Here is a 264,042-nt window from a genome sequence, read left to right as displayed (position 1 = left end):
CAATCACAACTAAAAGAAGATCAGGATGCATCTCGATATCACCTTGACTAAAAGTTGACACGGACTCAGTGGCCAATGTGTTGTGAAAGGCATTTGGTGATGGGCATTTTACTATGAACAGTGAAGAATGATTTCTCCTTGTTGACCAATTGGCCTGATATATCCAACTCAAATCTTGTTTATCAAGTACATTGCGTTTTAGAAAATAAATAATAATTAAAGATGCATCATTTTCAAGGCAGAGATTGACACTGGGTGTTCTTCTATGTGAATTGTTTTTCTTGTTGTGAGTTACAAATACAAATTAAACCATCTATTTTGATGACAAATTGGTTACTAAAATAAAAACATGGAAAACATGTTATTGGTAGTTTACATGTTTGTTACCAAAACAAAGATTAAAATGTGTTCTAGAATTTCTGGTTTAAGAATCATGTTTTCATATAATGATCTTTCATGAGTTCATCATCTTTCCTAAATCATACAATATCTGTACTCTAAAATTTGTTTTCGTTTTAAAAACCATCATTTTGATGATTTCAAAATATATGAATGGGTTCTTTTTTGAAATAAGACAAACTTATTTTTGCTTCTCAAAACAAAGAAATAATTCAAGAACAATCATGGGATCATTGATGATCCTTGTAGATCTTCAAACTGAGAAGTAGAAGGGAAAAACGAACATATCTGTTTCTTTGTGGTTTTAGGTTAAATTACACCCGTTTAATGTTGATCCCGATTATCTAAATATAGCTCCGGGTAGTTGCTTTTTTAATGAACAAGTTATTAAGTAGGTTGTGAGATCCTTCTAGATGAAGCTGAAATTGGGTTGATTGCTATATATGATAATATTTGAAACCTGCAACAAAGAAAACAACATCAAATTGGGTAACGTCCCCCACAATAAGTTATTCAGTTCAGCCACCTCAGCCTTTGCGTTCTAAAGCCCAATGTTCTTCTCAACTCAATTGATTTATTTATTTCCAAGTAGTTCTGTTGAATAGAAGGATATCCAGAAGCTGGTTCATAAGAATTCAACCAGACAGTGATACTGCAGAGAGAATTAAGTCATTTGGCTATTGGTAATTTCCCAGATGATGAAATTTTGAGTAAAATCAAGAAAAGAGGCTCCCTAATTGGGTCAAATAGGGAGCTTCCTCTCTACCACACATGGAAGCATAATGTGGCTAATTCCAACAGATCTGGGTGACCTGCATCAGTCACCCATTCAACCTTACAACTTATATCGGCCTTCCACTGCACCAGCTGTATGTTAAGGCGACGCTTGGTTTTCCCTTAACTTTCTGTTTCTCTGTTATTTTTCTCTCGAACCAAAAACAAAAACAGTCTACATGTTTGTATATTTTAATTACTAACTTTCCCCCCAATGGGATTTTATTCTAACCACCAGCGGGCAAGGGTTTTGGGTCTCAAATTTCATTAACCCATCAATGGAGGAAAAAAATTATGAAAAGTCTCCAAAGTTATAACATTAGCTAAACAATGAAGTGACATAATTATATGTTTGAGTGAATGTCACACTCCTTTGAGGAAAGAGCTAAAATAAAATCCAAATGAATGGGGCCATTTTGACGTCCCAGATAAACTTTTTATATGAAAAATTCCTGATCATTCAGTCCTTTTGGCCAACTGTAAAAGATAAATGCCATGTGTTAGGCGAAGCAAGAGTAAAAGATACTTTGAACCTTGTTTGCAACCTCCAATGAAACACAAACATTTTCCTTTTGATAGTATTCAAAGGGGCTACACAAGACGGGGGTAGCACGTCCCCACAGATCACTACTGGGCACAATTACACTAAGATCATAAGGAAGAGCTCTTGGATTGAATGTTGAAGAGGCATCCCCAAAATTTTGCGCTTCACGGGCTAACCAGTCAGACAATGACCTTGTTATCTTCTTGATTCCTTCTTAGTGTAATTCAGAGTGCAGAGAAGCCTCATGTAGTCCTCTGTATTTGCATCATATACAAGTCCAGGGTCAAGCGCCTTATTAGGATTTAGGTGACCCGCTCCCATGGCTAGAGGACTGGTGGGTTGCTCATCGTCTAAGAGTTCTGTGATGGGTTTGATAGTGTTATCGAGTCATTCTGTTGTTGTCATCATGGCAGATCGAATGGCTGTTGGGCTTCATTCAGGATGGACTGCTTTCAGAAGTGCTGCCACTCCCACCGCATGAGGACAAGCCATGGAGGTTCCGCATAAGATATTGAAGTTTCTAAACAACTTTGTTGGGAGCCATGAGGTCAGACTTTAGAACAGGGTGGCAAATTGCAGACGATCCTGAAAAGCAAATCTACAATGAACCTGAAAAGTAAATCTGCAACTTAATCAGCATTCTTCATGGAAAACTTGAAGGACTTGCATTGTCTGTTTAACTAGAGTCATAATTAGCCCATCCAATGTGTTGATTAGCTAGATCATAAACAAAAAAAAAAAAAACATTAGTTTTCTTCTCTGTAGTCAGGCTTATCAACTCACAGCTTTTAACTCTTGTACTAATTGAGGCAAATATACACACAAGATTACTGGTATTGACAATAAATCTGCATCACTCAAAATGTGGTGCCAATATCATGATTTTGTTTCAGACATCAGAACTGCCATGCAACAGTTTGATCTTTCATAAAAATGAAAGTCCAATGTCCTAAAGTAGAAAGATTTTAGAGAATCTGAAACAATCCAGGAAGTTAGTGATAAAACAATTACTGATGAAACAATTATAAAAAGAAAAAAAAAAAACAATTACTGATGAAAAAAAAAAAAGATTGTTGGAGAAGCCAGAGTTGGAATAACTAGCTAAACCTAAGAATGGACTTTCTATCAAATTATTATCCTGATATAACTTGATAAATTGTTGCAGGTTATCTTTTATCTATAGATAAAATAAACAAGTTCTTATATATGTTAACAGTTGACACTTCTCTCATGGCCCATATTCCATAATGTTGTAAGGACTAATTTTTATGATTCGCATAATCGTATCTCAAACTACTTAAGATGGATAATAGTTGGGACTTTTCCTGCAAACAATGTACAGAGTGCTTATATCTAAAAAGGCCACTATCCAATCGTGGCCCCTGCTACATAGGGTCTTGGGAGGGGTAGACTGGATAGTCCTAACTTCTAACCATTGGCATTTTCTTTTGCACAAAGCGGTAGCTCTCTCTCTCACGATATGAGAGTGCACATATCTCCCATCCATAAATAATATTCAGTGTGAACTTTTCAAGCAGTTTACTTCTATCCAATCCATGCCAAACACTTCATTGTGAAAAGTTGTTTATTAGATATAGTTGTTGCAAAACTTATGCCCACTTTCTAAAGGTTTTAGCAACTAAGATTCCATGCTATGGGTAAATAGTGGAGATACCTTTAAATGTTTTCTACATTGCATATGCATTTATGAAATTCTTATTTGCTATTTCTCTCTATTGGATATGGTGTTATGCCCTGATTTATTGCAATGTATTTAGGAGTTTGTGTACACACTACACAGATTACATTTGAAAACGAGTTTAATAATGACATTTCATGTAGCCATAAAGTGGAAAATTACGAACAAACAAAAAATCATGAAATACAAAATTAGGAAAAACAAAAATTCAGTTACACTTCACATTTACACAACCTCAAAGACCTAAAATTCAAGAGATCAATGACGGGTGACACAAGAAGAGCTAGGGTAGAACAAAAAGGACATGGGTAGAAGTTGCAAGAACTGATTTAAGCACTAAAAATTTAACAGTGGATAGGGCTTTAAATTGAATGGATTGGCGAAACAGGATTCATGTAGCCAACTCCATATAGATAGGATAAGGCATGGAAGATAATGATGATGGCATATTAGGGATGATTGTTGATGACCTGGCCCGGCCTACCTGGCTTGCAAATTTCTAGACCTAGGCAGCCACGTTTCTCCCAGGACTAGCCTAACCTAGACCTGCATTAAGCCTGTAAAAAATGTTGGTCGGTAAGATTTAACTCTATCAAGATAAATCAAATATTAGTTGTAACCTCAGAACTGACTTCAACATGTAACTATTAATTGTAACCTCAAAATAAACTTTTAGTCAAATTTTTATCCAGATATAACTAATGTAATTACAGATTTGTAAATTTAGAATTGTCTTGAGATGTCCTATAGCTTGTTTATGGTGTTTGGGCACACATTAGAAATCAATATCTTAGTATTAATAAAATATTATTCAATTAACAATAAGATAATAATATATTAACAATAAATATTAATATACTGTTAATAAAATATTAATAAATTAAAAATAACAAAAATATATTAATCATTAAATATAATAATAAAATATTAACACAATTAACCAAAACAATCATAAAATAATAAGACACATTAATAATTAAATAATAAAATGTTCTAAAGTAATAATAAGATAATAATAATAATAATAATAATAAAATAAGAGTATATTAATAATTAAAACCATAATAAAATATCTCTAAGATATTCAAAAACTAATAATACAATAATAAAAAATTATAAATTAATAATAAAAAAGCAAGGATATTAATTCTTTAATTAATAATTGTAGTAATAATTAAGTACAAATAAAATATTAATATATTATAATTAAAGTAATAATAAAATACTAACATATTATTTATTAAATTAAATTTTAAAATAATAAACAAAAATAATAGCATATTAATAAACAATAAAAATAATAATAAAAAAATAATACTTATGAATAAAATATTCATAAATTAATGATAAATACTAAGATATTAATTTTGGAAAAACTAATAAAGTCATAAAAATGTACTAATAAAATAATACTTATATATTCATAAAATAATAATAAATATTAAGATATTGAAGTCTAATGTGTGCCCAAACATCATAGACAAGCTGTAGGATTTCTTAAGACAACTCTAAATCTACAGAACTACAATCACATCAGTTATATCAGGATAAAAAATTTGACTCAAAGTCCATTCAGAGGTTACAATTAATCGCTGCAAACTGAAAGTCCATTATGAGGTTACAACTAATATCAGATTCATCCTGATATAGCTAAACATTACAGATCTTCATTTTTTGAAGTCTTAATGTAGGTCGAAGTTGGGCTAGGCCTGGAAGAAATGTGGCTTTCAGGGTCTAGAAATTCGCAAGCTAGGCAAGCTAGGCTAGGTTATAAATAGTCATCACTAATATGTCATCTTCATCATCATTCATGCCTTATCCTAGCTATATGGGGTTGGCTACATGAATCCTTTTTCGCCAATCCATTCAATTCAAAGCCATATCCACTCTTAAATTATTAGTGCCTAAATCATTTCTTAATACTAATACCCTATGTCCTTTTTGGTCTACCCCTAGTTCTTCTTGTGTCACCCGTCATTGATCTCTTAAATTTTAGTTCTCAGAGGCTATATAAATGTTAAGTATAACTGAGTTTATTTTTCCTAATTTTGTATTTCATGATTTGTGGTTTGTTGGTAATTCTCCACTTTCTTGGTTACACGAAATGTCATTATTGAACTCATTTTCAAATGTAATCTGTGTACACGAACTCCTAAATACATTGCAGTAAATTAGGGCATGACACTATATCCAATAAAGAGAAATAGCAAAGAAGAATTTCATAAATGCATTTGCAATGTAAACAACATTAAAATATCTCCACTATTTATCCACTGCATAGAAGCTTAGTTCCCAAAACCTTTAGAAAGTGGGCATAAGTTATACAACAACCATATCTAATAAACAACTTCTTACAATGAAGTGTTAGGCGTGGGTTGGATAAAAATAAATTGCTTGAAAAGTTCCCTTTATACTATTTCTAGATGAGAGATATGTGCACTCTCATATAGTGAGAGTAAGAACAACCACTTTGTGCAAAATGCTAAAGGTTAGGAGTTAGCACTAATCAGTCTACCCCTCCCAAGATCCTAGATAGCAAGGGCCACCATTGGATAATGGCCTCTTTAGATATGTCATATGTGCACTCTCTACATTGTTTGCAGGAAAATCCCAACTATTGCATATCTTAAGTAGTTTGAGATGCAATTATGCAAATCACAATAATTGGTCCTTACAATATCATGGAATATAGTCCACAAGAGCAATGTCGACCGTTAACATTAGGGGTGTCAACCGATGAGGTCCAGCACAGCCTTTCCTCAACCCTAACCCAACTCTCGAGCATTGTAACCCAACCTCACCCTATAGGGTTTAACCCGACTCTGACCTAACTCGACCCGTAGCATTTCAAATGTATTTTATAACACATTTTGAAGACATAAAATACATTAATTTAAGTTAGGAAGTTGTTTTATAAATTCTAATGTGTTACTTCTTGCATTTAAAACAAGAAGAAAATCAAATCAACATGTAAATAAAACATAAAGTTTAAGTTTATATAGTTAGAAGTCAAAAAACTGCAAGAATACTTGGTATATATGTAGGTATCATGACCCAGCAGAGTGGGCCAGTCTGAACCCGAACCCAACTCAAGGCAAAGAATCAAAATCCTAACCAGACCTAAAGCCAAATACACCTGACCCTAACCCAATCCTATACGCCGGGTTTACCATTTAACCCAACCCATTGGCATCCCTAATTAACATATATAAGAACTTCCTTATTTTGTTAAATATATTTAATTTCTTAGTTTTACATGTCATCAAGAATAATAATTTAATGGGTGATTAATTTAAGTAGAAAAATGCTTTCATTTATACATCATAATTATCAATAAAACCTTTTTAGAGTGAACTTCATGAAAACGATACAAATGCATACATGTCTATGCGTTTATAAAAATATATACATAACATATTTACATATTTAAATATAAACATATGTTTATAGTGTATCTTAGAAACCACAAAGATACCACACACATGACATAAATGCAAAGGCTAGCATCTAACCAGTACTCATTCACTACATTTAGGACTAGAGCATACAATGGAGAAACACTTAAGTCAGGATTCAAGCCTCCTAAATTGATCATCCCTTGGTCCTGAACTCTTTGGAATCCAATGCACCAAAATTCTTTCCCCATCCTGGGAGAAATGTTAAAAATTTGAATTGAAACCTTTTGGTGGCAATAATAACAATACTTCATTCACTTGACATAAGATCATGGATGCACTACTATCAAAGCTTAAAGTTGAATGAGAAGATTGTGAAACAACATTATTTATCTACACAAAAGAAAAATGGAAGAAATGAAATTTAAAGATCTTGAATATAATTTGTTTCACCAATTTCCTTCCCCAACAATGAAAACTAAGTAGTCAGTTGGTTAACTTCAATCTTTAACAAATAAAAGGTGCGGGTTTATAATCCTTTCCATAGCCTGCTACAAAGTGTTTCACATCAATTAAATTGTTAAAAAATGCATTGACAAATGGATCATATGCGTCTGCTCCAACTGCAAGGTATGCCAAAGTTGTACCAGAATCAATTATGGCCCCTATTGCTTGAAGTAGCAAACACTGTTGGATCAATGAGCAGAATTTGTCCATTCACAGCAATTCTATATAGATAAATAAATCAGGCCTAAAAGTTTTGAGACAAAAGAAATTCAAACACAATGCAGAATCATAATTAAAATGAATCAAATTTGATTTTTCTCATGCACATAAACAATGGTAGCGATGAAGCTGAAAAAGAGATGATTATCTAAAATAACAAACTTGTCTAGCATTGGATGTTTAGAACACAACAATTGTCATCTATAATAGGATACCTTGTGCAAAATAAAAGATGTATGAATGCTTTAAGATAAACTTATATTTATACATGAAGAAATGATATGGCATGTTTTGGTAAAGAAATGATATGGCACAATGACCAGTGTTAAACACATAGGGGAGAGGCACCAAAGTTTTTAATCATAATGAGACTTCAACAAAGATGGACACATAGTCATGGATGTGTGATTAAATGTCCAAGAGGAAATTCCATGGATTTGACAAAACTAGAGTGAATATATAGCTATTGTGAGAAAAGTGTAATATTAGTATTGGAATCCAAGATATGGCTTCTGTTACCATGGTTCAATAATTCATAACTAGAGATAGATTGAGGATATTTCTCATAGAATTAGTTCATCCAAAACTATAATTTCTTCTGTTACTTTGGTTCAATAATTCATAACAAGGGAGAGATTGAGGAGTATATTTCCCATAGAATTAGTTCATCTAAAATGTTGAGTGATTGGGGAGTACCACTTAGGCATGGAAGTAAATATGAATGTTGAAATTGTTAAATGGAAAAACTAGAAAAGATAGGATTAGAAATAAACATACTTGTGGAAATCTAGGAGTAGCTTCAACAAGTGAAAAAATGAGGGGAAAGTAGAATAAGATGGTGATCAAAAACTTGTTTGAGTCAGCTGAACAAACTTTAAGGAAGAAAACAATCATTAACCAAACTAATATAAAGGTCCAGATGATAAACGTAGAGTAATGATATAAATGAAACAGAATCAAAGGAAGCAAACAAGTTTTAACCAGATAGTTCTATAGGTAAGTAAAGATCATTGACTACTAAGGTTATAATTTCTTTTCTCTCCTTGAAGCAAAGACTTCCAAAGGCATTGCAAGTGGACAAGCTCCATATTTTTAAGAATCAAAACAAATATCTATTTATCGGATTAACAACATCCAACCACTAAAATTTATAAATGCATTCGAGAATAAAGAAAAATGCCTTTTGTAGATAAAAAAAACGCAGGTGTTTCCAATATGTCCTTTCACAACTTTTTATGGTACTAATAATCCAAAAACAAACTTGAGGTCAGAAAGGAGACTGTAATGATTAGGCTACATGAAAAGATGAATGGCAAATAAAAAGTTATGGCCCCAAGAAGAGGACGTACTGATTTGGAACAAGATGACTATAGACAATATTTGGCTCCACAATCCCACCAAAAACCAATATACCTCCACCACTATTAGCTCCTATTAGGCAATGAGCAAACACCTTTGGTGCAACTCCTCGTGAGGACAATTGTGAAATGACAAACAGTCCATGCTTCCCAAACCCAAAAGTCCCATCAATGGCTCTGTTTGGCTTAGTCAAGTCTCCAGACTGATAGTTGCTACATCTGTCTCAAGGACAAATCTCTATCATGTAAGTTCCAAGAAACATAATATTATCCCCACTACCCAAGTCATTAAAAGAACATATTTGACACATAATGCCTACCCAAAAATTATGGTAGCTGAAGAGTTTGCAACCAAATACTTCCCGAGAACTGTGTCAAAGGATAACATATCTTGTACAATAATAACCTGATGTCCCACTTACATCACCATACTGAAAGGAGTAATCACTATGGGAATTCCGAGTAGTGCAGTACCATCTAAAGTTTGAACCGCCAAATTACATATTTCATCTTAGCAAGATACTAGAGAAGATGTGGATGAGGCAGCAGCATCAAAGAAATTCAAAGCAATCTGCAAAAATGTAACAATCTTGGTAAGGATTACATCTGCAAAAATGCCACTGGAAATGAAAGAAGAGGACGGAGGTGGAAAAAAGAAAGAAAAATTTAAATTCAGGTCATTATATTTGGGACAACCACTGTAGGCATTGCAGGTGATCAACAAGACATCACTTCCGGTGTCAATTTGAACATAGAATTCTTTTGGAGGAGTCCCGAATTTCGCTCTTATAAAATAGATTCTGGTTCAAAGGAAAAAAAGAAATGTGTGAAAACCATTACAATAAATCCCCACCCAGTAGAGTTTTAAAGAGATCAAAAGCCGAGGAAGATAAACAAATAGAGAAGAAGAATCAACATCTTCAAAAACCCATCTATGAACTACATCAAAAGCATCAAAAGAGAAAGAAGAGTATAGATCCGCATAGCTGTCAATTTACAAACTAAAGAACCTCAGAACATAAGAGTCATCAAATCCAGAACCCATTAAACAAAGAAAAGGAAAACCGTAAAGAAGCAAAGAATATTAAAAACCCATCAATATAAATTATAAAATAACGAGTAGGTAAAAGAACAAAAACAAAACCCGGAAGCCAAACACCATCCTCAATTGAACCTAGAGCTTAAAATCAACAAGGACAAAAAAAAAGAAACAAAAAAAATTACCCGACAATGTAAAGATTGTAGGTACTCTCGATAGAAAAATCGACAATCCCACCCTACAAGATTCGGCCATGCCTTACCCTGTCATGAGCTCTAAACTCACTCAGCTCAATCTCTGGTCCACCGGAAAGGCTCTTTTGAGTTTTGGAAATCGGCAAAGCACCACCGCCGGCAGGAAGACAATGCCTAAAACCAAGATCAGAAACCTAGCATTTCGTTTTGATTTGCTTTTCACCCTCTCCCGACAACAACAACAAAAAAAACGGATCTTATATTATAAATCCATACAATTCAGAGGCGAAGATCGAGGTGTGTGTCTTCTTAGAAGAAGAGAGTATGCATGAGAGGGAAAGCAAGAAACAGTCTAGACCGTAGAGACTAGCAAAGGACCCAAGCAGAGAGAAATAAAAAAAGAGGGAATAAAAAGAGTTCCACGAGACGAGGCCTCGACAACGGCCACCAACGGACAGAGGATTCAAAATCAGATTTATCTGTGTTTTCTTCCTTTACTTCCCACCTTTCTAAAGCCTCTAAACTACGATGAGTGTGTACAACGCACTCTCCACGCACTCCCCAATTCCCACTCTGGTTTCGGCTCATGATGGTAACAACCTATGGTTCAGTGGCCCATATGGCCTTGCATGCCCATTTTTATCCAATTTATAAAATACACAGAATCATTCCTTTCTTCAAAACCAACGGTTGAGATTCTAGTGCTCAAATGATGGTTGTCTCACCACGCACGTGGCTCTTTATAAAAATGATCGACAGGCTTACGACACTTTCGGGTGCCACTGGCACCGCACATCTTAACACCTCTTTGATTCTTCTGTTGATACATGGCCTATGTATGTAGGCATTAATCGAGTCAAACTTAACAAAAAACCAACAGAAACTTGAACCAAAATTTTGGTTAACCGAACCGATCGGTTCATTTTAATTTGGTATTTTTGAAAAAAAATAAAGGTAGTAGCTCAATTTTGGTTAATTAATATAAAAATTTCACGGTTAATCGACTGACCAGTATACACTATACATATATTTATATATATTATATTTTTTATATTTTCTATATATTATAAATTAATAAATAGGCATTACAAATAACATGTAAGAAGCAGGTTAGATCCGAGAATATCTAGAATCCGACTCAGAATCAATGTCTTCTTAACCTGTTTTCACTATTGTTGCCACTCGACACATTGACCATAGTAGCAAAACAGGGTGCCTTTTTGTGGGATTTTTCCTACATGAAAACAATAATTGGTTGCAGAAACTATGCCGACAACCATTAAATCAACCCATTCGGATGCCAATGGTTAGTGATATCAAGGGGTGTTCTTTTTTTGGATTTTGAGAGGGGGAAAATTGGTCAATGGGATTTTGGCTCATATTGACCAAAAATCCTATGTTCTTTTTTTAGATTTATGTGGGGACTAGGGAGCAGGGAAAAGTTTATTTTTCTAGGTATCACTTATCCTCCTAGGTGCGTAAATAATTTTCCCACCTAGGGGGAAAGTTGCCAACACTTAAATAGGACAAAAATGTCCCTTTTAATAATGGATTTTTATGACTAAAATGGTCATTGCCTTATGTACATGAGAAATAAATAAACATGGGTAAATGCACTTACCCGGTTAAGTGTTTCCCATGAAAAATTTACCCAGATAACTACATTTACCTGGATAAGTAACTTACTAAAAAGTGAACCGGGCCTTAAAGTGATGAGAGTATGATTCTCCCTTATTTTTGAGGAAAAAAAAGGTAGTTTTGATTGCAAAAAAGCAGGTCTCTTGCCGGAACAATGTTGAAGGTTACTGTTTATGGCAAAACCGACTCATTTGGATTAGTGGTTTTTAAAGAACCGAGTCTGGAAGTAAGATGCTCCCATGTTTTAGAAAACATGTTAGATTGAAAACAGACAACAGGTTTCAGTGCCTGTTATTTGAATGTGTTGGCCCTATTTTCCTGCTTTTTCACGATTGCTATCATGATTAAGAGTTATGAACTTTGAAGTAGGTTGATCATGATGATAAGATGTCGATATGAGAGAGGGATAGGAGATTGCTGAGGTGGCTTTTTGAGAGAGCAAGGAACGCTAAAGCAAAGAGGAGTTGAGAGCTCACGATTGAGGTAAGGGAGAAAAGGAGAGGCCATCTACCGTAGGACGTGGCCTCAACTACTTTAGAATATATATAGATTCTTCCTCCTTTTTCCCTTCCCAAACCTCCCATTAAGCCAAGTCACTAGAGGTTTAGCCAATCTTATTAGGCCATGCTATCATTCCTCTCAACAATTCAAGTCTTAAAAATCTAAGGGTCCGTTTGGTTTGAAGCAATAGGGGTCTGGAATTGGAATCGGAATGGACTATTCCGATTCCAATTGTTTGGTTGGGCGGAATTGAAATCCCATTCCCATTCCTAGTGGAATGGCCATTCCCTGCCCCTCCCTTGGGAATGAAATCACATTCCTACTGATTTTAATTCCCATTCCTATCTGAACCAAACAGACTATGAGAATGGACCATTTCGATTCTGATTCTGACTATGAACCAAATGGACCGTAAATCTTAGAAATCTTCCTAAAATTTCTCACTCTCTGCCTCATACTTTTTCAATCACCTAAATAATCTTCTCTCCTAAACTATCTTCCCCACCTAAGACTTCCTCCTAAAACATCTCCTAATTTATCTCACATGCCCAATAAACCATCTAATTCTAACTTCTCTTTCACCCCCTATCTGTCTCAATCTATTTCTATCTCTCTCTCTTTCCACTTTTCAAATACATGCATTTAATTCCTCATGTTTGTCAAGGTAATTCAGAGTGCAATCCATGTGGTCGTTGCAGACAAGGGCTTGGCGGAGAGGCACCTGAAGAAATTTCAAACTTGAAGTTTGGAGTGTAAAGGCCTAGAGGTGTCAATTGAAACCAGTGATTAGACGTCTTGCAGGAAGGCGTTTCATCCTCTTTTTGACTCTGCAATTGAAGCAATCAAGGTGCAATCTTTGAGTCCTTTTTGTTTTAAAGCCATTAGAGGTGATCCACAAATCCCGAGAGACTTGAGGCTTCGGGTGGTTACCTAAGAGACAGAGGCACATACAACGTTGATCATGCTTTAGAGGTTAGTAGCCAGCGACCGATGCAATTGTTAATAAGCGAATCTTGCTCTGGCGTGTTGGTACCAAAGGAGGGTGGTGGCATTTTGGTGCTTTGTTAGCTTTTTGATTTTGGTCTTGTTTTGTAGTCTTCGAACCTGTTGGGCTTTCTTTGGGCTCTTGTTCCTTTTGGTTTGTAATCTTGCCTGGATACTTTTGTTAGGCTTTGTATACATACTTTTTCTTTAATTTTGTTTTGAAGGCAATCAATTTTACCTTACCTTTAATAAAAAAAAGATAATACTATATGACATATAATAAAAGTAAAGTGATAAAATTTAATAATAAATTAAAAAAATTTATAATTACAAATAATATTTAAAATTTTCATTATAAAATCTACATTTTGGACTCCACACAGCACTATTTGTATTGATGCTAAAATTTGGCGAACAGGAAATATAAATTTTTAGTTACCAATTAGAAAAAATCTTGATTGATCTGGTTTGGTCTTCCAAATATGCTATATAATTTTTTAGAAAACATCTCTTGAAAATAAGTATTAGAAACACTATAAATTAACACATTTTTGTTAAAATAATAGTTTCACTGTTAATTAATTTTTGAATAATTATTTTTGTTATTTTCAAAAAAGGTTAAAAATTTTGGAAAATTGCACAGCTAATTTTCTATTTTTTTATGAATTATGTAAATTATATTAAAATTTTGGCCTTCCAAATTTATTTCTATAAATTATGTAAAATTTCACAGCTGATTTTCTAATTTTTTTATGAACATGAATGGTCTCCTTTGTGTTATAGCTCCATTACGATGAAATTAAGTTTTGGAAACATTGAGTGGTAGATCAAATGGGTTAGGTTGTTACCCAGCTTTGCCAATTTACAGGGGAAGAAATGAATTAGGGGCTCAAAAATCACTACACATCAAGAAGATGGAGTTCATGGATCGGGTTATTTGAATACCTAAAATTCATCTAACCTGCTAACTTCTTCATACTAAACTGAATTGATCTGGTTTGATTAGTTTGACCCAGTTATGCAATTATGAAAATAAAAAATAGCAAATAAGAGAAATTTTAAATAAAAATATTTTTGTTAATTATAAAAATATCAAAAAATCATAAAACAAGGGAAGATAACAGAAAAAAAAAAAGATTAACAATTTTGTTAATTAACGAAAAAACTTACAAAATAAGGATTTTTTAAAAAATTAAAAATATAACAAATATTAGAAACTTATCTTTTCAAATTAATTGATAAAATAAGTGAAAATCTCAGTAAGAATAAACATAAATCTTTTAATATATTAAAATTAATATTTATTAAGAAAAAATGAAAACAAAAAAGTAATAGAAATGTATAAATAAAGGAAAACTAGAAACCATCAACTTACTTTACATGATCAATGCAGAGATGCATTGATGCTTTTCTACTTTTTAGAGGCTCTGAATACTTAAGCATGTTTGTGTTGGATCAAACCTTTAACAGCTGAAATACCCCGATTTTACTATTTTACTCCTAAAATAGACTATTTGGTAAATTTGAGCTCAATTTGTGATATTTCTTATAAAATAATTTATCAAATTGAAAATAATATTGAAATCAAACAAAAAATTAATAAAATATATAATAATTATGAAAAATAATTAATAATTAATAAATAACATAATTAAAGTAATAAAAAATAATTACTCACTATTAAAAAATAATAAATTGATTAAAATAAAAAAAAAACTAAAATAATCAATAAAAATTAATGGTTACTAATTAATAATCAATAATATTGAGCTAACACGAATAAAAAAATAATTAGATACATAATAATTTATAATAATTACGAAATATTTAATAAATAATAAATAACGTAATTAAATTAATAAAAAATAATAAAATGATTAACATTTAATAAAAAGTAATGGTTACTAATTAATAATTAATAATATTGAACTAACACGAATAAAAATCATTAAATACATAATAATTTATAATAATTACAAAAAATAATTAATAAATAATAAATAACATAATTAAATTAATAAAAATAATTACTCACTATTAAAAATAATAAAATGATTGAAATTTAATAAAAATCAAAATAATCCATAAAAATTAATGGTTACTAATTAATAATTGGCATTTAACTCTATTTTTTCATCCAAAAAATTCTTTTGATCTTGTTGCTAATAGAAGGGGATAAAAACAAAACCCCAAAAAATAAAGAACAAATGCCAGAAATCCTAAAATCTCCATTCTCATAGAGATATTTCAAACATAACCCAAACATTGTATGCACACTAGAATGGAGAGAAATCGAAGCAAAACAAAGCTAAAGTCATGGAGAGAAATCGAAGCATGAAACCATACATGTGAGAGAGCTTGATGGCGGTGGAGCTAGTTTAGGTCGTAGAGACCGTTCGAAAAGAGCTTCATGCCAACGGAGCTTGTTCAGGTTGCAGAGAGTGTTTGAAGAGAGCTTCATGTTGGTAGAGCTTGTTCAAGTCATGGAGAGGGTTCAAAGATATAGAAACGGCAGTGGAGCTTGCTCAGGTCACAAAGAGGGGTTCAAAGATATAGAAACGACGATGGAGCTTCTTCAATTCGCATAGAGGGTCGAATGACCTAATTTTTGAGCGCATTAAGCACCTGCCCCACCTCTTACGAATTAAGATCTAAAAATGGATTTTAGATATAGTATTAAGAGGAAATACCAAACGTCTGTGGCGTCTGAAAAGCAACTAATTTAGACCTTAGATGCCTGAAAAGTGCAATTAAACGCCACCTTGGGATTGAGTCCCACTTACACTAAGGTTGGGGGGTTTATGGGTTTAGGGGATACTTAGTTTACATAATTAGCTTATTAATTAAAATAAATTAAACAATCTAGTTTTATTAACTTAATCTGAATATAGTCTAGAAAACAACATTTTATTAGTTAAAATTTATGCAAATTAACAAAAGAATCTGTTGACACAAATTTCATGCTAAATTTGGAGCACAAAAAATTAATGCGGACAAATTCAAAGAAATTTAATTTAATTTTTTTTGCACAAATTTAATTGGGATACAAACTCTTTTTTTTTAAGAATACCCTCTGATTCTCTTGTCATGAACATGACTGAATACTTAAGCATGCTTGTCATGGACTTTAATGGTAGGAGGTCCCTTGTGATGATTCGACGAACGTCTTCTTGACTACAACAATTTAATAGAAGACTTATTGTTTGTAGTAATTTGATGGGATCTTTCTTTGAATACAGCAACTCAAAGGACCAAATTCTTTGATTCGTGTGATACGGGACTGCAGCAGTTTTGAAGCCTCTACGGTTGAGAAGTCGAATTTCTTGTTGGTAATTGTTGGAGAAAGATGAAGAGGAGAAAATGGTTTTAGTTGAAAATCTCTCAACATGCACATGGCTAACAACATTTAATTTGAAACTTCAACAGTTCAACTTCGGCACATGAGCTAGACTTCTTCCAAATTCTTCTGTCTTCTCGCTTCCTTCTCTTATTATTTTTTTTTTATCTTCTCTTCTTTGTAGACGAACCAGTTCTCTTCATCCTCCCGGTCACGTCTCCGAGAGAGAGTCTCACTACTTTCCTCTCCTTTTTATAATGGGTGGCCTCACTTGAAGAGCCTACCCAACCTCACATTCGAGTTGCCTTCATTTATGGAAACCTATTGTAATTTAACAAGACAATCTTCAATTTCTTTTTAATGGCAAGTGACAATTATTGTCACCTCAATGGGCCCACTAGATTGATGGGATCATGATCAATTATAATTGGAAGCCATTTAGTAAGAAACTAGCCCACATGTGGTTGGTCAAGATATCCAACCAACATTCCCTTTTATTCTCTAATTCATTATGATGCACTTAAGTTAATTCAAACAGGCCCTAACATGCCACTTGGCAAAGGTGCTGGGCCCATGCATCATTTAGCCCATCCAATTAAGCCTTGAAAGCTGCTGGTTGCCTTTTAAATGGGATTCAATAAATCCTAATCAAATATTTGTCCAATATTTCCACCAAATGATAGATTTAAATCTAGGATTTTTTTTAAAGCATTGCATTGAAAATTCGAGGCTTAAGCCCATGACCCATTAATGTAGTGTAACGGGCCAACTCATTTCTTAGTGGGCCCAATAACTTCCTCTAGTTGGTTCGTCTTCTCTCTCTCATTTTCTTTATTTTTTTTTTTACATATTAACAAATGCCCCCCAAGTTGGTGGTTGTTATTATAATTGGCAATGCAACCACCAACTTGCAAAGTTTACACTCTTACAATCTAGGAGTAGAGAATCTTCTCTTTTTTTTTGTACCATCAGTAGTTCATACTCTTGTAGGTCACGAGTAGATTTTTTTTATTTGTTTTGGCTATTCATAGTTTATACTCGTGCAGGCCAGGAGTAATACATGAGTGTTTTTTTTACTTGATTCGGTCGTTCGCAGTTTATACTCATGCAGGCCAAGAATGATACAAATAATTTATTTTGTGACTACACCTTTTCAAATTGCCCACGTACCCCTTAGAGAGATCAAGTTATGACGTAGTTCATAAAGTGATTTGTACTTCCGATTTGGGGCTTTGTAGATAGTTTAGACTCTTATCCAGGAGCACTTTGTGAATAATTTAGGCTCATGTCCGGGAGCTCAATTTGAATTATTTTGGAAGTTGAATAGTTTATACTCATACTCAAGAGTCTTGTAGAAAATTTTTGCTCGTATCTATGAACACTTTGTGTTACTGTAGAAATTGAATTGTTTAAACTCATACTCAAGAGTCTTGTAGACAGTTTATACTCATATCTAGGAGCAAACTTTGAGTTACTTTAGAAGTTCAATAGTTTATACTCATACTCAGGAGTCTTGCAGACAGTTTATGCTCGTATCCGGGAGCATAGATAATTTTGGTTTATAGGGTGTAAAGCAACTTATACTCATGCCCTTGAATCTTATAGACAGATTAGGCTCATATCTAGGAGCAAATTTTGAGTTACATTAGAAATTGAATAGTTTATACCCATACTCAAAAGTCTTGCAGACAGTTAATGCTTGTATCCAGGAGCATATTTTGAGTTGTTTAGGAAACTAAGTAGTTTATACTCATACTCGGGAGTCTTGTAGATAGTTTATTCTCATACATAGGAGCGAATTGAGTGATTTTTTTTTCTAATAGACAGTTTAGGCTCATATCTAGGAGCACATTTTGAATTACTTTAGAAATTGAATAGTTTATACTCATACTCAGGAGTCTTGCAAACAATTTATGCTCATATCTGGGAGCACAAATAGTTTAGTCTCATATACAGGAGCGTATTTGAGTGGGTTTTTTTATAATAGACAGTTTAGGCTCGTATCTGTGACCACACTTTGAGTTATTTTGGAAGTTGAATAATTTATACTCATACTCATGAGTCTTGTAAATAGTTTATGCTCATATCTAGAAGCATATTTGAATGAGGTTTTTTTTTCTAATAAACAGTTTAGGCTCGTATCTGGGAGCACAGATAGTTTAAGCTCATATCCAGGAGCGAATTGAGTGAATTTATTTTCCTAATAGATAGTTTAAGCTCGTATCTAGGAGCATAGATAGTTTAGGCTCATATTCGAGAGTGAATTTTGACTCATTTTCTTTTCGTGTAACATGTGATTGTATGCATAGCTAGAATTCATTTTTATGTATTCTTGTAAAGTAATTAGAAGTCGAGGGACTTGTTTCAAAACTTCATTGGTTACCACTCTCGATGGTTGGATAGCAGCGTTCTTGCCTTGTCTTTTCTTGCTTTCGGGGAGTTTCTATGATCGAACATTCCTTTTAATTTGATTGGATTGTCCACAAGGTAGAGTGGATTGGTGTGTCACATGACACTCCTGATGTGTAATTATGGTTCAATCATCTCGTGGTGGACCAGGGTGAAGGAATTTCCTTGGGACTTAAGTCCTGTGCTTGTTCTCGATTTAGTACTGCCCCTAGTGTATGGCAATAAGTAGAAGGGTCAGTAGGGATTTGTGTTTGATTTAGTGATGCCCTCGGTGCAAGTTCATAGATGACAAGACGATGAGGGCACTAGAGAGCTTTAGGTTCAAAGGATCCAAATGTAATGGTTGTCATGTTGGTGGTTGCTATGTCCTCACTTGGATCTAGTTCGATCACTCCTGATTCGGCTAATTGCATTTTCTTGTCTTTGAGGACAAAACATTTTTCGATTGGGTGGCTAATTACCCGATAGTAACAACAATATTTTGGATGATCAATTTTCCCTTCTTCTTCTGGGCGTTTACTATTAGGAAGCTCTATAAGCTTTTCAGCTAGAAGGGCATCCAACATTTCTGGGACATCTAAGTTAGGGAATGGATACACCTTCATTTCTAATTCCTTAAGAGTGAGCTTTGGATTTTCTTTCTCTTGCTGAATATTTGATTTAATTTCTTTCTTGTTTTTTTTCTTCCCAATAACCTTGAGAGATGTTGCTAGAACTTGCACCGGCCTAGACAATTTCATCTCATTTTCACTATATTTCTTTTGCTTTTCCCTTTGGAAATCATCCAAGTGATGTTCTCCGAAGGTAGCCAAGCTAAGTTCCATGTCATGAGTGCGGGTGGCCAATTCCTCAAATGTTCGGGGTTTTATTCCCTTGAGGATGTAATGTAAACCCCAACGCATGCCTTGGATACAAGTATCAATAGTTGAAGCTTCTGAGAGCTTGTCTCGACAATTGAGGTAGAGATTTTTCCACTTGTCAATATAGTCAACGACTGGTTCATCTTTTCTCTGTTTTGTGGTAGTGAGTTCGTACATGCTCACAGTACGTCGAGTACTGTAGAAGTGATCCAAGAACTCTCTTTCTAATTGATATCAATGATCAATTGATCCCAAAGGGAGGTTGGTGTACCAATCAAAAGCATTTCCTCATAGAGATCGTACGAATTTCTTTACCATTAAACCACTGAAAGTTCCGGTGTTGTTGCATGTCTCTACGACGTGCACAATATGTTGCCTAGGGTTACCTTTCCTGTCAAATCGTTGAAATTTCGGGGGTTGGTACCCTAATGGCATAAGCATATGATCAATGCATTCAATATATAGCTTACTATACACTAAGGATGATTGTGAGACACCTCCATACTGAGCATGTATCGTGCATCTAGCATGTTTTGGAGTTGTTGTACTGAGAGGAAGGCAATCAAAGCATGTTGGGCATCCCATATGTTAATACGTTCTACCAACTCCTCTCGGGGAGGGTTTACTTGCGGGGTAAACCCTGGTGGGTGTGAAGGCCCCTGGATGGATGTCGTTGTTTGCATTTGTTCCATTCGGTTCATGAGAGAAGCAATTTGAAGGTCCTTCTCTTCCACCGTCTTTGTTAACTTAGCGATGGCCGCAGCCATCTTAGCAAGTTGTTCTTCCACTTTAGTAGCTCCCGCCATCACAACGGGTGCTACCGAAGTGTAGGAGTGTGTTTGTATGTAATCGGACCCTCTAGTCTTAGGGGAGTTGGGGTGAGAGTCGGACCTTGAGGATTCTGCGTCCGACATAGGTATTTGTCCACTTGGATGCTCAAGTGGAGTTGTTGAGATCAACTCTTTTCTCAGAGCTACCCCTTCCTTAATAGCGTTCTTCGCCATTGGTATCCTTAAAGGTTCCATTTTGGTGTTTCGGCTTTTTGAAGGGACCCCTAGAGTTGCACAATGAGCAAAAGATGCAACCAATTGTGAATTCTTGGACCTCATCATGAGACAAATGGTTGGCCTCTCATAGTTGGTGGCTAAAAATGCATTTGATCCAGACGAGCTTGAGCTATATGTGGCAATTTTCTAGTTCCAGACGACACTTGAAACGGTTCACTTTGGAGCCATGCGTTCAAACTGTTTGTGAAAAACAAACTTGATGTATTGACTTGAAAGGTGAGAGGAAAGAGATGTCCCACCGAGTGTGCCAGAAATTTATCGACACAAATTTCGTGCTAAATTTGGAGCACAAAAAATTAATGCGAACAAATTCAAAGAAATTTAATTTAATTTTTTTTGCAAAAATTTAATTGGGATACAAACTCTTTTTTTTTTTAAGAATACCCTTTGATTCTCTTGTCACGAACATGACTGAACTTGCATTTGTAGCTTGTCACGGACACGACCCGTAAAGCTTGACGACTTTAATGGTAGGAGGTCTCTTGTGATGATTCGACGAAGGTCTTCTTGACTACAACAATTTAATAGAAGATTTATTGTTTGTAGTAATTTGATGGGATCTTTCTTTGAGTACAGAAACTCAAAGGACCAAATTCTTCGATTCGCGTGACACGGGACTGCAACAGTTTTGAAGCTTCTACAGTTGAGAAATCAAATTTCTGGTTGGGAATTGCTGGAGAAAGTCGAAGATGAGAGAATGGTTTTGTTGAAAATCTCTCAACATGCACATGACTAACAACATTTAATTTGAAACTTCAACAGTTCAAATTCAGCACATGAGCTAGACTTCTTCCAAATTCTTCTATCTTCTCACTTCCTTCTCTTATTATTTTTTTATCTTTTCTTCTTTGTAGACGAACCAATTCTCTTCATCCTCCCGGTCACCTCTCTAAGAGAGAGTCTCACTACTCTCCTCTCCTTTTTATAATGGGTGGCCTCACTTGAAGAGCCCGCCCAACCTCACATTCGAATTGCCTTCATTTATCGAAACCTATTGTAATTTACCAAGACAATCTTCAATTTCTTTTTAATGGCAAGTAACAATTTTCACCCCAATGGGCCCATTGGGGTCATGATCAATTATAATTGGAAGCCATTTAGCAAATCCTAGTCCACATGTGGTCGGTCAAGATATCCAACCAACATTCCCTTTCTTCTATGATTCATTATGATGCACTGGCCCCACTAAATTTACAATTCGGTGGTCAATCTTTGATTCCCATTTAAATGTAATTAAATCCATAGATTAAATTTAACATGCCACTTGGCAAAGGGGCTGGGCCCATGCATCATTTAACCCATTGACCAGCCATAAATTTCCTTTTTTTGTGGATCAATTAAGCTTTTAAAGTTGCTGGTTGCCTTTTAAATAGGATTCACTAAATCCTAATCAAAGATTTGTTCATCAAATGGCAGATTTAAATCTAGGAATTTTTTTAAGAGTATTGCACTGAAAATTCGAGGCTTAAGCCCATGACCTATTAATGTAGAGTAACGGGCCAACGCCTTTTTTAGTGGGCCCAGTAACTTCCTCTGTTTAATTAAAATCAATAAAAAATGTTTTTTTTTTAATTTAACTTAATAAAAAGTAAGTCTCCCTCTCCCTAGTCCCTTTTAGATTATCTTTATATTTGTTAAACTAATACATAACCCAAGAATAATGTTAAAGATGGATAGGGTTCAGCGTGGCCTAATTAGATGTCCTAGGACTCCTGTATCTTAACAAAGCCTTTGTATCACATTTAAGAGTAATAAATTAATAAAATATAATAGAAATAAAGAATAAAAATGAGTACAAATTTATCAAATAACATGTAAATCAAAAATAATTTGGATTGAAATTAATACCACTTGGTCCAATTAATATTATCATAAAGCTATTAATTACCACAATTTGTTTAACAACACTCGTACATCTCACAGGGCCCGACTAATTTTACTACTCATCTACCAATTTGTTACTTTCGATAAATAGCTTTTACCAATAAAAAAAAGAAAGATCAAATCCTTCTTTGAACCTCTAGGTTGTTAGAAATTCCCCCTATAATACCACAATAGGCCAAGTCATTAGAAACACAAATAGCTCCATAAGAACTTGAGTTGGAAGGTATCATTCCAGCATCTGTGAAAATGATTAAATCGACATCAGAGTTAATTTGCAAGCTGAATTTAGACGAGTTAAATGGATCTAAGGCAACGGTATCATTCCAAATAAACTTAAAACATTTCTTCTGGGTGGAAGAAATTGAGAAAATCTGATTTTGCTAATACTGCACATAAGCCTACTTGGTAGAGAACTTTCCAAATGAATGACAAGTCCAAATTTAGGTAACAGTATTATCCTCAGGAAAGACTGGGGTATGCAGAATGTCCCTAAGATTGCAATGCAAATAAATTTGCACTGATGTAAAACCATGGCAGTGTAAATGATTTGAGTGTAAATTCTGACTTATTTTTATTTTAAATTTTAGTTTATTTTGTTTGATTACAGTACAAATGGAGCAAATTAAGATATAAAATAGAAAAAATAAAATCCAAAACAAAATTAAGCAAGAATTTGCAATTTTTTACATTTGCACCCCCATACATTTGTACTGGTGCAAATAAATTTTCCCTGCAACCAAACACAGCCTAAAGGTCTCCCCACTAAGATCCATCCGCTATAAAACTTGAGATTGGAGTATTCACTTGGATTTACAAGGATGGGCTAAGGGATCCAGTGAAATTTATTGTTTTTCAAGATCAAGGAACTTTATCTATTTCCACAGAGGAATTAGAATTCACAAAGGCTATGTTTAATTTGAAGAAAAAGACAGGAAAACCAATACAAACCAAACATAGCCTAAGAGACCCACTTCATGAGATAATTTTTTGAGTTGAGGTGCCACATATTTCTAGAAAAAAAGAGTTGGACGAGATAATGCTAAGAGGAAATTACATATGGTCCCTAAGATATTTGGATTTTTTCCAAATCTGGGTCCAAAGTTTGTGCTACTGCTTCAAAAATCGCCAGGCTAACTTCCTCAACAAAATTAGATTCATAGTTCTTGTTACCCAAGTCCTAAGTCCTAACCCTCCACCTATAAGGGTGAGGAAATGACTCCGATTTTTGAATGAATTGGAATAGTCTGCAACACCGATTGGATGAAGGTACGTTTCCCGGCCTCCCAGCCTGCCTGGCTGAGTCTTTCCATCGATTTATTAGTCTAGCTTTGATATTATTGTCCAAGACAAAGGAAAGATTGCCATTTTTATTCATAGACCAGCAGATAGGAAGCCTAGATACTAAGATTTCGGATCAAGAACTGGCGTGGGATCATCCTTTGATGCCTAGGGTGAGGACATTCTTGCCGATAAGGATTCCAGATTTGTATAAGTTAACCAAGTGACCCGACTCCTACATCCTCTCAATTCTCAAATTATCGTATTCTTTGAATTCCATTTTATTTTATTTTTTCCAGCATGGGCCTAAATTTTGTGTCTTTTAGGCTTGGCCCATGATCTATCTATCTATATATAATTGGACGGTCCATATCAGCATATCTTTCCTTTGAGAGGAGTTATTTATCTTTTTTTTGTATTTTTTCTTATTTTCTTTTGTTTTTTAAAATATAAAACAATAATCATTACATATCTTGATTAGATTAATAGATATGCACGCTATTAAAATGGGACATTTAGGTTTTCTAAGGCCTATTATTTTAATACATGTTATTATTTCATTTAAAAAAGACATTTAAGAGAGAGAGACCTTTGGGTTTTCCAAAGCCTAGAAAGAGAGAATAGTAATGATATAAATAGGTTGAGTTTAAACAATCAAAAATTTATTAATTTAAAAATCCACTAAACTTTCACTATAAATAAATATTAATAAAACTTAGTAAATATTAAAACTATTATAATTGGGTATCAAACTTTAGGCTAAGCCCAAACCCAGCCCAATTATATAAATAGGTTGAGCCTAAAGTTTGATACCCAATTATAATAGTTTTATAATTAACATGGGCCTCTTTATCAATAGAAAATGTGCAAGCCTAAGCCCAAGCCTAGCCCGACCATCGGGCCTAGATCTTGAACTAAAGCCCAACCCTTATATAGAGCCTGAATCTCAAGCCCGATATATAGACAAAATGTCTTATTTTCAATATACTCTTGTAAACTAATATTATATTAATTCAGTAATAATTTAATAAATTAATAAACTGATTTATATTTCCTAATAGCAAATTGATATTTATTAATAATTTAAGAAGCATATATATATTATATTTAATATATATAACATAAGTATTTTTTTTATATATGTAATAATATTGGGTTGGGCTACCCGACCCATGAATATGCCTAATGTATATATAAACAATTGTATACATAAAAAAACATATGAAAGAAAAATTTAAGCATCTTTTTCATTTTTTTTAAATGGATCTCTCATAACTTGGCATGGTCTGTGGCCTGGCATGGCCCGAGACACCCAGTGGGCCAACACGGCACACAACCTGCACTTTGTGCGGGTTGCATGTGGGTCATGCCATGCTGGCCCAACACAATCCAATTTACACTTTTTACTTGAACTTGCCTAATACTAGGAACGATGCGGGAAAATTTAAGGATTCCTCATCCTTGATGAGGAGTGAGGTGCCTTGCCCCTGAACTCGTCGGAGTGGTTGCCTTGCCCTGAACCTGCCTGACACTGGGGACGGGGTGGGGATGGGATTGAGTGCCTTGACTATTGGGGCAGAGACAGGGATGGGGTGCCCTACCTTGAACCCACCCTGTTGTCATTTCTATATAATTGTTAATTATTAGTGAAATTAATAAAAATATTAGGTTTTATAATTATTTTTATTTATTTAAAGTTAATCAAAATTTCATTTAAAAATAATAACAATTATTAAAATCACTACAAATTACTAATAAAACTAAATTTATTGAAAAATATTTGTTCTTATTAAATTAACAATAATTATTTTATGTAAATCAACATTACATGAAAATTACAATTATTAAAATTTTAGATATTAACAATAACTTTGAATACTTTTAGGTAATTAACAACAAATTTTAATTATTAATTAAATAATAAATAAAATTATTAAATATTTCATATTTTTTCGTGCATCGCACGGGTCCGCGTTAGTCACTTACTACTGGTGGCCTTTCTATCCTATTTGACACCAATCCGACGGTTAAAGACTAATGTCCACACACGTGATCCTCGCACACAAATATGACGGGCCCAATCCAAAAAAAAAAGGAAAAAAAATTCTCGACCTTTTTTTCTCTTAAGCAATAAGGGGCAGCCATGGTCACTCCTCTGCTCTCCTCCCTGCAACCCCTCAGTCCTCAAACCCTAGCCTTTTCTTTTTCAGAATAACATCACCTCTGCGACCCAATCAAAGGCAATATTTTTTATCTCAAGAAGTTTTAATGGAAGAGAATATACTACCTTTAGCATATATTAAGCCCTCGAAACCCTAGCATCGCTTCCTCATCAATGGACGCCCGTCGAGCTTCGAGAATGGTGATCGATCCCAAAGTGCGTCAGGTCGGCTTCGTAACCCCTGGGGCGCCACCTGAACGGACACAGCCCGGCCAGGTCGAGTCCTTGTCGCCGCCTATATCTGACATGTCGCCGGCCGGGAACTCCCTTTCTCCTGTCATGATTCCTCCTGCCCGTCACGCCTCCGATAACCTCTCATCTTCATTGGCTCTTAGTTCATCTCGCGCGCTTCCCGTTGCAGTCCCTATGTCTCCAATCCGGAGGCCTTCAATAGGTGACAACCTCAACATTCCACTTGGGAGCTACAATCCTTCGGAATCGCTGCTGGGGACCTCTCCTTCACCTTCCAGTAAGTTTAATGATGGTGAATTCTCCGAGGATCTGTCGACCTCGGGCTGGTATGTTAGGGGAAATCCTGGTAAAGTTGCCTCATCTTTTCCGAGTGGTGGATTCGATACCACGGCAATGAAATCGAGTAATATTACAGGGATGAACAATTTGACAACCGTTTCCACGGTGAAAATGCCGTTCGGGGTGTCTGGTATGCAAGAGCTTTTTGTTTTCTATTTGATTTTTTTTTCCTGGGTATATTTATATTTTCTTGGAAGAAGTTAGTACCAGTAGTTGCACTGGTTCTAATTGAGGAATTAAGCTAAGGAGAAAAGCTTGTTTTGACAAGTGCTGTGATTGTGCTTTCTGTACAATGATATGAAAATGTCTAATCAACTATTTCAAGTCAATAACCAACACATGCAGGGTCTTTTTATTCAGTAATTTACTAGCATTTAGAGCATCTCCTTATATCAACGGTTCAGCATTGTTGAATTTTTAGTGCTTGGTAAATTGAGTTCCTTTAATGAATTAAAATTGAAATGCTTGTTCTAGCATCAGTAATATCTTACAGTAACTGGTGTAGGGTTAAATCATCAACTACAACCTAAAGCTTATGTTGGTTTGGATGGAATGAAAATGTCCCGATGGAATTAGTCCCCCACTCCACTTGGACAAGGTTCGATTTTCTTGGGCTAACAAAGTAACAGAAGAATTTGGAAATTTGTGACATCCAGCACTAGACTCCATATGGATATGGAACTGTTGGAACACTAACAAAAAGTGCACCAAACATGGATTTAAAGATGCTCTTGAAAACACTACAGAAGTTTTTTTTTTGGTGTGTGTGTGTGTGTGTTTTACAGTCTCATACACATTGTGGCACTAAAGGCACACACATGTATATGTGCATCTATGCATTTGGTCTCATTTTGTATGATTAACTTTGGTATGTACTAAAATATGTGGGAAAATGGTATTGCAGAAAAAAGTGGAACAATGGATGTACAAAATGAGCCGATGGGAGGTTCAAAACCATTGAAGGAGAAAACATCAAAAGCTGAAAGGCGTGCCCTTCAAGAGTCTCAACGAGCTGCAAAAGCTGCTGCAAAAGGTGACCTGGTTGCATATATTGTGTGAATGTTTTGTTTGATATTGTAGACTATCTCTATAATTATGGGGTTCCTTAGATTTTTTATTTATATTTAGTTTTATTTGAAAATATAGTTTTTATTAGAAGATAAGAATTACACCTAGGCATGCATATTGCATGATATAATACAACACAATATATATATATATATATATATATATGTGTGTGTGTGTGTGTGTGTGTGTGTGTGTGGTACAGGCCATGCCTTCAGGCTTAGGATTTTGGAAGTGTTTTGCCCAAATTGAAAATTGTCCATAATTTAGTCTACCAGGCCATCTTACAGGGGGATGGAAAAGCTTGCTCCAAATTGCAGAACCAGACTCTGTGTGTTAGTAAATGGGATATGCCATCTTGAAATATAGGACCTTCATTCTCATATGCAATCCGAATTCTGACCACTGAAGAAGTATCATGTTACCTCGGTGTAGGCATAAAAGCAAATAGCATTTATAGGATCTTTTGCATTAAGAAGGTTATTACTACCCCTTATTTTCCCCCACATGTTTTGCAACTGAACTGAGTAAACACAACACAAGAACTGCTGTGCTTTAGACGTAAAGAAGGAAGGCTAAGACACACCCATTTTAGCTAAAACGTTAGCATCATCATCTGCAACTGATATAGAAAGTGACTATGCCATGTAGTGATTTTACTGCAGAAATGTCAAAATTTACTCAAAATGTTTTCAAGCTTCTAGAGGTCATCTGGAATGTTTAATCTCCAACTAGTGGTTTTCTTAGAGTTATCTTCAGTTATTAAAAGGTTAGTAAAATTTACAAGATAAGACAGCTTTTACCTTTGTCATATTGGGTTTTTTTAATTAGGGATACAACTTGCATGCATAATTTTAAATAAAAAAGTATTTTTTGTAATGACTTGAACTTGTTTCCTTTTGCAATTACAAAACCCTTCAACCATTTTCCAATCTTTTCCCATGTTGTTAACCTTCAAAATTTTTAATATATATGCTAACTAATATACACAAAAAGTAATCTGATTGGATGCCTGGTTCTCAACCCTAATTCATACCCAGCCTTAGATCAGTTTAATATTTCTCAAGGACCATAACAAAATCCAAATTAGATGGATCTCCCTATAACACAACATATCCTCAAAAGGTGCATATAATGTGTCATTTGGATGTATGTTATGAGACCCCTGGAAGTTATTGACCATTATGTTTTCGTGACATTATAGCTCAGTTTCTTGATGTTATATGTAGCAATCAGGAGGTCATGTGCTAGTCACATTTACTCAATATCCACTAAAGAGGGTATTGATAAAAAAAATATCCACCAAAGAGGGACAAAATGGATGTTGGTTTCACTGTCATACTTGACATCTTCCGTGGCTAGAAGGCCATTGGAGTTATCAACTTGGAGAGCAGGGGCATAACCTCACTGCACGCTGCTAAGCTGCCACAAGGGTCTAACATCCATTGCCAACACTATTAGCATGCTGCCCTCCCTTCTCCACCACTCTCCTCTCTCATAGATAAATTGTTCATGTCTTGCTTATATAAAGTTCACACCATATTTTAGATTGTCTGCTTATGTATAGTCTAACCAGTATGTGCATTTCTGTCATGATTGGTGATTATAGCTGAGGGAAGTAAGGCTGCTCCAGCTTCTGGAGGTGCAACTTCAGCAAATGCAAAACCAGCTAAAGCTGTGAAGGCTCCACAAAAGAAAGATAATGCTTCAGTAGCAACTTCTGATAAGAAGGGTGGTGATCGCCCACCTGAAAAAGATAGAAAGAAAGATGCTCCTCATCCACGCATGCAATTTGATGATATGCAACGGGTTGAAAAGGCTAAAAGGCGTTCAGTAGTCAAGCAGGCTGAAGCTAAAAATAGAGTTGAACTATTTAGACATTTGCCCCAGTATGAACATGGAACTCAGCTTCCTAATCTTGAGTCAAAGTTTTTTCAACTTGAGCCGATGCATCCTTCTGTTTACAAGGTACTGCCATACTGGTACTTTTTTATTAATTAATGAACACCTCAACATTCATAAGGCCTGCAAAGTCATTATGAGTTTATTTTATTTTCTGGATTTTCCTCTTCCTTGGGTTTTATTTTTGTTACTCTCTCCTTCGTTTCCCTCCAAAAAATAAATCATCATTATCCAAGCCTTGTTCCATCTATATGGAGTCGGCTACATGAATCCTGTTTCACAAATACATTCTGTTTTATGCCATATACATTGTTAAATTATTAATGCTTAAATCAAGTCTTACTACATCCCAAATAAGGAGGTATCCTTTGTACTTCAGCATCATGAAATGAGTGAATGACATTGTAAAGCATAGATCTGTGTATCCATATATTCTGAAAGAACCACAATAAGATGCAGTGGTTTTATTGTCTTAGTTCCTTATTATGATATGAGTGACACTCAACATTTATGATTTACTATTTATATTATCTAAAGTGCTGCTTTTCAATTATTATCAGGTTGGATTGCGATATTTGGCAGGAGATATATATGGTGGTAATGCACGTTGCATTGCAATGCTTCGGGCTTTCAAGGAGGCCATTAATGATTACAGAACTCCACCAGAAAAAGCTCTTGTTAGAGATCTAACTGCAAAAATTAGCAGTTATGTTTCCTTTCTGATTGAATGTAGGCCCCTTTCAATCAGCATGGGATATGCAATTAGATTCTTAAAGAACCGAATTGCGAAATTACCTTTAACATTTTCTGAGTCAGAAGCAAAAGCAACTCTTTGTTCAGATATAGATCGCTTTATAAATGAGAAGATAATACTTGCAGACAAAGCAATAGTCAAGCATGCTGTAACAAAGATTAGGGATGGAGATGTACTTCTCACATATGGCTCATCTTGTGTCGTGGAAATGGTACTTTTGTATGCTCATGAGCTAGGAAAACGTTTCCGTGTTGTGGTAGTAGACTCACGCCCAAAGCTTGAAGGGAAAGCCTTACTACGACGGTTGGTTGCTAAGGGCCTCAGCTGTACATATACACATATAAATGCCATCTCTTATATCATGCATGAAGTAACATTGGTTTTTCTTGGGGCTTCATCAGTTTTCTGTAACGGAACAGTTTATTCAAGGGTTGGAACTGCATGTGTAGCCATGGTTGCTCATGCATTCCATGTTCCGGTCTTAATATGCTGTGAAGCATACAAGTTTCATGAAAGGGTGCAGCTGGACTCAATTTGCTCTAATGAACTTGGTATTTCCCTAAACTGGTTGATGTTTGTAGTCACTTGTGTCATTTAGTTCCAAGTGTCATCATGTTCTTTTGTGTGCTTATCTTCTGTATCCACTTTGCAGGCGATCCTGATGCTATTTCAAAGGTTCCCGGAAGAAAAGATGTCAATCATTTGGAGAATTGGACTAATAATGAAAATTTGCAACTTCTGAATCTTATGTAAGCATTGAAAATCTAAATAATAGTAGGATGACACTCATCAGGCTTACATGCTTTTTCTTGGTGCAACTGCTATATCAAGCTCTAATTTTTGGTTAAATGCTGTAACAGGTATGATGCAACACCTTCAGATTATGTGTCCATGATTGTCACAGATTATGGCATGGTGAGTATATTTGATTTTAAAGTTGTAGTTTCTAGGCCTCTTTCTTTTCTGGGAATGTGTCAAAGATACATGCTCATGTTGTACCTTTTTTTCCTATATTTTCTGAGCGGTGTCTATTCTTCTTCTTTGCTGATGTTCATGATGCACAATCATGAGCACAAGTTCCAAGCTTTGTCTTGGAACATAGTTGTAGGATGCACACACATAATGCGGGAATTCTATTTTCAGTCTTTGAGGCAAAAGATGGATGGATATACTTGTATGAACCTTAAACAATAGAATAGGGCATATAATAGTTGGTGACATGAGTTTTCTGTAAATAAAACAAACTTATTCCCTATGAACTTTAGATGCTACACTTACATGGACCTCTTACATCACTTTCAAGTGACTCTTTAGTAGCTGTTGGCTACATTGCTTCAAGTGTGTGCTCTTTCGGAACATTGGAATTCATGGTGGACCATTCCGGGAGCATGCTAAAATATGTTTTAGTTCTTAGCTTGGTAGGATCTTATGCTAATTTCAGAGTTTTACTTTGGTTTAGTTCATTTAATGCATCTGAATTTTAACGGGTTGCAAATAATGGCATCATGGAAATTAAGGGGCCGTTTGATAATGGCTGAAGTTGCTGGACTGCATGACTTGTTACTTTGTCTTTTAGTGGATAAAATGATCAAATAATAAAATATTCAAGGCTATAATTATCTATACAACTTTCAGCTTTGGCAATTAAGGAGCCTACAACCTCCTTAAAAACTTATTCACTAAAAGACAAAGCAATAAACTTTCCAGTTCAGTTACTTTAGCTGTTATCAAACAGCCCCTAAGAATGAAGTCATCTGAAAGCACCTTCATGCATAATCTTTTTTTTTTTTTTCTTTTTTTGATAAACAACCGTCCTTCACAAATAAGGCAAGACAAAAGGGGGAAGTATGGAACTGTTGCTGAAAAATCTATGAAGCCTCAAAAAATTGATGCTTGTTTGGAGTGCCCATGCAGAAGAGTATATGTAATGTTGGGTGCTGTTACTCTTTGAAAGGCATGGTTAGTTCATTGCAACGGAGGAGGCAAATAATGTCCTTGGAGTTCTTTGATTCCTATTTCTTTATTATTTTCTTTAATATTTAATAATTAGTTATTTTGAGGAAACAATTGTTGATTTAGTTACTGATGCTTTTTCTCTTGCTTTGCTTCTTGCAGGTTCCTCCCACAAGCGTGCCAGTCATTGTACGGGAATACCGAAGAGAACACCTATGGATGTAGTAGCTCTCACTTGGTCCGTTCGATTATTGAATCATGAAATACTTTGCACTCTTCTGTTTCCATACGAAAATTTCTCTACTGGCCTGGGATCATGTGGTTGGGATAATAAGACTTCTGTGAGCCATGTCATTTAGGTCCTTTCTTCCTTCTCCCTTTTGGAATAATTTTTCATGCCTCGTCGGATTTTCTAGTGATTTCAGTTTTTTCCTGGCTTTCTTAAGCTGACTCTGTGAAGAGTGCGATTTCTTCGTCTCTCCAGGCAGTTTTTTTTGGATGTGTTTCTGTTGTAATGAGTTCATTTAACTAATTTTCCCCTCGTAATTTTTCTTATAGCATACCATTCGTATACAGATTATCTAGAATGAAGAATTACAGGCGTGACTCCTGTATGTGTATGGTTGTGACATGGTTTTAAACTTTTAATATTTGGCAGTTTCAGGATATATCAAGAAATTCTTATTTGGCATGGGTAACCTGAAGTGTAGCTTTTGATCATTTTGTATGGAGTTTTAGTTTCATTACTCGTTTTACTCTGCTTTAAATCTCATTTTTTTTCTCTTCAAATCTAGTTTTGCGGTAAATGTTCTTAGTTCTTACTGCCTAATCACTCGTAGAGGTGGCAAATGGGGGTGGGTGAGGATTGAGTATCGACCCACCCACACTGACCCTCTGACCCATTTGCCACCCTATTTATTGGGTCTTGGTGGGTCACGATCCTCCTTTGACCTGCTAATCCAAGACAAATATTATGAAAATAAGAATATTTTAGTCTAACAAAAATATAAATATTAAGAAAATTATTTAAAAATACCAATATTAATAAAAAACATAAATCACAAAAATAATAAAAAACACAAAATTGATATAAATTTGCAAGAAAAAAAGGAAAATGATAAAATTTAAAAAAACATATATATTTTTAAAAAGTATAATTAGCATAAAATACCTAAATTGACAAAAATTCAAAATAATTATATATTTCAACCCAAAACCTGTGGAAAAATAAAAAAGTTAAAAAATATTTTCCAAATAAGAAAATAAAAATGTATAAAAAATATAGAAAAACAGAAAAGCATAGAAAATTATACAAGAAAATTGTCGAAAATTACAAAAAACAAGAAATAACATAAATTATAAGAAAATACAGAAATTACAGAAAAAAAACCAGAGAGGTCTATGTTTTGCAATGATGGAAACTGTGTTCTGCAATGGTGGAAAGATCAGAGAGATCCATTGCAAGTGCGGAAAGGTTTGGGAGAATACAGATATGGGTCCGCACCAGATCTTGAACTTCCGTCTTCGGCTGCCGCTGCAATTGCGTAAAAAAACAAAATATCCCCTGGCCATGTCTGTAATGTCGCTGCAATTTCTCTGGTCCTGTTGTATGTTCTACAATGGCGGAAAGATAGAAGACCAAAATCTATTCCGTCTTCCATTAGAGGTGAAGAAGAAAATTGCAAGTACCAGTGCAGCGATTTTTAACCTTGGTTGTCAATCGTCGGTAGAGGCTGCATCTCCCTATTCTCCCTTTCGTCTGTGTTGAAGAAAGACCGACTGTCATAGAGCTATTCGATCCTCAATTCTGTCAATTGTCGGCCGCCGCTTCCGTTGGTGGTGAAGAAATACACGACCGTCATAGAGCTATTTGATCCTCAGTTTTGTCCATCGCCGGCCGCTGCTTATCTCCTACTTCCGGTCAGTGGTGTAGAAGAAAAACTCAACTCATGGAGGTATTCGAACCTCAGTCCGCCAGTCGTCCGTCGCCGCTAATCTCCTTACTCACTCCTTCCAGTCAGTGGTGAAGAAGAAAAATTCAACTCATGGTGGTGTTGGAATCTCAGTCTGCCAGTCGCTGGCCACCATTGCGTCTCCTTAGTCCTTATTCTTTCTCATCCTTCGATTATCAAACCCTAAACCCACTCTTCAATCAACTTATGACCCCAACCCCACCCTGACCCTTTCCTCCTGATCCTAATGGGTCATTTGACCCATATTGACCCATGTAAGAGATGGGTGAGTTATTAGCGATTCAGCGGGTGGATCAGATGGGTTGGGGTCAAAATTGCCAGCCCTACTAATAAGTTGAGGCAAATGTATGAAACAACCCTGCAAAGAGAGATGAAAAGCTAAATGATCACAAGAAAAGTAGAAAACTAAGAGACTGTTTGTTAAGTCAAAATAGATATTTTGGCAGCCGAGCTGTTCAAAAGACATCCTGAGCTTCTGGAGTCTTGTCTTTAAAGATCAAGACAAGCCTTGGATGATGATGATGAAAGCTGGTTCATTTTAGGAACTAGGATTTCACACTTGACAAGCATAAAAATGTGGGTAGGGGTGTCAATTGGACCGGATTTGGTCCAATCTGATCAAGTCTAATATGAGTCCATTACAGATGGATTAAGTCCAATCTGATCAAGTCTAATATGAGTCCGTTACAGATGGATCAAGTCCAATCTGATCCGATGAATATTATGGACAATTGTGGACCAGTCAGTTCAATGTCTTGACCATCCAATATGTTCAAATTGGTTTTAATTTGTCATTGTCTTATTCATCCGTCCAAATTGATTTTGATTTGAATGGAGTCCAATCCAAAACCCGTCCTCTTGTTTTTTGGTAAACTCCTACTTCATTAAAACAAAATAGAGGGTCCAATCCAAAACCGGTCTATTGACACCCTAAATGTGGGTTCTAGTCTAATAGCCACTTTGTGCGGACAAATGTTAGGTGCGTATCCGGGCCACCCTTCCCAAAGTACATGTTTGGTTGTTCCTTCTTTTCTCATAGAATGCTGCCAAGAACTAATGTCATGGCATGCAGGTTAATCTCGACAGAGGAACTTTGCTTAGATGACATTTTCGCCATACCTTCTTTTCACAGTTTATGGTGATAGAACTTCTGCAAATTCAGCTTCTTCAAACCCCAAGGTTCATTCTAGTAGAGAATAGTCTTTCTTTGGATGGAGGTATAACGATTGCGAATATGTCAACCTTGCAAACTCACAATGTGTCAGGATGACCCATTCCAGTGCTCGTGGAGGTGATGAGGAATATGTCAAACACAAGTCCTATCTTGGAAAAACCTAGCCAGTTGAATGTGTCTTGATGATCCTAATGTTTTCCCACAAGTATTCCAAATGGAGAATTATTCTTTGTTAATCATCCTTTCCTTTAGTCCTTTCCCACGAGAACCAAACAGGAAACGGATGAGGTTTATTTGGCCTTCAAGTAGATTAGATGTCATCTTCCTTTAAAGATTGCATGCTAGATATTCATGGAAATGTGTGGAAGATTTTGCTCTCCCTCTCCCTGTGGCTACTACCAGGGTATTGGGATAACAAACAGTAAAACTGCCAATCCATGGAACTTATTCCATACTAATCTCTTTTGCAATCGCTGATTGAAAAAAATAAATAAATAAATAACACTTTTCTGCAGTCGTAACTTCCGATGATAGATCGCAACGGGAATATCTAATCTTCTTACTATGGGTTAGGGCTGCAATTGAACTGAGTTCTAATCGTATAATTCAATCTCGAGTCCAATTAGGCTCGACTCGAGTTTGATTTTAATGAAGTTTGAATTTTGAGATAAGTTCGATTAATTATCCAAACTCAAGCTTCGCCAATAAAAAGTTTAGCTCGAAAGCTCGCGAGCTTAATTCAATTAACATATATTATAGAATATAAAGGTATAATTTATAATATATTTTTGTATTCCATCTATAATATATGAATATACTATATATTATAAAAAATATATTATATGTATTTATAAAATATAAAATATATTCATTTTTGAGCTTTCGAGTCAAAATCAAATTCATCGAATATTTAATCAAACCGAACTTAATAGAATTCAAATCGAACTTGAGCCTTGCAGTATTTTAGTCAAATCCGAGTGAAGACATGCAAAAATTCAACTCAGTTTAACACAGTGGCACTGCTACAGTGCTTGGGGCTGAGAAATAAAGGGATGCTTATCCTCGTAGAATATCTCGTCTCTTAAATTTCATGTAGGAGTTTTTAGTTTTTCTTTCTACTAAGATGAATATTGATTTTGGGCAGACAAAACAGAAACCAGTGAAACTTGATACCAACTTAAGATGAATTACTGCCACATTTGTAAGAACTTTGCTGGCATGACTAGAAGAAGTTATTCACAGGAATAATTAGGGTCAGTAAACTCGGTACTTCATTCAAAGACCCAAGTGGCAACACTGGAAATTTTAACTCAGGACTGAGCAAAATGAGTGTCCTTGAGCATTTTGAAGAAGAGGTCATTTCAGTTGTAATGGAGGATATTTTTAAAAAGTGCTTTGGAGTTCAAGGTAGATGGAAAAATGGAACTAGTTTTTAGGTTGCTTTTTTGTATTATTTTGCTACATTGGCAGCTGTTGTTTTTCTAGTGTTGTTAGACTTGGATTGGACCAGACAATTGAATCAGTACGTTTTCCAGGCATCCTATTTAGATGGTTTTTACTGGCTGAACAATCTCACTACTGGTTAAACTGGTAAAACCATGAACAGGTGAGCTTTCCAGTTCTAACAACACTGCTTCTTCTAGGTCTTCAACAAGGTGGTACTACAAATCTTACAAAGCTCCAAAAGTAAGGCAAAATAAAATGGTTTTGAGTGATTTAATCATAATAATTTTGGGTGCAGACAAATGGGACACATTTGATTATAGGACCCATTTTCCCGGATAGCAATGTATGGCAAGTAATCAGACAGATCACAACCACGGGTCCTGCAGCCCCTATAGCCAACACAATCTTTTAAGTATTTTTCTTCTACCTTGTTAGGCAGAAAAGTATAAACACAACTGGGGCATGTTTGATTTAACTCTCTGAGAAATAAATGAACATCTTTCATCCAATGTATGAAGACAAGCAGGGTTCACTCCTGAAAATTCTCTCTTTTCGTTTGAAAAGAATAAAAACAAAATGTGTTTACGGTCTCTGGGGAAAACCCCCAACTGATTTGCGTTTGTCTTCTATATTTTCATACACTGGATCTGGATGAACCCTGATCGTGTGGACCATTAGTAGAAATTATCCTGTACTTGAGCTTAATATCCTTCATGTACTGGAATTCCCAATCCATCAAACTACAGACCCCAGAGCCTATTTTGGTACTCCCTACCTACTCAAAAGACCTTGAGGCTATGTTTGGTTTGGTTTGAAGAAAAAGGTAGGGAAAGGAAGGGAAAGACAAAGAAATACCTTTCCCTTCAAACCAAACACAGCCTGAGGGCATGCTAAGTACTTTATTAAACCATCAACCAACACTGGCTTCAGTTCATCACGTCCAAAGGAAGTTTTGAGCCACCCTATACTTCTGGCTTGAGTATGGCATCATGGACTTTGAGGAATCAATCTCTTAAGCTTTTACAGAGTTTCCTGTACGTTTTATAAAACATGCTAAATATATCCTAGAGAAAGAAATGTAATTTTGTTTTCTTTTTGGTTCTGGGGAAGCAGGAATAAACCAATGAACTCTGGGAATTTATACAAGCAACCATCACTCCAGGCATCAGTGAATAAAATGGCACAATTTTATATGACACACAACTGACAGATTTCTCTCTTTCTTTCTCTCAACCTTGAGAATGATCAGGCTTATGAAGACAAACATTTGGTATCTGAGTACATGAGTTTAGTAGGAGTTTGATACTTTGGAGAAACAGCTGCCAATATTACAACACCACTAAGCAAAGCCAACCCCAGTCCCAAACTATTGACCACCATCGACTCCAGTGAGTGTTTCAATACATTCCTCCTTGTTTGTAAGAACGTCAGCTTCTCTAGTAGACCTGTTTCAGCTGTCGCCACAGCCAATCCATAGGTGTAGAGACCAAGAAAGATGTGCCATGGCAAGACTCTTAGCCTTACTGTTCGCACCTCCCCACGATGCCAAAAGCTCAAAAACCCCATCAGCCACTGCATACATAGAAATAATAACGTTAAGCTAATGTTAAATTGTCCAACTGTTTGAATCACTCTCAGTATCCACAGACCACAAAATTACTTCTGATGTCTGCTTTTCCCAGTGATTCATTCTATTCTATGTACCATGAATATTAATGTGGCTAAATTTACATTCAGTCTACCCTCAGTTAATGGTACTATTGGATTCCAGTGCTGCTCCACTATTGCCTGCTTCATAAGGTTATTGGACTTCAAGTACTAGTTTCAGGTTTGGCCCATTTTCAGTTCAGTGTTCAGTGTGAAAGAAAGCAAAGGGGGGGAGGCCCATGCTGGATGCTACTGTACAAGATTAATTGAATACTTGGGGAGCCTGAGTGGGGCTCAAAGAGGCAGTGAGTTGCAGTGATGCAATTGTCTTTCTCCCGGTTCAGTGAGAAGATGTGGGAGCCACAGTTTCATCAGAAATCAACTTCAACCACCGTATTAGGACATTCACTGTAACACCCTATCATACACCATTCCGAAGAAGACAAAATACCGACGATCTGGTTTCTTTTTCGTGACAAGGGGAGAAGGAGAACCAACCTGAGCTCCGAACAAGAACATACAGATGAGTCCCATCCATGAATGCAGACTGTAGAAATTTTCCACAATCCCCTTTTCCCCATGAAACTTGGTCCAGATTCCGAAAACCCCAGAAGCCACAGCCACTCCTTGCAGGCACAGATGCACCGATTTCTTCAAATTTCTTGAACCTGGCAACCATCGGTGCACTAGAATGGCTGAAACACAAACAATTGAAACAATCAAAATCCTCAACTTTTTTCCTTTTTTGGGTTGAGAAAAGAATCACTAATGGGTTCATCCCCTTTGTCTGGGTTTCACTTACTACCTTCTCCACTGATGATTATGAGACCTATCACCATTAAAAGAGGATGAAGGACCTGTAGAAATGTTCCAAAGGAAACCATCTTTTAGCTGGAGAAGAAAAACACATCTGTTTTGGGTTTTGTGCAAAACGAAAAAGGGGGGGGGGGAATGCATGGAAATAGAAAGCGTGTTAATGTGCATGTGTGCTTACAGCATAAATGGGATCTTCTTGAGAGGAAGAGTGAGGAAGGAAGCTTGTCTTGAAGCGAAGCGCCCATATCAGAACGAGAACTGCAACCACCAGACCTGAGATTCTAGCACATACAAGGAGAGGGAACAGAGAAGAAGACACAGCAGCCATGGCTGGATGGCCTCACTGACTTAGGAGTGAACAACTGAACTGTCTGAACTCTATAGTGAAGAAGAGAATGAGTAAAACAGAGCCGAAAAGAATCTTTGGATCTAATAATAGGTATAACTGAGTGGGTAGGTAACAAGTGGCACTGATGTCATAAATACAGCTCGACGGGCCTTTCTTTTCACAATTTGTTTGTCCATCTCGAGGTGTCTTTTTCTCAACCCTTCTGATTGCCAAAGCCCTTCTTTTACCGTTACCAGCTTACCGAAGTTTACCCGGCGACCGACAGGGTACGTACGGAGGGAGGCTTTTAAAAAGGTTCTAACGTGCACCGTAGGAGCACTGGACTGAAAATCATGAAAGACATTTTACTTCTGTATTATTGGATATCCTCGCATTCTGGGCTTGCGAGGTAATTAGTGCCCGTCTATTTACATATAAATTATGGACCGTTTGCATTTATCTGCGCCGCTGATCGATGCCACCCTGCGCGTCAAACGGAAGTGAAAAGATGGTAATTACTTTTCTACAGCTCTACCCCGACCCGCCACCCTTCTTTTTTTAAGGGCAACTGGGCAAATTTCTTTCTTACCGTCAGTATTCGTAGAGAAATTGAACTTGATGCAGCTTCTATGGTATGTAAGAAGTAAAAGAGAGAAATTTACTAGTAAGTGCTTAATTACGAAAACTTACTGTCACCACACTGGGTTCTCGGGCGCGCTTGATTACAGAAACTTCACCGTCACCATTACTGGGTTCTCAGGCACGCTTGAAACTTCACCGTCACCGCACTGGGTTATCCAAAGCGCTTGAAACTTCGCCGTCACCGCACTGGGTTTTCGAGCGCGCTTGATTACGGAAACTTCACCGTCACTGCATTGGGTTCCAAAATTTCAAGTTTCTATTGACACCTTCATCGTCACTCTCTGACAGTTTGTCTGCCCATCGATCATTGGGTCACTATAATGGGTAAGGGAGAACCCTCGGTTGTCGTACGGTGGTGGCTCATCGTTCCCAAACCCACCACCCCGTTTTCATGGCCAGAATGGAGTTATGGGGCAAATTATCACTGCCGCTGGTTAAGGACCGAGTGAGCTCGGCTTACCGCTGCTGAAAGGAAGATAGTGAAAGGAGGAAAAGAAGAAAGAGGGAGGAGAGGGAGAGGGAGAGGGAGAGGGAGAGGGAAAAGGGTAAAATTGGATTTTAAAAAATATTTATACGCACATAGTGTTATGTGCATACGGGTTTTAAGAGAATATTAATGGTAGGACCGTAGGAGAGAGTTAGTAGGGATAGAGTTAGTGCCCTTTTTTTATCCGATTTGTTTATTTAATTTGTTTAATAGAAAGAGAACAAAGTGGAAACAGAGTAGAGTATTGGGCCCACAAGAATGGAAACTCCCTCCCCTTGTTTGGCACGCAATATCAAACAAACTATTTTCGGGTAACCTTCAATGATTCTGATTTAAGTGTGTTTTGTATCATTGAAGGCGAAAGCGACAGAGAGAGAGAGAGAGATGATTTATTAATGGGCTTGGGCTGTTGGCCCATTTTCCATTCAAATGGGTTTCGTACCTGCTGCCCACTTGGATGAAAGGTTCTGGCAAACAAACAAATATAAGAATAAGATACACTTTCTTTGCCCAACGGCAAATCTTAACAAATATCCATATTATGCCCATATACAGGCACATAATAAAAACACTTCACTTGGAAGTTTCAGTCTATAACTAGTCTCTCAATGGATTACTTCCTGGTTAGCCTTTCCAGTGTTGTCATCTAATCTGTACATCAGAGTTCTACTCCTACATACAACAAAGCGAAGGGAAGAGATAAAACTTCTTCCCGTCTTCCTTTTCTACATGAGTGAGAAACATAAATTACATATATCAGATCAGCAGCTGAGAATATGAAGCATGATCATGATCATCACCAACCAACTCCACTGGGTCCATATCTTCCCCTTCCTGGTAGACTTGTATGTCATATCTCCCTATTCATTCCTGATTCTTCCACACATTCTCCCATCTTTATTTCCTTTTTATCTCTTACTTTGGTTTCTTGTCAAACCCTGTAGAGCCATTATCAGTGATTGCAGTAGCAGATTCCATCAGCTTCTCATAGTCAACCTCAGCTGACTGATACTTCAACTTGAATCCACTCTGGATCCATGATCGTATGCAGAGGAGGGATTGCATGTTGCCATGGGGTAAACAGAACTTTTGTTTGTCGACTTCATCACCTTTTCTGCAGAACAGCTCATCAGGTGCCACAGAGGTTGCCTGAACAGCCAGGAAATCTCGAGCCATCACAGAAAGCCGTGGGTATCTTGTGCTGTTTGCCTTCCACCACTCTAAAACATCTGTAGGAATGGGAGCAGGAGGTTCGGAGAGATACTGGGTGAGTTCATCTGTGGCTGTGCTCATGCTCACCCTGCGCCTCTTACGAGCAATCTCCTCTGCAAAAGAGACACTACCTCCATCTTCACTATCCTGAGCAGTGTAGCCATTGGCCATGGCAGGGAAATGACTGGTAGAGTAATTTCTCATAAAATGGTTCCTTGCTTCTTCAAGGTTGTTCTCTGAATTTAAACTCTCAGGGATAAGGTCACTCTTGATCCTGGGATCAAGGATTGCAGCCATATATGTGAAAACATTATAGACCTGACCATTGTAACTCCGGGACTTCTTCGCCATGTCCTCAGCCGTACTCTTGAGCCAGTCAGGATTATGACGGGAGTCCCTACAGGCGGCAATCATCTCAGAAACATGGTCCATGAAGAAGAGAACCAGCCCAATAGTGAGGACTTTGCTTGTGCAGATGTTATTTGTGGTCTTGTAGAATGGCTCTAGGTATGCATGCATGATATTGATAGCATTCTTCTCTGCAGGGCTCAGCAGCATATTCCTATTCCCAAGAGTATCCTCGTGATTCCTAATAACAGCATCCATTGATTTGCTGGCCTGCATAGTATCCCAATTCCAGGTTGGTCACTAAAATACTGGAATAAACAATAATGGCCCAAAAATTAGACAGTGGTAGCAAACATGGCATAGGAGCCCATTAAGGACAAGACTAATTACCTTACGCACAATATCGAGCATCAAGTAATTTCCACTCCACCGGGTCGAAGCATCAAGAGGAAATTTCCAGGAACCTTCTTGATAAGCTGCTGTTGTTTTGTTGAACTCCTCTGAAATCTCAACGGATGCATTCATTTCTAATACAAATTCCCGGATCTTGGATATTACTGGTTTCACAGTTCTTAATCCATCCTCTATAATCAGGTTCAGTGTCCGAGCCGCACATGGGATGTAGCAGAAGGGTACTACCTTCTGACCATCCAAATGCATGGCATTCTGACTGTTATCATGTGTGCATGAGAGGATCCTGCTTTCAATATTGTACATCTTGAGTACCTTGACCAGGGATTGATATATGTTTGTGCCTCCACAGGGGTAAGGTATGTGAGAGATATCAAGAAGAATATTATGGAGGGACCAATTCTCATCAATCCAATGGGCTTTCACACTCATGTAGGAGACCTGCTCATAGGATGTCCAGAAGTCGAGTGTGATCGAGACTCTAGAATTTACTTGTTCCATATATGCTTTTACATCATCCCGCATGCTCTTAAACACCTCAAGGATAACTGCTTGGAACTTTTGACCAGTCCAAAATTTGACTGATGAATTAAGGAATTTGAAGGAGTTTGACAGCCATTCTTCCTCCAAAGTGGAGGGAGGAAGAGAACCCAGAATTAGAAATTTGAGTAGCAACCAGTTAAGATGGTCCAAGTCCACTGAGGGCGGTTTAACTTGAGATTGAGGTTTCTTTGTTACGGGGCTAGGCTGTGGTGCTGTGTTATTGACAGCATCCCCAACCCCCATCTTATCGTATCCAGGGTGACGATGATTTAGGTGCCTTCCCAGATTACCTTCACAAAGAAGAAAAATAGATAAAACACATAATGATTACTGAAGACAAACTTTTAGGTGAAACAGAGACAAAATCATAACCCCAAACGAGGACATTAGTTGTTGAGTTGGGCTTCTTTAGGAGCAGAAAAGTTCTTGCAATGGAATATTTCAGCTATATTTTCACCCTTTTACCTCTTTAATTCAAAACAAAAAGGCAGCCTTCATTTTTTCACTATGGAAATTCACTATGATGAAACATCATCTAATGCACAGAAATTACCAGTGGCAGTTGAAATAGAATAGCTTTGCTTGCAGAACTTGCATCTTCGACTCTTCCCATCAGGAGCAGTTTCAAAAAATTTGAGATACAATGATGTCATTGACTTTTTTCTGGGTTTTGCTGGAGGAGCTACATTCCCTTTCTCTGAAGAACCCAGGCCAATATCTATTGGATCAATACTTGGAATGAGGGTCATGTCCATCATGGCCTTTGGTTCCATATCTGCTCATAGTGACAAGTAGAATTATAGGGAAAGTGAACAATGTTAGATCTCTAACAGCCAGAAATCCTCACAAGAACATACACGCAACATGAAGTTGGGATTTTCTCTCTCAGTCCCCAATCAGCAGTAACACTCTATAATCATTTGACAGACAAATATAAGCCACTGGAGGCAAACCAACGCCAAAGAATGAATCAGTTGCAATATGGAAAAATACCCTAGGAGAAAATATGGCAACAAATCACTGGCTCAAGCATTACCAGTCCTCTAGAGCAAGTTAACCACCTGAGTTAGGGTAGCATGAATATATGTTGACTTAGTTCACTAAATATTGAAAGAAATAACTCCATGATAAGATAACAATTAATTTCAATGAAAACAAGAAAAGTAAATGGAAGATATAGGAGACTTTTTATTTGAAGAGCAAGAAACTCTACGATATAGCATTTATTTATCTTCTTCTGCTGTACACATATAAGGTCTAAACTCCATTAGCTTCATAAGAAAACATCCACTTTATTAGACCATGTATTATACCTCTGCTCCTAAAGGAAATGATAGTGTAAATTGACTTAAAAACAAATAAATACAAACAGTTTGTATTTTGTCAACATCCCCTTGGTTGATAGGTGCTGAACAATATGAGTCAATTATTTCCTTTTTCTTGGTATCCACATTCAATTACTCACTAGTTTTTCATGTAACATGCCCCCTTCTACAAATGGACCTTGCAGTAGCCCCACATCGAGGTGTTTTAAGGGGTGTTCAGTTTGTGGTTTTGTTCTTTATGCTATTTGTATGCTATCCATGGTTCCAGAGCTAGCAAAATGGCATTTTTTTTCACATATCTTTTATAGCTTTTTCAACTAGGAAACATGGTTCGCTGATGTAAGCTTGCCGTGCCAGTTACATGGTGTATATCACACACCAATATGGCTCCAGTCATAATGCCTCTGACTGTACGACTAAAGGTAAATAGTGAATGTCAATGTACACATGAATCATACAATCAATGCCCACATATCATGGTTCAGAAAATGAGACATGACTAGAATAACCTCTTTTGCATTGTGTTCCATTGTCATTTCAAAAAAAAAGAAAAAAGACTGTTATGGTTCTGGAACCATACTACCCTTTTTCACAACCATGAACCGAATACTACCTTAATTGTGATAGCAGTACTGCTTTTTTCAGGTTTTTTAATCAATAGAGACTACTTTTCAGTTTTATTTGTGGGCCTAGTGGGGAATTGGATACTACATTGTAGTGGGCATAGGCCTCTCAGGTACAATTTCTTCTGCATTTTTTTTGCTTTGTGGAGTTTCTATGGCTACTCTGCCATATGCTCATCGTATACTTTTCACTTCAATTTAATATAATATGTTTATTAATAACCAGACAGCAATAACAAGAAGAACAAATTCATCAGAATAAAACCCAGTATCATCTACTCAATTTTGGGATCCCTTTAGCCAACACTGCTGAATGTTTTTTGAACAGTTGGGCAAGCTATGCTGATATAATCTAAAGTTCAACGACATGTATGCTTTAATTTACACAACAATGGTTCAACAACCAGCTAGTTGAGATTCAAGATTTAATTTACACACAATGGTTCAACGACCAAAGATTTTCTAGGAATATCTTTAGTAGACACCAATGAAGCATTTCCATAATAAGCTGAGATTCAAGATCAAGTTTTTATAGGGCTACATGTTCCGGTTCTGATGCTTCACAAGTACTAGAATGGTTCTAACTTCTATGGTTTACACCTACAAGAAGGGATAAAGGTGATGATTCTAATATTAGAAAGGAATGTCCAAAGGTGTACGGTGTGGTCTTACAAAGCTGTCAAGGCAATGCCCGGGAAACTAGGCAAGTTTAGATTTTCACCTTTCTCCATTCTTTTGAAGGTTTCATAAAAGGCACTCATACAACTTCTTAAGTACTAGCCTGGGCAATAAGTTGGGCACCTAGGTGACTAATGTTGCGAAGTGGCTTACAATATTAAATTACACAATTAGGAAAATTTTAGTTTAAATAAGGAATTGGGAAAGACTACAGACAATTTAACTCAAGTTAGAGTTGGAAGTAATTTGGTTGACAATGGAGAAGAAAGAAACTCAGCAATATACACAAAATATGCAGAAGCTTACAGAGGATTTCAAAGGAGAGAGGAAGGTTGATGTTAAAGAAGAGCAAGAGCATGATGAGGAGCAGGAAACAGGAACTGACCAAGATGGAATTGAGTCTGCAAATGTGTCAGGGTTGATAAAGGTTAGCTGATGGTAATTAGTGGGAAAGAAGGTTAGGAAGGCACAAGCACTCACACTATAAAAGAAAAAAGAACCATAGAACAAAGCCCAGAAATGGTCACCCCCTCGTCGAAGGACTTCCCAAATCTTGAAAAAGGAAGAAGCAGAGTAACAATGGTTGGGGGACAGCCATTTATCTCCATCGTCCATAACTCTGGCCCGTTTGGCATTTGGAAGACAGCCTTCATATGCACCAAAACAGAGAGATTTGGAAACTCTCTCAGTGAAGCCTCAGTGAGAGAGGCAGAACCTACAGAAATAACAAATCTTGTAAACTCTCTCAGTGAAGCCTACATCTCTCCTTCAACCCCTAACCTTCGGATTTGGAAACCCAACCCAAATGGCAAGTTCACTACCAACTCCTACTTCAAGACACCACCTTCTCCGCCAAGAAGGTATGGAATACTCATATACCTCCTAGAGTTTCCTTCTTCATTTGGGAGGCCTGCCTACAGAAACTAAATACCTATGATGTGTTACAAAAGAAGTTCAGAGGCAGATGCATCTCCCCACATGTCTGCCCCCTCTGCCTCAACAATGGCGAGACAGCGGAGCACCTTTTCCCTCACTGCCCATTAGCAAGGAAAATCTGGTGTTCCTTTCTCAGTCTAGTGGGACTCAACTGGATATTCCCAAACCAAGTCATATATCTACTGCAACAATGGCACTGCAAAGGCCTTGGAAGTAGGGGCAAAATTTATTGGAGCACGGTGACCCACACAGTGTTATGGGGAGTCTGGGAAGAAAGAAACAACAGATCCTTTGACTCTAACATCCTGTCCTAGGGAGTAGAACCAGTTAACTCTAAGCTTTGATGGCAGTGCTCAAAAGTCCACAAGTCAAGCAGGAGTTGGAGGAGTAATCTGTGGGAGTGGGGGAAACATCCTTTGGGCTTTCAGTGGTCTGATTGGGAGAGCTGATGCCACCAAGGCAGAGATATTAGCTGACCTCACAGGTCTTTGTTTCATCAAAATGTTAGGCCTTTCCTCTTTATCAATCGAGGGCGACTCAGCTAACACAATAAACTGGTTAAGGCAGAGGACTGGAGGCCATTGGAGGTTTGCTCATCTGCTGGCTGAAGCCAGAGATATTCTAAATACCCAGAATATGAAGCTGGTTTGGATTCCTAGGGTGGAGCCCATAGAGAAAATATGTTTTCTGATGCTTCTCTACCTATGCAATTCTGTTTCTGCCTTTCAAGGCCTTGTACTTTGTTAACTTATTTCAGACTCAGTTAACCTTCAATATATTCTGTTAACCTTTCTTCAAAAAAAAAAAAAAAGATTTTCAGATGAAACACATCTAAATTAATAAAACAGTTGATCTGCAAGGTGGTGGAGGTCAGTAAATTATAGGATTTGTTTTTCTTGGGAGGTGAAGAGTTTGTGAGGTAGACATTTAAAGAATCGGAGGGAAGTATCCGATGAAAACTAATTTGGATTTGAAGTAGCTGGCCTTAACTTAGGGCCAGAAGATGCTCTAGACAATAGGAGGCCAAGGTAAGAGATAAGTGTTGTTGACATAAAGGGGGGAGAGGTGGAAGCTTCACTGACCTTTGAGAAGAATACAATTTTGGAGCTAGATAAATTTACAATTGCTCTATGGATCTGAATTGAAAGAATCTATTAGGATCCCCAATGCAGTAAGACATTCTAGAAATCAGAAAAATTGTCAAACTGTCAAGGTTTCAAAAGTATTTTGCAAGGATAAAACGAAGATTATTTGGGATTGGGCCTAGCAAGAAGATAAAGAAGTCAAAGAGAGATTCCAAGAAAAGCAATGAGGTTCTGATCCAAGCTAAGGGAGAAGCTGCCTGGCAATGATTATTGGGAGCATGAATAGGGAATGGCAACAGGGCGGATTTGGGAGGGATTTGTAAATTCTAGACCAAAACCCATAGCGGGTTGGATTTTCAAAATGCAAACCCTCCTTGCACATGACAATGCATAACCCTCCCCAATCCTACCCTCTCTGCATTTTGAGGGTGGGGTGGGTCAGGTTGACAGGTTGGGTCCAAAACTCACAAACATCAGAGTTTCCAATTATTTGATTAAAAATTGTACAAAACAGATAAACTATCAATTGTCCTTCACAATATGCGGGTTGGGGAGGGTCGGTTTTAGCCTAACACCAGTCCCACCTGTATCCGTCGGGTTGTAAAATCCCAAAACCCACCCCACCCCAAAATCCATTTTTCAAGCAAAGAAAACCTTCCCTGTCAAGGAAGTGGGGGGTTTTGGTTCTTTATGGTTTTGTACTTTTGTTTTGAAGTATTGGCTGGCCCTAGGGTTAGGTTGGGTTAAGGTTTTTGTTCATCTCTTGGGTGACTGGTGGTCACTTTTCTTGTATCTTCTTTTGCGTTTTTAATAAATTTTATTTTATTACCCAAAAAAATATTAAGTTACGCAATGATACACTAAATCATAATTAATATAACACATTAAAACATGATTTTCTATTTGTTGACTTCACCTTCCTTTTTGTTGGAGACTTAGGGTTCAGATTTCAGATTTGCTCCTTGGTTGGCACTTAGGATTTGGACTGGAAGAAAGAGCAACTTCTTCTGTTTTATCACTTTCAGCTGCTGCTTTGGTACTAAACAAGGGGCTCCTCCCCCTTCCTTTTTGTTTATTTTTTAGTGCTAAAACAGGGCTAAGTTTATATTTAAATGGCCTTCTATGAATATCATGATTGTTTATGCTTTCATACAGAATTTGTGGTTATTTGATTATATAATTGCTAATTGTTAGTGCAGAAGATTTCTGGTTACTATGCAAAATAGGTATTCCCTGGTTGCCTAGCTACACCTTGGCACCCTGACAACTATGGGACTTTATACTATTTTTGTATAGAAGATATGCACAGTGAGGCTTCTATGATATTAAGAAAAGGTTAAGTGATTTTAGGTGACCAAGTCTGAATCATTTTTGGGTCTAAGAAGGGAGTGTTATTTTGTTTGGTCTCGGGTGGCCGGTTGAGTGGACAAGAATGTAATGATTTGTTTATTGATAATTACTTTGTTAGTGTGGTGACGGTGTTTCTGAGAGGGCTTTGGTGTTGGGCATTATATACCTTGATGGTGATGCCTTATCACCAAAGCTTGTACCCTCTGTAGTCTGTCCTTTTCTCTCTTAATATCAAAAGGAAAGTGAAATGCTTTTCATTCCCAAGTTTTAGGAATGGAGGGAGAAAGTTACAACAGCTGAAAGATGACCCGATTCAACACATTTTACACTAAAAAACAAGTTCAGTTCTCCTACACTTAATGCCTTCCACTAAGGCAGACATTAACCAATGAAAATTCATAAAAAAAATCACAGGGGTGGTTTTGATTGGTTAAATTCACAAACATGATAGTGGGTGGGTAGCATACCGAAATATCTCATGTTTGAGCGTTTGACCAATCAAAGCCACCCCCATGACTTTTGATGAATTTTTATTAGTTAGTGTACACCTTATTACAAGACATTAGTGTATGCCAATAGTAGCCCCTAAAAAACTGATACACAATCTTACAAATACCCTTCCTGGATCAGGTGACCTGCAATAAATAATCCTCTAGCCACTCATTCCCTAGCAAGATTGCAAGAGCATCTGCCAGACTGTTGGCAGATCTAGGCCCCCAATTGAATGAGCAATTTGGATGAGATCCAATATACCAACTTCCCTTATCATGTACCTAAGGATCCAAGAACCATGTTCTCCTGCTCATTGTTATTAAAAATTCTTTCATTTCATATACTCCAGAAGATTGCTGCTCCGGTATAGTGCTACATCAATTTTCACAATCCTTGAAGCAGAGGATACATGCATGAGGGAGCAAATGCCAAAATGGTCTTCTTCTTCTCTAAAGCGTATTTCTAATATTCATTATCTTCTTTGAGGCTTTCCAACAAAAATACAAAATGCTTTGAACTTAGGGGGAGAAGGGCCATTCCACACAACTTTGACTGGGAACAGTAGGGGATTAGTGGGGAAAGGTATCAAAAGCTTTGTAAATATAACATTATGTAAAGATGATATTTGCAAATATAACATTATGTAAATATAACAAGTGTATTTTATTGGGTCTACCCCAAATTCCAAATCCAACCCTTTCACAGGCATGTTAAAGGACACACTAGAATGCATCAAAGACAACATCCCACTACCTAGAACAAGACTTTAAACACAAGAGCTCAAGTGTAGCCCAAGGAATGTATATCACAAAAGCAGAAGTAAATATAAGGGGAAACACTAAAACAACCTTTAAAACATAAAAGTAAATGACAAAAGTCAGATCAACTGGAAAAAGGAGTGTCAAGACAAGCTTTTTCTTTCAATGGTTTAAACTGGAAAACCAAATCATGTCTGCAGGTAGTGCAATTTTGAAGCATGATAGAAACATCATTACCTTTTAAGCTTTTAAATGCATTATTAACATTCCACTCCATTAGGTTCCCTGATTTCCCACTGACAGTTCCTGCCTGACAATCCAACAGATTTTGTCAAAAGAAAAAGATACAAAAATATGTAGAACTTACAAGAAAAGATTCTACCATTTTAATTGCAGGGAAATGGACAAAAAGAAGATTATTAAGAAACTACATTGGAGAAATGCACAGATTGATACTGATTTCTATACAATGGGAAGCCTTCTTAAAGAACAAGGTGCTCAATTACTGGATAAAAGAATCCCCTTAGATTATCATAAAATAACTAAGAGGGTATTTGATGTAAATGGATTTTTCTACTGTTGCATTTAGCAAACTTGCCACATTAGTGTTTTAGTATAAACAGGAAAAAAACGTTTTTTGATGCCCATTAATGCAAATAAAAAATAAATAAATAAATAAAACCCAATCAGGGTACTATTACATTGTTGATTATGCTCAAACACAATGGTTAAAATTACTAAAATACCAAATACTGTCTAAATATGTGCAAAAACTTCTAAAGATCAAATTCTTAAATGCTAGGATGTAATGTGAAATAAAATAAATAATGTCATTGGCGTTTCTCCAATGATCAAGATGACTTGTGGAGACACCACATTGCTACCAAGTAGTATTTGGAATTTTGGTTGGGATGTAACAGAGATTAGATCTTCTTTCAGATGTAGCCTTTGGCAAGTCACAAAAAGTTTATCTAAATTTTAAGGCACAAAAGTTAGAATGGAAGATGTTTCTAATACAAGAGTATAGACTGATGTCTAGTGCAGCAGAAGACCTCACATGGAATGCTTCCCTTCTCATATCCTCATTGCTGAAGATTCAAAATGCTCTTGCTCAGATGACAATGGAGCTATGTGGTAGCCACGGTTAAGGAGGAACCTTCATGCTAGGAAGCTGATGGTTTTTCTAGTATTTTCAGATTTGGTGATCAGCAACCAGATCACCCTGATTCTTTCTTTTTGCGGTTTAATACAATACCTTACCTTTTTCAAAAAAAAAAAAAAAGGGCTGATGGCTTTTCTTGTCTTTCAGATTTGCTAATCAGCAACCAGATTAATCCTAACACACCAAACACTATAGTTTGGGCAATTGATCACCCTGATTCTTGGTTAAGCCTTTCCCTTGCTTTATCATTGCCCCAAGCATTCCTTCCTCCTGGACCATCATGCCATCTGGATCCATGCTGTGCCCTCCAAGATTTCTTTCTTACTGCTGCTTGGATAAATGCCTCATTGTAGAGAGCTTCATTAGTAGAGGACATAGTTTAAAATGTCCCTAATTTCCATGACATATTTCCATTTCCATGGGTAGTGACACGAAATTTTACCAGAATCAACATTTCCCCAATGAACACTACCAGACAACAAATAGTTTCCACAACATATTTCCATTTTCACTTCCATGGGTAGCGACATGAAATTTTACTGGAATCAACATATTTCCTAGTGAACACTACTAGTACTATGTGGAGTCCAAGAAATAGTATTATAACATAAGTTGGTACAATGTTGTATATATGTTAAGTAACAATTTTATTGTCTGCCTAACTTACATGTTTACCACTTTGAGCTAGCTCAAATATTCATTTTAAACATGAAGTTAAATTTTAGTTCTTTGTTAGTGTAATAGATTATTAGGTTGATCTATTACAATCATTTACATTTTCTATAAGTTAAAATTTTGCTTTAACTCATTTTATCATGAAGCTCTGAATCTTAAAGTATACAGGGCAACTTCAGAATGTATTCTTTTGTCTATAACCTTAGTTTCTTAGCTTTGTTTAATGATTTGCAACAAGATAATAATTTAAAAAGGTGTGCCTATTGCTTCTTTTGTCATTTCATAAAATACTTTTGTATATTTTGCTTATTTTAAAACGTTTCCACCATGTCTATAATTTTTACAATATTTCCGACATTTCTGACATGTTTCTTATATTTGGATGACCGACATTGACATTTTAAACCTTGGTAGAGGAATCTCTCTGCACTACACCCCTTGCTGGTTATGTCATTCTGAAACTGAACCTACAAATGACTTGCTAGTACACTGTAGCTTCTCCATGCAACTATGGGCCCATTTTCTTAGTAATTTCAGGGTTCTTGGTGCTTTCCCCTATTGATGGGGAAGCTCTTTTCCTGCTGGAAACTGGGGAACTTAAGTAGAAGAGGTTCTGTTATATGGAGTATTAGTCATTTAGACTATCTGGAGGAAAGGAACTATGAAATTTTTTATAGTAGGCAGCAATCTGTTGAACAGGTTCTCAGAAATGTCATTGGGATGGTTCATTCATGGCTTTTTGTTCACATGATCTCCAGTGGAGTTAGAGCTCGGCTTTCTTTTTTCTTTTTTCTTTTTTTTTTTAATTTTGAGTCACTGTTCAACTCTTACTGATCATTTATGTTTTCAAGCATGGCTTCTGCTTTCACTTGACTACATGAATAACATCTTGATTGGTCATCACAAAGAAGGCACAGTAGATGTTCAGGATCATCAAGTCTTAGCTAGGACAGCTTTTGAGAATTTGTGGCACTGGGCTGATCATCATCTTGTCTAGCTTTCTTTTTCTGCTATATCAAAGAAAAGAAGACGGAATAGAAAGGAACCCAGAAATTAAAGACCTTATTGATCCCATGTCAAAGACTCAAAAATAATCCAGAAACTTTAGTTTTCTTTGAAAGAAAAAATATTGCTCATGAGTGACATTGGGTTGAACCAGGTTCCAGAAAAATAAAAACTAATTTACCCAATTGAGCATGTTTTAGCCAATATATCATTATTACTGACCCAAATTTATAGTTAGACGTTTTTCTCATATCTGAAGAGAAAAACCAAGTTATATAATTAGGCTCTCAGAAGGCATGGGCTTCTCTGTCCTACCATGACCATCCATCCAATTGTTATCTAGTCTATCTTGATCTTGTGCTGTCAGAAACCACATTTGTAATCATTACTCTTGATGTTAAGAACTAAAAATGACTTTGCAACTCTGGCACTGTACAAAACTGTAAAATATAAATCAAAGCCTGCCATCAAAACAAGAGTTTGTACATCAAATGTGGAGAGCTCTCCAAAGAATTGTTTGTTTCATTATGGTCTGGGCAATAAGACCTACAATAAAGGTGAGATGCTCATTGGTGCATACGTTCAAAATCTCAAATTGTAGCAACTGTCTAGAGTCTAGACTATTACTATTCCATTGTTTCTTGTTTACTTGTATGCATCTAATGATTGGTAGCATCTTAATTCAATGGATACATCTGCAAAACCTAGATGGTTAAGTACATAAACTGTGATCACTAAAAAGATATCGACAGGAACGACACAATTGAGGTTCATTCTACTGATAGGATCGGCAATAAGCTTCTATAATTCGAACAATTAAGAACGATAAGTGACAAACGCTCCAATAAGCTAACCACACTAAAAATAAATAAAAGTTAAAATACTCATAGAACCATCCTATATACTATTGAAAGCACAAAAAGTCTACTAGAAGAAGCATTTGCAAATTGTGATTACAAAAGTGAGCAACTTTTACCTCAAAGTTCATTGAGCTAGCAGCAAAAGTTTCAGAAAGGGCCGGCAGGGTTACTTCACCCTTCAAGTCCACTCCGATGAAAGACAATCTAAACAGCACGGAACAAGAAAAATCAAATTTGACGCAAACACTGACAATTAGGGTTTCCGAACAGCAAGGAAACCCATTCACCATGTGACGTACTTGAAGGCTTCCTAGCCGGACAGCGACATCGCTGATGCTCGATTGAAATACTGAACGGGAACATTCAATTCAACACAAAGAAGTAGTAACAGGAAAAAGAAGACCCAAATGAGAGATTGGGAACACGGAGCAGAACGATGAGTTGCAGAGAGTTACCGCGGGAGGGAGAAAGTGATGACTGGGGGAGACGAAGCCGGATCGAAGCAGAATCTGAGCCGATCTGAGCCGAGCGAGACAAAAGAGCTAAGAGAGAAAGAAGATAGATCAGTCGTTTAGAGAGAGAAGAGAAGTCGAAGCTTCTTGTTTTAGCAGAGCCGCGACGCTTAAGGAGCGATTTCTCCAATCCATCCAACTCCAATCTGACTGACGCCTTCTCGACGGCTTAACGACGCCCCGCTTGCTTTATTTATGGACAGCAGAGTCTGAATTCCAAAAGCGTGGCTCGGCTGGCCGATCATGCGAATGGTCGGTCGGCTCGCGACTCGACCGGATTATCGATTCATTCGGGTGCCGAGTGCCGACACCCAGCCGATACTGTGCAGCAGCGCCGGGCTAAGACCGTGAATCACGGCCCTCGATGTATTGATGTGGTCCACTTTGATTTCAAGGTTTTAGCCCAGTGGAGTAGCCGATAAGCTGACCGTTCTTCTTCAAAAAACAGTGGGGCTACTACACATTTTTATACTGCTGAAGTGCTGAGAGAGAAAACAAAGCGACAAAATAAAAAGGGTAGTTTCGTCTTAGAAAAAAGAAAAGTGGAACGCAATCACGCAATAGGTGGCCCACCTTCCAAAGCCCCGGATTCCTAACTCCGAAAGTCCAATCCAAGTTGACATTTTTAACCTTTTAAGGTGAGGTCAGAGCCTCAAAGGTTTCCTTTTGGGCCAAGTGGGCCCAAAGATATTTGGGCTGTTCACTGAAAATTCAAAATGAAGCCATCTCTGTAGAAGTCTCTGGCTTGGCCCATACGAGATACATGGCTACAAGCTTTGTGTATATGTGGTTAGAACTAAAAAGTAAAAATCATGCAGCAGCGCCTTTATAAGCTAGAGTCCGGCTTTCTTCTATGTTACCAAGCCCAAGGCCAGTTAGCAAGAAAAATAAATAACAAAAAAAGCCCAAAGGCCAAAGGGGTTGGACTCGCAGGCTTGGCTCTATCTAAGGTCCAAATAAAATGGATTGGACTTCAAACCATGGTGGACTCTGTATTGTTTGAATGGTCGAAGTTCCCCTCTTTTAATCTGATATAGATTATGGACCAATCTTTTCATGTGGATCCATGTTCACAAGAACTTGGCAAACATTTTAATGTTAACTTTCAATTTGAGAATGAAGACGAGGAAAAATTAGTTTGTTTGGTGAGTTACATTATAATAATAATAATAATAATAATAAATAATAATAATAATAAATGAGAGCAAAATGAAGTGGTTTCCACTTAATATAAAATGAGCGAATACAGGAAAAGGGTTACTTGTTTGGGAGTATAAGGTACAAAGCAAGATGGTGTGGTCCCCATTTTATATAAGAAAATATTGAGGTAGGAGGAAGATGATGTTTGCATCAGTTTTTGGGATGCAAATTTTGTACCAAAAAAGATCTTCATTTTGAGTGTATATAAGAAAATATTGAGGTAGGAGGAAGATGATATTTGCATCAGTTTTTGGGATGCAAAATTTGTACCAAAAAAGATCTTCATTTTGTGTGAGCCACTGAATTTTGGAGGAAAAGGAAAGAATAAAAAAGATGAAGAGTGATAGTTTAGACTTTAGACTTTTTTTATTGGAGGGCATTTTGGTCTAAAAATTTTAATATTTTTCCCGCTGACCAAATTCAGCATTATTTTCAAAAGATTATGTAATTCGTCAATTAAGGAAATTTCATCCCAACACAACACAATCTGTTGCACACCTCATTATAAGATTGGGACCCACCTTGTATGATATGTGCAGACATTGATTATGTTGGAATGTGTTGAAACAATTTTTTATTGGGAAGAGTTCAGACTCCATCATTTTTAGCAAAATTTTGAAGGTGATTGAAAATAAATGTTATGAAATTCGAACCAATGGCTATAGTAAAAAAGCAACATTAATATAAATTTTAAGTATATATACTATCTGAGGATGTAGATTATTTAAATCGAATTGAAATTTATATGAGGCCAGATGGGGTGGATTATTCAGATTGTGTTGTTTTTCTTCTGTAGGTGTTTGTCCATCTCAATGGTTTCATTTTTTAAAACAAAAACAATTGCTGAGGAGAAACAAATTTTCTTCTTTGCTTGGATATGATCATATGAAAACAGCATAAAACATATGTAGTTATTTTGAAGTACATCACACGTTTTCTGAACAAAACATTGTACATGGGCCTAGACTTCTTTGTCCCTAACAGCATGGCATCTAGCCACACAACATGAACATATCCACCTCTCGTTGCACATAAGAGGTTGTTACTCATGGGTCTGGATCTGCTGAAAGCAAAAGGTGTGCAAACATGCTGAGAGCACGGCATCCAGTCACACATTGGAAACATTTTTTGTATTTGTGTGTTAAATTCATGGGAAGATGTTCTAATAGATGCTATTATATACTGTGTTTCAATGCATCCATACACTTTTTTTTTTTTATTTCAACAGTCCTATTTGTTATTTCAAATGATAAACTATTAGGAACATCTCTTGTACTTATATGTTAAATTCATGGAAAGATAATCCAAGATGTATGACTATACGCTGTGCTTTCAATATGTTTACACACTTTTTCACTTTCAGCAGATTCTATCTCACTACTTATTATTTCCAATGATAATTTATGATGCTGAAAGAACCTTGGCAGTTATGCATGTTGTCTTACTCGGTTTTACATGCCCATTAAAACAATAAGTAGCGGATTTACCTTAATCAGTTTTGCATGGATTTTCCTACGTGGACACCCTACATATTCCTAATAGCACTTCTAAAATTTTATGAAATATTTTTTTTTTATTTCTTTACTTTTTTGACATTAGTGAAGAGCTAATGTACTAGATAAATGTTATATATTTATATCAAATATCATAACAAGGGTGATATTTCTTTAGGTAATATAATGTTGGTGTAAGTGGGGTGGTAAGGCAGAGGATATTGGTCTCACTGAAGGACAGAGGATGATCAGAGGACTGTGTGAATAGGAAGAATCTTAGTGAGGAGGGAGATGGGGTGTTGCAAGGGAGGGTCGGGAGGCAAAGAATCTCTCCCAGTACTCTTAAGGCGGATCGCTGAAACTATAGTGGGAAATGTATAAAAATGAAATTTTGAATTTTAGTAAGGAGGGAGATAGGGTGTTGCAAAGGAGGGTTGGGAGGCAAAAAATCTCTCTCAGTACTCTTAAGATGGATCGCTGAAGCTACAACGGGAAATGTATAAAAAGGAAATTTTCTTATTCGAAAAGTGAATCACGATTATTTGAATACCTAATGAATAAGCTTTATCAGGGTTTTGTCACGTGTCAATTGAGGATCTTTTAGGATTGGGATTTCCTTTACCTTGGAACTATCACGTGGCCTGTTTCTGACTACAACTCTTGCATGCCTGCTTGCAGTCACGTGTTAAGAGCAAGACTCTTTAAGTGATGACATGTCTCGGTCACATGGCTTATTATGACGAGGCAAGCCACCATAGGCCATCACACCTACACATGAGGCGAGCTCTATTTGCTGAGGTTTCGAATAACCATGAACATGTATAAGGACATCGCGGTCGCGGGCATAAGTGATTGCATTCATTACTTTCAAGTGATTCCAAGTCATCACAAATGCAAATGTCTACGTTTGTGATTACGCGGCAACTTTATCGACAATCACAATACTCACCGCGGGCGCTGTAGTGGACTTAGTGGTTACCCCTGTGTCATCGTAATCTCCATCGCAATCTTCGTGATGCTGATCTACGTATACTTGAGAGTTGAAATCGAAAAAAAGCTCATTCTACGATTCTAAAGGGCTATTAGCCTAGATTTTGATTTTTTTTTTCTTTCAATTTGCTGTTAAGGTTAGATGCAAAAAAAACACAAAAAAAAAAAAAGTTCAGTATCCAACCACCAGAGGAACTCATAAACTGAACAACTGTTGTTTTGTCCAAACCGGAGAGACAGGATTAGCTGAGCACTACTGGCACTCAGGGATTAAAAATAATCAAATGAATTTTCTATCAACAATTGTAAATTGAATTGATGATGGTCGCACAAAACTACACGTTAGAAGCAAACTGTGAGTCAAACCAAACCAAACTGTAAATCAAACCAGACATCACCAACCACGCCCAAATCCCAATCATTCACTCAAAAAGAACCCACTTGTATTTTACAAGTCTACATGTTAAAGCAGTGGAATATTTCTGCTAGAGGCCACGTATCAAAAATCACCTAATCAGCCCAGACTCAAATCAAAGGCCACTAAAGTGAGTCTGGATGGGCTAGAAACAAATTTGTGCACAGCAGGCTAGGTGGCGTATCATATCAAGTTCTATTGGCTCGCCAAACAGTACGTCCGTTCCACAGGCGCCCTATAGCATGATACATGATTTTGAAAATTGGACCGGAAACGGTACCATTTTTACCATTGTTCTTGGGTCAAATGGTGTGCAACCCGGTACGATGGTTTTGGGGTCCAAAACTGAATCAAGAGCCATGACCGATTCCTGAGTCAACTAGTCCAACTTTTGGTCCGGTCTGATTTTCAAAACCATGGCATGATATGCTATGAAGAGCCAATGCTAATTCTCAAGAATGAATACGCCAGTATCCTATACACATATGATGTGGACTCCACATGGCCCCATGTCCACGGTATTCTTGATAGATTGCCTAACCCGGTGTGCACTACTTTGTTTCCAGCTCATTTGGCCCTCACTAAACTACATCACTCTCTTCAAATTATCAACTTGAAACTCGTCAGCCGTATTATTTTTATTTTATTCAATTAAATCATCCACTCAGCAAAATTGTTTGAAACAGTTGCTTATGTCAATTCCGTGGCCAAAAGAAGTGGTGGCAAGTGAAAAGCAAAGAAAAAAAACAGAAAAAGAGAAGAGAAGAAAAGGAAAAACGAAAAGTTACTTATAATAGAACTTTATAAAGCATCAGATTCATGTATGTACAAAGAAAGTGACAAGGCTGGACCTTAAATAAAATCACCCTTCTGATGTCAAAACCCAGGCCACTTTGTCTCATTACAATGACGTCTTTCTACCCATGTGGACACAGTTAGATAGGCCCGAGTCAGGCCCAGCCCATGATGTTATATAGGTTCAATCTGTGCACTGTGGGCATTAGACCGGATGCCCGAGAACCTCTTACTACTTTTCAACTGCATTCTTTTCTCCTCTTCCTTGATCTTCTCCAAATTATATGAAAAGGGCTTGGAAGAATTTGGTACGGAATCTTTTGCGGTGGGGCTTGAGTTGGGACGCTAGTACTACAAGCCAGTGGAAAATTAATGTAGTTAATAAACATAAATGGATAAGTATAGGGGCAATATCAAAGCATACTACCGGACCACCAAGTGGGTTAATCCGGTTCTGTCACCGAGTCAACCAATATCATAAAAACCCTTCTTGAATTTTTTCCGGTTGACCCGCTAACAGAATACAAAAGAAAGACTGTAAAATAAAGGGAAAAGGTATTCACCACAATCTAGCAATCTCGATCTGGGAGAATTCTAAACCCGTCGAAATTAGTGGTGTCGGTGGTCTAGTCGTCGTCGTTGATGAAGTTAATGGTTGTTTAATGGCAAGGATTCTGCAATTGAGGAGGTTGCTTGTTATGTTGCGGTGGGCCATGCCCATCCTGTGGACAAAATGTAAAAACGACAACTCTTTGAGTTTCAGTTGAAACAGTTTTCAGGCGTACTCAGTTTTTAATTTTCCCTCTCGTCGAGGAAGCATCGAGCATGCTTCCATATCAAGCTGTAGCTGAATTCCAAGAATTCAAATTTGTAGGTCCCATTCAGGGTCCGTTTTGGGGGCACCATGCTGGAGACCCTCTAAAATTGAATTGACTTCAGGTGACTAATGATGAATCAATCAGCCCAAAGTTGTAAACTGGAAGGCGGAAGCCTGAAGATTGATATGTTTCATCTTTTCATATGAGATTGATTGAAATTTGAAAGCGAATATGGGAAAGAGAAGAGAAATCACAGATTTACTTACTTGTAAAGAAAGCTCTGATCATGGAGTCCGACAACCAACGCCGAAGCTCCAATCTCCCTCACCGTCGACACAATCGTCCGACCCTCTAAATCACCTTCCCTGACGACAATCTCCACCTTCGCCTGCAAATTGAATCGATTCCAATTCATCTAAGGAATCTATAAACTTAGTCGAAGAAGTAAAGATGAATGAATTTTACTAGCTAGGAGAGTAAGGATCAAAAAGAAAAGACGGTATGTATATGCATACATCAAGCACCGTGTTGCAGATATCTTTGAAAGAGAGAGCCAATTGAAAGCCTCTCAATCGGAGAACTCTCTGTTTCTTCTTGCTTTTTGATCTTGAGGGGGGGAAAACGTGAAGAAGTATGATGGAGTCACCGTAGCGGAGCAAGTTCTGGAGAGCCCATTGCAGCGCCATTCGAGCTGCGTCTACATCCTCCACCACCACTAATATTTTCCCCATCTCTTTCGCCACCTCCAACCCCAACTCCTCCTCTACGACTTAAGCCTTAGGGTTTGAAAATTCATTCTCATCCTAACTTTATTTACTCTCTCTCTCTCTCTCGACACTTCCTTTTTTCCGTGTTCTTCTGTTTGTTTGCGGATGGTATTGAGGTTACAAAGAAGATTCTATCCATCAACGATGAGTCGATGACTTCTTAAATGGATCCATGTCGGCCTCCAAGGTGTACCCCAGGTCATCGAGAGAGTTGGGACACAGAAATGCTTAGCTGACGTGGTGCATATTAATACGGGAACATTCATTACACAGTGCGGCCAAGCTTTCCACGTGGCTAATTCGGGAACCCAACGGCGGCTTTGTTTCTTCTCTTTATATAAGTCTATTATATTAATAGCATAGTATAATATAATAAATAAGAATAATGTTGGCACGTCTATAGATTGACGGATCTCGGCCATCCATTTCATTGGTTGAAGTGTTCATGATAAAAAAAAAGGATGACGTGTTGAAAACTTTGAACGAGTAAAATGTAGGAAGCACAACGTGTGAGATGGGCAGTGGGCACATACCACAAAAGTTGAAGAGAAGAAGGTCAGGTCAGGACTCAGGAGAGGGCCCACCAATCGCCCGTATTTCCTTGCTAAAGATCCGGTGGGAATAGGATGGTGCTGGAAAGTGGAAACCGTAGAGAACGGATCATGCAATAATTTCCTTCAACTCTCTCTCCAATTCTCTGTGTTACAGAGTACAGAGAGACAGTTACAAATAAATCAGGGGCAGGGGAGACCCGAGGATGCCGGGGACAGAGCAGGGTGCACGCGTGGCTCACTGGCCATTCTATGATCTATCATCATCTACGGAGAGAGTGAGAGGTTCTGATCTCGAGCCTTTAGGCTTTGGGAGTGGTGCCGAGTTACCATCTCGAGTCTCGACAACCGAGTCCATCAATTTTATCGTCATCTTCTTTTCTGGGAGGACCGAACCGAGGACTCACTCACATGTAGATTGACAGGGTCAGAGTATAATAAATACACAAAGTAATGATACATTGAAGGGTGAATCCTAAAGCATGGTAAGGTTTGGCCCACTGGCCACCGGAAGGGAATACATGGTTTTAAAAACTGATTTGACCACTGCTTCTTGGGTCAACCAGTTCGGTCCTCCGGTTTGAATCCCAACCAAATGGTTTTGGAGTCCAAAACCGGACCGACCTTTCAATCCAGTCCAGTTGTCAAAACCACAGTCATGCCTTTTGGCAGTTGTGGGGGTGGCTACTGTTTGAAGACTGAAGAGTGAAGAGGGTAGAGCTAGATGAGGATCTATTCTTTATTGACAGAAATATTACTGAGAGCTCCTGAGCCTGACCCACCAAAATAATTAATTAATAAAAGGTGATTCATCATTCATGAATCATGACCAGACCAGCACAAAATGTTCAGAGGGCATGGGTTGAAATGGTGAAAAACAATAAATCAGAGGCCTCAGAATTTGCCAGAACAAATGGCACTGAATTTTGTAGGTCACATAAAGGAATTCCCTACCTCCCAAGTCCCAACTGTGTATGCTACCATAATAAATGCCTCAATTTTCAGGCACCCTAGAGAGAGAGAGAGTTAGAATCATTATTAACTTACTTTTAATAGCAGATGGATGAATATGATCTGTGCCGTTCATCCTACTTTGAGTTTGATGATAATCAGTTAATGTTAGATATCTTTTGTTTGTTATTGACATAGGATAAGAGTAGAAAAGTGTTTTCTTTTTTTTTTTTTTTTTTTGCCATAAAAGGGACCAACCAACATATAAGAACTTTTCCACCTCTTCTCCCCTCTTTGGGGCAGGGGAGGCGATTGGGACAGGCGCACAGTTGCTCACACTGGATGGTGGATTGTACAATCAGGTCACATTCTCTTTTGGGACAACAGGGCGGCAAGGCCCAAGTCAACACAACACAATACAATAACATGGGTTGCCTTCCCAACAGAAACAATGCAAGAAATAGAATTTAGACTCCGTGTAGAAATGGTTTTCTACAACTTTTTAAAATTGCGACACCAGGAACAAAACAAAAGTCAAATAAACATTCTTGAATCATGTTTTTGTTTTTGAAAAGTTGAAATGGATTGGTTTTATTTGAAAAGACATTGCATGTCTTTAAAAGTAACCATCACAAATATAAGACACGTAATAACCATTGTGTAGAAATGGATTGGTTTTATTTGGTTTCGAAAATGAAGAAGACACGTAATCATGGTTCAAAGTATCAATACGTATATAATAAATACAATACATAGAATTTGGGAAATTTATCAATTTTAGCTAATAGTAGCGGGTTTACATTATGATGGATTAAAGGGTGTGGATTGAAACTTAAATAAAGATTGATGCTTTTAAATGCTCAATAGTGAATTTTTTCAATATCAAATATATAAATACTTTAAACCATGCATATAACCAACAACAGTTTCTCTGTTTTTATTTAAGAATCAATTTGTTTTCAAAACCACCTGTTTTTTGTTTTGTTTTCGGAGCTCAGCAACAATAAAAAAAAAAAAAAACAAATGGAAAATACCCCTTAATTGGCTAAATTAACTGATTTAGACATTTCAATTGGTCCAATTGTCTACTTCAGTTTTGATGTGTCAACTGTCAAGGTCTAGACAGTGACCCGTTTAGAGCCGGCCATTTGGTAGAGTATGCAGATTCAGCTTACCTCTACAACATCAGCTAACTTGTAAGATTTGATATTATATATCGTTGAAAGAGGAATATATGTGCTTTATGAGAGACAGAAAATTGGGAAAATTATAAGAGGCCGGTTATCAAGGCTTTGTCAACTCAATTTAATTTTGCTACCAAACCAACCAATAGCACCACCAAATTAATTACTCAGAAGACAATCTGAAGAATAGAGTGACTAACAGAAGTGGTGACTGGTTTCAAATTAGAAGAGATGACTGAGTAACGAGCTTAAGGTAGTGGGCAAGCCGTCGGTCTTACCGTCTTAGAACCTGCCGAGGCCTGAGACCAACCTTTGGAACATGAATTCTCTCTTTTTTCTTTTTCCTTGCGATTTAGCTTTCATTTGTATGTTCAATGCTTGGGGCCTAGCTAGCCCTGTCATGTGTAGCTCCTCCTACTCCGAAGTCTGAATCTTCTTTCAGCCCTCAAAAAGATCAAACAGGAATATTGAGGATTTCAATGAGATTGACTAAGGTTTGGATGGGATGAAATTTGATACGTGGAACCTGCTCCTCAGACCCATGTATACAAACGGGTATGGACTATGGATAGCCAACAGTATATATATATAATGGTTTGTAGTCGATAAAACCCTGGGCAAAATCGACATTTCACGTTTTCTTTAAAAGCATGGCATCATTCTTTTCGGTTAAGATGGTTAATGTCTTGACATCAAATTGAGGGAAGGGCCGAAGAGGTCTCAAGAAATAAAAAAAAAAGGGTACCCATCAAACTCTTATGAACGTTTGTTAAAGAAAAAAAAAAACAGAATATGGTCTCCACAACAGAATAATTGTAAAAGGCGAACTAAGACAATCTAACACCACAAACTTGGTAAGCCAATCTAACATCTTCTGATGGATTCAGGTTTCACAGTTTCAGGTTCTCTTTGAAGATGTGAACTTTTCAACAGTACTTGGTAAACCACCCTATCATGTTCTGATGAGCCTCCTCAGCATGCTTCACAGCTGCTTCATCTTCAACTTTGTACCTCACAGTCCATCCATGCGCAACACCAGGAAATATCTTCACATGACTATCAATCTGTAAAGCACCAACAACAACCCTTGATGGAGACGTACATGGGAATCCAAAACCTCACTTTGTGCAATTAGTCTAATTTGTTCAATACAGACCTACTAATTCATGAATTGTGAAGCACTATGATCGGATGGAAGTGTCATTTAACATCAGTTACAAAAATAAAAATGAAGGCATTATAGCAGGTATTTCAGAAGGTTGATCACCAAACTTACACTGTACTGCACTAAAGTGGGGCCCATGTCAAGGTGCATTAGAAAACATGATGACATGGGTCTCACCATATCTATAGTGCATCAAAGTCTAGTGGTGGTAACCTCTGCAGTGACTGCTAGAATATTACACACGAATAACAAAGAAATCTAAAGATGGCAGCTCATAACTATAGAGTCAACACATATGCATCATAGTGATGGTTTAAAATGTTGTCCAAAAAGTAAGTCCCAGTTCTTAGTTTTTAATTGAAAACAGAATAACAGAATAACAATGCCCTAAAGCACCAAAACTCGTCAAAGTTTACCATGTTTATATTCATCTCTAGGGAAGTACTGTGGAAGAAATGGATGTTCAGACAGTATATGTCTATCAACCCTTTTTATTGTATCTGGACCTCAAGGTCACAACTCTTAGAACCACTTTGAGAGGAATAACTTACTACAGGATCTAGTCTCAATTCAGAGCTTTGGGATGCTGTGGTCTTTGTAGTTCCGAAAAGGACTCTGAATGATTGTTCATGCAAGAAGAATGCCAGCCAATATTTTCATCTTTACATCAATGGAAAGAAGGCAGCATCACGAAAGAATCCTAGTGGGTGCCTACTTAAGTAATCCCACAGGGCTTAGGACTAATACCTGCAAGCTTATCAGAGAAGCTTTTTCAGATACTATACAAAGAAATGCACATGTAGATGCTTTTCTTGTATGTGAAAAGTTCTGGAGAGCAATCATATACAAGGAATAGATGTGCCAGTCGAATGCGAAGGAACAACCACAATTTTGCCTTTGTAAAAAGGTGTGTTATGTAAATTGGACCTAGTGAAAGCCTACGATTTGGTGGGCTGGATTTTTTTATAAAAGTCCTAACTCATTGCGGTTTTGGAGAGAGATGGCATAAATGGATTTTAGGCTGTTTGAATACATGTGGGTATTATGTATTAGTGAATAGCACAGTAGTGGACACTTTTCCTGCTAGACATGGGATTAGACAAGGAGACCTGCTTTCACCTTTCTTCTTTACACTTCTTGCAGATGCCCTTAGTAGACTTGTATTAAGGACAGATTCGAGACAACTGGTGAGAGGTTGGAGAGTTGGGAAAGACAAGGTGCCACTCACCCATTTACAGTTTGCAGACGACAATTCTTTTTTGCAAAGAAGATGATTTGGAATGGGTTAGGAATCTGAAATTAACGGTGCAATTATTCAAGAGAATGTCAAATTTGAAGATTAATTTTGAACAAGAGCTGTGTGGCAGGCATTAACTTGGATGATATGGAACTGGAAGCTTGTGCCGCTATACTGGGTTGTGACATTTCACCTTGGCCCATGAAGTACTTAGGTCTTCCCCTAGGAGCCAAAACCCAAAGGAAGCTAGCTTTTGGAATCTGATAATAGAAAGAATTTTGAAGAGGCTTGATTGTTGGAAAAAGGGTATTTATCTTTAGGAGGTAGAATCACTTTAATCCAATCAACTTAGCTAATATGCTGGTTTATTAATTTTCAGTTTTTGGTAAGCGTGTGTAGAAAGATTGAGAAGTTGATGAGAGATTTTTTTGTGGGAACCAGGAGAAGGTAAAAGGGATCATAGAGTTAGATGGGAGGTAGTTAGCAGGAGTAAGGGGGTAGGCACTCTAGGTCTAGGTCTAGGACGCTTACAAAGAAGAGCACAAAATTGGGCAACTCGAGCTTCACTTTGGAAGGCCATCAGTGGTATTTTACCTTCTTTCCTTCCTTTGGTTAAGTATGAACTTTGTGGTGGAGACCGAATTAAATTTTGGGAATATGCATGGCTAGGTCCCTCCCCTTTAAAAGATCAATTCCTATCTCTATTCGCATTGAGCCATTTCAAAAATGAGCCAGTTTCTAAACTCCTTGTTCCTTCTAGTTCTGCTAATGACATCGGTTGGAATTTGGGTTTTCGTAGGGGTTAAAGGGATTCAGAAACTCCTCATGTCTTTAACCTGTTACAACTATTAGAAGAGGTTTTCTTTGGTCCTTCCAAACCTGATGGCCGAATTTGGACATGTTCCTCCTCCGGTTCCTTTACTTGTGCTTCCTGCTTCCAGACTTTCTCTCAAACAGATAACACTTCTTTGCAACCTTTCCCAGTAAAGGAGGTTTGGTGCAAGCCTATCCCACCAAGGTTAGTGCTTTTTGTTGGAATTTGAATAGTTGTACATGAAAAGATTAATACCTGTGATTTACTTCAAAAGAAAAGATCGCAGTGGTGTTTATCCCCCCATAGATGTTTATTGTGTAAGGGCCAATGGTGATAATTGTTATCATATGTTAATTTCTTGTTCTTTTACTACTCGTATTTAGGAATGGTTGCTCTCTTTATTTGGGTGCAGATGGACTCCTCCTAATAACATTCAAAGCCTATTTGCCTCCACATTCTTTGAATGGCCAAACAAAAGGGGTTGGATTATGTGGAAATGTACAAGGGCAGCAATTGGTTGGACTATATGGGAAGAAGTTAAAGGTTGTTTCAGGACAAGGAAAGATCTAAGGAGGCTATTATTGAAACAATCTTGATCATAACAGCAAATTGGTTAAGAAAACCAAGGATACATTCCTCTCTGTCTCAATGGATGATCTACTCAGGAGCTGGAAGTCAGTGGCTGAATCATTATCTAGTAGGTTATTGGCAAATCCAATCTGGTGCACTGGAGAGGGGATTCCTGAAACTCAATTTTGATCGAAGCTGCATGGGTAATCTAGGACCTTCAGGCACAGGATGTGTGTTCAGAGATGAGAGAGGCAATGTATTGGCTCTTCGCTCCGGACCAGTTAGTGAAGGAGATTCTCTTAAAGCAGAGGTTCTGGCTGCGATGGAAGGAATACAAAGAGAAAGACTGTAAACATTAGTAAATTAGTTGTGGAAGGAGATTCAAAACTGGTGGTGAGTTTGTGACAGTGTGATGATCAGAGGATGTGGACATTTAATTCCCTAAAAAAGAAATTTAAATGGATAACAAAAGACATGGAAGTGAAGATCCAATGGGTAAAGCAGTCTGCTAACTCTATGGAAGATGGCTTAGCCAAGCAAGGGGTGGAGAGGGAAAATCTGTTTTGGGCACAGTTGTAGAACGAGTAGGTTGTTGGGGAGACATAAGACTGTTTGTCTCTCAGTGACTGTGTATATATTGTACCTCTTGTATCTATCTTTTTTTATCAACATTAATATAAATTTTGCAGTTATTGATAAAAAAAAAAAGGATACATTCAAAAGGAGGTGGAAAAAGGAAAAGAGGTGGAGGTTACATTGGTCGAGAAGGGGAAGCTTCAAAGGTGGATGTAGGAGGGGTGGCTGAAAGCGGTGAAGTTGGTAGTCAGAAAGGATTGTCTTCTCAAGTTTATAGAAGGAAAAGAAGATTCAGAATAAAACCATTAGAGGACAATGGGGAAGAAAGTGTGAAGACAAAAAAAGGAAATGACCAAGAAAATGAGGTGTTGTTAGATGAAACTCGTCATATGAGAAAATGAGGTGTTGTTAGATACATTCGTGCTCAAGATGCTTGAAAAGCTGAAAGTTAAGTTTTGGGTAAAAGAGTAAGGAGGAGTAATTCAGTGCTTTTTTTGCCTTTTTGAAGTTGGGTCTAGGGTGGGTTTTTGATGTGTAGGCTTAGGTGGGTGTTTTGGTTTTTGGTTGAGTCAGGAATGTTGGAGTTTTTTCTGTTGTTTTTGGAATGATAGTTGGGGCCGGTTGATTGTCTTTTTTCTTTCTGTTGGGTGAGAGAGTTGTTTTTTAGTGGTAGATGAAGTGTGGGGGTGGTTTGGAGTTTGATGGAGATACAATATGACTTTTGGCCACCTTTCTTGTATCTTCTTTTTTCTTTTAATAAAACTTTTATTTTATCTTCAAAAAAAGGAAAAAAAACAAAAGACTCTTCTTAGTATTTTTCTAGTTTAGTAACTACACTTCAAAAATGAAAGTGCAAAATAAAGAACAAAACGCATCATAATTGTGTTGGTGAAATGCCATCACTAAAAGCTTGTAATTTAACTATACCTTTATTTTAATGAAGTTATTCTTTTACTTTTCTATTAATAAAAACATAATTTTTTAAACTGTAAAAACATCATAAATGTAAAGCATTGGAATTCACTTGCCACAGGTTTAGTTGATAACACCTCAAATTGTTTCAAGAGCTCTGGTGGAGAAATCTTGTCAAATTCAGCTCCAAGTACAGCAATAGGAACCTTAACCTCTGAAAGGGTAATTATAAACTCAAACCAATGAATGACACATTAGCAATGATAGGGGATAAAAGGTATTATAAGAATCTGTCCCAAATCACTTAATACAACAAAGAGCATAAACAAGATGATGCAATATGTTATCTGGAACCATTGATTAAGAAAATTCATACCTTTTATATCATCTACAGTGACAAATGATGGATGCAAAAGCACTGCAGCTTGAATGTGATTGGATTGTGCTAGTTGTACCACCACCTTGGCTGAGTAGAATACAGAAAGTCAGATCTTAGCTGGGTTTACCGGTGAACCATACACCACATATGGATGAAGCTAAATGCCAAAAAGGTCAAGAGGTATCTTACCTCCCCAGCAAAATCCCGCAGCTCCAATTGCAGATATGCCTCAACTTTTTAGATCCTCAACAACTGGTTTGGCATCTTCAAATCCTTTATCCTACAGGAAATGTACTATGATGTTGATGCTATTTTCTTTTCTCAAAAGCCAATAACAATAACTATGTTATGTGCCTTAGGATAACTCACCCCTAAAAGATAGCTGTTAGAGGGAGGGAACCCAAGCACATAAATACCCCACAACAGCATCCCATTCTACCGATGTGGGATACCTCACATTAGCATCCCATACTACCAACATGGGACAAATGGATCGTAACAAACTATGCTGAAATCAGCTAACTAAAGCAAATAAAAAAAGAATAAAAAATCAGAGATTTTGATCAGTAAATACAGAAAGAATACTACTATATACAGCTCATCAGATCATATCCAAGGCATAACCATCACAGTCTCATTACTATTAATCCATCGGATTTAGGGAAAATGATGCCAGAAAGATCTAATACTTCAAAAAGGTCAATACATCAGCAATTAGTATCATCTAACAAATCTAGAAACCGACCTTGCATTATGATAGAAATCTAGGTTAAAGGCTTACCCATGCATCAGATAACTTCAAGAATACATAATTTTCACGTGGCACAAGAGATGTACAGGAGAGCATGCACATGAATGAAAAAAAAAAAAAAGCTAGAAGTAGGCAACTCCCCTCTAAAGAACTATTTGGACATAGTGCAATTAGCATACAAATAGAGCCATCAATCCCAGATTTAAAAAGATTATCATCTATAAAATTCTTATTCATTTATGAGGTAATGAGGATTATCCAGTTGTTATGGTTTTTGGAATGCAGTGGCTTGTGTGTATAAAAAATGCAGATTGATGAGTTGGTAGCCAGCATTTGCTGGTCCATCTAGGCTGTTTCTTGAAACAATATATTATATTAATTATCAGAAAATATCATGTTTGCTTAGAACGACAGAAGGCCATTACCCAATGTTGGTCCAAGACATCTGGGATCTTGGGAGGGTTGGACTGGATATAGACCTAACCTTTGGCCTCTTTTTCTTAGCACAAAGTGGACACTCTCAAACTCACACCAGCATTCTCGTGCTTGTTAGCCCGAGATTTTACCATTACACCAAGCAATCCCTATCACATTTGTTCTGAACTAATTTCAACAATAAAATCGAAGTAGAGATCAAAGATGATGAAGAAACCAACCACTCCATGAGATTGTATCCAAACGTGTATAGGCAGGCCTCTGAGCATTATCAGGTACAAAGGGATCCCCATAAAGGAAATCGGGAACTACCACATAGAATCCAGCAGCTGCAACCTTATCTGCAAGCATCCTTTATATAAAATGATGGTAGTGTCAGTTTCCAGAAACGCATACATATTGAGGCATGGAAAGCAGCACAGATGCATTACACTCACAGGAACATGATCTATTAATTATTTAGGTAACACAATTATAATTAAGTTACTTTTTGGTGCTAACCTACAATTCAAAGACAAGTTTCCCTGTCTTTCAAAATGGTAGACATGAATATTTAACATAATGGATCTCAGAATATCACAATCTCCAAAACTTATCTCTCCAACAAACAAACCAATAAAAAAACTTGAGGCAGTACATATGAATCGTGTGATACACAAAAAGTGCATGTCGCATGTGTCAATAATTTGAGCGATGCATGTGTCTACAACTAGACAAGAATTAGAAAAACAACCCACGGCCTGATGCAGTCATCAAGGATTTTATTCCACGACCTCCGAGATGAAGGCTCAACCACCTCAGAAAAATAACTCACATTGAAATTACTAATTCTAGATCAACATATATTTTTTGAGACAAGGTAAGTATATCTTCATTAACAAAAAACATGTACAACAAGCTGCTGTAAAGGGGCATAGCAATCAATGCCCGTACAATTCCCCTGCTGTACAAAATATTATCATATACAGAAAAGGAATTATAATTTCTCCCTCTAAATAGTTTATTAATAGCAAGCCAAGAAAACAAATACCCCAAGATTTTCAGATATACTGTATCCACCAAGCTGCTTTTATTTTTGAATATCATTGCATTTCTTTCTTCTTTTTTTTTTTGATAAGTAAATATCCTTGCATTTCTCTCCTGCCATACACACCAAAAAAACTGCTGCAGTAGCAATATTCCATGCCACCTTCCCCCTCTTAGTTAGACCTTTAACTCTCCAGATTTGTATAAAATCCACCGTCGATTCTGGAATGCAAATTTTCACCTCAAATAACTTCTGTATCTTTTTTTTTTCTGGTAGGCATAACTTCCATATCTTTGACCACATCTCATGGGAAAATCTACAATGTAACACCACTGATACAACCTGCTCTTCATAAAACACAATTGGTGGACTCCAGATGCATACCCTTCCTGATCAAATTATCCCTGGTTAAAATTCTTTTTAGATACGTTGTCCAAACAAAGAAAACTACCTTTGAAGGGACATTCTTACACCAAACAATGTTTACTGGAATGGCCTGATCCCCTGATCTGGAAATGTAATTGTAGAAAGACTTGACAATGTAAAAGTTCCTGATTTATCCCACTCCCATGTCCTTCTATATGAAATCACATAGTGAGCTAATACTTCGGGCCCTTACATCAGATATCTCTTATTTCTGTTTTCCAACACACCTTGAAGACAAGTTCTCAACCGAAACATGGTAAGACCACAAAAGGTAAGAGTAAATAAATATATTGCCGACATTGTGCCTCTTTCTCCATTTGGAACCCAAGCATTAATGTCACTGACACCAAATTTCAGATAGCTATTTCTGAAATCCAGACAAATGGAATAAATCTTCACAATGAAACCAGGATTTGATGAAACATAATTTCAGATTAAGTTATCATAATATATCAAATTCATGTGGATTATTATTCCATATTGTTTTAACTTCTCTAGATTTTTCATACTAGCATCATGTACATCTTTTTGAAAGCCACATCTGGCAGCATCATTATAGATGAAATAGAAAAAACCAACTGATTGCCACTTGACGCCCCCTCCTCAAGATAATCTTTGGAAGAATTTGTTCACCTTCTTGCTGAAGTTCATTCTTTCCCAACAAGACAAACAAAATCACGTACATGCAATCTGTGTCTGTATTGATTGGATGCTAGTGTTCTCAAACTTGGGATAAGCATTTTAAAAACAATGGAATTACCAAGCATTTTAAAAAATTAAAAAAAAAAAACAACAAAAACAAACAAAATGATGGAAGTTGTGTCTTACAATGCCTTGTGAGGTACTTATCCCCAATATCTCCTCCTCCGCTCCTCTCTTCTCATGTGCTATGACCACAAGAACCATATGCTTCTCCCTTCCATAATTCATAGTTTACATAACCATTTTTTATTTCTGCAACCAGTCTCCTCTCCCCTATCTACACATCTTCAAAACAATTATGGGGAAAATATAAAAACCTCCCCTGAAGTTTCTGACAATCATAAAACCTCCATTGAGATTACACTTTCAATAAAAACCTCCCCTGCAGTTTACCAAAAGCCTGCAGTTACCTCCCTTCCATCTTTGTTCCAGTAATGAAGACTTTAAAGTTACGAAATTAGGGAATCTTTCAATATAATTTAAAATGCCAGATCGTCCCTTCTAAACTTCACTAGACCTAACATTTTTATAGAGTAAAATTACTTTATTCTTTTCAATATAACCTGGAGATCTTTTTTAGCCAGGTGGGTTTGTCCTCCATCAGTTGGCAAGCAACTTGGAAGACATACCTGCATCTAGAATCTGGAATCCTTCCTCCCCCTCAAAAGTTAATGCTCGGGTGTGGGCTGCAGCTTTAGACAGATGTTTGACCAAAGCTCACCTTCACAGCAGGCTTCCAACTCCAGGATCAGAGGTCTGTACTGTGTGGGCAAGGTGTTGAGGATAACTGTCACCTATTTCTTCACTGCCCTGTTTCAAAGTTTGGAACCATTATTTCTCTGCACTAGGCCTTGCATGGGTGATGCCTGGTTCAGTAAAGGAGTTGCTTTGGAGCTGGGACTTAAAGGGGCTGCCAAAACTTGCTGCTGCTATTTGGAGATCCATTCCAGCTGCTGTGATCAGCACCATTTGGACTGAAAGGAACAAAAGGATATTTCATAATATTGCGAGAACTCAGGAGGATCTAATTTCGATTTCAGTTGGAAAATCAATCTCTTGGGTGTCGGCAACTAAAGGGATTCAGGCCTCACAGTTGGGGGCTAGACTGAATTCTAGCAGCTTTTGGGACTTGTAACCTGGGGGTTGTAGTGGTTGGACCCTGTCAAAGTTTTCCTTGGGGGATCCCTTTGTATCTTATTTCAAGATTAATAAAATTTTACCTTACCTTTTCTCAAAAAAAAAAAAAGTGAAAACATCTTTTTGGGGGTAGTTTAATAATTTCTCATGTAAATTGATAGGTGTAAGGGTAAAATGGGTACTTTTGAAAAACAGATGCATTACACCAACATTTTCTGTCCATGTAAACTGGGGCACTTTTCACACATGTATGTGCTGAGCCAGGCTGGGCCGTGGTTGGATTGAAGCATGGGTGTGGGTGTGTACACACACCACACCATATATCCTTTTTATGTGGTTTTGATTAAAATGTTTTTAGTTTGAATTTGTAAAACAATATTTTGCCCCTGAACCATTATGTAAAACAAGTGCACATCTACCAAAAGCTTGTGGGTTGTTTCATTTTGGAAATTGATTTGCAAGGACCCAATTGCACCATAGGGAGCAAATGTGATTTCAAGGAGTGTGATCAGGTGACATGATTCAACCCATTTCGCACTACTATCACACTTTAACTTATTGTTTTGCACCTTAGACATCAACATTTGCAGTGTTTCACAACTTCTATGGGTTTGGAAAGCGCACAAAACGATAAGTTGCATTCTCCCCTCTTCAAATATAAATTTACAACAAAAATCTAATTTGTGACTATCATCAGATTATTGTTTTTGCTCATTACATCAAACTTAGTAGATACATCATAGATCATACAACAACATATAAACGCACAGCAGAATTGCTACAACAAAATACTAAGACCAATGGTTCACTTTTCCGCGCACAAAACTAATAACCCATTAACTTTGTAGTATGCAAAGAAACCACTATCTAGAATGGAGAAAATCCTAATAAATAATAATAATAATAATAATAATAATAATAATAATAATAATAATAATAATAATAATGATAATTGATGTACAAGTGGCCAATGACTCAGGGACCGAAGTGGAGCTCCCTAGTGTAGTGCAACCCGGCTGCTCCCTGCAGGAGGTGATCTGGCTACCAGCAATGACGGGAACTGAACCGGCTACATCCTGGTAGAGATGATCTGCTCATCTTTGTAGACGGCGGGAATTGAGGGACCTGCATGAACTGAATCAGAGAACCCAGGGGTGTTTACCCGGCGAGGTCACTCCGATGGCTAAGTCAACACTCAGTAGTGAGTTGAGAATGATATTAGAGAATGAGAGAGCTAGAGAGCTAGAGAGCAGGGGTTACCATTTCATCCTCACCCCCCGGGGTGAGGCCTTTATATACTGGAGTCCCCGTGAGTTTGGTGGAACAGTTCCTGGATTCCCGCTGTGATGGGACCTGCTTTCGTGTTAGGTGGGGATAAAGCCACCAACCGGTAAGGTTGCCCATCTCCGCCTGAATCGGGGAGTGGGTGAGCTAATATAACCGTTATGGTGAGCTCCTCGGGGTTGTCATGCGGTGGTCGGTCTGCCTGTGAAGTGACGAGTTGTCTGGGTGGTGAGCTGCCTAGTGGCGAGCTGCTTGTGGCAAACTACCTGTGGCGAGCTGCCTAGTGGCGAGCTGCCTAGTGGTGAGCTGCCTGTAAGTGGCAAGTTTCCTATAAGTGGCGAGCTGCCTAGTTGTCACGAGGTGTCAGGTGTCACAGTGTCACTGGAGGGCCAAATCCGCCCTCATCATTTGCCCCCCACTCCTGAGCTGAAAGTAACTCGGCGAAGGGAGTAGATTTCTCCTTTTGGCCCGTAATTCGACGAGCTCGTAAGCATTGATTCAGTTCCTTAGGCTCTGGGAGAGACTTATAGTCCACTCTTGTTGATTTTGTCCATGCCGAAGAGGTGTTTGGGTCTTAAGTGCCCATGCCGAGGAGGCGACTGGGTCTTGTGAAGTGCCGAGTTGCCTGTGAGGTGTCGGGCTGACCAGGTGCCAAGCTGCCTGTGAGGTGTCGAGCTAACTAGGTGTCGAGCTGCCTGTGAAGTGTCGAGCTGCTTGTGAGGTGCCAAGATGACCAGGTGCCGAGCTGCCTGTGAGGTGCCGGGCTGACCAAGTGCCGAGCTGCCTGTGAGGTGTCGGGCTGACCAGGTGCCGAGCTGCCTGTGAGGTGCCGGGCTGACCAGGTGCCGAGTTGCCTGCCAGTTCGGTACTTTAGCCCTTAGGCTCTAGGAGAGACTCGTAGTCCACTCCTGGACTTTGCCCATGCCGAAGAGGCGACCGGGTCTTATGCAGTATTGTGGTCCTTAGGCTTCAGGGAGCGACTCGTAGTCCACTCCTGAACTTTGCCCATGCCAAAGAGGCGAATGGGTCTTATGCAGTAGTACAGCCCTTAGGCTTTGGGAGCGACTCATAGTCCACTCCTGAACTTTGCCCATGCCGAAGAGGCAAATGGGTCTTATGCAGCAGTACAGCCCTTAGGCTTTGGGAGCGACTCACAGTCCACTCCTGAACTTTGCCCATGCCGAAGAGGCGAATGGGTCTTATGCAGCAGTACAGCCCTTAGGCTTTGGGAGTGACTCATAGTCCACTCCTGAACTTTGCCCATGCCGAAGAGGCGAATGAGTCTTATGCAGGTGCCGAGGTCAACTGTTAGCTTGGCCTTTGGTCTTCTGGGGGTGAGGAAGTCTTTTATCAGTTCGTCAGTTCACGCCTGGGCCAGACCGCCAGGTTGGCGCCCGCGCCAGGTCGGCACATGTGCCAGGCTGCCAAGCCGCGCGCAAGCCGCTCCAGGCCGCCAACCGCACGCAGGCCGCCGGGTGGGCGCCTTAGAGCTACTTAGTTTGTTAGCTCCCTGCATAGTCTTTGAGTTCATAAAAAATGGAAACTATAAAGCGAGAGCTTCAGTTTCTAAAAAGTGAGGACTTAGCTTTCTCAGAGAATAGGACTCAACTTTTTGTAGGATGAGAACCTAGCTTTTGTAGAATGAGAACTTAGCTTTTTGTAGCTTTCCCACAGACGGCGCCAATTGATGTAATCGTTTCTGGTCACGTATCATTTTTTTCTGGCTAAGTACCTCGTCATCCCGTCTGCTCCCAGGTGGTTGATGACTTAGGGGCCGAAGTGGAGCTCCCTAGTGTAGTGCAACCCAGTTGCTCCCTGCAGGAGGTGATCTGGCTACCAACAACAACGGGAACTGAACCGGCTACTTCCTGCTGGAGATGATCTGCTCATCTTTGTAGACGGCGGGAACTGAGGGACCTGCATGAACTGAATCAGAGAACCCGGGGGTGTTTACCCGGCGAGGTCACTCCAATGGCTAAGTCAGCACTCAGTAGTGAGCTGAGAATGATATTAGAGAATGAGAGAGATAGATAGAAGGGGTTACCATCTCCTCCTCGCCCCTGGGGGTGAGGCCTTTATATACTTGAGTCATCGTGGGTTTGGTGGAGTAGTTCCTGGATTCCCGCTGTGATGGGACCTGCTTTCGTGTTAGGTGGGGATAAAGCCACCAACTAGTAAGGTTGCCCATCTTCGCCTGAATCGGGGAGTGGGTGAGCTAATATAGCCGTTACAAGTCACAATCCCGTAAAATGCGGGGTATGGTGGTGAGCTCCTCGGGGTTGTCATGCGGTGGTCGGTCTGCCTGTGAAGTGTCGAGCTGTTTGGGTGGTGAGCTGCCTAGTGGCGAGCTACCTATGGCGAGCTGCCTGTAAGTGTTGCATGGTGGCGAGCTGCCTTTGAAGTGTTGCATGATGGCGAGCTGCCCATAGGCAACTCACCACCCAAACAGCTCGGCACTTCACAGGCAGACCGACCACCGCATGACAACCCCGAGGAGCTCACCACCATACCCCACATTTTACGGGATTGTGACTTGTAACGGTTATATTAGCTCACCCACTCCCCGATTCAGGCGGAGATGGGCAACCTTACCGGTTGGTAGTTTTATCCCCACCTAACACAAAAGCAGGTCCCATCACAGCGGGAATCCAGGAACTGCTCCACCAAACCCACGAGGACTCCAGTATATAAAGGCCTCACCCCCCAGGGGCGAGGAGGAGATGGTAACCCCTGCTCTCTAGCTCTCTCATTCTCTAATATCATTCTCAGCTCACTACTGAGTGTTGACTTAGCCATCGGAGTGACCTCGTCGGGTAAACACCCCCGGGTTCTCTAATTCAGTTCATGCAGGTCCCTCAGTTCCCGCCATCTACAAAGATGAGCAGATCATCTCCAGCAGGAAGTAGCCGGTTCAGTTCCCGTCATTGCTGGTAGCCAAGTCACCTCGTGCAGGGAGCAGCCGGGTTGCACTACACTAGGGAGCTCCACTTCAGCCCCTGAGTCATCGGCCACACGAGGTTCTTAACCAGAAAAAAATGATACGTGACCCAAAACGGTTACATCAATAATAATAATAATAATAATAACAACAACAACAACAATTGGGACAAGATGAGAAGTTAACCAAAATTAAGCATGTAATTCTGTTGGATGAAAGAGAAAACATCATTAAAGTTCTAAAAAAAGGAAAAGAAAATTAAAAAAGAAGGCATTTAACATACCTCAAGTTTGGTGCTTCATATCCTGTGAAGACCAAGTCACCAGGGTAAGACCAAGATATTGATGACCAGAACAAGGTTAAAGTCATAAACAGCGATATACAATATACGACATCTTTATGAAACCTAAAACGTCCTTTCTTGTTGAATAAGAAAAACGATGATGAACATTAGAACATCTAAAGGCAAAAGACCAGGACAGACGACCTATCATTAGTCCCACAATGTAGGATTACAAGTTGACATTAAAAATTAATGCAAAACAATCATGTCCATAGACTCAGGAAAAATCTAAAAAGACGGCATTTCTAGCATAGAGCAGGCATGTAAACAAGTTAAGAATCTATTAAAACGACAGTAACTAATAAGGAGATGGCTGAAATACCAAGTCTGTTTATAACCAAATCCTACTCTACTGATGATCCCATCAAAGTTCCAATAGAGAAGAATGCGCATGAATCTCATACTCAAACACCATACACCATGTGAATAACCCATAATATTTTTCAAAACAAAATTTTAGGGGAGAAATCTCGAAACTAGGGAAGAAAACGCAAAACAAGCAAGACCCACACAGCAAACACCTCGAACACAGGATTGCAACACACGAACCAGAGACTACAGGTAAAAGGTTAAATGGGCAACTACCGTAAACATCAGAAACAAGAAGAACTGCACGCTTGGAGTCGGGGGAGCCAGTAGCGTAGGTCTTGAGACCTCCTAGTTCCGGAACAGACCCTTGCCCACAGCTTGAGCTGAGGATTGGTGGGTTCTCGCAGCACTGAGGACCTGACATCTTTTCTTACAATGTACAAAACAACGAGAGAGTAAAAGAGAAAGAGGGATGGGTAGGCAGACAGACGAGGCAACCGAGTTTTTTTACAGAGAATATCAGAATAGGATAGGGAGAGAAGCTTCGAGAAATGTGGCGGAGAGAGATAGAGGCAGGTAAGAAGCTACTGCCTACTGGGTTGGAATCAGCCGACAACGGGTTCGCATCTGCCCCCTACGTACTTGACCCCCAAAAACGTCTCATAAAACCGGAGCGCGACGCGTGTCATGACACACGCGCATTAAGCGAGAGCGTGCGGAACCCATTTCACACCGTGAAATGCACGTCCGTTAATTTCTCTCTTGTCCAAAAGCGTTTCTTCTCTCATACTTCTCCATTCTACTTCGAATTGAAACTTTTGGCGTCGGTCCCTTTTCGTAACCCACTCATCGGAGATTAACCCGGTCGAGTTCCGTCGATCGATGCCGATGGCCACACCGGCAGGAGGTAAGTACTCTGTAAGTTTTTCTCATTTCTTATATTTTTTTGTTTTTTTTTCATTCATTTATAACATTCGCATATCTGAACCCAACAAAGTGGGAGCCTCCTAACGCCATTTCAAACCCTTGACACCCCTGGAATTCGAAAGCCCTCCAAAATTCAAAATTCTCTAGAATTTGAGTTTTGACTTGAAGCGCTTGGCCATGGCTGGAACAGCCTAGGAGGAGGAGTGGGAGCCGTGCAACGACGACGGCTTCGTTTACAAGAGAAAGAAAAGAAGACAAGATTATATTGTTGTTGCTGCACCACCAGTACCGGCTTTTGTTATGGGCCCGCGCGTAGGATCTCATCACGGGTCGGTCTACCAGGAGAGACTCCTGTCTTCCCTTGCCCCTGCCCTTGCGTACAGACCCTATTGTGGCAATCGCGTGGGTGATTTGTCCAAGAGATCACCCGAACTGTCCTAACACCTTTCTTGGTTGAAAACTGAATGCTTTTACTTCAATTCGTAGCTCCTTAAATAGGAGATTACAGAAGGAAACTCCTTGTTGGATACGGCTAGGCTAGGAAATCCAACTTAACTCAAACTCCTAATTACCTACTCCTAATGGTAACACAACTCTTACTTAAGATAAGATAAGGATAAGGGATGAGGAATGGAGTAGTTGACGGCGAGTTGGCGAGCAGAGCTAACGTGGCAAGATAAGTGTGGACCCACCCTAATGAGCTCTTGTGTGGGTTTCGCCCTACTGCTGCTGCCGGCGGCGCGCGCATCTCATAGTGCTGCTGCCGTGCGGTGCGTGATGCGCGCTGCCGGGCGGTGCGTGCTGCTGTGCGGTACCGCTGGGCGATGCGTGCTGCAGTGCGGCCTGCTGTGCGTGCCGCTGCCTATGACTGCGCCGCAGTGTGCTGCCGAGCGATGTGTCCATAACAGCTTTTGATCCAGTGGTGGAGCAAAGGCAACGGAGGGAGCGAAAGAAGAGGACGTTGTTGAAGTTGAGAGGTCGGTTGCAACAAATGAATTTGATCATAATTCCCTTTGTAATGATTGTCATGTATTCTCTCATGAAATATTAAAGGTTCTTTGTCAATATTCCATATCTCTTTATTAGTATCTACGCCGTAATACGATCTCTCTCTCTCTCTCTCTGAAGAGGCAGTTGGTTTCAGCAATGGTAAAAAATTTTTAAGTCTTAAACTTCATTTTTCTTTCCTTATTTCAAGGACTTGCCTCTTTTTGGTGTTGGGGCATTTTAACCGCAAAAAGGAGTCCTTAAAACAAGGAATGCCAAATGCAGCCTTAGACCTGGAAGCCATATCTGCAGAGATCATGTAACAACAATGGAAAGCAAAGATTTAAAGGAGCACCAGTGCTGATGAGAGTATATATCTACTAAGTACTTGCTACACGACACTATGACTCCTGCTACTACAGATCTACAAATAAATATACATTGCCTTTCTACAATAGTAGAAATACTGTTGGTCTTTGGTTATTACCAAAATCCCTCTTCCAGACATAGCAGCTACCTAAATGCATACATGAGCAATAAACAAGGTGTTTTGAAGATATCACTACATTTGTTTGGTACTTTTTCTGATAACCTGCTCAGACCTTTGGCTTCTCTCTTTATAATCTTGCTCCCGAACTTCATCTGATGTAGATTGCTCCATGCTGCATCAACACAGAATGTCAGCCATATCCTCTTACAATCAAAGTGTTGAAACACACCAACAGTTCCTAGCATGGCAGTTATGTTTCCTTCCAAACTATTGTTTACCATTATGAATTTTAATTGTTTACCATTATGAATTTTAATTGTTTATGACCAGAGAGTTTCAAAATTTGGAGGGCTTTCGAATTCCAGGGGTGTCAAGGGTTTGAAATGGCGTCAAGAGGCTCCCACTCCGCCAGGTTCAGATCTGTGAATGTTAGAAAACGAATGAAAAAAAAAACAAAAATATATATATATATAAAAAATGATAAAAACTTACAGAGTACTTACCTCCTGCCAGTATGGTCATCGGCGTTGACCGAGTTAATCTCCGGTGAGTGGGTTATGAAAGGGGGCCGGCGCCAAGAGTTTTAGTTCGAAGTAGAATGGGAGAAGAAACGCTTTTGGGCAAGAGAGGAATTAACGGAGGTGCATTTCATGGCGTGAAATGGGTTTTACATGCGTCTCGCTTAATGCGCGTGTGTCATGACATGCGTCGCATTCCGGTTTTGTGGGACTTTTTTGAGGGGCAAGTATGTGGGGGGCAGATGCGAACCCGCTGAGAACACTGGAGTCAGAAAGATTACGTAACCAATGACGAGGGAAGACGTCTGTGCTCCGTGTACATATAACCCCACATGTTATGAAAATATGGTGTTGGACTGTTAGGTGAGGAGGTCATGATTTGAATTCGCAATATTTTGACACAACATTTTAGTTTGTTTGGCATCCATGTCGTTGCTCTCGAAAACGGCGACACATTAGTGTTACGTCGAAAAAAATGGTGTTTTAGGAAACGCCTGTTTGTTTGGATATGTTTTTCTATAAAAAGCGATGCTTCAAGCCACGTCTTGAAAATCAGGAAGGCGTGGCTTGGAGCAACACCCAATTTGATATTTCCTAGAGTTGCAGCTCGTTGCCGCCAACAGGGAGATGAGGTGACAGTGGCAAGGACATGATGTGGCACTGAATAATAGGTATCAGTGTTGAAAATATTTTTTGGAGCATTGGTACCAAACAAAATACGTTGTTATTGCTCCAGGAAACGAGATCAAATCAGCCCTCCACTACGTCCCACAGTACATCCCCACCGTGTATTGGGAACATCTCCCAATGATGACATCATTATTTTGGTATTATCATCGAGAGGTGTTCCCAATATACAATGGGGATGTGTTGTAGGATGTTGGGGGGGGGGGGGTAATCTTGTGGGAGGTTGATTTGAACTCCTAGGAAACATCGTACTTGACAACACTGTTTCCAAATAAAAAAAGACACCATTTTTTCAGAAAACGATGCATCCAATTCACACATTAACACAATTTTCTGATCTGCAGCATCAATGCCAAACATATACTTAAATATAGTTCAAATACAGACAAAATTATTATGGTTGGAAATTGGAGTTATCGCCTGCGTTAAAATTGTATTAATCCGTTTTAATGTGATTAATAATTATATTATTTTCGGGTTAATCTATTTAACTATTAGATCATATATGTATATCGGATAAAGTATTATTATGAAAAGTAAATATGACAATGAACAGTTTTTATATAATGAATGAATGGATCTTTATTTTATTATTTCAAATATATTTATCATATATTTACCAAAAAAATCTATTTATCATTTAATTTAAACAAATCAAACGAATTGATTTCCTATTAATTCAAATCATGTGAATCGTGTCATATTATATATGTAATAAACAATTCATGTTTATGTTTGAAAAATTGAGAAATTGCTACCCCGCAGACCTACTGACCATAAAATGCTCATCGCATTCATGTGCATATAACACCACAAATGCATAATGGGACATCTCCCCGTGGAAAACAATAAATAGAAGAAATGTTCCCAATATGTGACTTTTAGATATTTATACAAGTAGCCGATCTATCTCTTAAAGAAATGGTTGGTCAGTTGATAACATCATGCGCACCAAATTACTTTTACGTTTAAACCATTCTCTATGTATATATACTAAAGTAGAACATGTTTACTTGGAACTCTTAACCCTTCTTTTTGATACAGCTTTCTTTGCTATCTCATGAAACCACCTCAGCAGTCTCCCTCTGTTTCCACCTATCTCAAGTTGACACTCGTTAGTCTTTCCCACTTCTTTCATGACCAATCACATAACATAAGACTGATAGACGTGATATCTCTACAAAACCATACCCTGGCCCCTCTTTGATGAGTTTACATCTGTGCCCCGCAGTGTCCCACATCACATCCTTGCCATGTATTGAGAACATTTTCTGATGATAGTGCGAAAAATGATGATATCATCATCGGGAGATATTTTCTATACACAGCAGGGATATAGTGTAGGACGTTGTGGGGCACAGATCTGAACTCTTCTTTGATTTACCTTGGAGGCTGCCCCGCTCAGCCATCAGGAACTCTCCATTGTCGTTCGTGTTTCCTGAACACCCAAAATCCAACGACGCCTGTACAACGACCGCGGTCCTTTCATCAAGAAAGAAATAAACAAATAGGCCTACAAAGGTAAGCATCAACCCATCATTTCTAAATCCCGCAGCCTGCAATGCAACCCCATGTCATTAATTCTGAATCAGTAGTCAGTAAGTTGGGGGAATTTAGCCTTAAACCCAAGAAAAGTTGCGATCCCATGTTTCTGTAGATGTTGCTGGTTTGGGATAAATGCCGGCAGAGTTGGCAATATAATAGATTCACGTTGGATAGGAGAGTATTATAATCACCAACAAAGTCTTCCTTCCCTATGGATTGGGATCAAAATATGCCGCAAGTTACTCACCCTAGACTCGTTGTTGGGTCATTCACTCATTCCCATGAATGACGCTGTAGCGTGTCTCGGGTTAAGAAGATGTGGTTAATGGGTCGGATTATAGATACCCGTCCCTCAAAACCATTTACTTTTATGCTATCTTTGTTTTGAAAGAAAAAGTAGGGAAAGGAAAGGAAAGTTAGAGAAACCTTTACAAATCTCGTATAGATTTTTTCAACTTTCCTTTCGTTTCCCTACCTTTTCCTTCAAACCAAACATAGCCTAAAGTGTGATTAGACCAACTGCTATACACTCGAACCGATTCACTTCATCCGGTTAGACCAGCTGGTTTAATACTTAATTATTTCAATAATTTTTATAACAATTATTAAATTGTTAATAATTACTGTTATTAATAATTATTAATTATTATAACAATTATAATTAATAAAATGTTAACAAAATACTGTTGTTATTGTTACAAAATTAAAAATTAATAATTGCAATTAAATGAATACTTAGTGTTAAATAATAACAACTGATAAGTTAGTAGACAGTTTCAAAAACAGAGTTGTAATTAAAGAACATGTTTAGATGTATGAGAAATAATGGTTGAACCAATGTTCAAATATTACAATGTATCTGAAGATTAATATGTCCCAACTCCCAACTTAATTTGCTACCTTTTGCATATATAAATAGACAGTTACACATTCCTGCGCACAGGATTGCGCAGTATGTTAAGCTTACTCAAGCGAACTTCTTTTGGTATGATCACCAGCCTACCCAGCTGCCTGATGTACCTAATTTTATTCATTGTGGTATTTAATATAGTATCTTGAACAAGTAAGAAAAATTTTTTGAAACTCAATAAGTTGTCATCAGAGTAAATGGAGTGAGATTGCTTGGTTGTCCTCTCCCAACTTGCTTTGTTTTTCTTTATTTCTGGTTTTCCATCTTTTGCTGATTAGTGAAATTTCTTATCAAAAAAAATGTTGAAACTTAATTATATTTTTAATATGCATATCAACCATTTGAACCACACCGCACAATGTGCAACTTTTTGTATATTGCACATATGAATATAGTTGTACTTGTACATTACATATTTTTGTACTTGTACATTACAAAATTTAAGAAATTTTGTTTTTCTTTAAATAAATTTTTAATGGATCCATGGATGCAACAAATCTCCATAGACCCAATTTATGATTAGATCATAGGGAACATAAAAATTTTATTTTTGTACTTTCACATTCTCAAATTCATTCTAAAAAGTAAAAACAAAAACAAAGATTCACTTATTATTAGATCGATACATTCCAATAATCAAAACATGTAAATTTACCAAAACATATGATTTAAAAAAAAAAAAAAAACTTTTCTCAAGTCATACCTAAACCCACTCTATGAAATAATCTCACACCAGTTATCAAAAATTATAGAATTAAACTCAATCAGATAAGAGCGTTGCGTTGCCCTGCTGACTTGCTAATGGATGTTAAAATTTGTTAGTAAACCCTAGACAGCAAAACATATGGGCTGTGCTAATACCAAATAAAGACGGGATTTATGGATGTGCAAAAAACGATGAACAGCAGAACTCACGTGAGCATTCCATACGAAGAAAACCCCAATGAACGGTATGAAGTATATGAACCATTTGGAAATGATAATATACGCTTATTTTCACCTTTTCTACGGAAATCCCTTCTTGGTCTTGGCTTTGCTTATTTTTGCAACAGTCGGTCAGTCAATGAAGCAGTGGACACAAACATTACAAGCATAGCCCTCCATCATTACTCATTAGTAATCTGTTTCAGTGGTTTCTTCCTATAACCTCCACAAAATATCAAATTCTCCAAGTTTAGTGGCGACAGATAACACGGAACAATCAAACCCCTACCGGGTGACAACATGACACGCCAATCCCCTACTAGGTGGCACGACTCGAGAATGTGTGACCCCGACCTCTACCAACATAGTAGCCATAACCCCTTCCATAATAGGGACCCCGCCCACGCCCACCACGGCCTGGCCCACGCCCACCACGACCACCCCGATGCCTTGGAAAGTCGCCAAAAGTCTGTAAACGAACCAAGAAAGAAGCTCCAGTTAAAAAACTAACCAACTTGTTAGTCAAGAACAAATCCAAAATGGAACATTACATTACCTCGGTATCTATTTTCATCTGCTCGGAGAACTTGGTCCTTCCATTTCGTGACCCACGATCAAGTGAATTGCAAGAAAGAGAATCAAAGAAGTCGTCCTTACAGTAAACAGGCTGCAGAGAAGTAGACGCGAAGTAACTGAGCTGATTAAAAATTTACTGACCAGAATAAGTGCATTCAACATAAAACTTCCCCATTTAGTTTTTGTTTATAAATGATAGTAATCTAACCTTAACCTCAAGTTTCGAGGATCCAGCTTCATCCTCATCTTGATAATCAAATCCATCATCCTCTTTTCCATCACCTTCTTTATCTCTCGACTGCATCTTGCTACTCTTACCAAGATGACCCCATACTTCATCCTTCTTGAATTTCTCATTCATTGCCATGAAATCAAAGTCCTCCGTGAATTTGGTAACAGGATGCGAATTCTGTAAGTAAAAGAGTCGGTCATGTTATCAAATTCTTGCCACGTACATTTATTACAGACTTTAAACCACCTTTCCTCTCCAAAATTAAGCAGTAAAATATGCTATAGTTCATGTCCCTGTCATCCAACAGCTATGCTATTTCCCTAGCAGTTTTTTTATTTTTGTTTTTGACAACTTATTTTGCATCGAACCAAGCATGTGGCTACAATGATTATATTTTAGACACAAATTCCACTATGCAAATGATTGATTAGATGTCGAGCTGAGGCTACCCTAGGAAATGGAAGTTCATTGTTTGTTTCCCTTACACATGATTAAAATAAGAGAGTACACAAGTTCAACAAACCATCTTGTACGTCCAAGATGATATGCATTCAGCAAATACAACTCATGCATTGCACATGGCATTCAGTGCCCCAGCATTTTTTTACCAACAGTTATCTGAGGCCTTAGACTTGCTTGACCCAATAAGCACAGGACACAAAAGGAGATAGCTATTGATGTTAGACACCATTTTCAATGATGAAGTAGGTCCATTAGGAGAAGATTTGACTACCATGTCAGTGAGGAAAGCCTTAGGATTGTGGTGTTCCCCCTTAGGTGAACAAACTTACAATTCTTACTGACATGGTAGTCAAATCTTATTGATTGTGGTGTTCCCCCTTAGGTATATTCTTACTTACAATTCTTACTGACAGAGGGTTAAAGCCTTAGGATTGTGGTCTTCCTTCCACATCTCTAAAAACACCCCCAATTCCGGGGGGAGGGATTACCTACAGAGATGCCATCAAAATCCAGTTTCACACTAAAATGTAGAAGGGACCAATCCTCTTGAATGGTAATAAATGAACAGGAAGAGCCCGCTATTGTGCTCCAACCTCTAAATAAATCATCTATGGAGAAGTCCTTGAAAAGGATCCAACGATTTCAGACAATGTATAGCCTTGATGGTGAACCCTTCTATGAGTTCATATACTCTTCTTTATTTGCCCTTTGAAAATCCTGTTATTCCTCTCTTTCCATGCTACCCGAATAATTACTGCCCTTGTAGGAGGATTTCACCTGTGACCAAAGAGTCAAAAAGCTCAGCCACACTTGTAGGAGGATTTCACCTGTGACCAAAGAAAGAGGAGAGCCAATCCCAAATGAGTAACAAGAGGACTAGAAATTAATAGATGATTTACCATCTCACCAATCTTCAAGTAAAGGCTACAGACATGTGGGGATAAGCACTAATTTGGTTTTTTTCTTTGAAGCACATCCATACATCCTTCCTATCACTCTATGCCATAAGCTTTCTTGCTCCTTGCGAAATCTCCACACCCACTTACCTAGCAATGCTATGTTTCTTAATCTGACATTTCCGATCCCTAAACCCCTTTTCCTTTTCCCTAGAAGCCACTTCCCATTTCACTAGATGATCCTTTTAAGAATCCCTGGGTTAAGTCTCTCATTATTTTTTCAATTTGATCCACAACTTGAATAGGCACTTTGAAGGTAGACAAGAAGTATACTGACAGATTTACTAGCGTTAACTTTTTTATATAAACATATAGGAGCTACACAAGATGAGGGTAGCTCTTCGCTCAACCCCAATCCTGGGACCATTAAGATCAGCTTCGATTCCTCATACAGAACTGATGGTTGGTACGCTATAGAGTGTATTTTCAGGAACCATCAGAACTCAGTCCTTGATATCAAGGCTTATACCATTGGTTAATCATCAATAAATCTAGCCGAAGCTTGGGAAGCCATCAAAATTGCTACAGATTCTAGTGATAACCCGCTTATCATTAAAGGAGATCCGAAGCTCGTGATTGACCGACTGCCTCAGAGGAAAGGTAAAGCCCCCGCAGGGATTTGGAAAGCATCACCAAAGAGTGTCTCAGTCTCTCATCCATGTTCAACTTGAGCATCAACTTCAAACATGCTTATCGTGAATCGAATCAAGCTGCAGATTGGCTGGCTTGAAACGCTTTATCTGGTTCTTTGGTCACTATAGTTTACTAGTGTTAACTTAATTATTGAAGTGATTCTACTCCCTAGTGTGTTAGGTAACTGCCTAACTCAGGGAATTTTCGAGGAAGCCTGCCTCCTGAACGAGAGAGAGAGAAAAAGAGAGAAAGAAAAAGAGAGGGAGAGAGAGAGTAACTGAATTCCCAAAATCAATATCTCCTCTTCTGGCTTCCTTTCCTTATTTATAACACTTCCGTTACAATTCTGTTAAATCAGCCTCTCCACTTGTCCAGTTTGTTCTAGTGGTTGGCTGTCAGTTACATTACTTAAAGGCTGACATGGCCTTTTCTTGTACACTTGTCCTTCTATTCCCTTTATTTGTGTCTTAACAGTCCCTCCTCCCTTGAAAGCGACCTTGCCCTCAAGGTCAAGATGTGGAAATCTATTTTGTAAGTCCAAGTAAGGTTCCCAAGTTGCATCTTCAAGTGGGAGACCTGACCATACCACCAATGCCTCTGGTTCGATGTGATTCCCTTTGTGTATCCACCTGAAATCTGTTATCTGGGTGGGCTCAGTTTGAACCTGGCGATCTTCCAAGAATGATGGGAGAGTGGTTGTTGTTATTGCTCCTGTTTTGGTCATTTCTTTAATAGAGATACATGAAATACAGGGTGCAATTTTGATGTTGCTGGAAGGTCAAGCCTGTATGCCACAGACCCAATGCGTTCCACAATCCGAAATGGGCCGAAGTACCTTGGGCTCAGTTTGTTCCACCTGTGACCTGCTACTGAAACTTGCTTGTATGGTTGTAGTTTAAGGAAGACTTGCTCCCCAATCTGGTGCTGGACAGGCCTATGCTTTCTGTTGTAAGAGCCTACCATCCATTGTTGGACTCGACGGAGGTGGGATTTGAGATCTTGTAACACCCTATCCCACTGGAGGAGTTGTTCTTCCACTACTGCTACTGCTGTAGACCCTTTCTCATATGGGAGTAGGGGAGGTGGGTCCCGTCCATATAGAGCCCGGAAGGGAGTCATTCCTGCTGCACTGTGATACGTGGTATTGTACCACCATTCCGCCCAATGAAGCCACTTGAGCCACTGACGTGATCTATCCCCTGCATAGCACCTTAGATAGGTTTCCAAACTCTGGTTGACCCCCTCAGTTTGCCCATCTATTTGAGGATGGTAGCTGGTAGATTTGAAGAGTTTCACTCCCTGTAGTCGAAAACGTTCTGCCCAGAAACGACTCATAAAAATTGGGTTGCGGTTTGAGACAATAGAGTTAGGGGTACCATGCAGTCGTGCCACTTCCTTGGTAAAAATCTCAGCCACCATTGAAGCTGTAAAGGGGTGGGAAAGAGGGAGAAAATGGCAGTATTTGGTGAATCTATCAACAACTACGAGAATGACGGACTTGCCATAGGAAAGAGGAAGCCCCGTTATGAAGTCCAAGGATATATCCGCCCACACTTGTGTAGGAATTGGGAGTGGTTGTAGCAAGCCTGCTGGAGACTGGGTATCAACCTTATTTTTCTGGCAAATGACGCATTCGGCTATGAATTTTTGGACCGAATTTCGCATGCCTTTCCAGTGGAATTGAGTGGCTAGTCTCTTCTAAGTGCGCAAAATCCCTAAGTGTCCTCCTGCTAGTGATGAGTGGAACACTTCAAGAAGCTGTTGAATATGGGTTGAATCCTGTGGTATCACCATTCGACGTTTATACAACAACAAGTTATTCTCCACTTTGTACCCTGGTGGCTGGTAAGGTCCTCTTGGACCTATGAACGCAGTTTGTTCAGTTGTGGGTGTCTTTCAGCTTCTTCCCTTAACTAACTCATGATGAAACACGTTGAGCCCGTGAGAAGTAATGGAAATAATTGTGGTTGGCGTGACAGTGCATCTGCCACCTTGTTAGTGTGCCCTGCCTTGTATTTAATGACATAATCATAGCCGAGTAATTTGGCTATCCATCGCTGTTGTTCCGAGGATAATACGAACTGCTCTAACAGAAATTTCAGGCTATGGTGGTCAGTTCGTATGATGAACCTCCTCCCTAGAAGGTAGGGTCGCCACCTCTGAACTGCGAGAACAATTGCTATCAGTTCTCGTTCGTATACTAACTTGGCCCATTTTTGTGTTGTCAATGCTTTGCTGAAAAACGCTAGTGGCCTTTCTTCTTGCATGAGAACCGCACCTACTCCTTGGCTTGACGCCACATTCAATGATGAAGTCCTTTGAGAAGTCTGGAAGTGCGAGCGTCGGTGGGGACAAGACAGTTGTTTTGAGCATCTCAAAGGCCTGTTGGGCCTCCCTAGTCCAGCAGAAACCATTCTTCTTAAGTAAACTTGTCAAGGGGGCAGCAATCAATCCATAACCTCTGATGAATCACCGGTAGTACCCTGTTAGACCCAAGAAGCCCCGTAACTCCTTAACATTTTGAGGTCGGGGCCAATTTATCATGCTTGAGATCTTTTTCAGGTTTGCTGCTACAGTGCCGTTTTCGACTACATGCCCTAAGTAGTGTACTTGAGTCTGTCCAAATGCGCACTTTGACTCCTTTGCAAAGAGTTTATGAGTCCTTAGTAGTTCCACGGTGATTTGTTGATGTACTAGTTGTTTGTCCCATGTAGCGCTATATACAAGTATATCATCGAAAAAAACGAGTATAAATTTGCGCAAATGGGGTTGAAATATGTCATTCATAAGTGCTTGGAATGTAGTTGGCGCATTGGTCAACCCAAACGGCATGACCAAAAACTCATAATGACCCTCGTGTTTATGAAAGGCGGTCTTGTGGATGTCACCCTCATAGACCCGAATTTGATGATATCCCGATCTCAAGTCCAGTTTAGAGAATATTGTCGCCCTCATAGACCCTCATAGCCCGGTCGAGTTCATCTAGTAGTTCATCGATTACCGGTATGGGGAATCGATCCTTCACAGTAATGTTGTTCAGAGCCCTATAGTCTATACAAAACTGCCATGACCCATCCTTCTTTTTCACAAGTAATACCGGCGAGGAAAATGGGCTTTGGCTGGGTTGTATAATTTTTCTATCAAGCGTATCTTGCACTTGTCTCTCAATCTCTAGTTTCTAAAAATAGGGGTAACGATAGGGCCTTACATTTGTGGGTGTCATTCTGGGCAGCAATGGAATGCAATGATCATGGGCACGTCTCGATGGTAGATCCTTAGGCTCTTGGAAGATCATTGGAAACTTCTGAAGTAACTATTGCAGTTGTATGTGGGCTTCTTCGGATCTGCTGGAGTTACTTCCTTGGGCTAGAATTGGGCTGTTCCCGTGGGAGTCTATCTGCATTAAAACGATGTGGGTTGGATTTGCTGCCTGTTTTCTTAGGGTGGCAAGACTAATGGATCCTGGATCCTTGGACATCTATCCTTGAATATGCACCTGTGAGTTGCCCACTTGAAAGTCCATTGTGAGACGGGCCCAATCACATATCACCAACCCTAGTTGCCTTAACCATTGGACTCCGAGAACTACATCTGCTCCACTGATTTCCAGGGGATGTAGATCTACCTCGAACTCGTGTCCTTGTATCTTCAGTTTTAATCCTGTGCATGTACTGTCAGACACCAGGTTGCTCCCATTAGCTACGTGCACCCAGAATGCTAAACATGGTTGGACTGAAATCCCTAGTTGTCTGACCAATGTTTGAGTAATGAAATTGAGAGTGTTGCCATTGTCTATAAGAACCGACACATGGCGCCCTTGTACCAGTCCGGTCTCTCATAGTTTGAGAAGAGGCAAGACCGGTCAAGGCTTGCAGGGATACTTCCGGATATTCCTTTGTCCATTGCCCCCATTCTTGGTTGTCCACTGGCTCGTCAATGTCTGTTGATTGCTCAACGTTTTCGGTTTCGGGCTGAAGGAAGAATACTTGCGGGATCTTACAGCGATGGCCCAATCCGAATTTGTCTCCACATGCATAACAAAGGCCCTTTTCTCGTTAGGGTCACATCTCAACCCAGATTAACCTCTTGGCTGATCTAGGGCCTAAACCAGAGTTGGCTTCCTTGCTTGTGATTCCTACTCCTGGTCTGGACTCTTGTTTACCCAAGATGCCCGGTTATGGATTCGGTATACCTGGTCTGACCGCAGCTCCCAAGGGTCGATTAATCCTTCTTGCCCGATTCAATTTGTCTTCATGGAGTCGAGCTAAGGCTGTTGCGTCAAGAACGGTGGTGGGTTGCATGGCTTTAACTTGCATGGCTTTAACCTCCAACCGCAATTCTTCCTTGAGTCCACCAACAAAACTGCCGACCAGTGCGTTTTCTGGCCACCCTTGCACGCGCACAACTAACCTTTCGAACGCCATCTGATAATTTTGGACGGAGTCGGTCTGTCGTAGCTTAGCGAGGCTTTCATCATAGTTGTCAAAAGTCGAGACTCCAAATCTCATGGTTAAGACATCAGTGAAGTCCACCCATGTGGTTCTTGGGTGTCGTCGCCAGTACCACTGGTACCAGACGATCACCTCTCCTTCCAGGTGTGCGGAAGCTAGTGGAACACGACCCGGGTCCCGGCGTGTCGTAGTAATCGAAGTACCTTTCGGTTCGCAAAAGCCAGGACGCGGGATCCCCCCTTGCGAAGACGAGAAACTCGATTCTTGTTGTTCTTGATCTGCTTCGATGACGAGTGTCACTACGTTCTTCTTGCCCTTCCTGGTTCGGCACTGGTGGTGTCTGTTCCAGTCGCCCAAGCAAGGACGCGAAGCTCTCTTTTATTTCTTTGACGTTAGCCGATAATCTTTGCATTTCTCCTTCCATGTTGTCGACCATGTTCTCCATCACGGACGACCTTGTGCTCGGCATCTTGGCTCTGATACCAGCTTGTTAGGTAACTGCCTAACTCAAGAACTTTTCGAGGAAGCCTGCCTCCTAAACGAGTGAGAGAGAGAGAGAGAGTGAGTGACTGAATTCCCAAAATCAATACCTCCTCTTCTGGCTTCCATTCCTTATTTATAACACTTCCGTTACAATTCTGTTATATTAGCCTCTCCACTTGTCCAGTTTGTTTATTTAGTTTGTTCTAGTGGTTGGCTATCAGTTACATTACTTAAAGGCTGACGTGGCCTATTCTTGTACACTTGTCCCTCTATTCCCTTTATTTGTGTCTTAACATAGTGAGATGTAGTTTCTCTTCCACCCTACTGATCTCTTAGTGAATCTTTCCAAAACTAGGTACCAGAAACTTTGTATCCTTGGGTTTACTCCAAATGGTATGCCTAAATACTTTAAAGGCCACTTACCTACCCCACAACCTAAAGTTCTAGTCAAGGAAGACACCTCATCTTCTAGCCTATTAATCCCAACTACATACCTTTTATTCCAATGTACTCTCAAGTTAGAGACCTTCTAAAATTCTACCATCACTTTGATATTAACGATCTCCTCTGGCTCTCCCTCACAAAAGATAATTAAATCATCTGCAAATTGTAAATGGGTGACAACTACAGAACTACTTCTTGCCTTCCTACTATACACCCTCCAATAAGATTTCTAGAGTCTAGCTCTAGAGATCATGACACTCAGAACATCCACTATCAAGGTGAAAAAGGAAGGAGGAGAGGGGGTCCCCTTGTCTCAAACACCTCTCTTTGCAGGGAAAAGACCCCTGGCTACACCATTTAGCAAAATGGAGTAGTGGCAAGTAGACACAGAACCTTGGCCTATCTACATCTTTCTCCAAAACCTCTACTTTTCAAAACTTCAAACAAAAAACCCTAGTCCACCAAATCACGAGACTTTTCCAAGTCAAGTTTGCAAATCAGTCCCTTTTCTTTTTTGATGAATGAAAATAATTTATTAAATCAGAATATAAGGCAATACAGGAAACCATGAAGAGGCACGAGCTGTTACCTCTTCTAACAAAGTATTACATCAATTAAGAATCGGATAAGCAGAAATAAACAGAAATAAAACTACATAGCAGCCCAAAACAAATGATCCCTTGAAACCCCTTGCTTAGCTAGTCCATCCGCTAAGGAATTTGCTGATCTTTCTACCCAAAGAGAGGTAACTGTCATATTTCTTGTGAGCCAATCGACTTTCCTCAATAAATCTCTATATCGCCACATAGCTGAAGCTGGCTTTGTCAGCCATCCCACAACAATTTTAGAGTCTCCTTCAACTATCAAGTGTTGAACTCCTAACTGTTCAGCAATCTGGATGCCTTATACAGCCGCTAAGATCTCTGATCTATTTGAGTCTCCTATTCCCACAGGGCCTGAAAACAATGTTGCTCTCTCTATCTCTCAGTCCCTTTTCTCCTTGTCTTTTTCTATAATCAACACACCCATTGGCAAAAAGGATTTGATCGGTAATTTACCTTCCGGACAAAAATGCTCTTTGGTCCATAGAAATTAGGGATGGAAGTACCTTTTTTATCCTCAAGGCTAAAATCTTAGAGATGACCTTATACATTCTACCAATCAGGCTAATGGGTCTAAAATCCTTGGGGTGATTTGCATCCACCTTTTGGGGAATCAAAGGTATAAAGGTAGCATTAGCACCTGAATTAATCTTGCCTCTCTCAAAGAATTCTAAGAATACCTCCATCTCCATCAAGTCACCAGCTATGCTTCCCAACAATCTTAGTAATAGGCCATTATGAAGTCATTTGGACCCAAGACGTTAGATCTTTCCATCAAAAACCCATCATCTTTTACTTCTTAGCCCTCAAAATTTCTTTCTAATTCTTCCATAAGTTCTCTACTCCTAGATTGTCACTCAAAATCATAAATATCCTCTGTCATTCTACTTGGGATGTCATAAGTGGTTCTAAAATGATCCACAAAAGCTCTTACTATCTCTTCCTCTCTTGCAAGCACTTCTCCTACTCTCCATTCCATTCCAGCCTCTCCACAACGTTCTTCCTCTTTCTTCCATTTGCCAGGATATCAAAGAATTTGGCGTTCCCATCTCCCTCCCTTAGCCATTTACATCTAGACTTTGGTCTCAAACTTACCTCCTCTCTTCTAATGATTTCCTCTAATTCTTGTTTCAATTTGCATCTTTCTTCCCTTTTTCTTACCCTGAATCTTCTCTCTGCTTCCCCTATATCAATTTCTTGAATCCACACCTTTCTTTCTTGCACTCTCCCAAACTCCTCTTTGTCCCACTCATTGAACCTGGCTTTCAAATCTTGTAGCTTTTTATAGAACATATACCCTTTCCACCTAATGTTCTTCCCACCGATATTGTACTGACTACTTTCTTTATAAAATCAGGATGAAGGCATGAAGCAACCACATGTTCTCAAATCGAAAAGGACAAGGTCCTCCTTTTTTTTCCTTGTGAAAGCCTAATTAGACAATGACATGAAGTTTATCTAGGAAGAGCCCTTACCACCAATACCCTCCAAGCATTCTCCCAATTTGAAGAGAATAAGAATCTATCTAGTTTACAACAAAGGGGTTCTTGAAAATTGGCGCAAGTGAAATTTGCTTGCAATGTGGGCAGCTCTCTCAACTCAAAGGAATCCATAAGAAGGTTGAACTTCTTCATGCTAGAGGTAACCCTATGGTCAGGATTGGTTGTTCCATTCATCTAATGACATTAAAATCACCCCCCAAACACCAAGGACCACTCCAGACCCTTTATAGCTGCTAATTCCTCCCAACACTCATCCCTTTCCCTTTCCCTTATAGCTGCTAATTCCTTCCAATGCTCCTCCCTCCCAATGCTAATTATTTGGTACATTCCATCTCCTCATTCTTCCAAATTGTTATGATGCCCCCATGAAGCTCCGCATGATTGTGCAAAAGCCCAACTTAAACCTCTAGCTGACCACACAATCCTCACCCGTCTTCTATCCAACCATGTCTCCTTTGATTCTTGAATTAACACAGTATCCAATTTCTCTTTCCTAAAAACTTCCCTAATCACCCTTCTTTTCCTTCTATTCCTAAGGATTTCAAGGAAATTTGATTCTGTTACATCCTTTTTTGTCATTGTGTGTGTATTTTTCTTTTTTTGGTGTTTGTGTGTGGAGGGGGAGGGGGAGGTTACAAGTTGAGGTGGCTAGAAGGGCTAAGGGCAGACAAAAAAGGACATGGGTCAAATGAGTAAGAAACAATTTAAGTGCTCACAATTTAACAATGGATATGGCAAAACATGAAATCGGAGGTTAACTAATTTTTGTTGCAAGGCTATATTTTCTAGCTATCTTTGTAAATATCTTTTAGAGAGAAGTTCCTCTACCTCTCTAATTTACTCCCCTTTCGAAAATATTTTAATGTAAGAGCACCTTTAATCATATTCAATATTTCAATACCAGCCTAAAATAGATGATGGTTGTGAAATTGATCTAATATTTGGAAGATGGATGGGGGATTGAAATTAGGAAGTTAGAAAATTATAGGTTGACTAGGTATGTAAGCTATTACGGAAATTCCCAATAATACTTTTGGCGAGAAGCAAGCATGATCACCAATGGAACTCAAGATCTTCTAGTTGGGTTACCCTCCAATGCCCTCGGAAAGTACTTGGGCAAACTATCCTTTTTTTCTTTTTTTCGTGTTATGTATAGTAATATCACTGGGACCAAGATCTGGTTTTGGAAAGATATCTTGTGGGAAGATAGACCGCTATGTTCTAATTTCCCTAGATACTTCATTTCCCCTTGTAAAAATAGACAGGTTCACGTTTTGGCTTCCTTTTTTCCACAGGAATATTTTCAGATCAAGGTTTTAGAGGAGGAGACCTTAGATATTTCAAATGCGGCTAGACACAAGTTAATTAGATTGATGTTTTCTTCCTAGGTGACAGATTTGGATTAAAGGGTATAGTCTATGGATATATCATGAGTCCTTTATTATTCCCTCTTCCTCAAAAATTTGGATGCATCCCCTCCTCTACTCCTAGACTTTTCCAAATAAAGGCATCACATGATGGTCATATTCCTCCAAAGATAAAGGGTTTTATTGGAAAATTGTACTCAGTATAATCAACAATTTTGCTGACATGCTCCAACAGATGAAAAAAAAATCAATACCTTTTTCCCTCATGTGCCCCTCTTATACTTGAGGAGTGAAGAATAACAACCTAATGCTTTCTTGCTCTACATAAAAGACATAAAACCTTTTTCCATCCTGTTTGGGACACTTAGCTACAACCCAAAAATCCATCACCTAATGCTTTTTTGCACTTTTGTTGGTTTTATCTGGAACTGGTTCACTTCACATTTTGGTTACAGTTGGCTTCCCCCTGTTAACTTGGGAGAGTTGTTTAGCCCTTCTGTTTGTAGCTGTCTTACTAGGAGGGGCAGATAGATATGGAAATGTACAAGGGCAGCAGTGGTTTGGACAGTTTGGGAGGAAAGAAACTCTAGAATATTGGGGAAAACGAAAGAAATATGGAGGCATTGATTGAGGTCATAACCCTTAGGCTATACAAGGTTTGTAAAGGTTTCCCTACCTTTTCCTTCAAACCAAACACAGCCTTAGAGTAGCACAATGGGTCAAGACCTTGGTTCTTTTCTCAGACTTTAAGGTAGATGATTTTTTCAGAACTTGGGCGGCTATAGCTGCCTCTTCTTCTAGAAGACAGATTGCAGCAGCGGATTGGTCACCTCTACCTAGTGGCTGGTTGAAACTAAATTTTGATGGGAGTTGTGTGGGCAATCCAGGCCCCTCTAGAATTGGTGGGGTGATTAGGGATGAGGAAGGTAACATTTGCGGGGTGATTGTCCCTTCTTTTAGAGGGGCAATCCAGGCCCCTCAACATTCACAGTTGGGGAAAAAGAACAACTGCATCATAATGCAATAACATTGATCTGTGCATTTACAGTTTTGCATGTTATTATCAGAGTAACATAAACTATGGGTAGCCCATCTGGAGACTAGAAACTCTATCCATTATCATCATTTAAGCCTTATCCCAAGTATATAGGGTCAGCTAGACATGAAATTCTACCATCAAAATAAAAGATCTCTGCCGTTCACTGAAATGAAAGAAAAAGGAAACAAGAACAGAAGCAAGAACAATTGGAACCTGCAGAACTACAGAATAATGGTGATTATGTGCCTATATGAAACTAAAAAACAGTACGGATTTGATAATTCATTGGCCCAAGCTTTTTTTTGGGGGGGATAGTTTTAAGCCAATTAAAACTCAACTTCCTAAAGGGAATGGAAAAACAAAAGGAAGCAACATATTACCCCATTTCCTCTTCCTCTCTCACGGCCCCTATTTGTAGGACGAGTCTGTGGAGTTCCATTTAGCTACAAGAAGTGAAAAGTCATAATTTAGAATCCTCATAAGCAAGAAAGATTAAAATATAACAAGCTAGGAAATTGAAGAAGTCAAAAAAACACTAAGCATGAAATGATATGTATGACTCTAACACTAAAACAACTCAAACATGATATTGGTTTTCATTACAAAACAAAGAATGCCAAAAGCAAGTTAAGCATGAAATGGAATCTATGTAAAATATAAAAATGATTGAAAAGCCTTAGCTCATATAACAGTTCCAATTCATTTTATGGACTAGAAGTCAAAAAAACATCTTCTACTATAGCTAATTAACCAAATCATCATCACAACCCTAAAAATGATTCCATCAAATAGATTCTGAAAACCATTTCTCATTATTACAAATGAAAAATGTCAAAACACCAGAAATTTGAAGTTGACAAAGGCCATATGGCTCATACAGAAGTTCCAATACATAACATTATTGAATAAGTCAGGTGATAAAAGACATCTTCTAACAGACTATATCCTAATTAAAATTTAATAACCAAGAGACATCAATAAATTAATTCTTAAAATGCACATTGCATGGTAGGTTGCTTGGTAATGCATAAGTGTACATTCCAACAAAATCCAAGATTCCAAGTACAAAAGAGGTAACGTGTGATTAGAGAAAAAGTACAAATGAAATCCAACTCCTTTTCTCTTGAACCATCATCATCACTATCATCATTGGGAGGTCAATCATCAATGATTGAGTAAATTGTACCAAAATAAAAGAAAATACACAAGGAATATAAGTCTTTGCCCAATCAGTAAGAGCCGTCCAAATAATGTAGCAACTTAATTTTGGAATATGTTTGATTATGGCTAAAATATCAACGAATCACTTGATGGATGATATTAACCCACTGCTCTAGGAGACTGCTTTAACAGTGTGCCACTTAGATGACTTGGATCTTTGGATTTATTTGGAACATCTCTTTTTTTGACAAGTAATTGAGGAAATATGGATGGACTAGATTAGTTGAACTCTTGGTACACCATTGAGATAGGCTAGATATTTGAAGAGAGAACATTTTTTAGGCTGTAAACCCACAAAGAGTGACTTGTTATGCGGGAAAGGTATCCCAAGTGTTAGAGACCTTATTGTGAGAGGGTTTAAATGGAGAGTAGGTAATGGTGAGTTAATCCATTTTTGGACTGATAATTGGACTAACTCTGGTCCTCTTATTAATCCCCTTCTTGATCAATGGACCACAATTCAAAATCCAAATCTCAAAGTGGAAGAATTGATCAACAAAGAGATTAGAACTTGGAACATTGATAAACTTAGGGACACAATACCCATTGAACTCATCCCTTTAGTTTCACTTTCAAATGTGTGTATACCATCCAACTGTGAAGATATAGTAATGCATGGAACGTTAACTATTAAGTCAGCTACTCCCCTAGGTGGGTTGACAAGAACATTCTTGAAGTGTAAGAACTAAAACAATGACAGAGGTCTTTAACATTTATTAATGGAATGTTCACCACTAATCCGCTACTTCTTCCTATCACTTTGTCTTTTGGACTTTAACTCTAATTTGTGATATGGTGTGGGAAAAAGGGAAGACATATTGGACCAACTCCTATAGATTAACTACTTGAACCCACATCTAAGATAGAAAGAAGCCCAGAACTAAAGCCTCTTTATTCCTCATTTTTCTGTGTCTTTTTCAGTTGTAGAGCTTTTAAAGATTAATTCACTGGCCGGTGCCTTCAGAGAAAGCTTAGTTTACCAAAAAAATGGTTATTGAACATGAAACATTCATTCTTAAGAAAATTTAAGAAATCTCTTTAAGTTATAAACTTATAATTAACTCTTCCTGTCTTCAAGGTAATTACCTAAAATAAATTCCATTTGAGATGATAATGGATATTTTACCAAAGAGAATTCAGATATGACCACAGTACCTTTTGATCAGATTTAGGTAAAGGCAATATTGGTGCCTTCACTTCTACTGGTGCAGGTGCTGGGGTTGGTGCTTGAGCTGATGTTGGTGCTGGAGCCACTATTTCTGATTGGGATGCTTGAACTACCTCCACATCTTTTTGAGTGATTTGACAAGACTGAGACAAAGATATTGATGTTGGTCCAGGCTGCAACAGCTGACCTGGGGTTACCAAGGAAGGTGTTGATGTTTCAGACTGACTTGAACTGGATGTCCCAACTAAAGACGAAACCGACTGGGGCATAGTTTGATATGGCAATGTTGGACCAGGAGCTGCCTTAGGTTTGTTGGAGATTGATGGTACAATGGCATTTATATCCAGATTGGTAGTAGTCAAAGGAGAAACCAGAGGCAAACTGGCATTCAGAGACACCATAGGAAGAGCAGGAGAAGGGGCCTTATTTGATATCAAACTTGGTGTTGCTTCAGAACTTAATGCAATAGACTGGGCAGGAGGCAAAGATGGTGCCAAAGTAGATGAAGGTAGTGAAGAAGTTAAGTTTACAGAGCTGGAACTAACAGGTGGAAGCAAGGGAGAGGGGAACTCTGGTAAGTTTGCAGCTCCTGCTGGTAATGATGGCAAATTTGACACTCCTGTGGGCAATGATGCATTCATTCCAGGATATTGCATTGGTTGCTGCAGGGAAGGAGGCACTGACAAGCCAGGAGGAGGTCGTGGCATAGATTGTTGTGGCACATGAGGAAGCCCACTGGAAGGTCCATAGTATCCTTGCCAATACATAGGCATAGGTAAACCACTACCATTTGCACTTGGAGGAGGACCTGAAGACCCCCATGATCCCAAACTCCCTCCAGGCTGATATAAAGGCAGGCCACCTTGGAACGTTGACCTAGGAAGTCCCATCTGTGCTGTGTGGGAATTAAGATCTGTTACAGGCCCACCAGCCGCAGCAGAAGGCAAGCTTGTAGAAACAGATGCTGGGTGAGGGTAGTGAGACTGCATAAGAAATTCTATAAGTTAATAACCAGCTGTAAGCTATTTTTTGCTTGTTCTTACTATCTCATATCTTGGATAGCAAGGCTTTTGATATGTAATATAATTTAATGCATCGACTATCAAAATAATGAAGTATAATGATTAAATGTGCCACATACAAAAAAGACATATTTAACCTGTATAATGGCAGGATCATTGTGTATGGGTTGTGTACTCTGAACAGGTGGAGAAGATTTAACCTGTAAATCCTGCAATCATACTGAAACTTTTCAGTCTCTATCTCATATGATGGAAGTTAATACAGGAGATAAAGAGAAAACACCACTCCTGATTGAAGGCATACAAGGACAACCATTTAACCATTTTTGAGAACCCTAACATTTCAGAAAAGATCCTCACCATGAGTTTAAGCCTTAGGGTTCAATGCTAAAATTTCCCAATTGAGCATTCTTTTCTTGAAGCAGCCATTAGTTTTGTAGAAAAAAGTGATATATCAAAGAACATTAAGAGTAAACCTAGACATTACATTTTACTACAAAATATGTTCTCTTCTAAAATACCCCTATTCAATTTATTTAGGAAAGAAAGTATTTGCTGAGAATAGTCATCTTTGTTAAGTTCAGTTAATTGCCAACAACTTTAGTGCTTCACGGCTACTCCATTTACACCCAAAAAAAAAAATCTTCATCATCATCATCTAACCCTTATCCCAACTATATGGGGTTGGCTACATGAATACTGTTTTGGCATAGGATCCATGACCATAAGAGTTTGACAAAAGTTTTATGCCTGCTGAACTGACATAAACCTCCTCCTTTATCCAGGATTGAGACTGGCAATGTAAGACAAGTTCATTGTATTGACAAAAATCATAGGTGAAATTATCCAACTTAACACCGATCAAAACAACATTAAAATTTATCTAGTTACTTCTAACAATGTAAGACAAGCTCATTCTGTTTACAAAAAACAGTGATTTAAAAGGTGCACCTAGGCGCACAAGCAAGGCATATTTTAGGGTAATGCCCTTGCCTAGGTCCTAGGCGCAGCCCTTTCAAAAGGTGCATGCTGATGCGCCTTGCGCCTCAGTCCAGGCATGCGGCTTTTGAAAATTTGACGCTTTTTTTACTTTCTTTGAACCTAGCAGCTGGGCCGGGGGCTCCACCCCGGGACCCCCGTGCCACACCCCTCAAGGCAAGCCCAAACAAGTCCATGTTAGGGTCTTAAATTCTTAGTTCTCACACAAAAAAAAATAATGATTTTATAATTTTAATTGCTTTTTAATAAGATATTTTATTAGAATGAATGAATGAACAGCATTACCAAATAAGGGGTTCTCAGAGCGTAGCACAAAGGTGGCTCATAGAATCAAGAATGTAATATGTTTTACATCACATTAGCTACTTGAAGTAATACAATTGAGGGGAAAAGAGAGAGAGAGAGAGAGAGAGAGAGAGAGAGATTATGGGTTTTACATGCTTGAAAATGTTTTATATGTTTGATTTTATTTTTAAATTCTCATTTGAATATGCTTTATATGCTATGTTTATGTATTTTAATTATAACAATAGGTTTTTTAAAACATTTATTTTAAAATTTAAGTTTCTATTTTTTATTAATATTATGTTTAATATTTTTTAGCATTTTTTTAATTTTTCTGGAATTTTTTTATTTTTTAGCATTTTTTATTTTTGCACCTTGCTTCAAAAAGGTGCACGACTCACCTTGCGACTTACACCTCGGGCACAAATTGACCCATGTGCCTTTTTTGAGCCTTGCACTTTTAAAACATTGACAAAAACAAAGGTGAAACTATCCAACTTAACACCGATGAAAAAAATTACAATTTATCTAGCTGCTTGTGAAAGAAACACAACTTTGGTACTGTATGCATAGGCATTGATCTATCCATTTAACTTATGTAGCACATTTCCCTATGTTTATATCTTGTACCTTAATATCACTTCCTCGGAATAATATGTACTCATAAACTTTGTCACTTGGAGGAACTTGTGGACCATCCTTTTTCCGTCCTTCAGTTCCAAATGATCTTACTGCCAAGACAAAAGAGACAAATTGGAATAAATTTTCAAATTAGTGCTGAGTTCTACTCACCCAATGTGAAGAAAGGAAATACAAGAAAACACTGATAACAGAAGTGAAACATGTTAATGTATTTCCCAGAAGGATTAATCCATTCTGCTGTTAGTAGACTGATTTCTTGGGTATCTGTTAAATCTGATTTCAAAAATCAGAATGCGTCTGAGTTGTTAAGATCCCATTCCCTTTGGAGCTTGTAATCTGTTCTGTTTTCCTGGCTGTTCTCTTTGAGGCTAAAGAGCTGTTGTACCATATGCTTGCTGGTGTCTAATAAAATTTATCTTACCTTTCAAAAAAAATGCATTTCCCTTTAAAACAGATGCACATAGAAAGCGATAAAAGATACAAGAAACTTCTTATTGTGTTAAAATTGGCATACTGAAATGCTTACTTTCCCTCTCAATGGAAAATCTCACAGTTAAAGTAGCATTATGATTGCTAGGAATAATTAGCCTAGTCACCATCAAAACATTGAAAGTCCTTAAACACAGCTTCCTTCCAATTAGGCACAAGAGTGACATCACCACACGATTCAAGAAACGCTGAACATACAATTTTCATAATACATAAGAATATTCTGCCTAGATATATCAAGTAACTATAGATGCTCAGTGGTTTTTTTTCTGAGGAAGGTAAAATGTTGTATTGTATTGAACCCAAAAGGAAAAAAGCCCCTACGCAACTGGAGACTGGACACTGGGAATATACAAAACTGAGCACTTTACACTATAAAATCAGACTTTGATTCACTGTTTACAAAAAGATTCTCAAAAAACGGCCTCCCAACTAACACTCTTAGCTTCTAGTTGTATTGCTTTCCTAGATAGTTCTTATCAGTTACCCCTTACAAGTATGTGACTCCAAAAGTAAAAACCAACCAATCAAATCTAAGTGAATCTTTGGATTGGACCTAAGCTTCATATGACATACACACAACATAACCCAGGAGGCCAGGACACTTTGTTTAAGCATGTAAATATAATGAATTCAAGTTGGATCAATGCAAATCTGAATTCAATTCAAAGATACACTCCACATCCAAAACTTTTTCCAATAGCCTGATGTTCTTGAAAAGGAAAATTTGCATTTGGAGCCACTAAAAACCTGATGTCTGAAGAAAAACATAGGTTGAAAAACAAGTAGAACTGATGGTTGTCTTTAACTAGAAGTGAAAGATGGTGGAAATGCAATAGTTGCTTGTAACTAGAGGTGAAAGATGGCTGTAATGTTCAAAAGCATACAAGAGAAAACAAGCATTCAGTAAAAGGATAACCAAGCAGGAGGGTATTCACCATTCAGGTGAATGCCTGATAACTTGGTCGAGGCACATGTGCTTTTATTTGATGAGACAGGGTTAGAGGCCTTAAAAAGAAAATCTAACCAAATCTCTGGTAGCAAAATCATTTTTGCTTCATAAGTCAGCTCTGTGGTAGTTTATTACTTGATTGTTAACTTGAAGGAGGCCAATGTAAGAAGTTATTACTAATTTCTTTTTTCCTATATTATATCATGCGAGCAGCATAAAGAAGCTATCACTGTTTTCATTGATGGAGCAGAGTTCCCTCGAGTAAATGCTAGTTCATAAAGAAGAAAGAATATGAACTCATAGAAATGCATATACATGCATTGATTAAACATAATCTAACATCTAAGACATGCCAAAAGAATCATTATAGCAGGATAACATGAGAAATTTCTGTAATATTTTTTTCTCTTTGTTTATGTTCCTTAAGACACTTCTATACTCAATTTCTCAAGAAACATTTAGCCCACCCAAAGAAAATAAACTTCTTGTAATATTTCATTCCTCTGAAATACAATATTGTTATTAACTCAACCAAATGGCATGGCAATCCTTTAGCAAGGACTGGAAACAAAAATGATTCCTAACTTAGGCTGTGTTTGGATAGACTTTTGTCCTTGTGTTAATAACCTGCTTTAGGGATTTTATTGTATACCTTGTACTGTGAAACCTGTTTGGTAAAATGTATTTTCAGAACATGCTTTTCATGGTAAAAATTACGAATAGACCTTTAGATACAATAATCTACTTCCATGCTTTGACATCAGAACATACATATATGACATGTCAATTATTCAGTAATGCATTTTGGAAGCCTCTAAAGGCTATGTTGTTGCATTAAATATGCCATGTGGACACACATGTAATATGGCATTATTTTTGTACTTTCAAAATGACATGTCATTCACAAATTTTTCATTCAGCTAGGGGTTTAGGGAGCAAAAGAACAGTCTAAGAAATGAAAAAGAAGTGTCATGTGAAACACATGTGACCAACTAAAACACAAAGCTATGAATTCTAGCTTCGTGTTTATATGCTTATCCAAACACCAGAAGTGTTTTCAGACTAGGTTTTACCTTGAAAGACACAAAAGTACTTCATACATTACACATCTAAAAAAATAATCTAAACAGGGCCTTGCTATTTTGCCTACTACTCGTAGTCACAACATGCTCTGCGAAGTACCAATGCCATTCAATGAGATGTATAGTTGTCAAACAATTTCTTATCAATCAGATTCACAAGCAATATGTCAACTAACATTTCTTTTTTTATCTTTTAGTTTATTTGACATAAACTAACAGCTACCGTAGAAAGATGAAACCCATTCTTTCATATCAAGCATGCTTGGTAATAAAGGCAACATTTTTTGCAAGCATATAATGTTAAAATTATATATATATATGAACTAGTTTAATAGCATATAGTTTTGCATAGACGCGAGAGTCCATGTTTTCCCATCTTTCTGAGTCGGACTCTTGGACGTGTGTGTTGAATTTCCACTCCCGTGTCTGTGTTCATGAAACACCGATTATACATATGCAAAGCAGCTTTGACAAATTTTATGGTCATACGACCCGACCAGTAGGAAGTGGACAGCCAAAAGGACTGAAAACTGCCACACTTCAAAATCATACCCGAAATTGAGATGATTCTAGTATAAATTGTAGCACGCGTGCGTGAGGAACATGCACAAAGACACGCTAAAGGGTACTCAAGAGTCAATAGTCTTTATTGTATCCCAACAAAGAAGATAGAAGGGGGAAACGCCTGAAAGTGACTGCAATTTCCATGAAATTCAAAGACGGAGAAGTAGTATCAGAAAAGGAAGCGAATTTTTTCCTCTTCATCTATATGCGGATGCCATGCGAACGGGGAGAAAGTTTTTCAAAGCGCCCTAAATTTCCAAAATCCAGAATCCAAAACAAATCAAGGATAACAAAATTAAAGCAAAACCCTCGAAGCAACTTCAATCCGTCTAGCAATAATCAAAACCAAAAACACAAGGTCCAACTTCAGATTAACTAAGATAGAAGACCCTAAAACCCATCAAATTAGAAGCCGAGAACTCAAAACGCTACAAAAAATACTACAAATTAAGAAGCAAGCGAAAACCCTATGAATCGAAGGGGTACCATTTCTCAATCCGATGCTAGATTCTTCGGTGTTGATATTGTAGAGGACACCTTCGTATCGGATTTCGCACTTAGATGTCAAGCTAATCAGACTGCCGATGTAAGAATCGGCGGACCCACTAGATCTCGACGCCTCTGCTGCCATGATTTCAGCAGTAGAAGCAGATAGACGACAGCATACAAAGCTCTAAACAGTGAAGATAGAGAACCCAGGCCTGGCGGTCTTTTTCTTTCTCCCTCTGTTTTGCTAAACTCCTTAGTTTTTCTATGTAGTTATACTGTTGCGTCAAGTATATATATATACATAAGTTGAGTGTCACGTGCAAGAGAGGTGAGGACTGAGGACGTGACTACGTCAGGCAAGGCAAGTATCGGTTTCGGCATCGCATCGGTGCTTAGAGTGAAACTTGAATCGGGTTGGATCCGAATTGGGATTTGTTCATCACACACACATTCGACTGTTATGAATAATAAGATAAACTAGCTGCGATGCACGGAAAATTACGAAAGATTTAATAATTTTATTTTTCATTTAATGTTGATTTATAAAAAATAATTATTGTTAATTGAATATGAATAAATATTTTTTAATAAATTTGGTTTTATTAATAATTTGTAGTAATTTTAATAATTTTATTCTTTTTATTATTTTAAATGAAATTTTGATTAATTTTAAATAAATAAAAATAATTATAAAAGCTAATATTTTTATTAATTCCACTAATAATTAACAGTTATATAGGAATGACAACGGGGTGGGTTCAAGGCAGGGCACCCTATCCCTTTCTCTGCCCCATAGTTAAGACACTTTACCCTATCCCCACTCTGTCCCCAATGTCACGCGGGTTCAGGGCAAGGTAACCACTCCTCGATATTGGGCGAGTTCAGGCATCAAGGATGGAGAATCTTCGAATTTCCTTGCCTCATCCCCAGTAATTTGAGGGGGTCGATTCAGCATGGCCCACGACTTGAACCCACACAGGCCCATGCCATGCTATGGGTCAGGCTGGTCCATGGGTCGGGCCATGGGCTAGGCCATACCGCACACCAAGCAAAGCTCAACGCAAGGAATTCCACTCCCCGTCCAAGGTGTTTAAAATTGGACTGGATAGGGAACCATTTCGGGGTCAAACGGTCTGATTGTTCAGTTCGAATGGATGACCCGCTCTAACAAAAAAATAAAAAAACAAAAAAGGCCAAAAATTGTTGTCTAGGTTGACAGTTCGACCACCCAAGTCAACGGTTTACTAACCAAATAAACGATTTTTGGACAAAGAGTGGTTTTGAGGTGAAACGGTGTCCAGTTCCCAATCTTTCCGGTCTAACAATCTAGTTTGATCCAATTTTGAAAACACTATCATCGTCAGCCCAATATTCAATTTGATGATAGAAATTATCAAAATGATATATTGAGTATCAAACACATGGTAAATTTATAAAAGTAGATCAAATTGTCTTTAATATTCAAAAATATAATTTTATGAAAATTTTATTGTACATGTGTAAATTTGAAAATTTATTTAAATTTTTATGAAATAATTTATTCTCTTTTTAAATGATTTACTTATAGAGTTGTACTAATTTATCTTAAAAATTCGAATATAAACTAACCAATAATTTTCTTTTTCCAATATTGTATTGATTTATCTTAATTATTTGTTCAAATTATAGTTTTCCATTTCCCATAGTCATTTATCTTTAATAATTTTCAATAATTTGCAATGAAAATTACATAAATTTTTAATGGTTTTTCAAAATCTATAAAATGTAATAAATTTTCCTAAAATTTCCAAAATATTTTAATAATTTTTCATAATTATTTAATGCATTTTAAATAAACTTTCAAATACTTTATATCTTTTAATTTCAAAAATGTTATTTTATGAAAATTTTTTAAAAAAATATTACATTTGTGTAACTATGGGGATTTATTGAAAATTTTTTAAATTGTTATTAAATATACTTTTTTATTGGTAGTTTACTAACAAAATTACACTAATTTATCTTTTATTTTTCAATATAAAATAATTAATAATTTCATTTTCTAACATTGTAGTATTTTGTACCCCTATTTGTATTTGGTTATTAATTATAATAATAACAATAACTAAAATTTTATACTCTTTTATAATTATTAAATATAATTATCAATTTTATATAAATTAATTAAAGAGTTTTCAATTTCTATAAAATGTTGTTAATGAGTTAATTAATAACAATATTTATTAATTTTTTGTAATTTACTAACCGTATTAATAAGAATATTTAATTTATGGTAATTTACAAAACATATTTATTAACTTTTGGTAATAACACTATTTAATACTCATTGAATATGGGTGGGATTAAATATTAACCGTATTCAACTATTTATTAATTAATAAGAATATTTTAAATGAGGGAGAATGGATATTGATTGGGGATGTATTTTAGGAATTGATTAGGGAATGAGTCAACATTATACTTTCCTATTAGTTTAAATGAGATACCTTAGGAGAGAGATTATATGAATATTTTTTGGTAGTTAGATGACATGGCTTAATGGGAGTGGTGGGAAGGGGAGAGAAAAGAAAGTCAAAGAGAATGCAGAATGGAGATAATGGAGCAATGAGAGGCATGGTGACGGGGATCCATGCTTTGTTAAGCGAAAGTTAAACAATAAACCCAAATCGATACAACCCGAGTTGGTGGATTTTCACTAATTGTTAATTGGTTTCGAGTGACAAACTACGAACTTGACCAGATCAATTTGATTGGCAAACATACACAATCATTGAACACTCATAATTTCAACTAAATTTATAGTCTAATATCTAATAAATAACAATAGTTTAATCTCCAATCATTTTTGAAAATTTATAGCAAACATACACAATCATTGAAAATGAGTTTATAATGAAAATATAATAGATATATAATAAAAATACAATAATTACAAAAATATAACAAATACTGAAAATATACTAAATTAGTCAATAAATAGTGTAATCTTAAATAAAAGCTTAATCTCTAATAAGTATTAATCTATAAATTATAAAAAATATATAATTACTAAAAATAAATTTATAACAAAAATACAATAAATACGATAAATGAAATTTCAAAAGTTAAATAATATTTTTTTTAATCTACAATAATTATTGATAATTTTCTATAAGTAACAAAAAAAAACATTTATAAATAATTATTGAATACATATTTATAAAAATAATAAATAATTACTAAAAATAAAATAAATATTAATTATAGTATATATAAATATATAATGAATATACACTACTATTGTAAAATTATTACTAATAAATATAATTTTATTGATAGTTATTTTCTATAATTATTAATTGATATAAGTTAAATTAGTTATTTACAATATTATTTAGTTATTGAATTAATATTGTTATTTAAATTCTTGAAATATGAAATATAATAATCCATAAAATTATAATTGTACTATTATTACATAATTCGTTATTAATTTTGTAAAATATTAAATTATTATTAATATGAATATTATGAATTCTATTATAATTATTTTTCCACTTTTAAGAATTTTTTTAATTTATTACATAATTTCGTTATTTTAACTATTTAATTTTTTCATGTTAAATATTTTGTTATTTAAATATATAAATAATTTGTAAAATATTTAAAAATTTTCATTATTTGAATGTTATTAAGTAATATTCAATATTTTGTTATATTATTTAACTATTTTTAATGTTTTTTAAGATTTTTAGTTGTTAAAATATTTAAATAATGTTTTATTTTTTAATGTTAAATTTTTATTATTTGAATAATTCGTGAAATTATAATTTATATTGTTACTACATAATTTCATGATGAAATTTGTAAAAATATTGATTTATAAATAACATGAATATTCTTAAACCTATTGATTTTTTGTGTTTTGAATAGATATTTTTGTTAGATAGTGTATGCATTTAGCTCCAATCAGATTGATGTACACATCCATTTATTGTAAATGAATAAAAGTATTTAATTGATTCATGTTATATTTGGTGTGTTTATGTGGAATTACCCTTAAACTAAACACTTACGAGATTCGTGGTAGTTTAGAATGTAACACTAATGTGCTGCCAATAATGTTGGGGCAGTCTGTCTCAACTGCCAATGTTAGACCCAAATCACATGCAGTGTGTGTTTGTTTGAAACACTAAACCCGAACCAATTTCTAGTTATGCCCTGGACCTTAAAAATTGGTGGGCAAAATTGAAAAGTTACACATAACCCCTAGACTCGATTATGGTATTGCACTAGTTGTCGGATTGGGCTATCTTTGATATGCCAATCAGTGAGATCCTTTGGGGGTCAAAACATGACCATGTTGGGGCAGTCTGAGAATTCACTCGAGTGGTGATCATAGTGACAAGATCAGCCCCTTTGTCAGACAAAATGAATGATCAAGATTGCACTCTCTCTGATATAAACCAAAATTGACGGCAGTTGATTTTAAACTTGTTCGAGACTTGTTTTGCAAAACATATTTATATGATAATATATACACATTATGTTTCAAGAAAAATGTTTGCAAAAATGTTTTAATTCCCGGGACCCATCCGAGCAGAGAGTGCAACATTGCACCTTGAAACCAGGGGAGAGGTCCTTCATTGTCGGGCAATGTTTGATCATTAAGGGTTGAGAGGTTGAGGTCCCGTTTGATAACACTTTTTAGAGGTTTGGTGTTTGTAAAACTTGCTTTCCAGACATCAGACTCATTTGGTATTGCGTCTAAAATTGATCTGAAATATTTGTTCAGATCTGAAATTTTAAGTTAATAGCCTAGCACTTATGCGTTCAGACGTAATTGAGAGGTGCATAAAAAACATAAATGCCCTCAAAAAAAATTAATATTACATGTTTTTATTCTTCATTTAACTTGAATCGAACCTTCGCAGTGACTTATGAAGCTCCACCTTAGGTCCGTCGCTACACTATCTCACTCTCTCTCTCTCTCCCCCCCCTCTCTCCTATATTTCTACCACCGTCGTTGCAACTTGCAATAGCAGTGGTTCCTCCTCTCTTGCTTTCGCTCTCTCTCCCCCCTGTCTTCCTGTGCCACCGTTGTAGCACATGTAGCACATCATTCAGCATTAGGATTTTTCTTGAAGTCAGTTTCAGGAGCACATTTCCTTTGTTGATGACCTTTAAAGTTTGTGAGTTTATCATGAAAACTTGCTATCCTTTAGACTGAGTTGTATACTCATAGAAGGAATTACGGTCCCCACATATGTGCTTGGTAGCACCAATGTCCAGTACCCACTCCTTCGGCTTATCAACTAAGTTTACCTCAGTTACCACGACAGCGATATCATCCTTAATCAAATTGACTTTCGATTTTCCATAGTCATACTTTTGGTACTGACAATCCTTATTGTAATGTCTGGGTTTGCCACATACATAGCATTTTCCTTTATTTTGTTGCTTCTTGAATTTATGATCATTTATCACATTCAAGTTATTTTTGAACTTTGCAGTCTTTTTCTCCACCAGATTGGTCCAAAGTAGTGTGTATAAAAGAACCTCATATTTCTTTATGTTCTTTTTATTCTATCTTAATTCGGACCACTACTTGGTCCAAAGTAGTGTTATTCCTCTTATGCTTCATAGTGGTCTTAAAATTCCGTGTATGTGGCAGTTTCTCTATGAGAGAACCGATAATGAATTCATCTAGCAGTACCATGCCTTATTTTGTTAGTTCCCCCACAAGAACCTGTAACTCATCTATTTGGGCAGACACGTCAATGTCTTCTTTCATGGTGAAGAGCATGAAATTGGCAATTACATATTTTTTTTTATTTCTGACATTTTCCAGAGCAAACTTATTGTCCAATGCATTCCAAATTTCATATGCAAAGTTATAGGAAGAATAAACATTATATAGTTCATTTGGCAGGCAATTGAGAATATGGTTGGTGCAGAGGTGGTCGGCTGTAGTCCAATGTTCTACAACAATAGAACGGGTTGGTTCCTCCATGTTTAGTTGGGTTTGGTTCGGCGAAAGCAAATGCTACCCCTAACTGCTATAAGGTAAACAACAGGCGTTGTCTCCAACGCTTGTAGTTGGTTCCATTGAAAGATTCAATTTTAGATAAATCGGGAACTATTAATAGTATCTGGTTCCTCATGAAGGGGTTAGCAGAGATAGGTTCCATAAATGCGGTTTTAAGATTGTTGTAAAAATAAAAAAAAGGCAGAATGAAACTTATCGGTAATCACTTTCCAAACCAAAATTGCAATGATGTGATGTTGCAGAATCTCAAAACCAGGAATTGCAGGAAAATGAGGGTTGAGTCGCGCCACTTGGTTACTCTCCTTAAAACCGCATTTGCCCCCTACGGTGCAACCGGGTGATCGCAAATCATACACAAAGATAAAATAGCTCACATGCCACTAGTAGGCGTGCAGTCGCTTACTAGACCTCCACGAATCACAAAAAATATGATGCTCAGATTTCATAAAGAGGACAAAGAAGAAGACTGTCAAAAATGTTGTGTGTTGACTGAGTCAGCCAACACTCTTCTTATAAAATGCTCTCAGACCCAAATGGACACAGATGTGTCATTTCAGATAGGAGCCTCTTCAGAACAGTGCACCTGCTCGAAGAGGCACAAGGAGGAAGAATAGACACGAATAGGAGAAAACATTTTTTATTAAAAAAAATTAAATTCGAAAATGAAGAGACACATTTTAAATTGAAAATGTTTAATTCGATTGAAACAAAATAATTCAGTGCATCGCGCAAGCACTTACACGCTCCCGCGCCTGCGCATGGGAAAAGCACCCCCAACCCCCCTCACATGCATGGAATATCTATAATGCTCTCCTCCTATTGGTCCTTACCCATAAAGATAACAAAACTACAAATATACTCTACTTCCACTCCTTTACCAAGTAATGTGAGACAAGAGTCTTCCCATGCACTCAAAGGTGGGAAGGGGAAAAGACAAAAAACAAGAGAGGGAGGAGAGAGATTCTTGAAAATTTGAATCTCCCTCTAACAATAAGTGACAACAACTGAAAGCTAGAAAGCCACCCCCACCGTAGCTGGTTAACCATCGGCACCTCCCATGACCACCAGTCGCCGTCAACCAACGATCGACCATGCCCCAAAAAAAAAAACATAAGCGATGAAGAAGTGGTGACAACTAGCACCTCCTATGACCATTGGTCGCCACCACCGTCGTTGTCAACCACCACCACCTTCATTGGCCACCCTCACCACTCACACCCACCACAATAACAACCACTAACCCTGCCTGATGAGGGGTATTTTGGCATGACCTAGTAAGTAAAGGTCACGTGGAAGCGACTTGCCCGTAGAATGACAACTCAGCAAGGGGAGCCTAGTCAGCAGTTTACAGAGTTCGGATGTTCGGCCACCTCGACATAAAGTCACATCGAGATAAAGGCACCTCGGTGCCTTATCCAGTTCGGGGCCCAGGAACCAAACTGACACGTAATATACTCCAGAAGATTCATAGCGGACTCCGAATGTCATGGGATCATGCCGCGTAATGGCAGGCCTTATCCTCTCCCCGCCCGGATCAGGCGGCGACGATAAACTTCATTACTAGCATGTTAACCCTCGACTAAAGCAAAAATGAATATCATCCACTCAGGCCAAAAATCCTGGAACCGTTTCGCGAGACCCATGATACCCTCCAGGGTCCAGTTACGCGCGATTACTCACATTCAAGCTCTCTAGCATCCATACTAGCTCGCAAACACACCGAGTACTAACTTAAGCATCGGAGTGACCTCACTGGGTCTTCCACCTCGGTCCCTCTTAACACTGTTTTGCAGATTGATCTAGCTTGACACGCAAGTACGTCCAGACAGACCTCCAGATATGAGCTTCCAGATCGCGCATCATCAATTGGCGTCGTCTGTGAGAAATGATCAAAAGGTCATCCCAATTCTATTTATAGTCTCAAACTTAGTTTCAACCTCAATGGCATCATCCAACCACAAACGGAAAAAGTGACATGAACATTACCGGGGGGCAAGAGCAGCAGATAGTCGCTCCCTAAGGATCCTCAGTGACTATCAGTCAGTTCACCATTCCCCCGATTGCCTCCGGGGTTCCATCACTGTTCGTGCCACACACTACCCAACAGGTGAGTGTCTCGCTCCCCTAAGTGAACGCCACATTCTCGGAGCCTTCCGTGATTCCCCCTGGGATCGGTCACTCCCAGTTCAACGACCTCGTCTAGAGCGTTTGAATATGCAAATCCAAATGCAACAGATCCATCAATTCTAGCAGTACTATTTTTATGAACAATATTAGCGGCAGTTCCCACCACTTCAACCAAGCCAGCCAACAAACCATCATCAAGGGCAAATCCATAACCATAATCAGTACCGAACTCACCAGAACGTCCGCCAGTCTCCCCCCCCGTCGGGGAGCAAACTTCGCAGGTACTAGTCTCTCCCTCAGGATGGACCCCGTCGCGGGGTATAGTAGGCGATCGATGTACTCCCCCACTTTCCGTTGAGAGAGTTCGAGGGATAGGCTCGAACCCAGCCAGCCCGATAAGCATAGTCAGCAAGTTTCTCATGTAGATTGTTAGCTTGAGGCCTGAGACCCAGGCTCGAGAAGAGACCCCTCGATTCCGCACAACAGCCAGCACCGAGCGTGCGACGAAGAAGAAGTGGTGAGGAGAATCTTTGAACCACCTCACCCTACTATTTAGAGTAAGATCAAAGTACCTAACAACATAGAGGCCGCCAGTACAAATGTCGATCCACCAAAGAAGCAGCAACGGCGACGTCATAAGACTCGTCGTTCATCAATAAGGAATGATCCACCACCGAAGCCCAACCATCCAGCAGATCAAGGTCGAGAAAGAGAGGGGGTGAGTTCAGTGGCCACAGGAACAACGCCTGTTCTTTTGATATGGCCTTCCCCCTATCACCCGAGCTCCTAGCGGTCCCAATGCTGAAAGATTTTAAGGTACAACCACTAGACAAGTACAATGGGTCCTTTGATCCCAACGATCTCATAGACACATTCTTGTCACAGATGCATCTCGTCAGGGCCGACGAGGCTTGTATGTGCATGGCTTTCTCCACCACATTAAGAGTAGTAGTTCGGACCTGGTACAAAAACCTCACGTCGAGTTCCATAAAAAACTGGGCGCAATTCGCGGATATGTTTACGACCCACTTCATTACTAGTAAGAAGTGCCCAAAGTCACATGAGAGCCTTTTGAACATGGTGCAAAGGGAAGGAGAGTCAATTCGAAGCTACATCAAGCGCTTCAACGAGACATGCCTGCAGATACCGGACCTTTACCCAGCAGTACGTCTCACCGTAGCGCACAAAGGAATCACCCACAAAGAATTCAAGTGAAACGTCATGGCCAACAAGCCAAAGAACATCATCGAGTTCCTCAAGTTGGTCGATTACCTTATCAGCACAAAAGAAGAGATAAACCTGAAAACCGACAACTAGCCAGGAGAAAAGAGGAAGAAGTAACGAACAACAAGAAAAGAAAAAAAAGTAAGTTCTCCAGTGGAGAGAACGAACTATATTCCCCTGAACGTTAAGCGAGGACAAATCCTAATGGCCATCAAAGACTCCTTTATCGTCAAATGGCCACCCAAGCTCCGTGGAGACCCAACAACCAGGAACCCGAACGTCTATTGTCACTTTCATCGGGACCATGGTCACATCATAGAAAACTGTAGAAACCTCCGCGATGAGATCGAAGAGCTAATCCATCGTGGGTACTTGAATAAGTACATCTTGTACATTTTGCATAAGGAAAAAGAACAGGGGAATTGATAGGGAGCTCAGAAAAAAGACGCCCCAGAGAGTACTGACAGAACGAGCAGCCACCTTGCCCGCTACCAAAAGAAAGACTGATCCGTAGGGTGATTAATATGATATTTGGAGGATCTATTGTAGCGGGGTGCACAGTAGCAGCTGGGAAAATGTTAGTCCGAGAACTGGAGCATGAAGTAGAGAACCCACCCAAAGAACCAATCTACTTTACCGAGGACGATGCTCGTGGGATTCAGTATCCTCATGATGACGCCCTAGTCGTGAAGAAGATCATCATTGACTTTTAAGTAAAGCAAATCTTGGTGGACTCTGGCAGTTCAGCCGATATCCTCTTCAAAGGAACCTTTGACAAGTTGCAACTGCAGTAGAGCGATCTAAAACCAGTAGATGCCCCACTAGTAGGGTTCAACGGAGAGGAAGCCATGCCTATAGGTCACATTACAGTACTAGTGGAGGCGGGAACGTGGCCGAATATTGTCCAGTTTGAGCAAACATTCTTGGTGGTCACAACTCCATTCCCCAACAACGCAATCATAGGTCATCCTATTACACATGTTTTATGCGCATAGTGTCAACTTACTATCTCGCGATGAATTTCCCAACGGATTACGGAGTGGGGGTAGTACGAGGCAACCAGCTCGAGTCTCATAAGTGTTATGTGGCTGCCCTTAATGGAAAGGCAAAATTGGCAGAAGACGTCAAACTGGAGCGACCAACAAACTACAATGAGGAGCGAGCTGCCCCGATAGAAGAGACGGTCCACATATCGATGTCCGAGACCGAACCGACCAGGACTCTCCAGATTGGTGCACTAGTAAGCGAACCGCTCCGAACATAGCTAGTAAGGTTTTTACTTAACAATTTAGATGTTTTTGCCTGTTCCACGTCAGAAATGCCCATAATTGACCTTAGCGTCATAACTCACAAACTTAATGTGGACCCTCTAATTAGGCCAGCCAGATAAAGAAAACGCTACCTCGCCCCGGAGCGGTGGAGGGTAGTCAATGAGGAGGTCGAGAAACTCCTCACGGCAAACTTCATCAGGGAGGTCCACTACCCGAGCTGAGTCGCAAACCTTGTGCTAGTGAAGAAAGCCAATGGCGAGTGGCACATGTGCGTCGATTACACCAACCTAATCAGAGCCTGCTCAAAGGATTGCTTCCCCCTGCCCATAATTGACCGCCTGGTATACGCGACCTCAGGGCACAAGTTGTTGAGTTTCATGGACACCAACTCCGGCTATAATCAAATTAGGATACACAGCTGACCAAGACAAAACTGTTTTTGTAACCGAACTTGGGCTATACTGTTATAAAGTTATGCCCTTTGGTTTGAAAAACGCTTGAGCAACTTTGCAGTGACTTGTAAACAAAATTCTCGAACCTTTGATTGGCAATAAAGTGGAGTGTTTTGTTGACGACATGGTCGTAAAGACCCAATTCTCTAGATCTTTAATTAACAATTTAGATGTTGTTTTTCAAATTTTAAGAAAATATAATATGAAAGTAAATCCGAATAAGTGTGTCTTCGAAGTCACTTTGGGTAAATTCCTAGGCTACATAGTCAACCGACGGGGTATCGAAGCTAACCCTGAAAAAATAAAGGCAATCCTAGATATGAGACCACCTCAAAAAATAAAAGAAGTCCAGAGGCTGACTGGCCGGGAAGCAGCCCTAAGTCGTTTCATGTCTAAGTCGGCAGGTCAGTGCCTCCCCTTTTTTAAGGAAATCAAAAAGACATGAGACTTTCGAATGGACTGAAGAGTGTCAACTCGCGTTTTATGAGCTGAAAATGTACCTAAGTATAGCCCCAGTTTTAACCCGACCTGAGGAAGGAGATGTATTGAAGTTGTACCTCTCCGCGAGTGACGAGGTAGTCAACTCGGTATTAATCAGAGAGGTAGACCGGGTCCAATGACCTGTCTACTATGTAAATAAAGTGCTGCAAGATGTAGAGACCAGATACCCCAACATTGAGAAGTTGGCGTACGCACCGAGATGGGGATTCAACAGAACTTCACTTCGGTAGCACATCCATAAGCAAACGGGCAGGCCGAGGTGACGAAAAGGGTTGTGGGTGGACGAGTTGCCCAGTGTGTTCATTGGGCCTACCGAACTACCATCAAGACCGCGATGGGTGAGATCCCCTTCAACCTCACATATTGTACAGAGGCGGTGATCCCGACAGAGATCGAGGTACCCACATTGCGACTTGAGGCTTATGATGAGGAAGCAAAAAATGGCGAGCTTCGTACCAACCTAGACCTAGTATAGGAGGTGCGAGACCTAACCTACACCTGGACTACGGCATACCAGCAGAGAGTAGCTCGGTACTATAACGCCCGGGTCAAGAAGCGATGGTTTCGTGTCGATGATCTAGTCCTCCATAAAGTTTTGGTACTTGAAACCGACATGGGTAAGCTCGGATCGAATTGGGAAGGTCCATACCGCATAACATAGGTGTTGGGGGAAGGCACGTATGAGCTCGAGACTTTGGAAGGGAAGCAGGTACCTTGAGCATGGAACATCAACAAACCTAAAAAGGTATTACTTATGAGTCCACAACTCCAAGGTAAAATTCTCCCAAGTCCATGGGACCACCGAACTGGTCAAAAAGATGACGAGCTGGAGAGAGGACTATGAGTCACTCCCATAAGCCTAAGGGCCACGGTGCCGATGCCAAGCAAACAGAAGATCTCGACACTACAATAAGTCCTAGCCGCCTCTTCGGCACAGGCAGACTCCGTCCCAGTTGCCTCTTCGGCTTGGGCAGAGAAGTCCTAATTGCCTCTTCGGCATAGACTGTTTATGACCCAGTCGCCTCTCCAGCACGGGCTCATTAAAACCCAGTCGCTTTGGCATAGGTAGGACAAATTAGCCCGAGCGCAAACAGGTCGGGCATGCATACCCTACAGCGTTTGCTCACCCCGACATACAATAATGATTGTTCCTATTCAAGTTCAAGAAAAATCTATACTTCGGAAAATTTTTGCACACAAGGAGTTTGTAGAGTACTTGTATTCCATTGATAAAATGCTTTGAGTACATAGTAAAAAGAAAAGGAAAAAAGCGAGAGAGAGAGAGAGAGAGAGAGAGAGAGAGAGAGAGAGAAATATCACAATTGTTTAGCTGAGCTTGGAGGCTCAGAACATCAAGTATTTACAAGGGGGGTCCAAGAAAAGAGGCATCAGTTAGTTCGGGCCTCCTCATCCCCAATGGAGGCCTTAGTAGGCGGATATCTCTTGATGCGATCCTCGGCAACATCTGCCTCCTCTCCCTCTCCCGTCGTCTTGTCATTGAGGTCGTCGTCGCTTTCCACCTCGGAGTCCGGATCCTTGGCAGCTTCAACGGCTATCTCCTTGGTGATCTTGGACGTGGTGATGGCACTGAGGTCAAGGTGGGGAAATTCACGCCGGGTCAACCACCTACTAAGCTTAAACCCCTTGCGGTAGCCCGCTGTCCCAACCGCGACCAATCTCTTTCGAAGCTCCGCCAAAGGCTTATACTCCTCGACCGCCTTGACCTTGGCCTCCTCCATCACCTGAAGCAGGATTTCTGTTCACTCTTTCACGTGAGTCGAGGTTCTCGTTCTCCCTCTCCAGTGCTGCCTCGCGCTCCTTGAGCTGCTTTTTCTCCGTCATCAGTAGAGTCAGTAGCTCATTCTTAGCTCACGTGTCATTTTTCAGCTTGTTGATCTCGTTGCGAGCTAAGTTGAGCTCATAGTGGGCACTTTGGGAGGACTCTTCGGCGTCGAGAGCTCGCTTTATGTTCACCTCGGATTGATAGGCCAAGGCGTGGATAGAGAAGTTCACCTGCCAAAAGAAGAAAACAAGCATTAGTATGCAGAAAAATCTAAGTATAAGGCAACTTAAAGGCTAAGTTTAAGTACATACCACCATACAATGTGTGGCCGCTCGGGCCCCGAGCTGAGCAACCAGCAAGTCAGCCCAATGAGCGACCTCATCGGCAAACACCGCGTCCTTGCTCTTGAGAAGGCCAAACTTTGGAGTCAAAATGCTCCGAACTGAAGTATCGTTGCCCAAAGAGGTGGCGGTCATTGGTACGCGGGGTGGAGTGGCCTTGTCCGGGTCCTCGTCAACCAAATCAATTACGGGAGGCTGTTCAGTGACGAGTGGGTGTTTGGGCGCAGAGGCGGCGACCTCAGTGGTGGTAGTCTCAGTATGGAGGTGAGCCTTCTTGGAGGCCATCTTTTTCTTCTTCTCCTTTTGCATGCTCCCGAAGAGCTCATCGGCAGGGATGTCATCCATGGCAACTGCGACAAGTAACGAACTAAGTCAAATACAACACTAAAGTAAAATAAACGAAAAAAGTACAACAAGTAGCGACCTACCAGGAGGGCTTAAAACGCTTGCACGAGTTTTTCCTCGGTCACGAAGTTTTCGAACTCCCTTGTCTTTGGGTCCAGTCTGACGTCGGGGTCCTAGATGGCTGCTCTCCAATGAGTCGGGAAAGGGCACCCATCAGTGTTACAGACCACGAAGTAGTGCCTCTTTCAGGTTGGGACCTTGTTAGGGAGCTCGTGCAACAGCTTGTACCCGGGGCAAGGGGACAAATAGTAACTTCGCTTGTGCTCGGGTAGAACACAGGATGAGTTCTTCTTGATGGAAAAGATCGAAGAGAATATGTCAAGGTCTATGGGACGGTTGTAATCGTGGAAAAGGGAAATGGTACCTACGATGTTACGAATGGAGTTCGGGTGTAGTTGGTATATGGCAATGTCAAATAATTTAACAACTTCGACTATAAAAGGGTGGAGTGGAAGACACAGACCGGCTACGAGCTGCTCCTCGAAGACCACGATCTCATTGCGACCATGATCCCAAGGAAAGTTGCTTAAGGAAAGGCTATTTACAAAGTCATTGGGGAGTTTGTACCAGAGCTACTAAGGATAGAAGCCTATCCGCTGTCATTGTAGTCAGACCGAAACTGTCTGGCAAACAACCTCGGTGTGAGGTGGAGGCCGATTTGCCAGAAGCTTCTCACTCTCGCCAAGGTGAGCTTGCCTCGGATGGATCGGAGTCCGCATCCTGTGCTGAAGTGCCCACTTCGGCAGGATGATGCTCCACGATTTGTGCCGAGGTACCCACCTCAGCCCCAACGGACTCACCGCTCCCATCTATAAGGCTATCTAAGCTAAGGCTAGACATATTAATGGAAAGGATAACGAACTCAAAAAGCAAAGGGAGACGGGCTCACCAAAAGAAGACCGAAGAAAGCGAGACGACCTCGGACCCAGGAATAATTGACACTGAACTGGGATACTTGAACGCGACCTCAAGGATTTTGGATTCATAGTTTTGTGGCGAAGAAAATGGGCCCTTTGGCCCCTATTTTTAACTAGTATATCCAGGAATCAACGATCAAGATCTACACGATCCAACGACTCCTAGGAAAACCGGCTGCACGCCTCTTGAGGTTGAAATCAGTTTAGCGCACATTTTGACATCCGCAGAGACTATAATCGGCTTGACGTCCGCGCATACTTGATACGCGATCTGGGTCACTTACTGGTTGAGCCTAATAGTCAAACAAGTTCGACCAACGACCCGCCCTCCACATCACCTAGACTTCGTGCCAAATCCACCTGGGCTCGTCATGAACTCCCCGCACCGGGTCAGGACCCTTGGCACGAGGAGTGGGGGAAAATTGATGAGGGGTAATTTGGCACGACCTAGTAAGTAAAGGTCACGTGGACGCGATTTGCTTGTAGAATGACAACTTAACAAGGGGAGCCTAGTCAATAGTTTACAGAGTTCGGATGTTCGACCACCTCGGCATAAAGCCACCTCAGCATAAAATCACCTCGGGATAAAGGCACTTTGGTGCCTAATCCAGTTTGAGGCCTAAGAATCGAAGTGACACATAATCGACTCCAGAAGCTTCCCAGCGGGCTTCGAATGTCATGGGATCACACTGCGTAATGACAGGCCTTATCCTCTCCCTGCCCAGATCGGGTGGCGACGATAAATTTCATTGACTGGCACGTTACCTCCCGACTAAAGCGGAAACGGATCTCATCCACTCATGTCAAAAATCCCGGAACCGTTTTCGCGAGACCCATGATAGCTCAGCTATATAAGGGCATTAGCCCCTCCAGGGTCCAGGTACGCACGATTACTCACATTCAAGCTCTCTAGCACCCATACTAGCTTTCAAACACACCGAGTACTGACTTAAGCATCGGAGCGACCTCACCAGGTCTTCCACCCCGGTCCCTCTGAGCACTATTTTGTAGATTGATCCAGCTTGACATGCAAGTACATACAGGCAGACCTCCAACTAGGAGCTTCCAGATCGTGCATCATCATTGCCAAACAAAAAAAACATAAGCGATGAAAAGCGACAACAATCGAGAGCCAAAAAGCCACCAACAACAGTAGCCGAGAACGAGGAGGTTGTTGTGAAGGGGGCATTGAGAATCATGGTTATGCTAGTTCCACCTGGCACTACTTGACATTAGCTATACTCGGTTCCACTAATTGGTCGGCCCTCCGATCCTATTGTTGGGTGTGGTTTGTGCCATTGACGCTTTGACTTGCCAATTGTGTGTGTGTGTGTGAGAGAGAGAAAGAGGAGAAAGATATTGCACATGTCGAGAGCTTACTTTACACATTGCACCTATTTATTTTGAGGTCATTTTATACACACGAAATGCTTGCACGTGAGACAATTGATATACTCGCACGAGTATATTCCATTTACTAGATGGAGATAACACTAATTTCATAATAATATAATATATATTGGGAAAATTCTAATTAGTATCATGAATTTTGGGGTACCATCAAGTTATTACCTAAACTCAAATGTGTCATTAGCATACCTAAATTTTCAAAAAAGTGTCAAGTTGGTCATTACCGTTAATCGATCGTCAGTTATCTATTGAAAATGTTAAAATTATTCTTTAAAAGAAGACAATATTCATTGTCTTATACATTGAGATTGAACTGGTTGAGGTGTTTGGGATTCTAGATTAATGAAGTCATTGTCTTATACCTTTAGATTTGAAACACATTATTGTTTAGTTATTTCTTTGCTTCCAATCATTGTTTCACTTTATTATATTTCATATTTTTTTCTTTCTTTTTTTTTCTTTGAAGATAACCGGTCTAGTATCAAGGCAGAAGATAATGAATAATGTCTTATTTTGAAGGGTAGTTTTGACATTTTGAATAGATAACTGACGGTCGATTAACAACAAGGATCAATTTAACACTTTTAAAAAATTTAGATATTGCAGTGACACGTTTGAAAGTTTGGATATACAAAGTATGTATTTGGTTCCGTGGGCGTTCATGAATACCCCATTTGTTTGTACATTTTCACTTTAAACATTTATTTATACTTTTTTATTTTAAATGTTTAATGTTTTTTTGTTTGGTTGAACTTCACTTTAAATATTTTTTATTCATTTCAGATTAATTATCACACTAGCATTTAGTTTCAAGAAATGCTAGGGCATCCGGAGAAACAAGAATTTTATATTTTCATAAATGCCCCGTATCAAAGCGTCTCAATTTTCTATCATTTATTTGAATTGTTTCAATAAACGCCAATGCCTATGTGGCGATAATAGCAAGCCTAACCTCACACTACCCTAGTGGAATTTTGCCTAAGTAGTATCCGCTCTCTTTCGTTTTAGCCCGGTTTGAGTGCGGCACCGTGTTCTCCTTTGCTGTGCACGGGCTCTTGCTATCAGAGAGACAACACGTCGAGTGTTCGAGGGTTTAAGGCCAACGCCAAAGCGAGAACCGGCAAAGAAGAACCATCAGCGTAGTCCTCCATGGCTTCCTTATCGAGAAGGCTGTCTCGTTCTTTTATACTCACTGCAAAACCCTCTCAGCATTCAACGAGTTTCTGCACAAATATTGCCTCCAATGATGTACCTAACCTGGAAGATTCCAGCCCCGGATTTGACAGAAACTCCTCCTCCTCCTCCTCGCCGTCGTCATCGTCGTCCTCCACGGACTCGAACCAGCGACGACCTGCACAGCAAAGGCCCCTAGAGAACGGCATAGATATTGGGGTTTACAAGGTACATTCATGCGAGAACTATTAGGATTGTTCTCGTGTTGACGTAAGCTCTTTCATTTCCCCGTTTATCCCCTTTTGATTTATTAGCTAGCAGTGTACTCTTTCCAGGCGATTTTGGTTGGGCAGGCAGGGCAGAGCCCGGTTCAGAAGCGGTTGAGTAGCGGTCGGCTTATTACTATGTTCTCTTTGGGGACTGGTGGAATCCGTAACAATCGGAGGCCATTCGAGGATGAGGACCCGAGGCAATACGCCGATCGCTGTGCTGTTCAATGGCACAGAGTTGCCGTCCACCCTGAGAGATTGGGCCAACTTGTCTTTAAGCACGTTAAACCTGGGTGAGAGACATTCAGTTCCTTAGTTTTTAATCGACTGGGTTTATTGTAAGCATCTATCCAAGTGTTGTTCGATGTTCGTTTGCTTATCTTCCATAAAACAGAATGCATTTTGCCCTATTTTTAATTGATTTGCTTAGTTGCCCTAGCATACATTAATTACCTAAGCTAAGCTGTGTTTATATTCACTGTCACCATGCATTTTTGGATGTTTTTATTTCTGTTTCAGCTGAGGAAGCAACTTTGGAATGTTTTTTTTTTTTTAAATCTAAATTTGACTTAATTCACTTCATGATGCAAGGAATAGTTCTACTATGTTTTGAGTAATGCTTATTTTCTATTATCTTCTATCTCATGCAGATGTACTTCATTTATAGTCCTGGCAGCTAATATTTCAGAGTTAGTGCAATAATTGCCAAAGAAGACAACTGACGCGAACTTGTTATTATATATATAATCAATCCAAGTTCATGTGTACTCTCTATTGAGTTGTCGACAACCCTTAACAAAAGTTTCTGACACCTGTACTCTCTATGGATTTGGCCATGATGCATAATATATGCTTCCTATCTTCTTGGTTTGAAGAGTAATTCTGTTTATATGCTCCAATTATAGACCTTTTGAATGGAATTAGGCTCTAGAGTCATATTGGACATTTGTCATACTTTTACTCCTTAGCCCTAGCATTGGTTTTTTTTTTTTTTTTTTTTAATCAATGCTTTAATTGGTTCCTTCAATGGCACAGAGTTGCCGTCCACCCTGAGAGATTGGGCCGACTTGTCTTTAAGCACGTTAAACCTGGGTGAGAGACATTTAGTTCCTTAGTTTTTAATCGACTGGGTTTATTGTAAGCATCTATCCAAGTGTTGTTCGATGTTCGTTTGCTTATCTTCCATAAAACAGAATGCATTTTGCCCTATTTTTAATTGATTTGCTTAGTTGCCCTAGCATACATTAATTATCTAAGCTAAGCTGTGTTTATATTCACTGTCACCATGCATTTTTGGATGTTTTTATTTCTGTTTCAGCTGAGGAAGCAACTTTGGAATGCTTTTTTTTTTTTAAATCTAAATTTGACTTAATTCACTTCATGATGCAAGGAATAGTTCTACTATGTTTTGAGTAATGCTTATCTTCTATTATCTTCTATCTCATGCAGATGTACTTCATTTATAGTCCTGGCAGCTAATATTTCAGAGTTAGTGCAATAATTGCCAAAGAAGACAACTGACGCGAACTTGTTATTATATATATAATCAATCCAAGTTCATGTGTACTCTCTATTGAGTTGTCGAAAACCCTTAACAAAAGTTTCTGACACCTGTACTCTCTATGGATTTGGCCGTAATGCATAATATATGCTTCCTATCTTCTTGGTTTGAAGAGTAATTCTGTTTATATGCTCCAATTATAAACCTTTTGAATGGAATTAGGCTCTAGAGTCATATTGGACATTTGTCATACTTTTACTCCTTAGCCCTAGCATTGATTTTTTTTTTTTTAATTAATGCTTTAATTGGTTCCTACATTGTTCTTATGGTCTATGGTTTTGTAGGTCTATATTATATTTGGAGGGGAACTTGGAGACCAAAATCTTTAGTGATCCACTAACTGGAATTGTTAGGCGAATAAGAGAGATAGCGATTCGTCAAGATGGTATAGATGCCACTCTCTTCTGTTTAGTGTTTTTTGTTGACCCAGGTTGCTTGAATTTTGTTCTCTAGTTTCCTTTTGACATTTGGTTTGATGTGATACATACTAGCTTTTCTCTGCTATTTTCATTTTGCACACTGTACAGCTCTTGAATATTCTGTAAGATGTTTATTCAGATTTCAAAATCCCAGGTTGGACTGGATGTAGCCTTGGCCAAGTGTAGTTCATGGGCCAATCTTAGGCAGTTAGGCCTTAGTTCAATCAATTAGGACCCGAATTGTAAAGTAGAAAAAGGTCTTGACTTTCTTAAATAATGAAGTGGATTGAACATGTGTCAAACCAACACTCTTTTTGTTATTTTCTTTTTTTTTTGTGGGATGAGGAATAGAAGCCAGTTTAGTCATAGAGAAGGGATAGCATCACAATAGAGAGTGAGCAGGACTTGGATGAAAAAGACGAGGGAGCAGACCCTGCTGACCAATATGAACTGCAAGGGGAGAAATGACCAACTACATATCTCCAATTTTCCATTCCATATTCTGCACTATTGGAAAAACCATCTGTCACCAAATTATTTAATCCAACATTCAGTGAAGCGGGTTTTATAGCCGGAGCCAATAGTAGTTGCCTAGCTGGTAGAGTGGCTTATAAATAACTACTCTTTATGCTTTAATAGTAAGCTTGCACGTGCTTTGTACGTGGTACCAGATGATGATAATGATAGTAATAATGAATCCAAAAATCTCTATAAATACGTATTTTTATTTTTTGTTTTTATATATTTTTTGCTTTTTATTATTAATCAGATACATATTGCAAAATCCAAATCTGATTACATAAACACCTATATATGATAATCGGATCGATTTGTGAAGTCTCAAGTATCTTTTATTTTCTGTTCATTTATAAAAAAATGTAAGATTTAAATAGAGGGAATTGAATGAGGTGAAAAGTAGTAGTTCAACTTGCAATTTAAACCTCACAATTAAATATATGCTAAATTCAAAAATGAGTATTTTAGTTAAGAGAAAGTTACAGAATCTTATTTATATTTTTAAAAGTAGTGTAAATATAGAATTATAGATGTGTTCAATTTTTTTTTTTCTATATTTTCTTAATATTTCTGTGTAAAAATAATTCCGATATGTCACGCTTACTTTTTGTTTAATATGATAATTGATTAATGTTATACATGTGCCTGAATGTTTTTTTGCAACATTTATGTATTTTTATATTTTATTAATTTTTATTTATTTACTTATGACATTAAATGTTAATACATTTGACCCAAATGTTGAACTATTTATCTTTTCCAAATAGTAAAATAATTTCATTTTTGGTCAGTTCTAAAGTATGCATTTCATTTTCATTATCAATAAAAATAATTTTTTTTGTTACACTTATTTTTTAATTTGATTAATAAAGGTATCATAAACGCATCCAGTTTTTTTTCTACACTTTTGTAAATTTCTATATTTATTTATATTTCAAAAATTTTATTACCTAACTATGACTTCATAGGTTTATCAATTTAATTCGAATGGTTGGATTGATTAACCATCACTTGGATAAATAATGTTTTTGTTTTTTAGCCAATTTTAAAATATATGCGTTTATATTGTTAAAAATATTGACATAGATCTAATTAGTAAATTTATTGGTGAAAAATAACTCAAATATAGGATTTAATAGAAAATGGGAGTTAATGCCTTTAAGTATAAGGCTTAATGAAAGGAGATTAAATGAGGTTGAATGTAATAACTGAAGTTACATATTCAACCCTTACATTAGAGATGTAATAAATAGACAAATATGGGCATTTTAGTAGCCATTAAAAGTTGGCATTAAATATGTAATAAAATGACTTTCATACCCTTTATCAAACAAAGAAATAGATGGCAATTTTGGTCCAAAAAACTTTCACTCTGCATCCACACTTTTATATATAGTATAGATATTTTTTTTTCTTTTGTTCATTTATCAGAAGAATGTAAGATTTAAATATAGAGAATTGAATGGCGTGAAAAGTAGTAGTTCAATTTACAATTTAAACCTTACAATTAAATGGGGATTAAATTCAAAAATGAGTATTTTATTCAATGTTTTAAAAATCAGACCAGATCGAATAGTTGAACTGTTTTGGCTGGGGAACTGGTCAGGTCACTAGTTTTGTTTTGGCTCTGAACCGCTATTTTACAAAAAAAAATTGTTGAAATGGTTAGAGAATTGCTGATCCAATTAGTTTAATCGTTAAAATGTTTGACCCAATTAACGGTTCTTGGGTTGCTTTGAAACTAATTCCAATTTTTTATTTATTTTAAAAATAGAAATTATAAAATAAAAAATGATAAAAGAAACTTTTATATATCAAAATCTTGCTCGATTATTCTCAATGGCTAAAATTAGTTAGGGTTTTTAGTTATTCCATTTTGATTTTGAGTTTTCTCATTCTTGTGATTCTTTTTAAGTTGAAACATAAAAATAATTGCAACTTCAGTGAAGAAATTGAAAAATTGATGCAAGAGATGAGAGATCAAACACTGATCTTATATTAAAATATAGGATACACCAATAAATCAAATGATCTGGGATTTAAGAGATATTTGAGAGATGAGAGAGATGTAAGAAGAGGGCAAGTAGTGTCGTGGTGATGGTTGAACCACTGACTAAGAAACTGGAAGCCAAAGCGTTCCGTTTTTGGGTCGGTTTTTAATAAAAGTGTAAATATAGAATTATAGATATGCTCAATTTTTTCTATATTTGTTTTATATTTGTGTAAAAATAATTCCGATATGTCACACATGCTTTTTGTTTAATATGATAATTAATTAATATTATAGATGTGCCTGAATTTTTTTTTGCAACATTTATGTATTTTTATTATTTATTTATGACATTAAATGTTAATACATTTGACCCAAAGGTTGAACTTTTGATATTTGCTAAATAGTAAAATGATTTCAATTTTGGTCAGTTCTAAAGTATGTATTTCATTTTCATTATCAATAAAAATAATTCTTTTTGTTACACATTTTTTTTAATTTGATTAATAAAATTATCATAAATGTGTGTTTTTTTTTACATTTTGTAATTTTCTATATTTATTTATATTTTAAAAATTTTATTATCTAACTATGACTTCATAGGTTTATCAATTTGATTCCAATGGCTGAATTGCTTAGCCATCACTTGGATAAAAAATGTTGTTGTTTTTATATTGTTAAAAATATTGAGATAGATTTAATTACTACCATTTATTGGTGAAAAATAACTTAAATATAGGATTTAATAAGAGAAAATGAGAGTTAATACTTTTAAGTATAAGACTTAATGAGGGGGGATTAAACAGGGTGGAAAGTAATAATTGAAATTATATTTTCAACCCTTACAATTAGAGATGGATTAACCGGTTCAATGCACAAATATGGCCATTATAGTAGCTATTAAAGCTATAATAAAATGACTTTTATACCCCTTCTCAAACAAAGAAATAGAGGGTAATTTTAGTCCAAAAAAGTTTCACACTACATTCACATTTTTATATATAGTACATATTAACTTTCACTGTGTTGTAATAGAACTGGACAAAGTTTTATGCGATGAAACTTACAAGTCTGACACTACTGAGTACCTTTTTTTTTTTTTTAATGAATACACTACCGAATACCTTGTACATTTTCAAGGGTTGTTATAATGATGGGTATGTTTTCTATATTTCTAATGTTTTCAAATTATTTTACTATTAAGATATTTTATTTTATGTATTCAATTTGACAGAAAATAATGTTCAAAGCTATTTTGTCATGACCATATTCAGACATAATAATGTCTTGATATTAACAGCAATAGGACTGTTACATGCAAGGAAGATCATTTATGATTGGTTTATGGGTCTGTACTGTTATAATGCTGCTTAGAAGCTATAGTAGCCATATAAAACCATTTTATAATTATCTAGTTGCGGTTATGGTTCAATTTACAAGTTATGAAATTTAGATTCCTTTTATCCTTCTTTGTTTTTCCATGAGAAAAAGTGTCTAATTTGGCTACATAACACATTAATTCATGGTTCGTGTGGGTTTTATGAAATAGGTAATTATGTTTAAAATCTTTGAACCAAGCAGCACTATATGGCTTTTAGACATCCACCAGCATTCTATTGCTTGTTATTATTTATTTAGGAGATCCTCACTAAAAATCAAATGCTTTTTTGTTTTATTTTTCCCCTTATTTTTGTACTTTAATTTTATTTAATTAATCATTTATCTATTTGGTTTTTGGACAACATATAATCACTAACCAAGATTCATTTCTAATAACAGGGAGAAAGAATATAAATAAGCATTATTTTTTTTAATTTTTGTTCATAATTAATAAAATTTTGAACACAAATGGGATTTTTGTTAGATTCTTGCTTTAGCAATAAGGAAAACTAACTGTTATTCTGTAGTTGCGTGGTGAACAAAGGAGGCATGCAAGTTAATTGAGGGTATAGTTTAATTTTGGAATTTACTTGTGAGTTCAATATGTTGCAGGTCGTTTTCTATTTCTCAGCAAGGATGGTGATGCCACGCAACCAACACAAAAAGAATTGAGAAGTGTTGGCTATTACTGAAAGGATATTTGGAGAATGAGGCAGTGGTTCAGACTTCAGAGATTGAAAATGACAATCGTTAAAGCTCAGAAATGAAGATGACAAACTAACAATTAGCAATACACTGAAAATGAAGGCATGAAACAATGCTTACATGCTTGCATTTGACTGGAAAAGTGTTAACATGAAGGATTAGATGAATTCATTGTTTAATTCCTTTAAGAGGTCTTCGTATTGTCTTTCTATAGCGTGCACTATTTTTACCTCATTGGAAATTGGGAAGAAAGAAGATACGATTTGGCTATGGCTCAAGTCTTGTCTTCCAAATTAAGTCATTGTGGGGAACCTCCTAATCCAAAACGAACATGCTTTTTAGACAAATTATTTTTGTATAATCACTTGTCTATCTCATTTTCTATATGATTTGGTTTGGCCGCAGTTCCAACTTCCAACATTCTGGGTGTCAAACTGTGCAAGTGACCAGAGCTCAACTACTAGAATTGCATTTAATAGAAAGATCATGTGTTTGTTCCTGTTACATTATATCAAGGATGATCTATCTCTTGATTAAGACCTGCCCATCGTTGCCCAAATCACAACCACAAAGCAAGATATAGAAGGTCACAAGATGCAAATTTGTATATGGGATATCAGCAATTGAACCAGAGCATCTCTAGTCTCTACCCCGGTTATTGACGTTTAAATGTGGTTAGGCGTTAATATATATATATATATATATATATATATTATCTTTTCGGTAACTCCAAGATGATAAGATTATTATATACTTGTATATAAGAAGTATCCTATTCATACTTTTTGAACCTTAGTCTCATTTCCAAATCAAATTTGGGCCTCAAGTATTCTGAATGGATCCAATCCATTAGCAGCATGATTTGTTTTGTTGTATCACTAACATACAACATGATTCTCATCATACATCTTAAACATCATGTAATTTCACACTCAGGTGGTTATATATATAAGGATCGTTCCTTTTTTTTGATTTTGAGAAGATGGGAAATTAGTTAATGGGATTTTGGTTCCCATTTGATCAAGATATTTATGTTTTTTTTAGATTTATGTGGGATATATGGAATATTTGTTTGTTTTTTCTGGTATCACGTCGGTAATTATTTGGATGAAACAAAATTATCCCTTTTAATAATAGCCTTTTATAGCTAAAAGCCTAAAACCTTCATTGTATTATTTACCTGAAAAATAAAACAACATAAATAAATGCATTTATTCCGATAAATAACTTCTCAAAGAGCAAATGGGGCCACAACTTAATGATATTTCAGTAGTTTATATGATATAAGATGATTTTGTAAGAAGAATAAGCAAACAAATTTACGTTTTTATTGTTTTTGGAGAGGATAGTAAAAGATTACGAGGGCTTGGAGGGATGTAGTCAAGAAGAAACATAAGAGGGGTTTTGGACTTTTGGTAAGGGCACATTTGTAAATCCGTGTTGCCCGGTTTGATTAGGAAGCTTCCACGTCTCGCTGACACGCAGAGAGCTAGGGTTTTACGATAAGAGCTGGTACAGCATGTAACTGCAATTTGAATGGGGTCGAATGCACTATGATTATGAATTCTTTAAGTCAGGTACCCCGTGCCGACTTGCACTCGTAAAGGTCGTAACAGAAGAGGAGGAGAAGACTAAGGACTGACCTAGGGTTGGTTTGATCGTGTGAGTTGAGAGTTGAGACTGGATAAGAACAACTTCAACACAGCTCCGACAAAAGGGTTGGGCCGGTTGGTGTTTCTTCCTCTTCCTCTTATCTGTAAGACAAAGCTGGGTTTTTCGTCCCCGCTCCCTTTCGTCTTCCTCTTTCTTTTTTGTTCTATAAAATGAGAATAGGGTAACTCTGTTCTTCCCTTCATATTCTTCCTCTGTTCTCTATGATCAAAACAGGGGCTTTGCTTGCCTTATCTTCTTTATTTTTCTAGTACGAAAAGCAGCATCCGGATTTCCTCGATAGTTGGGTAGAAGAAAGTTTGTTTTCTGATTGCAAAGTAAGCTAATTTACTTATTAATTCATGAATGTATTCGAAATGCTCCTGTGCATGTACTTTGCTTGTTAAAGTTCTGCATTGAACTAAAAAGTAAAAGTACCAACTTACTTTTACATTTCCATGGAACAAAATGACCTAGCAAAGGTCTGGACTTTCAGCAATATCAGTCTAGTAATATCGGATGTGCCTTATGCTCACAATATCCACTCAACTACTGGGTGTCGTAAAAGTTATGATAGGTGTTCTTGCTTTTGTAGAATTGTATCCACAATAGAATTTGCTTTTGTAGACTTGTATCTACAACAAGATGATCAACTTGTTTGCATGATGTTCTTGCCATGAAAACTTGAGGGGAATCGCCGGAGGTAACCGCCGATTTTTGAGGGTAATCAGTTTAAGAGGGGCCACCGCCCATTTAAGGGCGGCTGTCAAAATAACCTAGGGGAGAGGGTAGACAAGATGCGAGCAGTTCACACTTTCTGCAATGGCCAGCTCAAGGGAAGATCTCTGTTAAAGCGAACTCCAGATCCTTCTTTCTGGATCTGGATAGTGAAAGCACGACGGAGAGATCGGTCTTCCTACAATCTTGCCTGGTAGGAAGTTTCAATTGGAAAGGATTCGAGCTAGAGGGTATTCGAAAGTGGTCTTCAAGAGTCTGGAACTGCTCGCAGGGGGTCAATGTGAGATGTCTTGGCAGTGAGAGATGGGTGTTCTTCCTACCCTCAAAGGAAGAAGCTCGGAGAGTTCTAAATACGGGTTCGAGGTGTTTCAAAGGAGCCTTGCTACATCTTGAACCTTAGTTGGAATCGATGGGAGTTTTGTTTAGTGGAAGAAAGAAGAGGTTCCAGACCATTTTTGGGTTAGAGTATTTGGATTTCCTTTACATTTGTGGAGCAACGAAATTGGTAGGATCATTAGCGATCTCTGTGGTAGTTTTCTGGAAGTAGACGATTCAAAGAAGTATAGGGAGTCCTTTGAATGTATGCGGTTGAAGGTTCGTCGGGTGGGTTTACCCCCTCATTCGGCTAACATAGTGTAGGCGAAGTGATGTACACAGTCATGATTTGGTCGAAGATCAAATCAGAAAGAATGGTGGTTTTGACGAATTATAATGATGCTATTCCAATCGGCAAGGATTTCATCTCTCGAGTGTTAGCCAGTGTGTTGGCTGAAGGAGAGTTTTGGTCGGCAATGGAGACTACCGAGAAAGGAGGGTTGGTGATCTTCCCCAAAGCTCACTCCGACGACCACCTTGCGAGTCCACAATCTGTCAGAGGTCAGGAGGAAGAAGGTTGGAAGAAAGTGGAGAATAGGAAAAGAAGAAGATAACTGCCACAGAAAAAATCAATAAGATTTTTTTTCTTTAACAAAAAGAAAAAGAATCAAAAGATAAATTAGAAGAAAATACACATTTATTTATTTATTTTTTGGGGTGGGGTTTGGTGTTTCCAATATTCGTGATTTTGTTTTTGTAAACAAAAGCAGCTGCCTATCAATCAAAAAGGCAACTTCCACGGTTTTGTTTTTCCATTTCGCATCAGTCTTTATATTGGATTTACGAGATTCTCCGAGAATGTCAAACCATATAATAAATTTCCTTTTCATAGATATTAGAATAAGTTGTCATTTTGATCATTTCACTGAAATTTATGTTCTTATTTTCTTTTAGATTCTGGAACCTGATGGATTGTTCTTTATTTGTTCTGATTGTAGCATTGTTTTTATATGTTTAGAAAAACAATACTGTAGGGGCTCGAAAGCACAAATGCTTGTCCTTAGATCACTAGTCTACCAACTTAGCTACAAGACTGCGTTAGCAATTTGGCTACATTTTTTTTTTATGCCTTTTGTTGTTTACAGGTTATGATAATTGTGATTTTTTAATGCCTACAGCTTGAAACACCTTAAGGCCTATGCTTAGTCTCTGTAGACCTAACCACTTCACTTTCACCTTTAGCTCTTAAAACCTTGGGTACAACCATATTTTATTTATGCTTATGCATCAAACCTCATAGTGCCTTTAGCTACCATGTAGGAAAGAATATTTTTTGTGGTGTACCAATAAAAATGTATATTGTTGTGCCATATGTTTGTTTCTGTTGATTTTTAGCAAGTCCTTCAAGGAGCTCTGGAGACTGAACAGTTTCTTGATGAAAGCATCTGTTTTCCTTGTAATGCTATGCATTATTTTAGCTTGCTGTTCTAACATTTTATACATGTTATCATAGTATTGACTAATGCCTAGTTATCAGCATGCTTACAGTTCTTCTGGTTCATAATGTTTTAGATATGCAGTGGATCTGACCAGGATTGTTTCATTTCTTCTGCAGCAAAAATTATTTGGGTGTGTTAATCAGTTTGTGAAAGGGAGCTGAACAATGTCAAGTGGGCCTGGATTAGAGTCTCTTGTGGATCGTATGTGAACTCTCACTAATCTCTTCTATTTCTAGCTTAAACTCTTAACATTCATTTCATATCTGGTGGTAATGGGCTATCCATCAATAGAGGGATGAGTAGGATATTTGCACCCGATGTTTATATTTATGCCTGCCAAATCCAGATCAAATGTGGAAGAGGGGAGTTTTCCACTTTGCACCACTTTTTCAGATTTTGTTGTTTGGCTGCAAAATAGGGCTGAGTAGAACCCTAAAACAGTGGCTTGGTTTTCCCTGAAAAAGGTAAATTGTGTTTGTATTACTATATCAAAAGTGTAAAGCCATATACAATTCACCCATGTATAATAAGATGCTATACCATGGCAGCCAGACAATAGGCATCCACATAAGACATAATATCTTACATGATTTTATAGATATGGCATATACCATGTATAAGAAACAAATAACTAGGAATAGGGTACTTCCCTGAACTGTTTGTAGATGAAGGTCAAAGAGGACACCTTGCCAGCTAGTTTCAACCAAACAGTCTTCACAAAAAGGCATTGATGTTGAAAACCTTTGCATTTCTTTGTGGCTTAACTTCCTTGCATGCAACCCTTCAAAGGCTTCCTTGAAAGTTACTGGGAACCACCTTCTAGTGCCAATCATATTGAGGAAATGGGTCCATAGGGAGAGTTTTGTGCATCTCTTGCACCTCAAAATGTATGGACAGGTTTGATAAAAATATCTGCCCTGTCACGAGGTTGTCCATTGACAGACATTTGAAAGCTTTTTTTTTGGGGGGGGGGCATTTAGTCATTCAAAACCCACTGGTTTAAGGGGTGTGTGGTCCTTTTACATTTTGGTCCTCCAAATCCAAATAGAGAACAAAGGGTGGGAGAGAACCTAGAGTTTATGTAGATTAAGTTGAAGGAATGATGCTGTGGTTGCAAATGGTATATAAATGATTGGTTTTCATGTTTTATGAAGAAATAGACATGTGAAAATAGTGGGGGTTGAAGCTCAAAGAGTTTTTAGAGGGTCCAATTGGGATAGGATCTTAGAATATGTAATTGTTGAGGCCATTTGTAAGGAAGGTGGTGAGGGCAGCCATCTCTGAAATCTACAAGGCACCAGACCTGATAGGTTCACTTTGGTCTTATATCATGAATGTTGGGAGGTGATCCTTTGGGATCTGATGAATGCAGTTAAGGAATTTTATAGTAGAGGAGGATTATTTAAGGGATAAATCTGACACTGATTTCCTAGATCTCTAGGATTTGGGGTGCCTCATACCCAATCATTGCTGCTCAGTTATTTTGATGAGTAGGATCATTACCAATGTCTAATACCAAGGGAAGCATTGGAGATTGCAGTTTCCCAACTTTAAGGTACTTTTGTGAAGGAAAACGAATCTTAGTGTTAAGTTGACTGTTTTTATGTATTGTTGGTTCGAATGATAAGTGTACATGTTAGTTAGTATTGGGTTTTAAGCTGTTAGGTACTGGGCCTTTGTTATTGGGCCTAAGTCTGTTTAGTGTTTTAAGCAGTCTGGGTGTCCCATCACTAATCAGGGGCATTCCAGACATTTCATGTAACACTATATTGTAATCTACTATAAATAATAGTACTATCGATTGGGTTACTCAGTTCGACATTCTCAACACTTGTTTGCCTTCACCTCTCTTCTACTACTTCAGCTATAACCTTTCAGCAAACATGGTATCAGAGCATTGAGCGATCTTCTGGTTACAACCGACGCCAACTCTTCTCTCTTGCTTTCTTTCTCTCTCTCTTTTTTTTTTTTATCCTGGTTGCTGCGGAGAAACCCTAGGGTTGTCGTAGAAGAAAACAAGGTTCGAACTTAGGGTTTCCCTTGGTTGTAGGGCACAAGGGAAGTAAGACCCAGAAGTTGATGTCCTACTAGACTGCTTCTAGTAGTTAGTAGCCATTCGGCTACTAAGAGAGGTCTATAAAGGACAAACCTAGGTTGAGGACTGATTTCAGCAGTCCTAGTATTGGTCGTAGGGGTGAGCACTCTCTACAGTAGCAGAAGTCGAAGCTCAAGAGAAGTTTGCATAGTGCAGTGGTGGAGAGCTCTCAGTTTCAGGTCGGTTACTAGCTCACAGAATTCTTCTTGCTGCTGTAATTGGTCCACTTCAGAACTGTGACCACTTCGGCAAGTCTTAAACAGTGTTATCTACACAAAGTCTGCAACCAAGATGTCTTCAATATCCGGAGAGGTCTCTTCTAGGGATAACAGACCTGGTGGGAGGTCTTCAAATCTGGAGAACCCGAATCTGCACAGCTTGCAGATTACAAGTGTGTTGCTGGATGAATACAACTTCAGGGAGTGATCCGTTTCTACAATGCTTTTTATTACTTCCCGTGAACTCACAGGTTATTTAGATGGGAAGAAGAAGGAACCCGAAGTTGGCAGTGTGGCACAAGGAGAATGCCACAATTATGTCCTGGCTGCTTGCTTCTATGACTCCATGAGTTGCTAGGACTGTTCAACACTTTCCCACAACAGCTAAGATTTGGGAAAAAGTGTCAAAAACCTATGGACAAAAGAAAAACAATGCTAGAATTTACAGGTTGAACCAAGACATTGCTGCTTTAAGGCAAGGGGATATGACAGTTGCAACATATTTTGCAACTCTGGAAGGACTGTGGGAAGAACTTGATCATCACTTGATTCTGGATTGGGAGAATGCCAGGGACAAGGAGAGACATGATAAGCAGATTGAAGAGAGCAGAGCCTTTAAGTTCTTGGCTGGCCTGGACCTAGTGTATGAGGGAATAAGGTCACAAATTCTTGGAAGAGATGAAATGCCCGAGTTACATCATGTTTATTATCTGGTACGGAATGAAGAGGTCAGGAGAAAGGAGATGCAAGTTGACACTCAGATGCAACCAACTGAACAATTTGTAGAACATTCAACCCTGATTTCTACAAATCAAAAGGGGAACAAATATCCAGACAAAAGGCATCTTAAGTGCACTCATTGTGGAGGTGAAAGACATGTAAAAGAAAAGTGTTGGGTCCTGTATCCTCACCTGAAGCCACCTGCATTGAGAAAAGACAAGAAGCAACAGAAGGGTCAAGCGGCATGTGGGAACCTTGTCACTAGTAACAATGGTGATAGCTCACAGAGTATACCAACAATGGCTTGTTCTTCCATGGGGCAGGTTGCTAATTCCTCTGGAGCCGGTACCTTGGGCTTCACTGCTGGTGAGGTAGAGGTCCTTAGCCGGGCTTTAGCCCGTCTAAGGAATAACTCTTTTGCTTCCACCTCTTTTGCCAGATCAGGTATAGTCTCTGCTTTTAGTGCAACTAGTCCTCCTATTGACTCTACTTCTTGGGTTATTGATTCCGGTGCAACTGACCACATGACACATATGTCCTCCTTATTCTCTTCATATCACTTGTTGTCCGGTCAGGATAAGATGAGAGTTGTTGACGGGTCTTTCGCCACCATCTATGGAAAAGGGGTGGTTGACCTAAGCAAGGACCTCTCTCTTAAATCAGTTCTGCATGTTCCTAGTCTTATCTCAAATATTTTGTCTGTTTCAAAACTTACCAAAAATTTGAACTGTAGCATAACCTTTTTTCCTACTCATTGTGTCTTTCAGGACAGATTGACGAGGAGAACGATTGGGAGTGGTCATGAGTATGGAGGCCTCTACTATTTTGATGTAGACATCGGTTCAGCCTTACAAGCATCTGCTGCTAATGGTCCGGAGAATGTGGAGTCAATAGCTAGGTTGCATCTATGGCATGCTAGGCTAGGTCATTTACCTTTTTCTTCATTGGAAGTGTTGTTTCCCGAATCGTTGAAGGGCATTTCAAGTCAGAGTTTAGTCTGTGAAGTATGTCAACTGTCAAAACAATGTAGAACTATTTATCCAATTTCCAGTAATGAAATTCAAGCTCATTTTGATTTGGTTCATTCAGATGTTTGGGGCCCTTCACCTATTGTTTCTATTGATGGCTTTCGTTACTTTATCAGTTTTATTGACCATTGTTCTTGATGCACATGGATCTACCTGTTAAAAGGACGAGATGAAGTGCCACAGATAACCATGGCATTTTGCAAAATGATTGAAACACAATTTGACAAGAAGATTAAGCAATTCTGGTCAGATAATGCTGCTGAATATTTTGAAAAATTCTTGAACTTGTTCATGGAAGATGTTGGCATGCTACATCAATCATCTTGTGCTAATACCCCTCAATAGAATGGGGTTGCTGAGCGCAAGAATAGACATCTATTGGAGACAACTCGAGCCTTACTATTCCAGCACAAGGTTCCCAAGCACTACTGGTCTCAAGCAGTTCTTACTGCATCATATCTGATATATCGGATGCCATCTAAGGTGTTGGGTATGAAAACCCCTTTCTCTGTTCTGTGTCCTACCCTTCCAGACTTTCCTCTTCCTCCTAGGGTCTTTGGTTGTGTATGTTTTATACATGTAAAGGATCCAAAGAAGACCAAGCTGGATCCTAGGGCTACGAAAGGAATTTTTTTGGGGTACTCCCCTACACAAAAGGGTTACAAGTGTTATGATCCTGTCACCAAGAGAAAGTATGTCACCAGAGATGTGGTCTTTTTTGAGTCTCAACCCTACTTTCAGTCTTCCCAGAATCCTCTTCAGGGGGAGACTAGTGGGATGGAAGAGGATTCTTATTCTCCCTTCTTTTTTGTTCCTCTATCTGCCTCGGGCCTTCCGTTCTCTCCTTCTACTCCTCCTAGTTGTGGCATCCCGAGTGAACCTAGTGAGGCTCCCATTGTGGTTGACCTCTCCTCATACTGCAGATGTTCCTGAGGGCTCTAGTAGGCAACATAAATATATAAGAGTCACCTACAATAGAAGAAAAAAGGGCCCTCAAACTCATGACAGCAACCAGTTGGACTCAGATCAATCTGTCTTCGCAATCCAAGGTAATCCCAACACACATACTTCTGATTTGGATCTTCCTATTGCTCTTCGTAAGTCTATCCGTTCTTGTACTACTCGGCACCCCATTGCTGATTTTGTTTCTTGCTCACGTTTATCTCCATCCTATCACTCCTTTGTGTCTGCTCTTTCCTCTGTACATGTTCCTTCTAGGTACTCAGAGGTTGTGTCTGACCCAAGGTGGAAAGAAGCTATGAATGAAGAGATGAAAGCTTTAATGAAAGCAAGGACTTGGGAATTAGTGGATCTGTCAGAAGGGAAGAGCACTGTCGGGTGCAAGTGGGTGTTCACTGTAAAGCATAGGGAGGACGGGTCCATTGAAAGGTACAAGACTCGGCTTGTGGCAAAGGGGTTTACTCAAAAAGAAGGGATTGACTACAAAGAAACCTTTGCTCTAGTAGCAAAGCTCAACACAATTCGGGTTTTATTGTCATTAGCAACAAATTTTTCATGGGAACTCCATCAGCTGGATGTGAAGAATGCCTTCCTAAATGGTGATCGTCATGAAGTGGTATTTTTGAACCCTCCACCAGGCTACGACTTTGATAGAAAGGTGTGTAAACTGAGGAAAGCATTATATGGCCTAAAGTAGTCTCCTCGTGCATGGTTTGAGAGGCTTTGTGGGGCCATGAAGAAAGTGGGGTACACTCAAAGTGGTGCAGACCATACCTTGTTCATAAGGAGACAGGATAGCAAACTTACAACACTCATTGTTTATGTGGATGATATGGTGATTACTGGGAATGGCCTCGAAGAGATCAAAAGACTAAAGGAGTTTTTAGCTTCTGAATTTGAGATCAAAGACTTGGGTCATTTGAGATATTTTCTTGGGATTGAAGTTGCTAGGTCAAGAGAGGGGATCTATATATGTCAGCGGAAGTATGTACTTGACCTCCTAGAAGAGACAAACATGGTAGGGTGTAGACCAGCAGATACTCCAATAGAACTGAACCATGGTCTACAGGAATCAGTAGGGGAGGACTACTATGATAAAGAGAGATACCAAAAATTGATAGGGAAGCTGATATATCTATCTCTCACCCGACCAGATATTGCTTAAGCTGTGCATGTTGTCAGTCAGTTCATGCACTCTCCAAAGATCCCTCATATGAGAGCAGTTGAAAGGATTCCCAGGTACTTGAAGACTTGCCCAGGAAAGGGAATTCTGTTCAGAAAACACAATAAAATTGAAATTGAAGCTTATATTGATGCAGATTGGGCCGGTTCTGCTGGGGACAGAAAATCAACTTCAGGATATTGTACATTTGTTGGGGGGAACCTGGTCACATGGCGGAGTAAGAAGCAGAATGTGGTTGCTAGATCAAGTGCGGAGGCTGAATATCGAGCTATGGCTCATGGTGTTGCTGAACTTCTGTGGCTTAGGACCCTTCTTGGTGAGCTTGGCATAAAAGCTGAGGGTCCTCTCAGGCTGTACTGTGACAACAAGGCTGCCATCAACATTGCAAATAACCCAGTGCAACATGACAGGACGAAACATATTGAGATTGATTGACATTTTGTTTGAGAGAGAATAGTCTCGGGAGAACTCTGCATTCCTTATACTCCATCCGAGATGCAGATTGCAAATGTGCTGACTAAAGGGTTGGCTGCAACAAAATTCTTGGACCTTCTTGGCAAGCTAAACATGACTGACATCCATGCTTAGCTTGAGGGGGAGTGTTAAGTTGACTGTTTTTATGTATTGTTGGTTCGGCTGATAAGTGTACATGTTAGTTAGTATTGGGTTTTAAGCTTTTAGGTACTGGGCCTTTGTTATTGGGCCTAAGTTTGTTTAGTGTTTAAAGCAGTCTGGGTGTCCCATCACTAATCAGGGGCATTCCAGACATTTCATGTAACACTGTATTGTAATCTACTATAAATAATAGTACTGTCGACTGGGTTACTCAGTTCGACATTCTCAACACTTGTTTGCCTTCACCTCTCTTCTACTACTTCAGCTATAACCTTTCAGCAAACACTTAGAATAAATTTTGGTTGCAAGTAAGGCAGCAATGATATTAAAGCTGAAAAGAAGGGGATTTGACCATGTGAATTGGGGCATTCATCTAAGGTGGCTTTTGGGAGTAAATGGATCAGTTAGATGGTCTTTCTTTTGGTAATAGTTCAGGAATTTTTTTGCAATTTAAAGAAAACTGGCATGCTTTGTTGAAATCAGATAGCAGGTCAAAATTACATACAAGAAAACATAATAATAGTGGCTCTAGTAAAGCACTCTGCCACCCAAGTCAGCCCCCAATATAAGTCTACTAGCCACTTCTGGATTCTAAGGGTATAACATAAAATTTTCAATCTGGACATCAAGGGTGTAAAACCAAGGAAATGACTCATCAACATTTAGCTACCCAATTACAACTTTTGAATCCCCTTCCACTTCGAACTCTACGTAATCCAAAGACAGTTAATCCCATACCTTGTAAAACAGAATGCAATTCAAGATAGTTAGAGATAACAAATTCCACTCGTGCCAGTCCTGTAAGAATTTCAGCTGCTTACTGCTGAGTTTATAATATAATTCCAATACCAGAATTTGCCGGGTTAGCAAGGACGGAACCACAATTAAGTTTGATTTTGTAAGATGCTGATAGTTTCTAAACTTCTTGAATGATAGCTCTTGATATGGAAGACAAAGATATTACTTGACATCCTCTCATGATGTCATCAGCAGTAAAAGGGGTGAATGCTTCCCTTGTTTGTATCCAATGAAACTCTTACTATGATCAAATCAACCATTCTCTATAGAGTGTATTTCTTCAAAGTTTTGGTGTTCCTTTCTTCCCATATAATTCAAAAGGCAGTGTCTCTGAGGCACCTCCATAGTATGTTACCTCTCTCTTTCGGTGGCAGTGGCAGGGGGAACTTGGATGGACTTTCCATATCCAACAGGTGTCCACCTAACACCAAATAGTCAGTACTCCCAAATTATAGTGGTTGTGGAGCCGGAGATTAGCAAGTGGTAAATGGTTTCACCATTTGTCTTGAAGAGGATACATCTAGGGTAGACAAGGTGTCAAGGACCACAAGGGTTGTCTTCTCTGAAGCGTCTGTAGGTATATTTATTTTTAAGAGAAACACTTCCTATCAAAAAATAATCTTGATTTTGGGTGTGGTACCCAACCAAATTGCCTTGGATGGAAACACCTGAATATGTGAAAGAGGGAACATGACTTCAAGGATAGAAAGCACAAGAAAAAGGACCCACTCAACAGCTCAGGTTTTTATTAGAACCTCCGTCAAGGTGGAAAACTCCTTGCAATCCAACCACTTCCTTTGCTTCATGATCCCTTAAACCTCTTCTAAAATCTAATTACCCAATTTACAAGAGAAGGAAAACAAGGTGTTAGGGACACAAGAAGCAATCTAAGAGTTTGAATCTAACAATGTGAAGAATATGGGAAGCTGATGAGAAAAAGGAGCATCTCCCTACGAAAGAGTGTTCAGGCAGGGTGACACCCTTTTTCTCCATCCTTTTCTTATTACTAGTGGAAGTTCTTGGTCAACTAAAAGATGATATGAAAAGGGATTTTTAGGGTGGGGAGAACAATGTGCTAGTGGAAGGTGACTGTTTAAGAAATAATCAAGTTGATGCGATCAGCAAAGGATGGGCCACGGACTCTCTGTCATCCCATTGAGGCTACTTAGCATCTACAAGATGAGCTCATCTATATAGATAGCCTAGAACTTGAAGCTAAACCTAACCAAGTAACCACCTATGTTCACCTCTCTCTCTCTCTCTCTCACGCTCTCTCTTCAGTAGATTACAATAATTCAATCTTTTTTTATCATTAACTCTGAAAAGAAATAATTCAATCTATTTCTATGTTTATATCAACTTCATCTTTTCTAATTGGGGTTTTTAGCCATGAAAAACTGTCATCTATAGTTATAACTCTTCAAAACCTTAGTTATACACTTGTACCACTCCAAACAGAAAGTCCCCTCTCAAATCATCCCACTTCCATCCTTTGGTCAGTCACTTTCCTTCAATATCTATAGTTTCTCGTTTAAACCCTGCTTTACATTTGTAATTATTTGCTTTTTATTCAAGTCCTGCACTGGTGATATTGGGGCTTTGTTTGACGAAATTCTCCCTCCTTCCAACATCATGATATTTGAAAACAATCTCAATTGTCATAAACTGTAGACTTCACCAGAACTTGTATAACCATCTCCTAAACTATTGCTCCTGCCATCTCTCTGAACCCTGTTTGTGTTTTGACCATCATGACTGGCTTGAGCCATATCTAATACCTATTTTAGTATTACCAAAAAAGCTAATTTAAGGAATTTTTTTATTGCTGGTAAAATCTACTAGTCGCACCATTTATTCACCTTGGTGTTCCTTTATGCAGAACAAATATCAGTTATAACAAATGATGGGCGCAATATAGTGGTAAGTTTTAGGATACAATCACCAGAAAGTGGTGAATTATGTACTGGAAATGTTACATTCGTATTGATCTTTTGTTTTTGTTTTTGTTTTTTTTTTGTCCTTTCACTCAGGGAGTGTTAAAAGGTTTTGATCAAGCTACAAATATTATCCTTGACGAATCTCATGAACGGGTTTACTCCACAACGGTTTGTACACTTGTCCTTGATTTAACTTTTATCCTTATGAATACCTTGAATGATGTTTTTTGGTGCCTTCTTTATCTATTATTTTTGCAAGAAGGCATTTTGTTGTTTCTTGTTAAGGCCTACCAATATATTATGCAGAATGACTAAGAAAATGTCCTCATAACCTGTCACCATCATCTGAAACACAACTTGAATCTTTATTAAGTAGTTTTTCAGAATAAGAAAAGTGATTTCTCACCCGCAACATGATTTAAAACTTATTAACTTGGCTATTTCTTGCTCTAATGTGCTGAGAGTATGGGAATCCAAGTTGACAGATCTTAAGTGCTGTTGCCATCTTTTATTTTACAAAATAACTAAATGATGGGACCTTGAGGTTAGTGTTTTAAGACTTGGACCAGACAAAAATCTGGAATGCTTGCTGCCGGTGGCATGGTTTGACTGTTGGATCAAGTCTTACAACTTGCATTTTATTCAGAATTTATACGTGTTTGATCAATATGTATCCATTAAAAGAAAAATAAATAACCACAAGGGACATAATGGGTTAATGGTAGAAAGCTAACAAATGCATCTAAGAGGTTTCAAGTTCAAATATTCTTATACTCATTTTAAAGTTTCTAGCCATTTTATGATCCGGGGCCGGTTGTGGAAAACCGGTTGGATTGTTCTAACCTGACTAGGTTTCAACAGTTCTGTTGGGTTTTGACAGGTACCACCAGTTTCTCAGAAAAAAAATGAGAACTGGGACTTTTAAAAACCAGAATGCCTTCTGGTTCCCAGGTTGACCAGTCCGAGTCTTAACAACATTGCTTGAGGTGGCTGTTAGTGTACAAAATATGTTAATTCTGCCTTTTTTGTTTGCACTTATTATGGCACTTTACATGAATTACCAAATTAAGAAGACAATGCATAGTTATCTTTCTCCATTTTTCTTTCAGATTGTCTTTGAGTTCAGAATTGTTCTTTACTAGCTCAAATTCGTATTTTATCCCATTTTGCAGGAGGGCGTTCAGCAACTTGTATTGGGCTTATACATCATAAGGGGTGATAACATGTAAGACTTCTTAATGGTCATTTTTTGATGGTTTGGATATTTGTTAACCATGCATTATCTTACGTATTCGTGCATGTTCCCTCTCTTTGACTTGTAATAGAAGTATCGTGGGGGAACTAGACGAAGAGCTTGATGCAAGTCTAGATCTATCGAAACTGAGAGCACATCCCCTCAAGCCCGTAATCCACTGACAAACAACATGAATATGGAGTTCAATTACATTCTATATTTGATTTATGTAAAAGATGAGACAAGACGCCCAAAGTTTTGTTGTATTAGAGTAGGTTAGATTCTGAAACTCTAGATTGACATTTTGGTTTTCTGCAACATTACTTGATACTTTCTCTGCTTCCACTGTTGTTTTCTTTGAGACAAGATTCAAGGTGAGAAGCAGCTTAAAATGTTGTGTAGCAAGGGTCTAAAAAGCATTCGTCATAATTAAGGAGCAAGTAAACGGCTCCTACCAGTGCCTGATATTAATTGCATTTGTTGATTTTTATCTATTTTTAGTTTATTAACCAAAATTCGATTATAGTGTATTTTGAATATTTACTGCACGTCAAATCAAAATTTCGATCAATCAGGTTAAAGATGTCACATGTTATTTATCCAATGTTTTAAAAGCCGACCCAAAATTGGAATTGCCTCGGCCACCAATTTTCAATCATCCGGTCTGAACAGATCGTTCCATGACATTTTAATTTTTAAGAGAAAATAATTAAAATAAAATTTTGCTCCAAGACAGGTATTGAACTAGTCACTGGTTCGACCGCCTGGACCAGTGGGTCATTAATCAATTCAAGGGTTTTGGTGAAAATAGTGGTTCAGGGGTGAAACAGAACCGATACCTTGATCGGTTATTGGGCTGAAAGGTCCCACTATCCAGGTCGAGGATGGTTTGAAAACCTTGATTGGCTTTTGGGCTGACATTTAATTATGCTGCATTGTTTTATCATTGGTTCAAGTTTCTTGCTTTAAGGTGTAGGAGACCTGTTCACAGGCTGGGTCAGGCCGGGTTTTGTCTCTACATTAACAGAATATGTTCAGGCCCGAGCGTGAGCCTGAGTTTGGTCTGACATTTTAAAAGAAAAGGATTTGTTTTCCTTTTTATTCAATTAAAAATTATTTTATTTATATTAAAAGACCTCAAAACCTAAAAAATAATGAAAGATTTTGTTATTACTTGAAAAAAGAGAAGAAAAATAAAGAAAAATATATATTATATTTATATTTTTTATTATATAATATGTTATCAAATTGGGTTCGGGCTTGGGCCGGGTTTTTTAAGCCTGGCTCAATATTTTAAATCCAAGCCCAAGCTCGTGGGCCTGAAATCTTGTCCAAGCCCGACTTAGATTGGGCTGGGCTGGGTCGGCCATGAACAGTTGTTCAAGTTTGCTTTTTTTTTGTTTGTTTGTTATTTTATTTGGGGGTGGGGGGTTGGGGGTTGGGGGCTTTTGGTGCAGTGTTTCAAACACTTTATGAATGCCAATTTATGAGCCTTAGACTCCAAGATTATTCTCTTTGGGTTTGTAGTTAAAATTTTGGCAAAATTTATGGAGCATGAATTCCACTTTCGAGCAGGTGATAAAACATGTTACAATTGAATTTTTAACATTGTTAAAATCTTTAGTGATAACTACACCTGTAAAACATGAACCAATGAAAAACAAATAACATGTGAACTGATTAAAAATTTAGTTTAACATTCAGCAAATATTAAAAATGAACTATATAAACTTTTCAACGTGGTTTTCAAAACCAGACTGGACCGGGCGGTCGTATTGAAAAAATCGGAACCGGTTCGTTTTACCTCAGAACCATTATTTTCCCAAAAACCATTGATCTGGTCAGCAAACCACTGACTCGGGTGATCAAACCGTTTTAACAGTTTGGCTGGTTTTTATTTTTTAATTTTTTTTGTCAGAATGGGCCATTCGTTCGATTTTTGGAAAATCAGACCCTGACTAGTTCATTGTCCGATTCAATTTTAAAAACCTTGCTTTTCAATCTATCAAAAACAAAATAATAATTGAGCAGAATTGGAGTTCAACCTTACTGAAGCAGCTGGGCCATGGGTTCAAAGTCTTAATGGTGTAAGCACAAACTATCCGGGCCTCTAAAGTTGGCTTCGCACCACTGTTTTCAATCCCTTATCGGCCCAATACTAAATTGATCAGAGAACTGACCGGGTTTTCTATGATTTTGATTTGATAATTTCACCAGGTGAACGGTGAACCGTCTGAACTATTCAACACACATTTACTGCTACTAGGCAGCTCTCTGGTCGGTGATGTTCAGCTAGCAACCCCGATTTTTTGTAATTTTTTCTAAAGGTTAATAGTTATAAAATCCAATTGTTCATTAAACAGATATTTTGTCCCGTGCTGAACACGAAGAGTTGGATTCTATATTCTGAGAATTAGAAGAACGAATCAGCAAATGCGGTGGAGAACCGAGAAGCTATCTTATTCTTATCCAGAACCATGTCCTCTCTCTCTCTCAAGTCTCAACAGTTATGTTTTATGAATGCACTCGCTAGTCTCTCTCAACTGATCGTTTCACGAGTTTGCCTGACTTGTGTCACCGGGATTGCTGCACCAAACAAACTCTTCTAAATGTGGAACAACCTACAAACCTTGCATTCATCCTCGGCCCAACTCCCTCAACTCCCTGCACCACCATCAGTACCTGCATCTCCTTCACAAATACAAACCAATCCCATCCACCATCTCACACCTACATCCCATTGCCCTTGCCCTCCAATTCTCAAACACAACAGCAAGCTCTCACGCCGGGAGCTTACCATTCGAGGCAGCTCTTTCTCACTTCTCTTAGGCACCCACATAATTGAGCCATTCCAGCTCTCCAAGGCAAGAGCTGAAGGTGACCAACATGAAGAGAACCCCAAGGCAAATGTCTGCACAGACAAAACTCCGACAAAGAAGGCCTTCCTTGATATCTCCATTGATGGGGAACCAGTAGGCCGCATTATTGTCGGCCTTTACGACGAAGATGTTCCTAACGGTACTACCAGGTTCTCCAAACTTGTAAGTGGAGCAGCGGGCATCAGTTACAGAAGGAAGGAATTCATTAGAATAATGCCAAATTATGTGCAGCACGGAGGAGTGAGATCATATGGTGTGGACGCTGATCTTGCAAAGGAGACGGGTAGAAATCTGGACGCTGATAATCTCCTAGCGGAATGGAACAGAGTGAATGAGATATGCTCGGGAACCAAGAATTTGGTAGGGTCAGTAGGCATAATTGTGAGGGACCCATTGCAGCAGCCTCCAAAGTTGAAGCTTGTAGCACGAAAAGGAAAGCTGGAGATCGACGAGGAGGAGGTGGGAACGGCCCCCAATGGAACAGAGTTTGTAATTGCCACAAGAGACTCTCCGGAGCTGGATGCCTCTTCGTTGGTTGTTGGAAGAGTCTTGAGTGGGATGGACGTAGTTGAAAGGATTGCTCAAGTGAAGACTGTCAAAGAGAATACAAGCTCTCCTTATTTCAGGTAAGCTAGCCATCAAGTCTTATGAATTCGATCGTTTTTATTTTCACACTTCCATTTTGACTGAAGACTAACAAGTTTATGGAATGTCTTCTTGTGTGGTACAAAGGGTGGCAAAATTGATTGGAGACAAGAGGGCTGTTGTAGCAGAGAGAGGTTTCAATCGTCCTTATTCCAAGGTGATTGTCACTAACTGTGGATTACTGGATTAGCATGCCAGCATGCTACACTTTTTACATCTATTTTTTCTATCCCAATTTTGTTGACAGAAAGAGAGAAAAGTTAAATGTATCATCCAATGATATTGAATTGATTTTCTCGTGCAATCTGGTTCTGGTTAATCTCTCAAGTAAACCTAGTACAAATGTTCAGAGTACAGACCATTGTTTAGTATCTCAAGGGAAAGGAAGTGCATTTCTATAATAGCCAGAGAATCAGCATTGAGCATTCCATAATCCAAAGTTCTGGTTATCCAACTTTTAATTCTCAAACATAGCGCTAACAGCTATAATATTTAGGCTGGATATTGAAGGAGCATAAAAAAATCATGTTTTTCTCTACTACATACCAACAAGGTGGTTCAACTCTAGGAATGCACTGTTCCACTTTGAAGATTCCATTTATTCATTTGTCCATTTCTCTCCCAATTCCAAAAACTCAACTCCTGGTGCTCAATGATCTATTAGTTTGACCCAAGATTGGCCTTCATCCTTTTCATTGGAGGGAGACATGAAAAGCTTTTGGTCAGAAGTAATGGGATCATCCACCTGTTCAAGTGCATACATGAGAACCTACTTGAATTGACAGTTATTAAATTATTCCAGCGGATTCACAACAATTATATCCATCCACACGATATACCTCAGACATGGCCAAAGATGGAAAATCTGCAAGTAAAGGATTTGTGCGATCTAAAGCAGAAAGTGGTTGTTGCCATACTGGCATTACATTGCCTGATGAGGCAATCCAATGGCAAAAATGCTTGTGATCAAACTTCATGTGTTGGTCTAGTTGCTCCTTTTTTAGATCATTCCCTGCAATTGGCTAATATTCTTATATAAACTAGAAAAAAAATATTATCTCATGGCAACCAGCAACGAGAATACCTCCATAGAAACATCAATCACCAGAAACAAGCACAAGATTATGAAATCCAGCATCTCATGGGAGAGGATTATGTATGCTGCAACTACCCAAAAACATGTACAAGACACAGAGTATGCAGTGTGTGTCAATAACAACCAGAAGGGAGAGGATTATGCCATGGAATATTCAAATTTGAAAACAAATAAAAAATAAGATAAGAAAAGGAAAGGGCTCCATGAATGGAGCTAGGCAGGCTTTTTTCTCCAGAGTTGCTTCCACAGGTGGAATGGCACTTTCAAAGGTAGTATTTAGTTTGTTGCTAGGTTTATGTAAACTTATCACATAAGTTGCCTATTGTCAGTTATGAAGTTTCTTCCACTTAGCCCAATTTCTTAAATTTACTTATGAAAGGTCTTTTAGATAAGGGAATTAAACATACTTTTTTGTAATTTTCTACTGATGATCAATTGATATCAGTAGAAAAGTTACTTATCTATAGCGAACCAAACCTCCCCTAAGTGTCCCCTTCTACTTTTCAGAAACAAGCTTGCTGAAAACTGACAAGAGCATCATATAAAGTACAGAAGTAGAAAGCTATTTTTTTATTGATAAGAGATAGGAAATTTTGTTTCTTTTTAAAGAAAATTGACATGCTTAACTGAAATCAAATAGCAGGTTGAAAGCACATACAAGAAAATAATAGTGACTCTAGAACAACAGTCTGCCTCCCAAGTCAGACCCTCAATAAAGAGACAACCCTAGTAGCTCCTTTTGAAATAATCAATCTGGACGCCAAGTGATTTACTTCCCACATGCTATGGGTATATAGCCATGGATCTTTTTTTTGTTTTGGTAAAAAAGCAGAAGTCATTCAGCACAGTTAGAGTTACCATTTCCATTTGAGCCAGCATAGGTTGTAAGGGTTATACCTGCTGAATTTCTGAATATCTCTCCAATACCAGAATTGCCTAAGTTAACAAGGCTGCAACAATCAAAATTAACTTTGATTTTGTAAGATATAGATGATTTCCAAGCTTTGAATATTAGCTCCCAAAACATTAGTTGCCATTCTCTCTATAGAGTGTCATCTTTCTTCAATATAAATTCTGGCAGCACATGAATTTTGGGCAGAAATGGAGGAACTGGATTATAGTATGTATCACCTCTCCCAAATTTTCTGTTTCGATAAATGGGCAGTCTGCAGGCTTCTTTGATAGTTCCAGGGGTCTTAAACAGGGTGATCCCCTGTCTCCATTACTCTTTATCTATGTAATGGAGATTCTTACTCTATTTTGTAAGAAGGCTGCTGAATCTGGTGAGTGGGAAGGTTTTGCAATTGCTCCGGAGGGGGAGAAGGTTAACATTCTCCAATTTGCAGATGATACATTATGTTTTGTGGATGCTTCTCCCTCTCAAGTGGACCTTGTTCTTGGGATCTTAACATAGTTTGAGGTGGTCTCTGGTCTTAAAGTCAATTGAAATAAAAGTCAAATCATTCCAGTGGGTCAGGTTTCCAACTTAGTTGATTGTGCGGAGATTTTGTCTTGTCAGATTGATTCCCTTCTAGTTAAATATTTGGGTCTTCCTCTGGGGGCAAGTTATGGGCTGTCTTCAATTTGGGACCCGGTTATTGAAAGAATTGAGAGAAAATTGGCATCTTGGAAGGCAAAATATCTTTCTTTTGGGGGTAGGTGACTTTGATTAAGAGCACATTATCCAATTTACCTACCTATTTTCTCTCCCTTTTCTCTATCCCAAATAAAGTTGCAAGAAGGCTTGAAAAACTTCAAAGGAATTTTCTCTGGAGGGGTTGGGAGAAGGAGAAAAAAATCCATCTTGTTAGTTGGGATCAAGTTTGTCTCCCTAAGGATGAAGGTGGTTTAGGCACAAGAAAGTTGAAAACTTTTAATTCTGCCCTTCTTTGTAAGTGGATTTGGAGGTTTGCGAGTGAAAATGATGCTTGGTGGAGATCCCTCATTGCTGTTAAATATGGGGTGGAGTGGGGCAACCGGAGAACTAGGGATCCTCCTCCCAATTGGGGAAACTCACTGTGGAAAGGGATAATGAAGAACTTCTCTGTTCTTGCTGATGGGATCTCAATTAAGGTCGGCAATGGTAGTAGAACCAAGTTTTGGAAGGATCCTTGGTGCTTCGATGGTTCTCTTGCTGAGTCTTTTCCTCTCCTTTTTCAGTGTGCATCTAACCAAGAGGCTTCTATTGCTGAGTGTTGCAGCTTGTCTGGAGATTCAGTTATTTGGTCCCCTACTTTTAGAAGGAATCTTTTTGACTAGGAGCTTGAAGAGATAATGAATATGTTGACTATTCTTCAGAATCAAAAGGTCGATTTCTGCTCGGAAGATAAGTGGTACGGGAAGTGGAATCTAGATGGCCTTTTCTCTGTCAATTCATTGGCTTCCAAACTTTGTAGAAAGGGTGCCACTGATTTCCCATGTTCTCAGGTGTGGAATCCTATTAGCCCATCTAAATCTAACTTTCTGATCTGGACTATGGTTCTGAATAAATGTCTGTCTAGAGCTAATCTTGTGAGAAGAGGCATTCAAATTTTGGACCTTTCGTGCAGCCTGTGTGGGAACAATTCTGAATCTACTGACCATCTGTGCATACACTGCCCGGTTAAAGAGCTTTTTCAGCTCCATGAACTTTTTCAGTTGTGGAATCACTTTTTCAGCTCCATGAACTTGCCAAGATCGGTTAAAGAGCTTCTGAACATCAAAGGTCTTAACAAGAAAAAGAAGTTAGTGTGGAAGACTATTCCTAGCACTGTCTTATGGTCCATTTGGTCTGAAAGGAATAGTAGGCTTTTCTATAATAAGGCCTTAAGTCCAGAAGATTTAATTCAGAAAGCTATGGGCAAGTTAATCTCTTGGGTGTCAGTTTCTGAGGAGTTTAGAAATTGTAATTTGTCTGTTGTTTTTCGTTCTAGTTCTTGGTGGAGTATGTAATTGCTGTGTCGATCAGTCTGCCTTTCTGGATCTGATCACAGCTTGTATGTGTTGTCTTTGAATAAATATTACATTACCTTTTTCCAAAAAAAAAAAATTCTGGCATTCCTTTTTTTGGGTATTAAATAAATAAAAAAAATTGATTAACTGGTAAAAAGGAATACAACTGGTAATGAGAGATCACCCAAATCCAGAACACAAAATGAATATACAATACAAGGAAACCTTCTAACATAAACATCCTTTAATACATTTCCAGAACTTCCCAAAGGACACTTTATCAACGCCTGCAAACTCTGGAAAGATTAAAATTCAGTCAACAATTCTTTTAAACTGATTCTTGCTCTTTGATTGGCCTTCAAAGATCCTCCCATTTTGCTCTTTCCAAATCTCCCAACAAGTCACGAAAGGAATATGGCTCCAAGTAATTTTTGCTTTCCTGCTCCCATGCAAAACCAGCCATAAAAACTTCTTTTGGCAATCTTGGGATCCATATATCCAGTTTGAAGAGGCTGAAGAAATAGTCCCAAATGAACTTTGAGAAACAACAACAAAAGCATAAATAAAAAACATCCTTCCCACCAGCAAAGCATAAATAACGCCTGCCTGCCAAATCTCTGTTTTTCCCTCTGACATTTTGTTTTTGTTTTTTCCCCTGATGAATCCCTTCATATGCACAGTTTCTAATACCCCTCATGGTTGGGTTTTCCCTTCTAATGATTAGTTGATTGCTAAGAAAAGAGTTAGTCCCTTATCAAAACCCATTGTTCATGCATGCAGTGCTAGATTGCTGAACACAAGACAATGCTATTAAATAGAATCAAGTTGCTAAGAAATATTTGTAAGGGAAAAATACACATTCAAATATAAAATTTTACCCAGAACAATGCATTAATTCAATGCCAAAGAAGATTATGATGATAAAAGAAGGCCCCCTCGAACCAAATTCTATTTAATACTCAGACCTTGCTAGATTGCTAAACTCAAAGCAATGCTATTTGATATCATAAACTTGCCAGGATGTAATTCAGCAAAAACAAATAAGCAATACATTCGTTTGTCCAAGAAAGGCAAGTTGTGATTATGGTGATAAACTGAAAATGTTCAATATATTCAAAGATCCAAGAAATGATGACAAGTGATTTATGGTGATGAATCAAAAAACAGAAGTGCACAGCTTCTGTTATATATAGGGCAAAGACGTAAATTTGCAGCCAAAAACACATATGCGAGGTCAGCCATACTGCAGGCTTAGTGCAAGTGGTGGCCAATTCTGTAACGAGGCTGGCGCACAAGCAATACTAATCGCACTGCAGGGACATCACAAAAAGAGAACTCACAAACAGGGTGAAAACTACCTCACTGGACTAACCTTGCTCCATGCTCATGAATAAACCTCACGAGGCTGAGTGGGATTGGACCTCCCCAGTTCCAAAGAAGCACTTCGCAAGGCACTGAAGGCAGGACCTCGTCAACCTAGTGCAAGGTAGCTAGACAACTTGTTGATCTCGTGAAGACATTCGATCTCACGAGGCCAAGACAAAGCTTTTGTACTGGAGAGCCTCTCCGAAGGTGTCAGATGCGTGATTGCTATCTAAGGCAAAAGTACTCTAATAATCATGTGGTCCACAGGGACATGTAAAAAAGATGGGATCTGTTTTTCCCGACGGTTACAGTTGAGGCTAAGAATATCCCAACCCTTGCACCGCCATGCACGAAGCTTGTCTTGTAGATTCTATAAATAGGTAAGCAAGCCAAGCATTGGGGGACTTACTAGGAATTGCAACGGGGCAGTGATCATATTCCCTGTCCCCGACCCCGATTCTAAAATTAACCTTCATCCCCATCCCTGTTCGTGTGGGATAAAATTTGTCCTCCATCCCCGATTCCTGACGGGGACAAGCTCCCGTAGGGACCCAAATCCCCGAAATTTTTTAGATAATAATATTTTTTTGAAAAATAAATTTACTTAAAAAAAACATAAATTATAAATAATGTTTTAATATATATATATATATAATCGGGGTTGGGGCAGAGCGGGGACCTCAATCCCCATCCCCAACCCCATCGGGTTGGGAAAGTCGGGTCCCCGTTGGGGATGGGGAAAATTGCCATCCCTAGGACTTACACATTCTTTCTGATTCCTTTTGAGTTCAATCCCTGCAACCCATCAGTTCTCCAACCTCTTCCAGACTTAGCTATTTTCCCAAACCTTTCTGTAACCTTTCTTTTCTGAAGAATAAAATGAAAAAAAAAATTATAGGTAGAAAAGAAAACAAGATACAGCCCAAACAGGGGTGTTAAGAATACACCCAAACCAAATACCGCAACAAGAGATTAGAAGACACAAAAACTAACAAAAGAAAACAGGGGACACCCCTTTACACATTGGTTGTTTTTGGTTCCGTGGCGTTTATTGAAAAAACGCCGCCAAATCAGCGCCACATAGGCGTTGGTGTTTATTGCATATGAAGCAAAAAGAAACAACTGTTTGGTTTCACCGTCTATCAAATAAATGGTAGAAAACTGAAACGCTTTGATTTTTGTGCATGGGGTATTTGGGGAAACGTCAAATTCTTGTTTCCCCCAACACCCCAGCGTTTCTTGAAACTAAATGCTGATGTGGCACACTTTAATGGGTATTAATCTGAGGTGGAGAGTAAAAAACGTTTAAAGTGAAGCCCAACCAAACAACAAAAACGGGAAACGTTTAAAGTGGAAAAGTACAAATAAATGTTTAAAGTGAAAAAGTACGTATAAACAGCCTATCCATAAATGCCCATGGAACCAAACACATACATTGTCTAGTCTTCAGGATCAAACGCCTCGTCAAATTCATCATCGTCCTCGTCCCAAATTAAATCATGCTTCCGTCGTAGTTTCTTTTGCTCTCTCTTCCCTTTTCTTCTTTTCAAAGACTTTGAAAGCTCTTCTAGCAAACTCTGCACCTCCCCAAAAGAAAAGACCTAAATTGTTTCCAATACTAACTTCCCTATCCGCCAAACTCATAAGCTCCACTTTGTCCCCCTCCTTTTTTTATCAGCTTGTTGAGACAAAATGAGACTATTCTCATCGGCTTGGCTTCCTTCCTCCTCCTCATCCCCTGACACCGTCCTGACCTCTAGATCTTCTTTTATCAGGATCGACTTAACCTCCTCTCCTGCAGCTTGAAGCTCCTCCTCCCTCCTTTCAACACCCTTTCTGTAACCTATTTCTCTGGCTATTAAAGCATTTTCTGATCCGCTTCGAGACTCTTAGGCTATCCTTATCTCTATTGGCTTACAGATGATGCATAGAAAATGTCACAAGTTAAGATTTAAAAAAGCATGAATTCACAACATAACAAAGAGAATGGAAGCATTTTCAAATTCATGAAATGTGATGACAAGAGAATGAGAACAGCTTGACTTGCCAAAACCGTGGCTCAAAACTTCATTTTCCTCCTCAGCTGCAATCATCATCAATGAGTTATTCTTTTTAATTTCTTTGTTTCGGCCGTACCATTAGCATCTGAAGTTGTAATGGATACTCTAACTTCAGAGCTAATGCTAACCATTCTTTCTGAATTGATTATTCCCACATCTTCAGCATCCCTGGGCAAGACAACATGTCTATCTCCATCAGGTGGTAAATTTTGTATGTTCTCAATTGCATCGCCCATCCTGGAATCCTTGGATGGACTAATTTCTTGCACAGAAGGAAGTACTTCCCCAATAGCATCTTCCAGAGATATGTCATGATTATTCTCATCGGCAGGTGCAACCCCAACTTCATTGGACTCCTGATTCAAACATGATAATTGAATGCCACCGCTTGAAAGGTGATTCCTATTGTCATTTCTTTTGTCTTTTGATGTCTCCAAAAATTTTGGCTGAGTATTATGTCCAGTGAGCATGTCAATGTCAATGTCACTTATTTCTTGCTGTGACATTATTTCTCTATGAATTGAATTGAACATTTTCTTCATTTGTGCATGACAATTTAGATAAAGCATGATGTCTAACATCACAACTAGGAGAGAATTCAGCCCTTAAATGCCAGGTGAATAATGGGCAAAAAAACAGTTGCTCTGAAGTTCTGTTTTATTGGTGGGGGGACCTCCTGCAATTGCCAAATTTAAGGTTACTGACTGATCTTTCCTTTGATGGGTTGTTGGAGTCCCCATAACATAACTAATTGCATTTTCATCATAATTACTTGAATAATTTCGGCATATGACTTCTGAACATCGAACTAATTTCAATAATTCCAAAGGCTGTGGAACCATAGCAAAAGCCATAGTCCAACAGTGGCCCACAAAGCCCACAATTTAGAACAACAGAGTCTGGATCAGAAGGATGTCCACCAATAGTTGGGGAATTATTAACCACATCAGCAACCTCATCAAGACCTGATCGTGGGTAGACATTAATGCTAGAAGCCTAGAACTATGTCTATTAGCATTTTGTAAGAAGACTCCAAATCTTTTGCAGATTGAGTTGATAGATCCTTGCATTCAACCATGTAAGGTAGTGATAGTGATCGAGGTTCCCATCCACATAAACTGATGAGCTTTTGAGCCTGCAAAATAATGCAGGTCTCAGCTCAAGCAATAAAAAGAAGATTCAGTTCCAAAAAAATCAGAAACTTCCTAGTTGAGGAAGGTGATAAATGGATTTCATGATAATACTATCAGTGACATGCATTACTCATGTCCTTTTTTGTAAAAGATTTTTGTTTGGGAAGGTAAAGAACATAACACAAAACAGTCGTGTAAGAATATATATGACTATGAACACAAGTCCATTTTCAACTCAAAGAAAAAAAGGCAATAGAAAACAAAGAAAGTTTTATGCAAGAATATGAACACAAATGCCCATGGTAAATGGATAACATTGAAAATTGTCAAGGACATACACGTGACACTTTTATTGAAATAAGAACTTAGAAATTTCTCCAGATTATATGAATTTAAAGGTTATTTTAATTGATGGTAAGGGGAGAGTAGAATATTGTTGTTGAGGGTAGAGAGGGTGCAGGTTTTCCAGAGGTGTTATGCATAGGGTCCAAGATCGTATCGGGTAGGTTGGGCTGTTAGGGTGATTTTTAGATGGAGTGGAATGTTTGGCTTGTGGAATGGTTTGTTATTTTGTATGGGTAAGAGTTCTGTGGTATTTTGTTGATAATTAAGTAGAAGATTGTTGTTTTGAGTTGCAGTGCTGATGGGATGTGGTAGGAGATGCTTCTTTTACTTCAGTTTGTATCAGTGATTTCTCATCATCTGAGATTTTGTTTTCTTTTTATTTCAATAAAATTTCTATTTACTATCAAAAAAGATGGTAAGAATTTAAAACTCAGTAATTCAAAACAGGGTTGTGTACTTGTGTATGTCTATTGAGAACTACTGAAAAACAAATCAATATGAACTATGAAGTGGAAGACATTACTACTTGTATCATAGAAAATGCTAACAACAAACAAATAGTATGAAGAAAATAGTGACTCACATGAAAAAAGAAGATCATCTACTTCAGTCTAAGTGACAAATAGAAATCTATTTTACCATCCATCTCAAAAAAGCACACACAAAGGAGGGGAAGCCCTAGTCAGAAGCGCTATGATCAGTCACAAAGAAGATCTATTGTATAAGTAGGTAAAAAACAAAATTTCCTCATCAATTCCCTTAACATAGGATATTGTTCCAGAAAGTGTTCCAACTGTGGGTTCCTCATGTAACCAATAGCTGAATATGAAACCACATGAAGGGCTAAAAGTCCCAAAAGTGCATGAGAATGTTTCCTGTACCCATCAACCAAAGCTGGAGCAGGTTTAGTGGAAACTGTACTAGTGTCTCATTACGGGCATTGCCAATCCACAAGCAAAGTAGTTTGTGTCCATTATCCAACTTTAAGCTGAATACTGCAGCAGCCTTTTCAACTGGAAGAACAAATGATAAGTTCAATATTAAGTAAACAGACAAGCCATATTTGATGTACATTTTCCAGATGTCATACTGCTTGCAATAGCTAACAGTATCACCATACCTTGCTCCTGTGTCCAGGGAGTAGAAAAGAGGAGACATGCCTCACAAGCTATGATGTCCGTCTCTACATTGAACCAACCTCTCCTGGCACAGTTTACAGCACTTGTTACCTGTGTAACATGGAAAATATTATCATTAACTGTTCCATCAGATAAAAACAGTGCACCTAAAGAACTTAACTATGGAAAAGAGAAAAAAATAGAAGAAGTTGAGTAGGCAGTCAACTCTTTCTTTATCACTTTTCTCCCTCCAAACAGGATTACTAGAAAGTGACACCATAAAAAATACTGTTGGTCCAGACCCTCTAGTTGAAATGCAACACTGATAGCTTAGTCAAATAGATAACTCTTATTGACCCTTCTGAAAAATTTCATGAGAATGTTGAAGAAACACTAATGTTGTGTTTGGTTTGAAGAAAAAAGTAGGGAAAGGTAGGGAAACCTATACAAGGTTTATATAGGTTTCCCTACCTTTCCCTATTTTTTCCTTCAAACCATACATAACCTAAGAGGAATATTGTGAGACTATATTTGTTCAGCTAGAATCTTCTGTAACTAGACCGATCATTGAGACGAACTATACCCAGATACCCTCAAAACATCAACTGACCCACCCAGCTTAAAACTGAAGTCTTTCCAAGTACTCTAAGTACACAACTAATGGCATCTATTGTTCTTTATTTTAATTGCTGTTAACTATAGCTGTAAGTGGTGTGATAAGGCTAAGTGCAGCAATCTCCTTGAAGGGCGAAGAAAGGCTAAGAGTCTTGGGTAACAAAGGTAGACTACGATCTTCTATTGACAGAATTGTGTGTTAGTTATGATCCACACCCCCTTTTATAAGGGGATATCCCAAGGCCCTGAAGGGAAGGAGCCAAAAAGGGTTTGACTCCTATTTGGAAAGGGGATCTTCAATTTGGTGTCGGTTGTCGGGGGGACACTGATGGGGGGTTTGCCATGTGTCTCATGAGATCTTTCCAGGACGAAGTTTCCTTTCGTCTGAGAACTCTCAAAGTACATGTGTGCTACTTCCTTTTGCGGGTCTCCTGTATTGACGTGGCACGGGCGACGTCAGGACTGGTCTGACGTGTCTTGCTAGATGTCCTTCTACGAGCGACTTTGGTTGATAATGTTTTCGTCCATCGCAGGTCCGCGATGGCTTCGAGCTCATCATGGGTATTTGATGGGTTATGGGTTCATCGCAGGTCCGTCGCGCGTTATGGACTCCGTCGTGGACCCGCGTCAGCATGTGTGTCGCCGTGGGTGTTTCTGTAGTTCCGGCTTGATACCTCCACACCAATCACTGCTGTGGTGAACAACATATACTTAAAATAGCATAACATGGATCAATATAGGATTTCAACCCTTCTTGATCTTGCTTCAGTTGTCTATGGTTTGCTAACTAAAAATGCAATGGTATGCTAAGCAATAAGAAGTTCTGTATTAAAGTAATCTGCACAATTAAAATATTGCCTTCAATATTTTTCTATTCACCAATCACGTATCTGAATTTGTTATGCCGCAGTATGTGATCCAGTGTGGTACAGACGTCCATTGTTCCTGCCACTTGTTGAGTCAAACTCGCCAGGTTTAGCCTTAAACCTCAAAAAAGATAATAATCTCCTCAAAAACGCACCAATTCCCCCATCATAATGCAGTATCATTGGCCTTCACCTGCCCTAACTACCATGCCTAAGGTGACGCTTCCTCAGGCAAACAAATGACCCACATATTCCTGGCCAAGGTCTCCTTCATATTCATTGATGATGTTCTCCACCAGTCACCACCATCATACAAGGCCCAAGTATAACTAACATCAACTCACAAGAATTCTATATCGTCCTAAACCAAAATTAGTTCATACGCCCATCAGAGCCAAAGTTCAAGCTCCAATTCTATCATTAACCGAGAAATGAATATGCAATTGAAATCAGTTGTCTTCCACTTTAACCCAAGCCACACTGCACTTGAAACGAAAATGTCCTTCACCCCCAAGATAACCTTGCGAATGCACTGGGCAATCCAACTCAACAGTATAACTCCAATCCAATGTAGAGTGTCATAATTGAATTGGAGAGACTCCAAGAATAAAAATTCCACACCATTTCTTGTGTTCGCATGAATGTAGGATAGGAAAAGCAAGACATTGAGAAAACATCATAACGTAGTCCTAAACTCCTAATTCAACACCAGTTGATCAACAAATAAAAGACTATTAATAATCATAAACATCTTGATATTTTGCGCTTGTTAGGATAAAAGTAGATACGAGAGAGACTGATAAAAAATCAAACCTTGGGTTTGCCGAACCACGTCATCGCCTTGAATGCAGCTAACCTCTTCATAAGATCGCCTCGATGCCACAGTCTGCAAAGCGGAGCTTGCGCCGACCCAACATGGATGGCGGAACGCTCGAGTCCTCCCACTGTGTCTTCTCCCGAGTTCAGTTCGGCCATCGACGTAGTCAATGTCGGATTCCCGCGCTTTTTACCCCTTGAAGGTTCAATTCCATGTGAGCGACCAGTAGTGAAACAAAGCAAGATTAATCAAAACCGTGTTTGGTTTAGCTACTAAAAGTGATTGAAACAGCCTATACCATCCTGACGGAGACGAATTCGACGAAAGAAAGGAGAGATCCAGAGAATAAAAGATCCTGGCGGGATTTCTTTGGCTTCGGAGCATGGAATAGTTTGCCCATAATTGAATGAAACCTCTTCTGTATATCTTCTGTCATGGTTTGCTGGCCGATTCAAGGTAGCTGTTTGATTTCTCTTTAAATGTTCAAAATTTCAAATCGCCATTATAGCTCTATTTCCCCCTCTGCTTTGCGAATTAACATGGCGCCGTATGGCACATCCCAACCGTAGGACTGTCAATTGGTCGGGTCCGACCCGATTGTGCCGGTTCTGGTTCTGGTTCTAGTAACTGGAACCGACGGGTCACTTCCGGGTCCTCATATAGGGTCCCAATTACTATCGGGTCGAAACCAGTTCCACTTAGTCCCGAACCGATTCAGACCCAACCTGATATAGATAGATAGATAATGTACAATATATTAAATAATAAATAAATTAAATATATATACTGTGCATATAATATATAGAATATTTAATGTATATTAAGCATAAATATTTATTTTTTATTTATTATAATTGGATCTGTTGGGTCATACCTAATTGTCCCGTGAATCAATCGGTTTGGTTCTGGGTCCAAAAATTACAGACCCTATCAGGTTTGAGTCCTCAACATATCATGTTGGGTCAATTTTGGTTCCAACTGGTTCCAACCCAGACCCAACCCATTGACGATACTACCCAATCGTGTATTGGAAACATCTCTCCATGACAAGTACAAGAGATGCATGCTCCTCATGCACGCTGAGATATGTGTATGGGGCGCCAATCTGAACTCCTGCATTGCTCTGATGTTCACTGATGAATATACAATACACACTTTGTGTGAGAACCAGTGTTTTCGAACCATTGTTGACTCGAATAGTCGGGGTGTTCGGATTGGAAATTGGTAAAGGTATCGATTCCGTTTTAGTGCTGAACCGTTATTTTATTAATAACCATTGCATTGGTCAACAAATTGTTTGACATGGACAGTCTGACCGTTGAACCGTTCGACCCAGTTAGCGATTTGCGGTCCAATATGTCTTATTTAAAATTTTCAAAAAAATAAAACAACAAAAAGTAGAGAAAAATAGAGAGAAGCATGACCAGTCTCAAATCTGAGAGAGAGAGATCTTAGAGATGCACCATCGCTGCAAGTCAACGTTGCCATTGTAGGTCTCTCTTGTTGCTACAAGTCACCCATACCTCTACTTCCTCCCTCCTCCTCCTCCTCGTCTTCATCCTTCTTTGAGCCAATAGACATCACAAACCCTCCTTTCACTCTTGTTCTCATGCCCCTTTCTCATAACATTTATATTCCATCCTACCCTAATATACCAACCCAAAGGGTAGGATGAGCTATAAAATTTAAATGTTTGGACCATTTGACTTGGACGATTGAACTGCTTATCCGGAAACTAGTGGCCAAAAACAGTTCTATTTCTAAATCGGTTTTTAAAACCTTGGCGAGAACTAAGAAACATGGGAGTTTGAACCCATAAGCGGAATTCACATCTGCACCCCACATAATGCACCCAAAAACGCCTCACAACCAATTCCATTCGTGTATTGGGAACATCTCCCAATGACAATTATGGGAGATGTTTCCAATGCATGCTGAGATGTGTTGTGGGGCATTTTTGGGGCGCACTAGGTGGGGTCTGGAATCAGAATCAAAATGGGTCATTCCAATTCCAACTATTTGGTTGGGCAGAATTAGAATCCAATTCCCATTCCTAGTGGAATGACCATCCCCTCCCCTTTCCTTGGGAATGAAATCCCATTCCAGTTGGTTCCGATTCCCATTTCGATTCTTGTACGAATCAAACAAACCATAGGAATAGACCATTCCAATTCTGATTATGAACTAAATGGATCTTAAGTATGACAAAGAATTATTATTTTTATTGATGATAGAAATAAAATACAAATTTAAAACAAACATAAAAATGGAGTTGTTTTCTTGTTGAGTGGTGAGTCAACAATTTAGCCTTTTGGGTCAAATGTATCAACCTTTGTCATAATTAAATAATAATTATAATTTTAAAAAGATGAAAACACACAAAAGTACATCTCTAATATCATATATTTATTATATTAAACAACAATAAATATGATAAATAAAAATAATTTTTATAAACACAAAAATATAAAAAATTATACAATATCTTATTAAAAACATATTAACCTACTGACAGGAACTTTCTATTAGTAATACCTGTAAGCCTGTAATCATTCACTTGATATAGAGGTGAGAGCCAAAAACTTAAACCTATTTCGTTTGAGGAACAAATGAGAAGGTAAAGTAAAAATATTGATAGGTTGTGAAATGAGAGAACATAAGGGAACAATGAACCTAGGGTATATTTACCGTAAAAAAAAGTTAGTTAATAAGTTGGTTGATTGATCAGGGTTAATTTTTATCATTAAATAAATATCAATGGAAGTGCATAAAAGTAAAGGTAAATTTAAGAGAATATGAAAAATATGTGTGTATGTTGGGGGAAAGTATTGGGCCTAGGCCCATCTTGGAGAATTCCAAACCTGATACAGGCTTGCCTAGGCTTGGAAATTTGCAATTAAAAAAAAAAGTAGGCTAATGCTGCTAAACCATAAATGGTTTTCCGTAAGCTCTTTAACCGAGTCAAAGGTTGTTTTGCATTTGCAGTTGTACAAGGTTTAAAAATATAATATATAAGGTTTTATATTGTACATATTTGTATTAGACTCTTTCCAAACTGAGCCAATTGTAAGATAAGTGATATTTGATTGGTGCCCCTCCCAACACGATATCACATCAACGCCCCCACTGGTACCCCACATGCACATGTGAGCGTGCACTGAGAATATCTTTCCTATTTGTCATTAAAAGGTGTTTTGAAAACACGTTTGAATGAAGTTCAGATTTCCTACTCACGTCTATTCATGACACACTACCCCCGTGAATTGGGAGTATTTCCCCTGTATAATATCATGCAGAAGATGAGATATTCATCATATGTGACTGTAATAAATGTGGACAAGAGATCCAGACTCATTTGAATGTACTGTAGGGCATGGTGGGGCGTCGATGTAAACTCTTCCCAACACATAGGACATCCCAATAACTAATCACCACTGATGGAGAACATCTTGTCATAAAGGACAAAGGGAAATATTCCCAATGCACAACAACCACTCGTTCCAGCAGATCCCAATTCTATTTATACATTTATAATGAGACACTGTCACAGACTGAATGGAAGTTGATGACAAGTGCGGTAATACTTATATACATTCCGTGCCAGTGCCAGTTGAGACACTGGCAGTGTGAGTCCTGATTCAATAACCTGTGTTAATGTGTAAAAACACAGAGACGTGAGAGCAATTGAGTTTTGCATAAGTCCAAAAAGCCTATCACATGGTATTTAGTACTTGCTAGTTGGTGAATGTATGATGTACCAGAAACATAAAGTATAAGAAATCCAAATCCCCTATGATCAGGCCACTTGTATAGGGAACACCCTGTACTATCTTTTGGTGCCCTACATAAGCCCCACTCCATCTTGCGTGAAGTTAGACACTAGAGTTGGGGACTTGAGTGGAACCACTCAGTGCTTTGATTTAAAGGGAAATTATCTAAAATTCATCATGAGTTTTTAACATTTATCTCAAATTCATCCTAACTTTTCAAAATGTCTAAAACTTATCATGTTAATAAGTTTTTATTTTCCAAAACTCACCTTCTGTAAGTGCACTGTTAATGCTTCTTAATAGAGATGTCCATGTCAACATAAATAACAAATTTCATGACTAAATTACCTTTAATGGTGAGTTAGAGGAAAAATGGTCTTTTTCAGTTTTAATTTTTCATTTTTTTTTTCATTTTTATTGTTTTGTTATAATTTCCAAAGTTTTTTTTATAATTTCTGGTTTTTTTACATTTTTTCTATTTTCTACGATCTATAAATTTTCCTGTATTTTTTTTGTTATTTATTTGTAATTTCTGTGTGTTTTCTATAATTTTTTGTGTTTTTTCTACAATTCTTATTTTCTAATTTTCTTTTTCAATTTCTATAGTTTCTATAATTTGAATTTTTTTTATTTTGTTTGTAATTTCTGTGCTTTTATGTATTTTATATTTGAAAAATATTTTTTTTGAACTTTTTTCCTTTTTTCATGTCTAAATATTAAAATGGTAATATATTAACACCCGTTAATTTATTTTCTATATATTTTATATTTTTCTATGAAGGTTAATATGGTAATATATTAATACCCGTTAGTTTGTTTAACATCAAGTTAGTGACATGGTGAGTTTTATATTTTGAAAAGTTGTGGTGAGTTTAAGAGAACTGCTGAAAACTTTGGTGAGCTTTAGACAATTTCCCTTGATTTAATATGGATTTCTTTAGAGAGTATGGATCTCCTCCAAGTAAAAACTCTACTCACACATCTAACGGTAAACTGATAATATCTCCCGTATATGTATATTAAATTTATGAGGAAATATTCTCTGTGTACTTTTACAGAGTTTTTGCTTACATGAGATCCCGTCACTTATTTACAAGTTGAATTTGATATCGTGGAACTGAGTTCGGATCTACTTCTCACAAAATACGCTTCACACCGACCTCACAACATATATTTGGCCGTACATCTGAAATATCTCCGTGCCTTTAAATTTTTATTCATATGGAAATGTTCTTAATGCATGGCTAAAACTTACTTAAGGTTGGTGTGAAGTGAGCTCTGAAACAAACCATATCTAGGCCCTTTCAATTAGAAGCTTGCACTCTTTTATTTAGTGGGAACCAAACAATACTTAAGGTTGGTGTGAAGTGAGCTCTGAAACAAACCATATCTAGGCCCTTTCAATTAGAAGCTTGCACTCTTTTATTTAGTGGGAACCAAACAAGGTTTAATTTAATCGCGCGTATGTAGGCCTATTCCATCTGTCAGTAGGAAATTTCCCAAGCTTACGTGCGATTGTTTACTGAAAACCTAAAGTGTATGAAGTATGACCAAAGATAGGTATAGGAAATCCGATCTCCTATGAATATGATGAGGCCGCTTGTATATGGGACACCCTGTACTAGCTTAGTGTCTTCCATAGGAGGGGCACCAATCACATTATGGCCACATCTGGAAGTGCCTTCTGCCCTAAGCCCACGGCCCTCTAAAAGAGTTAAAAAAGCGTTTTTCTAGTGTTTGGTTGATCATTACTTTTTTGCTCAAAATAGTTTCATGTAAATGTGAAAAGCTAAAATGCAAGGGTTTTTCCTTTTTTAGAGCTTTTCACTTGAGCCTTGCCCTATCAGCGTAAGGTTTGACACAATTGAGATTTGAGAGTTCCACTTGGGTGGAAATACGTGAATGATTTGGTTTAATATGGATTTCTTTACATGTTAGAAGTTGCTATTTATGGAATTGTAGTGGCTTGAAGGAATGACCTATCTTACTATCTGCTAGCTCGTTGGTCTACTCCATCTGCTAGCTCGTTGGAAATTTCCTAAACTACTTACATACAATAAACTGTAAGGACAAATTGATGATCTCAACCCAATCCATGCATTTCTAAATTCGACCTATGCGAGGGATGATGTGGAAATTATTTTGGATAGGGCCGCATGGTTTGGAATCCGGATCAACCCAATATACCCAAATCAATTGAAGCTATTATTGCACACTGTTTTGATTTGCATTTTGAATCTTATATATATTAATACGAAAGGGTTGTATCCCCTTTCGCCACATGGCATTAATTTAATTACTAAATAAATTTATCTATTATAATTACTAAATATTCTTCAAAATTCTCAAATTACAAGAAATAAATATAAGAAATTGTATATATTTTTCCTGCTATTGGTTTTTGGGTCGATGGTTCAACTGTCTACTTCGAACAGATGTTCATTTTAACAACAAAAATCACAAGCAATAAATTATGGAATCGTTCTGCTTATCGGATTTTGGGTTGACGGTTCGACCATCCAGTTCAAATTGATGACTTGTTTTGACAACAAAAATTATAGGCAAAATTACTAACAATTATAATGACAGTCATTCAAATCCATTATAATTAATAAAGAATCTTTAGAATTCTCAAATTACAAGAAACATACATAAGAAATTTTATATATCTTATCCGCCACCGGTTTTTGAGTTTATGGTTTGACAATCCGGTTCAAATGGACGGCCCATTCTGACAATAAAAATTACAGGCGAAAAATTATGGAATTATTCTTATCACCGATTTTTCGGGTCGATGGTTCGACCGTCCAGTTCAAACAGACAACCCGTTTTGACAACAAAAATTGCAGGCACAAAATTGAGTGTGTGAGGTCCATTAAGCAGTATCATACGTGTTATGTCATTTGAGCATGTGACTCATACGACCCGAAAATGGAACTGTTATGGCCATTGGTTTTCGGGTTGGCGGTTTGACTGTTCGGTTCGAACGGACGGCCTGTTCTAACAACAAAAATTAAAAGAATAAAAAATGACCAAAACCATTGAATGGGTCAATGGGTTAACGGTTCAACCGCTTGGGTCAATGGGTTGTTGACCAATTCAATGAATTTTTACCAGGGGCCGGGATTGGGGTAAAGCAGAACCGGTTGCCTAAACGGTTCCCAATTAAAAAAATAAAAACGGCGGTTTGACCATCTAGTTCGAACGGACGACCGTTATGGCAACAAAAATTACAGACAAAAAATTGAGTGTGTGAGGTCCATTAAGCAATATCATATGTGTTATGTCATTCGAGCATGTGACTCATACAACCCGAAAATGGAACCGTTTTGGCCACTGTTTCAAACATCCGGTTCGAATGGATGACCCATTTTGACAACAAAATAAAAAAAAAAAAAAACAAAAACCATTGAATGTGTCAATGGTTTAACCGCCTGGGTCAATGGGTTATTAACCGATTCAACATTTTTTGGCCAGGGACTAGGATTGGGATAAAACAGAATCGGCTACTTGGACAATTCCCAATTAAAAAAAAATGGCAAAAAACCATTGAACAGGTCAACGGGTTGACAATTTGACCACCTGGGTCAATGGGTCATTGACTGATTCAACAGTTTTTTGGTTAGGGACCGTGATTGGGATAAAACAAAGCCGATTGCTTGAATGGTTCCTAGGTGAAATGTCCGTCCGTCGGGGTCAACGGTGGTTTGATAACCTTAGTTTTTTATGCTTTTGGATTTTTACTATTCAAAGGTTTCTTCTACTATGGGCTTTATTCGAGTGTGTGTGGTATGTTCCTTTTATTTTTCATTTTCTGCTTTGTTTTTTGTTTTTTGTATTTGGTTTTCTTCATCAAGATCCTCCAAAACAATATAGGGTTTACCATCATTTTATTTATTCCCTTTTGTTTTTTTTTGGCTTTTATTATGCAATATTTTTTTATTTTCTTACAATACGATCTACTTTGTCTCTTTCTTTGATTGCATGTATGTTTAGGTCCGCTTCAAAGCGGAACTTTGGACTCAATTTTCTAATTTTTCCTTGGTTTTTCCAGTTTTGTGGATTTACCGCCAATTTGTTTATGTGTTTAAGCTCACTTTGGATTTATCTTTCAAGGTTTTGGAATCCCTTGCAATGTCCACCTTTTCCCATGACTATGGTTACAAAGTTATTTCGTCTAATTATTGACATCTAGAAAAAACGACATAAAAACGGAACCGTTATGGCCACCGGTTTTCAGGTCGACGGTTCGACCGTCTAGTTTAAATGGATGGCCCGTTCTAACAATAAAAAGTAAAAAATAAACAACGGCAAAAAATTGTTGAATGGGTCAATGTTTGACCACTCGGGTCAATGGGTCGTTGACTAATTCAACGATTTTTGGCCTGGGACCGGGTTTGGGGTAAAATGAAACCGGTTGCCTGGATGGTTCCCGGGCCGAGCAGTCCTACCGTTCGGGTCAACTGGGAGTTCTTGATGCGAAACAACGGACAACTATGAAGTAGAACTCAAAATTATCACTATATGATTGCACTCTTTTATATGAGATACTTTGCTGAAGCAATATTTAAAAAACAAGCACATAATAATCTCTTTTAAGTCATTATATAAGTTTAAAGATTTGGGTACTTATAACTGCAAGTTTCTTATTAAGATATCATTATCTTTTTTGATGTAGTAAATAGCAATGTTAAAATTCCAATTCTTAATATAATCCATTTTTGGGTAATAGAGCTATGGTCCCTATGGTCCCCTTGCACCTGCGAGTGAAAACGAAGGTCATCATCAACATAAACGGATTCCGCCGTGAGAGAAAGAGATAGTGACGACAACCAATGTATGAAGCATAGATGGGCAAAAGATGAGAGAAATGCATCAAGAGATGCAAAGGGTCGGTGAGATAGGCCATAACAGTAGAGAGGCTGAGGAGAGAGAGAGAGGGCGTAGAGACAGGGGTGGGTTGGTTGACAGATGTTCGGTGAGTAGTGGTATCATGATACTCATTTGATTTGACCAGTAGGACGGGGGAGGGTTGAAACTTGGCGCTTCTCTACTTTGGTTTAAATGTGGCAGTGACGAACGAACAACGTCTGTCTGCACTGAACACCATGTCCATGGAGGAGGAGGAATGAGTAAGTTCTTTGTATTTTTCTGGTGAGTCTCCCAATCAAGCCCATTTTACATTGCAGACTCCCCCATGGCTCATTCTTCTTCACTAGTAATAGGGTGAATGCCAAATCGTGCTCACTCTTCTTCGCTAAGTTTGCGGGGAAGAAGGAGGAATTTCAGTGATGTAATTTCGTGTCTGGAAGATTTGAGTTCTTGCCACAGACGCCGACTGTGCAAGTGGAAAGATCGAACGGGTAGGGTTCAAATCTTCCAACCAACACAAGAAGAAGAGGAGAGAGAGGAAGATGAAGAGGGAGAGGAAGAAGTCGTACAAACTAGAGGCTGGATGATTTATCCCTCACCGCTGATGGCTTTGTCATTCATAGGGGTGCCGGTGAGCTTCTCACTGTTGGAGGTGTGGGAGTTCGAATTTGTGTGAAAGGAAAATGAAAGTTTTTGTCTTTTTGTGTCCGGTTGAACCGAATAGAATCGATTGACAGTCAAATCTACGTTACTGTTACACAGTCAAGACTCATTCGACGTGGCCGAACGTGATTGGTGGGTGCACTCGTCCGGTGCACCCACGGGTACAGAGAATGCGGTCTCGTAACCATGTTCCAAATGAAAATGAACCAAACTTGCCAAATGAAAATGATTTGTACTTTATTATACTATAAGATGACAACTTTTTTCCTTTTTAGAGAGAGAAAGATATGTGCCGTTAATAAGGAAAACAAGAGTAATATGTGTGGGGCAATTTGGGTTAAAATGTGTTCCATTTATAGAGAAGTTTACATGAAGCAAAGGCCTCAACCATGATGCGGGGAGACTCTTTTTGTCACCAGAAAGAGAGAGAAATCAAACCCATTGCCCCGGAAAAAAAATAACTAAAAATAAAATAAAACAAAGACAGACTTCGTATCGTTTTTTTTTTTTTTTTTTGTCTACTATTAGTACGATATGGTAGGAATAGAAATACAAAGCATTATATCATATAAGCATGTTGACGTATTCAAGTTGAGAGATTGTGTTGGATTTTTAATTTGACCTGGACTCAAATAAGGCATGGATTATTTACTGGTTTTACACGAGTATGTATTTTTCTTCTATATATAACGTTCATACTTGCCTTGGCTTCACATGTAGACCACCATGTAAAAAATATCCATTTATTTTTTCTCTATTGGCACTTTATTCCTCCTTTTGCAATATGAACTAATCCCAAGATAAAAATTCTTCAGGTCCACATTAGACATTATCTAATTATGGCTAATTAATACATCTCTCCTACACAATAATGTCTTTGCTGAAGTGATGTTCGATATTATCGTTATCGTTTATGTTTCTTTTCAAAAAACAAAATCAATCATATTGTCGAACATCCAATTTTATTGCATCAGGTTTGGGACAACCTTAGAGTTTAGGGCTGAGTTTGTGTCGGATGAATTTCATCAACATTGGGTTCTTGTCGTCGAGGCAAATATATGCCAAAGACTTGATCAGGTTGTATCCTCAAGTCAGTTTTGCTTTCTATTTCTGTCATGTTTTAGATGCAATGAGATATCTGCTTCGCTTAGATTATGTTTGGTGTTTGATAGAAACTAAGAGAAAAATAGATAGATAAATGGCAGTTCTTAAGCCATATTTGGTTTGATAGAAAAATAAGAGAGGCACCACAAGTAAGGGGAAAGTTTTTAAGGAATTTGTGAAATTTGATAATAATTTCCCCTAAACTTTCCGCTTATCTCTTGAGAAATTTATTAGGCCTCAACTTTCTGTTTATCTCATGGTTTTCAAAATCAGACTGGACTGGATGGTCGGACCAGAAAAACTGGGAACCGGTCAGGTGATCGGTTTCTATTTTCCCCAAAACCGGAAATTTGCCCAAAGCCGTTGATTTTGGTCAGTAAACGTTGACTCAGGCGATTAATCGCTCGAACGGTTTTGACCATTTTTTGTTTTTTTAATTTTTTTAATTTTTTTGTTAGAACGGGCCGACCGTTTGACCTAGAAGTCCAGACCCCTAATCGATTCGGCCTCTGGGTTGTTTTTAAAACTATAGTTTATCTCTCTTAATTTTTTATCAAACTAAATATAAGCCATATTGAGATACTAAGAAAATACTTCGTTGAGATATTATATAAATTGATTAATTTTTTAAGAAACATAAATAGAGAAATTTCATGTCAATCGTTCCATGTAACCTGTTATATAATTTAATCTGGGGAGAATGATGGTTCAGCACAGGGTTAGAATTTATAGGCCAAAGTACAGTTGGAGTGGGTGCGGTTCGGAATTGATGTCAATTGACAAGCGGCCATTGGTGTGTAAAATGGGGGTTTTTAAAAATTTGAAAATTTTTTGACTTCAAATCAGTTAATTTCATGCATAGAAAACAAAGCAACAGACATTTATTTTTCTATTCATGGGCTGGGCGGGTTGGTATTGCCGTTGGAAATATGGCACCGGGTCGGTTAAGATAAATACACACGATGCAGAATTCTGAATTCCAGCCCCCTGTTATTAGCCCTCTCCCCTTATAAACCACATCCTGCCCGTGAATTTAGCATCAATTCACGATCAGGATGCATTTCACCTGTACTTTGGGGGATGTGGGCTGATTGGTCATTCTCCCTTTTTTTAATTAACTCCGTCGGGTTTGGGGCATTCGATTCGAGTCTGAGAAATCACGTAACCAAAGGTGTGGGGCCCACGCAGTGGCAGTGGCAGAATGAAATCTGTTAGTTGTCACAGATCATTAACTTCACAATTCACATGGATGATGGATCGCAATCGCAATCGCATCGTTCCGAGAAGCAAACTTCCTTTTTATTTTTGGTTTGGGTTACAATTACAAGCACCGTTGCGTTTCCTCTCTACATGGTATATTCCATACCGATCTTTACTCCAACTTATTTACTAAAACATCCCTAACCACATCCCAAATTTACCATCTAAATGTATCCAGTCTAGTCATCCAGATTCCAGATTCCGGAGCCGCCTCTTGTATGGACAAAAGAAAGCATGACAAAACACGATCAATTTTGGACTAAGGGCATTTTTGTCACGAAAAAGGTCGACATTCGAAGCGCAAGCTCTAAACTAAGCGCTAGCGGTGAAAAATGACAAGAAAGGCCTCGGTGACACCGATGTCAAGAATTCAAATTTAGGGTAATATAGTAAAAGGAAACTTGAAGCCCGATAATTAAAAGAAAGAACGCGAGCGATCGGCGCAAAGCGGGAAGGGAAAAGGCTGCGGTCGCAGAAAAGCGTGAAATAGAGGTTCGTTTTCTTGAGTTTCGGATTTCAGCACTCCGACTTGCCGGAATTTGGGAATTCCGTTCACGTCCGGCTAGGGTTTGTTTTTTTCTTCTTTAATTAATCGTTTTCATCTAGAATTCGTGAAATCAGTGTTCCGGAGGTTCAATAACGGAGCGAATTCTTACCCTCTAGGGTTTCTTCAGTTGTCCTTCGATTTCTTGGTTATGAAGTTGAACCCAAGATCCGGAACTGCGGGTTTCGTGGAAGATTTATAGCGGAGAAGTGTCTGATGTTTACGCCGCAGAGGAAGGTGTGGTCGGGCTGGTCACTTACGCCGAGGAGTGACGTGCGGAAGAATGGTGGGGCGTCGGTTCCAAACCCTAGAAATGGCGGAGGCGGAGATGGAAGTGTTGCAAAGGGAAAAAGTGTTGCTTTTCTTGAAGGGCCGCCGCCTCCGCTGGGTTCATTAGCTGACAATGGGGGAAATAATGTGACAGTGTTGGACGGTGGTGGTGACATGGATGACTGGCGACGGTTTTCAGAGGCTGGATTGTTGGACGAGGCGTCACTGGAGAAGAAGGACCGGTTAGCGCTCGTCGAGAAGGTTTCGAAGCTAGAAAAAGAGGTGGGTACTTTTCTTCATTCCCATTCTCTTCCTTTGTTCTTCTTACTGTATGTGTTTGATTGGCCTTAACTTGATTTTTCTCTGGTATTTTGTTCACTTTTTTCCTTTAGTCTGATTGGTTTTTAGTCGTTCTATTTTCCTTGGTTCTTATTTACATTTAAAGGAAAGATTTTTTTTTTCTGTTTTAATATATTAGAAAGACGTTAGCAGTACTTGTATACTCCTTTAATTTGTTAATTTTCTTTTTAAGTATATCCTATGTGGTGCTGCATATCTTAAAATTGGGTTAGTGTACAAGTAAATAGTTCAGCGAGGATGAGGAATAGTTCATTTACTCATATTGGGTGCTACAAAAACCAAAACCAGTACGGTTCCGTTAGACAGTGATATATTTTTTGATGATCTTACATACATTACATAAATAAGGCTTTCTTTTGAAAATGAAATATTTTGTGATTTGATCTCCTGAAGAGGTGTAATATGTTGTTCGTTGGTTTTCTTTTGATGGAGTCGTGCACTCCTGTAACAACTGGTTGTTTGGAGATAATTTAAGATCAGATCATCTGAACAACCACAAAACATTCTAAGAAAAAGCCTTAAGCGTTATCAGAAAGCCTGTCATGACATGTTTGAATCGAATGGCTTCCACTGTCGTAAGGTTTCTTCAAGTGGAGCATATCACCTTGATGATGAACTTTTCCATATGAGTAAGATTCTGATTTCTAATTTACATCTTTTTTAATTATCATCCCATCTCTCATGTTCACTCAATTATGATGATATATCTTTAAGAGTGAAAAATGTAATCAGACAACAGGACTGTGCTATGGGTATATTGACTTAAAACTTGGAACTTCAAAGGGGCTTTTGCTATTTCTTCAGATTTATGGCACTAGGCTTATACCAAAAAGACACCTTGTGCTTTAGAATAAAGTAATAAGGGAATTTCTAAAAGAAGAGTTAGTAACTAGTGCCATTAGGTTAAGGATCAGTTATACTTTATCAAGTTATTTGTTGTTATTAGGCATATTACAATGTTTGAGTTCACTTCTGATATTCAATTAGGTTACTATGAACATCAATGTATTTAAGCACTGAATTATTTACATTTGGAGGGACTTGGCAAGGTTACTATTAGAATTATATGTTGTTAAGTTGCCATAAGTTTTTCTAGATTCAGTTTGCCGAAAAGTAGAATTTGTACCAGGGTGTTGATACTTTTTTGCTCTGGTAATGGAAAAGAGTCAGGTCGCATTTGGGAGTGCTTTTCTAACTGTCTTTTTTGCGCCTTTTCATGTTAGGGAAGCCAAAAACCAGTAAAAAAATTGTTTGGTGTTGCATGAAAAAATCCCATTTGAAAACGTGAAAAAATTTATATTTATTTCTTCATGTTTGCAAGAAGTTATTGTGAATGAAAAAGCTGGTGATCAGCCAAACACAAAGAAAGAACTTTTTTTTTAAAAGCTTGTTTCAAAAATAGCTTGTCAGAATCCTGTTTAGGCAAAAAAAAAAAACAAAAAAGGAAAAAGAAAATCTCCCAAAAGCAGTCTCAGTCAAATGATCTCTATTTCTTTTAATGGTTGCATGGTCTAGACCAATTTGCAAAAATTAATATCATCTTTAAATCTTTTATACTGTAGGCTTCCATGCAGTCAGTATATTCAAGCACAATTGCTATTAAAATTTTAATGACATCTATTTTTTTTTTCCTGGTGTAAATATTTGAGGTAGTATTGTTACAGAGTTGCCTTAGCATTAGGATCCACTTCACTTGGCCGTTTTTTTTTTGTTTTTGTGTTGTGATGGGTATTTGCAGAAGAGTAGTGTTTTGAAAAATTGTACTTGACCAAACAATTTATCTGGAAAAATAGGAAACGAGATAGTGCCAAGTTCCTGGATATTGGGTGGTTTTGATGGTTTGAACCAGGTAAATCCTGAGTTAAACTGGGAAAATTGGAACTTTCCAACACCATGCTCAATGTCTGGTCCTATTTGATGACATTGATAAAACAAAACCGCTTACTGTGTCTAAGTGAGAAAAAAGAGTTCAAAAAAAAAAAAAAAACAAAAAGGGTTAAACGAAAGAAGGTGATAAACAAGCTAACTTCAGGAATATTTTAATAGAAGGTGGTTCCAAGGAGGTTATAGATTGGTTGATAGGTGATAAGACTGGGGTGTGGAGATTTAGATCTAAATCTGCAAACAGATTGGCTGATGGTCTAGCCAAACTTAGGGCAAATGGGGGTAGTTTGGACCTGATTCTTGAAGTCTACCATCCTTGACAAATGCGGCGAGGTGGATGACAAATAAATGTCAAACTTAGGGCTGTAAACAGATTGGTCCAGCTAAATCCGCATCCAACCTGATTTTCAAAATCGTGGATCTGGATCCAATCTGAGTCTGGCATTTCAAATTTCAGGTCAGGTCTGGATTTAATCTGCATCCACCATATTGTGTTTAAAATGACAAAATAAAGTTTTAAAAAACTAATTGTTTTTAACTTACACATGTATAAAAATGTGCACAAATATAAAATATTAAATTTATCATTTATAAACTTTATATAATTATGTATAATATGTATACATACAGTTTTAAGGCCAGTTATGTTGTACTTGCATGGTGCAGAGTGTTGGGCAGTCAAGAAACAACATGTCTAGAAAATGAATGTGGCAAAAATGTGAATGCTAATATGGATGATTGAGAAAACTAGAAAGGATAGGATTAGGAAATAAGTATTGATAAAAAAAAGGATTAGGAATGAAGTATTGATAAAAAAAATGAAGTATTGATAAACATAAGGATTAGGAATGAAGTATTGATAAAAAAAAGATTAGGAATGAAGTTATCAGTAGGAACATAGGAGTAGCTCCAATAGGTGATAAAATGAGAGAGAGAGAGAGATGGTTTGGGCATGTTCATAGAAGAGCACCAACTACGCCAGTTGGGAGAAGTTATTTATTACACATAGAAGGGGCTAGACGAGCTCAGGGTAGACCAAAAAGAACATGGGTAGAAGTTGTAATAAATGATTTAAGCACTAATAATTCAACAGTGGATATGGTGTTGAATAGAAGGATTGGCGAAGCAGGATTCATGTACCCCATATAGTTGGGATAAGGCATGGATGATGATGTTGATTACATAATTATTATATATATATATAGTAATTTTTTAATGGACTCGGATTTTTAATTGGATTGGATGGGGTTAAATCCGCATCTTATCCGATTATTAATTAGATGCAACTTTTAACATCTAAATCTTGCATAATCAGATATGGAGTCAAATTGGATATTCAATTTTCGGAGTCCATTGACAGCCTTAGTTAAACCATAGAAATCCTATAAAAATATCTTAAAAACAAAGGAATTTAATGACTTGGAATGAAACCTTGTCTAAGAATGTTAAGGGCCAATATTTTGTAGTTGATTTTAGGTTGGTGTATCCATCAGAACGTTACAAGCAGTTGCCTTGCTAGTTGCCAAGTTTTGGCATGTTTAGACCCATTAGTTTTATTTCATCCTGGTAAATTGACATTTACCCTTAATCCAGAAATAGTTTTGTGAATCTAAAAATTGTTGTTGGACTCCGGAGAGGGTGCCTATTGATCGAAATACCGAAGTTAATCGTGCATATGTATAATATCTACCTCTCTTGTTCTATTGTAATCTTCTTTATTGGATAACAATAATAGTTATATTGTGGGTCAAACTTCTACTGTAAGCTGAATGTTTTGTCTCATCTGGATAGTTACTTTAACGTGTTTAATTTATTAAGTCTGCTTTTTTTGATAGGAAATGGCAACTTTCATTAGCTAAAAAACCAGAAGTACAACTGTCACCTACTAATGTGAAAGGTGACCCCTGAACAAAAACATGAGAGGCTCAATAAACTTGTGCCCAAAAGCCAGAAGTGAACTGCCCAAAACAAAATTTCCAGTTAAGGAAATTTGGAGCAGACCTATTCCTCCTCGGGTGGGGTTTTTTTTGTTGGGAAATTTTCTTGGAAAGAATCAACACTTTAGACTTACTCCAAAGAAAGAGACCCAACTATTGTTTACTTCCTAATAGATGTGTTCTTTGTAAAGCTGATGGGGAATCTGGCTACCACCTCATGGTCTCTTGTAAGGTTGCTAAATCTGTTTGGGAGTGGGTTTTCTCCCGTTTTGGGTGTTCTTGGTATCCTCCGGAGACTGTCCAAGGTTTGTTTTCCCCATCTTTTTTCAGTTGGCCTAAGAAGCGAGGGAAGACTATGTGGAGGTGTATTTGGGCAGCGGTTTGCTGGTCTTTGTGGGAAGAAAGAAACTCACGCATATTTTCGGACAAGGAAAAAACTTTGGAAGACTTGTTAGACCGAATCCTTATAAGAGCGGTCCACTGGCTAAAATCTTTGGAGTCGTTTTCAGATTGTCCTATGGATGACTTGCTAAGAAACTGGAAAGAGATTGCTTCCACTGCAAGATGCAAGAGGACTTTGTCCGTTCTGGTCCCCTCCCCCCTCGGCCTTTATAAAGCTGAATTTTGATGGCAGCAGTGTAAGGATCCAGGGCCCTCTGGGATTGGAGGAGTCTTCAGGAATGAGGAAGGGACTGTTACTGCTTTATTCTCTGGCCTATTGGAGAAGGTGACTCCCTTAGGGCTGAGATCCTTGCAGCGCTTGAAGGAATTCGAAGAGCAAAAGATCTAAATATTAGCCGTTTGATTCTGGAAGGTGACTCGAAGGTGGTGGTTAATTGGTTGAAGACAGAGGACAGTGGTTTGTGGAACTTTAACAATGAGAAAAAACAGTTCTTATGGCTGGGTAGGGACATAGAGATTCAGTACAGCTGGGTGAAGAGGAGTGCCAACTCATTTGCGGATGGGTTGGCCAAGCAAGGAGTGACTAGGGAGGCTGTTTTCTGGGCTAGTTTTTAATTTTCTTTGCTTTCCCTGAGTTTTCTGTTTTTTGGGGAGCTAAGTTATTTTATCTCCCTCTGTATTCCTTTCCCTCTTTTCTCTTAATTTAATGAAATTGATGTTATTGATAAAAAAAAACTTCCCGATTCACCCCTTGCTTTGCTATGTTGTCGGCTAAAGCATTTTCTGACCTCCTAGACCAATAAACCTGTGCACCCAGCTCCCTTGTGAGGCTCAATAATTTCCTTACAGGTTGTCTAAAGGACCACGTTCCCAAACTATTTGATTGCAGCCAATCTACTACTAATTTTGAATTTCCCTCTACTTCTAGCTGTTGATACCCCAATTGCTTGGCCAATCTGAGCCCCTGGAGGAGGGCCAACACTTCAGCGAGTCCCCCAAACTTATTGGACTAGAATACATAGAGGATTTTTCCTCCCGCATCTCTAAACACACCCCCTATTCCAGAAGGTCCAGGGTTCCCAACGGAGCTTCCATCAAAGTTCAGTTAGACATTACACTGCAAAGGAGGGGACCAAACTGCTTGTATGGTAGGTGATTAAGTAGAAGACCTTGCTAAAACACTCCAGCCTCTAATCAAATCATCTACGTAGACATCCTTGAACAAGATTTATTAAGTCTGCTTTTGATATTAATAATCCAGCTTTCCCTTTGTTACTGGTTTAGTAGATTTTGATAATTAATTCTAGAGTTATTTTAGCAAATAGGATCTAGTTATCTTATTATTATTGTTGTTGTTGTTCTTACTACTACCGTTATCTAATTGCAATAGTTGTTCTTTTGGTTTGACTTGGTTTGAACCACCCAAAAGCTGTTCTTGCCATCTTCAATGGTCATGTAACATGTGTTCTTATATAAGTTGATATTAATCTGTGCCTTTACCTCCTTGTTTGTTTTGCTTTCAGCTTGAACGTTGCACATTATTTTTTAGCTGACCTTTCTTTTTTTGAGCAGCTTTTTGAATACCAATATAATATGGGGCTGCTTCTGATTGAAAAGAAAGAATGGACTTCTAAGAATGAAGAACTCAGGCAAGCATTAATTGAAGCACAGGAGATCCTCAAGCGTGAACAAGCTGCACACTTAATTGCAATATCTGAAGTCGAGAAGCGAGAAGAAAATCTGAGGAAGGCTTTGGGAGTTGAGAAGCAGTGTGTGGATGATGTATGATATATGCTTGCTATTTCTAGTTTTTTCTTCCTTGATACTAATTGTGTAAAGAATTTTATGTTCGTGAATTATAACTTTCAAATACCATGCTTGCTGTGTTTGCTCTATGTATCATTTTAGAATGTTGCTAATATTCAGTGAGCAAGATTCCATGTGTTCATGGTTTGATCTTGCTTGGTTCATGATTAACATGACCTCAAATTGCCTTTGGTAGAGTATTACCATTGTTTTTTTATCTATTTATTTATCTGTGGTTCTTTAACATTGGTGGGGGAGCGATAACAAGGATTGTTGATTTGTCTCAAGATTGCAAGCATGGTGGGGGAGTGATAACATTAGTTCTTGCTTATCAAAAAAAAAAGATTGGTTCTTTGATTGTGAAGTTGCTCTCTCTCTCTCTCTCTATATATATATATCTGACCATTTTTAGTAGTTCTTATAAAAAAAAAAGATTGGTTCTTTGATTGTGAAGTTGCTCTCTCTCTCTCTCTATTGATTTTTTATTAGTTCCACCTCTTTAACTTTACACCCATCCACGTGTGCACTCTTATGGTAAGAAATATTTGGTCTGTCTATGATGAATAGAAATGAATATCCAACTAGGTTTTTATTCTGTCATGTACTGTTCTCATTCCCTGAACAACATGGGTCATTGTAGCTTGAAAAGGCTTTGCGTGAGATGCGTGGGGAGTATGCAGAAATCAAGTTTACATCTGATACAAAGTTAGCTGAAGCAAGTGCTTTGGTTGTTAATATTGAGGAGAAGTCTTTGGAGGTGGAAGCAAAGCTGCATGCTGCAGATGCCAATCTTGCTGAGGCAAGAAGAAAGAGTTCAGAGGTGGAAAGGAAGCTGCAAGAAGTGGAAGCTCGTGAAAGTATACTTCGAAGGGAACGTCTATCCCTAAATGCAGAGTATACTCTAGTGTCTTGGGCCACCTTATTTTTTTTTTTTGTATCCATCACTTGTTTTTACTCATTGTTTTGGGTTGTCAAACTTAAATTCAACTAAACTCAGCCCCTAATCCCAACTATTTGGGGGTTGGCTACACTAATCCTGTCCCATTGTGCTCTATCGAGAGCAACATTTTTTGTCATGTTATAAGTCCTTAATTTTTCAAGGTCATAAGTTAGATAATGCAAATGCCATGTTCCATTTCCAACTTGCAAAATGTCTTCCATTTTCTCAGGCGAGAAGCACAGGAGACAACTTTGTCTAAACAGAGAGAAGACTTGAGAGAGTGGGAAAGGAAACTACAGGAGGGCGAAGAGAGGTTGGGTGAGGGTCGGCGAATCTTGAACCAGAGAGAGGAGAGAGCAAATGAAAACGACCGACTTCTTAAGCAAAGAGAAAAGCATCTTGAAGAGGTTGAAAAGAAGATTGATATGATGAATATAACTTTAAAAGAGAAAGAAGATGACATAAATACTAGATTAGCAAATCTAATTGCAAAAGAGGAGGTATGCTTATCTTCTAACTGAGATAGTCCAATATTTTTAAGTTCTAGTTAATGCATTCTCATACATCCAACTCTATTCTTTTGTTTCTTTGGGGTGCAGGAAGCTGATTTGACCAAAAGGAGCCTAGATATGAAAGAGAAGGAACTTCTTGTGCTAGAAGAGAAGCTAAATGCTAGAGAAAGAGTGAGTTATTTTCCTATACTAATTAAAAAGTACTATCTTATCCATTGTGGTTAATTAAGATGTTTCATAAATTCCTTTCTATATTTCAGTTATGCCTAATGTGCAATGCTTGTAATGGATCTCTTAAGCTTTATAGGTGTAATACGAAAAAAAAGCTTCATAGGTGATCATGATTTTTCACATAATGAAATAGGGTTAAATACTTAAAAAACCTCCTCTCTGGTTTCTGATAAATGCTTAAACCACCCCTCTGGTTTCTAAAATGACTTGAAGTACCTTGCTAGATGATGTCACAGGTTGAATACTACCCCTCTGTTAGTGGTCTGTCACATTCTGTCTGCATATGACATCATGTGATGTATATAATCTTTTCAAAACCCATGTTTACCCTTCCCTGCCGATCCTCCATGCCTAGACAAACTTAGTATCAGATGGTCATTCCCTTGCCAATCTCCCACCAAAATCATATCCAGAGAGAGTAAGAATAGGAGAGCACAGATGGAAGAACATTAATCTTGCAAACATCCACTTGCATATTCCAAATAAGTTATTTCTGAAACTTCCACTGTTGTATAAAATAAACCCAACATTTTCTTGCTTTGTTGTTAATAATCAGATACTTTATTACCCCTCAAGTTGTACAATTCATAGGGAACTATTTCCATCCAACTGATTATTCTCTTCTAATCCATATAGTTCAAACCTCAAACTAATCATATGCTTGACCATATTTGACATTGGCAGAAGCATTTAATTAAAAGATAAAAGATAAAGAAAATAGGAGACATGATCAATCTGTCAATTGCCAAAATTAAGTGATGTGTCTAAAACAATTGGATAAAAAAGGAATAGAAAAATGAGGAAATTAGAGATTCGGTATAGAGGTTGAACAATCTGGAGAGAGAACCAAATCCATTGATTCTCTGATTGAGTGCAAATCTCAGATAGAAGGAAGCTGCGGAGCCTCTTCATACTAAACATTGATGTTAATAAGATGTGCAGAGTCAAACCCAGTTTGGCATTTGTAAACACGATATGGGACAATTGCTCGAGTATTGGGGTGGTTTGTTTGGTGCCTTGTGCAGTTGGAGGAACAAATATAAGTGAGTAGGCATAGGGAGCTCAACTGTACAACCAGTTGGTGAGGAAGGGCTATGGAGTCTCTGAAGGAGAGTGGAGTGATTTGAGGGAAACATGAAGGAGGGTGTTGGGTTTCTTGCCTGCTCTGGTATGTCCTCTGTTACAATCGGTTTACAGAGGAAGAAATAAGTAGAGGGAAGGGGAGGAGAAAGGAAGAAGAAATAGAAAAGAGGGAAGAAGGAAAATAGCTGGACTGTGATGGTCTGCTTACTCTTTGCTATGTGCAGTTAACAGAGAAGTGGAAAGAAGAGTAGAGAAAGAAGGGAAGAGGAAAGAAAAAAGAAAGAAGAAAAGAGAAGAGAGGAGGGAGGGGAGACTGGTGGAAAGCTGGTGCTCCTCTGCTTGTCAGCTGTGGAGGAGGAGGAAGAAAGAAAGAAAGAGGTAAAATGGACTTTTCAAGCTCTTCCCCCTACCTTTTTAAATGGAGTAGTGCTCAGTCACCACTGCTGCTCTGTTTCTCTGCGTTCTTTGGATGGAATTTGTATCTCTAGAGGGTAAAATGCACTTTTTAAAACTGTCCATTTTCAAACTACGGGTAATGAAATATTTGGTTAGTCAATTTATGATTTATAACATGAAAATGAAAGTTGAATCCAAATATTCAAGTTCATTTAAGTGAAAAAATCAGTAAGATGTCCTGGTCTTTTCGAGATAGCAGTGGACAAGAATGCAACATTGGCTGATTATTTGGAAATGCAGAATGGAGTCTTGGTCTGGAATTCCCAACTGCGGGAGATAAACTCACTCGTAGGTTTGCTGCAGTCTTTATATAATGTCAGATTAAATGTAGCTGCGGAGGACAAAAGGAAATGGATGTTTGAAAACTTAGGAATTTTCTTTGTCAGATCCAGTGTTTTAAAAGTGCAAGGGCCAATTTGCGCATGAGGCGCAAGGCGTGGCGTGCGCCTTTTTAAGAAAGGTGCAAAATAAAAAAAGCTAAAAGATAAAAAAAGTCAGAAGATTCAAAAAAAAGCCAACAATTTAAAAAAAAATGCAAAAAATATTAAACATAATGTTAATAAAAAATATAAACTTAAATTTTAAAATAAATGATTTAAAAAACCTATTATCTAAAATTAAAATACATAAGCATAACATGTAAAGTGTATTCAAATGAAAATTTAAAAATAAAAGCAAACATATAAAGCATTTTCAAGTATGTAAAACCCACAATCTCTTTTTTTCCTTGATTGCATTGCTTCAAATAGTTAATGTGATGTAAAACATATTGCATTCCACGCCCCTCGAGGCAAGCCCGAACAAGTCTATGTTAGGGTTTGCCTCGAGGGGCGTGGTCGGGGGTGGAGCCCCCGGTCCAGCCGTCAGACTCAAAAAAAAAAAAACAAAAAAAACAAAAAGCGCAAAATTTTAAAAAGGCGCATGCCTGGGATGAGGAGCAAGGCGCATCAGGTGCACGCCTAGGCGCACCAAGCGCGCGCCTTTTGAAAGGGGTGCGCCTAGGACCTGGGCGAGGCGCATTTTGTATGCGCCTCGCCTGTGCGCCTTTTAAATCACTGGTCAGATCTTTCTATAACAGCTTGACAAGGGAGGAGTCTTCTGCTTTCCCGCCTTCCTGGATAAGAAATGTCCCTTCAAAGGTGTCTTTCTTTGTGTTGTCAGCGGTGCTGGACAGAATACAGACCAGAGATATCCTAGTCAGAAGGGGCATTCAAGTGCAGGATGAAAGATGTCCTCTATGCAACAGAAGCACTGAAGCCTCTAATCACCTCCTGATCCACTGTGACTTCATACACTGGATTTGGGGCAATATTTTGGACTTGTTCAGGATTAAGATGTGCTTTCCACCTGATGTGAAGAGCTTTCTGTTTGCTTGGTGGTTAAAGGATTTAAGTAAGGCTGGAAGGGTGGTTTGAAACACCTTTCCTGCAGCTGTGTTCTTGGCAGTTTGGCGTGAAAGGAACCAGAGAGTATTTGAAGGGCGTCAATAATCAAAAGAGGAAGTTATTAAAAATATCATGGGCATTCTGTGTTCGTGGCTGGCTAATCACTCGCTTTTCAAATCTAGACATTTAAGTTCTTTTTTTGACAAAGAGCTCTTTTTTGGACAGTTTCTTTGTTTGTAAACACCTGCTGGCTCAGTTTTTGGGTTTGGGGTTTCAGGGGTTTTTCCTTTAGTACTGTTTCTCATTGTACAGGGATTTGGGCTGATTGTATATCCTTCATATTTTTTGCAGTTTAATATATTACCTTACTTTTTCAAAAAAAAAATCAGTTACATGTTGAGATAGTTGCGTTAAATTTTCTTTCTGACATTACCTATAAAAAATAATAAATAAATAAACAAAAACTCCTTTTCTGACATGTCATGTTATTGCCTATACTAGTTCTTTTGGGTTGATACCTGACCAGTATTGGTTTTAATAATAGATCCTAGTGTGTGACATCTACATACTTAAAATAGAATGTAGATGTTGGTCACCAAGCATAAGCTCAACAAGAAATTTTTACATTCTGTTCAAATTATACCTGTTAAGATTTTGATAATTCAAAATTGTATCACATGGATTATTCCTGAACTTAGATGGGGAATTATTTGATTTGGGTATTTTCTGTTTCACATGAAATTATTTACATTCTGTTCAAATTAAAAAGAATTTGTGAATATTGAGTTAGATATTTTCCGTTTAACTGGTTGCCAGGGTTTGAATTTTGAGTTATTAGATTTTGTGATCCCTTTTGTAGTTCTATTTTCTTCTTTAGTTGTGACTGACACTTGATTTTTTTTTCATGTTATAGATGGAGATCCAACAGATCCTTGATGAGCACAACAACATTCTGGAGAAGAAGAAACATGAATTTGAGTTGGAATTGGAGCAGAAGAGGAAATCCTTGGATGAAGAACTGAAAAGCAGAGTAGTTGAAGTGGATCAGAGGGAAGTTGAAGTTAACCACAAAGAGGAAAAAATTGCTAAACGGGAGCAGGCAGTAGAGAAGAAATTGGAGAAATCTAAGGAGAAGGAAAAGGACCTTGAGTCAAAATCGAAAGCTTTGAAGGAGAGGGAGAAAGTTCTCAAAGCTGAGGAGAAGAGCTTAGAGATACAGAAGAAACAAATGCTTTCTGAAAGAGAGAACTTGGTGATACTCAAAGCTGAAGTGGAGAAGATAAAGGCTGACATTGATGAGCAGCAAACGAGGATATGCAAAGAAAGGGAAAAGCTCAAAGTAACTGAAGATGAGAGAGCTGAATATATTCGGCTGCAATCAGAGCTGAAACGGGAGAATGATAAATGCAGGCTTGAGAAGGAATTATTTTTGAAGGAGGTTGAGGATTTGAGGCAGGAAAAGGAGCATTTTGAGAGGGAGTGGGAAGTTTTGGACGAAAAGAGAACTGAAATTATGAAAGAGTTGAAGAAGGTAAGTGAAGAGAAAGAAAGGCTGGAGAAACTGAAAACCTCAGAAGAGGAAAGGCTGAAAAATGAAAGGATTGCGATGCAGGATTCTGTGAAAAGGAAGGAGGAAGCTCTAAAACTGGAGAAAGAATCTTTCACTGCCTGCATGGAGCATGAACAATCAGTGCTTTCTGAAAAAGCTCGAAGTGAGCATGATCAGATGCTCCATGACTTTGAGCTGCTGAAAAGGGAACTCGAGGCTGATATTCATAATAGACAAGAGGAAATGGAGAAACACTTGCAGGAAAGAGAGAGGGAATTTGGAGAGGAGAGGTCTAGAGAACAGAATAAAATTGACCACCTAAGGGAGGTGGCTCGGAGAGAAATGGAAGAAATGGAGCTGGAAAGACGTAGAATCAAAAAAGAAAAAGAAGAGGTTGCTACAAACAAAAGGCATCTTGAAGTACAGCAACTTGAAATGCGGAAAGACATTGATGATCTTGTTACGCTTAGCAAGAAGCTCAAGGATCAGAGAGAACAATTTCTCAGGGAGAGAGAACACTTCCTTGCATTCGTGGAGAAAAACAAGGATTGCATGAACTGTGGAGAAATTATCAGTGAATTTGTGTTCTCTGATCTGCAGTCCCTTCAAGAGCTCGATGGTGCCGAGGTCCTTCCCCTGCCAAGACTGGCTGAAAATTATCTGGAGTCAATGCAAGGTGGTGGCACCAGTGCTGATGGGGCAAATACTGAATTTTCTCCTGGAGGAACATGTTTGGGTTCTCCTGGTGGACGCATGTCTTGGCTCCGGAAATGCACTTCCAGAATATTTAACTTCTCCCCAATCAAAAAGACTGAGCAAGTTGCTGCTCAAGGCCTAGGTACGGAATCTCTTCCTACAGAAGTTAATATAGAAGAAGAATCATCAAAAAGGTTAGTTGGTGCCGAAGATGAACCAGAACCTTCCTTTGTGGTACCAAGTGATTCTTTTGATGTCCAGAGGATCCAATTAGATAATAGCATCAGAGAGTTGCAAGATGAACCAACTTTATCTGTTGAACAGAGCAACATGGATAGCAAGACAGAAGAATTACCAGAAGATTCCCAACATTCGGAGCTGAAGAGTGGTAGACGCAAATATGCCAAGAAACGTAGGCCCATGCGTAGAACACGTTCTGTGAAGGCTGTTGTTGAGGATGCAAAGGTTATTCTTGGGGAAACCCCAGAAGAGAATAAGAATGAACAAAATGGGAATAGAGAAGGTTTTGTCGATATTGTTGAAGAAAGCCGAGGAGATTCTGGTATGGCAAGCATGGGGCGGAAGCGTAACCATGCCCATGCTTCTATAACTACTGTGAGTGAGCAGGATGCTGATGACAGTGAAGTGCGCTCAGATAGTGTTACAACAGGTGGGCGGAGAAAGAGGAGGCAAACAGTTGCACCGGCTATGCAAACTCCAGGTGAAAAGCGATACAACCTAAGGCGTCCGAAAGTGTAAGTCTCAACATGTTTTCTGTCTGTTAAGGATGACTTGCGACCATAGGTTAGTGGCCTTTTATTGACTATCTTGAAATGGAGATTGATTCTGCTTACCATGGTTCTTGGCTGTGAACTGAGAGATGTCTTGTCAATTTGAAGTTCTAGGTGGGTAATGTACACACATTAACAAGATACTGAAGAGGGCATGCATCTCTGGTTCATGGTGGGCAACCATGTATGCCATATTCTTGACTGATTTTGGATCTTTTGGTGTTATCTTAAATCACTGTCTAGTTGGTCATTGTTTTTTCACTTAAGATGTAATTTGCTATTCTCAAATATTCTCTTTACGTGTTTTACTAGTCATTATTGTTTCAAATTTATGAATAGTGTGGGCAAAGCTGTAGCAGCAGTTCAAGCAACATCTGATCCCACCAAAGGAATGAAGAAGGCAGCTGATGGTGGTGAGGTTACAGGAGAAGAAGCTTCCAAGCAGGAAGCTGCCATTGCAGATTCTCAGGGAGTTAATGGTGAGAATGGGCAAAGTACACGTTTGGTGCAGGTGACAGCATTAGAAAGTGTGGTGGAAATTCATGAGATCTCAGCCGATAGAGCTGTCAGGGTACCTCTCTCTCTCTCTCTATGTGCTCCAGAAGGTTGGACTTAGTTGACTCCTAATACTCCCTGTTTTGTTCATTTTTTCTCTGCAGCAGTTTGAGACAGTAACTGGTGGTGGCAATGCTGAGGCAATGATGTTGATTGGGAATGCAGAGTTGAGTGAAGAAGTGAATGGGACAACAGAAGGGCCGGTTGAGTATGGTGATGAAGAGTATGCGAGTGAAGGTGACGAGGGAGATGGATTTGGGGACGAAGATGAGGATGATGATGATGATGAGTCTGAGCATCCAGGCGAAGTGTCAATTGGGAAAAAGTTGTGGAATTTCTTCACAACGTGATTAGGTTCCACCTGTGTTTTTGGCACGTTGATGGGGGTGAGTCTTGACTGCATCAAGTTTTTTGAGCTTGCTGTTAAGAGCTCTCTCTCTGTTGTCTTGTGTATTAACATTTGAAATGTACTGTAACTAGGGACCTCTCTCATTTCAAGTGGGAGTGGGAGGATAGGACGGTCTTTCTATTTTTTCCCCTTTATCTCTCTTTTATATCGATATTGTTTCCGTTGTGCCTTTGGTTAGGATATCGGTCTGTTTTATTATTTTCAGCAGGCCTGTGTTGATTTGTAGTAAATAGATCCCCCTGTTTAACATTGGCACTATCAGCCTGCCTTTTCCATTGTCTAAATTATTTGTATCCACTATCAACTACTGTTGTTTCTTTTCCCCAATCACTCTTTTCCTGATTTCTGTTGTCTTGACTCTGGAGTTGGATTATTGGATATATCTCTATTGCCCAAACTCGTTTGGTTCAATACCCAACATTTAAATATTTGAGCTTTCCAATTAATTTCGTGATTTGGGTTCCATTGGACAGAGTGGTTTAATATCTCATATCATCGTCATTTACATTTTTAGGCGGTAAGGAACGCCCTGGGGTGACGGGATTCGCTGCAATTAAAACTTTCACTGGAAACATGGGAGTCCAGCCACAAATTGGGAAAATCTCACCATAAATTTAATACATGATGTACCTGAGATAATCCCAATATTAAATTTAATACAGGTACCCAAGGTTCAACAAATTGGGAACACCTCCCTATAAATTTAATACATGTACCTGAGATAGGTGCAATATGTATCGGGGCCTTCTTGATGTCCCTATTCCCTATGAGAGTGTTTTGGGTCAGCGAATGGTTTAAAGGGTAGACCGACCTTAAACTGGTCCCTATCAAACTAGATTTGAAAAAAAGAAAAGATAGGTACCCAGTGGACTCTGGAGCTGTATCTAGTAATATTGACCATGACCGTCATCGGTTTTGAAACCGATAGGTATGCTAAACCAAATAAGGACAGATCACCATGTAGGTTAATACCCTGGAGGTTGGCTGCCTATTCAAGTCGTTAGTTGCCTAGGTCGGTGAGGTCAAGCCGGCATCTGAAGTCATCAGCTTGTTCTCCTAAGGTGATGTGCTCCGCTCAGTTGAGGGGCAACCTACTGTTCTTCCTTAGGCCGGGATATAGGCTGGGTTAGTTGGTTTAGGACGATCTGGCTCAGTTTGACCTGTCCCCACATGGCACTGATATGTCAATGAATGATTCAGATTAGCCACGTAGGTTGTGTTAGTTGGTTTAGGACCATCTGGCTCAGTTTGACCTGTCCCCACATGGCATTGAGATGTCAATAAATGATTCAGATTAACCACGTCCTGTTGTAATTGGTTGGCCAAATCACCCCTCATTAGATTGTATCCGAGACTCATCTAATTCTGCTATCACTAGGGTTAGGGCTTATAGGTATGACGGTAGGAGGGACAGGCTACCCTATTGTGTAGCAACATCATCATTCAAACCTTATCCCAACCCTATTGGGCTGACAAATGGCCCAAATCTTCATTTCCTATCTACAATTTTACTACATGTATCTCATACTAGATTATTCATACACCACAATCACCCACAAGGATAAAAAAAATTGCAATGTATCCAGGCATATCGGCCGATACATACTGTATCAGAGGCTTCCCGGTACAGGCCTACACGGCCTGCATCGTTATTTTGAACCTTGCTCACACATTAGTGTGATATGATACATTTGTATTGGCGGAATTGAATTTCACCCAAATTTTGCTAATTTTAGAGTAGTGTTAAACTGAAACTTGCCGAGACTTAGTTCGGCCAAGATTTCAGAATATTGAGATTTTCTTATTTTTTATTTAAAATAATTGGATATTCTTTTTTTTTTCATTTCTTTTTCTAGGAAGAGAAGGTAGTCGAAAAGAATTGGCAACTCCCACACAACCCAATTCTGGTTTTGGTGTAGATGAGATCCTAAAGTGGGATCCATTGACAAGAATCCACTCTTGTTAACCTGGTGTCACCCAACAATTCCTGTCCAATGAAATTTTATTACAAAAAAAAGGGAAATCGTCTAAAATTCACCATAACTTTTCAAAATGTATAAAAATCACCATATCACTAACTTGATGTTAAATAGACTAACGGGTGTTAATATATTATCGTTTTAATATTTAGACATGAAAAAAGGAAAAAGTTCAAAAAAATATTTTCAAATATAAAATACATAAAAATATAGAAATTATGAAAATTATAGAAATTGCAAATAAATAAAAAAATACAGGAAAATTTATAGATTGTAGAAATAGAAAAATGTAAACAGAAATTATAAAAAAACATTGGAAATTATAACAAAACACTAAAAATGCAAAAAAAAAATTAAATTGAAAACTGAAAAGACCATTTTTCCTCTAATTCACCATTCAAGGGTAATTTGGTCATAAAAAGTTGTTATTTATGCTGACATAGACACCTCTTTTAAGAAGCATTAATGGTGCACTAACGGAAGGTGAGTTTTGGAAAGTAAAAACTTACTGACATGGTGATTATTAGACATTTTGAAAAGTTGTGGTGAGTTTAAGAGAAATGTTGAAAATTCATGGTGAGTTTTAGACAATTTCCAAAAAAAAAAAAAAAGTTTTGGGTGACGTGCCAATCTCTAATTGGTTCCATAGGTGACATGTTTAGATAACGAACTTCAATAAGAACCAACGTTTTAAAAAACAACCCGAAAACAGAACTGTTTTGGCCACCGGTTTCTGGGTCGACGGTCCGACTGTCCGGTTCGAATGGACAACCCGTTTTGACAAACAAATAAAAAATAATTAAAAATAAAAAACGGTAAAAAACCATTGAACGGGTCGATGGTTCGACCGCCCTGGTCAACGGGTTGTTGACTTTTTCAACAGTTTTTGGCTAAAACCGAGTTTGGGGTAAAATGGAACCAGTTGCCTGGACGGTCCCTAAGCTGAATGGTCCAACTGTCCGGGTCAACAATGGTTCGAAAACCTTGATAAGAACGATTCTGATCTACCATGTGGCGAGTAATTTGTCCAACTGGCTACCACATCATGACTCTCCAAAGGAAAATGAGAGCAAAATTTGGTCTAACGTGGCAAGAGAAGGCCACATGGCAGGTGGGATCATGGGAACCATGCATTAACCTGGAAGGTAAACGATTTCATAAGAATCTTGGCACATATTATCAACGATTTCTGTGCATTGAAATTTTGTAAATGTTACACTTTAACTGGATCCAAATTTGACAGGCATATTCAAAGAACAAGCTTGGATATGAGCAATTCTGATGTGACACGTGGCTATTAATTTAACCAGATAATGAGTGACTCACCCGAGGGTGACCTAATCATGATCATTCTTCTTGAAAACACTAGTATAAATGTCATAAGGCAACGCTGTGTTTGGTTTGAAAGAAAAGAAAGGAAAAGGTAAGGAAACCTGTACGAGAAATCCCTGCCTTTCCCTTCCTTTTCCTACCGTTTTTTTTAAATTCAAACTAAAGATAGCAAGTGTCTTAACATTTTCTTTCTTGTTTCTGAGGTGAAAACCAACAAATGATGATAGAAAGTGACTTATCAGCTCTTACCCAAAAATAAAAAGACTTATCAGTTGATTAGGCCTGATAAGATGAAATAGTAGGGTTCTCTCTCTCTAGCGTTGTTTCTTCTTTGGAGAGAGATTAATTTCTGGGATAATAGGGTGGTCCAAACTCCAAACCTCAAGACTACCAAACCCTCCGTAAGTACAGTACCAAACACTAATGCTTCTGCTATTGGTGATCAGCCCTCCCTTCAGTGCATGGGTCTAATTTCTGTATCAGGTTGCTGAGTAGCCAAGTGGGCGGTGCCCTTGCCCAATGGTGACCCTGTTCATGAGTTTGTTAAGGCCCATTTTCCATTGTAGACCCATGTTCTCTGCTTCTTGTATGGGCCTAAAATACAGAAGAAGAAAGCAATTCTAGACTCCTCTATCGATCCCCCCCTCCCACCAAAAGAAAAAGAACAAATAAAAGAATAAAAAAGAGATTATTTGTTTGCAAAGTATAATGGTACCCCATAAGCTGTTACAACTGGTTTATCTTGTTGCTATTGCACAGAATTAATAGCTGATGAACCACATAGGACATAGCAACTGATTCAGACTGCAAAAGTAATGGGCTTAAATGGCCCACAGTTAATGAGTTGAGTCAATACCTGTATTGATGGACATAGTTCTGGTAATGTACAAGGTCCAGCCAAACATCCAGGCCCATTTTCAGCCGTTCTCTTTCCATTGTTCCCAAGTTCTCAGACGTCATTGACTTCCTAATCTGTCTTCTTTTGGGGGCGCCAGGACATTGCCTTCCTTATCCGTACTTTCATTTCACTGTGTTAAAGCCTCCACCAGCTCAAAAAGAAAGAAAGCAGCAAAGAAAAGAATACAGAAAACCCAGATTTTTCTTTAATGGTTCTGCATGCATATTCATGCATAGAAAATAGAGATGGTCCCCTCCAAGTCTCAACAGTCTAAACTCCAATCCTACTGATCCTACCCCATTTATCGTTTCTACTGAATTCTAATGTTCAGACAACCAGACTGGGTATATAACCGGAGAGGGGAGAGGTTTACGGGTCAGAGGTTCGACCTCCAGTCGAACTGTGATGACGTGGCATATAAATATATATATTACGGGTCATATAAATATTATATAATTTTTAATCTATTTAAATATGGTGGATGGATGTTAAGCTTTTTAATTAAAAAAAAGGGAAAATTTTCAATTAATATCTTGTAATTTGGGCCTAGTGCCACTTTGGTTCCGAACTTTAAAATACAACAATTCAACACCCAAACTTTTAAAACGTGACAATTCTGTACCTGCCGTTAATTAGTTGTTAACCAGTCATTAAGTGACATTTGAAAAAGGTACAAATGCCCTTCAAGTGTTATTTAATTTTCTTTAACAACCATCTAAACATTGACAAAAAATTAACAGTTCCAAATTTTTGCCTTGACCATTCAAGAAAGTTGGGGTCACGTTTGACTGGGCATTCTGGTCATCCCAACTTTTTTGAATAGAAGAGGTAAGGATTTGATACTGTTAATTCTTTGTCATGGTTGATAAAGAAAATTAGATGATACTCGAAGAGCATTTGTGTTTTTTTTCAAATACCACTTAATGGTTGACTAACAACTAGTCAACAGCAAGTACCGGATTGTCATGTTTTGGAAGTTTGTGTACTGAATTGTTGTATTTTAAAGTTTGGAGACCAAAGTGGCACTAGGCCCAAAGCATAGGGTATTAATCATGAATTTTCCCTTAAAAAAATGAATAGGATTCAAACCTTTTGACTTGCATTTTCTTTAAAATATGTGTATAATAATGTAATATGTACAATAAATATTATTGTAAAGAGGTTGATTAGTGGTAAACTAAAATGTGAAAATAAGAGGTTTTAGCTTTAAATCTTTTTAACAATATTTTAAAATTTCACTTATGTATGGACCCGGGCGGTTTTATGAAACCAAGACCAATTCATCGGTTTTCCAGTTCAACCTGCCGATCAACTGGTTTTAGCGGGTTTCGAGCAAATCCAGTTATTGGGGTATGATCGAACCAGTTAGAACTGGGCCACGGTTCAACCGGCCGGTCCGATCCGATTTTCTACACATTGCTGAATTCTGATCTCTCTGCAACCCCACAGCGTAAGGCCGTTAACCATCTCCAGGAAAGCCTTCAATAAAATCAGCAAGGACAATGCTACTGCACAGCAGAGCCTGTAACTGTAAAGACTTAAAAGCTTTTACCTCTTGCTTCTCTGTTACTGTGTTCTGATCTTACCATTGCTTTATATCTCGTGGGGCGTGTCGTCTTCGCTTAAGTGTAAAGGGATTTCTTACAGATCGTGTCCTCTGCGGCTCTGCCTATTCCCTACCTCCTCCCTTGCTTTTCGTATAAAGTCGTAATGAAAGCAGTTTGTTTTTTTAATTTGTTTTCGGTGGATTAGAGAACCCTTCTTCTTTTCTGCTCGTGTCAATCTCTCTGGTTCTTTATCTCATTTCTTTGTGTGTGTTTGTTTTCCGAAGTAGTGAATTCTACAAAAGCCGGGCTTTCGTTCTCGTCAATTACTATATTTTGGTGGGTTCTGTCCCTTTTCATGTGATAATCTGTTTACAAAATTCGGCTAGCCATGAATTTGTCTGTTCCTTTCAGGTATATCCTTCCTTTGGTTTCCATGACTTCAAAATCTTCTGTTTTTGTCCATGATCAGAAAGACTGTAAATAACCCTTGTGAAGTAATCAGGAAGATGTTTGCTGACTTGTGTTCAAGCTATGATTGTCTGCTCTCAACGTTCATTTCTCATCTCTTATCAGTCTAAGCTCAGTTTATCTTAAATTTTTAATCATTCTCTTGTTGGGTTCTCTTTCTCGGCCTTTATCAGCCATGAAGAGGTTTGTCGTCAACATCGAAGCTATTCTCCTTCTTGTCCTACTGCTTTTGGATATGTCATATACATACGTAGCAGATGCATCCAGGGCTCCAATGGAGAAAAGAGAGAAAGAAGCTTTATACTCTGCTATTCAAGGGTTCGTTGGGAGGTGGTGGAATGGCTCAGAGCTCTACCCGGATCCCTGCGGTTGGACCCCAATACAGGTGTTCTAACCTCTCTCTCTCTCTCTCTCTCTAAAAAGACAAAGAGAAGATATTAACTGTTCAAGCCTATAGCTTGCTATTAATGGTCAGAAAATCACCTTTTCTGTTACCGGATACAAGCATATATACAGCTAATAAAAAGTAAAAATGAGACCAACCCATTTGTGAAAAAAAACCATTTTTTACTTACTGGTTGCAGTTTGAGGTTGGGGTTACTGGGTTCTAAAAGTCACATTCATGATATGTTTTCAAATCATTTTCACTATTTCAGTAGTTGTCTCAGTTATTGAGTCAAAGCAATAGTTTTTCTGTTTATATTTCACTAGTCATTGCTAATTGAATACTATTTGAAATAACATATGGAACTTTCCAACTCGAAATGTTGAATGAACCACTCTCTTTGAGCCTTTGTGAAGTTTCCAATGCAAAATCTTTAGTTTTGAAGCACCAACGTAATAGTTCATTCTTGGACTGAAACCTGTTCATCATTTGTTGTCTTGTTTATATATTCTCAGTCACAGGCTTCAAATAAATTTGGTGCTGTAGTATTCTATACTTGAGCTCATTTTTATCTTAGTATGATATCAAGTTTTCTAAGGGTTATCTCTATATATTTGTTTACAGGGAGTCTCTTGTGATTTCATCGATGGGTTCTGGTATGTTACAGACTTGATCATCGGAACAGTCCGTGACAATTCATTCCCGTGCACCCGAAATGTAGAATTCAGGCATCATCTATTCGAGTTGAAGCACCTAAAAACCCTCTCATTCTTCAATTGCTTTGTCTCTCCTGCTCAGCGCGCAATCTCCATCCCTACTCAGAACTGGGAGAAACTAGCAGGAAGCCTGGAATCCTTGGAGTTTCGTTCAAACCTGGGTCTCATCGGGCAAATTCCCACCATTTTCAGCAGTCTCACAAAGCTCCAATCGTTAGTTCTCTTAGAAAATGGCTTAACTGGAGAACTGCCGATGGGTCTTGGTAATTTAGTCGGCTTGAGGCGACTGGTTGTTGCTAGGAACCGATTTTCCGGTCGAATTCCAGCGAGTCTGGGACGGTTGGCTCAGCTGCTTATCTTTGACTTAAGCAGGAATTCTCTATCTGGGTCTTTACCGTTGACTTTTGGAGGTTTGACTTCTCTTCTAAAGCTAGACTTGAGCAACAATCTCTTGGAGGGAAAGCTACCAAATGAGCTCAAGAATCTAAAGAATCTCACTTTATTGGATCTTAGAAACAACAGATTTTCAGGTGGGTTGACTCAGTCGCTTCAAGAGATGGTATCCCTGGAGGAGATGGTCTTGTCTAACAATCCAATAGGTGGAGATCTAATGAGTTTTGAATGGGAAAAAATGCAGAGCTTGATCGTTCTAGATCTCTCTAACATGGGTTTGACAGGAGAAATTCCAGACACAATGGCAGAACTAAAGAGATTGAGATTTCTTGGTCTGAACGACAACGATCTCTCAAGCCATGTCCCTCCAAAGCTTTCGGCCATGCCTTGTCTTAATACTCTCAACCTGTATAGAAACGATCTGACAGGAGAACTTCAATTCTCTGAGTGGTTTTATGGAAAGATGGGAAGGCGGTTTGCTGCATGGAGCAACCCAAATCTCTGCTACCCTGTTAAGTTGATGTCAACAGGCCGTGTTCCTTTTGGGGTTAAACCATGTCATCAGGAGGCTGCCATTTCTGAAGCAGATTTCAAAACTAAGTTGGGTGATGAGAATTTAAACAAGGATTCCCATTTGGTAGCTTCATTGGGATTCTCAAGTGGAGCAAATTGTGGGTTTTGGTGGGGTTTTATTGTTAAGGAGATTGTGATTGTTTTTCTTCTCTTTGATACGTTCTTGTGGAATTATCTTGGTTTGATAGCTTCATTGGAATTCTCTTGATGCACATAAATGTTTCTTCATTGATCCAGCGAGAGTCAAATGTTAGTAGGTTCATTTCCAGATATATTATGAGGCAATTCTGATTTATTGGTGAAAGCAAAGAGCCAAAAGACATTCTAACATAGTGAGGCATCCCTTTATGAGGCAATTTTGATTTATTCATCAATTTTTTATTTTCTCTTGGTGGGTTCGTGGCATCATCACCATCCAAACCTGGTCGATTACATGAATCATTATCCCTTCTATTTAATACCATGTTCATTGTTAAATTATCGGCCTTTAAAATCACTTCTTATTATTTATATTCTATACTTTTGATTACTCCTTGCCCTTATAAAAGGATCAAAATTTCAACACGATACGCCCTGTATCGTGTTGTCTTGTATCGTTTTGGGAACTTTTTTTAATAAAAAAATATATAAACTTGTATAAAAACCAATTTAAAAAAACAAAAAATATATAAAAAGTGCATAATTTTTAGTATTGATACACTTATGCCAATACACAGAGGTGTATATATACTTCGAACCAATAAAATAACCACTTCAAATATCAAGAAATCACTTTCTTATGGATGCTATGAGGGTGAGCAGTTATATATACTCACTTGGCTTCTAAAATTCTTGAGGGAATTCAGAATTTATGTTAGGTTAAAATTCCAATTTTTCAAAATTGATCCCGTTCAAAGAAAAATTTTGGTGTCAATTAGAAACATATAAAGATTTGGCCCATTAAAAGTAAAACCACCACATTTCATTAAAAGCATCTATTACTTCCTTTAATTTTAAAAAATAAATAGTAATTATAATAAAAGAATCAGTTTAAATAAAATGTTAAAAAATAACTTAGCTAGAGATTACTCCAACCACTCGGTCAGAATTGGGACCCTGTGTATGGTCTCTGTGTTCCTCACCCGATGTAAACTCCAATAACTCAGTCAGAGATCTATAGCAAATATCATTTCATATGTATATATATGAAATCCCTTGAGATGCTTATTTAATAGCGATCTAAAGTTCCAAAAGTTTGGAGTTGGGACTCTTGCGCCCGAGACGCCTGTTGCATGATGCATCCCTCCAAATTCCCAAACCATATGGCACTTCAGAATTGTCCTTTTTCTTGTTTCTGTTCTAATTTTAATCTCTCTCAAGCCCAACAGTTCAGCCAATGAGAATTTTTGTTAAGATGAACAAATTAAATTTCGGCTCTTTTGGGGATCTGGGTTTGATCTGTTCTTAATTGCTATCTCTGCTCAGTTAGGGCAGAACAGTAGGATCTCAAGGAAAGATGGTGAGAGGTGGAAATTGCTGCCAGTAGTCAGTGTACTTGGAAGGCTAGCAAGCTGTATGCAGTGGGTGTAGTAAATGCACCTAGTAGGACCCCTTGTAGATTTTAAGCAGACTAGGCCCTTAACTCTTCTTCCCATGGTTAATGCTTCAAGTTCAAGGTGAGATGGGGTGGGAGTGGGACCTCTTTTAGATGATCCAATATTGGGCAGCTCAGCTCTCTGTCTGTTTATCTGGGTTTTCTGCTCTCTTTAAGGGAGTTTGATAGATAGATTCTAGATTTTGATCGAGAGAAATCTGTTCTTGCAGGTTGGTTTCTTCTTAGACCATTGAAGAGGTACAAAAAGATGTTTGGCCATTCCCAAAGTTTTTATGGTTCATTCCTTTATTATTTTCGTACTGACAATCGGTTGGAAATGGGCTGGCCGGTGGCCGCTGGGGAATGGACAGAACTGCAAGTCTGTAATAGAAATATAAACCACAACGGTATAGCCCAGCCGAGCACCATTTTGGGTGGTGTTCGGCAATGTGATTGTTCTCTCGTGTTTTTAATTACCAGAAGTCCTTTTGTTTCATTTTTATTTTTAGCAGTGGATTTCACGTAATTATGTCCAAAATAGTTGATCAATGAGCAAGTAAAATAAATAAATAAAACGCGGGCTCCATTATATATATATATATATATACTGATTTGGGCAGTTGAACTGTCGACTCAAACAACAGTTTTGGCCATTTTTTATTTTTTTAAGTCAAAACAGGCTGTCCATTAACTGAACGGTCAGACTGTTCAATTGAACCAGATGGTCAGACCATTTGACCCAAAAACCGGTCCCTAAAACAGTTCCATGTCCAGCCCGGTTTTTAAAACCTTGGTTCCCGATGATGATAGAAGAGACTCTCAATATTGTAATTCTGTCATACTTTATAGGACACTTGCAGAGTTCTACAAAACGAAATACCACCTTTGACAACCATGATTTTATCAATTTAGGTGGCTAGAATTGCAGGAGATAAGACCATTAGGTGATCTCTATCACATATCATCATTTGTATCACGTTTTGAATATCTCCCAATTATATGGATTTAGCTACATGTATCCTGTTTCGCCATTCCTCAAGATAAGATCCATGACTATAAGAGTTTGACAAAAGTTCTAACGCTGGCTGTTAACCGGATACAACCTTGTTTATCTGTGCAGCAATGTATGATAAACTTGCATTGATGGAGTTGCAACACATTGAATGACAGTACAAATTTGCTCAAACCACATATCTGTACCATTTTTCCTTAAGCCATGCAACAGTTGAAAGATTACTTTGATATACTTTTGCTGACATGACAGTTGCTTTTGTTCAAAAAAATAAACCATTAATATTGGCGAACAACCCCCAAGTTAAAGAGAAAACGAAAGATGGGAAAATAAAGCTAACGACCAACATTTGTAATATTGCATACCATTAACATGTTGAGCAGTTGCTTATTAAAAAGCATGTTAACCTAAGAATGATATATTAATAAAATGAACTAGAAACAACTGATGACGCTTTTGTAACTTCCTGTTATCAAGATATCATACTAATTGAGTGCACAAGAAGAGAGTGGGGAAGGAGGAAAATAAATGGATTAGATTTTTCAACATGGTCTGTATGTGAAGCCAAGACAACTTTTGGCATCATACATCCACAGGCATATACAGGACATTTGTGTCAAACCATATTTAATCCAATTATAAATCTATTGAATTTGGGTCAACCTTAGCATATGAATTCGAACAAACTTTTCCCTAGGCATCTAATTATTTATACAGGTCTCTACACAGGATTAAAGATGGATCTAAGCCTATATGCTGTATCATAATTGAGAATTCAAGAATGTATTTATGGTTGGCAGCATTTCAGAAAAGCAATGATACAACTTTTTTTTATTCTTTGATGATCAAACTAATAAACTCTTTTACAGAATGCCAGTATCTGTTCAGAAGATGATTAGACAGCTATGACAAACATTTACAAAATGTGATCAGGAAACGAAACTAAAGTATCAGAGGATGCTATAATCAATCAATCACCTCACATCCATTCAACAAGGTTACTGGAACTCAGATGAACTTGGTTGTGTGACAAAGGTACTGGAACTACAAAACCCCATATCCTATTTACTGAAAGCAGGGGATGGCTCCTGCCACCTGTACAGTTGTTACTGCCGAATGCTGACTATAGTTAAGCAACCAGATGGTAATTGCATTTTGAAATGAGAGAAAAAGTCCTTCCTCCCCCACCCCCGTGCAAAGAAAGAAGTATGCTGTCTGGTCAAAGAAAGAGAATGGGAAAATGAATTATATTTTACAAATTTATTTTTAGTTTTACCAAGTATTTGCAACTATGGTTTTATTGCTCCTCAAATGCCATCCGTTGACCTAATTGTACAATTGTTGTCATTGTAGATGTTGCAAGTGATCATCCCATTGTTGACTGTACACTTAAGGTTATCTACAGTATACTGCAACTTCAGATTCTTGCCGTCTCACTGGCTCTGTAACTGCAGCCCTTCGTCGAGAATCCACTTGCAACTGAAGCCTCTTCATGTGATTTCTTATATCTCTGCAAATATAGCAATTAATAGAGAATCTACTAACAACTTTGAAAAAGGCAAATAGATAATAAAAACTTAAAGACAAGCATTATACACACATGCAACGTGGTACAGGGCATTCCATCCGTCTGCAATTCCGAGAATGTAACCTCAGGAGGAACCAAGTCTTCTTGCAGTGTCCACAGCCTCCAGTGGCACGGGTCTTGCAATATTTACTATGGCAGAACAGTTTTTTTATTTTATCACAATTCGGATAATTGCAATGATTGATGGCACATCGAGAAGCATGCATGAGAACATCCAGCAACTTCCTCATCTACAGAAACAAATCCAATTGCTTTACACAGAATATACAAGGTGATCGGCCTAAAAAGGGACTACTGTTATCCTTTACAAAGAATCAGTTTCTAGAAGAGATATGTTTCTAAAGTAAAGGTGATACCTAGATTCTCCTAAAAGCTTGTTCTTAACAGTGAATCAACCATGAACAAGCAAAAGTAAGTGCACAAAAATATGCTGATTACTATCTCTCCCATGCTATGCCTGCTACTAATAGTGTATCACTCATTATAAACAATCATATTCCATTGACATTTTAATAGATTAACCTCTGCACCAGTGAATCAACAGCTCAAAGCCACAGACTGTAGAGAACCGAAGTAGAAGCGTACCCCTAGGAAACCAGGTTTGCAAAACGGTTGTGAGTTTCAAAATATGAACCTTAATCTGAACCAGATGAACCAATGGAACACTCAGACAAGAAAATACATGCATACTTTTAATCCAAGCCTGATAATATATGCCCCAGTCTACTTCTATGCAGGCTGAGGATCAATTGGCAATGAGTGAAGTATTTTCAACAGATTTCTGTTCAAGTCTCCCTTACTGAAACCTGAGAGGGCCTTATTTGTCAGCACTCAGCATCCAGGAAAAGAAGAATAAGAGCTATACCTTGTCATTGTTTCATCTCTAATTATGCACCTACGTTCTATTGGTACTAGGGCTGCAACTTAGGTTGAGTTACCCCAAACCCAACCCGAAAAAGTCAGGTTGAAAAGTATGAACATGACTTAATCTTTGCCTCTTGGGTTGGGTTAGAGTTGAGGCCTTGGCCAACCCAAACCCGACTTAGCTTCATATTTATATGTAAAATATCATGTAAACATTTATTTAAGTACTTATGTATATATGCATGCATGCATGGATCCTACCTATCTATATGCATGTATGTACATATGCTAAAACCGATTACGTCCTTTTACATATGACAATGCTAAAACTGAATCAACCTCAACCCGAGTGTAGGAAATAAGAACATTTGGCAAAAGGAAGTAGAGAAGTTGGGCAAACCTGATCCCAACCCAACCCAAAAATTTTGGGTTGGTTAGGGTTAGGGTTGGGTTGGGTTAGGGTTGACCTAACCTGGCCTTACTTGTACCCCTAATTGGTACGTACAGTTTTCCCAACAAAACTACTGTCTGGTGCCTAGGTATAGATACCTTGACTAGAATAACAAATAAGTAGTAAATAAATGAGGAACAAAGAATTCTAAATTCCAAAGCTAGAGGAGAATATACCTGCAAAGCCTTTCTCTTCCGAACCTCTCTGTTCTTTATTTTATGATTAGCCATGGAAGGATGTTTTATCAACTTATGATTATGATCAACCACTTCCTTCTGATAGCATACAGCACACACATCATAATCAGAACAGACCTCACAATGCCATCCCTGTCCAGCCTCAATATCTTTATAGCAAATGCTGCAAGTAGCAATGACAGCAGGCACAGCTGGATTGTGGAAATGGTACAATATCATCATTGTGGAATGTTTGGCCCGACGGAGTGTATCATATTGGTAATGGTTTCCCTGACAGAAGCTCAAAAAAGTCTGCCTATTCTCAAACAACTCATTATCTAGGATGTCATCCTTATCCTCGGTATGAAGGGGAACATCATTAACCTCCACCTGGAAAGGATCAACAAAATAACTAATAAAATGCCACTCCTACTTGAATGACGTAGATTAAAAGCAAAGATAGACTCGAGATAATTAGAAACTCAGAATTAATTTATTGGGGAACTTATTGAGAACTAGAATTTAGTGTAGAAAATCTTTACAAAATAAATTTTAGCTTAGGAAACACCTGAGTGAGGGCATGCTTTTCCTTGGAATTGATAGGGTGCCTATTCATCTCATCCAGGTTTTGCTCTGCATCATGACACCTAGAATGACAAAAACCAGAATAATTAGAATCTAAATATCAAAGTACCATTCAAGAACTTCTTGGGCAACTCATTCATACAGCTAGCAATAGAGATCCAAAACAAACTTTGTAGAACTAGTAGCTTTTGATATCATTATGAAGTTGTGGACCAATCAAAAGAGAATAGTAATATAAGTTATAAGTGAGCAATGTGAAGAAGAAAACGTTTTGAGTGGTGAAAAACAACAAAACAATTATCTCATGCTGAAAATAGAAGGCATTAAAACACAGACAAGCATAATCAGCAAGTAGCAAGAAATGAAGAGCAAGTCCAATAAAGCAGATTTAGAAGGTAAATGTAACTTGTCCACAAAATACAGTTTAAATAAGATATATCAGATATTTGAACAAAATAAAAAGAAGGGATAATAAAGATGAGCAAACCTTCTAGGATAGATAACAACATGGGAAACAAACAAACAAAGACACTTACCCTATTCTAAACTGCCAAATTCCAAGACATCCTTGCTTTGGGTTCTCTATAGTTGATAAAGGCATCTTTCAAATTTATCAAGTCTATGGAGAACATCAGAATATCACCAATGTGGCAGAGTGCAATTTCCATGTCAGTCTAAATTTCCTTGGGCACAAAGCAAGAGCTATCTATAGATCAAAAGGTAGTAGTAAACTAAAAACTATATGATCCACCTGACTGCACATATTGAGTAAAACATTCTCACTCTTCCGGATAAAAGCACTAGAATTCATCTTGCCACAGAATCCATCTTCTACTTTATGTCATTGATTGTTTAGTGGTGATATCCACTTCGTTTATTTATTCCTTTTTAGTTCTATTTGAGTTTAAATAAGATTAGTATAACTTCAGTCCTTCACAAATGCCTTAGTTTTTAAAAATCCCAACCAAGAATTCCAAGTTGGTAACTTTTGTAATGAGACAAAATTGAGAAGTATAAGGTTCTTAGGCTCCATATCAGTCTGCAATGAAGGGATACTGTTAGCAAAAGAAAACAACAGTCATTTTATAGTAAAGAAAATTATGAAAAGAAGAAAAAGGCATCCAATCAGAAAAAAAAAGAAAAGAAAAAGGCAGATAACTATAAAATAAGGCATTGCCGAGACAGACCCAGCCAAAGACCACCCCACTTTACATATAAACAACACCAATAACCAGCAACAAAATCCAACAAAATAAAAGAAACAATTGCCCCTATACCATTGTTAGTGTCGACTGTATAGGGGTAGTTTAGTCTTTCTATTTATGTTTAAGCTGATGTTTAATGTTTATGTTAAGTGATGTGTCCCATACTTAAGTAGGGACATAATAGTCTTTTGTTTTATTTAATAGAAACATATAAATATAACCTAGCCGACTAAAGAGAGTAACTTTTCTCTTTTGTTCAAACCAGTTTTCTCCTCCTTTCTTCTCTTCCCTTCTCTTCTTCTCTCTCCTATCTCCTCTAATCTTCCTCTAATACTATTTCTAACAGAATTCTAGTGCAGGTCTGAACTTTATCATGGTATCAGAGCCACTGTGACAAAATCAGATCTGCCCAGAATTCTATTCTATCGCCATTCAGCCTAGGGTTTTACAGTTTTCTTCATCATCCGTTGGAGATAGGGAAATGGGCTGAAAAGGAGTGATCACCCTTTCCCTTTGGAGGTTTTCATGCCTCCTGTCAGTGGTTTAGTGGGTGTTTGTGGTGGTTTGTAGGAAGCCCTCTAATCGGTGGTACGAAGGGGGCTGTTTTAGGTGGTGCAGTGGACAGTTGAATGTCAGGTTGGTTTTTGGTGATCAAATAGGTGGGCTATATGTGTGTTTCAGTGTGAACCGAGTGGTTGGTGAGTTGCTAGTGCTATGGTGTGTATTCAGGTAGTTGTGTGGTAGTTTTATGGTGCTGAAAGTGAAGAAATCAGTGATGGGTATTGCTGAAAATTGTGATTGTTAGTGGTTTCACTAGTGTGCAGTGTAGTGAAAACTGATTTAGAAGTTTGATATACGAAAAAAAAAGGGAATTCAGATATGGGAGACAGTAGTGAATACAAATCTAGTGTTATGGTTCCCACTGACTACCTGAATGTTCAGATGACTTCTATCAAGTTGAATGGGGAGAATTATGTGCCTTGGGCGAAATCTGTAGAGGTCTTTCTTAGAGCTAAGAAGAAAGTGAAGCATGTAAAAGAAGAAAAACCTCCCACTAGCTCTCAGGAGTATAGTGATTGGGTCATTGGGAACAAGAAGATGCACAGATTATGACCTGGTTATGGAATAGTATGGAACCCAAGATCAGTGTGAATTTTATGTTCCTAGATACAGCCAAGGAGATTTGGGACCATGCCAAGAAATTTTACTCGGGACAACACAATACTACTAAAGTGTATCAGCTTTATCAAGAGTACTTTAATCTGCAACAAGGTAATCAGAATCTTGAGGAGTACTATGCTAGCATGAGGAACCTTCGTAATGAGTTGAATGTGTACCATCCCCTCACTTCTGATGTTAAGATTCAGCAACAACAGAGAGAACAACTAGATGTGACCAGATTTTTAGTAGGGCTGAAATCTGAATATGAACCAATGAGAGCATAGATACCAGGAGGGTCAGCTCTAGAAGAGGTGTTTGCCCATCTTCGAAGGATTTCTGTTGGGCCCATAGAGAATTCTAATATCTTTGACAGGTCTACCTTTGCAGTGATGAGAGGGGGAGGCCGTGGTGTTAGAGGTGGAGATCGGGGAGTTCAGCCCGATCGTAGTGGTAGCAGTGGATCCATGTATGGTCGTTGTGGTGGTGGTGAACCCATGTATAGTTGTGGTGGTCGACGTGTTGGAGATCGAGATTAAGGGGGAACTCGTGGCAGAGGACGTAGTAATGGTCCGAGGTGTACACATTGTGGTATGGAAGGGCACACACTATTAACTTTTCTTATGATTTGCATGGCCCACCTTCAACTTGGGCAAATCATGCAGTGATGGTAGCTCTAGACAGGATATCCAACAACCTGTTCAGATGCCTTCTACATCTACGGATGTCTCCGGAAAGGAGATGATGAGTGTCCCACGTGATGAGTATGAGCGGTTTATCCAGGCCACCTCTCAACAGAATACATCTACTCTCGCACATTCAGGTATGGCTTGTCTGGCATCCAAACCCACCTCATGGATTATCAACTCTAGAGCTTCCGATCATTATGACTGGGACTCGAGGTATGTTTTCCTCCCTTTGACAGTGTTCCACATCACATTTTGTTACCCTTGCTAATGGTTCCGCATCCTCCATTTGTGGTGTTGGTAATGTTGGCATAAACCCTTTATCCCTGTCCTCAGTTTTGTATGTTCCCAAATTCTCTTTTAATCTTATGTCCGTTAGTAAGCTAACCAAGTCTCTTAATTGCTCTATCACCTTTTACCCCTCTTCTTGTGTTTTTCAGGATCTCAAGACAGTGATGAAGATTGGTGGAGGGCGTGAAGCTGGTGGACTGTATTATCTTGATGGTGGTGTTGGTTCGTCAATAGCTCTTCAGACATCTCTTTCTCCTCTTTAGTGGCACTGTAGACTTGGTCATCCATCGCTTAAAGCACTGAAGTCACTTATTCCGTTGTTGAATCGTCTTTCTGTTTTGGATTGCGAGTCCTGTCAATTGGGGAAACATCACCCATGTTCCCTTTAGTCCTAGGGTTGATAATCGTATGTCGAGTCCTTTTTCTTTAGCTCATTCAAATATTTGGGGTCCAAATAAAATAGTGTCATACAATGGTTACAAATACTTTGTTATTTTTGTTAATGATTATTCAAGGATGACATGGATTTACCTAATGAAAGAAATGAGTGAATTGTTTCCATTTTCCAAAAACTTTATGCTGAAATGCGCAACCAATTTGGTATACACATTAAGATTCTTCGTTCTAATAATGGTCACAAATACTTTTATGCACCGTTTCAAAAGTATTTGGAACAACATGGCATTATCCATCAAACTTCATGTGCCTATACACCTTAGCAAAATGGGGTGGCTGAGAGAAAAAACTACCATCTTTTGGAAACTGCGTGGTCCCTTTTGCATCATATGAATGTACTCAAACATTTTTGGAGTGGTATTGTGCTTAAATCTTCTTTCCTCATTAACCAGATGCCCACGCCCATCCTTGAAGGTCATTCTCCTTTCACCACTTTGTTTTCTACCTTGTCTCCTTTTCCCCTTACTCCTAGGGTTTTTGGGTGTGTATGTTTTGTTCATAATCTTGAACCTGGAGTGGACAAATTAGATGCACAATCCACCAAGTGTACCTTCCTTGGCTATTTCCAAACCTAGAAAGGGTATAAGTGTTATAACCCCAGTTCTCAACATTCCTTTGTGTGCCTTGATGTTACTTTCTTTGAATTTATTCTGTTTTTTCTAGGTCCGGTGATGTCTCTTCTTCTACCTCACCTCCTCCTCTTCCAGTTCCTGTTGAGGACCCCATCCCACTTGTTCTGGTTGTGACTAAGTCTTCGCCTCCAGTGCAACTTCCTGTTGAACGACCACCCATCCGCCAAGTGTACGCATCAACGACATGTACCAGCTCCTCCAGCTTCTTCACCATCGACAGATCCGTTAGTTGTCCCCCCACCAGCTCCACCTCTTGTTTCTAACCTTGATCTTCTTATTGCCTTGCGGAAAGGTAAACGCAGTTGTACACTTCATCATTTCCAATTATGTTTTTGTATCTCACCTTTTTGCTTCCCAACAGTGTTTTAAAAGCGCAAGGCGAGGCGCACGCCTTTTTGAGGCAAGGCACACAATTTAAAAAAAAAGCTAAAAATTCAAAAAATTATAAAACATAGTATTAATAAAAATATTAACTTAAGTTTTAAAAAACCTATTATCTAAAATTAAAACACATAAATATAATATGTAAAGCATATTCAAATGAGAATTTAAAAATGAAATCAAACATATAAAAAATTTTCAAGCATATAAAACCCACAATCTCTTTTTTTTCTCAATTGCATCAAGTAGCTAATGTGACATATTACATTCCTAATTCTACGAGCCGCCTTTGTGCCATGCCCCTTGAGGCAAGCCCAAACAAGTCCATGTTAGGGTCTTAAATTCTTAGATTTCACACAAAAAATAATAATTTTATAGTTTTAATTGCTTTTAAGAAGATATTTTATTAAGATGAATGAATGGACAACATTACCAAATTTCGAGAATGAATCCCCTATTTGGTAATGTTGTCCATTCATTCATCTTGATAAAATATCTTCTTAAAAGCAATTAAAACCATAAAATTATTATTTTTTGTGTGAAATCTAAGAATTTAAGACCCTAACATGGACTTATTTGGGCTGGCCTCAGGGGTCCGGGGGTGGAGCCCTTGGCCCAACGGCTAGACTCAAAAAAAAAAGGAAAAAGCAGCAAATTTTCAAAAGGCGCATGCCTAGGCGCACCAGGCATGCACCTTTTGAATGGGCTGCGCCTAGGACCTAGGCGAGGCGCCTACCCTAAAATACGCTTCGCCTGAGCGCCTATTTGCGCCTTTTAAGTCACTGCTTCCCATCGTCAGTTTGTTCCTCTGTTGTCTTTTATTTCGGTTCCTACGGATGTCCAGGAAGCCCTTGCCTCTCCAAGGTGGCGCCATGCAATGGAAGAAGAACTCTCAGCTTTGGCTCATAATCACACGTGGTATCTCAGCATGTTGTGGGTTATAAGTGGGTATACATTGTTAAGTATTTACCTAATGGTAATGTAGAGAGATTGAAAGCTCGACTGGTTGCCAAAGGCTATTCCCAAACATATGGTATTGACTATACGGAGACCTCTCCTATTGCTAAAATTGGTTTCGTTTGTGCTTTAATATCTCTAGTTGCTATGTATGATTGGCCTCTGTTTCAACTTGACATCAAAAATGCCTTTTTACATGGTGATCTCCTTGAGGAGGTCTATATGGAGCAACCACTGGGGTTTGTTGCTCAGGGGGTAAGGTGTGCAGACTAAAGAAGGTCATTTATGGACTTAAACAGTCCCCTCGTGTGTGGTTTGGTAGACTCAATGAAGTGATAAAGAAGTTTGGTATGAAACAGTGTCAGGTTGATCACTCAGTATTTAGCCATGATTCGCATGTTAGGGAGATCTTACTGGTGGTATATGTGGATGATGTTGTCATTACCGGCAGTGATAGATTGGGGATTGATAGGCTAAAGACCTTTCTGCAATAGCGCTTTCAAACAAAAGACCTTGGTAAATTAAAATATTTCATGGGAATATAAGTAGCAAGGTCTAAGCATGGTATTAATTTGTGCCGGAGGAAGTATGTTCTTGATTTGTTGGAGACAGGATTGTTAGGTGCCAAACCAGTTGAAAACACCTATGGAACCAAATACCAAGTTGAGCAATGATATGGGTGAGGAGTTTGAAGATCCTAGAAGGTATAGGCGGTTGGTGAGTAAGCTAAACTACCTAACCATTACTCGGCCATATATTTCATTTGCAATTAGTGTGGTGAGTCAATTTATGCAGAAACCTCAGGTTCCACATTGGGATGTAGTTCTAAGGATTGTAAGGTATTTGAAGGGATCTCCTAGTCGTGGCTTGATATACAAGAGTTGAGGAAATCTTGAAATAGAGGGATACGCTGATGTTGATTGGGATGGTTCTATATTTGACAGAAGGTCCACTACATGTTATTGTACTTTTCTTAGGGGTAATTTTGTGACATGGAAAAGTAAGAAACAAACAATTGTGGCAAGAAGCAGTGTAGAAGCTGAATACAGAGCCATGGCACATAAAACTTGTAAACTAGTGTGATTGAAAAATCTTCTACAGGAGATGGGATATTCAATTAACACTCCAATGAAGCTTTATTGTGACAACCAAGCTACAGTCCACATCTCTTCTAATCCAATGTTTCATGAGAGAACAAAGCATATAGAAGTTGACTGTCACTTTGTGAGAGAGAAGGTGCTTAGTGGAGTGATAGATACTGCATATGTTAACACAGGAAGTCAATGGGCAGACTTGTTCACCAAAGGGTTGAGTCGGGGAAGAGTGGACTACATATGTAACAAGTTGGGACTATATGATATATACTCACCAGCTTGAGGGGGAGTGTTAGTGTCGATTGTATAGGGGTAGTTTAGTCTTTCTATTTATGTTTAAGCTGATGTTTAATGTTTATGTTAAGTGATGTGTCCCACACTTAAGTAGGGACATAATAGTCTTTTGTTGTATTTAATAGAAACATATAAATATAACCTGGCCGACTAGAGAGAGTGACTTTTCTCTCTTGTTCGAACCAGTTTTCTCCTTCCCCTTCTCTTCTCTTCTTCTCTCTTCTATCTCCTCTAATCTTCCTCTAATACTATTTCTAGCAGAATTCTAGTGCAGGTCTGAACTTTATCAACCATCATCCCCTCCAAACATAACACAAAACGAAACATGGAGTCCCCAAACAGATCAACCAAAAACAAGAACCCTTCCACACTCTTATCTCATCCTGCCATTCTTATCAAACATTTTCTCACCACCCCTTAAACATTTTACCCCCCCCCAAAAAAAAAAGAAAAAAAATAAGAACTCTCTCACCAACCTGTTTGTTGAATTATTTGATAGATTTTGAATAAGCATTATTAAACCTGTTCTCTCTCCTATATCAACTTTTTTTTATCAATAACAACACAATTTTATCAACGAACATTAAAAGGATACAAGATGGTATAAGAAGCAAGGGGAGAGGTAAACTCTCTTAACCCTTCCCCAAAGAAACTATTCAGAATTACACCAGTGCCCAAAACATTCCATCTCTTCCCACCCCTTGCTTAGCAAGTGTATCAGCAAAAGAATTAGCACTTCTCTTCACCAACTACAATTTTATTTCCATACCCTGGGTCAGCCATTTAAACTTCCTTCTTTCATTAGCATAGTACCAAAACTCGCTTTCCTCCTTTTGCAGCCAGATTATCATCAATTTTGAATCGCACTCAATAACCAGCTTTCTAATGTTAAGCTCATTTGCCCTCTATATGCCTTCCTATATCAACTTCAATATGTTCTTAATAAATAAGACCACTCTCTAGAGAATGCATTAACTCTTAAATGCATAAATGAAAATGCAAGATAATATGATCTCCACTTGTAAATAATGGGTTATCAGCAAAATCACATTGTAATTAGAGTCACCAAAGCTACTGAAAATGATTTAACTTTTTGTGGTAAAAAACAGAAAAATAAGAAGAGAAGTTCACCCATTCCAAAAAAAGGGGGAAACAAGAGCATACTAATCATTTTGGGAAACAATCATTTGAATGACTTTGTAATAGTATGAAAAAGGTTAGGTGGTAGGTGGTAGATGCCAGCATAACACATGGTATGAATGTTTTGTACATATCATTCTTTAATTCTTTAACGATACAGGTTACAAGTTACCTATCAGAAAAAAAAAAAGAACATACTTATCACAGAGCTGAAAATTTTTGCACAGGTTGCATATCCATTGCCTTCCAGATATTATCATATCACTGCAGTGTGTGCAAGCTAACTGCAGTTGGACCACAATAAAGTCTTCTCTAATTGGGAAGATGGTTTCACCAAGCTATAGCATCATAAGATGGGAAAAGAATTAGTTGATTACATTTCCAAGAAAAAGGTAAAAGAAAGGACTAAATAATTGAAAACTAAAGTAGCTGCAATGAGACAGCATGCAATCCTACTAGAAAACAAAAAAGATAAGATGGGAGACCACCAATTAATGGCAACCCATAGAGAGAAGAATCACAAAAAGATGCTTTCATTACTAAAAGGCACATTATTGTTACCAGAATTTAAGTGTTAAAATTAGTCAGATTTACAAAGTTGTCATGAATGAAAGTGTTTTATTTGTATAAATGTTACTATTTTGTACTTCATTCGTAATTGCACCATGCAAAACGAGTTTCTTTGCATGCTCATATCCTGACAAAGTTTGGATGGTCAAATCAACAAGCTTCTTTGCATGCATGTTGTAGGACATAAAGTCAATGGTATTGGTACCAATAAAAAAAAGGGCAATGGTATTTATATTGAATATCTTTAGTTAAAGAAACACAAAGAATGGAAAAGAAAATGCTTGATGTATTTACTTTTTTCATTAGCAGAATATCCTTGGCAGCACTTCCAGAAACATCAGTCTGGCGCATAGCTTTTAGAACCCTTCTGGATACAAACTTCTTTCCCTTTCTCTGTAGGTGCCCTATACCTTTTTCTAGATCTAGATTTCTTAAAATATCCTCAGCTGCACCTGGCCAAAAGTCACCATCAAAATATGGCAAACGAGTAGCTGTTACCTTGGCCTTACATTCACCAGGTGGCACAAAGAAATGGTTATATAAATTAGTGATGCTAACAACAATGTTTTCTTCAGCTGCTTTTCTTAGCATCATTAAATACCTGCACATTTTCAGAGAGTTACAGTTAAGCACATATGTACACACATTCAGATACATAGTTTTTTTCTGAGGGGGAACGGGGAAGAGAGAGACCATTCCCGCAGCTTGTCAGTCTTTGGCACCTTCTGTATCTCTGGATGGAAGTATAGAATAAAATCTTCTCCTTTCAAAGGCGGGCAAGCCCATATATAGCAGCTAGTGAAACCCCGTTTCTTGCAATAATCCAGATATCCTATCTGATAAAGAGAACACAGTTAAAAAGAGGCCATGTGTATGGTGTAAAAAGGAAGCTAAAAAAGGTGCAGTTCATAGAGGATTCATCAGGTAAAGGGAAGAAGTTTTTACCAATATCTCATGGTAAACAAAGGTACGAAGAGCTTCTCCAGTCACAGTTTTTGTCTCGGGCCTGAAGTACTTAACAGAATCAAGATATGCAAGATAGACACAACGTTGATTGGGGTAATAGCATTCTGAACTGAACTCCTGGACACACATCCCAAACAGGCATATGTCTACTCCTTCAATCTTCTGAAATAAGAGAATAACCTACAATGGAGAAATATAATATTGTCTTTATCAGAATCCCTTCCTCGGGTACCTACGCAACAGGGAAGTAGACAACAGACTCAAATAAATATATATACATACATATATATATATATATATATATATTGGCAAGATAGAGCTTTGTATGATTCAATGGGCTAACACTCTGAAGGAGTTTTCAGCCGTATCAAAGGAGCAGATCACAGATCAATGGGAAGAATTCTTTTTGTTTGATTTTGTAAATGAATAAATAGTAGATTCATATTATACAGGCAATACTATTTGTATAGCTTTTCTGGACTGTTTCTGTCCAAAGGCAATCCTTTGTAATTACCTTTTGGGAGAAGCTCTCCCTCCTTTTGAGTAGTACACTATACTTCACTCATAAAAAAGAAGTCTACAATTGCAAGATTAATATCTCAAAGAATACAAATGTAATTTTTTTCTGGAAATAATAAAAGAAACATTAACAGAAAATCAACATTCTCCTTTCTTCCCCATTTCTATATGGCGGCCTGATTCTTGCAGGGGTGAAGACAGTAGTCCTCTTGCCAAAGATGAAAAGATGACAGGATGTTCATGAAGAAGCCTCTGTTTGTTATTCTTCAATCCAGAGAATAAATTCTCTCTAATTCTTTCCCATTTGTTCATCCACAATCCTGACATAGAGTTTTTCTATCTCCTTTTTCACTTCTTCCCCCACAACCATAGTTTTTCTATGTTATGGTTCTAAAGAAACATGAAAGATAAAATGGAAGGGTATGCACTGCATGCTAATTTTTAGATTTACAAATATCTATTGTTTGGCAAGGCAAGAAAACACCTAAATTGGGCCAAAATGAATGCTGACTGGAAGAGATTGGTTCTCAAATCCAAGGAAGAAGGTGGAAATGCAATGATACCCAGATAGAAATTTCTTTTTCCAATTTTCCTTAGACTTCCTTGCCTTTTTTAGTGGAAAAAAAAGTTGGGATTAGTAAGTAAACATGGGTTTCCTCCTGCCACATGGCATCATTATATTGGGTTAACTAAGAGACCAAAACCCTATTAATACTCTAAAAAGGATGGGAAAGGAATTTGATTACATGGTATTCGCATTTAAAGTATAATTTCAGTTCTCACCTTTGACCTATACGGGAATTCCACTGGATAGTTTTCTTCATGAAAGAAATCTAGAAAACACTGCTTCACTGCCAATATCTTCTCAATAGATGAAACCACTCTGACAATGAGATTTTCTGCTCCAGGTACCTGGTAAGTGGGCAACAAACAACAATATAAATAGACACTGCTTCATTAGTTGCCTATGAAGCATGCTAGCATTTTCACATCAAGAATCTTGTGCAAATGATAAAGAGGAAAAAAAATCAACTACCATAACTATGGACTAACTCAAAACATAGACATGCTAGGTTGACCAGATATTGATACTGGTACAAATGCTTATATGAGAGGCACCAATATGACCGTTCAGTTTCCAAAATCCAGAAAGCATATATTACAAGTATCTCTTCCCATATCCAAACACTATGCTTTTACGGTAAACTATTAGGGAGTAAGATAAAAAGTCATGAAAATACTTGCAATATCTAGGGTGTTGTTGAGAAAGAAAACAAGAAATGGAGGAGAGAGGAAAAAAGGGCAACAAATGGAGGAGAGAGTGTTACTGTTCACTCTCTCAAACATGAGATTTATACTATGAGAGAAAGATTACAAGAAACCTCATATGGGCGCCCAAATACAAAAGAACATGAAAAGACAAAAGGGCCCTTGCCCCAAACAATCTCAACAAAAATAACAAACATTGATTCTCAAAGAAGGAATGTCAACCAAGGGGTCCTTTCAGAACAATTTCCTCAAGGCTCTCTTGGAACTTGGAAGGATAAGAATACCAGCATGTTTAGACCTATAAAGGGTCCAAAGAATCAGAGGTTGTACATATTACAAAAAATCTTCTCTCTTCTGTTTATGTGGGGCTGGTCCACGTAAGAAACTTAAAGTGGGTATAAGAGGAAGTAATGAAGGATAGTCTTCATTCCGTCAAAGCTGCTGAGTATGTGAGCAATGGTCAGAAGGTATGTCTAAATGAATTTCCTACATAAGGAAGTATTCATAGAGATAATATGGATGTGGAAAACAATAGAAAGAAGTGATATACATTGTGATTCAGAAGATTCCAAGGTTATCTCTCAGGATTTGACAATGGAAAGTGTGTCTTAGAAGGTGAACTATAGAATCTGACCTGCTGATGATATTATGGTTAATTTGTTAACAATGAAGAGAATTTAGGGAAAAAGAGGTGAAGGAAGTGTGGTCGATAAGGATCTTGGAGAAGATAGTGTAGCAATTGACGAAGTGGTTAAGATAGAAAAGCTGGATCTTAATAAGGTGATCAGAAAGATACTGGTGTAACAAGAAATTGGGATTGTTCTGTTGATAAAAAAAGGAAAAAAAAAAGAAATTGGGATTGCAGGACAAGTGATTATGGAATTAGAAGGCAAGAAGCAAATTGAAAATTCTAAAATCCCAACTATAGACTCCAAGAATTAATCACACCCACAAGTGACCTGGAATGATTTTACAGAGGCATTGTGTATTAGATTTGGACCTACAGCTTATGAGGATTATGATGAGGCCCTCTCAAAGCTCAGACAAATCGGATCTGTTCATGAATATCAGATTGAATTTGAGAGATTGGCCACATGAGTCCATGGATGGCCAGAGAGAGCTCTTATGGGGTGTTTCTTGGTGGACTCAGAGGAGATCCACATTAAAGTTAAGGTCCTCCAACCGGCAACTATTCTAGCAGCATTGGGGCTGGCCAAATTGCAAGAAGAAAAGCTGAGTCAATTTGGAAAATAAACCGGCCCACTTAACCAATATTCAGTTAGTTCTGGTCCCTGTTGAATGTTAATTGGTGCTTACCATTTCCAATAAAAAAAAAATGCTAATTGGTGCTTGCCAAGTTTTTGCTTCAGTTGTTTTCTACCTGGAAGTTGGTGGGCTTGAGTAGAAGGGTAGGGTGCTTTAGAGTGCCCTTCCTTATGTTGTGTGTTGGGTTCTGTGGAAAGAAAGGAAGGGGAGAACTTTTGAAGGAAAGCTCACCCCCTTAAATGATGTGGTGGCTAGGGATGTGGCTACTTTGCATTCCTGGTTATCTGACAACTTATTCAAAAACACCCCTTTGAGTAGAAGGGTAGGGTGCTTTGGAGTGCCCTTCCTCATGTTGTGTGTTGGGTTCTGTGGAAAGAAAGGAATGGGAGAACTTTTGAAGGAAAGCTCACCCCCTTAGATGATGTGGTGGCTAGGATGTGGCTACTTTGCACTCTTGGTTATCTGACAACAACTTATTCAAAAACACCCCACATCATCACTTTTTTGAGTATAGAACACTTCTTAATTAATTTTACAGTCATTAATTTTTGTATTTAGTTTGAGAGCCTAGGTTTTTTGGGTGGCTTCTCTGTATAGTTTCTGGCTGTACATGGAGCATACTTGATTATAAAAAGCTAGCCCAGGCTAAGATACAAGCCCCTAGGGAGAAAGGGATGTTCTACAATTGTGACAAGAAATTCAGCCCTGGACACAAATACAAAACTTAGGAAGTGTTCCTCCAGACATAGGCCTAAGAGGCTAATGCTCAAAATTTTCTGCAAACTCTAGTGAAACCTTGAAATGGGCCTATGAGGCTGAAATCCTGAAATAACACTTCAAGCCCTGACCGGTTTAACTTCACCTCAGACTATGAGGGTCGATGGCCAGTTAGCAGGCTGAACTGAAGGGTGTCCATTCTTATAGATAGTGGAATCACCCTCAATTTTGACTTGTATACTAGCTTGGCAATTGAGGCTGATTGTCCAGCAAACCACCCCATTCACAGTTCATGTGGCCAATGGTAACCATTTGAGTTGTCAAACAATCTGTGAGAATTTGGCATTAAAGGTCCAGAATCACTTGTTCTATGTGGGCCTCCACCCACTTGAATTCGGTGGGGCTGATATAATGCTTGGCATTCGGTGGTTAGGGCAACTAGGCCCAGTTATTTGTGATTGGGCCCTTCTCACTATGGACTTTGAACTGGGCAGGAACAAGGTGCATTTGAGTGGGCTTAGGCCCAACTCTACCAAATCAATGGGTCTCAAATCTATTATTAAGTGTAAACCAGTTCTCATGCAAATGGGCCTAAGTCACTCACACCCACTCCTAACATCCGCAGTTGATGCACTCACTCTTTTAGACTATCAGAACATGTTGAAGGTGCTCTTGTTAGAATATCAAGAGGTCTTTCAAGAGCCCATGGGCCTCCCAACTTCACATAGCCACGAACACCGCATTCTAATAACCCTAGGTGCTGCCCCGACCAATGTCCAGCCCTATAAATATCCACAATACCAGAAGGAGGAGATTGAGTGGACTGTTCAAGAACTCCTTGATAAAAAGATGGTTCAGCCCAGCAATAGTCCTTACTCCTCTTCAGTCTTGTTCACCAAGAAGAAGGATGGGTCATGGAGCTTCTGTGTGGACTATAAAACCCTCAATCTCATTACAGTCAAAGAACGCTTCCCTATAGCAATAATTGATGAGCTATTAAACGAGTAAAGAAATGCTACTGTCTTCTTTAAGTTGGACCTCGAGAGTGGGTTAGCATCAGATCAGGTTACACCCTGAAGACGTGCACAAGACTGCTCTCAGGACTCATAATGGTCACTATGAGTTCTTGGTCATGCCATTTGGCTTGACCAATGCACCATCCACATTTTACTCCCTTATGAACGAGATCTTCATGCCCAATTTGCACAAGTACATCCAGTTTTTTTATGACATACTCGTCTAAGGTATAGATTAGGAGCAGCATTTGGTGCACTTCAGGGATATATTGGAAAGGCTCAGGCAACATTAGCTTTTTTCCAAAGAAAGAAAACGCACCTCTAGCCAGGCCCATGTTCACTACTTGGATCAGTATATAGGGCCCACATGCTAACCAATATCTAATTTGGATTCAATCAGGATCTAGGTCATCGAAGGAAATTGCATGAATGACAAGATCCATACCCAATTCATACCTCCCCTATCAAATCCACTTCCAGTCTATTTAAATGTCCAAAGCTGCTTAACCACAGTGAGGAGTGTGCTAAATCCTATATATATATATATATGCAGAACCATAAAGGGAAAACATTGATGATATAGTTAAACTTTTGCACAACATCATAAGAAAATCCAATTAGTTGCTGTCCATTGTGAATGACTTGCTCATTAATGATTATCTCAATCAGTTAAAGGTTTACAAACTTGTGGCCTCATTGTTTTGTTTGGTATATGGCCACATATAACCAACATCAACATTTCATTGCAGGTTTAGCCATTTTATCCTGCCTGCTTACCTGCAAATTTATCCATCACTTTCTGATAGCTTTTTGATTTCTAATTTTTAATTTTACAAACTGTGGCTTAATTGTTTTCCCAATGATATACACCCACAAATAGCCGACATCAGCATTTTATTGCAGGTTTGGTTATTCTAACCTGCCTCCTTATCTGCAAATTTACCTATCACTTTTTGATAGCATTTTGTATTTCCAACTTTTAACTAATACCATTGAAAAATTAGTTATCTTGCTTTTCCCATCAATGCACTAAAAACTTTTAGGAAAGACATTAAAGTGACTGACAGCTTCAGTAGCATGGAAGTATTACCTCATCAAAATTCTTACCCAAGACCTTTGCTCTCTCTTCTCTCTCTTGCTTAAGACGCTTGAAGAGTCTTTCCTCTATGTGATCACTAAGCATGGTTCTTGGCAAATCTTTTGCACCAAGAATAGCATGGTCTGCTAATGGTTTGCGGACTCCACTTTCCATCTCTTGTATAAAACAATATGGGCAAACGTATTCAGCTTTCTCGTCCTTGTTTCTTTCACTGTTAAAGAGAGCACATATCTGATGTTGCCAACCTTCACATTTATCGCATTGAACCCACTGGGACAAACAACACAACCACAGATCCTAGGTAAGGATAATCTTCATTAAATTATGAGAAAGGGAATAGGAGGTTCACTTACTGATTCTTCAGTCACTTCATCATTCTTCTTCTTTTGCAGACTTGCCTTGGGAATATTGTACCCATCAACTGTGATACTTTCGCCTCGAGATTCACTATAGCATGAGGTACAGAAAGTGTATGGCATGATGCCATCTGATGCAGTGTAATACATCAAATTACGCTTTATACGGCCGCCACAAAATGAGCAATACAATGGTGGCGGCTCAAATGAAAGCTTCTCCACTGCACACAACCGGCATGAATTTTCACTCACACAATGCACCATTGTTTGATTCTTCTCTGCCTTTGTCTTACTCTGTTAAAAGGTAAGAAAAAAACATAAATTGCAGATGCAGCCACAGATGGAGACTTAAGGTGACAATGATTTCAAAAGCATGCTTAAGAAATTCAATAATACTCACAACATCAGACAATATATAGGATAAAGCAAGTTCAATAGTAAACAGCGCAAGAAAAATATAAGTCTCAGTAACTGTTTCATGGTTACTGATGAAGGATGATTTGACCCAACCTATGAAACGGTGACATGTAGACGCCGACTTAGCATGAGCGACAACCTAGCGTTGAAGCCCGGAGCGACCAAGTGACGGGCCCATGAAGCAACTGTAGCTCGCGAACTAAAGTTATTAGCTCGCCCAAGCTCCCTAGCAGACAAGTCATTCCGAGGACCAATTTCACTAAGGGTAATCCTGGAGTGTTCCAAGCTCGCCACGAGATAGCTCGCGAACGAGCCGCACTAGCGCCCTCCAGGAAGCTTCCAACTGACAGACCGTACCGGTCAGACTGTGCCATATCCTCTACTGACGGCGCAGTCCCAGTCCTTTCGACAGTCTGTGTCCACGTCTCTCGACAGGCAAAGGCATGCCTACCACTTTGGAAACGTGTCACTCACCCGAGCGAAGCGTACGCCACAACGGCCACCTACGCAGCCCTGGCAGGTAACGGCTGTGGCAGGAGCCCAGTGGCGGTTATGCCCGACCTAATGTGAGTGTCCCTATAAAAGCCCTCAAGGCAGAAGAGAAACTTCTTCTTGAATCTCTGACCTCCTGAACATAGTGGTAACGCGCTATCCTCACTCTTAGCCTTCGTTCTCCTTTTGCTTCTTGCACACAATACTAACTTAAGCATTAGAGCGTTCCCGCCGAGAAACCCCTCGGGAGTTCTTCCTCTTTCCTCTCGTCTCAGGTACCTCTCAGGAGCCACGCGAACGCCAGCTAGGAGTGACCGGATTGCGCCGCATCATTTGGCGCCGTCTGTGGGAAACGCTTCAAAAGGCCTTTCTCTCTAAACTTTCTCAGTTCTTATCTTCCTCGAAACAATCCAACGCTCATGGCTTCCTCTAGCAACGTCGGACGAAGCACAGAAATGGACAACTCCAGGGAACAACCCCAGCTTCCTACTGTCTGTATCGGACAGTTCACTGTCCCCCTCTCAGCAGACGGAATCCCCAGCTTGAATGTGCCTCTCACAGTGGCACCTGTCGTCGCCCCACTCCCTGCTACAGTCGGAGCGACGTTCACCAAACCTTCGGTCGTGCCCCCAGCGGCCAGCTCAAACCAACTGGAAGACTTGATGCAGTGCATGCGAGCCATGCAGGCCCAAATGCAACAGTTCCAGCAACTTCAGCTCTATCAACAACACGTACTGCACCAGGTCTCCCAGTATCAGTATCAGCAACAGTTCCCCCAGCTGCCTCAACCTCAACTTCAGCAGCCACAGTTCCCGCCTCGGCACCCAGCCTTGCAGCAAGCTAAGTCTCGCCGCCAGGACGAGCGCCCCTCCGGCCAAAGAGAGGTCCCCCAAAACCTCCCAAAAAACCAGGCCTCCCCCCGCAGCAGACGAGAGAGACCGGCTACCCCGATCTCACCGCGGGCGGACAGGTTAGGAGGACCCCAGCTCGCCAAGTCTACGTCACCTCGGCAGTCGAAGTTTGAAACCCCGCTCCTTGAGAACCGGTTCGAGGTCCTGGCAACAGAATCCAAGCAGGACCCCTCTGTCCGCAGCCATCACCAATAGACCGGGCTACTTCCTGCACAAACCATTCTGGACAGCGCAGAGGTAAGCAGCACGAACGCCGAGCCCACCAAGAAGCAGAGACGCCGCTGCCGATCTCGCCGATCTGTCACCCGCGATTTTCCCGAGCTCATGGGCAAAGAAGAAGTAATCTCGGCCGAAGTCAAAGCTCCCCTCCTCTCGGTTCCATCCCCCCTGTCTTCCGAACTCCTGGCAGTCCCAATGCCCAAAGACTTCAAGCTCCCCCCTCTTGACAAGTATGACGGGTCGTTTGACCCAAATGATCACGTAGATGCCTTTCAGTCACAGATGCACCTGGCGCGAGCCAGTGAGTCGTGCATGTGTGTGGCCTTCTCCACTACTTTTAGGGGAGCAGCCCGCACGTGGTACCGGAACTTGGCACCTGGGTCGATAAGAAGTTGGGCGCAGTTCGCACAAGCCTTCACGTCCCACTTCGTCACCAGCAAACGGTGCCCGCGAACTGAAGAAAGCCTCCTAAGCATAGTGCAAAGAGAGGGAGAGTCCATCCGGGGCTATATCAAGCGGTTCAATGACACTTGTATGCAGATACCCCGCCTGGACCCCGCCGTATGCCTTGCAACAGCCAAGAAAGGCGTGACACACAAAGAGTTCAAATGGCACATGGTCGTCAACCAACTAGCGACCATAACCGAGTTTTTGAAGCTTGCGGACAGGTTCATAGCCACCAAAGAGGAGATCAACCAAAAGGGCGAGGGCGCGCCCGAAAAAAGGAAGAGGGAAGGAGAGCTTTCCAGTCAAGGGGACAGCCGAAAGAAAAAAGACACAGCTCGGGGGGCAAGGTTGGGTCAGTTTCCTCGACCCCCTGTAGCGGACCGAGCTGATTACACCCCACTGAACGCGAAACGGGCTGAAATTCTGATGACGATCAAGGACGCCCCATACGTGAAGTGGCCACTCCGTCCGAGGGGGAATCCCAATGAAAGAAATAAGAACCTGTATTGCAGTTTCCACAAAGATCATGGTCACAGTACCGAGAGTTGTAAAAACCTCCGCGATGAGATAAAGGAGCTCATCCGTCGCAGGTATCTAAGAAACTTTGTATAGAATAATAATAATAATAGTAATAAAACAGGTCGACAAGGGGAGCACGGTAAGGATGCCCCCGAGTCCAGCAGCAGGCCGGCCGAACAACTGCAAAGGCAGCCTCCGAAGGAGAGGCCAGTCCGGGGGACCATCCACATGATAATGGGTGGTTCGATCGTTGCGGGTTGCACTTCAACAACAGCTCGGGCGTCGGTTCGCGAGGCCACCCGGGAGGAGCAGAACCCCCCAAAGCGGCCGAGGACAGAAGAGCCAATTTTCTTCACAGAAGATGATGCGCAAGGGGTCCATTACCCCCACGACGACGCGCTAGTAATAAAGCTAAGAATCAACGACTTCAAGGCCAGGCGCATACTCGTCGACTCAGGCAGCTCGGCCGACATCCTCTTCAAAGCTGCGTTTGACCAGCTCCAGTTGCAAAGAGGCGACATGAGCCTGTAGACACTCCTTTGGTAGGCTTCAGCTGAGAGGAAGTCCGGCCCCTTGGGAAAATAACAGTACCTGTGGAAGTCGGCACGTGGCCTTGTGTGGTCAGACTCAAGCACGACTTCTTGGTGGTCGCGACCCCCTCCCCCTACAATGTCATAGTAGGTCGACCGATCACCCATGTCCTACGGGCGGTGGTCTCCACTTACCATTTGGCTATGAAGTTCCCAACTGACTTCAATGTGGGAGTAGCGCGGGGTGACCAGCTCAAGTCCCATAAGTGCTACGTCGCCGCCCTGAAGGGAAAAACCAAGGTAGCCGATGACCTCGAGCTGGAGCGGCCTATGGAGCAAGGTGAAGAACAAGCCGCGCCAACAGAAGAAACAGTCGCGGTTCCGACCTTAGCAGCAAACCCAGCTCGAACGCTTCAGATCAGCGCTTCCGTCCAGGAACCTCTACGATCAGAACTGGTAAGTTTCTTACTTCAAAATTTAGATATTTTTGCATGGTCCGCGACAGAGATGCCCGGTATAGACCCCGAACTCGTAACTCACAAGCTGAACACTGATCCTGTAGTTAGGCCCGTTAGACAGAAGAAACGCAACCTAGCCCCGGAGCGGTGGAAAGCGGTCGACGAGGAGGTCGAAAAGCTCCTCACAGCTGACTTCATAAGAGAAGTCCACTACCCGAGTTGGGTAGCCAATCCCGTCCTGGTAAAGAAGGCCAACGGCAAGTGGCGCATGTGCGTCGACTACACCGACTTGAACCGGGCTTGCCCAAAAGACTGCTTCCCGCTCCCCAGAAATGACCGATTGGTGGACACAACCTCAGGGCACGAGTTGCTAAGTTTCTTGGACGCCTATTCGGGCTACAACCAGATCAAGATGGACCCAGCGGACGAAGAAAAGACTGCCTTCATCACGGAATTCGGCCTATACTGTTACAAGATTATGCCCTTCGGGTTGAAAAACGCAGGGGCAACCTTTCAAAGGCTTGTAAATAAGTTGTTTGCGCCGTTAATCGGCAGAAAAGTAGAATGCTATGTAGACGACATGGTCGTCAAAACTCAATTCTCACATGAATTAATACAAGATTTGCATTCTGTTTTTGAAATTCTGCATAAGTTTAATATGAGACTGAACCCAAACAAGTGTGTGTTTGGTGTGACCTCGGGCAAGTTCCTAGGATACATCGTTAACCGGCGCGGCATCGAGGCCAACCCGGATAAAGTTAAGGCCATTTTAGATATGAGACCACCCCGAAAGCTGAAGGAGGTTCAGAGGTTGAATGGCCGCATAGCCGCCCTGAGCCGCTTCATATCTAAATTGGCGGACCGCTGTCTGTCGTTCTTTAAGGCAATTAAGAGCAAAGGGTTCGAATGGACCCAAGATTGCCAGCTCGCATTCGACGAGCTCAAGAAATACCTCGCTAGTGTGCCGACCTTAACCCGGCCCGAGGAGGGCGATGTTTTAGAACTATACCTCTCGGCGAGCGACGAAGTGGTCAGTTCGGTACTAATAAAGGAAGTAGATCGGGTCCAGCGACCCATCTATTATGTTAGTAAAGTATTGCAAGGAGTAGAAACGAGATACCCGGAGATGGAAAAGCTAGCATACGCACTGATAATCGCAGCTCGGAAGCTCTGCCCGTACTTGCAAGCTCATACTATTATCGTCCTCACCGACAAACCTCTGAGGCAAGTGTTGCTTAAACTCGAGGTCTCTAGTCGGTTGACGAAGTGGGCCGTTGAGCTCAGCGAGTACGACCTCCAGTACAAGCCGCGAACTTCCATTAAGACCCAACCCTTAGCAGATTTTATAGCCGAATGTACATTTAGCTCCGAAGTTCCCAGGTCGGTTGAGCACGAGGCTCCCAGCTCGGATGAGCCCGAAGCTCCCAGGCCGATCGAGTCCGAACCCCGTGAAGTAGCAGCCAGTGTGGCATCTCTCCTAGCTCAGCCAATCGCGAGCTGGGATGAGGAGCCCTAGATCCTTCACGTAGATGGCTCCTCGAATCAACAGGGCAGCGGAGCCGGAATAGTTCTACACGGCCCAAGCGGCACGAAACTGGAATACGCGCTACGCTTCGAGTTCGCGGCGTCTAACAATGAAGCAGAGTACAAGGCGTTGATAGCTGGACTAGCCCTAGCCAGAGAAGTGAAAGCAAAGCACATTGTTATCTGCAGCAACTCCCAGCTTGTGGTTAACCAGGTCACCGGTGAGTATGAAGCTCGCGAGCCAACCATGATTGCCTACTTGACTAAGGTTAGAGAGGCCCTGCTCGACTTCCAGTCACACTTCATCAAACAGATCCCTAGGTCGGAGAACACTGATGTCGACGCCCTGTCCAAGTTAGCCAGCACTAGCGACATCACCATGAGAACCGTGTACATAGAGGACCTGTCTCGGCCTAGCATTCTCAGGGGAGCAGAGGAGGTCGTTCCCGTCGTTCAAGCAGAGCCGAGATGGATTGACCCACTCGCGAGCTTCTTGCTACACGGGACCCTCCCTGCAGATCGCAATGCGGCCAGAAGGGTGCAGCGCCTGGCAGCCAAATACGTCATGATAGACGAGCGGTTGTACAGGAGATCCTACACGCTCCCCTATCTGCGTTGCTTGCGGCCTACCAAAGCCGAACTCGTACTCCGCAACACTCATGAGGGGTTGTGCGGCGGGCACTTGGGGGGCAGGGCCCTTGCCCAGAAAGCGCTTCAACAAGGGTATTATTGGCCAACAATGAAGGCAGACGCCATTGAACTCGTTAAAAAATGCGACAAATGTCAGAGACATGCCAATATCCACCACCAACCCGCTGCCGACCTCAAGTATCTCACCAGTCCGTGGCCCTTTGCACAATGGGGCATCGATCTACTCGGGTCATTCCCGCCAGCAACGGGTGGAAGGAAGTTCTTAGTGGTAGCAGTGGACTATTTTAGCAAGTGGGTAGAAGCCGAACCCCTCGTAACGATTACGGCCCGAAATGTTCAAAACTTCTTTTGGAAAAACATTGTATGCCGCTTCGGATTACCTCGGGTATTGATTTCCGACAACGGCAAACAGTTCGAAGACATCAAATTCCAAGACTGGTGCCAAGACATGGGAATCCGACAGAACTTTACTTCAGTCGCACACCCTCAAGCAAACGGTCAGGCAGAAGTAACAAACAGAGCCATCCTCCGTGGATTAAAGGCACGGTTGGACCGAGCTAAAGGATTGTGGGCAGATGAACTACCCAGTGTTCTGTGGGCGTACCGAACCATAGAGAAGACTGCCACGAGAGAAACACCCTTCAATCTCACCTACGGCACTGAAGCAATAATCCCTGCAGAGATCGAAGTGCCCACGCTGCGACTAGAAGCATACAGTGATCAGACGAACGAAGATGAGTTGCATACCAACCTCGATCTACTCGACGAAGTAAGGGACCTCGCGTACATCAAAACCGCAGCCTACCAGCAGAGAGTAGCTCGGTACTATAACGCCAGGGTCAAGAGGCGGAACCTCCGTGTTGGCGACATGGTCCTTCGTAAAGTTATGGTACTTGAGCCCGGCGCTGGCAAGCTCGGGTCCAACTGGGAAGGTCCCTACCGAGTGAAGCGAGTGCTCAGGGAAGGAACGTACGAGCTCGAGACCCTTGAAGGGAAACAAGTACATCGGGCATGGAATATCGTCAACTTGAGACAATACTATTTGTAACAACCGAGTAGGCCACGGGCCACTCCCAGAGCCTAAGGGCCAAAATGCCGAGCTAACACGACCTCAACGCTATAAGACCCAATCACCTCCATGGCATGGGCAAATTTCAAGGACAAACTATAAGTCACCCCCTTAGCCTAAGGGCCAAAACACCGAGCTAACAAAGACATTGGCATCAAGAAAGACTTAGCCACTTCAGTGGCGAAGGCAAAGTATGAAATATCAAAGACGCAAGCCAGCCTCGAGTTGTTCCTGAAAGACTACTATGTCATTGGGACCATGCTCCCAAGGGAAGTTGCCAGTAGGGAGGCTGTAAACCAGGTCCCCAGGGAGGCGAAAGTAGCGGATCAGAGACCTGAGTCTCTCCGCTGTCATTAAGGAAGGGCCAAAGGTATCAGGCTCCCTCCCCCTAGAAGTAGACGCCATGTCGCCAGAGGCCTCCCGAGCCTCCAGGATCTGCTCCCAGGCTCCCCCCAAGCTCGAGGGAGCATCATCCTGGCTATCACCCCTGTGATAGGTATGGTATGGGTACCCAGACATGGCAGACAGCGACTGGGACTCACCAGAGTAGACGGAACGGAGCAGACTGAGGAACTCGAGTAGACTAGGTGAAGTGCGCGACCTCAGAATCCAAAGGCAGCAAGATGGCGTGGGAGAAAATAGGGCCCGACGGCTTGGATCAAAGCAGATCCAACGGTCCGCAAGCGCCCTGACCGCACGCCTTCTGAAAACCGAAGGCGATTGGCGGCACGTCTTCCATAATTAAGGTAGTCGCAGCCGCATGACGTTCGGAGTTAAAGGCCACCTCAGCACGTTTTCGGAATCCGAAAAGTCGGGAAAGTTAGAAAATCTCTTGATTTTCGCAAATGCATTTAATGAGGGCAGTCAATCAAGTTTGAATTTCGGTCAAATCAGTCCATCGCACTTCATAAACTCCCCGCGCTAAGGCGGTACTCTTAGCTCGAGGAGTGGGGGGCAATTGATGAAGGATGTATTGACCCAACCTATGAAACGGTGACACGTAGACGCCGACTTAGCATGAGCGACAGTCTAGCGTTGAAGCCCGAAGCAACCAAGTGACGGGCCCACGAAGCAGTCCACTACGTTACAGCTCACGAGGAGAGGAGTCCGCCATGAGGCGAACTCCGGGTTCCCCGTGCTATCTTTGAAGAGATACTCCGAGGCAACTGTAGCTCGCGAGCTAAAGTTATTAGCTCGCCCGAGCTCCCTAGCAGACAAGTCATTCCGAGGACCAATTTCACTAAGGGTAATCCTGGAGTGTTCCAAGCTCACCACGAGATAGCTCGCGAACGAGCCGCACTAGCGCCCTCCAGGAAGCTTCCGACTGACAGACCGTACCGGTCAGACTGCGCCATATCCTCTACTGACGGCGCAGTCCCAGTCCTTTCGACAGTCTGCATCCACGTCTCTCGACAGGCAAAGGCGTGCCTACCACTTTGGAAACGTGTCACTCACCCGGGCGAAGCGTACGCCACAACGGCCACCTACGCAGCCCTGGCAGGTAACGGCTGTGGCAGGAGCCCAGTGGCGGTTATGCCCGACCTAATGTGAGTGTCCCTATAAAAGCCCTCAGGGCAGAAGAGAAACTTCTTCTTGAATCTCTGACCTCCTGAACATAGTGGTAACGTGCTATCCTCACTCTTAGCCTTCGTTCTCCTTTTGCTTCTTGCACACAATACTAACTTAAGCATCAGAGCGTTCCCGTCGGGAAACCCCTCGGGAGTTCTTCCTCTTTCCTCTCGTCTCAGGTACCTCTCAGGAGCCACGCGAGCGCCAGCTAGGAGTGACCGGATTGCGCCACATCATTTACTGTGCCCCATGGAGAACCCAAGCCAAGCAGATGATAGATGGATAGCAAGTAAGGCCTACCAATCAAAAAATATTAAGCTAAAACACTCAGAGGAAGGCCTTGAGAGAAAGGGCCATGTAACAGAGCGTCATCACTGCAGCAGTATTTTGTGCAGTAGGAATGCTAGAATACTTGGAGGTAAGCAGGTTTCAGTAGAAGAGGTGGTTAAGAGAGTAATGGGAATGTTATTCACTTGGGTGGGAAATCATAAATTATTTAAAGGTAAAAACTACAGCTCTTTTTTTATTTGGAAAATCTTTATACTCTTAAAGAGATGAACCAAGAAGATTCCAAAAAAAAAGTCAATTGAAATAGAATACCATGCTTCACAGTTTCAAAAAAAAAGTTTGAACCAAGAAGATACTAACATAAAGCCTGTTGAAGATGCTAATGAACATGTCATAGTTGAATTGGATATAGCAAAACAGCAACTTGATAAAGTAGACCATGGATATACTATGAAAGTTCAATTGGAGCCTAAAGCATGAGTTACAAGTTGAACCCAATATTTGAGCCTAAAGCAAAAGTTCCACCAACATCAACAAGAGAACAAGTACAGTTTGTTGGAGAGCTAAAACCAGTTAAATACATTGAAGCCTAAGAAATAGGAGCATTGAGACATTGGAGTTTTTTTTGGTAGGAAACAATAACTTTCATTAAGATAGTTTTATAGAATACAGGTTCAGTCCCCATAAAAAGGGACTAACCCCCCAAATGGATTCAATTACAATTTAACACAAAACAAATCATCCCTTAATGTCCCTTGTTTGGCCAATGTATTAGCCAAACCATTTTCTGATCTTCTAACCCATCTAACAGTAGCACACAGCTCCCTTGATAAGCTTCTAATCTCCCTCAAGGCCAACCTATGGACCAAAATTCCCATGCTACCTGTTTGTAACCACCCTATCACCAGTTTTGAGTCTCTCTCCACTTCAATTTGTTGGAGGTCCAGTTGTTTCGCCAATCTCAGCCCTTGGAGGAGAGTTAAAACTTCAGCCCTGAGAGAGTCATCTTCTCCTATTGGCCCTGATTATAATGCCAAAAATCTCCCTTCTCCATCACTAATTAATCCACCTGTGCCTGACGGGCCGGGTTCCAAAATGAACTCCTATCAAAGTTTAACTTTAGTCTTTGATTAGGTGAAGGAAATCAAACTTCCTGTATATTAGCCCTTGAGGTTGAAAAATTCACCACTGCATTCCAATTTCTAATTATATCATCAATTGAAACATCCTTGAACAAATCCAGAGTTTTTACCCAATGTGCAACCCTAGAGGAGGAAGAGGAAGAATTTTTGTGGCCAGATTGGAGGCAGAAGGGCAAGAGATAACAAATCAAGATGAAATTGCCAAGATTTTTGTGGACCACTTCAAATCATTTTTTAGGAGTCCCTTGGATCATAGGTTACGATTGGAAGATATTGAGTGGCCCTGAGTGGAGACTGAAGTAGCACATTGGCTGGAAAGAGACTTTGAAGAAGAGGAAATAAGGAAGGCAGTTTTCTCAATGAATAGGTCAAAAGCCCCAGGGCCAAATGGCTTTATTATGGCTTTCTACCAAGACTGTTGGGACATTGTAAAAGTTGATCTTTGTGAGGTTTTTTAATGAATTTGCGGAGAGGTTTATTGTGAGTTGAGGGGTGAATGCAACATTTCTTGCCCTTATTCCAAAGAGGATTGGTGCTAGACATCCAAAGGACTTTAGACCCATCATTCTAGTAACAAGCATCTACAAGATCTTAGCTAAGGTTTTCTCTTTGAGATTAGAAATGGCACTTCCAGCCATAATTAGTCAAAATCAGGGGACCTTCATCTAGGGAAGACAAATAACTGATCAAATTCTTATCGCTAGTGAATGTGTGGAGGAAATGAAGAGATCAAGGAAGAAAGGTTTTGCCGGCAAACTGGATTTGGAGAAAGCCTACGATTTGGTAGACTAGACCTTCCTTGTTGAGTTAATGAAAAATTTTGGGTTTGGGGAGAGATGGTGTAAGTAGATTTTTGGTTGTATTAATTCATGTCACTATTCTATCCTGGCTAATAGGGTTGTGAAAGACTTCTTTCCAGCTTGTCAGGGTTTAAGGCAAAGTGATCCTCTTTCACCTTTTCTATTCACCCTAGTAGCTCAGGTGTTTAGTAGATTGATCTTAAAGGCTGATAAGGATAATGAAATAAAAGGGAGGAAGACTGGAAGGAATATGGTTTTAGTGACACATTTACAATTTGCATATGATATCATAATCTTCTATAAAGGGGGTGAGCAAGGTGTCATGCGGAACTTGAAGGAGGTGGTGAGGAAGTTTGAGCTAGTGTCTAACCTAAAAATCAACCTTGAGAAGAGTTGTGTAGCGGGGATCAACTTGAAAGATGGGGAACTAAACTCTATTGCATATACCTTAGAGTGTTCCTGATGTGGATGCGTATTGGGAGCAGCAGCAGCAATGATCCGGTGTTCTCATCCTATCCAATTCGGTAGCAACAGTCTTATCCATTCAGCATATTAGATTAGACTATCTTGTTATTCCTATCTTATCTTATTAAGTTAGTAGATTAGATTATCTTATCTTATTAGATTAGGATTAAGAGAGACTTATCTTATCTTATCTTATCAGTTCAGTAGGATAGATTAAGGGAGTCTTATCTTATCCTATCTTATCAGTTCAGTAGGATAGATTAAGGGAGTCTTATCTTATCAGTTCAGTAGGATAGATTAGTAGGGAGTCTTCCTAATTATCAAGGAGTCTTCCTAAAAGTAGGACTCTTATCTCTTGTAATCTCCTATTAAGGAGCTGAGAATATTGAATAAAGGCATCGAAAATTTCAGTCAAGAAGAGAGTAAGGAGAGTTAGGTGATCTCTTGGACAAATCATCATTAGGGAGCCAAGATAGGTTCATCAAGAGCAGGGAGGAACAAGGGAAAACAGGAGGTTTTCCCCGTGGACCGACCCGTGACGAGATCCTATTCACGGGCCCATAACAGTTCCATGGCTAGTTGGCCCCTAACCTACCTTGGCCTTCCATTAGGAACAAACCCTAGAGAAAGCATATTCTAGAATCCAGTTGTTGAGAGGTGTGCAAAGAAATTGGCAACTTGGAAGAGAAATTATGTGTCCTTGGGAGAAGAATTACTTTGATTAAATGCACTCTTGCTAATCTACCAATTTATTATTTGTCAATCTTTAGGATCCCCCAAAAGGAAGCAAAAAAAATGAAAAAGTGATGAGAGATTTCCTTTGGGAGCCGGGTGACAGAAAGAAAGATCATTTGGTTAAATGGGAGGTTGTTTGTATATGCCTCCAAGAGGGTGGGTTGGGTATTGGAAATATAGATAAAAAGAATTTGGCTTTGCTAGGGAAATGGATATGGAGATGGCCATAGGAAAGGGATAGACTGTGGCATGAAGTAATAGCAAGCATACATGGGAGGTTGGGAAACGGTTGGGATGCAAGAGTATCTAACAGGGCTACACTGGCCTTTCCGTGGAAAGCCATTCACCACACTTGGCCTCTATTACTTCGGTTTGTCAAGTATGATGTTTGCTCTGGTTTCTATTAAATTTTGGGAGGATACTTGGGTTGGTTCTTGTCCGCTGAAGTATCTTCTTCCTGTTCTATATTTGGTTTCTTTGTATAAAACTAAATGTGTGTCAAATTTTATTGCTCCTCCCTTACTCCCTATGAGTCTCAATTAGGACTTTGTCTTCTGCAGAGGTCTAAGAGACAATGAAGTCTCAGCTTGCTCGGATCTTTTACAAACCCTTCAAAATGTTAGCTTAGACCCTAATAAATTTGATAAGCGTACTTGGGCCCCTCAAACTAAGGGTTTGTTCTCTTGTGCCTCTTTGTTCAAGATTTTAGTGCATTTCTTCAAGTCCTCCTTCCTTTCCTTGTAAAGAATTCTGGTTTAGACCCATTCCACCCAAAATAAGAGCCTTTTGTTAGGAAGTAGTGCATGGGAAGATTAGTACTATGGATATGCTACAAAAGAGAAGGCCTAATTCCTATCTCTCTCCTAACTGGTGTATCTTGTATAAATCCAATAATGAGAGTTGCTATCACTTACTGATCTCTTGTCCTTTTGTTGCAAAGATTTGGGCTTGGTTTTTCTCTTTGTTTGGTTGCAAGTGGACCTCACCATTGGAGGTAAATATGCTTTTCCTCCCTTCCATCCTTATGTGGCCCAAAAAAGGGGAAGAATAACATGGAGATGTGTTAGAGCAGCCTTGGTGTGAACTATATGGGAAGAAAGGAATGCTAGAATATTCTCAAAAAAAAAAAGAGAAACAAAGAAGCTGTTAGGGATTGTGTAATGGTTAAGGTAATGCATTGGATAAAGACTTTGGAGTTGTTCCCCCAATTCTCCTTTGACGACGTTTGGAGGAATTGGGAAGCAATTGTCAAAAGTTCTTCAAGAAAGGAAAGTGTGGAGATGCATTGGTTAACTTTTCTTTGTTGTTTATAGAGACGTAGCATCTTGTGCCTATCTAAGGGATGCTTGTAAAGTTTTATCTTAAAGATTAATAAAAGCTCTTCTTATTCATAAAAAAAAAAAGAAACCCTCTGAACAGGTTTTGAAAACAAAATTAACAAAAAAGGGAGGGTGTGGAGTTGAAACACCCCATCTGGCGTATCAGTGTGCATCAATACTTTGAACCTTGCATATATATATTGCACCCTTTGTGTTGTACCAAATTCGATAAAAAGAACAAATATGGCAGAATCACAATAAAACTGTGTACAGCATGCCCTGACTTATAGGGAGAACATATCCATAGGGAGAATTCTCCACATTTCTTATTGGTAAGTAAACAAAAAAAAAAGATATATCAAGCGATCAAAAGATATATGGACTAACCTGACCAACCCATTGCCTTAGACTCAATATATGCTCCTTAATTTGGTTCAGAGTGAACATTTCCATCAAAGATACACCTTCTATCTCTGTCTTACCCAACTTTGTTCCTTCCACATTATCAGCTACTGGAACAGTAAGTTCATGTTCAGCTTCCTGCTTGGCCATGGTCTTAATGTCCTCTTGCATACTGCTAGTAAAAGATTCTTTAGAAATTACAAGATCACCAACAAGATTCAATTTTTTATGGTCATCTAGATAACCATTTTCAGTTCCACTAGTATTTACATGGTCCACAATCAAATTCATGTGCATACCAATCTTTACCTCCATAGCCTCAGTAACAGATACAGGCATACCATGCAATTGATGCATTTGCTGAAAACTTTGAGAATGATGCTGATCTGCAAAAGAAGCCAATGCTTGAGATGTTACATTCTGGCCGAAGAGTGGGGAGAAGGGGTGCTCTCTTTTGAGGAGTTTAGAAGGACGCTGTATATCTTCAAAAGTGCCACTAGTTGACTGGCTAGCATCTCCATCATCATATGTCTTTTGGAGAACATTCTTTGATTTATCCAAACCAGGATTAAGTGGAAGTGAAGTAGATGACCTAGTAGGCCCACAAATGAGACAGGCATCATCATGACAACTATGGAAATGATTCAACAGCTCACGTAGCATGATACATGCACAAAAGCTGTCTGTGCACTTGTCTAGATGCATCAAAAGTTTCTTAAAGAGAACTTTCTCATTATCATCATGCATAGAGTTAGTCATATATTGGATGTAGGACAAGAGAAGCATATGTTTCATAAGGTATTGAAGTCCAACAGATGTATTCCCAGATCCAAGTGCTACATCTGAACTATGGGGGAGTACAAACATTTCTGAAGCAATATCTGGTCTCCCAACAGGTTCTTCTGAAGAAAACTGAGGCTGCTGAGACGGATCTTGTCCTGTTATTCGTTGATGAGATTCATATCGGGCATTTGTCTCCATCATGCTAGGTTCTTGTGACATGGAATGCTGGTATCTGGTTTGAGACTCAGAATGTGGATTCTGTTCTAGGACCTCTGGTTGAAAATCTTTGCCATTATCTGAACCTATCCTCTGTACTTGCAGTTCAGGATCACAAAGTGGTTGGACCTCAAACGGTTGACTGAAATGTAAATATGGTGCATCCAGTTGCCCCTGTAATTGCTGAAACTCTTGCAGCTGGTAGTGAGAATTGAGTAAATGCTCATTTGTTGAACTGGATACTTGGCCATTCATCTTGGCCAGAAGAGAGAAGGGCAGCTCTGCTGAACTTTTCTTATATGTATGACCAAAATCCAGGTGATTAAATTTTTGGTTGTTCTCGCAATCCAAAGCTTCTATAGCATTCACTTCAAAAACTGCAAAAGAAACATAGTTAACAAAGAGGGAGAAGAAAATTTAAAGAAAAATAATGAAAATTGGAAGTCATGTGCGATTTCCTTAAGACAAAATTCCTTGGAACTCAGAAGAACAAAATAAAAGAAAAAAAAGAAACAAAAGCAAGGTTTAATGAACCATGTTATTGAATATAACTTAACGAAGTCATGCTACTGTTACTCCATTTGGTATTACTAACTCCTGTGAATCAGACTAAGCTAAAATTACATGGTAAGAGAAGTCAAACTAAATAGTTGTATATGTGCTGATTTAGAATGATAACGTGGTTTTCGATTCAAGACAACAAAGTATACATGACAGAAATCATCACCACTATCACCTGCCTTGTCCTAACTAAGTAGGGTTGGCAGCTAATTCTTGTTCCTCCATTCTGCTCTAGTGACCTCAATTGAAGACAAAAAAGTGTTCAAAAGAGTAGCAATAGAGCATACCTTGCATTGGTTGATCCTGAAACTGTTCGTCAAGATGTTGTAGAGATTTTGAAAGATTACCACAGCCATAGAAATTTAGAGAGGTCTTGGATGCTGCTCTGGCTCCAACAATATATTCCATACTTCTTTCAGTAAATGTTTGCCAAACACTAGGAGATTCATTTGGAAAACCATAATAGGAAGGCAGCCTCTGCAATATGCCAGACCTCCTATTCGTGGATGAAATTTTTAGGAGGTTCCTTTGAGGAGTAGGAACCATCTGGCTAGCATCTTGCAACTTATTTATTGGTGAGAGAATATTATCTTGCTTGCAGAGAAAATTCATATCTGCTAATCCCTCACTACATCCATAAGATAAGGGTCCTGAAAAAGTACACGTGCAGCATGAGATAGGAATGTAAAATAACAACCAAACCAACCATGAAGCATTTGAACCATAACTCTAGAGATACTCAATGACGTACCAGGAAAGACACCAGCAGAATGATCATTGTTGTCTGTTACTGAAGTGCCAGAGCCACTGCTTGTGTTCAAGGGGTTATCTACAAGAGGCTCTGTTGAGTTTGAAGTGCAACTACTCTTTGGGATAACAGAACTTGGTGTGATCATACTGATGTTTGATGAACTATGGCCCTGGACTACTTGGTGACTATGTTTAGCATCAGCTAGTGCAGTTTTCATTAAAACATGCATTCTATGAGCCAGAGTATCCTGGTTCATATAATCCTCCTAAACACAAATGGAAGTACATGAGTTCAACATAGGTATGAAATTGTAGTTGATGGGAACAAAGTATGTCAACGATCAGAAATTTCTCAATTAAAAAAGAGCCAAAAGGAATTAATACCAGTTTGATCCAAAATCCAAATACTGAGCCCAATTTTGAATTTTATAGGTTGTTTGGATTGAAAATCAACTTGATCAGTTGAACATCATAAAAAAAGGAAATAGTGTTAGAGCAGAAATCATGGAGGTGATTCCATAAGGTAGGTGCTCTACCAAGACGAAGACCCATGCATCTTTACACACCTCATAAGATAAGCTAAATTTTTGGCAACTAGGCTGAATTACATATTCAAGTGGGTATCAAATTTGATTGACAATTGTTAGATAGTCTAACTAGAGGGGTGTGAATAGCAAGCACTTCATTGGGGTCCTCTTGTCTTGGATCAACTTTTACTTGCTACTGTACTGCTATTGTCTTCCATTGAACTTTGCACCCTAGCACCCTTCAACCCAAGGCTGTGTTTGGTTTGAAAGAAAAGGTAGGGAAACCTATATAGTAGGGTTTGTATAGGTTTCCCTATCTTTCCCATCCTTTCTTTTCTTTTTTTTTTTTTGATAATTGAAAGTTAATTTCATTAATCAAATAGAATAAGTCTGTTTTTCTTAACCAAAGTATGGGGTATTACAGTCCAACTCCTCTAAATGTCAATAAAGGAGAAGGAATTGAAAGAATATAGGGATTTCAGCCAATGAATAGCCCTAGTTAAGATGCACTCCTCCATTTCTGAAAAGGATCTCTGCTTGTCTTGGAAAATTCTAGCATTTCCTACCTTTTCTTTCAAACCAAACACAACCTAAGGGGATAGGTGTAGTATTTTCCTCTACTTTCTCCTTTATACTTAATACGCAATGGAGCTTGTTACTTATCATAAAACAAATAAATAAAAACATCCATGCAACAAAAAATAATGTATTTTAGAAGAACAACAACCTTTGAAATAGCCTCCTTAAAAAGTCTGCATTCAATGGATTTCACAGCGTAGTCTACTCTTTTACCCCAATCATAGGCTTGTGGTAGCGCCAAGAAATATTTAGCACTGTAAAAACATTAAATGGTGAAATAAAATTGAAGTGATACATGATGCACAGCTAAAACTCTCATTTCATCTTTTTTGGATCTCAAAGGGAAGAGCATACAAGGATTAACATCCATATCAAAATCTATTAAGGCATGAAAAATTAGCATGGAAAAGATGTCTTATAAGAAGTGTATGGCCTAATGCAAAGTTGTAATCTACTTAACTTACATTTTCTCTTGCATAAATTTACGCATGTGATTGATTCCCGGGTCCTTATGCCAATCATTTGAAAGATCAACTAGGTTTTCTGCTGTCTGTTGAAGTAAGACACTTCCACTTGGATGGGATGAACCACACAAATTGGGGATGTACTGCCCTGCGAATTGTCCCAATGGATGTGTCTGCATCATCTTGCTGCCTCTCTAAGCTTTTAAATACCACACTGGTCAAAAACTATTGAAGTTTCATAACCCCACTGAAACCATCAAAGGGCAGAATCAAAACAGCATGAGCTCCAAATCCACGTCAATGCTACCATCATATGTGATCTTTTCTGGATTGTGTGTGTTGAAAGCAGAACTTACTTATTTTGTTTAATAAGCCAAAGCATTAACTTCTGCTAGAAATACTGAGTGATGATGGTGCATAGAGAAGGCATGAACAAACAAAAGAATTTAAAAAAAAAAAAATGCTACAAAAGAAAGTGCACCAATTATGCCAATTTGAAGACAATAGCTATGTAAAATTGATGGGAAAAAACATTTTCTTAATTCCACTCTTAGGAATTAGGATGCACAAAATATGAAGGATTTTAAGAGCTACTGTGAACCAGAAAGAAAGGTTCTCAAATTTATTCGATCTAACAAGGAACTAGTGGCATTAAACAAATAATTAGTATGGAATCCCAAACTATTGTAAACAGCAATAAAATATGGATTTGGACAGTAACGTGAACTTCTATGAACAATGAGACCTGGATCCTGGGATAACGAATCCAAATTTTTTTCCCAGGAAATGGTACTAGTAACTAGTCCCCTTTACAGTTCAGATACAATGAATTAGATGGTGAAAGAATTTTAAGGGATGCAATCCTAACTTTAGAGCAACGGATGTGCATCCACCTGAAAGCGTTTTCCCAATGATTTATCCTAGAGAATCAAGGAATCCCTTTAGAATAGCAAATTTCATTATCCAATTAATGTGGTGATCCTTGACCAATTCGCGTGGTTCATATCAATACTTTTGAACAAAATGAATCATTACATGTATATGCACACATATAAGCATTCGTGCACTCATGATGCCAATTGTCCGGAATATAGAAATTGCAATACCAGAACAAGAATAAAACAAAAAAAAAGAATCACAAAATTCCTTATGAATCAGAAGTTCAGAATTGAGTAAAGTTATCTACATGTTGTTGAGTTGCCATGCATACATGTGGTGTTTATTCAAATATTGGAAGCATTCTGGAAGACAAACATTGATTAAAGTGATTCCGTGTTGGGGGGCAGAGAGGGAGGAGAGAGCATTATATCGATACCTCTGTGTTTTTTTAGTTTATACGATTGCGCATGAAGGTTTCTTGGCAAAACGTAACTAAGTGAATCCTAAAATTCAATCCATTTAAGAAGAAGAAGAAGAAGAATATGATGATGATGATGAAGAAGAAGAAAGGGGTTGTAAGGTTATACATGTCGTTGGGCTGAATCGATGAGTAATCAGAGGGCTCCGATCAAGAACGGTTTTCCCCCAGGAATTTTCCCGCCAAGCGTAAAACCCTTCCTCTGCATGGAGGGAGAGTGTAGAATTACCCGGATCCTCTACAAGACTACAAACTTCAATTTGAATTCGGATTTGATTCTGATACAGCACTCCTCACTCCAACCACATGGCACGTTTCATCCGTTAATTGAGAACATCTCGCATGAATGGCAACGTGAGTGCGAGAGATGTTCCCAATCTGCGGATTTCTGTAAGGTTTGTGTGAGGAGCGCTCTGAGAACCAAATCCGGATTTCTACAATTTACGCCGACAGAATAAATACCATCAATTATACGCCGTAGTAAAGCAGTACCCCATGAGGCCAGGACTCATTTGAAAAATCGTACGGTTAGTTTTGTAACTTTAGTCCGGTAGGGTGATCATGGGCCGGGCCCTGTTTTTTTTAAGCCTGATTCCGGGACCTGTCATTTTACGTGTTTATATAATGTAATGTTATATATTAGATGTGTCATATTATATACTAGCGGGTCCCTGTCACTTGCCCCTATGGTCAAGACATTTCACTCCATTCTCACCAGTACTTGATGGTGGAGTGGGTTTGAGGTAAGGCACCTATTCCCTATTGGGGATGGGGAATCCTAAATTTTCTCCACTCTTAGGCAATAACCTAAAAATAATCTAATTTATGGATATTTTATAATATATGATTATAGGAATTTAGGGGTATTTTAGGAATTGGATTATAAAAATTTGGGGTATTTTATAAATGAAATTGTGAGATACTATGGTTATAAGAATATAACAAAAACTTAGAGATATTTTAAAAGTTAATATTAAATCTGCTAATACTTTACTAATTTATATATGCAAACCTTGTCCCTAATTTAGAGCAAAAATATTTTCCTCGTCCCAACCCTCTCTCTTTCCCATCCCTATTGAAAATTCGATAAAACTTGCCCCATTTGATGTGGGGCAGGGTAGGACCCTAGTTTTACAGGGAAAATTGTCATCCCAACAATTCTAATAATTTTCTATAACTAATTAACTAATAGTCAATTAAATAACAATAAATTATAATACTTTATGATAATTTCTAAAAGTTATTGAAATTGTTGTTGATTGGAAAGAATGTATAGTAAATTAGTTATTTACAATAACAATAAATTAATGTGAATTAATGTAAATTATTTATTTTTTAAGCCTAAATTATCAATGTGATGTAATTATGATAAATTATATTTATTTTAATTAAAAGTAAATCATTTGTTGTTGATTAATGTAAAAGCAAGTATGGTTGAAGTCAACTAGGTGGTCTAAACCGGTGTGGGTAAATTTAATAAATTACCTATATTTATTAAAATAAAAATAATGGATTGTTATTTAAATAAATATGAAACAACTTTTGATCGATTAATTTCCTAATTTAATTTTCCTAAAATTTTCAATAATTATTTAGTCGAATAATAATAATGGACTATTATTTAAATAGTTTTGGAGAATTTTTTCATAGATTAATGATGAAGGGAAATTTGGCCCGACCTCGTAACAGGGAGACGCGTGGACGTGACTCGGCATAAATGACAACTCAACATAATCAGATCGGCACGTGAACGTGACTCAACACAAGTGACAGATCAGTTCGCTACAAAGCAACCTCGGGTACCCTAAGACCCCCGAACTGAAGTCACCCTGATATCGGATCGTGACTAGGATAATGATATCAAGTCCGCTAGAAATCGAACCCGGACAGATGGACCACCTCGGTCAAGACTACCTCGGGACGAGTATACCTCGGCGCAAGGTCACACCAGGACCACCTCGGTCCCAAGGCACTTCGCCATTCATATCAAGTCAGATCTGAAGAGCACGAGCTCAGGCAGCTCGCCTCCCATTCAGGCCGACTTCCGCATTACAACCCCGAGGAGCTCACCACCGTACTCCGCATTTTACGGGATTATGACCTATAACGGCTATATTAGATCACCCACTCCTCAATTTAGACGGGAGCAGACAATCTTACTGGTTGATGGCATTTTACCAACCTAACACGCAAACGGATCACATCACAGCAAGGATCCAGGAACTGCTCCACCAACCCATGAGGACTCCAGTATATAAAGACTTCACCCCCCAGGGGCGAAGGTATGTTTTTTATATGTGTGTATGCGTAATCTTTGCTCTCTAACTCACTGATATCATCTTCAAGCTCTCTACTACTACTACTAAGTGCTAACTTAGCCATCGGAGTATCCCCGCCGGGTAAGCCACCCCGGGATCTCTGATTCATCTCTCGCAGGTTACCCAGTCCCTGTCGTTGCTGGCAGCCAGATCGTCTCCAGTAGGGAGCAACCGGATTACGCCACATCATTTAATTTTCTAATTTTTTATTTATTATTTATTTAAAAAATTATGGATTATTAGTTAAACATTTTCCCTAAATTATTTGGTAATTGTTAACTATAATTATTGGTTTTATACAAATTAGTAAATGACACCAATTAGTAATATCTTTTATGATTAAATAATTGTTATAAAAAATTAATGAAATTTTATTAAATTACAATGATTAATGTAAATTATGCTAAACATAAAAAATTTGAACATTTATTAATTAACCAAAATTTAGTTTTCACTAATGGTTGGTCAATTTCGAGTTACCAACTCCTTAACCCAACCAGATCAATTTGGCTAGCCAAACAATCAATCTCCAACCGAATTAAATTGCCTAGTGAACACTCCTAATTTCAGCTAAATTAATAGTCTACTCTTTAACAAACAACAATAGTTTAATGTCAAATAATTATTGAAAATTTATAGCAAAAATACACAATTGCTGAAAAATATATTTATAATGAAAATACAAGAAATAACTAATAAAAAGCTTTAATGCCTCTAATTTAATTAATATACTTCCACTATTTCAATAGTATTTATTTTTGCATTTATTTATATTGTATATTATTAATATAGATTTAGTCTTGTTAAATATTTTGTTAGTTAAAATTTTTCATTATTTGAATTTTATTTATTTTAATGTTATTACATAATATGAACTATTTTATTATATAATTATTTAGCTATTTTTAATGTTTTGTAATTTAAGATATTTAGTTATTGAAATAATTAAATAATGTTTTATTTTTTATGTTAAATTTTATTTTTATTATTTGAATAACATTTAAATTGAATAATTCATAAAATTATAATTTATATTATTACTACATAATTTCTTATTAATTTTGTAATAATATAATGATATGAATATTATTAAATCTATTATAATTAATTTTTGTGTTTTGAATACAAATTTAAAGTTAGTATTTAATTTCGTTATAATATTGAAATAATTCTACATTTTTTTAATTGAAACTTTCGTTAGATAGATGTACATAAAAAGGAGTCTGGGTCTCCTGCCCATGAGAACTCTGCCCATGTTTGCCTACATAACATCGTAGTTACACATTGAGAATATCTCATCCTCCTGCATAATATTATGCAGGGGGAGATGTTCCCAATTCACGGGGGTAATGTTTGTGAGAGGAAATTAAGTTAGTATTTAATTTCGTTATAATATTGAAATAATTCTACATTTTTTTAATTGAAACTTTCGTTAGATAGATGTACATAAAAAGGAGTCTGGGTCTCCTGCCCATGAGAACTCTGCCCATGTTTGCCTACATAACATCGTAGTTACACATTGAGAATATCTCATCCTCCTGCATAATATTATGCAGGGGGAGATGTTCCCAATTCACGGGGGTAATGTTTGTGAGAGGATAAGTAGGATTTAGAGATAATTTAAGAGATAAACTAGCAGGGACCCATGCGATGCATGGGAAAATCTAAAAGATTTAATAATTTTATTTTTCATTTAATGTTGATTTATAAAAAATAATTATTGTTAATTAAATATGAACAAATGTTTTTTAATAAATTTAGTTTTATTAATAATTTGTAGTAATTTCAATAATTTTATTATTTTTAAATGAAAATTTGATTACTTTTAAATAAATACAACTAATTATAAAAGCTAACATTTTTATTAATTCCACTAATAATTAACAATTATATAGGAATGGCAACTGGGTGGGTTCAGGGCAGGGCACCCCATCCCTTTCCCTGCCCCATAGTCAAGACACTCTACCCGATCCATGCCCCATCCCCAGTGTCACGCGGGTTCAGGGCAAGGTAACCACTCCTCAATGTCGGGCGAGTTCAAGGGCAAGGCACCCCACTCCTCAACAATGATGGAGAACTCTCGAATTTCCCTACCCCGTCCCCAGTATTGGGCGGGTTCAAGTAGAGGGTAAATTGGGTCCTGCTAGGTTGGCATGACATGACCCGCATGTGGCCCGCACAAAGTGCGAGTCGTACCGTGTTGGCCCACAAGGCGTCCCGAATCGTGCCTACCCCCTATGGGATAATTTGGGGGGTCGGTTCGACACGACCCATGGCTCAAGCCCGCACGGGCCCATACCGTGTCATGGGTTGGGCTGGTCCATGGGGCGGACCTTGGGCCAGGCCGTGCCGCACACCAAGCCAAGCTCAAGGCAAGGCACCCACTCCCCGTCCAAGGTTTTTAAAATTGGACCGGATAGGGAACCGTTCTGGGGTCGAACGATCTGTCTGTTCGGTCCGAACGGATGACCCGCTTTGACAAAAAAATAAAAAATTAGAAAAACAAAAGAAAGGCCAAAAACTATTATCCGTATTGATGGTTCGGCCGCCCAGGTTAGCGGTTTGCTAACCAAATAAACGGTTTTTGGACAAAAAGCGATTTTGAGGTGAAACAGTGCCTAGTTTCCAATTTTTCCAGTCTAACCAATAATTTATTTTTTCTAATATTATACTAATTTATCTTATTAATTTGTGTAATTATTTGTTCAAATTATAGTTTTCTATTTCCCATAGTCACTTATCTTTAGTAATTTTCAATAATTTGCAATGAAAATTACATAATTTTTCAATGGTTTTCCAAAATCTTTCAAATGTAACCAATTTTCATAAAATTTCCAAAATATTCTAATAATTTTCAATGATTATTTAATGCATTTTAAATAAACTTTCAAATACTTTATATCATTTAATTTCAAATATGTTATTTTACGAAAATGTAGTTTTATGAAAATTTTTGAAAAAATTATTACATTTGTGTAACCATGGGGATTTATTGATTTTTTTTTAAATTGTTATTAAATATATTTTTTTTATTTGGTAATTTACTAACAAAATTACACTAATTTATCTTTTATTTTTCAATTTAAATTAATTAATAATTTCATTTTATAACAATATTTATTAATTTTTGGTAATTTACTAACCGTATTTATTAACTTTTGGTAATAACAATATTTAATACTCATTGAATATGGGTGGGATTAAATATTAACCCTATTTAACTATTTATTAATTAATATGAATATTTTAAATGAGGGAGAGTGGATATAGACTGAGGGAATGCATCTTAGGAATTGATTAGGAGTGGGGCAACATGATACTTTTCTATTGGTTTAAATGAGATAACTTAGGAGAGAGATTATAGGAATATTTTTAGGTAGTTGGGTGACATGGCTTAATGGGAGTGGTGGGAAGTGGAGAGGAAAGAAAGTCAAAGAGTGCAGGGTGGGGATAATGGAGCAAGGAGAGGTATGGTGACAGGGACCCGTGCTTTGTTAAGCGAAAGTTAAACAATAGAAATACTTAAGAGTATATAATTGTTTTATATTTTAACTTTTTAATAAACAATCCGATCAAACTCAACTCGAGTTGGTCGGTTTTCTAGTATTCTAGATCGGCTTTGGTTTAATAAATATATATAATATTTTATATTTTAAATTTAATTTTTTAATATGTGAAAGTAGAAAAATTCCCATATTTTTTAGTCTAAAATATTTATATCATAAATTTAATTTTTTTAATTTAATTTTTAATAATATCATTGTAATTTATGAAATCTAAAGTTAATTTTTAAGTTTAAATATTTTGAACAAACAAATTAAACTGAAAATAGACCCAAATCGATACAACCCGAGTTGGTGGGTTTTTGCTAATGGTCAATCGGTTTCCAGTGACAAACTGCGGACTTGACCAGATCAATTTGCTTGGCGAAATAGCCTGCCACTAAACTGAACCAATCATTGAATACTCCTAATTTCAACTAAATTTATAGCCTAATCTCTAATAAATAACAATAGTTTAATCTCCAATAATTATTCAAAATTTATAGCAAATGTACACAATCATTGAAAATAAGTTTATAATGAAAATATAATAAAAATACAATAGTTACAAAAATATAATAAATACCGAAAATGTACTAAATTAGTCAATAAATTGTATAATCTTAAATAATAGTTTAATCTCTAATAAGTATTAATCTATAAATTATAAAAAATATATAATTACTAAAAACAAATTTATAACAAAAAATACAATAAATTAAATTTCAAAAGATAAATAATAGTTGTTTAATCTCCAATAATCATTGATAAATTTCTATTAAATAACAAAAATAAATATACATTTATAAATAATTATTGAAAGCATATTTATAAAAAACAAAAAATAATTACTGAAAATAAAATAAATATTAATTATAGTATATACAAATATATAATGAATATACACTATTATTGTAAAATTACTAATAAATATAATTTTGTTGCAAGTTATTTTATATAATTATTAATTGATATATGTGAAATTATTTATTTACAATATTATTTAGTTATTTAAATTCTTAAAATGTTAATTATTTATTTAATTTAATATTCCATAAAATTATAATTGTACTATTATTACATTATTCGTTATTAATTTTGTAAAAATATTAAATTATTTTGTCATGTTAAATATCTAAGTTAGTTAATGTTGTCATGTGAAATATTTTGTTATTTAAATATTTAAATAATATGTAAAATATTTAAAAATTTTCATTATTTGAATTTTATTTATTTTAATGTTATTACGTAATATTAAATATTTTGTTATATTATTTAGCTATTTTTTATGTTTTTAATATTTTTAGTTATTGAAATATTTAAATGATGTTTTACTTTTTAAGGTTAAATTGTTATTATTTGAATAACAATTAATCTGAATAATTTGTGAAATTATAATTTATATTGTTACTACATAATTTCATGATGAATTTTGTAAAAATATTGAATTATTAATAATATGAATCTTATTAAATATATTAATTTTTTGTATTTTGAATAAATATTTTAAATTTAGTATATAATTTCATTATAACATTTAAATAGTTATGAATTTTTTTAATTGAAACTTTGTTTAGGTAGATATAGATAAAAGGTAGGGGAGAGGATAATTAGGAATTAGAGATAGTTTAGGAGAGAATCTCTCTACTAAATTAGAGATAATTTAAGAGATAAATAGGAGTTAGAGGTAATTAGGAATTGGAGACAATTTAGGAGAAAATGGGGGAAAGTGGTGTCACTTGGCTGAATATTAGAAAAGCAAATCCCTCTTTCTTGATGGTTGTTATAAATAGTTAAGTCTATGTTATTTCCTTATTGGCTTAATGTATATTGTGTTGAATTAAAAAAAAAAACAAAACAAGAACTTAGGAAGGGGTTTGGAGAAAGGAGAGGCATGATAATATATGCGGTCCTACTATATATATAAACTAATGGGGACCCATGCAATGCACAGGATTTGTGTTAAGTTAAAAATAAACAATAGAAACATGTAAGAATATACAATTGTTTTATATAATAATTAATAATCATTTATATTTTATATATTACTTTTAATAATTTTTTTACAATACAAAAATAACAGTAATTAATTTTAGATAGGGTTGTTTATCAAACTCAGGGATAGCAATTTTCCCCATTTCCCCGATCCCCATGGGGATCTGCCCCGAATAGGATAGGGATGGGGATGATTTTCCCCTCACAGGGACGAAGATGAGGAAATTTTCATCCCTATTGACGGGGATAGTGTGAGGATGGGGAGAGCACTCCTTTCCCCATGTGGACCCCAATCCCCACTAATATATATATATATATATATATATGTATATACGCATACGTATATATGTACATATGTACAAATACGTCCATATGTTAACATTTTCTAATAGGATTGTAAATCTTAATTATTTTATTTTTATTTTTTAAGTAAAATAAAAAAACAAAAATATAATGGTTAACATTATAAAGAATAACAAGGAGTGTCGATCCTCGTGGGGATGGGGATCACCATGGAGATAGGGATGAGGAGAGGCTCCTTGTCCCTGCCCTGCCCTGTTGCTAGTCCAAATCAAACTAATGAAACTGACCAACCTAATTTCTAGTATTTCTAGTCGACTTTGGTTTGCCAAACAAATTGACTGATTAAACCGAAAATTGACCCAAACAAATATAACCCGAATGACCAACCCCAACCTAACTAGGTCAATTTGGTTTGCCAAACAACCTACAACTAAACCGAACCAACCCGTGAACAATCGTTTAATCTCCAATAATTATTAAAAATTTATAACGAAAATACACAATAAATTAAATTTAAAAAGCTAAATAACAATAGCTTTATTAAACTTCAATAATTATTGAAAATTTTCTATTAAATAATAAAACGAAATAGATTTATACATAATTATTGAAAATATATTTATCACATAAGCAATAAATAATTACTAAAATGCAATAAATATTAATTTTAGTATAGATAAATACAAAATAAATAAAGACTAAGTTTTTAAAATTATATTAATAAACAATTTTTTTGAAAGTTATTTTTTAGAATTATTAATTAGTATAAATGAAATTAGTTATTTACAATATTATTTATTTATTTAAATAATATCATTATTTTAAAATATTAATTACTTGTTGATTTTAATAATCCATAAAATTATAGTACTATTAATACATAATTTTGTTATTTTAACTATTTAAAATCTAGTTATGTTAAATATTTTGTTATTTAAAATATTTATTTATTTAACTAAATATTTAAAATCTCAATCTATTTATTATAATTGAAAGTTATTCAATAACTATTTAAAATATATTATTAATTGATTTAAAATCTTAATTTGAATATTTTGTTATTTAATATATTTAGTTATTGAAATATTTAAATAATATTTCATTTTTAATGTTAGATTTTTATTATTTGAATAACATTTAGATTGAACAATCTAGAAAATCATAATTTATATTGTTTGTACATAATTTTGTGATGAATTTTGTAAAAATATATAATTATAAATAATATAAATATTATTAAATCGACTATAATTATTTTTTGTCCTTTTAATAAATATTTTGAAGTTACTATATAATTTTGTTAGAGTATTTAAACAATTCTTAAATTTTTTAATTCAACTTTCTTTAGATAGATGTAGATAAAAAGTGGGGGAGATGATTGTGAATATATTGCTTAACCCTAGATTAGTTATAGGTAAGAAGAAAAAGAAGAAGAAGAAGAAGAAAGAGAGAAAAAGAAGAAGGGTTCGGTCTAGAGAGGAAAAGTTACACTCTCCTAGCCGACCCACTTGTATTTATATTGTATATAAACTGAAACACAAAAGACTGAATTGTCCCTCATTAAGCATGGGACACATAACTTAAACTTAAACAGAACAGACTATTCACTCTCAACTAGATAGACAAACCCCTTTGTATCATATAGTTCCCCTAAAGCTGGAGAATATGTATCATATAGTTCTAGCTTGTCATATATGTAATCTACTCTACCTCGAGACAACCCCTTTGTAAAAAGATCTACCCACTGATTTCCGAAACTGACATGAGTTGTAGTTATCACTCCATCAATCACTTTTTCTCTTACAAAGTGGCAGTCGACTTCAATATGCTTTGTTCTCTCATGGAAGACATGATTAACAGTTTGATTATCATAGTATAACCTCATGGGTCTGTCAATTGAAAACCCCATTTCTTGTAACAAATTCTTCAGCCATACTAGTTCACATGTAATATGAGCCATAGCCCTGTACTCAGCTTCTGCACTGCTCCTTGCCACTACTGTTTGTTTCTTGCTCTTTCAAGTTACCAGATTGCCACCAAGGAAGGTACAATACCCTACGGTTGACCTTATGTCTGACACAGATCTGACCTAATCAGCATCTGTATATCCTTATATCTCAAGAGTTCCCTCACTTTTATATAACAAACCATGACCTGGAGCACCCTTCAGATACCTAACTATCCTTAGGACTGCTTCCCCATGGAGGACCCGAGGATGTTGAATAAACTGATTCACCATACTTACAACAAATGATATATCTGGTATTGTGATAGTTAGATAATTCAATTTTCTCACCAACCTCTTGTACCCTCTAGGATCATCAAATTCTTCACATGCATCAATACTAAACTTAGCATTCAGTTCCATAGGTGTTTTGGCTGGTTTGGCACCTAAGAGCCTTATTTCTTCAAATAAGTCAAGGACATATTTCCTTTGACACAAGTTAACTCCATGCCTTGACCTTGCAACTTCTATTCCCAAGAAGTATTTTACCTTACCAAGATCCTTCATGTGGAAGTGATTCTGTAGGAAGTTTTTCAATCTATCAATCCCATTGTTGTCACTACTAGTTATGACAATATCATCCACATACACTATTAGCAAGATTTTTCCATATTTTGAATCACGGCTAAACACAGAATGATCTACTTGACACTGTTTCATCCCAAAGTTCTTCACAACTCCACTGAATCTGCCAAACCACGCAAGTGGAGATTGTTTTAGCCCATAGATAGCCTTTTTGAGTCTACAAACCTTACCATCCTCCCTCTGAGCAACAAACCTTGGTGGTTGCTCCATATATATTTCCTTAATCAAATCACCGTGCAGGAAGGCATTCTTTATGTCTAGTTGGAAGATAAGCTAATCATACATTGCTGCTAATGAAATTAATACCTGAACTGAGCCAATTTTAGCTACAGAAGAGAAAGGCTTCGTATAGTTAACACCATATAATTGAGAATAGCCCTTGGCCACTAACTTGGTCTTTAATCGTTCCACACTACCATTTGGAAGATACTTCACTGTGTAGACCCACTTACACCCAACAACATGCTTACTGGGAGGGAGAGTAGTAAGTTGCCACATGTGATTCTATTGTAAAGTAGACAATTCCTCTTCCATTGCTTGTCGCCACCCTGGAGAGGTAAGGACTTCCTAGACATTCTTGGGAGTGGAAACAGAGGATAGCAATGATACAAAATGGCGATGGGAAGCAGAAATGTGAGCAACTGGAACATATTGAGAAATATGATGAGATGTACAACTATATTTACCTTTTCATAATGCAATAAGAAGATTAAGGTCAGAAGGAAGAGGTGCAACCATAGGGTCTGTCAACGAGGACTGAATTGGAGGAGGGGCTGTGCTTTCCTATGAGTATACACTTATCTGATTGGTGGTCTCTTAGTATTAACCTACATGGGTGAAGGTTGAGATGGAGCAAATACCACAGGAATGGGGTCCTTTATTGGAACAGGAAGTGGAACCACAGGATTAGGAGAATGAGCCTCAATACTCGAGAAAAAAGGAACTTACTCAAAGAAAATGACATCTGAACACATAAATGACTAATGAGATCTAGGGTTATAACACTTATACCATTTTTTTGTCCTGGAATATCCAAGGAAGATGCATTTGGAAGCACATGCATCTAACTTGTCTAAACCAAGTCCTAAATTATGAACAAAACAAACACAACCAAAGACTCTAAGAGTAAGAGGGAATGGAGAAAGGGTAGGGAACAAGACTAAGAAAGGTGATTGACTTCCAAAGATGGACATGGGCATCCAATTAATGAGGAAACATGATGTTAGGACAACATCACTCAAAAAATGCTTTGGGACATTCATTTCAAGCATAATTGACCTTGTGGTTTCAAATAAGTGTGGGTGTCGATTTTTCCGTCCAGCCACTCCATTATGTTGTGGGGTATAAGAACAAAAAGTTTGATGAATGATCCCATGGTTCTCTAAGTATTCATGAAATGGTGTTGAGATGTATTCTTTTGCATTATTTGAGCGAAGAATTTTAACATGAATCCAAATTGGGTACGTATTTCAGCATAAAATTTTTGGAAAATAGAGAACAATTCATTACGATCTTTCATAAGATAAAGCCATGTCATCCTTAAAAAGTCATCAACAAAAATTATAAAATATTTATAAACATTGTATGACACCACTTTGTTTGGACCCCAAACATCAGAATGAACTAAAGAAAAGGGACTCAAGACACAACTATCAACTCTTTGACTAAAAGAGACTCTATGGTGTTTCCCAAGCTGACACGACTCACAATCCAACGATGAAATATGACTTAAGAATGGAACCAATAACTTTAGAGCCTTGAGAGATGGATGACCAAATCTGCAATGCCATTAGAGAGGAGTAAGAGATGACTGAAAGGCTATTGGCGGGGCACCACCATCAAGGTAATACAATCCACTTGCTTTATGCTCTCCACCAATCTTCATCCCCATATTGAGATCCTGAAACACACAAGAGGAGGGATAAAAGGTTATAGAACAATTAAGTGGCTTGGTTAGTCTACTAATAGACACAAGATTAAAGGGAAACTTAGGTACATATAAAACAGAGGATAAATATAAGGAGGTCAGATCAACATCACCAACACCACAGATGGGAGAGGTAAAACCATTAGCAAGTGAAACTGTTTGGGATGTAGAAGATGGGGAAAAAGAAGAAAATATATATGGAATCTCATACATATGATCCGAGGCTACAGAGTCAATGATCCAGGATGAGGGTTTGGAAGCCAAGCAAGCCATACCTGAATGAGTAAGAGTAGTTGTATTCTGCTAAGAGGATGTTTGAAGGAATTTTTCATATACCTCACATGGTACACTCACCATTTCCTTCTTAGAAAGACCAGTAGATGTGGAGGGGGTCTGATCAGTCTGTTGGTTTTCACTAATGGTACCACTACCACTAGTCACAGCATGATTAGCCTAACTGTTGGGTGGACACAGTATGTCCTTCTAATCTACAGTATGTGCACTTTCTAGGTCCAGTACTTCTTCCTCTACCATGACCTCCCCCTAACTTTCGACCTCCACTTTGGCCACCAATACGGTTAAACATATGGCCACCTCAGTTCCCTAGAAACCCACAACCACCTCCACCGCCTCTATTTCCATGACCTCCTCCTCTTGCCACCACAAAACCAGATTTTTCCGAAAGTGGGGAGGACTCTATAGGATCAATAGAAATCCTCCGAAGATGGGCACACACTTCCTCAAGAGACAGGCAAACACTTTCTAAAGAGAAAAATGATCACTCCTTTGCAGCCTTTCCCTTAATCTCCAAGGGATTCTTGAGAAATCTACGAAACTCTAGAGAAAAGGGCGATAAAATTGGGTAAATCTAAACAAGAACGAGCAGATTTGAACTTGTTATATTTGCTTTGATACCATGTGAATATATTGATTAACCCTAGATTAGTTCTAGGTAAGAAGAAGAAGAAGAAGAAGTAGAAAGAGTGAAAGAGAAGAAGGGTTTGGTCTAGAGAGGAAAAGTTACACTCTCCAAGCCAACCCACTTGTATTTATATTGTATATAAACTGAAATATAAAAGACTGAATTGTCCATCATTAAGTATGGGACGCATAACTTAAACTTAAACAGAACAAACTATTCACTCTCAACTAGATAGACAAATGACCAAAATACCCTTTGTACTGTCGACTCTAACAAAAGTAAATAAGAATTAGAGATAATTTAGGAGAAAAACTCTCTACTAAATTAGAGACAACTTAAGATAAAGTTGAGGATAGTGGAGGAGGTTGTTTAGGAGAAATTTTAGGATATTAGATTATTTAGATTATTGGAACGTGTGGGGGGAGGGGGGGGGGAGAGAGAGAGATTAGGAAGATTTTTTTTAGGAAAGTAGAGTTTCTAATTGGTAGTTTCGAAAATGACATGGATTAAAGAAATTTCAAAAAAAATAAAAAAAGGAGAAAATTTCTAGACTTGTGTCATTGGGGTTGGTGCGAGCTGAAAGCTTTGAGAGCTAGAGAGCTAGAGAGTAGAAAAATCACGGGTACCTTGTGTCATTGGGGTTGGTGCCTTTATATAGTTGAGCCCTCGCGGGTTTTGCAGATTGGTTCCGGGATCTTCATCCTGATGGGATTCGTTTCCGCTTTAATTGGGGAGTAACGTTATCAATTAATAAATATTATCAATTCCGCCCGATCTGGGTGGGGAGAATATTAGGCCTGCCGTTACGCGGCGTGATCACGTGAGGTTCGGAGTCTACTAGAGAAACTTTCGGGATCGTTACATGGTGGTCTGGGTCGGTAGCCCCGAGTTGATACTTCAGTCTTTTAGTTCCGAACTAGATTGAATGCTGAGATGCCTCGACACCGAGGTGACCTTGTGCCGAGGTGACCCTTGTGCCGAGGTGACTGAATAGCCGAGCTCAATTGTTGCGAACTAATCTTGACAGGTTGAGCTGTCATCTCTTAGTCAAGTCGTGTCCACGTGTCCCCTTTTTGCTAGGTTGGGCCAAATCACCCTTCATTATATATTAAATACAGAAAATTGTTATAGCACGGATCAAATTCATACATTTGCAAGCTCTCTATGCTAAGGTTAGTTAGATTTAAGAATGATCATAAATGTTCATTCAACCGATTTGGTTATAATTAAGAACCTAAGGCTTAGTTTGGGAGGAGTACAAATACAAATATATACAAAATGCAAGGTTTTGCACTCTACATATTTGTATTTATACTTCTTTCAAACCTAGCCTAATGCATTGTATACATTTGCATTTATACTCTTTCCAAACTGAGCCTTAAATGAAAAATTGGTTTAAGCATTCTAACAAACCAAATTGAACCAATCTTGTAGTCATAACTGAACCGACTTCAAAACAGTTCCTTTGGTTTTCGGTTCAGCTTGGTTGACAAATCAAACCAAATCGAATTTACTTATTCTGTTTGGTAGTCCAGTTTGACTATAAAACAGGCTGGGATTTGCTATCCACTAGTTGTCCCCACATTCCTGCGCTATGCATTGGGAATATCAAATCCCAATACGGGATGGTGGTGTTCTGTGGATATAGTGTGAAAACATTTTGTGGGTAGCAGATCCGAGTGCTACAAAACAGCTAAATAGCTAAAATCATAAACAAATGAGGGCTCACATGCCTTGGATTATGCTTGGCTCAACTTGAGATCGAAACCTTAGTTTGTTAGTTAAAGTCATTACCCCCCCTCCCCCCTCTCCATGATTGGATTCAGTCCTCATAAAAATCATATTGTATTCACAGCCACTTGCAACTGTGTATTGGAAATATTTTTCCATGAAAAAAATACAAATACAGCTATCTATATACATATAGCAAGACGGTCCACATCAGCATGCCTCTACTTGCTCCGTTATCTCCACCTTTCGTTTTCCTAGACTCTCTCTCTCCTGTTCCCTTCCTACCACTCTCATTAAACCATGTCACCATTCCCAACCCAACTACTTAAAAATATTACTACAATCTCTCTCTTAAGGTATCTCCTCTAAGCTATTAGAAACTTATCATGTTACCCCATTTCCCAATCAATTCCTAAAGTCTCTTCCCCTAATCTATATCCACTCTCTCTTTCTCTTATTTAAAATATTCATATTAATTAATAAATAGTAAAATATGATTAATATTTAATGCAACCCATATTCTATGAGTATTAAATAGTGTTATTATCAAAAATTAATAAATACGTTTAGTAAATTACCAAAAATTAATAAATATTGTTATTAACTAACTCATCATGATTTTTTAAAGTATTATGGGTAAATACTGTTATATTCATGTTAATTAACAAAATTTTATAGAAATTGAAAACTCTTCAACTAATTTCTATAAAATTGAGAATTAAAAAAGTAAAATTTTAGTTATTGCTATTATTATAGTTAATAATTGAATGCAGATGAGGGCATAAAATATTATATGTTGGAAAATGAAATTATTAAATAATTTATATTGGAAAATAAAAGATAAATTAGTATAATTTTGTTAGAAACTACCTAATAAAAATAAATATTTAATAACAATTTAAAATAATTTTCAATAAATCTCCACAGTTACACAAATGTAATAAAATTTTCATAAAACTATATTTTGTAGAATAATATTTTGGAAATTAAAAGATATAGAATTTTTAAAATTCATTAAATAATTATTGAAATATGTTGGAAATTTTAGGAAAAATTATTACATTTGATAGATTTTGGAAAATTGTTGAAAAAATATGTAATTTTCATTGTTAATTATTGAAAATTACTAAAGATAAATGAGTATGGGAAAGGGAAAGTTTTAATTTGAACCAATAATTATACAAATTATTAAGATAAATTAGTATGATATTGGAAAAATGAAATTATTGATTACTTTATATTAAAAATATAAGATAAACTAGTGTAATTATGTAAGAAAATCATTTAAAAAGAAAATAAATTATTTAAAAACAATTTAAAAATAAATTATTTAAAGACAATTTAGTGTACTTTTAGAAACTTTCCATGTGGCTTATACTCAGCATCATATCATTTTGATCATTTATGTCATCAAATTAAATATTGGGTTGACGGGGAGTGGGTGTCTTGCTTTGAACCCACCCAACATTGAGGACGAGGTGGGGAAAATTTGAGGATTCTCCATTGTTAATGAAGAGTGGGTGATTTGTCCTGAACTTGACCGACAATGAGGACAATGCAGGGAAATTTGAGGATTCCCCACCCCTAACGGGGAGTGGGTGCCTTGCCTTGACCCCGCCTGACACTAGGGACAGGATGGGGATGGGGTAGAGTGTTTTAACTACGGGATGGGGACAATGATGGGGTGCCCCGCCCCGACCTCACCTTGTTGTCATTCTTATATAGTTGTTAATTATTAGTGAAATTAATAAAAACATTAACTTTTGTAATTATTTTATTTATTTAAAGCCAACCAAAATTTCATTTAAAAATAATTAAAATAATAACAGTTATTAAAATTACTATAAATGATTAATAAAATTAAATTTATTGAAAAATATTTATTCATGTTAAATTAATAATAATTATTTTCTGCAAATCAACATTAAATGAAAAATATGATTATTAAAATTTTAAATATTAACAATAACTTTGTATGCTTTTAATTAATTAACGACAAATTTTGATTATTAATTTATCAATTAATTAATAGTTTTAATCCTTCAGATTTTCCCAAGTTTCCAATATAAGGTAGCAAGTGGTTGTGAGGAAGATATGAACACCGTTTTACGGGGATTGAATGCAAATTCCCTCTCTCCAAACCCAAATAAATGTAGGATACTTGGATTCGCCTCTGGTCCTTGCTACAACCTACAACCAGCCAAGGACCTTACTATTAGGCAATGATCTACTATGAAGTTGTACTTTTTTTTTGTATTTGATGAAATGCGCATTGGGATCATCTGGCTTGTCAATCATGTGAATGTTACCAATGTACAACTGCAATGATTTGTTGGGATAATGTTAAAAGTATTTATTAGGAGCATATCTGACCACCTTATCACAGTGAAATGTGGCTGCGATGTCGGTGTGAGAAGCACTCTATAAGGAGTAAATCCTAATTCCACTCTGTGGGGAGCTGTCTACATCTCATCCTCGGAGAGGAACACAGAGAGTCCGAAAGATTTATACGAGCCATACCCATGTAGAAACCCGAAAATAGAACAAGTCAAGGCTTCATCACAAGCTGATACCAATTTGGCGACATCCACCGCAAGGATTCTACCTTCTATTCCTGGCAATTCTTCGGCTTCGACCCAGTTGGCCTCTCAGCCTATTTCCATTCGAACAGCGCATTGTTCTATTCGGCCCTCAAATGGGAAACAGCCCTCGAAGAAAGCTCATCCCTCATCGACTTTTTCAGAAGATGCGCGGGGAAAAAGAGAATCAGTCCTGCACTAATTCGTCAAAGAACAACAAGCAATCCCCAAAAGATAGAGGCACAAAAATCAGAACCCCAGTGAAGAGGCCCCCCCATTGAGAATAGATTAGTAGAGAAGCGTTTGAATCCTCTGAAGTTACAGGTATGTATTTGCCATTTCCAGTGCAGAAGCACTTCCCAGATGTCTTCTAGTGCCACAGTAAATTTGAGCATGAGTTTCTAAATGTCCAGCTAGAATGTGGAGCCATAGAACAAGACACATAAGAAACAACATCAGAAGGAGAGAGCGTGATGATTATTTGTCGCCGGCGGTGATGATTTTGCAGTCGCCGCTGGGCGGAGAGGAGAGAGCGTGAGTCTGCGAGAGGAGAGGAGCCGAATGCGCGACACCACTAACGGGGTTTAAGCCCATTCGCACGCTTCAGTGTCTCACACGATTCGGAGGACACGCCGCGTGTTCTCCAAATGCGCGAACGGTGCTGGGACAAAATGTGCCTAGACTGAAGCCGATCTCCGTATACAACTTTACTTACACGCATTAAAATCACCTGTGCGTGGTGTTTAATTACATACTAGGAATGACCCCGTACTAAGTACGGGATTATTAATTTCAATTATTTTAATTTTTTAAATTATTTATATTAGACATTTAGGTTAGGCTTTTTATTTGATTTAAGAGATTTATCATGTTTTATATAGAGAATGATTCCATATTAAATAAAGGATAATTACAGTATCATTTAATTTAAAATTTACTATTTACTTATAAAAAATTAAATTAGAAAAAATAGCATGGGTCTTACATCTTTGTAATTGGCAATATATTCTGACATACTTTGTTTGAAAATCACTATTAATTTATGTTACTTTTAATATGATTTAAGAGATTAAATGAGGTCTTATTTGTAAATAGTAACCCTCTTTAATTAGTATTTACTATTTATTTGATAAATTTATTTTTAAAAGCTAAATTAGATTATCCTTCCAAAAAAATTAAATATAGTTTGCAATTAATAAACTATTTCATCTAAAAGAATGAAACCCCCACCGTTTGTATTAATTGTTTAGTCATTTTTATGAATTTCATTTATTTTTATTTATTTAATATTTTGAAAATTTTTATTTTTAATTGTTAAATTGTTACTTTTGAAAATGGTTGTGTTTGAATAAAATTCATTTACTATCATAACATTTGCAGTGACCACTTTTTAGGGTTTAGAATGCTACGTTTGTGAATTTTAAGAGAATGAATTTATCACTTTTTTTGTGAATGAATAAATGTTTTTTAAGAATGAGAGTTTAACCTCTTCTAAAATTCTATCTATTGTATATATATACTAGCGGGGACCGTACGATGCACGAAAAATCTAAAAGATTTAATAATTTTATTTACTATTATTAATATTAAAATAATAATCAAAATTTGTTGTTAATTAACTAAAGGTATTCAAAGTTATTGTTAATATTTAAAATTTTAATAATTATATTTTTTCATTTAATGTTGATTTATAGAAAATTATTATTATTGATTTAATATGAATAAATATTTTTTAATAATTTTAGTTTTATTAATAATTTGTAGTAATTTTAATAATTGGTATTATTTTTATTATTTTCCAGTGAAATTTTGATTAACTTTAAATAAATAAAAATAATTACAAAAGCTAACATTTTTATTAATTTCATTAATAATTAACAATTATATAGGAATGACAATGGGGTGGGTTCAGGGTAGAGCACCCCATCCCTGTCCTTGCTCCATAGTCAAGACACTCTACTCCATCCCTGCCACGTCCCCAGTGTCAAGTGGGTTTTGGGCAAGACAACCACTCCTCAGTGTCGAGCAAGTTTAGGGGCAAGGCACCCCCACTCCTCATCAAGGATAGGGAATCCTTGAATTTCTTCGTCCCGTCCCTAGTATTGGACGGGTTTAAGTAAAGGTGTAAATCGGGTTGTGCTGGACCGGCACGGCATGACCTGCATGTGGCCTACACAAAGTGTGGGCCGTGTCGTGATGGCCTACAAGGCGTACTGGGTTGTGCCTCCCTCCCCTGGGACAATTTGGAGGGTCGGTTCGACACGACCCATGGCCCGAGCCAACACAGGCCTATGCTGTGCCGTGGGCCGAGCTAGTCCATGGGCCAGACCAAGTCGCGGACAGGGCTAAGCTATGAGAGGTCCATTTTTAAAAAAATTGAAAAAGATGTTTAAATTTTTATTTCATATGGTTTTTTATGTATACAATTAGACCTATTCATGGGCCGGGTAGCCCGACGACCCGGCCCGACTTGACCTGACTTGTCATTTCTCAGACTTGGACAAAATTTCAGGCTCATGGGCTCGACCTCGAGCTTTCTCAAATAAGCCTGGCCTAATACTATTACATATATTAAAAAAGTACTTATGTTATATATAATAAATAAAATATATATATGCTTCTTAAATTATTAATAAATATCAATTTACTATTAGGAAATATAAATTAGTTTATTAATTTATTAAATTATTACTAAATTAATATAATATTACTTTACAAAGGTATATTGAAAATAAGACATTTTGTGTACAAATCGGGCTTCGAGCTCAGGCTCGAGCTTCAAGCTTTGTATAAGGGCTGGGCTTGGGCTCAATATCTAGGCCTGATGGTCGGGCCAGCTCAGGCTTGGGTTTGCACATTTTCTGTTGATAAAGAGGCCCGTGTTGATTATAAAACAATTTGTTACTTTTTATTATTATTAAAATATTTTTAGCTATTAAAATATTGTAATTATTAAATTACTATATTTATTTAAAATATAGTAATTTCTGGAAATTATCATATTTTTAGAAATGTTGCTAATTTCTTAGCTAAAACTAATTAAATGTAATTTTCTAGTAATTAAATATAACTTTTTGGAAATATGTAATTTTATACTATTTATAGCTTAAATTATAATTACTATTAATTACAGTTTAAAAATAATTACTGTTAATTATATTACTATTAATAATTAAAATACATTATCTTTTTCATTATTATTCAGTATTTTTTGCATTAAAATACAATTAATTTAATTTTCTAATTATTTTTATTATTTTAATTAAGCTTTAGGTTTTTCAGAATTTTTGGATTTTTAATTAACTTTTGGTGTTTTTTCATTATTATTCAGTAAGTTTTACATGTGAGTATTTTTCAATAATTTTCATTATTTTTGGCATTTATTTTTGCATATTAGTCACTACAAAATTAATTTGCATATGCTTTCAGTAAAAATAAATTAAATAACTAAATAAATACCATAGTTAATAAAAAATGCAACTAATTTTCAATAATTTCTGGCTTGAGTATTTTTTAATAACAAAATACTATTAATTGTACTTTTTAATCATTTTCAGTAAATACCCTTATTAATATAAAATATTGTTAATTTTGAATATTTTTAATTATTTTTAGTATTTTAAATATGTTTAGATTTTTCAGAATTTTCCGGATTTTTAATTACTTGTTAGTATTTTTTCATTATTATTCAGTAATTTTTGCATATGAGTAATTCTGTATAAAATACTATTAATAAAACATGTTCTACATTTTAAATTTTCATTAATTTTTATCATTTTTAATGAGTTCATTTTGCACAATAAAGGTCTTAAATCATAAAAATTATTAATTAATTAAAAATACATTAATACAAAGTTGTCTAATAATATTATTAAAACTACCAATTAATATTTTATATTTAAATTTCTTATTTTTAATTAATTGTTGGTATTTTTTCATTATTATTCAGTAATTTTTCAACAAAATACTGTTAATAAAATGTGTTTTGCATTTTAAATTTTCATTATTTTTTATCATTTTTAATGAATTCATTATGCACAATAAAGGTCTCAACTCATAAGTTATCTAATAATATTATTAAAAGTTTAAACTATCAATTAATACATTTATATTTAAATTTCTTATTTTTATTAGCGTTTATTAAGTTTGATTTTTAAGTGGAATTGAAATACATTTTTAATATTTATTTTTAGTGAAAGTTTAGTGGATTTTTAAATTAATAATTTTTTTGATTGTTTAATCTCAACCTATTTATATTTTTTGATTTATACTATTACTATTCTCTCTCTCTCTTTCTCTCTCTCTCTTAAATGACTTTTTTAGATGTAATAAGAGGCCTTGAAAAACCCAAAGGTCTCTCTAATAGTGTGCACCTTTATTAATCTAATCAAAATAGAAAATGATTACTATTTTATATTTTTAAAACAAAACAAAATAAAAAATATATAAAAATAAATAAAATAGATGAATTACTTGTCTCAAAAGATAAATATGCTGGCATAAACAGACCAATTTTAATATATATGTATATATATATAGAATTCTTCATTTTATTTATTTATAAAAACAAAACATTATAAAATTCTTCATTTTATTTATTTATTTATTTATATATATATATAGATGTTCCTGAAAATTCTTCATTTTTGTTTTTGATATTTAGAATTCTTCATTTTAAAATATTGGTTTTCTATGGTGTATAGGGCATATAAGGCAATTTGCATTAATTATATTGTTTTAAGGGACAGCCCCAGCGTTGGCATGACGTATTGTACAACGTAGATCGTGGGCATGCGGGCATGCGCAACAACGATATATTAATTGGTCGACGCCGTAGCATTTTTATTTATTTATAAAATATAAAATAGTATCGTGTGGTGTTGGGTGCATGCCCGGCAGCCTACATTTATTAAATTACATGCATGTCGCCCTATCTGGTGTCTATTGCATATGTCCTGTTACAACAAGGAAGGATGGTATAAATATGTAATACCACCTTTCAAGGAATTTATCATTAAATACAATACATTATAAAATTAACATCTAAAATAACAAATTCGACGGCGTGTCTCAATTATATGGGGTAGACTATGTATATATTTAAAATATTGCATTAATTTTCTTTTCTTTTTTTTTTATTTAATGATTTAATAAATTCCTATTTGGCATGTTCTTTTGTGCGGTCTATCAGCTATTTACAAATTTGGCAGACCGTGTTTCGGTTTTTTTCGTTTGGTTTGTTATATATTTAACCGTCAAAAGCTGATGCATTAAAAAGATGCAAGAAGTCTAAAATGGGCAATTTTCGGGAAATTTCAAATGAAGCTTTTGAGTATTTTAATTCATCTTCGTGCAGAAAGACATGTGAAAAGGCACCCTTTTGAGTATTTTAATTCATCTTCAAAGTACTTTTTGATTGTCAGAACTACTAAAAGGTCTTTCCAAAAGACTTATCAAATGGCCTCTAATATGACTTTGATCTCATAAAAGCAAAGAGCTATATATATATATATATATTAATTGCATCTTTTGTGAATGGTGCCATCAAGAAGGCTCATTCAGTAAGGCCTTGGTTTGGTGTTCTCAAAGAATCCTAACTTCAACTATTGGGGTGGGATTCATTTGCCTTATATAGTCTGGCCAACAGGCCAAGCACACTCCCCATGGTCTAATAATCTATCTTACCACAACTCTGATCCCC

The 264,042-nt window shown here is 38.1% G+C and overlaps 12 protein-coding genes and 2 pseudogenes across 39 annotated transcripts; 6 read left to right on the top strand and 8 right to left on the bottom strand.

Annotated features, from left to right (window-relative positions):
* Positions 1 to 7,318: 7,318 nt before the first annotated feature.
* Positions 7,319 to 10,957, bottom strand: LOC104603125 (aspartic proteinase 36-like; annotated as a pseudogene).
* Positions 10,958 to 26,183: 15,226 nt separating this feature from the next.
* LOC104603062 (uncharacterized) lies at positions 26,184 to 33,210 on the top strand. Its single transcript, XM_010266992.3, has 7 exons — positions 26,184 to 26,968; positions 27,743 to 27,871; positions 29,513 to 29,871; positions 30,366 to 31,110; positions 31,212 to 31,308; positions 31,420 to 31,474; positions 32,675 to 33,210. Exons 1-7 carry the CDS (start codon positions 26,422 to 26,424, stop codon positions 32,735 to 32,737), a joined length of 1,995 nt encoding a protein of 664 aa, XP_010265294.1. The 5' UTR covers positions 26,184 to 26,421; the 3' UTR covers positions 32,738 to 33,210.
* Positions 33,211 to 38,274: 5,064 nt separating this feature from the next.
* Positions 38,275 to 41,363, bottom strand: LOC104603064 (Cytochrome b561/ferric reductase transmembrane protein family). The gene is made up of 4 exons (XM_019198708.2): positions 39,747 to 41,363; positions 39,558 to 39,609; positions 39,251 to 39,447; positions 38,275 to 38,677 (listed from the first exon to the last, which is right to left on the bottom strand). The coding sequence occupies exons 1-4, from the start codon at positions 39,894 to 39,896 to the stop codon at positions 38,357 to 38,359; spliced, it is 720 nt and encodes a 239-aa protein (XP_019054253.1). The 5' UTR covers positions 39,897 to 41,363; the 3' UTR covers positions 38,275 to 38,356.
* A 147-nt stretch (positions 41,364 to 41,510) lies between these two features.
* LOC104603063 (BED zinc finger and hAT dimerization domain-containing protein) lies at positions 41,511 to 55,432 on the bottom strand. 5 transcript variants are annotated; one of them, XM_010266996.3, is made up of 7 exons: positions 54,944 to 55,432; positions 54,788 to 54,837; positions 54,605 to 54,692; positions 51,024 to 51,096; positions 44,093 to 44,314; positions 42,976 to 43,829; positions 41,511 to 42,855 (listed from the first exon to the last, which is right to left on the bottom strand). In XM_010266996.3, the coding sequence occupies exons 3-7, from the start codon at positions 54,614 to 54,616 to the stop codon at positions 41,941 to 41,943; spliced, it is 2,076 nt and encodes a 691-aa protein (XP_010265298.1). In that variant the 5' UTR covers positions 54,617 to 54,692; positions 54,788 to 54,837; positions 54,944 to 55,432; the 3' UTR covers positions 41,511 to 41,940. The 5 variants fall into 5 exon arrangements, with proteins under 5 accessions (XP_010265298.1, XP_010265297.1, XP_010265295.1 ...); XM_010266995.3 differs by having other exon boundaries at positions 54,788 to 55,432; XM_010266993.3 differs by having other exon boundaries at positions 54,605 to 54,837.
* A 4,437-nt stretch (positions 55,433 to 59,869) lies between these two features.
* Positions 59,870 to 61,599, bottom strand: LOC104603066 (uncharacterized). 2 transcript variants are annotated; one of them, XM_010267000.3, is made up of 4 exons: positions 61,227 to 61,599; positions 60,978 to 61,099; positions 60,457 to 60,567; positions 59,870 to 60,244 (listed from the first exon to the last, which is right to left on the bottom strand). In XM_010267000.3, exons 1-4 carry the CDS (start codon positions 61,440 to 61,442, stop codon positions 60,133 to 60,135), a joined length of 561 nt encoding a protein of 186 aa, XP_010265302.1. In that variant the 5' UTR covers positions 61,443 to 61,599; the 3' UTR covers positions 59,870 to 60,132. The 2 variants fall into 2 exon arrangements, with proteins under 2 accessions (XP_010265302.1, XP_010265301.1); XM_010266999.3 differs by having other exon boundaries at positions 60,457 to 60,615; positions 61,227 to 61,588.
* Positions 61,600 to 64,892: 3,293 nt separating this feature from the next.
* LOC104603067 (endo-1,3;1,4-beta-D-glucanase-like) lies at positions 64,893 to 79,784 on the bottom strand (annotated as a pseudogene). Its single transcript, XR_016085999.1, has 7 exons — positions 79,446 to 79,784; positions 78,801 to 78,822; positions 71,225 to 71,355; positions 70,007 to 70,097; positions 69,815 to 69,904; positions 69,555 to 69,652; positions 64,893 to 65,228 (listed from the first exon to the last, which is right to left on the bottom strand). The product of XR_016085999.1 is annotated as an endo-1,3;1,4-beta-D-glucanase-like (transcript).
* Positions 79,785 to 86,202: 6,418 nt separating this feature from the next.
* Positions 86,203 to 108,093, bottom strand: DCP5 (decapping 5). The gene is made up of 8 exons (XM_010267001.3): positions 107,815 to 108,093; positions 104,230 to 104,330; positions 102,453 to 102,524; positions 101,281 to 102,276; positions 99,285 to 99,347; positions 86,942 to 87,142; positions 86,714 to 86,824; positions 86,203 to 86,626 (listed from the first exon to the last, which is right to left on the bottom strand). The coding sequence occupies exons 1-8, from the start codon at positions 107,957 to 107,959 to the stop codon at positions 86,477 to 86,479; spliced, it is 1,839 nt and encodes a 612-aa protein (XP_010265303.1). The 5' UTR covers positions 107,960 to 108,093; the 3' UTR covers positions 86,203 to 86,476.
* A 17,140-nt stretch (positions 108,094 to 125,233) lies between these two features.
* On the top strand, positions 125,234 to 132,709 carry LOC104603069 (single-stranded DNA-binding protein, mitochondrial-like). The gene is made up of 4 exons (XM_010267002.3): positions 125,234 to 125,677; positions 125,785 to 126,011; positions 127,564 to 127,664; positions 132,197 to 132,709. The coding sequence occupies exons 1-4, from the start codon at positions 125,426 to 125,428 to the stop codon at positions 132,274 to 132,276; spliced, it is 660 nt and encodes a 219-aa protein (XP_010265304.1). The 5' UTR covers positions 125,234 to 125,425; the 3' UTR covers positions 132,277 to 132,709.
* Positions 132,710 to 133,782: 1,073 nt separating this feature from the next.
* Positions 133,783 to 147,773, top strand: LOC104603070 (sm-like protein LSM8). Of its 4 annotated transcripts, none has more exons than XM_010267005.3 (7): positions 133,784 to 134,016; positions 134,177 to 134,277; positions 136,608 to 136,692; positions 145,988 to 146,028; positions 146,139 to 146,213; positions 147,218 to 147,270; positions 147,371 to 147,773. In XM_010267005.3, the coding sequence occupies exons 3-7, from the start codon at positions 136,656 to 136,658 to the stop codon at positions 147,459 to 147,461; spliced, it is 297 nt and encodes a 98-aa protein (XP_010265307.1). In that variant the 5' UTR covers positions 133,784 to 134,016; positions 134,177 to 134,277; positions 136,608 to 136,655; the 3' UTR covers positions 147,462 to 147,773. The 4 variants fall into 4 exon arrangements, with proteins under 4 accessions (XP_010265306.1, XP_010265307.1, XP_010265305.1 ...); XM_010267003.3 differs by having other exon boundaries at positions 133,784 to 134,045; XM_010267004.3 differs by lacking the exon at positions 134,177 to 134,277 and having other exon boundaries at positions 133,783 to 134,045.
* A 1,879-nt stretch (positions 147,774 to 149,652) lies between these two features.
* Positions 149,653 to 162,050, top strand: LOC104603074 (Cyclophilin-like peptidyl-prolyl cis-trans isomerase family protein). Of its 3 annotated transcripts, none has more exons than XM_088904249.1 (3): positions 149,653 to 150,784; positions 150,891 to 150,960; positions 158,419 to 158,557. In XM_088904249.1, exons 1-3 carry the CDS (start codon positions 149,889 to 149,891, stop codon positions 158,512 to 158,514), a joined length of 1,062 nt encoding a protein of 353 aa, XP_088760375.1. In that variant the 5' UTR covers positions 149,653 to 149,888; the 3' UTR covers positions 158,515 to 158,557. The 3 variants fall into 3 exon arrangements, with proteins under 3 accessions (XP_088760375.1, XP_088760376.1, XP_010265311.1); XM_088904250.1 differs by lacking the exon at positions 158,419 to 158,557 and adding an exon at positions 162,000 to 162,050 and having other exon boundaries at positions 149,655 to 150,784; XM_010267009.3 differs by lacking the exon at positions 158,419 to 158,557 and having other exon boundaries at positions 149,659 to 150,784; positions 150,891 to 151,107.
* On the bottom strand, positions 151,242 to 163,668 carry LOC104603072 (uncharacterized). Of its 5 annotated transcripts, none has more exons than XM_010267008.3 (6): positions 163,448 to 163,668; positions 163,146 to 163,344; positions 160,854 to 160,962; positions 160,615 to 160,746; positions 151,643 to 151,815; positions 151,242 to 151,548 (listed from the first exon to the last, which is right to left on the bottom strand). In XM_010267008.3, exons 1-6 carry the CDS (start codon positions 163,531 to 163,533, stop codon positions 151,453 to 151,455), a joined length of 795 nt encoding a protein of 264 aa, XP_010265310.1. In that variant the 5' UTR covers positions 163,534 to 163,668; the 3' UTR covers positions 151,242 to 151,452. The 5 variants fall into 5 exon arrangements, with proteins under 5 accessions (XP_010265310.1, XP_010265309.1, XP_019054234.1 ...); XM_010267007.3 differs by having other exon boundaries at positions 163,146 to 163,334; XM_019198689.2 differs by lacking the exon at positions 163,448 to 163,668 and having other exon boundaries at positions 163,146 to 163,437.
* Positions 163,669 to 175,172: 11,504 nt separating this feature from the next.
* LOC104603075 (nuclear matrix constituent protein 1) lies at positions 175,173 to 190,970 on the top strand. 7 transcript variants are annotated; one of them, XM_010267014.3, is made up of 9 exons: positions 175,173 to 175,310; positions 175,482 to 175,914; positions 181,788 to 181,997; positions 182,662 to 182,915; positions 183,191 to 183,461; positions 183,561 to 183,644; positions 187,542 to 189,628; positions 190,004 to 190,235; positions 190,324 to 190,970. In XM_010267014.3, exons 2-9 carry the CDS (start codon positions 175,579 to 175,581, stop codon positions 190,567 to 190,569), a joined length of 3,720 nt encoding a protein of 1,239 aa, XP_010265316.1. In that variant the 5' UTR covers positions 175,173 to 175,310; positions 175,482 to 175,578; the 3' UTR covers positions 190,570 to 190,970. The 7 variants fall into 7 exon arrangements, with proteins under 7 accessions (XP_010265316.1, XP_010265317.1, XP_010265313.1 ...); XM_010267015.3 differs by having other exon boundaries at positions 175,198 to 175,310; positions 175,493 to 175,914; XM_010267011.3 differs by having other exon boundaries at positions 175,236 to 175,385.
* A 5,404-nt stretch (positions 190,971 to 196,374) lies between these two features.
* On the top strand, positions 196,375 to 199,429 carry LOC104603076 (piriformospora indica-insensitive protein 2-like). Of its 2 annotated transcripts, XM_010267018.2 has the most exons (3): positions 196,375 to 196,795; positions 197,026 to 197,237; positions 197,862 to 199,429. In XM_010267018.2, exons 2-3 carry the CDS (start codon positions 197,028 to 197,030, stop codon positions 199,125 to 199,127), a joined length of 1,476 nt encoding a protein of 491 aa, XP_010265320.2. In that variant the 5' UTR covers positions 196,375 to 196,795; positions 197,026 to 197,027; the 3' UTR covers positions 199,128 to 199,429. The 2 variants fall into 2 exon arrangements, with proteins under 2 accessions (XP_010265320.2, XP_010265319.2); XM_010267017.2 differs by having other exon boundaries at positions 196,376 to 197,237.
* A 2,777-nt stretch (positions 199,430 to 202,206) lies between these two features.
* On the bottom strand, positions 202,207 to 240,854 carry LOC104603126 (histone acetyltransferase HAC1-like). 6 transcript variants are annotated; one of them, XR_016085199.1, is made up of 18 exons: positions 240,544 to 240,853; positions 239,078 to 239,324; positions 238,762 to 238,867; positions 237,509 to 237,773; positions 237,045 to 237,407; positions 235,183 to 236,573; positions 221,238 to 221,534; positions 220,876 to 221,154; positions 216,301 to 216,429; positions 214,978 to 215,178; positions 214,726 to 214,868; positions 214,327 to 214,633; positions 213,661 to 213,800; positions 205,152 to 205,230; positions 204,584 to 204,973; positions 203,105 to 203,322; positions 202,781 to 203,014; positions 202,207 to 202,719 (listed from the first exon to the last, which is right to left on the bottom strand). XR_016085199.1 is itself a non-coding variant. In XM_088902560.1 (17 exons), exons 2-17 carry the CDS (start codon positions 239,257 to 239,259, stop codon positions 202,900 to 202,902), a joined length of 4,605 nt encoding a protein of 1,534 aa, XP_088758686.1. In that variant the 5' UTR covers positions 239,260 to 239,402; positions 240,544 to 240,854; the 3' UTR covers positions 202,208 to 202,899. The 6 variants fall into 6 exon arrangements, 5 of the variants coding, with proteins under 5 accessions (XP_088758686.1, XP_088758684.1, XP_088758685.1 ...); XM_088902560.1 differs by having other exon boundaries at positions 202,208 to 203,014; positions 239,078 to 239,402; positions 240,544 to 240,854; XM_088902558.1 differs by having other exon boundaries at positions 202,208 to 203,014.
* Between the last annotated feature and the right edge of the window lie 23,188 nt (positions 240,855 to 264,042).

Source organism: Nelumbo nucifera, chromosome 4 (genome assembly GCF_055504915.1).
Source record: "Nelumbo nucifera cultivar China Antique chromosome 4, China Antique-T2T, whole genome shotgun sequence".
NCBI lineage: Eukaryota > Viridiplantae > Streptophyta > Magnoliopsida > Proteales > Nelumbonaceae > Nelumbo > Nelumbo nucifera.
Note: the sequence above shows the minus strand (reverse complement) of the source record. Positions and strands in the feature narration are given on the sequence as shown.

What these genes read in the sequence shown, in the direction of transcription:
- LOC104603062 (XM_010266992.3), top strand. Translation starts at nt 26,422, where the DNA reads ATGGACGCCCGTCGAGCTTCGAGAATGGTGATCGATCCCAAAGTGCGT. An exon ending in TGCAAAAGCTGCTGCAAAAG is followed by an intron (nt 27,872 to 29,512) that starts GTGACCTGGTTG and finishes TGGTGATTATAG; the next exon opens with CTGAGGGAAGTAAGGCTGCT. An exon ending in TTGTCACAGATTATGGCATG is followed by an intron (nt 31,475 to 32,674) that starts GTGAGTATATTT and finishes TGCTTCTTGCAG; the next exon opens with GTTCCTCCCACAAGCGTGCC.
- LOC104603064 (XM_019198708.2), bottom strand. Translation starts at nt 39,896, where the DNA reads ATGGCTGCTGTGTCTTCTTCTCTGTTCCCTCTCCTTGTATGTGCTAGA. An exon ending in AAGAAGATCCCATTTATGCT is followed by an intron (nt 39,610 to 39,746) that starts GTAAGCACACAT and finishes ACATTTCTACAG; the next exon opens with GTCCTTCATCCTCTTTTAAT. An exon ending in CATAATCATCAGTGGAGAAG is followed by an intron (nt 39,448 to 39,557) that starts GTAGTAAGTGAA and finishes TTTGTGTTTCAG; the next exon opens with CCATTCTAGTGCACCGATGG.
- LOC104603063 (XM_019198706.2), bottom strand. Translation starts at nt 54,778, where the DNA reads ATGGTGAATGGGTTTCCTTGCTGTTCGGAAACCCTAATTGTCAGTGTT. An exon ending in TGCATTTAAAAGCTTAAAAG is followed by an intron (nt 44,315 to 51,023) that starts GTAATGATGTTT and finishes CACTATGAGCAG; the next exon opens with ATATGGAACCAAAGGCCATG. An exon ending in TTCTATTTCAACTGCCACTG is followed by an intron (nt 43,830 to 44,092) that starts GTAATTTCTGTG and finishes TTCTTTGTGAAG; the next exon opens with GTAATCTGGGAAGGCACCTA.
- LOC104603066 (XM_010266999.3), bottom strand. Translation starts at nt 61,442, where the DNA reads ATGGGGAAAATATTAGTGGTGGTGGAGGATGTAGACGCAGCTCGAATG. An exon ending in GATCAGAGCTTTCTTTACAA is followed by an intron (nt 60,616 to 60,977) that starts GTAAGTAAATCT and finishes TTTTGTCCACAG; the next exon opens with GATGGGCATGGCCCACCGCA. An exon ending in ATCGAGATTGCTAGATTGTG is followed by an intron (nt 60,245 to 60,456) that starts GTGAATACCTTT and finishes ACTGGCTTGTAG; the next exon opens with TACTAGCGTCCCAACTCAAG.
- DCP5 (XM_010267001.3), bottom strand. Translation starts at nt 107,959, where the DNA reads ATGGCAGCAGAGGCGTCGAGATCTAGTGGGTCCGCCGATTCTTACATC. An exon ending in CCTCGAAACTTGAGGTTAAG is followed by an intron (nt 86,825 to 86,941) that starts GTTAGATTACTA and finishes ACTTCTCTGCAG; the next exon opens with CCTGTTTACTGTAAGGACGA. An exon ending in AGATGAAAATAGATACCGAG is followed by an intron (nt 86,627 to 86,713) that starts GTAATGTAATGT and finishes GTTCGTTTACAG; the next exon opens with ACTTTTGGCGACTTTCCAAG.
- LOC104603069 (XM_010267002.3), top strand. Translation starts at nt 125,426, where the DNA reads ATGGCTTCCTTATCGAGAAGGCTGTCTCGTTCTTTTATACTCACTGCA. An exon ending in TAGATATTGGGGTTTACAAG is followed by an intron (nt 125,678 to 125,784) that starts GTACATTCATGC and finishes TACTCTTTCCAG; the next exon opens with GCGATTTTGGTTGGGCAGGC. An exon ending in GATAGCGATTCGTCAAGATG is followed by an intron (nt 127,665 to 132,196) that starts GTATAGATGCCA and finishes AATATGTTGCAG; the next exon opens with GTCGTTTTCTATTTCTCAGC.
- LOC104603070 (XM_010267004.3), top strand. Translation starts at nt 136,656, where the DNA reads ATGTCAAGTGGGCCTGGATTAGAGTCTCTTGTGGATC. An exon ending in ATGATGGGCGCAATATAGTG is followed by an intron (nt 146,029 to 146,138) that starts GTAAGTTTTAGG and finishes CCTTTCACTCAG; the next exon opens with GGAGTGTTAAAAGGTTTTGA. An exon ending in AACGGGTTTACTCCACAACG is followed by an intron (nt 146,214 to 147,217) that starts GTTTGTACACTT and finishes CCCATTTTGCAG; the next exon opens with GAGGGCGTTCAGCAACTTGT.
- LOC104603074 (XM_088904249.1), top strand. Translation starts at nt 149,889, where the DNA reads ATGTGGAACAACCTACAAACCTTGCATTCATCCTCGGCCCAACTCCCT. An exon ending in ACAAGCTCTCCTTATTTCAG is followed by an intron (nt 150,785 to 150,890) that starts GTAAGCTAGCCA and finishes TGTGGTACAAAG; the next exon opens with GGTGGCAAAATTGATTGGAG. An exon ending in TCAATCGTCCTTATTCCAAG is followed by an intron (nt 150,961 to 158,418) that starts GTGATTGTCACT and finishes CCACATCTTCAG; the next exon opens with CATCCCTGGGCAAGACAACA.
- LOC104603072 (XM_010267007.3), bottom strand. Translation starts at nt 163,585, where the DNA reads ATGACAGAAGATATACAGAAGAGGTTTCATTCAATTATGGGCAAACTA. An exon ending in AATTCGTCTCCGTCAGGATG is followed by an intron (nt 163,335 to 163,447) that starts GTATAGGCTGTT and finishes AGGGGTAAAAAG; the next exon opens with CGCGGGAATCCGACATTGAC. An exon ending in CGTGGTTCGGCAAACCCAAG is followed by an intron (nt 160,963 to 163,145) that starts GTTTGATTTTTT and finishes CATGTTACACAG; the next exon opens with GTAACAAGTGCTGTAAACTG.
- LOC104603075 (XM_010267014.3), top strand. Translation starts at nt 175,579, where the DNA reads ATGTTTACGCCGCAGAGGAAGGTGTGGTCGGGCTGGTCACTTACGCCG. An exon ending in AGAAGCAGTGTGTGGATGAT is followed by an intron (nt 181,998 to 182,661) that starts GTATGATATATG and finishes GGGTCATTGTAG; the next exon opens with CTTGAAAAGGCTTTGCGTGA. An exon ending in CGTCTATCCCTAAATGCAGA is followed by an intron (nt 182,916 to 183,190) that starts GTATACTCTAGT and finishes CCATTTTCTCAG; the next exon opens with GCGAGAAGCACAGGAGACAA.
- LOC104603076 (XM_010267018.2), top strand. Translation starts at nt 197,028, where the DNA reads ATGAAGAGGTTTGTCGTCAACATCGAAGCTATTCTCCTTCTTGTCCTA. An exon ending in GCGGTTGGACCCCAATACAG is followed by an intron (nt 197,238 to 197,861) that starts GTGTTCTAACCT and finishes ATTTGTTTACAG; the next exon opens with GGAGTCTCTTGTGATTTCAT.
- LOC104603126 (XM_088902560.1), bottom strand. Translation starts at nt 239,259, where the DNA reads ATGATGCAGACACATCCATTGGGACAATTCGCAGGGCAGTACATCCCC. An exon ending in AATTCCCGTATAGGTCAAAG is followed by an intron (nt 215,179 to 216,300) that starts GTGAGAACTGAA and finishes TCTCCATTGTAG; the next exon opens with GTTATTCTCTTATTTCAGAA. An exon ending in TGCCCTGTACCACGTTGCAT is followed by an intron (nt 203,015 to 203,104) that starts GTGTGTATAATG and finishes CTATATTTGCAG; the next exon opens with AGATATAAGAAATCACATGA.